At 41.0% G+C, this 276,073-nt stretch overlaps 3 protein-coding genes across 9 annotated transcripts; all 3 read right to left on the minus strand.

Annotated features, from left to right (window-relative positions):
- Nucleotides 1–10,959: 10,959 nt before the first annotated feature.
- Nucleotides 10,960–108,697, minus strand: PPP3CC (protein phosphatase 3 catalytic subunit gamma). Of its 6 annotated transcripts, XM_046656999.1 has the most exons (15): nucleotides 108,516–108,697; nucleotides 66,358–66,555; nucleotides 65,896–66,020; nucleotides 54,966–55,077; nucleotides 44,471–44,616; nucleotides 42,628–42,767; nucleotides 39,395–39,472; nucleotides 39,214–39,308; nucleotides 35,436–35,561; nucleotides 34,223–34,294; nucleotides 19,657–19,683; nucleotides 18,665–18,746; nucleotides 17,841–17,938; nucleotides 12,598–12,627; nucleotides 10,960–11,471 (listed from the first exon to the last, which is right to left on the minus strand). In XM_046656999.1, exons 1-15 carry the CDS (start codon nucleotides 108,562–108,564, stop codon nucleotides 11,245–11,247), a joined length of 1,605 nt encoding a protein of 534 aa, XP_046512955.1. In that variant the 5' UTR covers nucleotides 108,565–108,697; the 3' UTR covers nucleotides 10,960–11,244. The 6 variants fall into 6 exon arrangements, with proteins under 6 accessions (XP_046512955.1, XP_046512956.1, XP_046512958.1 ...); XM_046657000.1 differs by lacking the exon at nucleotides 19,657–19,683; XM_046657002.1 differs by lacking the exon at nucleotides 12,598–12,627.
- A 10,832-nt stretch (nucleotides 108,698–119,529) lies between these two features.
- Nucleotides 119,530–160,836, minus strand: SLC39A14 (solute carrier family 39 member 14). 2 transcript variants are annotated; one of them, XM_046656517.1, is made up of 9 exons: nucleotides 160,700–160,836; nucleotides 133,781–134,058; nucleotides 131,851–132,037; nucleotides 128,816–128,985; nucleotides 126,743–126,865; nucleotides 125,847–126,035; nucleotides 125,514–125,721; nucleotides 124,390–124,574; nucleotides 119,530–122,647 (listed from the first exon to the last, which is right to left on the minus strand). In XM_046656517.1, the coding sequence occupies exons 2-9, from the start codon at nucleotides 134,042–134,044 to the stop codon at nucleotides 122,501–122,503; spliced, it is 1,473 nt and encodes a 490-aa protein (XP_046512473.1). In that variant the 5' UTR covers nucleotides 134,045–134,058; nucleotides 160,700–160,836; the 3' UTR covers nucleotides 119,530–122,500. The 2 variants fall into 2 exon arrangements, with proteins under 2 accessions (XP_046512473.1, XP_046512472.1); XM_046656516.1 differs by lacking the exon at nucleotides 160,700–160,836 and adding an exon at nucleotides 143,561–143,584.
- A 6,857-nt stretch (nucleotides 160,837–167,693) lies between these two features.
- PIWIL2 (piwi like RNA-mediated gene silencing 2) lies at nucleotides 167,694–239,743 on the minus strand. The gene is made up of 23 exons (XM_046656859.1): nucleotides 239,672–239,743; nucleotides 237,737–237,935; nucleotides 236,209–236,296; nucleotides 235,923–236,061; nucleotides 234,968–235,162; nucleotides 233,994–234,104; nucleotides 230,573–230,690; nucleotides 229,727–229,851; nucleotides 228,812–228,892; nucleotides 228,389–228,502; nucleotides 200,014–200,202; nucleotides 199,340–199,424; nucleotides 198,537–198,626; nucleotides 196,945–197,085; nucleotides 194,376–194,489; nucleotides 193,156–193,344; nucleotides 191,028–191,129; nucleotides 190,345–190,461; nucleotides 189,686–189,774; nucleotides 188,726–188,831; nucleotides 170,681–170,934; nucleotides 170,133–170,240; nucleotides 167,694–169,511 (listed from the first exon to the last, which is right to left on the minus strand). The coding sequence occupies exons 2-23, from the start codon at nucleotides 237,926–237,928 to the stop codon at nucleotides 169,355–169,357; spliced, it is 2,904 nt and encodes a 967-aa protein (XP_046512815.1). The 5' UTR covers nucleotides 237,929–237,935; nucleotides 239,672–239,743; the 3' UTR covers nucleotides 167,694–169,354.
- Nucleotides 239,744–276,073: the final 36,330 nt, after the last annotated feature.

A 276,073-nucleotide genomic window follows, 5' to 3' on the forward strand; every position in this document is an offset into this window, starting at 1 on the left:
GCCGAGGGGGCCGGGCCGGCGGGAGGCGGCGCCGGGAGGGGCCGCCGAGGGTCCCCGGGGAGCCCGCTCGGGTTTCCCAGCTGCCTGTCCCGGCCCCCACCGCAGGGCTGGCGTCGGGGCGGGGCGGGAGGACCGGCGCGCGCCGCTCAGAGTTTCCAGCGACATTTCCAGCGTGTGGGAAGCGAGCCTCGCGCGGCGGAGCCAGGACGGAGGGCCGGACTGACTCCAGAGGCCGAGCCAGCAACTGATACGGAGCCGGCAGCCTCGGAGACAGGGCCGGGATGCAGACATCCTGGGGCCGAGATAAGGGCGCCACAGGCAGAGCGGCCTAGCGGGCCGAGTTCAGGTCCCGCCGTCCCTAGGGAGAGCGATTTCGTGCTTGCGTAAGCGCGCGCCCGGGCGTGTGCAAACACACAGGCGCACACGCGCGCGTGCACTGCAAACGGGCGGATGCTCACACACGTGCAAGCACCGCGGTGGGCAGCCCGGAAAGGAAATCTGCCGGAGGGAGCGGCCCCTCCCCGGGCGAGCCGCGCCCCTGAAGAGGATGAGGGCGGGGTCCCTTTGGCGGGGATGGGGTTACCAGGGTCTTGGTGTTCCCATACACGTATTTGTTTTGATCTTGCTTTTCCGCTGTTCCCGCTGCTCTGACACCGGTCCCAAGAGCCCGCGCCCAATGGCTTCCCACCCGCCTGGTCATCCCTCCTCCTCTCCCCCAAGCCTCTGTGTGGGCACGGGGCCTGTCATAGAAAGTGAGGATGTTTACTGGATGTTTAGTGCCGATAGACAGACTCTGGAGTACTTCTTAGCCCTTGGCTTGGTTCTGGGACCCCAAGCCCCAAGCCAACCAAAGAGCAAATAGTTATTGGGCAATTTCAGATCCATTTTGGGAGTGATCAATTATAAATTATGAAAATATGAAGACGTTTATTGCATACCTACTGGGTGTAATATTGGTGCCCTGAGGCCACCGTGTACTTTAGAGTGTTTTCCAAACACATCATTCAACCTTCAGAGGGGAGAAGGAAGGGAATGGAGAAAAGATGAATCTTTTCTTAAATTCCTACCATCATTGATGCTATTAGCTCTATCTTTTCTCAACTGAGTTAAAAAAAGGTCCCAGTCGTAGTGAACCAGCTTGAAACAATATCACACGTGAAAAGTGGAAGTTAAGGTTGAGAAGAAGCTTAAGAGAGAGGCATGCTGGCTCGCTCCCAGTGTCTTCAGGACTGCGTTTGCACAGACCCGGCTGCCCCGGCAGAAGAGGGACCATTGGGCACCCATTTGGAAGCAGATCCATGGTTTCCAAGGAAGAGCTTTTAAACAGTTACAGGAATTCTGTAATCTGCCAACTGTGGGGCACCTTTGTAAGGGCAATTATTACACTGAGAAGGGAGCTGAACAGATCTCCTTGGAGGCCGCCCTTCCAAGAATCAGTGATTCTCCAGGAGAGCTGAGGGGCTGGGGTGAGGGTAGGGGGGGCCCTGCCCACGGAAGACAGCTGCAGAAAAGAGTGTGGGAGCTCTCCGACTTCCTGAGGGCAGGCAGAGTGCATTTTTCCTCCCCTAAAGCTTGGATACTTACTTACTCACCCCTAGGCACCATTTTCTTCCCTCCCGCAGGGACAAAATATGTGCCCATTTCCCTTGTCACCAGTTTCTCCCACCTGTCAGGATCCTCACGACTAAGAAGGGCCACATCTCCTTCATGTTCTTCTTTGTTCTCCAAAGATGGTGAAGCTGAAGATCTTCCAACTCCAGGAATCCTGGCCATACCCTCTCTCACCAGCAGCGAGCGTCTTACTCTCTAGGGCTCTCACCTGGACTCCAAGATAAATATTTAATGTAGAGGGTGCAGCTGAGCTGACAAGGGGCCCAACTTCCTGTTTCTCACACAAGGAGGTGGCAGCCATGGGCAAGGAGCTGGGGACTGGCTACCCGTTTCATCTCTATGGGAATAGGGAGTCCAGTAAACAGCTTTGTAGGAGGAGGCGGGGTAGGCCCTGCTGGAGACCCGAGCCTTTCTCCTGGGCTTCTTGGACTTCTGCTTGTCTACTCGGGCCCGGGCTCTGCTGCCCTTATCCCCTTCTCTCTCAGGTCAGAAACCCCTTTGCCCTGGCACCAGTGGAAATCACCCTCCTTCCCAGAGTCTTAGGCTATGAGCTTGGACAGGAGCTCTAACAGGCTCCCTCCATCATGTTCTCTGGTGTCCATCCAGCCTCACAGAAGAGAGGAAGAGATTGGTGGAAGCATAGAGCATAAGGAACCTTGACTGACTTCTCTTTTTCTGCCCATATTTAAGGAGAATTCCTCCTCTTTGAAAAGTGGGAGATTAACGGGGTACAGTAACAAAGTCCAGAGATTCATCCAAGAACAGGTGTCCGATTTCTCAGCTCCTCCCTGCAGCCTCAGCTCTACTTGCTGCTGGTGCAACCCAGAAGGCAGCTGGCATGGTTTAGGCAGAGGCTGAGGACAGGGAAGCCTGTCCTAGGTGACTTGGCTGGTGTCAATAACAAAGCAGATTCCTTTCATCCCAATCCACTATCTCCTCTGGTGACTCCCTTATTATCTAACAGGGACCTCCCTCCCTGTAGCTTTCCCCATCTCTGGCACTTTCTTTTGTCAGGGGGCTGCCTCTGTCTTCTTAGAGCCATCTCAGCCATAGTAAACAAAGTTATGTAACTGCTCTGTTTTTTCCCTAGCTATCTGGTTCTGGTCAGCAGGATGCCCCACACCCACCCTGCTCCTTGAGGCTGCCACCTTGTACTTTATGGATTACTCCTCGATGGCACCCCTGTCAACAGAAGTCTGTTCACACCCACTACCCTAAGGGATGATTAGCTAAGAGACTACCAATAGATGTTGTGGCTCTTCACACAGAGTGGGGAGAAGAGGCTGGCTGCTCCTACAGGAATATGGGTCACTCTGAAAACCCACCTTGGTCACCAAGAGCACAGATAAATGGAAAAAGCACTTAAGTAGATTTTTTTTTGTAATTGAGTAGGGTGACCAGAGAGTTCAGTTTTCTCAGATGGGAAAAAGAAAGCAAGGGATCCCAGAGAACATAAACCTGAACTCTTGTTTCTTGAGGAGTGTCTTTATCTAGTGCTGGGAGTCTGGCATTCGAATGACACACTCTGAGACTACCCTGAGCAGCCAAGTGGCTCCCTGGCTCTGTGCCTCAGTCTCCCCATATTAGAGAAAGGAAGGGCATTTGCTCTTGCTTCTCTCCTCCTCCCCAGGGATGAAGTCTGGTATATTTTTTAGTTTTTTATTTGTGCTCTCAGAAAAGAGTTTTCTTCTTGCCAGGAGAACTGAGGAAGCAGACCAGAATGGATTAGCAGAGAAAGCACTGTCCCTTTTGAGGAGTTTGGATTTCTCTAGAAGGGAAGACCACAGTGACCCATGGGAAGGAATTGAAACCAAGTCACATCAGACACACCAGTACAAATCTGGACCATGTTTCATCCCCTGGGCTCCATCTCTTTTTCCGGTCCTCTCCTGATTCCAGCTCCTGATGTTGCCAAATTCTACTGATGGCACTTGTCTATGCCAAACACTCATGGGAACAAGAACAACAGAAGAGGGACACAAGTGGCCCACTGCGGGGCTTGGAAGCCTCTCCTAAGCTGACAATGGCATGACCTGGTCCCTCTGGAATCCAGGTTTTTTGGTTAAGTCACTCTAAAGTAAGGGATCTCTGTGAGTGCCAAAATACCCAGTACAGGTCAAGTGTGGTCAGTGCTGGGGCCGAGCAGCTAGGGTGAGCGGATCCCCATGGGAACAGAATGAGGCTTCCAGGCCTGCCATGCAAAATCTTTCCATAGCACACACATGATGTAACAGGCATCTATTCAGAGTTCTCAGAGTCGACTATACCCAAACCCCAAAGGCTGTGAGGGCACTCAGCCTTTTTTCCAGTTAGTCCTTCTTCAAGGAAGCCTCTACACTGACATCACATCAGCCACTGTTCTCTCTTTCCTTCTGTCTTTTTATAGATAAGCAAAAAGGACAAAGTGCAGATGGGGTGTCCTTGAGAAGAACTGAGCTGGATGAACCTCTTTTAGGTCTCAGGAAAGAAAGAGCAAAAGGCTGTCAGCTCTTTAGGAAGCAGATTTTATAAGAGAAGGATAAATAAGTGATGAGCTCAGAGGGAAAACACAGCCAAGTTAACTCAGCCACAAAGAAGGGCACACAGACCAGGACCTGGAAAACTGGGTCTGCATCAACCTTCTTTCCTAGCGCAGCTAAACGGAGCTCGGGGAGATACAAGGGCTGATTTCCTGGCCAGTGGACACTGCAAGGGACTGCTTTGGCCTCCAAACAAAGAATAACCTTGTCTTCCCACCTCCTTCAATTCTTGGATGAACCTTCTCCTGAACGGCAGCAACCTTAAAAAGACGGCCTAATTTACCTTTAAGTTATTAATCCACTGTATCAAAATTAAACAGACTTTCTTTCTAAAACCTGAAAGTTGTGATAAAAAAACAAAAAAACCATGCAATTACATACAACAGGCAAGAAAGAGGGATTGGATCTAGACGTAGTAAGAGTCGAACATGGATGTGCATTTGAGTTCTTAAATTCCAGGCTTGTACAAAAATTTTTCACAACTCTGGAAATAAGGGCAGCTATTATCTCATTCTGCTGAAGGTTTAGCTGAGGTATAAGGACACTGCTAAATCAGGACACTCTTCGGATAACAAGATCCCTGAATGCATCTCAGCTCTTTTGAAAGGAGAAATCTGGGCTCGCTCTCTGGCCTGCCTGTAAACTGCACTGTGGCCCTTATGTGGCTGTCCTTACAGTCAAATTGCTGGACTGAGGCCTGGCGGGGCTGAGATCGAGACTTCTCACCTCTACTGCCACAACCCACAGCAGTCCCTCCGATACATTCTCCTCCTCAAGGGCCCTGGGCACTTTCTCCACCCTCAATCCCCCACTGGACTAGAGGAGGTTATTTTTCCTTGTGAATACATAGCACTTCGTGATATTTCTGCTTTTCAGAGGAATCAAAAGGCTGGTCTGACACTTCCTTTTCTTGGTGGTCCAACTCCACATTCAACTCCTCTCGCTGGCTTCTTCGACTTCTCTCAAGATAGAATTCATCCATGTCTATTATTAGGATCACATGCAGACATTAAATTACTGTAATAAAAATTATTTTTATCTTTTGTAAAGACTGTATGTTTTCTGGGATGTCTGTCTTCCTTTCTTCAAGTAGCGGCCTCTGCCGGAGAAGCCACAGAAAGAGCTGGGACTTGAGCATGAATTAGTGGTGGGCAAAGTGCCAGGAAGGAGGCTGGAACAAGGGAATGGATTCTGGGTGGGAGAAATAGAAACACCACTATAGCCAGTAAAGCCAGTTTAAAACTGAAGGGCTGAAGAGGTGAAGGAAAGAGGTCCTTTTTATTGTGGTGGGATTCCTTTCCTTGACAGGGGAATTCTTTGGCATTATCAGAGACCAGACATCAAAGGTCAGGCTTTCTCTTGGCTTCTGGAATTACTACCTCCACCAGGAAATAAAGACACAGGGAGCCGATAAAGTTATCACTTAATTTTAAGAGTGTTTCCTTCTTTTTTTTAAAAGACGACTTCCAATTTACAGTAAGAAAGTTTCAACATTAATTTCTTGTTCACAAAAAAGACGTATTAATTGATTTCTGCCAATAAATAACATTTACACCATTTCTTTAACATGATTCAAAGCATGAAAAAGCAAGTAATCTCTAAGCACAAGCAAATAATCCATCACTCGGAAAAGCCTTAAAAAATATTACACCACCAGCTGGTCTCACATGTCTGACAACCTCATTTAGGAAGCAAAACTAGATCGTTTCCTGGAAAATGCCCTGCTGACATTTCTATTAGGAAAAATAGCTATTGGTCACAGGGCACTGAGAAAGGAAAAGTGAGGCCTTCATGATGGCATCTTCAAGAAGGACATCTTTACTGCCTCAAATTAAAACCTATGGGAGGCCTCCTCCACATTACACGGACTTCACTTTCACATGCCAAAAAAAAAAGTTATTTGGAGACAGCTATGTCAAAGGAGTGAAGGGGTTCTGGGCAAGAACTTACAGGAAAGGCAATGTGCTTGGCCTTACTTTAGAGCTGCTCAGAGGGATGGTCCATGTCCACGTCCTCGATTCTTGATCTTAAGCCACCTACACTTGTCATGAGGGTGTAGAAGAGAAGATGCATAACCCTGTCTCAGACAAAGGTGTTATTTCGCAAGTCTTGCTGGGGCTGCTGGGGCGTGAGGCCGAGGCCTCCCGGGAGGGAACACACTCTCCAGTATCATCTTTACCTTTGTGACTGCATAGATGAAGGTAGCTAACCCTGACCCCATTCACTCTGGCTGGCCAGACATAGGCATGTCAGGTTACAAGTCTCAAAGTAAAACAGGTCCCCTCTTTACACTCTGTCAATGGCACAAAGCTCTATTGTTAATAGTTCTCTGCTTGACTCAAGATAAGAGTAACAACCTTATTTTTTGACTATGCAACTTTCTCCCTCTACACACATCTGCTCTTTCTCATGGCCTTCCCACGACCATTTGATCACAGCAGCGCTAAAGAGGGACTGTGGCGATATGATGCTTCGGAACTTTCTTCCAGGTAATCCAAACCCTCCTCAAGCTATTGTTGGGGCTCCCGAGGCTGTCCTCTGCTCCCCCTCATAGCAGACTTCAGAAAAGATGCGGACAGGGTGCCGACAACATGGTTATAACCACAAATGATTTAGGAAATTGGAGCCTCATCCCCACAACTGGGGCTCTGGGTTCACACTCCCTCTGAAACCTTTTCTGCCTGGGTGGAGAAATCTGAATAATGCTTTGAAAAAAAACCCTGGGTTCTACTGTTACTACAGCAACTGTAATAAGTACTGGGGATTCTAGAACAATATCTCAGTAAGTCTTTACGGGTTTGAAAATAATTTTCAACACAAAAACTGGGGAGAAAAACTTGATAATTAATACGAAGAAAAACTATCAATCAGTCAATCTGGGGCAAGTTCTTCCTAAACCATTTTAACTGACTGGTCACCCAGATTGGTTAGGTGGAACTTAATTCTCAAGAGCTTGAGTTTTGTTTATTTTGTTGTTGTTGTTGTTTTCTGAGGAAGCCTGGCCCTGACATCCATGCCCATCTTCCTCTACTTTATATGTGGGACGCCTACCACGGCATGGCTTGCCAAGCAGTGCCATGTCTGCACCCGGGATCTGAACTGGCGAACCCCGGGCCGCCAAAGGGGAACGCGTGCACTTAACTGCTGTGCCACCGGGCCGGCCCCAAGAGCTTGAGTTTTATATTTATAGATAGTACAGTCAAAAATTCTGGAGATCAGCTACAATAGTTACATAAAACAAGGCAGGGCAGAGGAGCAGATTCCAGCCTTACTCATTCTGAGAGGCTGGAGACTCTTGAGTAATGGCGCAGTAAGCCCAGCTGTATCTTGTGTAGACATGGTTTATAATATTTTTCATACAGAGAGCAGCTGCCTCAAACTGTGTGTTATAAAATGACTCAGAAGAGGATCTAAGGGACTAATGCCAAGGCTGAAAGGCCCCAAATTTATCCAATTTTAGGAAATCCCACCCTTGCTCCTTAGTGACATTAAATGATGATATACTGTTGACAAAACAAATCAGGGTTTTTCTTTCCTTGAGCAGAGTCAGGAAATCATGCCTAAAGTTATCAGGACAAAAAGCAAATCTTTGCTATTGAGAGAAACTTGCTTCACTCAACTGCAATTGTTCACTTAGGAACAGAAAAGGCAATGTAATTATAGATAAAAGGATGTGAAAAATACTGACACACCTGGAGGGGCTGATTCTTTTATCCCTAGGCAAGGAGCCAGATCAAGCCTATCAGAGTGTAATAAGCAGTTTACAATTTGCTGGTCTGTATCTAGTCACAAAAGGCCAGCAAATCAGCAATGTCTATACGCATAACCAGAGCATTACCTTGAATTCTGTTACTGAACGTTTTAAAGAACATCGAGGCTGCTTTTGTTTGAGCATCCTATTACACACACCCACACACCCACCCACACACTTGCACACACTCACACATATTCGCTCACATTCCCCCCACACTCACACCCACATACCCACACATCCTCACTCACACACACACCCCCCTGGCTGATTGCTTTGCTTTTGCTCTAAATATTCAGATCACAAAGATTAAAAAAGGATGTATGTTTTGAACTTGTGTTAGATGAGGTTTTAAATTTTTATTTAAAAAAACAGTCATCTGATCAATGTGAAATTTCACATAATGTGGATGTAAACAAAACTGGGAAAAGTGGTCCTTGGGAAGTGTCATTCTAAAATGGGGCCTCAGAAAAGTTCACAAAGGGGCCCTCTGACACGTCTAGGGAGCTGATGTAAGATGTGGGTCCCCCCCACCCCAGAGGAGAGAGAAGCTGAAGAAATAAGGTCCCTAAGGACCCTACAGTGAAGGCGAACAAGAGGAAACTATTTCAGTATCTTTAGAACACGCAGGGGAGAAGATCTAACAAAGAGAAGAGGCTTTGAAAAGGGCCAGACTGCAGACCGCTGACAGCAGTTAGAACGCCTGAAATGAGGGCCCTAGGCGGGAAGAGGAATCCTACGGCAAATTCAGGGCAGGCAGCCAGCCATCTTAGGAGCTACTGTTGAGAGTAAAACCTTCAAAAACATGTTAAAACCCTCCAATGAAGTCTAAAGTGAGAAGAAGTACTATTATTCCAGTATTTTCCTAAGGTTCATGCCTTCTACACCGTCTTGAGTCAGAGGGACAAATGCACATGTAGGTACACTAATTGACGGTCTCACTTTAAGAGGCTATCTGTATCATATAGACACACCATACGACTTTCTAAATTGTTGAAATACACACTCCACCTTTTTTGCAAAGGTCGGTCCTCAGCTAACATCTGTTGCCAATCTGTTTTTTTTCCTTCTCCCCTAAGCCCCCCAGTACATGGTTGTATATTCTAGTTGTAGGTCCTTCTAGTTGCGCTATGTGGGACGCTCCTTCAGCATGGCTTTTTTTTTTAAGATTGCCTTTTTTCCTTTTTCTCCCCAAAGCTTCCTGGTACATAGTTGTCTGTTCTGGTTGTAGGTCCTTTTAGTTGTGGCATGTGGGATGCCGCCTCAGTGTGGCTCGATGAGTGGTGCCATGTCGTTGCCCAGGATCTGAACCTGTGAAACCCTGGGCTGCTGAAGCGGAGCATGCGAAGTTAACCACTTGGCCACAGGGTCGGCCTCTCTAGCTTTCTACAGAAGATAATACCTTTACCTTTAAAATTCAACAGAATTTTCAAAGCTAACTCCCTTGAACTTTCTTGAAGAGCTGTCGTTGCTCTATTTTAAACTCACTCTGATTTTCTTGAAACATGACCTCTTACCTCTCTACTCTGGCTGATCCTTTGGCAGCTCAAAGGGTATCTGTAAAATACATCTTTTTGTCATGCTTCTGTCAAGGAAACTTGCTTTATTGTACTACTTCCTTTTGAGAAGATAATAAACAAATTGGGAACTATTAGCAAAAGGTATAGAAAATAGAGATAGAAGGGCTAAATCCTCATTCTTCTTGTTTTTTTTTTAAGGAAGATTAGCCTTGAGCTCACATCTGCTGCCAATCCTCCTCTTTTTTGCTGAGGAAGACTGGCCATGAGCTAAGATCCGGGCCCATCTTCCACTACTTTATATGTGGGACACCTACCACAGCATGGCTTGCCAAGCGGTGCCATGTCTGCACCCGAGATCTGAACCGGCGAACCCCAGGCCACCAAAGCAGAATGTGTGAACTTAACCACTGTGCCACTGGGCCGGCCCCTAAGTCCTCATTCTTCTAATGAAATTATGCTTTTTTTTGAAAAAGGTTTCTTGTGTCTCTGAAGCTCCCAACATAAAGTACTACCGTCTGAGATAACTGCTTCAATGCTGGACTCCTACATCCCAAATGACATTAAGGAATTCCATAACTATGTGCTTTGGTGTAGCGTTGCCCATCCACTGCTAAGATGACCAGTGAGTATTATGACATGGCACTTGTCAGCAGGCTAAACTAAAAATGGGAGCCTAACGATCCCCCAAGTTTCCTTCACTAGTTGGTTGTGACTTGGAAAACTACAGGAAGATTATTTAAACATTATGTCTCAACACTAGTTTTTGTATTTCAAAATATCCTGACAGAGATTGACATGCAGTTCAACCTTATGTGTGCTGAAAGATGGAGAAACATCCCAGTAATTGATACCGAAGCTAGGAAATCCTCCCTCATCCAATGCCCTTCAGCAAGACTTCCAGTTCATAAGGGGATCATCCCACCTTCGTCAGTTTCCATTACCCTCATTGGTTTCAAAAATGCTGACATAAAACAACAGGAGGACGACAGGGAGGAGAGATGCAATAGCTGATGAAAACACAGAGAGGCATGGGTGCTTTTTACCGCCACAGGGTCTACAGAGGGCATTTAGAAAATTTTTAGACATGCAGCTTCCTTTCTAGTTGGGCTAAATCACCTGGGGTTCAAAGATGAAAGCAAAGGGATCGGCAAGAGTTAAGAAACCTCCAAAGTTCTAAGGGAAGTTTAAACCAATCATGTCCATGGTTCTATGAACAAATTTTAAGTAATTCCTAGAAAATCATTCATTATTTTTTATCTTGCCTTACTGGAACATGTTAAAAGGAACTGAGAGTCCAGAAGAAAGTAGGTTATTATGGAAAACCTTCCCCTTGGCCCTTAAAATCACTGGGTTTGAGTTATTCACTTAGAAATTCTACTGTAATCAAGTTTTCTATCAGAAGAGAAGTTTTAGCCACTGAAATTTAAGAGATCTTCTTCATTGGTACCCTGTAGAAAGGGAAAAAAAAGAAAAGAAAAAAAATCTCCTTGCATTTGAAAAGTTATTAGTCTGAAATAAAAGATATTACCTTCCAAAAACAAGAGAAAAGGCTGGCTAGTTCAAGTCAGAAACCCAGGGTGGAGGTTTCCAAGGCCCTTTTATTAGGGGAAAGTCCCATTTATAGCACAAGACTTCACATATGGATCAGACAATCAGAGCAGTTCCTAAAAATTCGGAAAAAATGGGAAAAACAAAACAGATGCAATTTTTATATATATTAAACATAAATAAAAGAATTTATAAAATCGTCACCTTTCTTACAGAATAAATGCAGAGTGTATTATGAATGCACCTCCAGGTTTAAGTTGTCTATGTTTTGTCTTCCAATAATAAATAAAATTTGTTAAGTTTTGGATCCACCAGTGCCACCACAGGACTCTGAGTTGTCACTGGCTTTTGTTCCCTTGTCGCTCCTGTGCGTGGCATTTGGTTGTGCAGGGGTTACTAATTTCACTGGCCCATCAGAGTGTTGGCTTTCTTTTCGGGGTGGCATCCGCTCATTAATTCGGTCCAGACCTCGGGCTTCTTCAAAACTCCGGATCCTGTGCTGAAGCGAAAACCCTCTGATGGCTACAGAAAAACAGGAAAGGGAGGAGCTCAATTAGACAGCAAAGTGAGAAGCTTCACGTTTCTTAGCACACAGCAATCTCCTAGAAAGAAACACAGAAGGGTGGCTACGGAGCATACGTCTGGTGAAGGGAAGAGGCAATATTGGATTTGAATTAGCCTTATCTGAAGCTACTGCTTCTTAAGGCCCAAAGGGCAGCTGAAACTGAAAGTAATTTTCAGAGCAGCTCAACAGAATTAATCACAGTAGAAGTACACCTGACAAAAAACTAGTGTGTTCTTACTTAGCCCACATACATTTGAGAAACAGTTTCTTATGGGCCAGACACGCACTCAATGCGAGAGAAAAAGCCAACACTAGAATAACAGAACAAGTTAAACAGAGTAGTTACTTTAGCACAAACATCACTGACCACAAAAAAAGTAACAAAAGAGCTAATCTTTTTGTTTAGAAGGACAGCTTTTTATCTTGCACAACCAGGAGCTGAACTTAAGTTAAAACCCACCTAAAAAATAGCTTCTAGATACATTCTTTCTGATTGAACTTTTCTATCATCAAGGAAAGGCATTCCCATTTTAAACCACCTTACCTAACAAAACAAATTTATAGCACAAGTTTATTAATTCCAATGGTTTTCACCCTCAGATTCACAGACAATTTGTCACTTAAAATTTGTTTTCATAAAAACAAAGATAATTTAGCTTGATTGCCTTAAGGCAACTTCAGAAATGAATAAAACTAAATTCCTGCCTACCTTTTTGGCCACTCTTGAGGTCCCTTAGGATCCCTGGGTAAAGAGGCTGACCTGTTTGGATTTCTAGCGATCAAATGAATGTCCCTTGTATACGGAAGGGCTACAGGATTAAACCACTTGATCCCTCATGAGCAGCTGCTTAAGCTTCAGCCATTGCATTCAAACTTACAGAGCCCAGGAAGGACGTTAGCCATGGAGAGGGTCATTTAAATTAACACAGGAAACTCTCGGTGAGCATGCTTAGAAATATGTATTCCTTTTCTCATTGTTACAGTTCTGGTGATGCAATAATAAAAGATTTCAAATGCTGACAAAGTTTTTTAAAACTAGCAGACAGACACATGATTACATCCATCACAGGAATATGGCCATACCTTCCCGGGCCTCTACCGCTTCTACTGTGGCTGTAAGAGGCAGGAGCAGTGGCATGCAAAAATGAAGACAGAAACAGAGTGAGTAAACCAACAGCATTGCTGCCAGCACAGACATCCCAGGGTCCCACTTTTTAGCCTATTCTCATCCATAATAAAAGTTGGCTAGTTAGAGAAGTGAGAGGATTATTGCAAAAAACTGAGGGGAATATGAGATGGGGAGAGTTTCTAATATTTTTAACATTCCAGGTGGCATGGGAACCTTTTAGCTAATGGCATCTATAGCTAAGACAATGGGGTCAGTCAGGCTGGCTCTAAGAGTTGTGTTGCTTTCCTCCTTTTAAACAGCCAGCGGCTAATTTATGTCTTGACATTTACTTATCAAAATAACTCACTGAGTCAAAGAATTTAACATTACAACTGTTCTTTAGTCTGAAATGGCTCAGATGGTATTAAATGAGCTGCTGCTGGGTCCTATTCAAAAAGTTATTTAAAACTACTTCTCAATGCTCTTAAGCAGCTTTTGTGGGGTCCAACTGTCCTTTTTAATTCCTTAATAAAAAAGAGTGGACTTTGACTAACAGACAGGCATTTGGAAGGAGAGAAAAATGAGTTATAAGTGGGGGGTTATTTCCTCTCTGGGGATGGAGTACTAAGCTGGCAAGGCATAAAACTATTCAAATCAGGACACACATTCACGTACCACCTGGGACTAGAGACACAGCAGAGGCTGACGTTTCCAACCCACACGGCTTCCACTCACTGCAGGAGAGAGCAGGCCAATTACCAAGAAGGTGCTCTTCTTCGTGACAGAAAAGGAAGCAACTTAAAAATGAGTACCAACAGGTAAACTTCCTTGTATCCTCTTTTAAAGACAGTAAAAGCCCTAACATATGAAAAGGCTACAGCTTGTAGCAAGAAAGATCCTATTAGGAGAAGAACCCTATCAGCTCCTTCAACAGCAATTTTTTAAAAGAAGGCAGGGAAGAATAATGAACAGTAACAGTTTGCTGTTTCTGAGGCTTTACATATTATCAATAATAGAGGAGAAACTGGATGAACTGAAAGTTAACTTCCCAATGTGAAAAATGGAAACTTGGAATCAACTCATCGTGTGCTTACTTTGTCAACCACGTGTAGGCACGTGTTAAAGCAATGTCACACCCTCTCTAATCGCCTCAAACAGAACAAATAAACTTCCGCAAGAAAACAACAGTGCCTTCCAACAGTGCATCACTGATGCAACTATGAGGAAGTGGGAGAACAAAGCATTGCCTGGAATTGTACAGAGTGCTGCTCGAGAGTTTAAAAGCTATGTGGTAAAAGGTGTACTAATATTACATTGTTTTGGGCCTCCCTAGATAGAATTGCTTTTTCCATTGAGTATTAAGATATCAGCCTGCACTGAGGGACATTATAAGAAATAGACATATAAAACTGAGAAATTGGGTTTTTTTCTTTACTGAAATATATTTTTCTTCACTGAAGTATATTTCATATATCATAAAACTCACTTGTTTAAAGTGTACAATTCAATGATTTTAATATATTTAGAGTTGTGCAACCATGCCCACTATCTATGGTTAGAACATTTTCATCTTCCCAAAAAGAAATCCATTTTCCTCCCTTATCCCTTCCCTTTAACCCTAGTGTCAACTACTAATCTACTGTCTGTCTCTATAGATTTGCCTGTTCTGGACATCTCCTATAAATGAAATCACATACTATGTGCTTTTAGTGACCAGCTTCTTTCACTTAGCATAACGTTTTCAGGGTTTATTCATGATGAAGTATGTATCAGTACCTCATTCCTTTTTATGACTGAATAGTATTCCATTGTATGGTCATACCACATTTTGTTTATCCACTCATCAGTTGATGGACATTTGGGTTGTTTCCACTTTTTGGCTATTATGAAGAATGCTGCTATGAACATTCACGTACAACTTTTTGTGTGGATATGTTTTCATTTCTCTGGGGTATATAACCAGGAGTGGGAACTGCTGGGTCATATGGTAATTGTACGTTTAATCATTGAAGGAACTGCCAGACTGGTTTCCAAAGTGCTACAACATTTTACATCCCCACCAGCAGTGTAGGAGGGTCCCAATTTCTCTACATTCTCACCAACACTTATTATCATGTCTTTTTGATCACAGCCATCCTAACGGGTGGAGAGTGGTACCTCACTGTGGTTTTGATTTGTACTTCCTTAATGTTTAATGATGTCAAACATCTTTTCACATGCTTATGGGTCATTTGTGTGTCTTCGGAAAAATGTCTATTTAAATGTTTTACCCATTTTTTAATTGTTATCTTTTTATTATTCAGACAGAGAGTTCTTTATATTTTCTAGATACCATCTCTTATCAGATATATGATTTGTAAGTATTTTCACCCATTCTTTGGGTTCCACTTTCTTGATGGTCCCATTTGCAGCACAGAAATTTTTAATTCTCATGTAGTTCAATTTATAACTGATCTGTTTTTTATATTATGGTCTTTGTGACTCTTGTTCAGTTCTTGGCTTTCCTCTTTATTTTGGCTACTAGGAAGCTTGGAGTCTAATTTGTGGCTGACTATTGGCATTTTTTTTTGTTTTCTTTTGTGCTCCAATTTCCAAGCATATTTATTTGACTTCACTGTACTGAATGTATACTGTAACTTACTCAAATACCTCTTGGAACAAGATCGGGCATAAATGAATGTATGCTATAAAACCATACGAGGTATTGTTGGTTGAAAGTTCTCCAAATAAAGTTATATGAACAATAAAAGGTCTTTTGTGGCTAATGCTCCAGTTTGCCAATGAACCTGTAGAACTGAGACTCTGATAGGAAAATGACAAACTCAGTTTATATCAATCAATAAGAGAATAAGAAGCTCTAAAAAGTTGGCTCCAACTTTAGATTTGTTCTTCTTAAGCATTTCTAAAGATTTCTATCAATTTTGGAAGTATCAATAAACAATCCTATATTGATTAAAAACACTCATATTCAAATTAGGAATGAGGAGAAACTGGATATATTTGAAACTGAGAACAAAAGGTAGACCAAGGATTATAAACAAACAAATCTTCAAACAACACATCCATAAAATTCTCTTTGTTACTCATCCTAGATTTGCAGGTTTTCAAAGTCTAGAAAAAAACTGGTTCGGAGTAAAAGAACAACTTTGTGGATCAGTAAATTTTGAAAACTTTTCAAGTAAGATGCTTTAGGACATCCCCTTTCTTCTTTACCCATGGTGCTTCCTAGTAACTCAGAATCGCCTTGTCAGAGCTGCTCTCAGAACACCTCGCAAAACTCATTACCAAGCAAAGGAATGGTGGAAGGTATTTTGCTTACAAGAAACTGCACATTTATTTGAGAGGAAAAACTCAGTCTGAAATAGTTTATTGATCCTTTCTAGGAAACTACAGAAGTTAATTATATACTTCCAAGGAGAAAATGTTCATTCTTCTTTCCAAATAGCTAAACTCTAAGATTCCAGGATTCAATTTGAAAGAGAAGGAGGAATTCAATCCTATAAAAAGAAAGAGAAAGAAAGGGGCTCCTTCCTATCAGTCAACAGCACTGGGGTTCCCATAAAAAGCAGAGGGCTCCCATAAGTGGGGAGATGACAAGGAACAAGAAAAACTTAAGTAGAAACAAATCAATAAAACAAGGGAGCAAAAAGCAGCGGAACTAGTTCAAGTTGTTAGTGCTTCCACTCCAGTTTCCATGCCTGGAATTAGTCGTCCAACGATGTGATGTCGTGTCTCTTCCCCTTGTTGACCAGATCTACGTTTATTCTAACAAACATCAGTGTTTTCATTAGAGGGTTCCATAAAACCCTCTCCCTAGAAGTCAGCACCCATATAATTTTTAGAACTGACACTGGTTGTAGAGGTGACTGTGACACTGGAGTGGGATATGGCTTGCAGGCAGAGAGGCAAATTCTCCCTCTGATTGAGAAACTCTAACCAAAAAAAAACTAAGGTATAACACATAACAAGTGAGGCATATCACGTGCACAAATCTGAACTGTACAGCTCAAGAGATTTTTATATACGTCTACACTTGTGTAACAACCACTCAGATAGTGATACAGAATGTTCCCACCACTGCAGAAGTCCCCTATGCCCCCTGGGTCAATATTCTCCCACTAGAGAAAGTGCCATTCTGACTTCTATTACCATTGATTAGTCTGCCTGTTCTTGAACATCATATAAATCAGACAGTCTGTGCTCTTTTGAGTCTAGCTTTTTTAGTTTACCATAATGTCTGTGAGATTCAACCATGTTTTTGCACGTATTCATAAAGTTATTTTTTTTATTGCTGAGTAGTATTCCATTGTACAAATATAAAAATTTATTTATCTATTCTAATATTGATGGACATTTGGGTTGTTTCCCATTCGGGGCTATTATGAATTAAAGCTAAGGTGAACATTCTTATGCACATCCTTTGCTGGACATATGCACTAATTTCTCTTTGATACATACCAGGTGTGGAATTGCTGGGCTATATGGTAGACATAAATTTTGCTTTACTGCCCCAAAGTTTTTCAAAGTGGCTGAATCAATTTACAAGCCCACTGGCAATGTGTGTAGTTCTAGTTCTCTACAAACTCACCAACACTTGGTACTGTCAGACTTTTTAATTTTAGCCATTCTGGTGAGTATGTAGTGGTATCTCACTGTGGTTTTAATATCCATTTCCCAGAAGAATAACTATATTAAGCATCTTTTCAGATGCTTATTGGCCATTTTGATACCCTCTTTTGTGAAGTGCCTGTGAAAATCTTTTGTCCATTTTAAAAAAATTGGTTGTTTATGTTTTTCTTACTGAACTGTAGTTCTTTTTATATTCTGAATACAAGTCCACTGTCAGACATAAGCATTGCAAAAATCTTCTCTCAGTTTATGGTCTGCCTTTTCCCTCTCTTAATTATGTATTTTTGTGAATAGAAATTCTTAATTTAATGAAATTTACTTTAAGGTTAGTAATTTTTGTGTCTTATTTAAGGACCCTTTATCTACACTAATGCCTATTCTGCATACTTTCTTCTGGGAGTTTTACTGTTTTACCTTTTACATTTAAGTTACAATGCATTCTGAATTAATTTTTGTGTAAGGAGAGAAGGGTCAAGATTCATTTTTCCCCCAAGATGAATATCCAATTAAAGGCTCAATTTTTAATATTACATTGACTGCTAGGCAATGGGAGCACAGCTCCTGCGAGAGGAGCACTTCTCATACTCACCTGTCTCAATAGTCTGCTTTCCTCCCGAGAGGACACCCAGAGGGAGTGTGCCTGTAGGGGTCAGGCCCTTGAGGGTCAGCACACTCTCACTCTCTTCCCTGCAAAGGAAGATCAAAGCCCTGGGTTACTGCCAGGGTTTCTACCACTCAGCAATGCAAAGACATTTGAAGGCAGTTAAGACAAGATGCATAGAGATGGAGGACAGGTTCTCCTCACCACCCCTTCCCTGACCCAAAGGAAGGGACGTTTTCTGTAAATATTCCAATTTTAAACAATTGGTCAGGCCTTGCTTTTCAATTAGAGGCACTTAATAGCCAGGTGCTATCCTAATATTTACCTGACCCAAAGGAAGGGACGTTTTCTGTAAATATTCCAATTTTAAACAATCGGTCAGGCCTTGCTTTTCAATTAGAGGCACTTAATAGCCAGGTGCTATCCTAATATTTACCATATTTTATCCCATCTAATCCTCCTAATAACTGTGTAAGGCAGGTCCTGTTATTATCACTCTTTTACAGACAAGGAAAACGAGGCACAAGATCACATGGCTAAGAAGAGGTACAGCAAGGATGTAAACATGGGTAGTCTGGTTCCAGAAGCCACACTACACCACTGCGTTCACTGCATCTAAGCTCATACCAAACAAATGCTGGCTACGACATTTCTAGTCACTGTAACATGTAGGTCTGAGTCAATCTGCATGCAACCCGAACACCTACAATTCTAACACTAACTTCCAACTCTAAAAGACTGTTCTGAAATCAACTGCTAATTTGCTCTCAAAATGCTTTTATCCCACACTGTAATGACAGACTTATCCTTACCGAAGAACTGAAAAGACCCGTGCCATCTTCCCAATGGCTCTGATTTTATTCTTGATGATCTCCTTTCGAACTGTAGTGCCTCCTTAGAGAATACAAAGAACAAGTGAGTTAAAGGAATGTGTTAACAGGTTAGTTTGAAAAAATGCAAGTATAAAGTATCTTTCTAAATTTAAGAGTAGTTTGAAAAAAGGAAGTCAAGGCCTAAGTTTGCTTAAACAAAAATCCCAGGAAGTTCTAAGAAACAAGAGAAAAAACAACCCAGAAGAGAAAGAAAAAGATGACGTAAAAAAATGGAGGGGCCACAAAAAAGACAGACGGAGCAAATCTATTAGAGGTGGGAACTTAACTGGGGTTCTGAAATGTGGAACACTGTGAAGGACGAAATAAACACATATAAACAAAGACTGTCGCTACAGCAAAGATCTTTTGTGAGAATGCTGTGGGCCACCTTAGGATGCAGGGTTTGACCTGCCAAATGGCAAGTGATGATTCGAGCAGTTGTCTTCTGCAATGTAAACACAACTCACAGCTGGCTCACCTGAACTTAGTGAGGGCAGCTTCCATCCTATAATCCTCACTTACTCACAAACTGGTGAGTTATTTCCTATCACAGCAACTGTGCAGTACAAATTATGATGATGGATAAAGTATTTTATAAAGCAACACCAAAAAAGTTAACGCAGACTTTATGGCCTTTTCTCATCTAAGATTCAGGAAATAGCTCACACATGAGAAGCCAAGGTCCAGGCATGCACCAGATGAACACATTCAAAAGTCAGAAAAAGAAATATGGCCTCTCCTTCCTCACCCTTCCAGCTCTCAATATCCTGCAGGATCATATACGAGGTCCAGAGAAAACGTATACATTAAAATAGAAAGGGAGGGTGGAGGGCCTGTCTGAAATTATTCAGCTACAACTAAACAAGTCTAATTAATAGATTGTATGGGACAAACAGTGAGTATTAAGCTCTTAGCACATTTTAGTGGTATACCTTTCTGATAGCTTGAAATGTAGTGATCTTCAGGGAGAAGAGACACCAAGAAACAAGGAGATGAAGACAGAAATAGGAGAAGAGGAATTTAAGTTTACATGGAAGAGAGAAAAAAAAAATCAAAGTGAAATGCAATGAGAGAAGCAGGCTATTATATTTATCAGCTCAGAAGAGACGTCCTTTGTATCATGATAGAACGTTAAATTACAGATTTCTTGTCAGTTTTTCCATTTCTTAAAAGTTTATAGTTTTACATTAACTCACATCTATTATTATCTAACATGTTCTATCCTCATAGATCATGACAATAAAATTAGACAAAAAAAATGTTATTTGTTGAACAAATGATGCTGAAAACAAGGAATAAAAACAAAGGACAGAACCAAGAGCTTGCAAATCTCTTAGTAAGTGCATTATGTTTTTGTTTAATGGATTCAATATCTTCCCCTGTCTTTCTGGGGATATTATAGTTTTTCCTTTTTTAAGTTTGTATTTTCTTCAGAATCTCAAGTTCATTCAAGGTGCTTTTTGCTGTTTTTTGTTGTTGTCTCTCTTGGAAACTTTCCTGAGGCGTCTGGTAGTGCTTGGTGTCTGCTCATGATTAAGACGGAGGGACCAAAAAGCTTTCAGAGTTGGCGGGTGACTGCTGACTTGGAGCTTCAGGCAGAGTGATCAGGGTGGGCTCTTGTTAGGGAAGTCTCTGTTTCAGTATCAAGCATGCATAGGCCACTTAATTCATCTGTTTTTGGCAAGGTATTGATGCCCTCAATTGTATCCCTGGTCCAGAAAATCTTTGGTTTACAATTTATTTAGAGATTAGCCTCCAGAACTGAAGAAGAGGTAGTTGCCTAGTGGCAACTGGGCCTTTACCTGCCTTTCCAACAGCTCTCACCTAGTCTACTCATTTTAGTTCAGTGCCCCTCTCTCTCCTCCCTCAACCCACAGTCCCCACCTCTAGCAACAGGTACTACCAATCTCTGCTTTTTGAGGATTCCATGCTGCAACTCAGCATTCTCCATTACTAAGTCAGGCTTTAGCTTTCTTGAATCGGCTAAGTCAGTAAACTAATTCATTCGTCTTCCAGCTTTCAAAAATCTATGCCTTTTTTAACCTTTCTTGTTGTGAAGTATGACAACATAGAGAAAAATACACAAAACAAATGTATAACTCAATGATTTATTAAAAAGCAAATGGCCACATAAGCACCACTCGGGTCAGTAAATAGCACCTTCCCAGCACCTCCAATGTCCCCCTTGGGCCCCTCCTAACAATAAGTCTCTCTCTTCCCAAAGCATCATTCTCTTGACTTTTATTGAAATCACTTTCTTGCTGTTCTCTATAGTTTTACCATGTAAGTGTGTATCCACTAGCACCATAGTTTTCATTGTACTTAAACTTTATGTAATTGGAACAAATATATATTCTTGTGTCTGGCTTCCTTTGCTCAACATTATGTTTGTAAGAGTCATCCATGTTTTCCCTGTTATTACTGTATACAATACAATAAAAAGTATATAACAATACAATAAAAAGTGTACAATAATTGTACATTGTCATTATTGTATACAGTTCTACTATATGAATACAAAACAATATATCCTTTTTACTGTCAATGGTCATTTGGGCTAATTCAAATGTTTGCCTATTTTGAATTAGGCTCCTATGAATATTCCTGTGCACTTCTCTTTGCTGCACATATTTCTGTTAAGTATATTCCTAGCATTAGAATGCTCAGTTACAGAGTAGATATATGTTCAACTTTGGATAACAGTTTGGCATTATCTACTACAGTGAACGTACCAATTTATACTTCAGTATATGAGCATTCCTGTTGCTACACATCCTGGCCGACACTTGGTGTTATTCATCTTTAATTTTAGCCAATCTAGTGGCTGTGTAGAATCATGTATTGTGGTTTTAATTTGCATTTTCATGATTACAAATATGGTTGAATATATTTTCATATTTTTATTGGCCATTTGGCTATCCCCTTTTGTTAAGTGCTTGCTCAAGTCTCATTACTGGGGCTGGCCCCGTGGCCGAGTGGTTAAGTTCACGCGCTCAGCTTCAGGCGGCCCAGTGTTTCGTTGGTTCAAACCGTGGGCGCGGACATGGCACTGCTCTTCAAACCACGCTGAGGCAGCGTCCCACATGCCACAACTAGAAGGACCCACAACGAAGAATATACAACTATGTACTGGGGGGCTTTGGGGAGAAAAAGGAAAAAAAATAAAATCTTTAAAAAAAAAAGTTTCATTACTAATCCGTAGTTCTTTATATATTCTGCAGGTGAGCCTTGTTGGTTGTGCTGCAAATATCCTCTCACTCTGTAGCTTGTCTTTTCACACTGTTAACAGAGTCTTCCGATAAACACAAGTTCTTAATTTTAATGTAGTTCAATTTATTAATAGCTTCCTGTATGGTTAGTGCTTTTTGTGTCCTGTTTAAGAAACTTTTCTCTATCCTAAGGTCATGAGATATTCTGTACTATAAATACTAGAAGCTTTATTGTTTTGCCTTTCATGTATTAAGTCCATCTGGAATTTATTTTTGTGTTTGGAATATGATAGGGGTCAGGTTTAATTTTTTTCTCAAATAGATTAGATATTCCCAAACTATTTATTAAAAATACCATCATTTTCCTACTACTCTGCAGGGGCACCTCTGGTATAAATCAAGTGTCCATGTATATGTTCTGGACTATTTCTGGATTCTCTGTTCTGTTTCAATGCTTGTCTGTCCTCACACTAATAATTCCAATTACTTTAGCTTTAAGGTAAGTCTTGATATCCTATAGAACAAGTCCTCTCTCCTTATACTTCTTCAAGAGTTAAGCTATTTCCATATGAATTTTAGAAGCTATCCTTAGCACTTCCATATAAATCTTAGAATCAAATTGTCTGTTAATATTTGACTTGTTTTTGAATCCATAGATCAATTTGGGAATAATTTATATCTTTAAATTATTGAGTCTTCCAATAATTCATGAACATAATATTTCTTTCTATTCATTAGGTCTCCTTTAATTTCTCTAATAATGTTTTAGAGTTTGTTGCTTAGAGGTATCATGCATCATTTGTTAGATTTATTGTTAGGGATGATACTATAAATGGTATCTTTTTAAAAATTTCATTTTGTTTGTTGCTGGTAAATACAAATACAAATAGTTTCTGCTAATTGACTTTGTATCCAGAAGCTCTGCTACATGCACTTATTGATTCTAATAATTAATCTACAGAATCTTTTAAATTTCCATTGCACATAATCATATCATCTTTAAATAATGATAGTTTTGTTTCTTCCTTTCCAATCTTTATACTTTGCATTTCTTTTTCCTGCCTTATTGTATTGGATACAACTCCTAATACAATATTGTATAGAGGTTTTGATAGCCAGCATCCTTGTCTCTTCCCAGGCACTAAGGCAGCCTTCAACATTTCACCATATGATGTTTGCTATAGGCTTTTATAGGTATGTTTGTCAGATTAAAGAACTCCTTTCTAAACCTAGTTTAAGAGGTCTATTGTAGACGAAAGATGACTCTTACCTATCTGTTTCTGTATCTACTGAGATAATGATTTTTCTCCTTTTCTTTCTGTCAATGCAGTGAATTATACTGATTTTTTTTTTTAAGATTTTATTTTTCCTTTTTTCTCCCCAAAGCCTCCAGGCATACATTTTTAGTTGTGGGTCCTTCATAGTTGTGGCATGTGGGATACTGCCTCAGCATGGCCTGATGAGTGGTGCCATGTCCTCACCCAGGATCCGAATGGGCGAAACCCTAGGCCGCCGAAGCGGAGCACGTGAACTTAACCACTTGGCCACAGGGCTGGCCCCGCTGATTTTTTTTTTTTAAAGAAAAGATTGGCACCTGAGCTAACATCTGTTGCCAATCTTCTTTTTCTTTTCTTCTTCTCCCCAAAGCCACCCAGTATATAGTTGTATATTCTGGTTGTAGGTCCTTCTGGTTCTGCTTTGTGGGACACAGCCTCAACACGGCTTGATGAATGGTGCTAGGTTTGCACCCAGGATCTGAACCAGTGAAACCCTGGGCTGCCGAGGCAGAGCACATAAACTTAACCACTCAGCCACAGGGCCTGATTCTTTTTACAGATTTTTTTTTTTTTTGAGGAAGATTAGCCCTGAGGTAACATCTGCCACCAATCCTCCTCTTTTTACTGAGGAAGACTGGACCTGAGCTAACATCCATGCCCATCTTCCTCTACTTTATGTGTGGGATGCCTGCCACAGCATGGCTTGATAAGCAGTGTGTAGGTCTACACCCGAGATCCCAACCGGTGAACCCCAGGCCGCTGAAGCAGAATGTGTGAACTCAACCGCTGCGCCACTAGGCCAGCCTCCTGGCATTGGTTATTTTTGTCTTAAGTTTTTTACTTGGTAAGTCTTACCAGAGGTTTATCAACTTTATTAGTCTTTTGAAAACAGCACACTTTGTTCTTACTGCTCCTCTACATTGCATTTTGTTTTCTATTTAGTTAATACTGCTCTTAACTTTTTATTTCATTCTGTCTACTTTCTTTAGGTTTAATGTGCGATCCATTCTTTTGTTAATTTCCTGAGATGGATGTTGATTTTCCACCCTTCTTCTTTTCCCATATGTGCATTTAAGGCTATAAAATTTCCTCTAAGCATGGCTTTAGATGCATCCCTCAAATTTTGTTATTGTTTTTTCTCAAGTTTAAATCATTTTGTATTTAAGCACTGGTTTTACAAAATGTGGTATAAAAATAAGCCAAATTTACAACTTAATTTGTTTATGTAAATTGCTTTCAAAATACATTGCAGCTAAGATATGCATAAGATTTTATATGCATTTTGGAAGAAATCATACAGAAACAGCTGCTTTTTCAAAAAACTTGACCAGTTTCACATTTCTTTTGGTCACTCCACCCCAGACATGCAAGGTGAAAGTTATCTGGACCTTGTAATGCCCATTGAACTATTCTGGGTGATGCTTTATCTTCTCTGCTTGTATGGTAACTTGGGAGATAAAGCCAAATGCCTGATTAAAATTTTTAAAAGAGAATTCTCTGTACATGGCATCTCTCATTTAATTCTGACCATTCTTCTGCTTTAAGGTGAAGTATAACTTGCTTCCTCTCCTTTGCTATCAACCAGTGAGCATCGGCTGATGTGGCTATCAGGCACCAGGGCTGCCTGATGCACTGCCTGCCCTCAAGGGTATTTTTTAGGTCATAATAGTTTGTAACATTGTGAAATTTCAGTTGTACATTATTATTTGTCAATCACCATATAAATGTCCCCCTTCACCCCTTGTGCCCACTCCACAACCCCCTTCCCCTCTGGTAACCACTAAACCGCTCTCTTTGTCCATGCATTAGTTTATCTTCTATATACGAGTGAAATCATGTGGTGTTTGTCTTTCTCTGTCTGGCTTATTTTGCTTCACATAATACCCTCAAAGTCCATCCATGTTGTTGCAAATGGGACGATTTCGTCTTTTTTTACAGCTGAGTAGTATTACATTGTATATATATATATATATATGACATCTTCTTTATCCAACCATCAGTTGATGGGCACTTGGGTTGCTTCCACATCTTGGCTATTGTGAATAATGCTGCAGTGAACATAAGGATGCCTAAGTCTCTCTGAATTGTTGATTTCAAGTTCTTTGGATAAATACCCAGTAGTTGGATAGCTGGGTCATATGGTATTTCTACTTTCAATTTTTTGAGGAATCTCCATACTGTTTTCCATAGTGGCTGCACCAGTTTGCATTTCCACCAGTAGTGGATGAGGGTTCTCTTTTCTTCACATCCTCTCCAACATTCGTTATTTTTAGTCTTAGTGATCATAGCCATTCTAATGGGTGTAAGGTTATATCTTAGTGTAGTTTTGATTTGCATTTCCCTGATGATTAGTGGATTAGTGATCTTGAACATCTTTTCATGTGCTTATTGCCCATCTGTATATCTTCCTTGGAAAAATGTTCATATCCTCTGCCCATTTTTTGATTGGGTTGTTTGTTTTCTTGTTCTTCAGTTGTGTGAGTTCTTTATATATTTTGGAGATTATCCCTTGTGGGATATATAATTTACAAATATTTTCTCCCAGTTAATAGGTTGTCTTTTCGTTTGTTCCTGGTGTCCTTTGCCTTGCAGAAGCTCTTTAAGTCTGATGAAGTCCCACTTGTTTATTTTTTCTTTTGTTTCCCTTGTCTGAGTAGACATAGTATTCAAAAAGATCCTTTTAAGACCGATGTCAAAGAGTGTACTGCCTATATTTTCTTCTAGGAGTTTTATGGTTTCAGGTCTTACTTTCAAGTCTTTAATCCATTTTGAGTTAATTTTTGTGTATGACAAAAGATAACGGTCTACTTTCATTCTTTTGCAGGTGGCTGTCCAGTTGCCCCAACACCATTTATTGAAGAGACTTTCCTTTCTCCATTGTATGTTCTTAGCTTCTTTGTCAAAGATTAGCTGTCCATAGATGTGTGGTTTTGTTTCTGGCTTTCAATTCTGTTCCATTGGTCTGTGTGTGTGTTTTTGTACCCATACCACGCTGTTTTGATCACTATAGCTTTGGAGTATATTTTGAAGTCAGGGACTGTGATGCCTCCAGCTTTGTTTTTTCTTCTGAGGATTGCTTTAGCTATTTGGGGTCTTCTGTTACTCCATATGAATTTTCAGATTCTTTGTTCTCTTTCCACAAAGAATGTCATTGGGATTCTGATTTGGATTCCACTGAATCTGCAGACTGCTTTAGGTAGTATGCACATTTTAACTCTATTTATTCTTCCAATCCATGAGCATGGAGGATCTTTCTATTTCTTTATGTCTGCTTCGATTTCTTTCAATAATGCTTTATAGTTTTCAGTGTATAGGTCTTTCACCTCTTTGGCTAATTTATTCCTAGATATTCTATTCTTTTTGTTGCGATTGTAAATGAGACTCTATTCTTGCATTCTCCTTCTGTTAGTTTGTTATTAGAGTACAGAAATGCAACTGATGTTTTTGAGTTGATTTTGTACCCTGCAACTTTGCTGTAGTTGTTGATTATTTATAATAGTTTTCTGATGGATTCTTTAGAGTTTTCTATATAAAATTCATGTCATCTGCAAACAGTGAGAGTTTCACTTCTTCCTTGCCAATTTGGATACCTTTCATTTCTTTTTCTTGCCTAACTGCTCTGACCAAAACCTCCAGTACTATATTGAATAAAAATGACAAGAGTGGGCACCCTTGTCTTGTTCCTGTTCTCAGAGGGATGGCTTTCAGTTTTTCCCCATTGAGTATGATGTTGGCTGTGGGTTTATCATATATGGCCCTTACTATGTTGAGGTACTTTCCTTCTATATCCATTTTGTTGAGAATTTTTATCAGAAATGGATATTGGATCTCATCAAATGCTTTCTATGTGTCTACTGAGATGATCATGTGGTTTTTATTCCTCATTTTGCTAATGTGGTATATCACACTGATTGATTTGCAGATGGTGAACCATCCCTGTTATCCTTGGTATAAATCCCACTTGATCATGGTGTATGATCTTTTTAACGCATTGCTGTATTTGGTTTGCCATTATCTTGTTGAGGATCTTTGCTTCTACGTTCATCAGCAATATTGGCCTATAATTTTCCTTCTTTGTGTTGTCCTTGTCAGGCTTTGGTATCAGGGTGATGGTGGCTTTGTAGAATGTGTTAGGAAGTGTTCTGCCTTCCTCAATTTTTTGGAATAGTTTGAGAAAGATAGGTATTAAATCTTCTTTGAATGTTCAGTAGAATTCCCCAGAGAAGCCATCGGCCCCTGGAGCTCTGTTTTTTGGGGGGTTTTTGATTACTGTTTCAATCTCTTTACTTATGATCTGTCTACTCAAATTCTCTATTTCTTCCTGGTTCAGTTTTGGGAGGTTGTATGAGTCTAAGAACTTATCAATTTCTTCTAAGTTATCCAATTTGTGGGCATATAGTCTTTCACAGTATTCTCTTATAATCCTTTGTATTTCTGTGGTGTCTGTTGTAATTTCTCCTCTTTCATTTCTAATTTTATTTATTTGAGGCTTCTCTCTTTTTCTTAGTGAGTCTGACTAAGGGTTTGTCAATTTTTTTATCTTCTCAAAGAACCAGCTCTTTGTTTCATTGATCCTTTCTACTGTTTTTTGTTTCTTTGAATTTCATTTATTTCTGCTCTAATTTTTATTATTTCCCTCTTTCTGCTGACTTAGGGCTTTGTTTGTTCTTCTTTTTCTAGTTCTGTAAGGTGTAATTTAAGATTGCTTATTTGAGATTTTTCTGGTGTGTTAAGGTGGGCCTGTATTGCTATGAATTTCCCTCCTAACACCATTTTTGCTATATCCCATATGGGGTGGTATGGTGTATTTTCATTCACATTTGTCTCCAGATATTTTTTGATTTTTCCTTTAGTTTCTTCAATGATCGATTGGTTGTTCACAAGCATGTTGTTTAGTCTCCACATATTTGTCACTTTCCCAGCTTTTTTCTTCTAGTTGATTTCTAGTTTCATAGTGTTATAGTCGGAATAGGTACTTGATATTATTTCAATCTTCTTAAATTTATTAAGGCTTGCCTTGTTTACCAACATATGGTCTATCCTTGAGAATGTTCCATGTGCACTTGAGAAGAATGTGTATTCTTCTGGTTTTGGATGGAGTGTTCTACATATATATCTATTAGGTCCATCTGGTCTAGTTTTTCATTTAAATCCACTATGTTCTTGTTGACTTTCTGTCTGGATGATCTATCCATTGATGTAAGTGGGGTGGTAAGGTCCCTCACTATTGTTGTGTTGTTGTTAATATCTCCTTTTAGGTTTGTTAATAGTTGCTTTATGTACTTTGGTGCTCCTGTGTTGGGTGCATATATATTTATAAGTGTAACATCTTCTTGCTGGAATGTCCCTTTTATCATTATATACTGCCCCTCTCTGTCTCTCATTGCCTGTTTTATCTTGAAGTCTGCTTTGTCTGATATAAGTATGGCAACACCTGTTTTCTTTTGTTTGCCATTTGCTTGGAGTATGGTGAGCCTGTGTTTGTCTTTAGAGCTGGTTTCCTGGAGGCAGCATATTACTGGGTCTTATCCTTTAATCCATCTCATCACTCTGTGTCTTTTGATTGGAGAATTCAAGCCATTTACATTTAGAGTGATCATTGATATGTGAGGGCTTAATGCTGCAATTTTATCACTCGTTTTCCAGTTCTTTTGCCCTCAAGTTTTAATATGTACTACTTTTTTTTTTTTAAAGCAGATTTCTTTTTTTTTAATTTTTTTTTTTTATCTTTCCCTTTTTCTCCCCAAAGCCCCCCAGCACATGGTTGCATATCCTTTGTTGTGGGTCCCTCTAGTTGTGGCATGTGGGATGCTGTCTCAGCGTGGTTTGACGAGCAGTGCCATATCCACACCCAGGATTCGAACCAACGAAACACTGGGCAACCTGCAGTGGAGCGCGTGAACTTAACCACTCGGCCACGGGGCCACCCCCCAATATGTACTACTTTGAATTTTTATTCAGTTCAAAGTATGTTCAAACTTTCATTTTGATTTGTTTTTTGACCCATGGGTTATTAAGCATATTTCTAAATCTCCTAAAATATGGAGGTATTCTAGTTCCTTATTTTTTTTTTTTTTTTTAGGAAAATTAGCCCTGAGCTAACATCTGCTGCCAATCCTCCTCTTTTTGCTGAGGAAGACTGGCCCTGAGCTAACATCCGAGCCCATCTTCCTCTACTTTATATGTGGGATGTCCGCCACAGCATGGCTTGCCAAGCGGTGCCACATCCACACCCTGGATCTGAAGCAGTGAACCCCAGGCTGCCAAAGCGGAACATGCGCACTTAACTGTTGCGCCACCAGGCCAGCCCCTCTAATTTTATTCTTGTTATTGATTTATATCTTAACTGCATATGGTCAGAGAACATAGTCATTATGATTTTAATCCTTTGACACCTGAAACTTGCTTTTAGCCCAGTACGTGGTCAATTTTTATAAAAGTTCATGTGTATTTGAAAGAAGGTGTATATGGCATTTGTTGGATGCAGTGTTCTTTATATATCCATTAGGTCAAGTTCATTAATTGTGGTTGTTCTAATTTTCTACAACTTTCCTAATTTTGTTTGTCTGCTTGTTCCATCAATCACTGAAAGATATTTGTTGGATTCTCCCACTATCATTATGGATATTTCTATTTCTCATTGTACTTCTGTCAGATTTTGCTTTATATACTATGAAGCCATGTAACTAATTATGTATAAACTTAAAATTGTTAAATCTTACTTTTTAGAGTCTACCTTATGTAACCTTCATCTATCTACAACAGCTTTTCTGTAGTTAGTGTTTGCATTATGTGTTATTCCTCTTCTTTTACTTTCAAACTTTCTGTATCCTTATGCTTTATATCTGCCTCTTATAAAACATTATGAAGTTTCAAAAAAATCCTAGCTGACAACGTTTTATCTGTTTTCTTTTATCCGTTTACATTTAATGAAATTGCTCATACATTTATCATTATAATTTATTCCATTTGTTCCACTGCTCTATGTACCTTTTCTCCTTTCTTGCCTTCTTCTGGTTTACTTTTTATCATTCTATCTTTTTCTATAAATTAAAAGTTATACACTAAAACAACAACAAAAAAACCCTCTTTTCTTACAGGTTACTCTAGAGATTACAACATGCATCTCCTACTTATCAAAGTATAATGTTAACAGGTACTTTTCCCCATCTTCCCAGGTAATATACAGCCCTCATAAACTTTAACTCTATTTACTCCACTGCCAACTATTATTGTCATATATTTTAATTCTGTCTGTAAATCCAACAAAACATTATTATTGTTTTAAAAAGTCTGCATTAATTTGATTTACCCACATATTTTCTACTATTTTTACTCTTTATTTCTTCCTAATCTCCAACCTTTCATCTGGTATTTTCCTTCTGCTTGAAAAATTTCTTTAGAATTTCCTTTAATACTAAGAGTCTCCTGGTAATTTCCATAGTAAGTTTTTTAAGGGAGGAATATCTGAAAGATGCTTATTTCCTCTTCATTTTTGAAGGGTTTTTCTGCTAGGTACAGGATTCTAGGTTACCATTTATTACCTTTCAGAGCTTTGGATATGTTACTCCATTGTTTCCTTCTTCCATTACTTCCATTAAGAATTTACTGTCAGGGGGCTGGCCCCATGGCCAAGTGGTTAAGTTTGTGTCTTCCGCTTCAGCAGCCCAGGGTTTCATGGGTTCAGATCCTGGGTGCGGACATGGCACTGCTCATCAAACCATGCTGAGGCGGCATCCCACATGCCAGAACTAGAAGGACCCACAGCTAAAAATACACAACTATGTACCGGGGGGCTTTGGGGAGAAAAAGGAAAAATAAAATCTTATTTTATTATTATTATTTTTTTTTTAGGAAGATTAGCCCTGAGCTAACTACTGCCGATCCGTTTTGTAGAGGAAGACCGGCCCTGAACTAACATTCATGCCCATCTTCCTCCACTTTATATGTGGGATGCATGCCATAGCACGGCTTTTGCCAAGTGGTGCCATGCCTGCACCCGGGATCTGAACTGGCGAACCCCGGGCCTCCGAGAAGCAGAATGTGTGAACTTAACCACTGAGCCACCGGGCCAGCCCGGAAAAATAAAATCTTAAAAAAAAAAAGAATCTACTGTCAGTTTAATTGTTCTCTTTTCAAAGTAATCTCTCTTTCTCTGGCTGCTTTAGGAATTTTTTCTTTGTCTTTCATCTGAAGCACTTTTACTAAGACATGCTGCTTATGTTATTTTCTTTGTATTCATTCTGCTTTCGTTTACAGGGGTTTTTCGATCTGTGGGTTAATGTTTTATAAGTTTTAGAAAATTTTATCCATTATCTCTTCAAATATTGCTTCTACCCCATTCTCTCTCTCTTCCCTGGGACTCCAAAACATTCAGATGATACGCCTATTCACTGTATCCTCTATTTCTCTTATGCTTTTTTCAGTATTTTACTTTTTCTCATGATTTATTCTAGATTGTTTCACCTGACCTGTCTTCTAGTTCATTTGTTCTCTGTTCAACTTTATTGAGTCTTTTATTAATTCATCTGTTAAGTTTTTAAATTTATTTTATTTTTCATTCCTAGAATTTTCCTTTAGTGCTTTGGCAACTCTGTTACATCCCCTTTATAATTCACAGTTCTCTACCAAAATTTTCAATCTAGTCTTCTATGTTCTTGAACATAATAAGCATTGCTTTGTTTTTAAGCATAGTTATTTTAAAGTTTGGTCTGATAAAGCCAATGTCTGGAGGACTGGGGGTCTGTTTCATCCTTTGCTGTTTCTGTTGATTCTCATTCATGTCGTTGTCTCCTCATCTGCTTATTTATTTTTGGTTGTGAGCCACATATTATATTTGAAAGACTGTAGTAATTTCAAGGTCCTACATGATGTTATCTTAGTCTGGAGAAGTCTGCTTTTGCCAGGTGCCTGGGACGACCTTATTTATATTTCATGGATTGAAATGATTGAAGGTAGGCTGTAGTCTCTTCCAGGCTGTTCTATTTCTGGCTCACTCTTACTCTTACAGTGATGCAACTTCTGGGAGTCCCAAACTAATGAGCAGAAGCTTACGAGCACTCACATCATACTTGGAAAGCCATGAACCTCAACTGTTTTAGCTTCTATCAGGAGGGCTGCTCAACCTCTTAGTCCCCCTCTTTCGAAATTCATGAATGTCTTTAGGAGAGAAATAGTCCCAAATGTTGGTCTTATCTCTCTGGATTTATGCCATTTTACAGATCTCAACTTGGTAATTCTTTATTACTTTGTTAGCCTCCTGAATGTCTTCAAAGCAAATTTTAAAAATATTTTGTCTGGCTTTTTTAGGTAAAAGTAAGGGTTGATTTAAGTGATCTAGTCTGTCATGACTAAAACAGAAATTCTTAGTTTATGTCACTTAAATAAAACCAAAATTGTACTGTGGTTTTCGTGTGGTTTCAGGAAGGAATGGAATTACAAGTGTGTTCAATTCATCATCTTAACCTAAAAGGTTATTCTTTTTTTGTGTGTGACGAAGATTGTGCCTGAGCTAACATCTGTGCCAAATCTTCCTCTATTTTGTATGTGAGACACCACCACAGCATGGCTTGATGAATAGTATGCAGGTCCATGCCCGGGATCCAAACCTGTGAACCCCAAGCCACCAAAGCAGAGTATGTGAACTTAGCCACTACGCCACTGGGCGGGCCCCTAAAAGGTTATTCTTAATTTCCTTTCAGAAAAAAATTTAAGAACCATATATTAGCTTATGTCCACATACCTTGTAAAAAATACGAATGAGAAAATTTTATCCATTTAATTTTGCATGTAGACTATTTAACAGATTTTCCATGAGCACCAATAGCTCTACTTTATTCACTCACAAGCTCTGCTCCACCTGCTCTGCACCTTCAGTGGAATCTGAAGTGTAAGATGGTGCCACCATCTTTCCAGTGTCTTCTGCATTCTCAGATAAATTAGGACCTACCTTTAAAATCAAACCTCCTACAACACACTAGAAAGAAAATACTTGGCCACACATACAACAAAATGATACTATATGAATATCTTTCACAGGCCAATAAGAAGAAAGCCAAAGAAAGATGCACATAACCCAGTAGAAAAATGGGCAAAAGGCATGAACTGACAATTCACAATTGTCAAGAGAAATAAACGTGGTCAATAAACATAAGAAAAATGTTCATTAGTCATCAGAAAAATGCAAATTAAAATTTAAAAAACAGCACACTATAAAGAGTATTGGGGAGAGCACTGTGAACTGTGCATCACACACACAAAATGTAAACTGGTACAGCCTTTCTAGAGGTTATCAGTATCCAATTTAAAATTGTAAGTACTAATTGACACAGATATTCAATTTCTAGAAATTTATCCTATGGAAATAATCAAGAAAATGTTATTCTTAATTTCCTAAAACTGCCTTTCTTTCTTTCACACTATATATCAAAATCTGACATATTTATTTATTGTTTGTCTTCCCTCTACTAGAATATAAGCTTATTGAGAGCAAGGACCTAAACAGTACCTGGCACACATCAGGCATGTAATAAATATTGGTTGTTGAACAAAGATTTTTCTATAAGAATTTTCAAAACTGTGGGGTTTTAAAAGGAAAAAGTTGGAAACATTCCAAAATCCAACAGCAGGGTATTGGTTAAAACAAAGAATGATCAACATGGACAACTATGTAACCATTAAGAATTATTCAACAAAAAAACAGTAAATGGTCATGATACTATCACATGACCTCATTTTTGCTGAAAAGAAAAGAGAGAGGAAAAAATGTATGCAAATATAAAAGATGGCTAACACAGCATATACACCAAGATGTTAAGAGTGGATATCTATGAGACGGTAGGATTATGGGTAACTTTTTTTTCTTATTTATACTTTCCTGTATTTTTCAAATTTTATTTTTCTACAATGAACAAAATTCTTTTTTAATAACAAAAAGAAATTATTTTAAACAAACTAAAACCAAAAGCAAAACTTCTTTGTTTCTAGTTCAAATGAGGAAAAGGCAAGTTTACCTTCAATTTCATCATCGGAAATCAATTCATCATCAGAGCATATGTTGAGAATGTTAACCAGCATCTCTGTGACTACATGATAGGACAAAATAACCAAAAATTTATATAATTAATAAGGTCCTTTCTCTAAAATGATGTGGTTATCTAAATAAACATACATGTTAAATAAACATAGACAAAAATGATTTGTCATTATTCTATTAAGAGTAGCTTTACAATTTTGGAAGATATTTCTCTGTCCCCTTCATTCTAATGCCTATTTCTTATAACTTCTCCAAAAACATCCAAAGAGATAGAATTGTGTCTCAGGGTCACATTAAAGAAACATTCATTTGAAAAAATATTATTGAAGAATACCAATAATGGAATCCTGGCTTTGTTGGGGGGGGGGGGGGGGGAAGAGTAGCTTTAAAAGAGTAGCATTAAATGTAGACCTTCAGGTTTATATAGCATTTGGGGAGATTACTTGCTCCAGTAAAAGTCTGGAGTATTTGAATAGTCTACTGCATAATTACTTGATTTCATCAGGCTGCTGTCCAGAGCCTTTTCCTCACTGATATGCATATGAAAAGATTTTGTCCCACTTTACAAAGAAGTTAAGCCACCAGGCCTATGTCCAACAGGGTTATTTTATATTTGCATAGCTTATTTGTATAGGAGCACAAGTAAAATTCTAAGGACAATACTTCCTATTTAAATCTCCTTATCGCTGAAGAAATCTCTGAAGGAATGACGTAGTGACATGTCATTTTAGCATCTTGCTCACAGTAGGACAGTTAATTTAAACTGATATACAGAATAAGAAAAGCATAATCGATTAGAATTATAATTTAAAAACCAATTAAGTGCCATTTAAAAATCTTTGTAGAGAACAAAGCAAATTAGAAAACATTTCTTTCCTTTTTTTGGTGAGGAAGATTGTCCCTGAGCTAATATCCATGCCACTCTTCCTCTGTTTTGTATATGGGATGCCAGCATGGCATGGCTTGATGAGCGGTGTACAGGTCTGCGCCTGGGATCCGAAGCCACAAACCCCAGGCCACCAAAGCGAAGCGCACGAACTTAACCACTACACCACCAGGCCAGTCCCAGAAAACATTTCTGATAACTTTAAGAAAAACACTTCTGAGCCATCTGAGGCTCATGCAGATATAAAAGTGTGCTCAGTCACTAGTTAAGACAAGTGATGGTCCAGATGCTTTAGTTCTCTTACCTTTCTCCCCAACAAAAGGCAAAGACCACGTGAAAACATCCATGAAGTTCGGAAGCCAGTAGGGGTGAGGAGAACAGTTGAACTGCCGGATGTTCATGACGTTGTTCTCATATTTTAACACAGCAGCTAAAAAGGAAAAGGCAGGACATTCTGCATAGAGGAAGGTGACAAGGCTGCCGGGACGCTTTGTACAGTTATGCGCCTACTACACACAATTCACCAACTTCCTTTGCACTTGTAAATTCAGGACTTGGTATTTAAGGGCAGATGGAAATCTTAAAGCATTTTATACAGTTCATTCTTTTAAGAATTATCCCAAGTGACAAAGTTACCTGAAGAGGTATAATATAATAAAATAATAAAATATAATAAACATAATAAAAGCACAAAAGAAACTGAGCTCTGAAACTTCAAAGGGTCACCACACAGCAACTATCTACAGAAATCTCAGGTTCCACATGAGAAAAACTTTGTCATAATTTCCCTTTATATGCCAAATGGTTACAATCACAACTCTCCTTTGAGGGCAAAGATTTCTCACTAAATGGACACAGCCTGTTTTGCTAGTCATTAGCCAGAACCACAGATTTTATAGAGTTTATAACATAGCAGTCACTGATTCACAGTGGGGGTACAGATGGTTAAACAGAGCAATTTACAACAAGGTTCAAAAGTAGATTAAATCATCTCTGCATACAATAGAGTGGATTAAAACATGCCCATCTCTCCTACACACAGTCAGTACCTTGCTAGCACTCTATAAATGTTTAATACCAATCAGTTCATAAATTTGCACACATACTTTGGTACTAAACTGATTTTCTTTATATTTTAAAAGATTCAAATCCAATTCCTTAGTCTTCAACAGCAGCAATGCAATGTTGTTTGCATTACTCTCTTAATTATTCTCACTGTGATCATAAATAAAATAGGGTATAACACTTCTCTAGACATGACAAATATAAGTCATCTTCTGGTTGCTGTTTCTTTGCTTAATATAGGATTGCCTAGTGTTCTCAAAATTTAAGTTACTGAATGTCTAAAATGTACACCATCAATTATAATGAAAATAGGATCTCCAGCACTTAAAAACTAAACACTGGCCACAATGTACATTATTTTCATATATGTATATTTTATTTAGGTTAGATAAATATATAATTATTGAACAATTCCCTCAATCTACACAGGAAAAAAGAGGCAGGAGGTGGGTCTCAACAGTGGATCATTAGAAACGAGAACTTCAAAACTGCTTTGGGGTGTGTTACCAGCGGCCACAAAAAAAAAAGAGGAATAGAAATCTTTAAAAATCCTGACTTAAGGGTCTTTCATATAACCAGTGGAACCAAGAAATACCTGTTGGTATCAATAAGTCAAAAAACATGAAAGAAAGAAAAGCAACAGTAGAAGAAAGAGAAGAAGGAAAGGAGCAAAGAGTTGCCTTTTTCAAGAAAAGAGGTACTTGTATGGGGAGTAACTGAGGACCACCAGAGATTGTTTCAGTGCCACATTTTCTGCCTTTTTCCTAAAAAAAAAAAGCTTAAGAAGCAACCAAGGAAAATAAGATTGTTTCAAGATAAAGTTACCAATTACGTCAAAGCTGACAGAAAACTCAGGTAGAATGGACTATGACTTTAAAGTTTACTAAAGGAATAATCAAGAACAAAACCAGACTAGAATGGGGCAAAAAGTGAGCTGGCAGTTAGTTAGTAAAATGACTGCTGATTTAGGTGACATCTTCCAGCTTAGCATGCTGATAAATCCACCAAGCAATCAAGAGCAATCAATAGCTATTCGTAACAGTGAGGTGAAAAAAGAAGTGAGAAGAGAAAGTCTTCATCTCAAGCATGAGGACTAGAGCCACTGCATCCTTGAGAAGTTTAAGACGAGCAGCACATTCCATTCATCAGGGAGGAAACAAGACCAGAACTAAGTCTCATGTATTTTGGAAATATAAGGAAAAAGGAAATAAGAAAGAATGCAGTTAGGGAGAAGCAGAGGATTGTAGGATAGCTAAGACTCAGAAAAGAATGACAAGAAGTCAAAAGGAAACAGAAGGCTTCAAGATAACTTAAGTCAAAGAAATGCTCTTTAAAAATGGACAGCAAGTCACTGAAGGACACACTGAGATGACTGATCCAAATCAGATTTACATGAGATGTGCCATTCCATAGGTTACTTGTAAATAGACTAAATAGTATGCATATTGTGGACCTCTTTTAAACTTCTCTCCCCCAGCTGCATATACAAGGTATGACTATAAAGTAATGAGACTAAGAAACCACCAACTACAAACATACCAGACCTTATATATCAGATGAGTGTGGTCCTCTGATGTAATCACACCAGGTACAATAACAGTAAGATGTTATACAGTATTGTAGCAATTTATAGTTTGACCAATGCTTTCAATATTCATTTTTATTATTCCAACTTAACTTCAACAATCCTATAAGACAGTATTTTAAAGATAAACTGAGGCTCAGAGAAGTGAAGTATATTGTTAGTGAAGTAAAGTATCTTGTTAACTGAATTTAAAAAGTGAAGCAAGAATAGACTAGGATTTCTGACTCCTAGCTTAGTGCCATTTTCCATACACCCTGCTGCCTTACCATATATTTAATGCAAAGATGCTGCCATTACTCAAAACATTTTTGGAACTCCTCTTTTAGAATTAGGTCCAGAGCTATTTTATAGCAACACAAGAAAAATCAGTCTCATTACCTTATAATCACACCTTGTTTCTGACCCCAAATGGTATCATCTAGCTTATCACTCACCTTATTCATTAGTCTTGACTCCGAATGACTTTTGGCTGTTTCAAAAATCAAATCCACCCTCAAAGGACGCAGATTTCCCATCATTGAGGATAACCAAAAGAATGTGTCGCAGACTCTGAAGGCAATGCCAAAAGAGGAGTTCCAAAAATGTTTTGAACAAGGGCAGCATTGCTGGACTAAGTGTATAGCCTCCCAAGGTAACTGCTTTGAAGGGACAACACTCACTGGGGTACATATGTTCTGGCATGTTTGTTTAAAACTTCCATTATCGTATAGTCATACTTTATAACAACAAAATAGTTACAGAGGCATGAAGTATTTAGGTGGACCACTGCTCTGATACAAAACTTACGAACTATGAATCCTAAAAATTAAATTAAAAAAAAAGACTTTAATAGAATAAAGTCTTAGAAGTAGAATGTCTGGATCAAAAGGCATGTGTACATTCAGTCTTCTTTTTTTATATGAGACACTGAGGTTTCGAAAGATTGTGTGACTTACCTAAGTCACACTATTAGTTTCTGGCAGGGCTTGGACTAAAATGAAGATTTTTCTGACTTTTTGTACAGTATTCATTCTCCCTGTACCATTCCTTAAGAAGAGCAAAACCAGCTTAATAATTCACAAACATTAAAATACCAGAAGGTGACATTTTATTGAGGTACTCTTATGAATAATTAAATTCAGCAAAACCAATAACTTACGCTGACTGTTCTAACTTGACCCTGCAGTAATTTATTCTTCTTATATTTTAATTCAGTAGTATCAGTCAGACCTATTGTGATTACTATTTACACTCAGAAAGAGCCCAATAATCCTTAGGAGATGAAAACCAAGCAGTAGCTTAAATTCTAAGTTTTTCAGCCTTTGTTTCAATTAAGACCTCTTTTTTTTCTTATTTAAAACTCATACATATTTAAAAACACATATACATACAATTAAACTAGAGCTCGCATTTACTCACAAATCCAAACTCAAGTATCACTGGACTCCTTTACCTTTATTGTTATAGACATCTAGGTAATTGGGGGCAGAGAAAATTGTAATGAGTGATGGAAAGCCTGTTGTTTGGCTCTTCCTGTACATTCGATACCTGGAAGAGAGATGACAGCCCATCTGTCTTCATATCAAAGGCAAAAATTCTGCAGTGATATTTGGTACAGTTTTAATATAACTTACCCGGCATCTTGGGCTTCATGGGCTCTGATTATTGATAACAAATTATTGTTCTGCAAAAATTCACAAACTGCAGGGTAACTGAAAAAGAAAATTAGAAAACATAAACCCAGAATTTAAAAAACTGTTGTTTTAATAGGAGGAAAGGGAAAAGTCAGGATAATATGAATTGATTTTGTTTCAAAATTATAAGTTTTACATAGAACTGAACTTTTATTAATAGCTTAGCAGTCATTACTCGGTTCTTCCATTTCACTAATATATCTCATTCCAGATCAAATATGCAGATAACAGACAACCCTAGCACAGAAACAGAGCTCCCTCACCTTTTAATTTTTTTGGTCTTACCTGTACAATAATAACACAACACCAAAACTTTTCTTGGTATGTTGATATAAAAAAAGTACCTCAGTAATGTGTGTGTTTGTATAGTAGGTGCTAGAAACTGAACACACAATCTTCAAATTGTCAAATTGTTGGAAAAACTGAAGAACCTACTTACATCTTCACAGGAAATATCAACACCAAGATGATATTATGCAGGAATATTTCAAGAGTAAATGCAAATATTATACCCAGCATTATTCTAACGAAAAGTACGATATTTGCATCTATTCCTAACATATTTGTTTAGTACTATTATCTTTCTGAATGACAAATACCTGAAAAGAAGAACTGGAGAATACGAAATTATCCAAATGTTAATTATTTAGTTTATGTTTAAATCTCTTTATTACGCTCATCAGAAAAAAAAAATTTTTAAAAGAGGGTGTATATTCACAGGGTATAAAATTGAAAGACACGAAAGAGCATACAGTGAAAGGCCTCTCACCTTTCTACCTATATCTTCCAGCTACCCTGGAAGCAACCAATGTTGCTGGTTTCTTCGAGCACCATTTCAGAGATGTTTTATTCAATTTCAAGCAATCATACATACACACATGCACATGCCCCCCCACTTGCAGGAATGTTATGAGATGGTACATAGGTCTGTACTACGTCTTTTTTTTCACTTCACATTAGTGATTATTGCATATCAGTATATAAAGACTTTATTTTCTTTTCTTCATTTTTAAAAACAGCCTCATTGCATTGTCTGCTACATTCCACTGTCTAGGTGTACCATAATTTCTTTAATTAGTCTTCTACTGAACGTTTAGGTTGTTTTAAATCTTTTATCATAAATAATGTAGCAATGGATAACATTGTTACATACATTTTATACACTGGCAAGTATAGTGGATTCTAGTTATTTGCGATAGCTATGCTCTACGAAGCTGCCACAGACACTGAACTAGTGAATGCTGAACCAGTGCTCCCAGGGAAACACAAGGTCAAGGTCCTCTGAGCCTCTCTGGTCACAACTTTTTCATCAACTGATCAACACATAACTTTGTTTTATGTGTGTTTCTGAGTAAAGACAAATTATTTAATATATATTGTTGATTCATTAACATGGAACTCATAGCCAACAATGCCTTAACTCGCTCTGAAATGAAGTTTATATAGCACACACGTATTTGCTCTGTAAGGCACATCACAGTCTTCCTGCATGTACGAACACTAGACAGCACTTCAGCACTATGCTTGGGGGCATTTTAAACAGAGAAATCACCAACAAAAAATGTGAAAAATGTTGCACTAAATAGACCACACAAAAAAATACTTACAGTATGAGATATGCTTACAGTATGAGATCTGAAACAAGAAGTCAGAGCAACTCATTGTTCAGCCTCAGCTGGGAACACATGCAGTGACTCAAAGTTTTCATCACTCTGCCTGTATGCACGTTTGCAAACGACCATGAGAGCGCTATGAGTATTGATGTTGGGGTTACAAATAAATCTTAGCAACTGGGCATATTTGCGAATGAGAATTCATGAATAACGAAGATCTAATACAGCTACAGGAGTGTTTTAGAGTAGAACCTCTGGAGCAAAGGCCATGGGCACTTATGACTAAGAGACACCGCCAGGTTGACCTCCACAGAAACTGTGCTAACAGTAAAGAAGTATTATGCTCTTTATTTTAAGCAATGTAAGAAGAAATAAAATTTAAAAGAGTTCATCATATTAGTCACTGCTAAAATTGGCAGAAAGGAATGAAAAAAGGTTGCTAAGAAGGTGTTAAAACTACAGAAAATTGAGGCCTCTTACTTTTGTATATGAATGTCATTTAAGGAATGCCTTATCTTAGGCAATTAACAAAGATTTTTAGGGGACTAAATACATGTATTATTTGTCACAATAAAATATTTGGATTAAAAAAATTTTGACTTCAAACTTTCTTATATCTCCCTATTTTTGAGTGCAAAGCCCCGTGAAAGCTTCCATATGAGATTTAAGACAACAGCCAACTCCCAGGAAATGTCCTGGGCTTAGTTCACAAGGTCCTGTTCTTTTTATATCTTTGTATATACCAGTGGTTCCACAAGCGGCAGAACTTTTTAAAAAGTAACAGGATTCCCCTCTCTCAGACCTACTGAATCAGAATCTCTGGTAGAAGAGCCAAAAAAAATTGTTTTCCTCCCCAAGCCCCAGTGCATGGCTGTATATCCTAGTTGTAAGTCGTTCCAGTTCTTCTATGTGAGCCACCACCACAGCATGGCCACTGACAGACAGGTGGTGTGGTTCTGAGACCAGGAAGTGAACCCAGGCCGCCAAAGTGGTGAGCACTGAACTTTAACCACTAGACCATCAGGGCTGGCTCAAGAAATCTTTTTCTTTTGAGGAAGATTGGCCCTCAGCTAACATCTGTTGCCAATCTTCCTCTTTTTTTTTTTTTTCTCCCCAAGCCTCCGTACGTAGTTGTATATCCTAGTTGCAGGTTCTTCTAATTCCTGTACGTGGGATGCCACCTCAGCATGGCTTGATGAGCGGTGTCAGGTCTGTGCCGAGGATCGGAACTGGCGAACCCTGGGCTGCTGAAGCGGAGTGTGTGAACTTAACCACTCAGCCACAGGACTGGCCCCAGGAAATCTTTATTTTTAAAACAGTCTATAGATGATGTGTGGGAACAAATAATCTAGATCATTTAGAGTAAGACCACATTGAAGCACTGCAAGATGTTCTGTTCAATCGTGTTCAGTATACTACACTTATTAGGGCATAATATCTAATCAAATAGAAACAAACAAGAGTATCAAAAAATTACACAAATTCAAGATGTAAAATCCTTAAAAATAACTTAATATATATTACAATTTCCTAATTTATTAACTCTGAGGACGGGCTTACCTGTAAAAATACGAGCACCCTCGGACAGTGTTGTGGGTATAGTGCTCCAAGGTCTTCTCATTGCCGTAATCCTCTGAGGGATCAGACCAAAGAAGGTCACACACTGGCCCAAAGGCTGGAGGCTCCTTAAACCTGTCTAACTAAAACACACAAAAGCAAAAAGAAGAAAAATCATGAAAGCAAAGGAGCTTTTGGAAACTGGTATGGGTCAAAAACTCTTCCACCCACAAGAGCATACGAGGAGAGATGGTAAGCCTCTGGAGGATATTCCTGCAAGAAAATGAATATTAACAAATTTAGATAAAGAATTTTTATTTTCTGTAATAGACTTTTATAAATATCTGTGTCATCTAACCATACTGTAGAAAAGGACTCCCTCACATCCTAATCTTAAAGTGGCACACTCATTTAATTTGAATGTGAAATCAACCACTATAGAGATACACTACTATTTAGAAAGATTATGTTTGTTTGTTTGTTTGAGGAAGATTAGCCCTGAGCTAACATCCGCTGCCAATCCTCCTCTTTTTGCTGAGGAAGACTGGCCCTGAGCTAACATCGGTGCTCATCTTCCTCTACCTTATATGTGGGACACCTGCCACAGCATGGCTTGCTGAGTGGTGCCATGTCCGCACCCGGGATCCGAAAGGGCGAACCCCGGGCTGTCGAAGTGGAACGTGGGAACTTAACCACTGCGCCACCGGGCTGGCCCCCTGGAAAGGCCATGTAAAGTTCATTTCAATTGCCCAGGTAAGCCAGTGTTACCATGAGAACAGGAAGGGGTGTACAATGGCTCTGTTTATTGTCTACCTCATTCCAATGGAGATTTCTTTATTTTAAAGAATGGTAGTTCTATTTTGTAAAGGGCTTTCATCCTTTCCATTCTGTGCAGTGGAGGTATTTCCATATCAGTTACTAATTTAAGCCTGCAGTTACTGCTGCTTTGGTTAAAAGCATAAAAGCCAAGAGAAAACAAGTAACCAGAAAAGCCGAGTGTCAAGAAGAGGACTTCTGTTAAGTGAAAGGGGAGCTTTTTATTAATATAATTGATTAAGAAATGTAAAATTCAAGACATACTATGTAAAAGAGAAATGCTGGTTATTTAAAAGACTATCAGGCAGCAGAAAAGGCAGCGTACATAGGCACACCCTCTCACCCTGAGGAGAGTAACCTTAATTCTGAGAAAAGTCTTATAAACAGAAAAAACTTTAGTTTCTGTACTTGTATGAGACAGGTAAGATAATGCAAAGGTAGAGGAGAGAAGACGGTAATATAGAACAAAACGAGTGTAAAAAATGTCTGATCCTCTTTTTTCAATCATGAGATACAGAATCCTGGAAATAATAATTACCAAGTCAGGCAAGCGTAGCAATTAAACTCTATTATCTAAAATGTCAAAGGCAATGAATTTCAGAGCTGGAAGAGTCCACAGACCATTTCAACTTCCTCATTTCACAGAGAAGAAAATGTGACTAAGAGGTGAAGTGATTTGGTCAAGGTTACACAATCAATGGCAAGACAGGGATTAGAACCCTGGTTTCCTTCCTTCCACATTGCTACATAATTTAAAGTTTCAGGGCTATACTCAAAAAATGCTATGTTTCTAGTTGGTAAAAGCACAGATTTCACTAAAAATTACAGAAATTTTCTGGAAGACATATAGCAAAACGTTAACAGTAGTTATCTCCCAATAATGAAATCACAGGTAATTTCCATTTTCTTGCTTTTGATTATCTGTAGTACTTAAAATTTTTCAGCAATGAAGACATATTAATTGACTGCAATAAAGAACAAAATTTTTAAAAATATGTAAACCTCATGAGACTAATGAAAGAGTACTTACTTTCCTAATGTCATCTAAACTAGTGATTTCAGGTGACATCCCTCCATGGACACACAGAAACTGCTGGTTTAAGAGGGCAGCAAGAGGAAGACAGTCAAATGTATCCATACACGCATCATACACCTGTTCAGAATATTTGATTCGACCTATTAAAAAAGGAAAAATAGTCAAAGGAAGAAAAGCTAACATTTATCATATATGAAAAAAGACATAGGTCAGAAGATTATGAGCTATTTCAAAGTCATTTATTTCAGGCAAACCTGAAAACACAATCATCTTTGTAAAGACATTTTTGAAAAGCTGTGGAGAAAGGGTAAACAAAACCTCTCTCCTTCTTGAAAGACAAAGGTGACCTTGGATTAACTTTCTAGCTCTGTTGCTAGAAGCCTGATAAAGTCAATGTCAGCTGTGCTATTAGGCAACATTGCTTTTAGTAAAAATTACCCAAATCTCTGGTGGGAAACTATAGCTTTCGGCTTCTCTGAGTGTGGTGACTCATAAGGTATGCCCTTTGTGGGACTATAGAAACTATGCCAATGAACCTTTTACAAGAGACATGAACACTGGTAATGCACGAGGCTTCTAAGCCAGCGTGGCTCCTAATGTGCCCAGTGTGGATATTGTCTCCTTGCACCATAGCTGTGACTTGGAGAGGTTGGGAAGAAAGGGAGGTAAGAGGCAGAAAACCTCTGAACTGCTGTACGCACTCCTATGAAGACGACTCCACTGAAAAGGGATTGGATGCCAAGCATGGCCCATGGTAGTCTTGTGAGTCTGAATATTTTGTTGGGTCTAAAAAGACCCCTTGTTGGTGTTGAAGATATATAAATGGAAACCAGAGTTTTAAGAGTCGTCAACAATCTTTTTGCTGGTAATTTTAAGGTCTTTAAGCAAATTATGTCCTGGTTCTATTTTAGGTAAAAATGTTCATCTTAATGAATTGTATTTTGATGTGGTTGTCACGCTGGGGCTACAGAACAAGGAAATACTCCAGTGGGCAGAGGGTGAGGTCTCCACAGTTACTGAGAAAGAATAGGTCATGAAATAATAAGTGCAAAAGTGGAAGAAGGCTTTAGTTTAAAGAGAAAGAGAATATCTTCTTCCTCAGCTTTCAAAAAGTCAAGCTGTGCTTGGAGACGTACGTTGGCAGAAAGGCCAGAAGTCATACAAGTAGGCCGCCCTAAAGAACTGTGAGCTCCTTCTCTTCCAAGTTTCTTTGGAGATGAGACAGAGCCTACAGGACCTAGAGAACAAAGCTATAGCAAGCGAGTGAGATTATTTAGTTGGTAATTTTTTCTGTTTATTTCCTCCTTGAAATCGCCAAGCTTTTAGAAAAGACATATTTAAGTATCAGAGCCTGGTGTTGGCAAGGCTTTGGGGGAATAAAGTGAAGGGTAATGAGTCCAGACTTGGGCCAGATTGCAGGACACAAGTGGCAGGAACAACTGGAGAAAGATGCCTAAGGGGAAGGCGTAAACCAGTGGACCACACTTGTGGTTATGAGGCTCTCCATCCCTGAAAGTGAAGCTTCTCTCTTTATCACCAACACTGGGTGACCAGGGTCAGAGGGCATTAAGGGAGTCTGTGGCTTCCTTTAGAAACTTTAGAGCATTTTGTACTACCATGACAGCAGTTAAGATCATCTCTCTCACAACATATGCTAACTCTATGATGACATCCAAATTAACAAGAGACATGTCTTACGCATCTTTGTATCTCCTTACAATTACATCCTTATATTCTGCTTTGTATTTTAACACTATAAATTTGGGGTATTTCAAAAGTAGATCTATCACTGGCCATAAAGTCTGTTGGAGGAAAAAAATTTAACAAAAAAATCCTTTCATTTGTGAACAGTGATTGACTCTTTCTCCTGAAAACCCTTGGAGCCTGAGTTCTCTCTGTGGCCAATATCAATAAAGAATTCCTTTGTAAAAGTCCTCAGCTTGCATAGGGGCAGGGATTTGAATTACTTATTAATTCACGGTCTAAAACCTCATTTTTAAATCAATAAAATGCCTTACAACACTAAGAATGACTCAAAAGAATTCCTTAGCCTAATTCTAAGAGGATGCCAAGTCTTGAGAAAGATGGTATGTAATACAGTGTCTTAACGCATTTTGTAAATTAGAACAGGAGGTCACAAACCAAATTAAGCAGAAAGAAGTTCATGTTATATTAACACATGACCAAAACAGATTACAAAACGTTACCATTTTCATTTTCTTAAAGTATATGGATACATACGTAAATACCAACATTTTTATTTTATGAGGTGTAAAATTGAAGATAATATCTATATTCTTCTTTAAGTTAGTTTAGCTGTATTTTCTATGATGGACATATAGTATTTGTATAGTAATATTATTACTATACTACCTTTATTATTGAAATTTGTTGAAGGCTCACAACGTGCCCGTGCCATCAGTGAGCTAAGTGTTCAACACAGCATGGTGGTCAAGAGAATAGAGTCTGGAACCTGACTGCCTGGATTTGAACCCTGGCTCTATCACTTACTAGCTATGGTACTTTGAACAAATTACTTAACTCTCTGTGCCTTGCTTTCTTCATCTATAAAATGGGCATAATAATAATACTTACCTATATTACAAGGTTGCTGTGAGGATTAAAGGAATTCACACACACAAATGCTTTGAATAATCTCTGGCACACCATAGGTACTACATAAGTTTTAACCAAAATTACCTTATTTAATCCTCACAGAAACTCTATGAAGTAGGTACTATTACTATCTTCATCAAAAAGCTGAGGAAACTGGGCTTACTCGCCCAAAGTTGCAAGCTAGTAAGTGGCAGAACTGGAACTTGCAGCTGTTTATGCTCCTAACACCAGGCAATATTCCTCCAAATCATTATTTTTAAATTAAATACTTAACAGGAGAATCTAAATAGCCAAATATATAATTTCCAAAGGTTAAATCAGCTGACTCAAGTTCTTTATTTCATGACAAATTTTAAGATATAGCCCCTAAAACAATTATTTTTATAATGAAGGAATAACGGACCTAAGTCATAGGATTACACTGACACAAGTTCTAACTGGTATCAATAATACAACATTAACAAAACAAAATCTTCAACAGTATTCTTTGAAAGTAATTTTAAGGGTCAGGACTCTTTGCAAGAAACCATGACCTGGTCTAGCCATCAATTCTATATTTGTTTTAATTTTTATTTACTTTTGTTATTAAAAAAAATAAGTAATACACTTACTTGGTTCAAAATTTAAAAGCTACAAAAGGGTATACAGTGTCTCTTACCCTTCTCTGCAGGCAACCAGTATTACTAGTTTCCTGGGTGTCTTTACAAAGATACTCCATGCATACATACGCAGATATGTACATTTATTCTCTTTTCACAACAGCCTTTTGTTTTTTAGATAAATGGTAGCATACACTGTTTTGCACCTGCTTTTTGTACTTAACGTATTTTGGAGATCATGCCACATGTTTATATGAAGAGCTTTGTAATTATTTTTTTAAATATCTACATAGTATTTCACTTTATGGATATACCACAATCTAACCACATCAATCTCTTGCTACTATAAATAATGCTGTAATGAACGACAACAAATAATATTTGCTTATTAAAAAAAAATCAGGGGCCAGCCCCATGGCCGAGTGGTTAAGTTTGCATGCTCAGCTTTGGCGGCCCAGGGTTTGGCCAGTTCAAATCCTGGGCATGGACATGGCACTGCTCATCAAGCCATGCTGAGGCGGCATCCCACATGCCACAACTAGAAGGATCCACAACTAAAAATACACAACTATGGACTGGGGGGCTTTGGGGAGAAAAAGGAAAAATAAAATCTTAAAAAAAAAAAATCAACCTGTCATAACAATACTGTTTTCGTTAGCCAAATGACAGGAATTTCTGGAACCTGTCAGTAAGCTGTTTATTACACATCAGAAAATAGCTCATGGAAACAAGAAATCAATTTACTTAAGAAATCTGGACCCAGAGCTATGAGATGGAATCATAAAAGCACTAGACTTTTTGCTTTCCAAGTACATAACAATAAAGAAATATTTTTGTGGGGCTGGCCCCGTGGCCGAGTGGTTAAGTTCACACGCTCCGCTGCAGGCGTCCCAGTGTTTTGTCAGTCTGAATCCTGGGCGCAGACATGGCACTGCTCATCAAGCCACGCTGAGGCGGGGTCTCACATGCCACAACTAGAAGGACCCAGAACGAAGAATATACAACTATGTACCAGCGGGCTTTGGGGAGAAAAAGGAAAAAAATAAAAAAAATAAAAAAAATAAAAAGAAATATTTTTGCAAAGATAAATGATGTGTCAAAAATTAACTGTTATACTTTGCTACTCAAATTATCTCTGGATTTGAAAGGAATATAAAGAAAAAGAAAAATCTCTGCAATATAAGAATTGACATAAGAAAAGAAAAGCCTCCACTGGCCGTTTAGAAATATTAACAACACTGCAGCTGCAATGTAGGGCTAAGCGTCACTTAACAGTAATTACAAGGCGCTGATTCCAAAAGCCACAGTGGCCCTTTAGGAGAGGCTGGCTTATCAGTGAAAACACCCATGGAAAGCAGTACCCATGCTCTTTCCTCATATAGAAACGAAACTTGAAACTGCACTTGACTTGGTGTGCTTATTCCAAGACTTATTTACATTTCAGATGCAGCATTCGAATCAAACAGGAGTGTCTTGGTAGGTAAAAGAAAGAGAAAGAAACCTGGTTTAACAAAATTAAAGCAAGTGAAAGCAAATAAAAACCTGAGATAAGAAATTCTGTGCAAAATGAGACACTTAAAATATTTCCCAGATCTATTGTTCCATCTTCTATAAATAGTCTGAACCAATTATACCAGTCAAAAAAAGAACTCTGAAAAAACAGAGGAACAATTAGATAAAATGTTACCTAAAAAAACCTGAACCTTAACTCAGAACAGGGGCATCCATAAACAGCTTTCTTCATTACTTTCTACTGCTAAATACTGAGCATTACAGGGCCTTTGTTAACTGCTTGATATGCATTATGTATATTTTCAGGTAAAAAAAAAAAAGGTGTAATGAGGAATACCCCAATATTTGACTTAGAAAAATAATGCAAAGTATTTCCAATTTTTAAACTATTAGACGAAGTGATCTCAAATGACAAATAGTAAACTGTTTCCGAGCCTCTGGAGCAGGCCTTCCTAACAGCAGCACGCAGTGTAATTACCTGAGGTGGTTTAGCAAGCCAGTTCAATGCCTGGGCCCCAACTGGGTAATTTTAAAGTTACCAGGTAAAAAATATATAAAATAGTAGTACATGGTGGTGATAAAAGCTAATTCAAGCAGTAGCATGGGAGGATATAAAATTAAAAGTGCAAATCTTCCTGACCCAACTCCCCACAGGTAATCACTATTACAAATTTTTTCTGCATATTATTTTTAATTTACAAAGGAGATCTCACTATACGTGTTCTGCAAATGGCACCTGTCACCTAACAATATATTTGAACATCTCTCCATATCAGAACATCTATATCCACCTTGATCTTTCAACAGTTGCACAGTATTCTATTTTTTCAGTTGTATTATAACTTATTTAAGCAGTCCCTTGTTAACATTTAGCTTCTCTTTGTTTTGCTATTACAATTAACACTATGATGAACATCCTTACACACACATATTTTCTTTTCTTTCTGTGAGTATATAGAGTGGTAGGTAGAATTCTAAGATGACCTACACCTTTGTGTAATCTGTGCCCCCTTTGGGTGGAATCTGTGAATATGCTGAGACTCCCATGATTACATTTTGCTATGACAAAAGAGATTCTCTTGGGGGGGGATTTTCTCCAGCTGGCTGAACACAGAAGAGAAGGGCAGAAAAATGCATCCAGGCTGCCTGGAAGAAAGCAAACACCCATATGGTGAACCACCCATGGAGCCACATGGCAAGGAACCGCAAGCAGGCTCTAGAAGCTGAGGGTATTCCCCAGCCCATAACCAGGAGGAAAACGGGGACCTTAATCCTATAGTCACAAAGACTGCCAACAACTAGTGAGCTTGGAAAAAGACCCCAAGCTCCAGATGAGAACTGCAGCCCTGGTGACACCTTGATTTCGGCTCAGTGAGACGCTTAGCAGAGAATTGAGCCACACTGGGCCTGGACTTCGGATCCAAAGGACTGTGACATAACAAATGTGTTGCTTTAAGCAGCAAAATTTGTAGTAATTTGTTGTGCAGCATCAAAAATCAATACAATCTGCATGGCAAATTCCTATAAGTCAAACTGCTGGGTTAAAATTTTGTAGACATTCCAAAACTGTTCTTCAAATATTTTACACTAATTTAAACACTCAGCAACAGTAGATAGAATTTTTTTTAACTTCCTGGTTATTACCTACTGATGTAAAGTGTTTATTCCAATAAGTCCCAAGGGCTGGAATGATCTGTATCTTGCCTACTTGCGGCTGACTTTTCTGTCAGAGGGATTTTTTTTTTTCCTGAGGAAGATTTGCCCTGAGCTAACATCTGTGCCACTCTTCCTCCACTTTATATGTGAGACATCATCATAGCATGGCTGACAAGTGGTGTAGGTCCACACCTGGGATTTGAACCTACAAACCTGTGCCACTGAAGCAGAGTGTGCCAAACTTAACCACTACACCACAGCGCTGGCCCCCTGAGGGATTTTTTTTTAAGTGTTCATACTCTAAAATTTCTTGTTGTAAGAACAACCTTCTCTACAGGCTCTACTAGGAGGAAGGCTGTCATTACAACTACCAACTCTAATGGAGGGAGCTACTGGTGACAAGAGTTAACAGAGCATACGGAACACAACTGAACTGCAATCTACCTGGAAGTAAAAGGATTTTGTGGAGGACTGGATAAACTCTGAGTCTCTGAAAACAAATTTAAAAGTTGTTTTTCTGGTGAGGAAGATTGTCCCTGATCTAACATCTGTTGCCAATCTTCCTCTTTTTGATTGAGGAAGATTGTCCCTGAGCTAACATCTGTGCCCATCTTCCTCTATTTTGTATGTGGGACGCCGCCACAGCATGGCTGATGAGTGGTACATAGGTCCATGTCCAGAATTCGAACCTGCAAACCCTGGGCTGCCGAAGTAGAGTGCATGAACTTAGCCACTACACCATGGGCCAGATCCTTAGAAGTTTTTTTTCGGGGCTGGCCTGGTGGTGCAGCAGTTAAGTTCGCACGTTCTGCTCTGGTGGGTTCACCGGTTCGGATCCCGGGTGTGGACATATGTATCGCTTGTCAAGCCATGCTGTGGCAGGCATCCCACATACAAAATAGAGGAAGACAGGCACAGATGTTAGCTCAGGGCTAATCTTCCTCACAAAAAAAAAAAGTTTTTTTTTTCAACTTTGAATATTCTCATGGGAATAAAGCCTTAAGTATTTTACAATATATTCCTCCAAGATAACAATCTGAAGAAAAATCCGAGTAGGACACAAAGTGAAATCCATGATCAAAATATCAGTTACAGGGGCTGGCCCGATGGTGTAGTGGTTGAGTTCATGTGCTCTGCTTTGGCAGCTCAGGGTTCATGGGTTTGATCCGGGTGTGGACTTACACACTGCTCATCAAGCCACGCTGTGGCTTTGTCCCACATATAAAATAGAGGCAGATTGGCACAGACGTTAGCTCAGCAACAATCCTTCCTCAAGCGAAAAGAGGAAGATTGGAAACAGATGTTAGCTGAGGGTGAATCTTCCTCACATACACAAAAAAATATCTATCAGTTACATGAACACTAAAGTTTTTTTAAATTTTTATTTATTTATTTTCTGCCCAGGAAGCTTCACCCTGAGCTAACATCTGTTGCCAATCTTCCTCTCTTTTTTTTTGACCAGTAAGTGAGTTTAATGCATTTGAGATGCCTCATCCATGCCTTGTTCACTCAAAGGATCTATATAACTGTTGCTCCTTCTCAGGTGTAACTAGATGAAGGTGGCTTTGCCCACAACTCTCTGTGTCTGCTCTGGTTCATCCTGGACATCTGGGAGCCAGTGTAGACTCTATCACACAGGAGGAGCTCATCAGCTCTCTGGTAGGCTCTGGGTGCATCTTGGCGAGAGGAGAGACCTCTCCAGAGATGGAGACATTTGTGGTGGCCATCGTTGTGACCTAGTCCAGGTGTGCTGACACAGATCCCAATCTTCCTCTTTTTTTTTTGCTTGAGGAATATTAGCCCCAAGCTAGCATCTGTGCCAATCTGCCTCTATTTAGTATGTGGGTCACTGCCACAGCATGGCTGACGAGTGGTGTAGGTCCACACCTGGGATCCAAACCTGCAAACCTGGGCCGCCAAAGTGGAGCACACTGAACTAACCCACTAGGCCATGGCGCCAGCCCCTGAAGTATTTTTACATATTCAGGATTATCTGGGGGAAGAAGTAGATTTTACAGCCAGGCAAGACCCAAAAGATTTATTCCTTATTTTATAGAGAATATGCTAACATCTCAGAAATTTCAAAAAAAAGTATAATTTTGGTTTTGTTTCTTTGTTTGTTTTAAATTACGGGGTTTTGGGCCAGCCTGGTGGTTGAGTGGTTGGGTTCATGCGCTCTGCTTCAGCGGCCCAGGATTTCGCCGGTTTGGATCCTGGGCGCGGACATGGCACCACTCATCAGGCCATGCTGAGGTGGCGTCCCACATGCCACAGCTAGAAGGACCCACAACTAAAAATACACAATTATGTACCAGGGGGCTTTGGGGAGAAAAAGGAAAAATAAAATCTCTAAATTTCAGGGTTTCTTTTACTTTCCTTTCACTATAAAAATATAAAAATTCCTTGGAGTATAAACTGATACATCATTTCTTTTGGAAGGCTATTTAGAATATCAAAAGTCTTTAAAAATGTTCACGCCCTCTGATTTAGTAATTCTCTTCTGAGAGTTTGTCCTAAAGATACAAATTATAGATGATCATTGATTCAGCAAACTAATTCAAATAATATTTATTAAACATCCCCTATGAATTATTAATACTGTTCTGGGAAAACAACAGTAAACAAAACACGTCTCTGCTGTCATGGAGCTTAAATTCTGGTGGGAGAGAAAGACAATAAACAAACAGATAAAAAATACACAGATTTTATATATTAAAAACAGAAAAGTTTCAGGTGTTGACACATATTATTAAAAGAAAGCAGGGTATGAGAGTACAATGATGAGGTTTTATTTATTTATTTATTTATTTTTAAAGATTGGCACCTGAGCTAACAACTCTTGCCAATCTTCTTTTTTTTTCCCATGCTTTTTTTTTTTCCTCTCCCCCAAATCCCCCCAGTACATAGTTGTATATTTCAGTTGTGGGTCCTTCTAGTTGTGGCAATGATGAGGTTTTAATTTAGAAAAAGTAAGCAGGGAAGAAAATCTGTGAAGTGATGACATGAATCAAGTGAGGATGTAGGTCTGAGAAGCAGATAGATACCTGGGGAAACAAGAAACAGTAAGTAAAAATGCCCTGGGGCAAGTTCTCCCAAACATCTCCAGTACAGCCACTATCAGAGCAAATGTTAGTTAAGAGTCAATTGTGAGTACCTACATTCTGGTCAAAGAAAGCTGTGAGGTTTTTTTTAAATCAGCTAGTATGTAACATTCTGACTTTCACAAAAATTCTACCTTTAATAATAAACTTTGTACTATTACAGTATTATTTATAGTTAGAAACAACCTAAATGTCCTGCAGTTGTTAGTAAACTGCCTACATACATGATGGTGCATTCCTAAGGTGGAATACTTTAAAAACATTAAAATAACATTGTTAAATCACATTCAAAAATATTTAATGATATGGAAAAACGCCATTTTATAAAGTGAAAAGAGTAATTTGTTAAACAGTACATATAGGTCCAATTTTATTTAAAAAATATACTCAGATATGTATGTATTTGAACTATTTCATGATACACTTTTATATATACAGAAAAGAACAGAAGACCACATTCCAAATAGTGAGATAACAGTGACTATCTTTTTTTTTTCCAAAGATTTTATTTTTTCCTTTTTCTCCCCAAAGCCCCCCAGTACATAGTTGCATATTCTTCGTTGCGGGTCCTTCTAGTTGGCATGTGGGACGCTGCCTCAGCATGGTTTGATGAGCAGTGCCATGTCCGCGCCCAGGATTCAAACTAACGAAACACTGGGCAGCCTGCAGCGGAGCGCGCGAACTTAACCACTCGGCCATGGGGCCAGCCCCAGTGTGATTATCTTTAATTGGTATGACTGTGGACAATTTTTATCTTCTTTTTATCTTCTTTCCTATGTTTTCCAAATATACCAAATGTACTACTTTATAAACATAGTGGGAAAACCCAAAAGTTATTTTCAAAATATATGTCTTAAAAAGCAGAATCCTGGTTCTTACCAGAAAAAAAAACAGAACAGAAAGCATCTGAGTTCCATTAGTTTCTTTTCTCTTTATGAACATAAACTCACTTTGGGACTGGCTAAAGAGTAACTAGAAAAGATTGAGAGAAATAATTATACTTACATTCCTGTTTGAAGGTAAAATACTCTGTAAGATGCCTGCATTCATGATTTCCTCGAAGCAGAAACAATGTTTTAGGATGATTGATCTTTAAACTCCATAAAAACAGCACACACTACAAGATAAATACAAGGATAAAATTTTTACTTGTGACCATAATAAGGCACAAACATGACTTACGTCAATTCAGATGACTTGTGGCATATCTCATTGCTTTTCTCAAGCTGAAACATGAAACCTTCCAGCTTTTGAATGTGATATGCTGCTGCCCTGGAATCTGTCAGAGCACAGAGAGTAGCCTTCATACAAGGCTCTCTTTAATTTCTGTTCCCATGTTCTAGCCAAATATCCAGAACTCTGTGACAAAGCCACTCACATATATATACCTTAGTCCTAAAACCTGTATTTTACTTAATGGAGAAACACTGGAGACATTCCCACTAAAATCAGAAACAAGGCAAGGATATCCACTCTCTCCACCACTATTCAACATTGTACTAGAGGTATCAGCCAATGGAATTAGACAAAAGAAATCAATTAGAGGCTTAAGAGTGGGTAAAGAAAAAAATAAAACTATCTCTATTTTCAGATGATATGATAGTAAACCTGAAAAACTCCAGAAAAATCAATGATAAAACTAACTCAAACAATAAAAGAATTCAGTAATGTTGGAGGATATGAAATTAGCATACAAATTTGGAGGATATGAAATTAGCATACAAAATCAATAGCCTTCATACACACAAACAATAAATAGGACACAATAGTAGAAAAAACTCCATTTACAACAGCAGCAAAAATTAAGCACATAGGAATAAATTTAATAAGAAATGTCCAAACTCATACCAGGAAAAATGTAAAACACTCCTGAAAGACACAAAAGTAGATACAAACAAATGGAAAGACATTCCCGTTCTTGGACAGGACGACTCAACATTAAAAGATTATAGTTCTTCCTAATTTATTTTATAAAATCATTCCAATTCCAACAAAAATACCAACAAGCTACTTTATGGAGTTAGACAAGTTGATACTTAAATTTATATGGAAAAATAAACATGCAAAACCAGCCAGGAAACAGTCAGAAAAAAACTGAAAAAGAGAAACTGTGAGGGAGGACTAGACCGACCTGATGTCTAAACATACTACAAAGCTTCTACAATTAAAACAGTGATACCTGCACACATATGGATAAATACACCAGTGAAATAAAATAGTCCAAAAATTAATCCAAGTACATATAAAAATTTGGTATATTAATAAAGTTGGCATCCTAAATCACTAGAGTAATGATGGACTTCTTAACAAATGTCTCTGGGACAAGTGGTGCCATTTTAAAAAAACATTAGATCTCTATCTCACATAATACATAATAAATGACAAACAGATAAGGAATCTAAATGTATCAAAATCAAACCATAGAAGTTCTAGAAGAAAACATGTGAGTGAGTTCTTCTTCAGTCTCAGTGTGGGGAAAAACTTTATAACTAATGACTCAAAATTTGGAGGCAAAAAAAGAAAAGACAGATAAATTTGACTACATAAAAGTAAAAATAATTTGCACGGTAAAAAAAATAATTTGGTAAAAACTGACAAAACTACATATTCACTTAACTTTTGACCACTTTTAGGAGCCTACCCTGAAGATACACCTCCAACAATAAGAAAACATCTGCACAAGGTTGCAGTATTGTTTGCAATAGCAAAATATTGAAAACAATGTAAATGACCATACACAGGAGTGAGGCTGAGAAAATTAGGATATAGCCACACAGTGAAGTACCATGAAGCTATAAAAAAAGAATGAGAGTGGGGCCAGCCCCATAGCGTAGTGGTTGGGTTTACCACGCTCCGCTTCGGCGGCCCAGATTCACATGTCTGGATCCTGGGTACAGACCTACACCACTTGTCAGCCATGCTGTGGCAGTGACCCACATATAAAGTAGGGGAAGACTGGTACAGATGTTAGCTCAGGGCTAATCTTCCTCAGCAAAAAAAAAAAAAGGACAGAGAGAGAGAGAGAGAGAGCAAGAGAGAGAAATCCCTATAAACTGATTTGGAGCAATTTCCATGATTTACTGTTAAGTGAAAAAAGCACAAAAAGTACAAAAGAGTATCTATAGTACACTACTATTTAAGTAATAAAGAAGAGGATATAAGAAATACACACGTATCTGCTCACTTGAGCATAAGAAAATGGGAAGGATAAATCAGAAGACCAATAACCTACACAGGGCAGAGAGGAAAGGGGTGGAAAGAAAGAGGAACTGGGATGAGTTGGGAGGGATGAGGAGAGCGTGACACTTCTCAAAGCATCGGTTTTTGGATAGCTTTGACCTCTAGAACCACTATAATGTTTTATATGTGCCCCCAAAATAAGTAATTAAATCAACCAGGATGTGAAAGAAACTCAAAATGGAATATAAACAGTAACAAAGGAACCTAATTGTATTATAAACAGATAAAAAGCAACAAAGAAGGGGATGGGGAAAAGAACTAACCCAAGTAACTTTGGAAAAAGAACATTCTGACTGCACACCACAAGGCTAAAGACACAAAGAAATGTACACAAATACTGTAACTCCAGCTAGTCAATCTGTTTTTCACAGTATGAGTTGGCTGTTATGTACCTATTCTATGGGTATTCTAGGATTGATCAGACAAGTGAATATACTGTAGATAATGAGAGCCAGGAGAGGGGGAAGGCTAGAATGAACCTTGTGATGTTGGACTGGAATCAGACGTATCATATGAACTCATGCTTTTTAAGACATATACAGATAGATAAATAAATAAAAATGTGACTCTGTGTATGTGGCTTAGTGTACATATATATTTCCTAGCTCCTGCTGAGAGGGCCTAGGACCTCGAAAGAACTGTGTGTATTGATTTGTGGATTACAAATCAATTTTGGCAAGGAGGCATATACACAAATGCAGAACCTGCAAATAATGAAGACTGATCATAAATACTAATCATGAAATATACCTATCTAACATGCAGCCTCTAAACATAAGCAACAAGTGACAGGAATTTGGTGAGAAACAAATAAATCAATAATTGTAGTTGGAGATTTTGACAGAAACCCAAAAGTAACTCATAGTTCAACAGACAAAAATAATCAAAGTTACAGAGAACAGTTCAAGCAGAGAATGCCTTCCTCTCAAGTACACATGGGGTAGTCACAAAAGTCTATTAGGTACTGCATCACAAAGGGAGTCTCGATAAATTCCAGAGTGAATATTATTCAGATCATGATCTCTAATCAAATTACATTAATCAGAATCAGTAACAAAATACTAACTCTAAAAAAATCCTGCATGACCGGAAACAAAAAACATACTACTTTACTGTCCTAGGCTTACAGAGAATTCTTAAAATATAAAATACTGAATGATAACAAGAAGAATACATGTCAAAATCTGTGAGACCTAGACAAAGCAGCACTTAAAAGGCAATGTATACAGCGATAAGTACATTTATTTTTTAAAAAAGCTATGTAAATATGCTAGTATACGCTTAACCTATCGCTGAAAAGTCATATGAGAAACTCTTACTGATTGTAAGAGTGGGATGGCTAACATGTGAGGAGATGCTCAATCTCATTAGTAATTAGAGAAATACTAATTGAAACAACAATAAAATATTACTTTATACCCATCATTTTGGTAAATATTATAAAATGATATGATAAAACCAAATTCGAGAAAGACAGATGTGAAGAAATATCTTAGGTGCTATTGGTAGGAGTACAGAATGGTACAGCTATTCTGAAGTGATCTGGCAATAGTTAGTTCAAGTATGAAGACATATAGCCTTTTCCCTAGCAATCCCACTCTTGTTAACAAACCATAGAGAAACTAAAACATGAGACCATAAGTGGATTTATATAAGGGTGTTCATCACAGCAGTGTTCGTTGTAGACAGAAACTGGAGGCAACCTAGGTGTCCCCTATTGAGAACACAGAACTAAAATGTCATAGATGTATGCCACGGAATACTACACAGCAGGCAGAAAGCAATGAACTTACAGCAACCTGGATAGATCTTAAAAACATAATGACAAGCGAAAAACAGCATCAACAGAAACAGAGCTACAGCAGTGGTTCTCAGTGTGCCACATTCACCTCAAAGGGCCGTGTGTCATCATCACATGGGAACTTGTTAGAAATATAGGTTTTCAGGCTCTACCCCAGACCTAATGAATCAGAAATTCTGGGGTGAGGCTCAGCAATCTGATTTTGAACAAGCCCTCCAGGTAATTATGACAGATGTTAAAGTCTGAGGACCACTGAACAGTACCATAACATTTACATAAAATTAAAGTACTTTGTCCACAAAAATTTTACATATTAAAAAATTAAGGGGCCGGCCCCATGGCCGAGTGGTTAAGTTTGCATGCTCTGCTGCAGGCAGCCCAGTGTTTCGTCAGTTCGAATCCTGGGTGCGGACACGGCACTGCTCATCAAGCCACGCTGAGGCGGCATCCCACATGCCACAACTAGAAGGACCTAGAATGAAGAATATACAACTATGTACCAGGGGGCTTTGGGGAGAAAAAGGAAAAAATAAAATCTTAAAAAAAAAATTAAGATAGGGGCTGGCCCTGTGGCCGAGTGGTTAAGTTCGCGCGCTCCGCTGCAGGCGGCCCAGTGTTTCGTTGGTTCGAATCCTGGGCGCGGACATGGCACTGCTCATCAAACCACGCTGAGGCAGCGTCCCACATGCCACAACTAGAATGACCCACAACAAAGAATATACAACTATGTACGGGGGGGTTTGGGGAAAAAAAAAAAAAAAAAAAAAAAAAAATATTTTTAAAAAAAAAAAAAAAAAATTAAGATAAGGTATTCTATGTATTCTGAAGCATATACCAAATACAAGAGAAACATGTATACTAGGGGAGAGGGAGTAGGGAAAGTAGAGGTCACAGACAAAAAAAAAGTATAACAACAGAGAAGGACATTGCAAAGACTACTCATAAATGTGCCATGACCTGAAGAGCTTGATTAAATCAGCTGAGATTTTCCCACTTCCCAAAAAGCCAAGACTTCAAAATTCTGAATCCAAACACTTCTCAATATGCCCAATCTAAGTCATCAACATCTCTTGCCCATTCTTACAGATTAGATTCCTAACTGGTCTCCTATCCCACTTTGGGCTCCTATTGTCAATTCACTACATTATAGCCAGAGTAACTGTTTTAAAACATAAATGAATATGTCACTCCCCTGCTTGAAAAAAAAAATCTCCAATGGCTTTCTATCACACTCAGAATAAAACCCAAACTCCTCACTATGATTCACAAGGCCTGATGTCGTCTAACCCCTGCCTCTCTCTCTGACACATCACCCACATCTTCCCCATACTCGCCATTCTGTTGAGCCACACCAGCCTTGTTACTACTATTTGTGAACTGCCTTAGGCTTGATCACGCCTCAGAGCTTTTCCACTTGTGTGCTTTGCCTAGAATGTACTCAGACACCACCTTCTCCACACACTCAGGTGTCTATGCATGGTTCATTCCCTCAGGTCACTGAAGTTTCCGTTCAAATGTGACCTCCTCAGATAGGCCTTCCTTGATCTCCATCTAAATTAGCTATTCCTGCCCCCTTTAGCCCCTTACCCGGATTTGATTTTCACAGACACTAAACGAATGTGTGAAGCTGCTCCTCTCACTAGAAAGCACAGTAAAGCTTTGCTTGTTTATTTCCGTGTCCGTAGAATTTAACAATGTTTCTCAACACAGCTGCTACTGACAATTTGAAAAGCATAATTCTTTGTTGTTTAAGAGTCTACATTCTGTATACCTGGACGCTGCTCGTTAAATGCCAGCAAAACCTCTCAACTATTCTAATAAACTATTCATTCATATAGCATGGTACATAATTATGAGCGCGTCTGCAGTTTAATTTCTCAAAAATGGAATTGTTGGATCAAAATATGTGTGCATTTTATTTGAGACAGACTTTGCAAAATAAAAATTATAAAACAAATATGTAGACATAAACAAATATACTTAGATGGCTTTTTTTCTTTTTTGGTTGACTTTTGTTTTCAACATATCAACTTGACAAAATATTCCAAGGAAAAACTACATTAAATTCATACATAAACTTAGAAAGCACTTTCTCTTTCCTATACTTACTTTTCCCAACCAAGAACATGGTATGTTTTAATTTATTTGAGTCTCTATTTCTGCCTCCTAGAAAGACAAACTCACCATCTGAAGTGATGAGATTTATAAAAGCACAGCCCATGGCCAGCCCAGTGGCACAGCGGTTAAATTCACACGTTCCGCTTCGGCAGCCCGGGGTTCGCTGGTTCTGATCCCAGGTGCGGACAGGGCACCGCTTGGCACGCCATGCTGTGGTAGGCGTCCCACATATAAAGTAGAGGAAGATGGGCATGGATGTTAGCTCAGGGCCAGTCTTCCTCAGCAAAAAGAGGAGGATTGGCAGCAGTTAGCTCAGGGCTAATCTTCCTCAAAAAAAAAAAAAGCACAGCCCACACTCACACTGCAATGTAATTTTGTTGATATACTTCTCAGCCTCTAATCTCAAGTTTTATTTCTGTATATTATACATGAAGATGCAACTGTGCAATTATCTTGTACAATTCAATTACAAGGTCATGATTATCAGAAGATCTGTTCAGACACTCAATTACTTCTTTATTTCTATGTGAACAGAATTTTTACTCTGTCTCAAGAATCATTTCTGTGTCAACAATTGTTCATCAGTTGGTCATCTGATAACATTTCCTCTTTGGTGGCTCCTGTGCACTTAGTATACCATATTCCATGCTGAAAATGTTCCTTTTAACCCTTTCTTTTATTGAAAAATCAACTAAAGGAAACTAAAGTTTAGCTTCCTCTACCACAGAGGAAGTACTTTATAATTGGTACAAATGAAGAAGGAAGCCCAGGGTTCCAGGGGCCAGCCCCGTGGCCCAGTGGTTAAGTTCTCGTGCTCCTCTTCAGCGGCCCAGGGTTTCGCTGGTTCAGATCCTGGGCGTGGACACGGCACCGCTCATCACGCCATGCTGAGGCAGCGTCCCACATGCCACAACTAGAGGACCCACAACTAAAAATACACAACCATGTACCAGGGGCTTTGGGGAGAAAAAGGAAAAATAAAATCTTTAAAAAAAAAAAAAGAAGGAACCCCAAAAGGCTCAGAAAAAGTGAAACTTTACTATTCTGTTTTATCAGTGACATTTGGATCAGTCCCCATCAAAGCCCGCATTGCTTCTAGAAACAGCAGTGCTTGCTCTGGGCATGGAAAAAAAGTCAGCGTGTCTTGATTCTCTCATATAGGCTCAAAGGAAGAGAAATTATTAGGTATCAAAAGAGAAAAAAGTGAAATAAGGTGCTGTGAAAATAATCTGGCAATATGTACCAAAAGCCTTAAAAATGCTCACTCTTTCACCCAGTTATTTCACTTATAAGAATCTGACTGAGGCGCCAGCCTGTGGCTGAGTGGTTAAGGTCCCCAGCTCTGCTTTGGCAGCCCGGGGTTTCGCTGGTTCGGATCCTGGGTGCAGACATGGCACCGCTCATCAGGCCATGCTGAGGCAGCATCCCCCATGGCACACTAGAAGGATCCACAACTAAAAAAAAAAATACATGCAACTATGTACTGGGAGGATTTGAGGAGAAAAAGCTTAAAAAAAAAAAAAAGATTGGCAACAGTTGTTAGCTCATGTGCCAACCTTAAAAAAAAAAAAAAGAACCTGATTGAAGAAAATACCAGAAATGCTATCAAAGATGTAATCAAAAAGATGTTAACTGTAGTAATATGCAGAACAAAAAAAACTGGAAAACAACTAGACCACTTACAGTACAAGTGATGCAATAACCAATTAACTATTGCTTAAGCCATAAAGACATTAGATGCCTCATGAAACAAGAAATCTGGAGGTAAGACACCCAGGTTTAGTGTACCAGCTCAGCATCCTCACCAAGAAACTATGCCCTCTCTACCTCTTTGATCTGTGATTCACAGCAGCTCTGCCTGTCATCCTTAGTTAGAGCACCTCCTCATGGTCACAAAATGGCTGCTACAGTAAACACACCCACATTTGAAGTGACATAGTGGAAAGGGGGTCCAAAAGCTTTCACCTTGCACGAGTCTTCTCATCTTGAAAGAAAATGTTTCAAAACACACACAGACACAACATAACACAACACAACACAACAAAAACACCCAGAACAGTTCCCTTTGTACCTTACTGGGCAAAACAAGATTCCATGTGTACCCCCAGAGCAAGCAGCGGTGACAGGGAATGGATTGCCATGACCAGTTCAGACCAACAAGAATTCATTCCCTGGGGCTGGGAGAAGGGCCTTCCCTCCCTGAAGTCAAAAGTTCTCTCTGAACCCCCAATCTCATTTATCTGAATAAAATAGGGATTTTGATGGTAAGGAAGAAGGAGAGAAAAGGTAGGCAATAGGCAATAAGCAGTACCCACTACAAATCTAATTATCCAACAATAGAGGAACAGTGAAATAAATTATGGTATTTATACCACTAACCATGCTTTTGGAGAAATTTTAATGATAGAGAAAAATGCTTTCAAGACAGTGTTGAGTGGGGGGAAAAAGGGTACAAAAAGGAATGCACAAAATGATTTCAATTTTCTTTAAAATATACATACACAAATGTAAAATAAGAAAGACTGCAAGGAAATATAATAAAATGTTAACATTAATTATCTCTGATTTACTATAGTTTTTGTTTTATTAGATTCTGCATTTCCCAATTTTTCTACAAAAGACATGAATTATCTACAACAAAAAATTGTAATAGTGATTCTATTACCTTATTTTCATTCATTTGACAAAAACATCACATTCAGCCTTATCAAGGACATTGATAAAAAATTACTGTTGAAGTATATACTTGTATCATAGTGAACTAAGCTATAGCCTACATAAGTTTATAATTTGAGTGGTTTATAAGTGACTTTCAACTAACACTAGATATCACCTACAGTTCAGTTTTAAAACTGGCATAAAATAGCACTGTCATTCTAAAGTTTTGATTCATTTATCTCTTAAGATGTTCCAGGAAAACATTTTAAGTTAGCCAAACATCAAGTAACAGGATAAAGCCAAATACAAACTATGATTTATAAACATTCATTCATTCAACAAATATTAACTGAGTGCCTACTATGTGTCAGGCACTGTGCTAGGCCCTAATATGAAGAACCCTGCTGATAATTAAACACTTTCACATTACACTGAAAGATCTACTCACCAGTGTAACTTTTCTGGGAAACTGTCAGCTCCCATAGAGAGCATGAGTCTTGTTCATTATTTTATCTTCAGAGCCTGCCATAAAATTGACACTCAGGAAACATTCGTTGATGAGTGAGGAAAAGAGTATATAAAACAAAATATTCTGAACATAGTATATGTGTACAAAAAATCATTGTGGATTTTGTGTGTGTGCGCTTTACTGAATATACTGATGCACTGAAACTATTTTTAAAGTATATGAGTTAACAGTCAAAAGATGATTTGCTACAATATTTATCTTTTTAAAAAGTTGTTTCATTACATAAAATAACTAATTAAAAATTCACTAAAATCTGTATTCTCCTTCTCTTCAGCCCCTAAAACTTCCTCATGCTAGCAAACACGAAAAGAAGTAAACATTCAATGTATCTTTCAAACATCCATACTTTTGACTTACTGTCTACTGAAGCATGATGTGAACAGGAATAGGGAAGCTTTCCAATTATATAGTGTGAGTATGATCTCCACCCATGCCAGGTACCTATTTAGAGACCTTGGGAATTTCCTGAGCAGTAGGGAAAATGTGCTTCTTTTCTTAGTTCTATCATTAACTTTTATCCTCGTACATGACACTAAGTGAACTTCAGGCAGTGGCAGATAACATTGAACTTTTCTGATTCATGAGTTGAGGCTGCCTATACCACCAAAGAGTAGGATCTATTTCTCTTGTCGTTTATTTTCCTGGCAGCTTTAGAACAACTGCAGGTTCCTTGGTTGGGCACCAGGTGAGACAGCTGACTTGTATTTAGGAGTGATGATGCACGAACAATAAACCTTCAGCCACCAGAAACACACTTAGTACAGTGAGATTCTCACACTGAGAGAGAGGCCGAAGTAAAGACTACAAGACCAAGCCGACTCAATTTCTCATCCCACGCTTATTTGGGGCACATTATAAATTCGATTGCTTACATTATTTCCAAAGTTACTTCTCTTTCATTTGCCAAGCATGGACAGCTGAACCCAATGGACATTAAACAGGAATGTGCTGTGGTTCCATTGTACTCAGTCCTTGCATTAGGTTGCAAAATAGTTTTATCTTTTATACATAAAACCTTACACTTCGTTTTAATTCTAACGATTTTCTTCTTATCATTTAATTTTCAAAATACATAAAAGTAAATTCTGAGTTTTCATTAACTTCATCAACTGTAATCATTTTTTCCTTCAATGAACACTTACTAAAAGTGCTTACTCAATAGTATGAGAAATTATTCCCACAATAAGCTAAGTGTCTGCTTATTTAGCACTGCAGTTACTCTAACAGTTAACTGTAGCCCAGCAGCTTATGGTCTTATAATTAAGGTCAGCTAATCCAAACCCTGCTTAGGGTGAATAGCAACTTATGTCATTTATACACAGCCTGTACACTATCTTCAAAGAGGAAAGTTCTAGTAAACATTTAACTTATTTGCAAAGCTGAATTAATATAGCCTTCTATATGTCAGATGTTCTACTGGCTAAAAAAAGGAATATATTTTTTTAATATCAATTAAAACACTTCTCTATCACTTTAATTATTGAAAGTAACAAAGTTTATAAATTCCATTGGCGTTATTTTAATTTCTTGTACTGAAGGATGGAAAGCAAATTTTTTTAAACATCCAACATATCCAGTTTCATTTTTACCTCTATACTGAAATAGCCTCTGTCCACATAGTCACCAAGAAAGAGGTAGCGTGTATTACTAGGTGATCCTCCAACTTCAAACAATTTCATCAAGTCAAAGAATTGCCCATGAACATCGCCACACACTAGGAAAAAAAGGACATAGAGTGAGATGAAAAATTACGTCTTAGAAGAGAAAAGGGTATTATAGCAATAGGGATTGCAGTTTAAATTTAACTTAAATCACTTTAGCTTTTGACTGGACTGCTCTATAATTATAGTCAATCTATCAATACTGACTAGTCCTATTGGAATTATTAGACATTTTAAATTGTATGTCTTCAACAAACAACAAATATACTAAAAAATCCTAAGACTGTCTCATAATTCCTAGAAAAATTATTGCATATTTTAGTTGGTTATTTGTAATCATTTCTCACATCAGCTCAAGTCTAAGTGCCACCATACAAATACTTCTCATACCTGTGATTGGAGCATCTACTTCGAGCATAGTCTCCTCTTGTCTCAGAATGGCAGCCCCATCGTTGATTATCTTTAGGGCTACTTCCTCTTCCAGTCGCCCTTCCTTCACCAAATGGTTTTTCAAAACATCAATTTTAGGTTTCCCATTCTCAAATACTTCCTTCAAAGTAAGCCGCTGGGTTGGAGGAAAGGGGACAGCTAGAAAGAGAGAAAAAATAATTGAAAACACTTAAACGTATAGCGAACCACCATGAACACACTTCCTTATGTAACAAACTGAACCTAATACATCACCACGATTTTACATCCATATGCCACAGCTACATGGAAAAAATTCCAAGATTTGTTTACTGTTATCATATACTGATAGAATAAATGATCGATTCTAATTTTTAAAAAGGCCACAGTTAAAGTCGAAGTCATTTAAAAGATATGCATAAATTACAATGTTTTACATACAAACATGAAAGACTTTAAAAATGATTCAGAAAATAAGCTAAAAGTGAGACAAGGGACTGGATGATATGAATATCTTTTATCTACAGAAAAGGTGTTAAAAATGAAACTGTGGTTAAAGAAAATGAAAAAAAAGAAATCACACCACCAGAAAGGCAGTTATTTCTTCCAAATAACTGACCTAATGAAACCATATGTTTAGAAGTTTGACTTCAGTTCCTGGTTAGGGGAATCACAGATGTAGACTTTATTCTTAAAAAGTAGTTGCTTAAAATATTACTGATAACAAGAATACCACTAACAGGATGGAGCGCCTGAGAACAACTTGGGATAGTAACAGAGCATAGCCTTGAGCATGGGAGGTCTAGTTGTTTTCTCTAATCTGGAAACACGAACAACTAACTTCAGTTTATGCTGGATATAAGGTCATACAACATCACAGTGAACTAGCAACTTTAACAGAAAAAAATTTTTGACATTTTAAAATTGGCCATCATTTCCTCATTTACCTACTTTATAATGCAGTCCGGTTTAGATTCCCTGTGGTCTAACAGCCACAAGTCTATAAATGCTAACTTTAAAACGAGGGGTTCATTTTGTGATTTATGTCTGGTGGTTTCACTTCCAGCTTTATGGAGTGTTATTAAAAACCGAGTTGAAATCTACAGGTACTTTAAAAATTTTAGACTTAATCTAGCCATACCATTTTGTACTATTTACAAGTAAAGAAAGTCCTATGGTAGGTTTCATCACGCTGTTAGCTATGACCTGACTCATTCTGACTAGTCAAAGCTCACTGGAAAAATGATAGCAGCTTTCTAATCAGTCAATACCACCTTGAGACAGGGAATCATGGATATCCCCGTTTACCCAGGGCAGTCTCAGATTTCAACTACTCTCCTAGCACAATTGTTAACGGTGTCCCCTTTCACTCTCAAAAGAATCTTAATTTGAAGGATAAATTAGTCTTTTTTTTTAAGATTGGCACCTGGCTAACAACTGTTGTCAATCTTTTTTTTTTTTTTTCTTGCTTTTTCTCCCCAAATCCCCTCAGCATATAGTTGTACATTTTAGTTGTGGGTCCTTCTAGTTGTGGCATGTGGGACGCCGCCTCAAGATGGCCTGATAAGCGGTGCCATGTCCGCGCCCAGGATCCGAACCAGTGAAACCCTGGGCCACCAAAGCAGAAGGCGTGAACTTCACCACTCGGTCACAGGGCCGGCCCCATAAATTTGTCTTAATTTGTGTTATTCATATGGAATATCACCATACTACTTTAACAGGATAATCTGCTTCTTGAAAAACAAAAATAAAATATGATGATGAATCTTTTATTTATTCATCTTTGAGTCTCCAAGACAGGGTGAAAGGTTATACCTGAACAAGTTTACTTAAATTTTTACTAAAATGTAATGTAACTTACTAAAATGTAAAACAACAACAAAATCCTTTACAGTTTCGAGATTCTTACTGAAATATTTTCAGATGAAATTATATACTATTTAGGATTTGCTTCATAATAATAGGCGAGGGACAAGGAAGAAACAGTAGTAGAGATGAAAAAGATTGTAGCGAGTTACTAACTCTTGAAACTGGGTGAGCTCACTTGGAAGTTCATAACACTGTTCTCTCTACTGTGGCAATATGTTTGAAATCCTTATAATAGAAAAAGTAGAAAGAATTACCAAAACTAAGAGTATAAGCTTTAGAGAAACTTTCTTTAGAGAAATTTACATGAGGTTCAATCAACAGCTACATTTAATCTTAATTTCTTGCAGATGACTTCAGAGAACCACCAGTCCTCTGAAATCTTGATCCAAAAAATAGATAGAAGATTCCACACTTAATCCTCTCCTTTCATACTTAATTTACCTCTTTTTGGTTTTTAAACTCTTATTCTCTATTTCTAGATAGCCAATCTGCCCTTTCCTAGTTTTGAAATGAACCCCACAGAAAGCCTACTTGTTTTTAATCTCCCACTTTGTAAACCAAAGAAATTGGCCAACAAACTGAAAACAAAGTGAAATAACATAAAATCAAATATGTTGGAATCAACAAAAAAGTATTATAACAAAGGTAGTTCCAGAGACAAGAGATCCACAGGTATTATTCAACTTTTACCAGTAGTATTATTACTGCTAATAAAAATAATTTCCCTTGGGGCTGGCCCTCTGGCCAAGTGGTGAAGTTTGCGGGCTCAGCTTCAGTGGCCCAGGGTTTTGCTGGTTCAGATGCTGGGCACAGACATGGCACCACTCATCAGGTCACGTAGAAGTGGTGTCCCACGTAGCACAACTAGAGGCACTCCCAACTACAATATACAACTATGTACCGAGGGCTATGGGGAGAAGAAGAAGGAAAAAAAAGATTGGCAACAGATGTTAGCGCAGGTGCCAATCTTTAATAAACAAATATAATAATTTTCCTTAGATACTATTCAGTTGCAGTCAGAGAACAGTTTACAAAATAGGAAACCCATTTTTCTTATATATCATGAAAGCTATGTAAGTAGAAGTGACAACAACCTAAAGAGCTCCTGAGGAAGAAATTTAGATATTTTTTCTTTCTCTCAAATTCTTCAGCTGCAACTTATTTAAAACAAAACAAGTAAACCAGTCATTTAGTTAAAGCAAAAGCAAGGCTGAATCAAGGATCAAGGGGATTCTGCCCAGCTAAGAGAGATGGGTCACAGCTGAGCCAGGGACACTAAGCAGAATTAAGATTGGCTTGGGACAACATACATAACAGAAAGTTCCAGAAGAGTCCTAAGTTTTTAGGTTAGGGCAAATAAAATCTATATCTGTCAAGTCAGGAACAAAGAATCTTCAACTTTAAAGGAGTGAGTCCTACCTACCCTCAAGTTACTCCCAGCTATCTTTAGAAGCCCTGAATTCTATCTCCCTTCTTTTACCAGACAGTTCTATACACACTGCAGTTGAGGTTGATTCATAGAAGAGTGGAAAGAGCCACTCTTCCATGGCTGTTTAGTTTTCCTGAGAAAACTAAAGGAAACAGCCATCATCCAGCTAAGTTTGGTCACGAAAGGAAATAAGAACTTTCTAATTAAATTTGAAGTCTCCATTTTAAAGATTTTATTTTTCCTTTTCCTCCCTAAAGCCCCCCGGTACATAGTTGTATACTTTTAGTTGTGGATCCTTCTAGTTGTGGCATGTGGGATGCCACCTCAGCATGGCCTGATGAGCAGTCCCATGTCTGTGCCCAGAATCCAAACCGGCAAAATCCTAGGCTGCCGAAGCAGAGTGCACAAACTTAACCACTCGGCCATGGGGCCAGCCCCCATGAAATCTCCATTTCAAAAAATATGCCCAGACACAGAGCATCCATATGTCTGAGTATGCCTATTGGGATATTCTGAGTTTATTCATTTTGTCCTGACGTAATCATTAACAGTGCCCCCTTTCACTCTCAAGTATCCGGATTTAAACAACCTATCCAGGAACAACATTCACTAGAATCCAATGAGTTGTTTGTTTAAAATGTAGATTCTTGGGCATCAGACTTGTGGAAGGAGGACGTTCGGGGATCCCGCACAGGCATCTGCATTGTTAACAGCGGCCCCAGGCAATTCTTGTGCACAGTAAATTGGTGTTAGAGTGAAGCAGGAAAATGGTGAAAGGGAATTCTATGTGAAGATACAATAATCTCAGATAATCAGCACCTCCACTCACCAGTCAGCACACAGTCAGAGCTGACTGGGCTTCCTGTCCTTTCCCCCAGCCTCTACTAAGGCCACACAGATACAAAGAGTTTGGAATTTCTGAGGGAAAAAAAGGAGGATCTAGAGTAGTGCTTTGTAAACTATCTGTGGGAACTGCCACTCCCCACCACACCCTCCAATCTGTCAAAACCTATACTTTGTAAAATGCAATAAATTACTAGAAAATGATCACATGCACAGATGTTGTGCCAATGTCAAATTGCTATAAAAGTTTTTAAATAAGTTTCTGTACTTATCACAGCTAGTAACAATTCGTGGACTTGACACTGGTTCACGGATCACACTTTGAGTAACACAGGTTTGGATGAACATGGATTTAGGGGAAGATCAGGACTAGAGTCAAAACTTGAATACTATGCATATAAACATCTTCAAGCCTGAGTTTGGAGATTTTATTAAGTCTAATGTACATACAAGATGGTGTCCCGCTGACTTCACTACTCACTTCACATTGAATGATAACCTTTTTTTCTAAGAACCCAAATCTCTGACAAGCTCATTCTCAATTGCCTTAAATGGCACACAGGATTTTGTTATTAAAGAATACAACATAAACATCTGGACTCTGCAGGCAGACGAACAAGCTAAAGTTTTAGCTTCTAACATCTTACCTGTGCTTTAAACTAGGAAGTATGTAAACTATAACATAGAGGGTCAGTCCTTGCATCCTTTCAAATCATAAATAAACCACACACACAAGTTTCCCTTCTTCATTTCTCTGGCTGTACGTTGCCTCTTTAAATATTCCACTTTTAAAGCTGTTATCCTTCCAAAACAATGTCTTAGCACATTTTTCAAATTTCAAAGAAAAAGTACTAGACTGATTTTCAAGGCTAATAAATAACTCCATGCATTTTATTTATTCAAAAAATTAAACTAACCAATCTAGGCATTTTTAAATGAAAGAATCAAAGTGTCATTAGTGTCAGTACCAAAGTTACCGCTTTATTGGTTATATCATATCATCACTTGGGGGAGAGGGGGAGTGGTCCCTTCATCTTTAATATAGGTCTGTTATTTTATAAACTACAACCCTTACCAATGAGTAAATAGGGTTAACAGAGGGATTATAAGGTCTCAAAACACCATCATAGAGATAAAAAAAAATTGACCATGACCCAAAGGTCATTTATGCAGAAATGTGATAATTCAGGGGTTATAAAACTACAGTACTTTTTTTTTTGAAGAGTAAAAGAGGTCCTTGTTATTCAAAGATGATTGGTACTAGAAAAGCCCACTTACGGGCCGGTCCCGTGGCTGAGTGGTTAAGTTCAAGCACTCCGCTGGGGTGGCCCAGGGTTTCACTGGCTCAGATCCTGGGTGGAGACATGGCACCGCTCGTCAGGCCATGCTGAGGCAGCGTCCCACATGCCACAGCTAGAAGGACCTGCAACTAAGATATACAACTACGTATGGGGGGGATTTGGTAAGATAAAGCAGAAAAAAAAAGATTGGCAGCAGCTGTTAGCTCAGGTGCCAATCTTTAAAAAAAAAGGCCACTTAAAGTGAATCCACATAGAAAAATAAACATTCACAGTAAACAGTGAGGGGAAACAATTTGGAATTTTATCTTTAAAAATGAAACTATGAATTATGAAAATAATTTTATTTCATAATAAACAATTTGCAGCATGATCATAAAGAGCTGGTTTTACAAATATAACCAAGGGAATTATCATTAACCTTCTAAAAACGAATGAGCCTAAACCCCCCTTTGAATTTCAGACTCTCAAATCCAACAGCCTATTTATCAGCTACTTGGATGTCTAAGGGCATTTAAAATTTAACATGTCCAAACTTGAGTTTATTTCCCATGCCACCTCTAGTCTTTTCCATCTAAATCCATGGAACTACTATTCACTCAATTGCTTAGGCCAAAAACCTAGGGAGTCTCCCTTTCCCTATTTCCTGATACTCCCAAAATCCCAATTTATCAGCAAGTCTGGTTGACTCTCTCTGAAATAGCCTTTGGATGCATTTTTTTCCTGCTTTTTCTCCCCAAATCCTCCCAGTACATAGTTGTATATTTTAGTTGTGAGTCCTTCTAGCTGTGGCATGTGGGACGCCGCCTCAACATGGCCTGACGAGTGATGCCATGTCTGCACCCAGGATCTGAACCAGCGAAACCCTGGGCCGCCACAGCAGGGCGTGCAAACTTAACCACTTGGCCATGGGGCCGGCCCCTGGATGCATTTTTGAACACCTCCATCACTGCTACCCTATTCCAGCCATGACTCTCTCTCACAGATTGCTGCAATAGCTTTCTAACTTATCTCCTCCTTCCCCACTCTATTCTTGGCCCTTTACAGCAGCTGAAGTAACCTTTATCCCCAGCTTTACCGAGATGTAATTGACATGTAACATTGTGTTAAGTTTAAGCTGTAGGATGTGTTGATCTGATACACTCATACATTGCAAATGATTGTCACACCTCCATCACATCACATTATTACCATTTCTTTTTTGTGGTAAGAACATTTAAGATCTATACTCTTGGCAACTTTAAAGTATATAATACAGTATTTTTAACTGTAAAAACCAACCTGTACATTAGATCCCTAGAACTTATTCATCTTATAACTGGAATCTTGTACTCTAACAACTCCCCATTTCCCCCAACCTCCAGCTCCTGGTAACCACCATTCTACTCTGTTTCTATGAGTTCAGCTTTTTTAGATTCCACATTAAGTGATATCATATAGTGTCTTTCTCTGACTTATTTTCCTTAGCATAATGCCCTCAAGCTCCATCTACATTGTCACAAAGGGCAAGATTTCCTTCTTTCTCATGGCTGAATAATATCAGATTGTGTGTGTGTGTGTATATATATATATGTCATATCATTTTTTGTTTCTTGTTTTGCTGAGGAAGATTTGCCCTGAGCTAACATCTGTGCCAATCTTCCTCCACTTTATATATGAGTCACTGCCATAACATGGCTGATGAGTGGTGTAGGTCCACGCTCGGGATCTGAAGCCACGAACCTGGGCCACTGAAGCAGAGCATGCTGAACTTAACCACTAGGCCACAGGGCCAGCCCCTATACCACATCTTTTTCTCCATTCATCCATCTATGGACACTTAGGTTGTTTCCATACCTTGGCTATTATAAATAATGCTGCAATGAACATGGGAGTGCAGCTATCTCTTCGAAATAGTAATTTCATTTCCTTTGTATATATACCCAAAAGTGAGACTGCTGGATCATACAGCAGTCCTACTTTCAATTTCTTGAGGAACCTCCATACTCTCTTTCATAGTGGCTGTACCAGTTTACATTCCCACCAACAGCGTTCAAGTTTTCCCCTGTCTACACACCTTCACCAACGCTTGTTATCTCTTGCTTTGATGATAGCTATTCTAACAGGTGTGAGGTGGTATCTTGCTGTGGTTTCAATTTGCATTTCCCTGATGATGAAAGACGTCAAGCACCTTTTCATGTACCAGTTGGCCATTTGTATGTGTTCTTTGAAAAACGTCTGTTCAGTTCCTCTGCCCATTTTTCAATTGAATTGTTTGGGTTTTTGCTATTTAGTTGTATGAGCTTAGCACAGATTTTGGATATTAACCCCTATCGGATATATGATTTGTAAATATTTTCTCCCATTCTGCAGGTTGCCTCTTCATTTTGTTGATTGTTTCTTTTACTGTGAAGAAACTTTTTAGTTTGATGTAGTCCCACTTATTTTTGTTTTTGTTGCTTGTGCTTTTGGTGTCATATCCAAAAGATTGTTGCCAAGACCAGCGTCAAGGAGCTTTTCCCATTTCCTTCTAGGAGTTTTAACATTTCAGGTCTTACGTTGAAGTCTTTAATCCATTTAGGGTTAATTTTTGTGAGTGGTATAAGATAGAGGTCTAATTTCATTCTTCTGCATGTTGTTATCCAGTTTCCCCAATACCATTTACTGAAGAGACTATTCTTTCTCCACTGAGTATTCTTGGCTCCTTTGTCAAATATTAGTTGACTGTATATGTGAGGGTTTATTTCTGGGCTCTCCAATCTGTTCCATTGGTCTGTGTGTGTTTTTGTGCCTGTACCATACCATTTTGATTACTAAAGGTTTGTACTATAGTTCGAAATCAAGAAGTGTGATGCCATGTTTATGGTGATGGATGGTAATTAGTCTTTGGGTGGTGAACATGATGTAGTCTACACAGAAATTGAAATATAATGGTGTACTCCTGAAATTTATATACCATCATAAACCAATGTTACCTCAATAAAATGAAATACAAAAAAAGAAAAAGAAAAAGAAGTGTGATGCCTCCAGCTTTGTTCTTTCAAAGAATTGCTTTGGCTGTTTGGGGTCTTTTGCAGTTCCATACAAATTTTAGGACTATTTTTTCTATTTCTTTGAAAAATGTCATTAGAATTTTGATAAGGATTGCACTGAATCTATACATGGCTTTGGGTAGTATGGACATTTTAACAACATTAATTCTTCTGATCCATGAATACAGAGTATCTTTCCATTTGTTGTGTCTTCTTCAATTTCTTTCAGCAAAATCTTGTAGTTTTCAGTGTATAGAGCTTTCACCTCCTTGGCTGAATTTATTCCTAAGTATTTTACCGTTTTTGAAGCTATTGTGAATGGACTGTTTTCTTTATTTCTTTTTCAGATATTTCATTGTTAGTGTACATAACTGGTTTCTGTATGTTGATTTTGTATCCTAAAATTTTTCTGAATTAGTTGAGTAGATCAAACAGTTTTTTACTGGAGTCTTTAGGACTTTCTATATATAAGACCATGTCCTCTGCAAACAAAGACAATTTCACATCGTCCTTTCTGATTTAGATGCCTTTTGTTTCTTTTTCTTACCTGACTGCTCTAGCTAGGACTTTCAAGTACTATGTTGAATAAGAGTGTTAAGATTGGGAACCCTTGTATTACTCCTAATCTTGGAGGAAAAGCTTTCAGTCTTTTCTTGTTGAATATGATGCTGGCTGTGGGCCTGTCATAATATGGCCTTTATTATGTTGAGGTGTGGTCTGTCTATACCCAGTTTGCTGAATGTTATTGTCATGAAACCATGTTTTATTTTGTCAAATGCTTTTTCTGCATCTATTGAGATGATCATATGATTTTTATCTTTCATTCTATTAATGTGATGTATCACATTTATTGATTTGCATATGTTGAACTGTCCTTGCATCCCAGAGGTAAATCCTGTTTGAGCACGGTGTATAATCTTTTTAATGCGCTGTTGAATGAAGTTTGCTGATATTTTGTTGAGAATTTCTTCATTTATATTCATCAAGGATATCAGTCTGTAGTTTTCTTGTAGTTTCCTTATCTGGCCTTGGTATGAGGGTAATGCTAGCCTCAAAACATGAGTTTGGGAGTGTTCTCTCCTCTTCAGTTTTTTGGAAGAGTTTGAGAAGGATTGGTATTAATTACTCTTTAAATGTTTCGCAGAACCCATCAATGAAACCATCTGGTCCTGGGCTTTTCTTCGTTGAGAGGTTTTTCTCTTTTTTTCCTGAGGAAGATTTGCCCTGAGCTAACATCTGTGCCAGTCTTCCTCTATTTTGTATGTGGGTGGCCACCACAAAAGGGCTGCTGATGAGTGGTATAGGTCTGCTCTCAGGAACTGAACCCAGGCCACTGAAGCAGAGTGCACTGATCTTAACCACTAGGTGACCTGGCTGGCCCCTGTCAAGAGATTTTTGTTTACTAATTCAATCTCCTTAATTATTATTGGTCTGTTCAGATTTTCTACTTCATGATTCAGTCTTGACACGTTATATGTGTCTAGGAATTTATCCATATTTCCTAGGTTACCCAATTTGTCAGTATATAATTTTTCATAGTAGTTTCTTATGATCCTTTGAATTTCTGTGGTATCAGTTGTAATGTCTCCTTTAAATTTCTGATTCTATTTATTTGAGTTTTCTTTTTTTCTTTTAGTCAAGCTAGCGTTTGTCAATTTTGTTGATCTTTTTAAAAAACCAACTCTTAGTTTCATGTGTTTTTTAAAAATTTTATTATTTTTTTAAAGACTGGCACCTGAGCTAATCTTTTTTTTTTTTCCTTCTTCTTCTTCTCCCCAAAGCCACCAGTACATAGTTGTATATTCTAGCTGTAGGTCCTTCTGGTTGTGCTACGTGGGATGCTGCCTCAGCATGGATTGATGAGCGGTGCCATGTCCACACCCAGAATCCAAACCGGCAAAACCCTGGGCCACTGAAGTGGATCACGCAAACTTAACCACTTGGCCACGGGGCCAGCCTCTCAACTCTTAGTTTTATTGATCTTTTCTATTATTCTTCTGTTGTGTATTTCATTTAATCTGCTCTGATCTTTGTTATTTCAGTAGTGAAAGCTGCTGGGTTCATCAGCTGAACTGGTCATTGTGAACCTCAATCGCTGCCACTGCATGGCTGCTATTGGTAGCCCCCTCATTTTACTCAGTTCTCTGCTCAAATGTTACCTCTTCAGAGATCTCTTCCCTGACCACTATATCTAAGCAAAATAAAACGAAACTTCTTCCCTTGACACAGTCCAGCAGAAGAGGTTTGGTTCTTCATTAATTCCTAAATAAGTACTTCCAGGTACATACTATATGCACATTAATTGTGGAGACATAAGGAAACTAAATCTGAGCCAGATAACAATTGTTGAATTCTACAATTATGTAACCAAATGTTCATTTCAGACATAGTAAAGTCCCGCTCAACCTTTCATCCTAAAATTATTTCCCGGCCAGCCCAGAGGCACAGCAGTTAAATTTGCACGTTCTGCTTCGGTGGCCTGGGGTTTGCCGGTTCTGATCCTAGGTGCCGGCCTAGGCACCGCTTGTCAAGTCACACTGTGGCAGGTGTCCCACATATAAAGTAGAGGAAGATAGGCACAGATGTTAGCTCAGAGCCCGTCTTCCTCAGCAAAAAGAGGAGTGCTAGCGGCAGATGTTAGCTCAGGGCGAATCTTCCTCAAAAAATAAATAAAATGCTATTTAAAAAAATAAAATAAAATAAAATAATTTCCTACTCCAAGTATAATCTGGAGGATCAACAGTATCAAAATCATTTGGGAGCTTTTCAGAAATGCAGACTATCTGGCCTTAGTTCAGACCAACTGAAATCAGAATCTGCATTTTAACAAGATCCCAGGTGCACATTAGGTCTAAGAAGCATTACTATAATTCACTGATTTTTAACCCTGATTGAACATTAGAATAACCTGGGGAGCTTCTGAAAATATAATGCCCTCATTCCATTTCTAGAAATTTGTATTCAACTGGCTTTAGAAATACCCAGAAATCGGTATTTTTAAAAGTTTCTCCAGGTAATTGAGAATCACTGCTCTCATTTCATCTTTTTTCCTTTTTTTAGTCATGGAAAACTGCAAACACCTAAGTGCACACAGATTGGGAACTAGTTAAATTATAGGAATTCCTTACAATGGGATTTCTTTTTCAATTATTTTATTGAGGTCATATTGTTTTATAACATTGTGTCATTTCAGGTGTGCATTATTATATAATAGTTTTTTATAGGCTGCATCATGCTCACCACCAATAGTCTAATTTTTATCCGTTGTCATAAACATGTGCCCCTTTACCCTTTTGCTCACCTCCCACCCCCTTCCCCTCTGGTAACCACTAATCTGTTCTCTTTATATATGTGCTTATCTTCTACATATGAGTGAAATCATACAGTGTTTGTCTTTCTCTGTCTGGCTTATTTTGCTTCACAGAATACCCTCAAGTTCTATCCATGTTGTTGCAAATTAGATGATTTTGTCTTCTTTTTAATAGCTGAGTACCATTCCATTGTATATATATATACATATTCTTTATCCATTCATCAGTTGATATGCATTTCTGTTGCTTCCACATCTTGGCTTTTGTGAATAATGCTGCAAGGATCACAGGGGTACATAAGTCTCTTTGAATTGTTGATTTCATGTTCTTTGGAAAAATACCCAGTAGTAGGATAGCTGGGTCATATGGTATTTCTATTTTTAATTTTTTGAGACATCTCCATACTGTTTTCCATAGTGGCTGCACCACTTTGCATCCCACCAGCAGTGTATGACAGTTCCCTTTTCTCCACATCCTCTCCAACATGTTATTTTTTGTCTTCGTAATTGTAGTCATTCTAACAGGTGTAAGGTGACATCACTTTCTTGTTTTGATTTGCATCTTCCCTAATAACTAGTGATGAACATCTTTTCATTTGCCTGTTGGCCATCTGCATATCTTCTTTGGAAACTGTCTGTTCATATCCTCTGCCCATGTTTGATTGAGTTATTTTGTTGTTGTTGAGTTGTATGAGTTCTTTATATATTTTGGAAATTAACCCCTTGTGAGATATATGATCTGCAAATATTTTCTCTCAGTCGGTGAGTTGTCTTTTCATTTTGTTCATGGTTTCCTTCGCCTTGCAGAAGCTCTTTAGTCTGATGTAGTCCCATTTGTTTATTGTTTCTTTTGTTTCCCTTGCCTGAGTAGACATAGTATTCAAAAAGATGCTACTAAGAATGATGTCAAAAAGTGTACTGCCTATATTTTCTTCTAGGAGTTTTATGGTCTTACATTCTAGTCTTTAGTCCATTTTGAATTAATTTTTGTGTGTGGTTTAAGATAATGGTCTACTTTCATTCTTTTGCACACGGCTGTCAAATTTTCCTAACACTATTTATTTTTTTAATTTTTAATTTTTTGGTGAGGAAGATTGGCCCTGAGCTAACATCTATTGCCAATCTTCCTCTTTTTGCTTGAGGCAGATTGTGGCTGGGCTAACATCTGCGCCAATCTTTCTCTATTTTGTGTGGGGCACACTGCCACAGCATGACCTGATGAGCGGTGTGTAGGTCTGCACCCAGGATCCAAACCTGTGAACCCTGGGCCACCGAAGTGGAGGGTGCAAACTTAACCATTAAGGCAGCAGGCTGGCCCCACCAACACCACTTACTGAAGAGACTTTCCTTTCTCCATTGTATGTTCTTGGCTCCTCTGTCTGAGATCAGCTGTCCATAGATACATGGTTTTATTTCTGGGCTTTCAATTCTGTTCCATTGATCTGTGTGTCTATTTTTCTGCCAGTACCATGCTGTTTTGATTACTATAGCTTTGTAGTATATTTTGAAGTCAGGGATTGTGATGCCTCCAGCTTTGTTCTTTTTTCTCAGGATTACTTTGACTATTTGGGGTCTTTTGTTGTTCCATATAAATTTTAGGATTGTTTGTTCTATTTCCATGAAGAACGTCATTGGGATTCTGATTGGGATTGCATTGAATCTGTAGATTGCTTTAGGTAAGATGGACATTTTAACTATGTTTATTCTTCCAATCCATGAGCATGGAATACCTTTCCATTTCTTTATGTCTTCTTCAATTTCTTTCAAAAATATCTTATAGTTTTCATTGTATAGGTCTTTTGCCTCTTTGGTTAAATTTATTCCTAGATAGTTTATTCTTTTTGTTGCGATTGTAAATGGGATTGTAGTCTTGACTTCTCTTTCTGCATGTTCATTATTAGTGTGTAGAAATGTAACTGATTTCTTTGAGTTGATTTTGTACCCACAACTTTGCTGTAGTTGTTGATTATTTCTAATAGCTTTCTGGAGGATTCTTTTGGGTTTTCTATATATAGAATCATGTTGTCCACAAACAGCAAGAGTTTTACTTCTTCCTTTCCAATCTGGATACTTTTTGTTTCTTTTTCTTGCCTAATCACTTTGGCCAAAACCTCCAGTACTACATTGAATAGGAGTGGCAAGAGTGGGCACCCTTGTCTTGTTCCCGTTCTCAGAGGGATGGCTTTCAGTTTTTCCCCATTGAGTATTATGTTGGCTGTGGGTTTGTCATATATGGCCTTCATTATGTTGAGGTACTTTCCTTCTATACCCATTTTATTGAGAGTTTTTATCATCATAAATGGATGTTGGATCTTGTCAAATGCTTTCTCTGCATCTATTGAGATGATCTTGTGACTTTTATTCCTCATTTTGTTAATGTGGTGTATCACATTGATTGATTTGTGGATGTCAAACTATTCCTGCATTGCTGGTATAAAGCCCACTTGATCATGGTATATGATCCTTTTAATGTATTGCTATATTTGATTTGCTGACATTTTGTTGAGGGTTTTTGCATCTATGTTCATCAGTGATACTCGCCTATAATTTTACTTTTTTGTGTTGTCCTTGTCTAGTTTTAGCATCAGGGTGATGCTGGCCTTGTAAAACGAGTTAGGAAGCATCCCATCTTCTTCAATTTTTCTGGAATAGTTTGAGAATGATAGGTATTAAATCTTCCTTGAATGTTTGATAAAATTCTCCAGAGAAGCCATCTGCCCCCTGGACTTTCACTTTTGGGGAGGTTTCTGATTATGTTTCTATCTCTTTACTTGTGATTGGTCTATTCAGATTCACCTATTCTTTTTGGTTCAGTTTTAGGAGGTTGTAGGCTTCTACGAATTTATCCATTTCTTCTAGGCTATCCAATTTATTGGCATATAGTTTTTTATAGTATTCTCCTATAATCCTTTGTATTTCTGTGGTATCTATTGTAATTTCTCCTCTTTCAATTTTTTTAATTTGAGCCTTCTTTTTTTTTTAGTGAGTCTGCGTAAGGATTTGCCAAATTTGTTTATCTTCTCAAAGAACCAGCTCTTAGTTTCATCAATCCTTTCTATTATTTTGCTAGTCTCTATTTCATTTATTTCTGCTCTAATTTTTATTCCTTCTTCTCATTAATTTTACTCCTGAGCTCAGTGAACTGTCTTTTTTTCTTATAATTTGTTGAGTTTCTTTATGATAACTACTTTGAATTCTCTGTCATTTAGATTGTAAATTTCTGTGGGTTCAGGATTAGTTTCTGGAGACTTGTCATCTTCCTCCTGCTATGAAGTGTTACTGTAGTTCTTCCTGGTGTTTGATGAAATTATCCTCTGCCACTGCATTTGTGATAGACAGGTCGCAGATTCTACCTGCCCCTGTCGAGGGGAGCAGGAGCTGTGTTTTCTGATCTGCCCTGTCTGCTGGAAGTTGCGTGGGTAGGGCTACTCTATGTTTTCCCAAGCTGGCCACCACAGTTCTGCAGGTTGTACTCATGTGGGCAGGGCCTCTGTGCTGGGCAGGCAGGTTGGGCACCGTACACGGGGCCTCTCTGCTCAGCAGGGGACCAGCTGAGCTGCTGCACTAGGGGGCAGGGGTGCTCACATGAGGGCTGAGCCACCACTCAGTGGATCCCCCAGGCTGCTGTGCTCTACTGGCAGGAGTGCCTTCTGACCAGGTGGGGTGCCTTCTTGCCTGTGCTGTGCTAGGAGCAGGGGGTACCCACATGGGGGCTGAGCTGCCACCACTCAGTGTAGAGCATTCCCACCAGCCGGGCCTCTATGACACAGTGGGTGCTGCCGCAGGCTGGGCTGTGACTCTGAAAGTGTTCACACAGGCTGGGTTGTCCGTGACTCCTCTTACAGTTGCACCAGCTGCTGTGGGAGGATCTGAGACCTGGTTCGCTGCTGCTTAGGAGTGGGGGGGGGGGGGGGGGGGTGCTCACCTATTTCCACTGCCTCCTGGAGGTCCAGTGCCCCCCCTCCCCGCTCAGATGCATGGCTGCATGGATCTCTCAGATGTCCTATTGTGCTGTGCAGGGAATCCTCTGCTAGTTAACGAATATCCTTTCAGTTATAACCTAAAGGGAAGAGACTAAGGAAACAACTTACTGTGCCATGCTGCTCTCTAATTTAATCTTTTTTTTTTTTTAGGAAGATTAGCCCTGAGCTAACATCCACTGCCAATCCTCCTCTTTTTGCTGAGGAAGACTGGCCCTGAGCCAGCATCTATGCCCATCTTCCTCTACTTTATATGTGGGACTCCTACCACAGCACGGCTTGACAAGTGGTGCATATGTCCACACCTGGGATTCAGACTGGCGAAACCTGGGCCACCGAAGCAGAACGTGCAAATTTAACCACTGTGCCACTGGGCAGGACCCTCTAATTTAATCTCGATAAATGCAATTCTTTTCCTAATTTCATAACACTCTAAGTTCTTGTATTTTCCTCAATTCATCCTTCTTTAACTCTACAGCTGCACTGTCTAATAATGTAGCCACAAGCCACATGTGGCCATTTAAATTTAAATTAAAATTTTTAAAAATTCATAATTTAATTCCTCAGTTGCACTAGCCACATTTCAAAGCTCAATAGCCTCATGTGCTTAGTGACCATATTGGAGAGCACAAATATGGAACATTTCCATCACTTCAGAAAGTTATATTGCACAGCATTGCTCTAGAGTATTTACTCAAAAAACACAACAGCATTAAAAAGTTAATCTGAGGAAACTTAACTAGTATAGTGAGTAAAAAAAACAACAAAAATAAAAGCACTCTTCAAATAGGAAACTAATGTGTAAGATTCTAAAAGCACTTAAAATTAAAGAAATTGAAAAATGGTCCAAGAATAAAGGAATATTTGGGCTGAATGCAGACAAAAAGTTGTCATTTTTATAATTTGTGCTCAAAAGAATCTGTGCAACAAATCCTTTCTTCTAGTCCTCCAAAATCAAACTGGTTTAAAGAGAAAGGTTTTAAGAAAGCAGAAGTATAGTAAATAATAAAACAACTGTCATTACCAAGTAACTCAAATACTGATTTTCTGTATTTTTTAAAAATTCAGGGTCTGGCCTGGGGCATAGTGGCTAAGTTTGCATGCTCCACTTCAGTGGCCTGAGGTTTTTGGGTTTGGATCCTGGGCATCGACCTGCACACTGCTCATCAAGCCATGCTGTGGTGGCATCCCACATATAAAGTAGAGGAAAATTGGTACAGATGTTAGCTCAGGGACAATCTTCCTCACCAAAAACAAAGATTCATATACCAAAAGGGGTCAGTCTATCAGTGTTTCGGCAGGGAAATGCTGCACTGAGGTTTGATATCAGTCTGTATCTTCAGCTGAGACACCTGGCATCATAGACAGTAAAAGGAGCCAGAAGAGGTGCAAAGAGGCACACAGTGCTCTCTCTTACTCTCTACGTCTAGAATGCTAAGACTTCTTTTCAAAGCATTTTTTTCTCCTGAGCTGCTGTCCACCACAGGGATGCCAGAGCCATGGGGGTCTTGTTTTGAGGAGCAAGAAGGAAAAAGAGCCAACAGAAATGCTGATGTCTGTGGTCTGCTGATGATAATAATATATAAGGTACAGTGAAGACTCAGCTGTCAGGGACTTTTAGGAAGTGAGTCAATTTGGACAATGGAATTCTTTTTTTACTATTTCATTAAATCTTGATTATAAATATATATGTATACATACATACATATATATACACACATCATATGTCAAATTTAAAAAATAAAACACATTTATGAATCTAAAACAAATTCGTGCAGAATCAGTGAAGTCACTTACAAAGGTTAGGATATAAAAAACTACTAGGTGATACACAATATGTGAAATGCCTCTTATTTAAAATCTCCAAGTGTTCCGGTGTTAACTCTACTTAAAAATAAACCCATACAATATGATCTAAACTGTGACTAAGTAATGCACTAGAAAAGAGAGTAAGGAAATATACTCAAGTATTAGTGCTAGGTAACAAGATTCTAAATTACTTTATTCTTCCTACTTTCCTATTTTTTAACTTTCTCCAACGACCATGTATTACTTTTACAATCAGAAAAAAAAGCATATTTAAGAAGTCAGTATATATAATTATTTTGTAGACTACATGATCATAATGATATTCTTTTAAATGAACAATAAAAATTGGAAGAGGGGCTAGCCCAGTGGTACAGAGGTTAAGTGCGCACGCTCTGCTTCAGCGGCCCAGGGTTTGTCGGTTTGGATCCCGGGTGTGGATAGCTTCATTTTTTCTATTTGCTCTGCCCTATATTCCAATTTTTCCAAATTTCTATAAACTTTATTCAAAGAAAATTAACAGATGCCAAGAGCGAAAAAAAAGGCAATCCCATTGGCAATAACTCTCCCCATGTTAATCGGTTTTATACAAAAACAAATAAAATTTTTCTTAGATCCTCAGAGCTGTACCCTAAACTGACTCTTACCAGTAACATTCAAAGATTCAACCTCAAATTTAAGTTACACCTATAAACAACCAAGAGTTACTAAGATGCCACGGAGGAAATTCTGTGGCTTATGCTTCAAAACATTAAAAAGACATTGTGGTAGAGGCAGCAGGTAGCCCTCCCAAGATTCCTGACACATGGTATACACACACCTACTCCCAGTTATTCCATCAAATAATAATCTAGGTATTGCTGTGAAGCAAGTCTGCAAATATAATTAAGGGCCCATATCAGTTGACCCTAAAATAGGGAGATCATCCACGTGGGCCTGACCTAGCCACATGAGACCTTTAAATCTGGATCTAGAGGTCAGATACACATGTCCTCTGAGATCTGAAGCATGGGAAGGATTTGATGTGCAAGTTCTCCATTGTTGGCTTGAACACAGAGAGGGCCATGTAGCAAGGAACGCAGGCAGCCTCTGGGAGCTTGGAGTAGCCCCTGGTTGACACCCAGCAAAAAAGCGGAACTTCATTCCTACCACCACAAGGAACTGCAGCAACCCGAATGAGCTTAAAAGCAAACTCTTCCCCAGAGCCTCCCTGTGAAAGCGCAGCCTGGTGGACTCTGATTTCAGCCTTGAGCCCCTGAGCAGAGAAGTCCACGCCACAACTGGACTTCTGAACCACAGAACTGAGAGCTAAAAAATGGTTGTTATCTCAAGCCACTAAATTTGTGGTAGAAAACTAACACAGAATTCTTGAAGTCAAAGTCTTTTTCTATGGCCTTTCAACAATTACAAATACACTTCCATGTACACAAGAAACTCAACACCGGCTGCCTCAGAATTGAGACAGAAGCCACAACTTATAACTGTCCTATGACTCATAAAACAGATAAGCCGAACCAAACCAGACCACAACGTGCATCACAGACTATCTAAGCTCAAACTGTTTTCAACACCAGATCCTTCACATCTATACATTCTGAGATAAGACCTCAGGCAAACTAACTTAACAGTAACTCTGCAGAGACACTACATCTTACTTAACACTAGAACTTCCCGAGTTCTAGCAACTCATCTAGTTTACAAATTCTAACTAATCCTCATCCAGATTACAAACTTCCACCCTAAACTCTAACACTAGTCCCTAGTCTGACAACAATGTCCCATGAGGAGCCGTTCCTAACTGCTTCCCCTTCTGAGAGGATCCCTAGTTCCTGTTCCCTCCGCTTGTTGCCACAAGTTTAATAAACTTAACTTATTCTCTTTAACTACAAATAAATTCTTGATAGTCCTTGGTAGGTGGTTTTTGGGTGTCCTACAATTTAACAATTGGTATTTGCACTAAGATTCAGCTGACCTCATTTCTGGGGAGACGCGTGACTTTGTATCAGTGTGCAAATATGACACCACTTGGTTTCCACCTGCTCAAGGCCACTCTGCCTGTGACAGTGAGGTATCTGAGCTTCAATAATTTTGTTGAGCACTTCAGGATGAAGTGGTATTTAGGTCCTTTGACTTCAAGTCCCATCAGATTACACTGTTTGTGAGTGAAATTTGGCTTCTACCTAATTGAAAAGGTTCGTATCATCTGTCTGCTTGTTCAGTCTCGAGTGTCATTCACCTATAAGAGGAAGTCCACAGGCAGAGGACAGAGGCATGTCATAAGTCTATCTTCCAGCCAGCCCCAAAAGCTATCAAGTTCAGAAGGTCTCATCTAACTAATATCTTTAGACAAACTTTGCTGTGGGTCACTTTTGCTAAAACTTCCTAAGGACTTTCCTTAGTCCTTATAATCCTCAGAAGTGTTTTGCTTGTTATGTCTTCCTGGAGCTGAGGTTCTGATTGGCTCTCAAATGATGACAGTTGATCTGTGGTGTCACTCCATGTCTCCTGGAGACAAGTGATTGCAAAAGTGCCATCCTTCCCAGTCACTGCAGGTCACATGGAGTTTTTCTCAGTCTGAATCTCTGTCTCCTCTGTGCCTTCTCTATCTGCTTCCTTTATGTTTTCAGATTATGACTATAACTCAACAAACAGCATAATTTCACCAAAGAAAAAATCTGAATTACAAATGGCCTCTTGGGGAACTTCTAACATGAACAAGATCATTTATTTGAGAGGCATCTTAAAACAAAAAAAGGAAATCAGGGGCCAGCCTGGTGGCATAGTGGTTTAGTTCCCCAAGTTCCACTTCGGTGGCCCGGGGTTCACTGGTTCGGATCCTGGGTGCAGACCTATGCACCGCATGTCAAGCCATGCTGTGGCAGGCGTCCCACATATAAAGTAGAGGAAGATGGGCACAGATGTTAGTTCAGGGCCAGTCTTCCTCAGCAAAAAGAGGAGGATTGGCGGCAGATGTCGGCACAGGGCTAATCTTTCTCAAAAAAAAAAAAAAAAGAAAGAAATCAGATTCTAAATAGCCAATGGTCTTTAATACCAGGAGGCTTCCGAATGCAATTTAAATTCTAAAACTGCCTCCCTGAAAGACTTCTCAAACTCCAGGATAAAAAGGAGAAAGGAAGAAGTCAGGTTTGTGTAGGCCTCTCTGATCTCTATCAACTAGTCCAAATTTTAATGTGCCTAGGAGCTAGAAAACCTGGAAAAGGCTAACTGGCATCACCCTAAAAAGAATTTTTTTTTAAGGATTTTATTTTTCCTTTTTCTCCCCATAGCCCCCCAGTACATAGTTGTGTATTTTTAGTTGTGGGTCCTTCTAGTTGTGGCATGTGAGATGCCACCTCAGTATGGCTTGATGAGTGGTGCCATGTCCACGCCCAGGATTCAAACTGGTGAAACCCTGGGCCGCAGAAGCAGAGCGTGCAAACTTAACCACTCAGCTAGGGGGCTGGCCCCCCAAAAAAAGAATTTATATAGAGATTAATTAATCCTTAAGAAATAATGAAATGCCCTTATAATTTGTAACTCTCTGGAAGTTATAAGATTAATCAGGTGGTAGGAATTTCTAACACTCTCAGAATTTCCTTCTCGTTCAGCCTTTAGCTGTAACAATGTCTTTCAGTTATACTGATTTTGAAGGAATGTAAAAGAACGTGTGTGAAGACAGGGAAATGTGAATGATAGTATCAGAAGCATTTTTGCTTATCTAGGAATAAAGAGAATAATTTTGCCTTAAGAAATGTCTGTCTCACCATGAAAAAGAAACAGTAATTATATGGTGTCAATATATTGCTATCTGGTGGTAATCATTTTGTAATATATAAGTGTATCAAATCAACACAATGTACACCTTAAACTTACACAATGTTTATACATTATATCTCAATAAAACTGGAACAAAAATTGCTGGTTGTGCCAAAATGTGAAAGAAAATAGCGAAGGACATATCCAACAGTATACTATAAGGGTAGAAGGTCTGAGAATAAGTACATTTTGTCTAGGTTTGTAATAGCAACAAAAATGAATTTGAAGGGAAAAATAAAATATGTTAAAATTTTTGACAAATTTTTTTGGGGGATATCATAAAGGCTTATAAATCCTTGTAATGAAAATTCTTTCATGAATAATAAACAGAGTTAAACTAGAATTTGATTTTCTTTCTGTTAAAAGAGCAAGGTTATTCTGTGCCCAGGTAAGACATTCCTTAAATCATGAAAATATTCTGTTAACTCTCTCTGCTTTTTGACATACTCATAAATCTTTTTTTTCTTAAGTTCCTTACTTTTGGAAAAAAGTTAACATTCCCATTAATCACTGTCACTTATTGCTGTATTTTTAAAGATACTGCCTGTAACTATTTCTTACCTTTAGATAGCTCTGAATTGTCATATGACAGTTCTCTTTGATTTTGTTCTTCTCCAAACTCAGAATAATAAAACTGTTAAGATGTTTCTCACACGTACAATATCTTTGGGTTTATACTAAATGACCATTAAGTAACACAAAGATTTGGTCTTTCACTTTATTAAAAATGATTTTAAAGGATTATAGAAATTGTTATCTTTGTTTTGCATTCTCCAACTTTTAATTAACTCAAAACTATTGTGAGAGCTCTTTGCTTCATTAAAATTGGGTTAAAAGAAAAAAAAACCGACAAAAAGAGAAGTTCAGCCTTTCTAAGTTAATCATGGATCAGTAAAATGTGTTAAAAGTAAATATGCTTCAACGTTTGTGTATCTTTCAGGTTAAAAGAAACATACATTCATATACAAAGACTGACACAAAAGCTACCGACAAAAAGATTTTATCTCTAGGTTTAAATAAGCTTTTCTTGGTGGAATTCATAATATATTTTATAGGATAAATCAAAGGTCTGGAGATTTGTCAATGTCCTCTCCGTTCTTGACATCTTCTTACTCTCAGGATAATCAGTGATTAACTCCTTATAAAATTGATTATGTACTTTAATAGAAGATTCCACTCTCTTCTATTCTGATAATGCTGGTTAATATAAATTAACTAAAGACTGTAGGCTTAACATCACAAATGGTTTCTGCTTCTTCCTTACATTCACCTAAACTTCCCAGCTATAATCGAAAGATCAGGAATGAGTCTCGTGGAGACATATCAAAACAGCTTCTGTAAAGGTATGTATCATGTACTCCTAACTATTGATACTACAGAGAATAAACTATGGAAGACACTGTGGCTGAGTCAGGATTTCCATAACTGTTTTGGTCCAAAAGCAGAAGATAATGTGAATAGACTCTTTACATCCAAGATCATCAGAACACAACCTCCCAGATGCCAGAAGCCACTGATGCACTTGGCATGATTTTGTCCTTTATTCTCTTAGCTATTTTCTTCTCTCTCTCCTAGTTCAAGGTACTACACTGTCAATAAACACCCTGTCCTTTATTCTTTTTACTACCAAGACCTTTATCTTCAACAATCACCACGTATAGGACTAATTCTTCAGACACTGGCAAAGGTGAATAATCCACATCCAAATTAAAGGGGAAAAAATTACTTGGTTACCAAAGGAGGATCCAAATATCTATGGGATACATATATGGGACATTATTTCAAACTTTAATAATAATTCTTGTTTGAGGTTTTGTCTGTTGCAGATGCCATGTGTGTGTGATCTCCAAGGTCTTAAATGCTTCAGTTAGCCATTATCATGCCAGATGATTCAACAAATGATCGTCTGAGAAAAAGAACAAAATGGCCTGGGGCTTTTAAGGTCAAAGTTACTACCATCAAAAGCTTGATAAACATTCACAACCTGTCTAACAATGCTACAGATCTTGATTGATCACTTCCCCTAAACGGTAAATCCTGCGGCTTAGTTAACAAATAGTCAGAAGCAGAGACTGAGAATTGAAACAGAAACCACAAACTGCTCACAAATGCTCAGCAAAACACTGTGACCTGAAAAACAGGTAAACTGAACCAAACCAAACCACAATGTGCACTACAGACTATGTAAGCTCAAACCTTTCTTAACACCAGCTCATCGTATTTCAATGCTATAGACCCACCAATCTGACAGTAACTCCACAGGATCTCAGGTGTACTAAAGACAAAACCAGTGACTGTTCCAGCAAGTCATAGTCATCTATTAATATGTTCTAGTCAATCCCTGCCCAGACCACTAACTTCCACCCTAAAATCACTCTATGACTAACCTCAGCTCCTAAAACCCTGTGTATCTTCCCTTCTAACTCCCTCCTTCTGAGACGCCCCACAGTTAGTCTGGTGTATGTTATTCTTTGCTGCAGCAAGCTAAATACATGTAACTTATTTTTGACTGAAGACGTGTTCCTGGTGGTCTTTGGTGGTGGGCTTTAACATGCCCAAGGCAGGGAACCGGAGGCCCACAGTTAGTGATAGAAAGAAGAATTTTTGCTATATACCTTTAAAAATTTTATACCATGTTGTTATACTACTTATTCAAAAAGAAAGAAAATTATAATTTAGGAACATATATAACTCTATTATAAGTGAATCACTCAACAGTAAAGAGACGTAAATTCACCACCTGCTTCTACAAGGTTAGAAAGATTACAGACCACTGTGTCACCAATACATCATCAACAGATCTTTTTGTCAAAATTCAAAATCTCTTCCAATTTGGAAACTCAATCTAAATCAGCCAGCAGTTAGAGGTGATAGTTTTATATCTAAAGTGAAAAAGTTTTTAACTACACTGTGTGTTTATTAAAATCAAATTTACATTAAATAACCTCGTAAATATGGCTTATATAGTGCTATAAATAAAGTGAAGATTTTCAAGCTATTTTAAAACTTTTTTGAAATTCTCAAACATAGAATTTACAAAAATAGAAAGAACAGCATAATGAATACCCATGTGGTATCAATTATCAACCTTCTGCTAATCTTCAAACTACTTTCTCTCTCGAAAGATTTCTCTAAAGCAAAGATACTATACACTCAAGGCAAAAGAATTTTTAAAACTCCAGAGAGCACAAAACACAACTACCACAAAAACAGAAACAAATCTCTCAGAATGCCATCAGCCAAAGACAACCAGCATTAAAATTTTGGTGTATATCCTAGTATTTTTAATATTTAAATATATTATTTTATAATCAGTTATACTATACAGACAACCTTGTAATCTGTCTTTTAAATTTTTTATTAAACCACTAAAATGGTCTCACATCAACAAATCTTCTTCTAGAATATAATTTTCCGAGTCTGCAGCATGGAGATAACTCACCTAGCCTGCTATTATTAAACAATGAACTGACTCTTGCTTTTTGCTATTACGAGTAATAAGGAAACAATTATCTTTGTTCATATATTATTAAACAATGAACTGACTCTTGCTTTTTGCTATTACGAGTAATAAGGAAACAATTATCTTTGTTCATACATCTACAAGCTCATATGTTTAGTGGTCATTTTAATTTATCTTTTTATAAATATCTATAAACATATTCTTTGCTCATCTTTCTGTCTTTACCTGTGATTTGCAGTTAAGTATAAAAGATGACTAAAAATACGCCCACATATGTAAGCTAGCCATAAAGGGCAAACACTTTTTCCCTAAAGCATACCTTTAAAAAGAGGCATTTCAACTCCAGGCAATATTTCAAAATAAATGCCATCCTTCTAAAGCAAACTACTAACCCCTAGTTCATAGGGAGTCTCCGTTTATTTCCTTCTTTCAGGCTTTCAGTTCAATTTTGCAGGAGCCTATCAACCTGCAAGCTTGTTTTAGCCAAAGTAAGTCATTTGTACTAAATCTCATATTAATTTTAGGATATAGATTCCAAAGCTTCTTTTTTGAACATAAGCTTTATTGAGGTTTATTTAGGTACAATAAACCACATCGACTAAAGGGTGCAATTTGATAAGTTTGACATACATATGCATTTGTCAAACCACAACCACAATCAAGACACAGAACATTTGCATTACCCCCAAAAGATTCTCTCCTCTGCCCCCAGCACCTTGCAATCACTGATCTGCTTTCTGTCACTACAGATATATTTGTACTTGCTAGTTTTATATAAATGGAACTGTCCAGTATACAGGCTTTTGTGCTTTGCTTTTGTCCTAAGCATAATGATTTTGTGATTCATCCGTGTTTTGCATACACATCACTGGTTTGTATCTTTTTATTGCTGAGTAGTACTCCATCATGAGGATACACCATATTATGGTTATCCATTCACCTGTTGACTATTTCCTGGTTTTGGCTATTATGATTAGAGCTGCTATAAACATTTGTGTATAAATCTTCTGTTTTCAGAAGATTTCTTCTGACATAGAAGAAAATAAATCTTCTATTCACCAGCTTCTCTTGGTAAATACCTAGGGGTGGAATGCCACGGTAGTATGGGAGGTGTATAATTAACATATTAAGAAACTGCCAAATAACTGTCCCAAGGAGTTACACAACTTTACATTTCCACCAGCAGTGTATGAGAGTTCCAGTCACTCCATATCGTTGTCAAACCTTGGTGATTTTCTTTCTAATTTCAGCCAGTCTAATTAGTATTCGGCAAGTCTGGTGGTATTTCATTGTGGTTTAAATTCACACTTCCTCAATAGCTAATAATGTTGATAACTTCTTTAATGCTATTGACCATTTGTATATTTTTATTTGCGACTTGTATGTTCAAATCTTTTGTTCATTTTTTGATTCTGCTGTTTGTCTTCTTAGTGAATTTTAAGTTCTTTATATATTGCTGATACCAATCCTTTAAGACACATACAGTGTGAATATTTTCTTCCTGTCTGTCGGTTGCCTTTTCCTTTTCTTAACAAAACACATTTAGAAAAACAAAAGGTCTTAATTTTGATGAAGCCCAATAATCAGGTTTTATGGTGTACGCTTTCTGTGACCTAAGAAAACTCTGTCTACCCCAAGGTCACCATGATTTCTCCTATTTTTTCTTTTAGAAGTTTTCTTTCAGAAAATGTTTATAAAAATGGTAATCGTTTCTAACTTTTACGTTTAGGTCTATGATCCATTATTAATTTTTGTGTAGGGTAAGTGTCAGATTTCATTTTTTTCCATATGGATATCCAGTTGTTCCAACACCATTTGTTGTAAAGTCTTTCTCTTCACTGCTGAATTGCTTTGTCAAAAATCAACTGACCATTTATGTATGGGTCTATTTCTGGACTCTTCCATTCCCTCTATCTATATGTCTACCCCTTCACTAGTACCACATTGTCTTATTATAGTTTTACAGCAAGGCTTGAAATCAGGTAGTGTGAGTCCTTCAATTTTGTTCTTCCTTCTTAAAATTGTTTTGTTTATTCTCAGCCTTTTTTCATTTCCATGTAAATTTTAGAATCAGTTCACCAATTTCTATTTAAACATCCTATTAGGATTTTGATTAAGATTGCATTGTAGCTATAAATCAGTTTGAGGTACTGACATCTTAACATATTGTATTTTCTGATCCATGAATACGGATCCTTATATTGAGGTGTTAAATTTCTCTCAGCAATGTCCTGTGGTTTTCAAAGAAGAGATTTTACATGTTTTTGTCAAATTTATTCTTAAGTATTTTACGGTTTTTGGTGATATTCTAAGTGAAATTTTTAAAAATTTCATTTCCCAACTGTTTGCGGATAGTATATAAAAATACAATCGACTTTTATATATTCACTTTGTATCCTTTGACCTCGCTAAATTCAATTACTAGTGGTTATTTTGTAGATTACTTAAGATTTTCTGTATAAACAATCTTGCAATTTGCAAATAGAGACATTCCAATCTGTATGCATTTTGGTGACACTTTGGTCAACGACTGACTGTATGTACGACAGTGATCCCATGAGATTAGTACCACACAGCCTAGGTGTGTAGTAGGCTGTACCATCTATGTTTGTATAACACTCCATGATGTTTGCATAATGAGGAAATCACCTGATGACGTACTTCTCAGAAAAAATCCTTGTCACTAAGCAATACATGCTTGTAGTTCTATTTCTTGCCTTATTTTGACAGCTAAGACTACTAGTTATGATGCTGAACAGAAGTGGCAAGAAAAGCCATCCTTGCCTTATTCCTAATCTTAGGGGAAAAGCATTCAATATTTTACCATTGAGTATGACATTAGCTGCAGGTTCTTCATAGATGATGATCAGTTGAGGCAGTTCCCCCCATTTCTAGTTTTCTGAGAGGTTTGTTAGTTTGTTTAAATCACTAATGGGTGTTGAATTTCTGTTAAATGCTTTTTCTAAATTTATTGAAGTAATCATGTGAGTTTTCTCCTTTATTTTGTTAATATGGTGGATTACATGGATTGATTTTCAAATGTCAAACAAACCTTGCATTCTTGGGATAAACTCTACCTGGTAATAATGTGTTTATATTCCTTTTATTAACACATTCAATTTGCTAATACAAGTTAGTTAAAATCTCTGATGCTAAATTATTTAAGTTGTGCTAAATTGTCTAACCTACAGTAACTACAAAACACTTTTCAATATAGGTTTTAGATTTCCATTTTCTTAATTGAAGCTGCAATAACAATAGTGATCATAATGTGTACTGGTTGTGTGCTAACTACAGAACAGGCATTAGGCTAAGAGTTTTACATGTTTTCTCATTTAACCTAATAACACTCTGTGAAGTAGTATTCTCCTCATTTGACAGATGTGGAAACCAAGGTTTAGGGAAGCTAGAAAATTTGTCTAAGATCTCACAACTAGTAAGTGGAGGAGCTCAAGTTTGACCCCAGGTCAGTTGATTCAAGAGACTAAGCTCTTGTCCTCTCTTGCTGTATGAATTTACCAAATAATCTCTCACGCTTTTTCTTAATAAACAAATCAAAGTAATATAAAATAGCTTAGAATGAAAATAATTTCTCAGAGAGGCCACTAAAGTTTAAGTCCAAATGACAACCACATAGGCACAACACAGAACAAATAACATTTATATACAAGACATACTCTCATGGAAACAAAAGGATTTTATACAATTCTAGATAGATTAGCTACAACCATCTCTTTCACACACAAACCAAAACACATAATAAAGTGAGTGACAGTGAAGTGATTATTAGTGGTCCTCTTGAATCCACTCTAATTCTCATACAGACATGCAAAATCATTCCAAAACTTCATTACTTCAATATTGTTAACAACAAATACTTCACACTTGGATTACATAAAGAACAGTAAGAAACTTTTGGCTCTATCTTAAAAGAGAACAGAGATTTTAAAAAATAATAATGAATCACTAAATTGACCTTTTTGGCATCAACTTCAATATATGAAACATACAATGTCACATACTAAGACTGCATTGTGCTTCATAATAATAAAACATTTTATTCTTTTATCATTCTACTTATCGTTGCTGACTTCCTTAATTTGATGTAAAAGTAGAAAACACTGAAGAAATTCATTGACTACAATTAGACCTTTCTCTTTTCCTAATAATAAGAGGTAGGAAAGACTGTGTGTACAATCACCAAGTCCTCCCGTTTCTTGATGAAACTGTGACATTTCAGCTTCATCTCCAACACCACCAGTTGGGGAGGTTTACAATTCAAATCTAACTGTCCAGTGTCATCCTTTTAAAGGCTGAAAAGTTGTGTTACTAACTGAAAAACAAACATTCAACAAATGAATAGATCTAAGTTTCCATAGCTAGCCTTCCTAGAATCCTGGGTAATAAGCATACTTGTCAAAACCTGAGTTCTGAAATCTATAGAAGACAAAGAGCTGGAAGGATTCTTTGAGATAAATTAAAAAATACTAGGGAAGCAATTATATTCTAAGTTAAACACTTCAATATTTATCTGGCACCTACTACATGCTCACACTGTGTATGTAATGTGTAGATTACACAATTTTAACAATAGACTCTACCTTGAAGGCTTTTATGTTTTATTGAAGCAGACAAAATAACCCACATAAAACAAGACATAATACAAACAGAACAGTTAGGCAATATACTGTAGGACATAGACGTAAGTATGGAAGATTATAAAGAGGGTGTCAGTGATGGCTACAGAAATCAAGGAAGAGCATCAGAAAACTGAGACTTGAGCTAGGTCTTCTGGAAGTTCCAAAGCCACTTCCACATTTTTAGGTATTTGTTATAGCAGCACTCACTCTTGGCACCAAAATACAATAAATAAAAGGTATACTAAAAGCGAAAAAAGAGAAGATTCCAGACACATATGTAATATACTGTATGTATGGATATTTTAAATGAAATATTTCAGAAAATAATTTTATATGAAATGGCATAGGAAATAACACAAATACTCCAAACACCCCTGTCCCTACCTAAAGTCTTGTCTGCCATATTTGTTTCCAATACTTTTTAAGAACTGAACTGTTACGGATGGCGCTGAAGACAGCCTGCATCCTACCCTTCCTCTCCAGAGGCGATCAGTACCTCTAGGCAGCTGTTTATCCTTCCCACGTGTATATAATTTTGTTACAAATATACCCATACACAATATAGCATATTTAAAATTTTTACATAAATGGTATCATACTGTGTATCCCTTTGAAAACTGCATTTGTATACTCAACATTGCTTTCCAGATTTATCTGGAGTGCAGCCAAGGTATACACTTTTTCTTCACCTTTTTTTAAGCTCCACAGGTGATTCTGGTTGGTAACCAGAGTTGAGAATCATCATTTTAAGCCTATACACATTCATCTAAGAAAGGTTTTAGTGCTCCCAAGTTGCTAACATGTTAACCCAGCTTTTACCATGAGTCAGTTGCAGTCAAATTATCTGTATTTCAAATTTTTTTTTTTAAAGATTGGCACCTGAGTTAACAACTGTTGCCGACCTTTTTGTTTTTCTGCCTTTTCTCCCCAACTACCCCCAGTACATAGTTATATATATATATATATTTTTTTTAAAGATTTTATTTTTTCCTTCTTCTCCCCAAAGCCCCCGGGTACATAGTTGTGTATTCTTCGTTGTGGGTTCTTCTAGTTGTGGCATGTGGGACGCTGCCTCAGCGTGGTCTGATGAGCAGTGCCATGTCCGCGCCCAGGATTCGAACTAACGAAACACTGGGCTGCCTGCAGCAGAGCGCGCGAACTTAACCGCTCGGCCATGGGGCCAGCCCCCATAGTTATATATTTTTAGTTGTGGGTCCTTCTAGTTGTGGCATGTGGGACGCTGCTTCAGTATGGCCTGATGAGCAGTGCCATGTCCGCGCCCAGGTTCCGAACCAGGGAAACCCTGGGCCACCAAAGGGGAACGCAGGAACTTAACCACTGGCCACGGGGCTGGCCCCTATCTGTATTTCAATAAAAATTCTTTTACAGTGCTTCCAACTCAGAAGCAAAAACTCTAACCAAACAAGGTGTGCATGATTCAAAACAATAACCAAACTATAAAATTGAGTTTCTGGTGGGGCAGGGGATGGGTGTGGCTATAAAGGGTAGTAACACAAGAGTCTTGTAACGGTACAGCTGAGTATCTTGATTGTGATGGTAGTGATGTGACGCTACACACGTGAAACCACATAGAGCTATATACACACACACAAACACACACACACGCAAGTCTGTGTGTAACTGGTGAAACAAATCAGCTCTACGGATCGTGCCAATGTCAATTTCCTGGTTTTTGTATAGTACTGTGGTCACATGAGATAATGACACTGTGGAGCAGAGGGACCTAGGGGAGGGGGTATAGAACTTCCTGTACATTTCTTTGCAATATTCTACGTATCCATAATTTTCAGAATAAAAATTTAATAAATTTTTTAAACTAAGTTTCTAAAGCACACTGAAGAAATTCTGCAGCCTTTTCACAGTCAAGTTCAATTCAATATACTGTCACAATATACATCCACTACATAAATGATACCTATTTTTAGGTAAATATACCTAACATCTGCTGCAGATCTGCATAAAAGAGAAAGGCTACATTGGTGATGACCACTTTAATCCTGCAGTAAGTATGAAAGATAAACCTTAAAACTTATTGGCCTAGTATAAGCTATTATTTTTAGATTATTGTGTGGTCTTACCCTTGTGGGACACTAGGATTTACCTAAATAGCTATCTCTGTTCACTACAAATAACCCTGCTTTCATTCCTATTTTAAGCCAGCAAGCCTGCCCTACTTTTGCAGACTTATTTCCTAATCTACTCACCTGCCTTTCCAATCATGAACCAGTTAAACACTGCCAAAGAGGTTATACTAAACATTATTACTGAAAGTCCTATGTACCTTTCAGACCCTTTCATAACCTACTAGAACAAATAACTTTATTTCAATGATCTGACATGGCTCTTTGAGTTCATTCCCTCTTTTCTTTGATGGTCACAGAACTCACTTTAAAAGTATTAGGAACTGGCCCTCCTACAACCAATTAATTAAAAACCATTATCAGTGATAGTCGGACAGAAACAATAATGTTATAGTGACATCAAATGTTTTCAATAAAACAGTTCACAACAGTCAAAAATAAACAAGTTGCTTTCATGAATAAATCCGCCAATTACTTTTAATTATTACTCTGGCCATTCATTAAAACTATCATATTTTATTTTTAAACCTCGACAGAGTCTTAGGTCACAAGGACAAAACGTACCTAGGCATACACACAAAATAAGTCTTATCTCTTTAGGCCACTGATCAACAAAGTTTAAATTTGAAAGGATTATCAATTTATATAGTGAGGGAGCAAATATTTCATACCAGATATAGTCTACGGTTTAGTCATCTGCTCTTCCCAGTGGTATTAGTCATAGGAAGCTCCATAGCTCTAATTTTCTGTTACATTTTTGGGAGGCTATTATACGCTATACTAAGTACTTTTCAAGACAGCATTTAAGCTTCTAAGTATAACCAGAAACATGTTGCTCGTAGTAGGAATTCATCAAATATTTGTTTATGAGTACATGATTTCCAAAATTCTATCTATACTACAGAAAAGGAAATTTTCACCATTTTTCTTTTTAACCATTTTAGGTTTAAATCCGTTTAAAAGCTAAGGAGTCTAAGGTTGGAAAATATAAAATACGACACTCTTAAACCTTCATTTCACATATGCCACTTAAAGTTGAATAGATCTGCTGTCAAATCTGACCAGGATTCAAGATTTACTCCTTTAATAAAGAACAGCTAACATTTATTAAGCACTTACTATGGGCACCATGCTAAGCACTCGACATACAATATGAAATGCAATCTTTTAAATTCTGAGGCAGGTACTGCTATCTCCCATTTTAAACTTGAAGCAAGGAAAACAACAAAAGTCTCAAAGCCAGGAATTAGCAGAGCCTGTGTGCTCTCCCGCACGGCCTTCTACAAAATAAGCTTCTTATGCTTTCACTTACTTAAACATTCACTAAGCACTTATGTGCTAAGCACTGAATTCAGCATTAAGAAAACGTAGTTCTTGCCCTTGAAGAGAACAGTTTAGCGTGAATAAAGAACATAAAAACATTTAAAGAAATTTGTACAGCAATGAGATTTGCTCATGGGAGCACACAGGCAACACCTAACCCTTCTCCTGATGATGACAGCAGCTAACGTGTATCTGAGCACTTACTGTGTGCCATCACCACACTCGTGGAGCTTATTTAATCCTTACAACTACCCTGTAAACTAGGTTTTATTATCCCTCTTCCTCAGACAGGGGAACTGAGGTAAAACACGGTTAAGTGATTTGTCCAAGGTCATGCGGATATTAAATGAGGCAGAATTTGAATCCAGGTATGTCTGACTTCGAAGGCCATGTTCAAAAACCGTTACTCTATACAGCCTCCGAGTAAAGGAGAAAAAGCTTCTCTGATGTCTTCTTGGCTAAATCTTGAAAGATCAATGAATAGGTGCCAGGCAAGGTGGGGGACAAGATTCTACACAGAAGCAATGAAAAGAGCCTGTTCACAGGTACTAAACAACATGGCACTCTAGGGAACTACAAGTGGTAGGAGAGTAGGTTTGGGAATGGGGGCGTGAAATGAGGAGAAGAAAGTAATGCAAGGTCAGAGATTTAGCACGAAGGGAACCATATATCAACAAAGTTCGAGTTTATCCTACAGGCAGGTAGTGCTCATGAAGGATTTCAAGCACAGGAATGATCCTTGACATTATCCACAGATCATGATGGCAGCGTGGAGACTAGATTAAACAGTCCTAGCAAGAGGCTACTGCAATAAAATAAGCAAGAACTGAGAGAGGGAGAGGAAGTAGAAGGTTATGTAGAGAGCAAAAGTGCACGGACTGAGTCTGGTAGATCTGCACATGAAGTGAAAGGGGCAGGAAAAAGTCTGGCCTGACTCCAAGGCTTGTCACCTAAGCCAGTGACTAAATGGGTAAGTGATGCGATTAACAGGGATGGGAAATACACTTGGAAAACCCTTTCTCTCTCCTCTACTTATTAGTGCTTTTTAATATTTATTTCATCTCTCTACCACCTTTTCACTTCAATCTCTCCAATAAAACTCAAACAACACTGTCTCACTTTTCACAATATCTATTTTCATAATGTCTGAAATTTCCACAATTCTGGATTATGTTTATAAGCTGATTAAGCTTTGGGTTTTTTTAAACACACAGCCTTCAAAATAATCTTGCTGTCCCCCTAATGGAATCACGGTCAATTTCCCTAGCAGTTGTCAGCCATCCCACTTCCTCTTCCTTTCTTCATTTTACCTCTTTCAATCCTCTGACACTCCTAGTTCACTCATCCTCTCCACTCAGTCAGGCAAACTCTGCTTCTCTATCCTTAGTTCTGCATGTTTTCCAAGCCCCAATAGCTGAAACAAACCGTTTTCTGCTAAACCAGTTGCCTCCAATTCACATCAGCTATAATATACTTTAAAATTCACTTTCTTCTTTTTAGCTTTCTCTCACTAAGACACTACTGAATTCTCAAATATGACAGTAGCCTTTCCTAAGCCTAGCTGTTTTGAGGTATTTCTTAATTGTACTTTTTTTTTCTCCCCAACTTTGTATTTTGAAAAACTGAAATCCTATAAAAAAGTGAAAGAATAGTAAAATGAACATTCATTGCTCTTTACCTATATTCACCATCATGAACGTTTTGCCACTTTTGCTTTCCCTCTTGACAAATACATAATTTTCTCCCTGAACCACCTGGAAGCAAACTGCAGCCACCATGACATCTCAACCTAAATACTTCATCAAGTATAGCCTAAGAATAAGAACATTCTCCTTTAACCACATTACCGTATCATCACACCTAACACCTATTTAACATTGATATATCCAATATATACTCCATATTCGGATTTCCCCAATTGTCCCCAAAATGTCCTCTATGGCTTTTTATTTTCCCAATCCAGGATTGGCTCTGTACTTGACAGTCATTTCTCTTTCATCTTCTTTTATCCAGAATAGTCCTCCAGGCTTCTTTATTTTTAGATCACTTTGACATTTTTGAAGCGTTCAGACCAGGTGTCTTGCAGAAAGTCCCACAAATTGGATTTGTCTGATTGTTTACTATAACTAGATTCAGGCTGAACACTTTTAGCAAGTATTACATAGAGAATTCCTGAATGAATCCTTAAATTATCTCCTAGTCTTTCACTTAGAATTTCAGTCTCTTGGGCTGACATTGTCTAGACACTGCACAAAAACATGTAGTTGTTAATATTCAATAAATCTAATAATGATCATCAAAGATATACACTGCCTTGGCCAGCTTATACAGCATATCTTTCTATCACCCAATCTAGAGATCCTGGTTACCAAGTTATACCTTCTTCTAATAATAAACAAAGACTCAAGAAATTAAAAGATCTCATGATAAAAATCTAATTTGCCAACAAAATGAAACTGAATATAGGGAACCAAAAGTTCTCTCCAAATACCCCTGAATAATTAGGTGGATTATAAAGATAACTAAGTCAGATATGACTTAGGCTGATTAGGTTGGGTTGAAATTTTTTAGACTTCAGTTTTGCACTTTAAAATGCAGCTAAAGGGGCCGGCTCCGTGGCTGAGTGGTTAAGTTGGCGCGCTCCACTGCGGCGGCCCAGGGTTCGGATCCTGGGCGCGGACATGGCACTGCTCGTCAGGCCACGTTGAGGCGGCGTCCCACATCCCAAACTAGAAGGACATGCAACTAAGATATACAACTGTGTACAGGGAGGGTTTGGGGAGATAAAGCAGAGAAAAAAAAAAAAAAGATTGGCAAGAGTTGTTAGCCCAGGTGACAATCCTTGAAAAAAAAAATGCAGCTAAAATTTAACTCTTTGAAAACTCCAAAAGAGTGTTATATTCTATTAATGACTGCACGAAAGGATGAAATGAAGAAGAGACACCACTTTATTTCCATTAGTCCTTTAGCAATTAAGTAGTAACAAAGCCCCCAAGTGACTACAAATACCAGAATTCACTGAATGATTTTCTCTCTCAGAGACATGTCTAAAAATTAGCTTTTTCCCAAAATGTCACTTTAATGGAAAGATATTCTACTTTTATTACTAAATACTGCTTGGGAAAAGGTTAATTAATTCTTTAATTCACTTTAAGAAATGAGTAGTTAGCATTTTTCTCTGAAATGATCCAATAACATTTTTTTTCTTACTTTATAGTAAAATGTGATAATATGTTACTTTATGGAAGAAAGCTTTATTACCAAATGTCTGATATAAATAAGGCTTCAAATCATAACCATTAACATACAGGTAAAAAAGAATACCTTATTCCTGCTCAAAAAAGAATTAAGTGTTTAACTTAAGACGTCCTTTTTGGAGCCGGCCCCGTGGCGGAGTGGTTACGTTCACGCGCACCGTCGCCGCAGCCCAGTGTTTCGCCAGTTTGAATCCTGGGCACCGACATGGCACCACTCATCAAGCCATGCTGAGGCAGCATCCCACATGCCACAACTAGAAGGACCCACAACTAAGAATATACAACTATGTACCAGGGGGCTTGAGGGAGAAAAAGGAAAAAATAAAATCTTTAAAAAAAAAAAAGATGTCCTTTCCAAGGTTTGAGACTTTCACTCAGATGTATGAATCTCAAATAGCATCGATTTCCAATGTTTAAATAGTTTGGCAGCTTGTTAATTACAAAGGTTAAACTAAGCATAACTTAAACAAATACTGTTGATAAACTTAGGAGATACGCACTATATGACCCGTTCACATTGAATATTTATACTTGAAAATGTTTCTTCTGAGTTGGTATTGTATCAATTGATTGAAAATATAAAGGACCAAAATATGAACATAAGCACTTTCAACCCATTTTCATGCTGACTGAAACCATCATGAAAGAATTTAGGTAAAATTACAATATTTATGGGGCCAGCCCCAGGTATAGGGGTTAAGTTGGGCACTTTCCACTTCAGCGGCCCAGGTTCACCAGGTCGGACCCCGGGTACACACCTACATCACTTGTCAGCCGTGCTGTGGCTGCGACCCCAGACAAAGTAGACACAGGGCAACACAGATGTTAGCTCAGGGCTAATCTTCCTTAGCAAACCCCCCCCCAAAAAACAAAAATAAACAATATTTATGTTAAAATTTATGTTTATTATAAATATTTGCATAATGAAAGCTTCAATATATGTGATCCATTTTCCTTTGAATTCAAAATATACCAGTAGGTGGAAACATACAAAAAAGTATTAAGAGCAGTTGCTTATGGAGGGAAAGAATATGAAGTCTTTGTTTTCTTCCCTTTCTGCCTTTCAAATTTTGTAATTATCAGGGTTAAGCTTATATTTAAGAGAAAAAAAAATTTTTTTTTTCCCGAGGAAGATTAGCCCCAAGCTAACATCTGCTGCCAATCCATCCTCCTCTTTTTGCTGAGGAAGACTGGCCCTGAGCTAACATCCGTACCCATCTTCCCCTACTTTATATGTGGGATGCCTGCCACAGCATGGCTTGCCACACGGTGCCATGTCTGCACCCAGGATCCAAACCGGGGAACCCGGGCCGCCGAAGCTCAACTTGCACACTTGGCTGCTGCGCCCCCGGGCTGGCCCCAGAAAAATAAATTTTTTAACCCTTGGTAAATCCATTTCTGATAATATGAGAAAGGGGAAGAGGGGACAAGAGCTGTGGAAATAAATGAGCCATAAGTATCAGAGACTCAAGTGAGGTTCAGGGTTTGTTGTCAGTGCCAGTGAGTCAATTCTGACCCCTAGTGACCCTGTGTACAGCATGCCTGGTCCTTTTTGCGCCATCCTCCCATCTTCTGGCACTCTATCAGACAATGCCCCATCGCTATTCATAGGGTTTTCATGACCAGTTTTTTCGGAAGTGGGTGGCCTGGTCCTTCTTCCTAGTCTATCTTAGTCTATGAAGCTTTCTGCTGAAACTTGTCCCACGAGTGACCCTGCTGGTGTTTGAAATACCAGAGGCATAAATTTCAGCAGCACAGCAACATGCAGCTGCCACATTATGACAACCAACAGACGGGCGGTGTGGTTCCCTTGCCAGAAAACGAAGCCAGGCCATGGTAGTGAGAGCACAGGGCTTGGGGTTCAGGACATACTTGTGGAAATAGCAATTTTTGTCTATACTACTCTTCTTAAAATCTCTTAAGAAAGCCATAGTTACACTATTCCCAGTGCCAGGTATTAAAAACTCAGTAGTCTCCAATGTGTGCTACAAATGACAAAGGACATTCTGTGCATGTACAATAGATGTGAATTCCAAGAGAATGGGAGAGCTGTATCAGTATCTTACTGAAAAGAAGTCTGACTTTTCTGTTAAATCCTATTTGGCCACCAAATAACAAACTCAGACAACAGATTCTCCATATCTATCATGTAATTCCTAGCGAAATTTTCTTGGGGCTTCCTAAAAGATTCAGCCCAGAGGAATAAACTCTTTTTATAAAAATTACTGTCAAAGAAAAAAAATTCCCTCAAACAGAAAAAGAAACTTGCAAACCAGGGGCAAAAAAAAATCAAGCTGAAAACTTCGCCATTCAATTATTTGAGTTTCTAGTTTTATAGTCCAGATACCAGCCGTGATGCCCCAGTGCACATGGACTGTTCCAGAGGCTCACCGAAATGCTACTCTTGAAAGGAAGAAGAAACAAATGAGCACCTATTGGCCTACAGTGCAGATGGCTCTCCATAAATATTTAATGAATGAGTGAAATCATAAGAATTTTTATATTTTTAAACATAAAATAAACACCTTCAACTGCTAGAGAAGAAACCAGCTGTCAGGGAAGTACTAGACAGACTGTACTGGTCTCTTCACATTGTTACCCTTGGGATTCCACCCAGATATCCTTTATACTGTAGAAAAGGTATTTTCCTGACTGGGAACAGTTTCCCAACCTATGTTATAATTTACATACTTTCTAATTCTGCTATTTTTCAAATGTTAATGATTTCTCTATGAATCACTTTTAGTAACTGATCTATTTATCAAACTACTATTATGTTTCATACTACTACCCTGTCTTAAGCTTTTCACATTCCTTATGTTAGCTTGGATGCTGGACAAAGAAGGGATTAATAACCCTATTTGACAGATGAGATTATTGAAGCAAAAAAAAAAAAAAGAGTTTAAGTAAAAAGGCAAGATTAAGAAAACAACAGGCAAGGCGACAAATAAGCTCCAGGAGCAGGAGTAAAATCTAGGTTTTCTGACAAGCAGTCCAGTTTCTCTTCATTTTAGGAAAGCTGCAGTTTAAAGGACACCTAAAATACAAATCAGTTTATCCACTCACCGACTTTTCTCCAAGATTTGCTCAAACAAAACAATTAAGTAGACTTTAAAGTTAACAGGAAATGACAGAAGCAAAAATAACTGGGGTGTGGTCTAACCTCTGAAAAAGATTTTCAGCTGTGAATAAATGCAGACAACTCCGGCCAGACAAGATAACATCAGGTCAGGATTTATTACCCAATACAATGGACCTTAGCTATATATACAGTGACCCTTACTCTCTCAGAACAACCTTCAACTATTTTAAACTCTGGAAAACCCAGAGAAAAAGCAACATAAGTCACCAAGAAGCCAAAATTGCTGTGGTCACGTTCTCATGCTAAAGTTTTTAGATACGAGATAAATCCACTCATTCTAAGGGCTTGAAATCATTTAAGTTTCATTTATTTAAGTGCAATCTTTTTTTCAAATTGGGTTTGTGGTTTTTTTTTAAAGATTGGCACCTGAGCTAACGTCTGTTGCCGATCATTTTTTTTTCTTTCTGCCCAAAGCCCCCCAGGACATAGTTGCGTATTTTAGTTGTGGGTCCTTCTAGTTGTGGCATGTGGGACGCCGCCTCAGCATGGCCCGATGAGCGGTGCTAGGTCCGCGTCCAGGATCCCAACAGGCAAAACCCTGGGCGGCTGAAGCAGAGCACATGAACTTAACCGCTTAGCCACGGGGCCAGGCCCTAAGTGTAATCTTTTAAGTATATAACATGCAGTAATTTATAATTTCACCGGAAAAAAAATGTGAACCATCCAGACCATGAGGGTGTTCACTTAACTGTGAGCATGTCTAGCAATAAGCCAGCACCTACATTTTAACCACGTTTTATTTTAGTTTACTTCTATGTTCAAGGGTCTCAAAGGGTCATTTTAAAATTTCCTTTATACCTTATGGTAGGCTATGGTGGAAATTACATGCTACAATGGCGATCAGAATTTGAGAGTTGTGACGGTCTGAGGACTGCCACTAAGCTTCACTCAGATCCTGTTTACTCTGACTTGACACAGTTTTCGTTCATCTAGTTCCCTGCTTACTTCAGTTTAGAAGTGGCAGATTAAAAGAGCACATTTTGGGGCTGGCGTGGCCAAGCGGTTAAGTTTGCAAGCTCTGCTTTGGCAGCCCAGGGTTCTGCCAGTTCGGATCCCGGGCACAGACATGATGACACCACTCATCAGGCCATGTTGAAGCGGCGTCCCACATGCCACAGCTGGAAGGACCCACAACTAAAATATACAACTACATACTAGGGGGATTGAGGGAGGGAAGGGAGAAAAAAAAAGAAGACTGGCAACAGTTGTTAGCTCAGGTGCCAATCTTTAAAAAAAAAAAAAAAAAGCATATTTTGACAGAGAACAGTACTGGAGGAGATAAGCTAAAAACAGACAAAAGCATTAAACTGGCATAGCAGTGAGGACTCATTTCAGTACAGGAGAAAACTGCCAACACCCTCATACAGCAGAATGCACCGGCCATGTTAATAGCACAGGACAGAAATTAATGTACATAATGATGACCTTGATTTATCAAAAAAGGTTATGTTTAGTATATTCTGAATCTTAGAAGAGGGTTATATACTCTTTATGTGTTAGACACATAAAGACTAATATTAAAATGATCAAAATAATTTACCAGTTAAAGGGTTGTCTGTCATATGAGCAATCCACTTGAATCTCTAATGACAACAGACAAATGCTCAGTAGATAAAGCTCAAAAATCCCATTATGTATATTTACTAAATATTATATAGTGTAGATAGTCAACATTTATGGTCCACAATTATGGTGCTAACTTTTCAAAGGGAAAAAACTAAGTTACACACTAAAATTACATAGTGCAGACAATCAACATTTATGATGCTTGAAATTTTTAGGGGGCAAATAGCGAAGTTAAACACTAAAATTCTCCCCCTTCATTTAACATTCAATAGGCTTTTCCACTTAAAAAAAAAGTATTCTTGTCACCAATCTTAGTTTCCTTTCTCGTTCTAACTACCAAAATGAAAAAATAAAAGTATTTTAATAGTTTTCCCGACTTACGGCTAAGCCCTTTACCCAAAGGCCACTAACACACCTGGTCTAGGCTTACTTCCTTCTTATAAAATACTGCTTTCAAACCAATTGTTAAAACTCAGAAGAGTTGTACGTAAGTCTCCTATGGCTGAACAAAAGCAGCACAGAAACTAGCGGGTATGTTTAAACCGGTATTCTTGGTTTAAGGGCAGAAACAGTCACAATGTAAAACCCCATAGGTATTAGTAAGGAACATCTTTAGTTTATGTTGGACATCTGAATCAGAAAACATCATTCTCCAAGTCCTTACGGCCAAAAGGAAAATAAAACACCAGCATCACGTCAAGAGATCTGTAAATCCCAACATAAAATGGATTTGTTTGTATTTGTTTCACCATATTGTTTCTTTTAATAACAGCAGTGAACTGTGACGATCGGGAGAAAGTGGGCCAAAAGGTACGTGGTATATGTCCTAGAAAACTGTGGGGGAGGGGCGAGAAAGAGCTGGTCCTGAAGGAGGGGAGCGGCAGAAGAGCTGACTTGGAAGTCCACTAACTCCCTGCCCGCATCCCCCTGGATGGCTTCCCCAGTTAAGAGACTAGAAAAGAGGAATCGTTCCTTTTAAAAAGACGGGCATCAGGCCTTTTTGGACGGTGGGGAAGAAATCCCCACCCCACCTTAAAGTCCGCCACGACGGGAGGTCAAGTGGCAATCTCCAGGGTGTAGGCGCCGCAGAAGACGCCCGGGGCCCCCGCGGGACCCCCGCCCCTCTCGCACACCCCACCAAGTCCTCGTCCGGGACGGGCGCAGCCTGGGTCCCCGCCGCCCTCCTGCCTCCCCCACCTCGGCTCCCTCTCTCCGTCCCCGAGCCGCTGCCCGGCCGAGGGCCGTTTCCCGCGGGTCGACGAGGAAGGCCCGGCCCGCCTGGCACCTTTAATGACGCGTTCGGTGGTGGAGAGGTGGACGTTCCTCCCGGACATGGTCCCCTCGGCCTGCTCCGGCCCCGGAGACGCCAGACGCGCTCCTCCGCCCTCGCCTCCAGCGGCCTCAGCTCCCCGGGCGCTCGGCCCGCGGTGCCGCGGCCCCAGCTCCCTCGGGCGGCGCAGACACCCGACCGAGGCGGCAGCGGCAGCCCGGCCTCAAGCCTCACGGACACGGTGCGGGCCCCGTGGCCTCTAGCCCGGGAGGCGCGGAATCGGGAGCGCCCGCGCCCGCCGCTCAGGGAGGCAACCGGGGCTCCTCGCCGCCCGGCCGTGCGCGCGCGCGCGCCCCCGCCGGCACTCCCCCAACTTCCCAGCGGCCTGCGCGCAGCGCCGAGGCCCAGCGCGCGACACCGCTGGCGGCCGGCGCGGCCGCCGATCCCGGCCTCCCGCTCCCCACGGAGGCCCTCGGCCGCGCGGCCGCCATCTGCGCACGCGCGCTTCCCCCGCCTTCGGCTCCGACCGCCCGTTTTCCCTTGTCAGCGAGCGGCCGTGCCTGCGGCTGCCTCGTCGTCTGCGGCCTGCCGCGCCGGGCCGGTCGCCCCTCCCGGCGGCCCCGAGGCGAAGCAGCCGCATCTGGTGTCCCAGCAGCCGCGGTGTGGAGCCGCGAGCCCCCGGGCCAGCGTGGAGAGCCTGCCCTGCAGACCCCGCCCTGCAGACCCTGTCCCTCGCCGCGGCCGTCAGCCTGGCCGCGCTCCCGCGTCCGCCGCGCCCACCGCGGCCCCGCCGCCTCCTTGCGCTTGTTGCGTGCGGCTGGGGCCGTAGACGGACGTTCGCGTCCAGCCGCCGGGGCGCGAGGCGGGCCCAGCTCCCGAGGCGGGCGCGCCGGCCGTGGGCCGGGAGACAGGGGCGGCCGCTCCAGGAAGCCCCCGGGCCAGGCCGGCTTGGCGGGGCCGCCGCTCGCGCCTGTGGACAGGGCGACCCTGGCTCAGTTGCAGGATCTTGCCCTCAGTAAACCGTAGGCCCAGAATGCCGGCTGTCTTACCACGCCTGCCCTCCCTCGCCAAGGGTAGTGCCTGGCAAGGTCAGAGGTATTTTGATGTCAGCAACGATAACGGAATGTTGAAGCTGAGACCCAGGGAAGTGTACGCAAATTATGGGCAAGCCGGTCTTAACAGTTACTGCGGTGGCCACTAAGAATTCCTATGTGGCTATGTACATTTAAATTAAATGAAAGATTTACATATTTATTATTCAAGTGCACTAGCCGCATTTCAAGTGCTCACTAACTACCTGTGGCTAGTGGCTACCTTAGTGGACGTGGTAGGATGGACGTTCCCATCGCAGCGGAACGTTCCGTCGGACGGCTCCCAGCTATAAAAATATAGAAGATCTTCATTAACGTGGACTCAGGATTGGGAGGAGGTGCGGGGATATGCGCCCGGAGGGAGGCCTTGAATCTTGCCATTCATAGCAACCCCAGCAGGCTGAAGACCACTCTAGGAGCTGAATAGAATTTGATTCTGTTTTCTGAGGTCTTGACTTAAGGCTTCCACCCAAGAGAATTGTTCGGATATCTTGAGGAAGTTTTTTATTTAAAAAGTAATGAGCCCCACATTTCTATCAAACAGAGCAAATTAAAGGTCAGAATTAAATTGGTCCGTGCGTCATAGTGGATGCTAAAATTCCTCTGGAAGAACGTAAACAAGATAGCTAAAAAGAAAAAGTTTAAGAAAATACTACAAACCTATGTGAAGAGGTGGCGTACTCAATAATAGTGGTGGAAAAATTAACCAACTATTTGGATCCCAAGTTGGAGTCACTCCATAACAGTATAAAGTGAACCTGGTTTAAAGAGTTATGTGTAAAAAATAAAAGGAAAAAAATCTAGAAGAAAATGAGGAAGTTATCTTTCTTGGATAGTTGTGGTAATTATAGAACTAACAGATGCCAATAGATGCTGACACCCCTTCACTTCATGTGTGCGTTTATCAGATCAAAACCAACTCAATGAATTCTAGATAAGGACTTTCTAAGCGCAAAAGCAAGGAATCATAAAAGATTGCTATGTTTGACTATTTGAAAAAGATAAAGAAGCACAAGATGGGAAATAGTTGCATCTCATGTCAGAGTAAAGAATTTTGACTATTCAATAGAAGAACTCTACAATACGAGTATGGACAAACACCTTGAACAAAGAATTCATAAAATAAAATGTGGGCTAGCCGGGTGACACAGTGGTTAAGTTCGCACGTTTGGCTTCAGTGGCCTGTAGTTTGCCGGTTCAGATCCCGGGTGCAGACCTATGCACTGCTCATCAATCCGAGCTGTGGCAGGCCTCCCACATATAAAATAGAGGAGGATGGGCACAGATGTTAGCTCAGGGCCAATCTTCCTCAGCAAAAACGAGGAGGATGGGCACAGATGTTAGCTCAGGGCCAATCTTCCTCAGCAAAAACGAGGAGGATTGGCAGCAGATGTTAGCTCAGGGCTGATCTTCCTCAAAAAAAAAAAAAAAAGTAAGGCACTAAACATTAAAAAATGTTCAACTTTATTAGTAATAAAAATGCAAATTAAAATAAGATGCCACTTTTCACATAGAAAACTGGAAAACATTTTTAAAAAGTGACACTGTTGGTAGAATTATAAATTAGTGCAACTTCTCTGGAAAGGGATTTGGAAGTATCAGTCAAAGAAGACATATGTACGACCAGTGAAAAGATTCTCAACACCGTTAGTCGTCAGTGCAATGCAAAATAACCCATATCCAGATACCACTTCACTAGCCTTCTAGAATAGCTAAAATTAAAGACTGTCAGGACCAAGTGTTGGCAAGGATGGGAGCACATTGAACTCTCCTATGTTGCTGGTGGCAGAGTAAAATGTTGCAACTACTTTGGAAAACAGTTTTGAAGTTTCTTGTAAAGTTAAATATGTACCTATTCTATGACCCAGTAATTTTACTTTTAGGTATTTTACCCAAAAGCAATAATTATCCAAACAATGGAATACTACTCAGCTAATAAAAGAGAAATGATTATCGATACATACAACAATATGAATGAATCTCAAAAACATTGTGTTGAGCAAAAAAAGCACAACACAAAATAGTATATACTACATGATTTCATTTGCATAGGAAAATGGTTAAATGAAGTATGATACTGGATGGAACATTATGCATTATGAAAAACCATCATATTTTAGATTAGAAAGATATTTAATGTCATGAGAAAAACCTCAGAAAATAATGAAAACTGAAAAAGCTAGAATATAACCATAGACAGTATGGACCCTGTTTTGTTAACAGTCAAGCAAATGTATTCATGAAAGACTAGAAGGAAATATTAATATATTCATTCAGTAAATATTAATTAGATGCCAACTGTGCCAGGCACTCTGCTAGTTGGTAGGGATATGGTCATGAGCTAAAATTGACACAGTTCATACCCTCACGAAGCATTACATGATGAGGAAAAAAATGTTAACAATAGCCATGTCTTGGTGGTGTGATTAAGGGTGACTTATAAAAAACAAAAAATAATTTTCTGTATTTTTCCAGTTTTCTGTGGCGAGAAATTGTTACTTTATAACTAGCTGAAAATAAAGAAAAATAGTCTTTTCTTTCAAAGGCCTATTGTCCAGGCCTATTTCCAGTAGCGTTAAATATTCATTCATTTCTGACTGATTGCTCTGATCAAAACATTTAGAACCACTCATGAAAATGTAAAATAGGAAAACTCTTTTTTTTTTTTCTTGAGGAAGAGTAGCCCTCAGCTAACATCTGCTGCCAATCCTCCTCTTTTTGCTGAGGAAGACTGGTCCTGAGCTAAGATCCGTGCCCACCTTCCTCTACTTTATATGCAGGATGCCTGCCACAGCATGGCTTTTGCCAAGTGGTGCATAGGTCTGCGCCTGGGATCCGAACCGCCAAACTTTGGGCTGCCAAATTGGAACATGTGAACGTAACCACTGTGCCACTGGGCCGGCCCCAAGAAAAGTCTTAATTAAGCTCCCTTCCCAAACAGTTTTTTCTTTAGTGAGTAACACAACTTTATTGGTGGCGGTGGTGTTCTCAGTCAGCACATGAACAGTTCCCAGCAACTTGGAAATCTCTTATTTCATTCAGCTTGTACACCTTTCCACGTGGCCAGGGTCAGTATTTTTATCTAATTGGTGGATTTGCTTCTCTTTCCTTTTACTTTCTGCATTGGTCAGAATTGTGCAAATATTTGAAATTACCAGGATTCATGTTTAATCGGCATTTGTACTAATTTCTTCAAATCTAGATTTCCTTCTCACAGGACTTGTGAGACTCGGTATATTTCCTTATGAAACTCCCTAAGCACTTCATAAACCTTAATTAATGACCAGCTCTTCTGAGAAATAATTATGAATGCTTTTAATTTAACAGAAGCACAGGGAATCCTAGTTTCCACTGTTGTATAACACTTACCTGGCTTCAGCTTCTATTTGTATAAAGCCATTAAATATTAAACTTCTGTGTTAAATGCAGTCAAGAGAACTGTAGAATAGTTTAAAACTAGGGTAAAATGAACATTCCTAAAATAGCTACACACAACAAAAGGTATTTTATAGTGTAGAATCTCTCATATTATATGAAAAGCACTACATAAATGTTTTTATTAGTAACACGTATTGTATGGACATCATATAACTATACCTTATTTTATTCATAGCTTCCTACGAGTGCATTTAATTTTGATTAAATTACCTTGGCATGGATCCCCCGCCCCCAGTCTTGAGGTCTAAAAGAATTAGTGAATTCAGGTAAAAATATATATTTTTTTGTAATTGGAAAAACATGGCCCAAAGCAACATCCTATCAATAGCCTGACATAAACTTAATAATCTCTTTAGACATTTGCAAGTAAAACATGCTAATGAAGTTCTGCTGACTGGTAAATATTTAGATTGATATTCAGCTCATTTTTTGGGCAGTGTGCAAACCTCTTAACAGTGTGTTATCCCTTGGTCTTCCTGGGAGAACCCAATACTATCAGAACTATGACAAGGATTGGGGAGCCCCAAAGCTGCCATCACTCTCTTTTACTTTTGTTTGCACTGTTACAAAGCCGGAGAAAATGGCAGCAGTCATTACTGGTTACCTAACACCGTACAGTCTGGAAGAATAGAATCTAATAGCTCTCCCACACCTGGGCTCCAGCATCCTGCAGGTAAGATGCCACAGGCAAATGGCAATGGCTTTTATCATGTTGCTTGGGCCAAAACTTTAGGGGCAGGCTTGGGGGGTGGCTGGATCGGGAGGCTCTGTCCCTCACACATCGTATCTGTCAACTTACTCCCCCTACAGTCCATTTTTCCATACAACAGATCTAACTCAAAACCTAAATCTGATATATGTCATTCCTCTGCTTCAACTCCTCAAATGTCTCCTCCTTTCCTGACAGTGGTCTGACTCCTGTCTACTTCTTTAAACTCAGCTCAAACCTCTGCCCCTATGCCTGCTACAGTTCAGACACAGTGGCCGTGTTTATACCGTATATAGTACAATTTATACAAACCGGCCTCAAACAGACCAAGTTCATTTCTCTTCCGGAGCTCTCACGTTTGCTTCCCATTAGCCTAGAACATTCTTCTCCTAGATCTTCACGAAGCTACCTCCTCATTACTTAGGGCTCAGCTCAAATGGGTCTCCTGGGAGAGGCCTTCCCTGACCACCAGAGTAGCTAAAGCTACACACCCCTACCGCTCTCTGCCTCACTACCCCGAGTTAATTTCTCTGCAACACATTCCTCTGTGTCCACTCTTTCTTTAAGGGGAGCACCTTTGTCTGTTTTGTTCACTGCCATGTCATGCTGTATCTGGCACAGAGGTGGAGCTCAACAATTTGTTGAATGAATGACTACCATCTTACTCTTGTCTAGAACAGAAGTTCCTAACTCGTGGCAAGGGCTTCAAACCATTCCCTCCCCATCCTGCTCCCAAGCGTAGGGGAAATTAAGATTTTGAGTATATTTGTAAGACCTTTGGGGTGTGTGGGAAAGCATATTTTTCAGATTCTCAAAGGAATCCCAACAAAATGTTAATTACCACTGGAATTGAGTTTTAATTTATAAAGCACTTTCTCATACCTTTAGGTCTCCTTATGTTTACGGAGATTGTATAGAAATTATCTTTCCTACTCATAGATAAGGCCTTTGAGGTGCGGAGAAGTTAAACAACAGAGTTCACACAGCCAGTCGATGGTGGAAGTGACATGAATCCATTCTTTTGGACTCAAGATCCTGTCGGCTGAAGACAAAGACAAAATGCAGAACCCTGGGCTAGTAGGTTTGTATTCGTTCTTGCTTATCTTCATTTGCTTCAAAAAGCACCAAACTGAAACACTTTTCTAAGGACTTTCTTATTTAAACTAGCTTATAAGGCTGCATTAAAATTTTCAATGAAAAAATATTACCATCAGCTAGATCAAGACAGTTTTCAAGCAAAATTTTAATGTATGAATCAAGGAATGCAAAGTAGTTTTCCATTGGGCTAAGTAGAGCATAATTAGGAGACAGATTTGCAGGAATAAATCTAACACAGCTTAAAACAAAATGAAAACAATGTTGAGATCACTAACGTTTAGATTTTATCTACCCTTTTAGTTAGGATACATAATTGAACAATCCATACTGAAAAATCGATTTAACCTAATTTTTATAAACTAATTTTTATTTAAAATTTAAAATTTTAATTTTATTATATAATTTATATATAATTAATATAAATACTATTGTTTATTTTTAATTTTAATTTTTGTAAATTAATTTTTATAAATTTTATAAAATAAGTTTTTACAAGAAAGAAAAATCTAAATTTAATTTCTCTCTTCCCTGATCACACAATTTTTAACAGGGGGAAAAAACTACATTGTTTGGAGAATTACTCCAGAATGTTTAAACCCCGTGAATTTGGCAGCATAAGGGATTTCTTCTCAAGGGCCATATCTACGGATACAGCCAGATACTGGCTTCAAAAGAGCTTGTTTTATTAACCTCAAGAAGTTATACAGAACATGCCAATTGAAAGACTCTCTTATTCTGGGAAGATACAGATCAAAGAGACTTTTTTCTTTCCTTACTAGCATCTATAAGACCTAATCCTTTATTTAAAAAAACAAAAAAGTCTCCTGTATTGAATTAGTTATTTTCCTTCCCCTGAAAACCCACAAGGTTAACACACTTTTGAAGAAATTTCCATAATACTGGCTTGGGTGTCATTTTTAGATTTTGATGTATTTACAAATGTTAGCCAAGTAGGGAGCCTGAGGGCTCTGCATCCTGGGACCTGCCACCATCCCCTGATGGCATCACGGTCCAATTCCAGTCTGCCAGCCAGGTGCGCCAGAAGGCGAGCGTAGGCCCAGCTCTACGTACAGCAGGGCGGCAAACAGAAGCAAAACCTTCTTGAAGATGGACTCGTCTTTCACGTTGGCGGTTGTGGAAGCAAGGACAAATTTACCAATTTACAGGGTGTGTGGTAGCTAGCAGCGGCTGCATAGTGGTAGCAGACCACAGCAATCAATGTATGCAGGTTTTCTCCAGTGAGGGCCAGTTCAAGTTCCGCACTGGGGTCCAAGGGTGCTCTCCTGGGCAGCTGCAGCGTCCCACAGGTGTAGCAGTGGACACCAGTGGAGATGTTATCGTGGCAGACTATGACAACCACTGGGTCAGCATCTTCTCCCCTGAGGCCAAGTTCAAGACCAAGACTGGAGCTGGCCACCTCATGGGCCCCAAGGGAGTGACCGTAGACCTGAATGGACTTATCACTGTGGTTGACAGCAAGTTGCTGTGTGTTCACCTTCCAGCCCAATGGTAAGCTGGTTGGCCTTTTTGAGGGACTTGGGGCCACTGACTGCCACTGTGCAGGGCCCCATTTTGTGGCTGTGAACAAGAATGAGACTGTAGTGACGGATTTCCATAACCATTCAGTGAAGGTATATAGTGCCAGCAAAGTTCCTCTTCAAGTTTGGCTCCCATGGCAAGGGCAATGGGCAGTTCAATGCCCCCACAGCAGTAGCTGTGGACTAATGGCAACATCATTGTGGCTGACTGGGCAAGCAACAGCTGTATCCAGGTATTTGACAGCTCTGGCTCCTTCCTGTCCTATAGCAACACATCTGCAGAGCCACTGTAGGGCCCAAAGGGCCTGGCACTGACCTCAGCTGGCCATGTGATGGTGGCCACTGCTTTAAGGCTTCTGCTATCTCAGTAGATGCACAGGGGCCCTGCCTGGCTCATGGAGGAACAGACATAGGGGTGATTGGACAGGAGGGTCTGGCTGGGAGGTGGGCCAGACCTGGCAGCACTGAATGTGGGCTGTGGGCATGGGTGCGCCTGGTGCCCTCCCTCTCCCCATCTCCCAACCCCAGGGTTGCATTTGATTCATTTGATTCTTGCTTTTGTGACTGGGTGGGCCTGGACTGTGGTCCCAAGGATATATGCAGAGCTCACCCTGCCCCTGCCTTACACATCTCCCCCGTCCTCAGTCTGCTCCCCATCCCCGAGCCTGGGGCCAGAACAGCCCCTTACTCCAGGGCAGAAGTTCCTCTGCTTCTTTCCCTACTACCCCATACACACTGACAGAGACAGCGATACCCCATTTCCCATATTAAATAGATGTGTTCACACACACACAAAAAAGCCAAACACAGGACGATGTAGATCCTAAGAGTGCATTTCACATTTAGAATTACTTTATCAAAAGATTTCTTGGGGAGCTGGCCCAGTGGCCGAGTGGTTAAGTTCGCGCGCTCCGCTGCAGGCGGCCCAGTGTTTCGTTGGTTCGAATCCTGGGCGCGGAAATGGCACTGCTCTTCAAACCACGCTGAGGCAGCGTCCCTCATGCCACAACTAGAAGGACCCACAATGAAGAACATACAACTATGTACTGGGGGGCTTTGGGGAGAAAACGGAAAAAAATAAAATCTTTAAAAAAAGACGGTGGCGCAGCGGTTAAGTGCACAGTTCCGCTTTGGCAGCCCGGGGTTCTCCGGTTCACGTCCCAGGTGCAGACATGGCACCACTTGGCATGCCATGCTGTGGCAGGCATCCCACATATAAAGTAGAGGAAGATGGGCATGGATGTTAGCTCAGGGCCAGTCTTCCTCAGCAAAAAGAGGAGGATTGGCAGTAGTTAGCTCAGGGATAATCTTCCTCAAAAAAAATAAAGATTTCTTGTCAAGGGTCTTAACTAGGAATTTCCTGATGGCTTTCTGTTACATGTGTGTATTTATAAAAAGCCATGTGGATTACTGCCTGAGTTTATTCTTAGGCAACCTCAATGTTCCAAAGATCTATAAGGAAACCAGAGAAAACAATCCAGAGCCCTAGTGGAAGAAAGAACTACTCCTTGGCTTATGATTGCAGGTCACTTTCAGGCTATTCCTTAACTATAATTGATGCTATCATCTTGGAATCCCATCCATTGCCAGGGTCAAAGATTGCTGTTACACAGAAAGGACAGTCTCTCAAAACTCCTTTCATTTAAAATAAACCCTGAATAGACATCTGGCAAGAAGGGGTTGTGATACTGGAAAGAAAAATGTTTCCTTGGCTAGCAGCTCTAAACGTACTTAGCTGAAGGCTGATAAGGACTTGTGGATCTTTTCCAACCACCGATTTTTTTTTAAATGGAATGTAATTTAGCTTATTCCAGAAGAATGAAAGGGATTCACTTCTGCTGGGACTTGAACCTATCAATCTTCAAAAGTCTAGGTATTTCACACTAGATCATTAAGAGGACAAAAATCTTTAAGAGATGAGCATCGTTTTCCCACAAATCAAAAACCCTGTGTCCACATTTGATGTCTTTATTTCTTGAAATGGATTTTGTTCAAATGAGATCTCAGTATCACTGAATGGTAAAGAAGAGTGTGCAGAAGCAACATGACAGGAGAAGGCCATTCACCTTCCACAAAAAATGCCCTAAATGGTTTAGCTGGTTCTATTAGAGATAGCTAAGATCAAAGTTTTAATCTTCTTAATGATCTGTTTACTTTGCTTACCCTGTTCTATATGGGCCACAATTTGCCTCGCTCAAACTTGTTTCTAAATAAAGAACCAGATAACACGGCATAAGCAAAGTCAATGCTAGAGACAGGAAAACACAACAGGAGCTGCTGCCAGAGGAAAAGGAGCATGTTCACAAACGCCGAACTTACAGGCATTTCGTCTGGTCTCTTCATTCACTGTGCGTGGCCGGTGTTGGAAGCACAGGAAGCAGCCAGATGCAGCCTCCACCCAGAAGGAACTTGGTGCATAAAGAACAACAGCGGTTACAATGCAAGTCCAGGGAGTGAGGTGCGTAAGGGAAGTATCAACAACAGCCTGGGGAGGCTCTCCAGAGGTGGCACAAGCCGAAGGATGGAGTGAATGTCATTTTGAACAACTTCAGCAGATGGAAGTCCAATATAGTAGCTAGTTAATGCAATTTAAAAGACCAATATGAGCCACCTTATATATTATTCTTGAGTTTTAAAAAAATGGAAGGACTGAGTAATAGGCATTTGGAAATCTCTAATTTATGCAGTGGTTAAGATCGCATCAATATTTTTACCTTATTGCTCATTTTTATTGTCAAAGAAAAACAACAGCCCTATGACTAAGTTGGAATAAGAACAGATTTAGAATTTAAGTCTCAGGACTGGACTTTTCCCCGTAAGACATACAGGAGATGTGGTTTAAATGAACCAAGGCACTCTACGAGTTTTCAATTATGGATTTATCAAGTGAAAGCAGCACAACAGCAACTCCTTCTTAGGAAAGCCCACAGCTCTTCTATCATGCAACATCATGAAGTCACAGGCTCCAGCAAAGATCAACTGGTCATTTTAAAGTGAGCATGTTACGCTATCTCAGGTTCCTTGTAAAATCCCCTCATCAAAAAGTAAGCTGGACCAGTGAAACGGTGAGTTTGTAAGTCAGCGAGACACCATCGCCACCTGGTGTTTAACAGACTTCATTACACCCACATTACTGCAAAAGATGACACCCGGGATTCAACAGTTACAGAATATAGCTTTATTTATAGAACCTTACAAATAAACATTTACAGTCTACATAAGTTATATTCTTTTCTAATTTTTCTCATAACACCTGAGTTATTTAAAAAAATACTGTGATGGAATTGCAGAACTGTAAAAAGAAATATAAACAATAAAAACCTAACCTCTCTCTTTTGTAAAAATCAGACTTTTTGATTTTTAAGATTTCCAGCATACTATCATCTCTTTGGAAGAGGACTTACTGAAAACAGGTCTTAGGATACCCAAGCAGAGAAACCTTCTCTTTTAAACCCAGGGTGAAGAACCAATGAGGGAAAGCCCCAAGTTGACACTAGATACAAAAAAACCTTTGGGGACAAGGACAAAAGGCAACCCGCATGCCAGGGCAAGGTGAGAAGCAGAACCCCTGCTCCTGGGCCACTGCTTCTGCATGTGACATATACTTTCCTTGTTAACATTAATAGGAGCTGGTCCATTTGGGGAAAAAGAGGTTGAAGATGCTAATGCCAGGGGTGAAAAAGTCCTCACAACTCGCTGTTCCTCAGACTCCCAATATGGACACATGTTTAAAATGGCAAATTCAACACTTAAAAGTCAAAAAGAAATTGCCATATTTTCAAATCATGAGGCAAAACTGTTGCCAATGGGAACATCCAATCAGTCGCATGATCTGAGTGTCTCCACCCCTCCTCCGCTGCATCCGGGACGGGGCTCCGGACCAGCTACAGCTTACATCATCTCCCTCTGAGGCAGCTGTCTATGAAGGAAGGCTCTTAAGTTAATATAGACATGCATGAAAAGGGAAAGCATCCTACTGTTTCAGATTTTATTTTTTAATTTGTTAAAGATTACATTTTTGAGCTCTTCTCCTAAAACTAGAAACGCCCTAACTCTAAGTATTCTACTCCAAGAATAATGGTATTTGTAAGGAAGGACAGCTCTATAGGGAATGCTAAAATTATAAATGTAATACATCAATGTGAATTAAGGAAAGCAAAATCTTCTAAAGTCTTAAAGGTTGAGTGTTATTTTCCACTAGTTCCTGAAAGCAATTTGAGAAAAATAAAACAGAAAAGACAAAGAATTGTTTTAAAACAGTAAGAATAATAATAATAATAATATAAAAGTTAGATTCCAACATTCAAGGAATTGGTTCTTTGGTAAAACTGGAACAGAATCCTATCAGGAGTCAGTCCTGATATTTAATCTAGAATTTTAAAACTCAAGTTTTCCTTGTTCAGCTCATTCTTAAATGTATCAAAGTCAACAGGCAAGACAAGGAGAAAGATGTCTAAACCATCACCAGCAGTTTTCCCGCTCATGTTCTTTTCAAGAATATTCCTGGTTTGAGAGACATTTCCCAAGAAGAAAAAACCAAAATAGATGGTGCTTTTAATTACTGTAGAGTGGAAAGTTTTCCTAAGAACAGAGAAACTCACAGGTGCTGGCAATGCACCAGCACTCGTCAGTCACGCACATACATCAGTTTGTGAACACAGCCCCTGGGCCACAACTGTGGGCACCACTAAGAAAGGCTTCCGGAGAGACTGGCTCCCCAAAGTGGCTAAAGAATCTCACATTATCAATATGATAATAATAAATCAATTCACCTAGTGAACCTGGAGATGAGCTCCCTTGAAGCCAGAGTTCTGAGGAGAGGGCTCCACAGAGTCTCACAGACAAGTCTATCAACCCATTTTCTGAAGAGAATTAGAGCAATTAATATTTCATTCAATACAGGATTCGCCCTTTCTCGTTTAGGGTGCGGGAGGACGGGGTAGGGTAAGCTAGACAGTGCCCTTTAACCCACTGGCAGTGTGATCAGTAGTTCTCTGCTCTGCAAACATCTGCAGTGCCCTGATCCAAATTTCAGGCCTTCCGTGTCAGAGTTCTCTTACTCATACTTTTATTCAAATGATCAACAAATCCTAGACTTTGCCTGCACTGATTCCATTTCTGATTACCTTGTCTAAGAAGAGCATAAACTGCATTCCAATTCTACAAGTCAACTTGCCACTTTGCAGCAGCAGTGTTAACCCGGGGAGGTAAACTCGTGCAGCCTCCCCTCTAATACAAACATCGTAAGTGTGCTCAGAATGTGCTTTTAGGGAGGCAGCTAAAGTCTCTCAGAAGATGGGAGTGGGGAAGGGGAGTGGAAATCACATCAAAACCAAACCAAGTGATTTCTTGCAGGTCTTCATTCTCTGCCTTCCACTCTGTCGGTGTTCATCTGGAGGAAGGGGAGGTCCAGCAGCCGACGCCACATGCCAGCTCACCTGGACGGCCATGAGACACCAGGCGCAGCCACAAAATCCATACCCAGCACCCCCGTGGGGAGAGTTATTGTCACGAAGGCACAGACCCTCGGCGCGACGCCCCCTCTCACTCAGGATGACCCTGCCTCCTGTCTTGCCGGATCCATCTATTCCAACTTTCAGCTCTTTGAGAGAACAGGCAACTGAACAGACTTTGAAAAACTAGGAGGGATTCCTGTCTCCTGTACCTTTTCTGTAAAAATAGGTGAATCCATTTAAGAATGGGTCATCTTGAGGTCCAGGAAACACATTTAGATTTCTGGACCCCAAATTATAGATTCACCTCCTGATATTTCTAACCAAGTTATGACCACTGGCTATATTTTTGCATCGTAGGGCAAAGGATTCAAAATCTCCCAGCGCTGGTTCGAAGAAAAAGAGGCCAGGACAACCAGAGAAAAAAGTTAAGCTTGTCTTCTCAGCTGCACTCAGGTTCCAGAGTCACTCTGGGCAAGAGGGAGAGGACAGGGAGAGAGGCACTACCTAGAGACTGGTTACCAGGCAGCTTATTCCTAGGACAGAGCGTTTTAGAGACAGCTGACATTGAATGCAGGAATACAGTCCGTGTCACAGTTTTTAACAGAACCGCCTGTTCCGAGGTGCCTTGCAGATGCCGAGTCCTCGGGCGCGGGACGCGTAGCCCAGGCCCCTACCCGATCTGGATCTGTCCTGAGTACATAGTGAGGAGCAGCATGATGGTGAAACCGGTCAAGAGGCCCAGGTTCTGGATGGCAAAGGGGATCAAGGCACTGCCGTTCCTTTCATCCTCTTGGGAGACCTCATTCATCTCAGGGAACTGAGAAAGGAGAGAAAAACAGGAGAGCTGCAGTTCCTCTCCTAACCTCGTAAGTCCAGGACGATTCAGCGCGCGCGAGAGAGAGTATATCTAATAACTGCCATAATATTTATTATATTAATCTTATATCACAATATTAACATAATTAGTATATAATATAGATGGTTAATATTATGTTAATATATAATAAGTACATATAATATACAATTCGTTTACAAAGACAATTTGCAGCAATAGCCTCTGGAACTGGAGTGCACCAGCCGTTCTCCCAGGTGGCTACCAGCACTTTACAGCTACTGGGGTAGAACAAATCAGATACAAGTCTGTAGCCCTGCATGTGTTCAGATGCTGGCTAAAAATAACCACTTGGATAAAACAAACTTCTCACTGTGATCTTTAATAACCTTGAAAAGATCTTTTTGCTCCCAAAACACGGTCACCTCTTTGGGAAAGTGAGCAGCTTGTGTGAGGGGCCAGAGAACGGAGCTACAACATTGCTATGACCCAAGGCCTCCTCCTGCTGGCCAGAGACGCAGGTGACGGTGAGGAGACCTTCTAGTTCAACTAATGCACAAAAATATCTCCGCCGCGGGGAGGGCTCCCCACAGGAGAGAGGAGGGGCGGGCGGAAGGGGGGCTTGGGCACACATGTGTGGTGATGGATTATCATTAGTTTTTGGGTGGTGAACATGATGTGATCTGCACAGAGTTCGAGGTATGTGGTGATGTACATCTGAGGGCTATATAATGTTATAATCCAATGTTACTGCAATAAAAAATAAAAATTAAAAAAAAGAGAGAGAGGAGAGAATTTAAGATGTTTCTGTGGAGGGAGGTTGGATTGTGGAGGTCAATACTCTCATCAAAAATATTATTTCCAAAGGATATGGAAAATAACTCATGCAGACTTTCCAAACACACATCATGCCAACAGGCCAGGAAAGAAATCAACCTCCGTAGTTATACGAAAGATGCAACAAATCAGGTGTTTCACTAGCAAACTGAAAACCACCTAACTGGTTACACCAAACGCTCGCAGGTCCAGTACCGCACATACTCTCACACACCACTGATGATGGACAAAGCGTAAGCCCTCACAGACAGCGATCTGGCAGTGCATGTTAAAAGCTTCAAACCATGGATTCCTTTTGAGCCAGCAATTCTAGTTTCTGAATTAGGTGCATCCTCTCACCAAATAATACCACCACTGAAAAAGATGCTTCTAAAGAGTGCGCAACATGAAAAATGTCCATGATATATTAAGTAAAAAAAGAAATCAGGAGATAAAATGGTATATGCAATATCATCATAGTTTTTAAAAAACAAACACAATGCATTGAGACAAAAAAGAAACAAACCTAAGTGTTGTTATTATTGCTTTGAGGTGAGAATGATTATGGTTAATTTTCTTTCCTCCTTCCCTCCCTCCCTCTCTTCTTCTTTTCATTTACCTATGAACATCTATTCTATAATAAAGTAAGGACTCTGGAGTTGCATTTAATCATTTGTTTTAATGACATATGCTAATAGGAACACAAACTTTTCCTCCTTTATAATCTGATGTTCCCTTAAAAAAACACTGAATTGTACACCTTACTTGTGTGGTATGTGAATGATTCCTCGATAAAGCTATTATGAAAAACAAACTAACTAATGTCATGTCTCCTTAGCTGTCCTCCCATCCAATGAATTGAATAATCCAGTCTAGTTTGGCACACAAGGCATAGACTATGGAAGACTTACCATATCAGCCAGAGAAATGTACAGGAACATTCCACCAGCCAGTGCAAAGATCCAGTTGGCAGAGAAGTGGCTGCCCGCCAGGATGCCAAAGGCCAGACCCACGTAACAGCAGCAGGCAGAAAGGAAGTTGAAGAAGAGAGCCTGCTGGATGCTCATCCCAGCATTGAGCAGGATGACAAAGTCTCCTACGGGCAAAGAAGAGGGGAGGCTTGTGGACAAGAGTCACACTAGGTTGTGGGCAGAGAAGACGATGCAGACAGACTGCTTAAACTACAGATAAAGTCTGGGGAAAACCAAGACAGCCCCAGATGTGAGATGGCAGTGACAAGACTAAGGCACCCCTTCATCTTCGTGTGTCAGAGCTGTGATACCATCTGTGAAACCGGCCATGTACTTCCAGCCCAGGGCTGAAAACAGTGCAAAGAGTTTCAAAATAGATAATCACCTCTAGCAATGGCCTCATTTCTCTTTTGCTTCACAGTGGAATAGAAGGAGCTTCCTTCCTGACAATTACAACGACTAGCATTTTTAGAAAACCGACAGAAATTAATTTGCCCAAAATCACAAGCCAATAAATGGCAAAGCCAAGACTCGACCTCGAGTCTCTGAGGCTCCAAAGTCCAGGCTTTTCACAGTCTCCCTCTGATACAACAAAGGCCCTTCAACCCCTGACTCCTCTACTCCTTCCACCACCAGACTTCTAACATACATCCCAGCCCTTGGAAGATTAATAGGATGTTAGTAAGAACGTATGTTGAGCACTTAGCAGAGTGCACAGCACATCATAAGTCCTTTCCACTATCTTCCCCTTTAATCCTCACTGTAAACCTGTGAAGCAGGTACTATTATTAACCCCACTGTACAGTTGAGGAAACTGAGCCACAGGATATGGGGCTAAAGGGAAACAAAGATCCCTGTAAAAAACTCCCATCATTTTAAAGATCAATTTTCAATTACTAATTCAATTGTTAAAAATTAGTGGTTAGATTTCACGTAGCACAGAGAACGTGTTCACTAATGACAATCAGTGTTGTGAAGTGTGGGGAGGAGTTAGCCACAGGAAGGGTGCCTGTGCCAATAACTGAGGCAGCACAAGTAGAGAGGCAGGGGGCGTGCACACTGACCTAGCTCATGTGGGAACTCCTCACAGAGGATGGCCACCGAGGTGCTGATGCCTTGGAAAACAGACACAGTAAAGGAGGCACCGATAGCCAGGCCGTCGATGAAATTGTGGAGGCCATCGCTCAGGGTGATCATCCATGCCAGAGTGCCGATATCAGAGTAGCGGACACCTTTCAGCCAGTAACAGGCGCTTTGGGAAGCCTGCAGGTCCTACAAGAAAGCCCAGGCCCACAGCCCCCAAGTCAAACAGTGGACAATGGACCTTCAAAGTAGGCCTGAGTCATCCAAGCCATTACTGCTTAAAGGCCCCACCAAGCATGAGACGGCCCACTAACCTGGACAGACAGCGAGCCCATGATGACCTTCTCATCCATCACAGGGGCCTTCCCATCCAGCTCACTGCTGCAGTGTTGAGGAATCATGTGGTCCAGATCCCCATTCTGCAGCTTCTCTGTCACCCCCTCCTCCTGGTCCTTCTTAGAAGGAAGTGTCTCAGAGGCATAATGGCTATGTCCGTGATGATGCTGGAGGGACCACAGACAGGGGTCAGCATGACACTCACCAAAACTACCCACTGAGCACCTACTCTGAGCTTGTGCTCGAGCACTGGGAAGACCTCGTTCCTGCCACTAGACAACACAAGCAGGTGATATGCACGGGAGCCAAGGGAAAGTCATCACAGAAAGCTGGACCAGAGGGCTTGGCTGACGTAGCACAGGCATCAAAGCAGTGACCGCAGGTCAACACCCATCCCTGCCAGGCAGCAGTGCTCCGAACGTTCAGAGCTCCTCCTTTGCAGTGGCTACGTTCATTCAATTCAGCAACCACTTAGGGGATGACAAGTGCCAGGCACTAAAGCTATCTTTTCGGAACTACACTGCAATAATTGGTCCCATTCTTTGCGGTCATACTTCACACACAATGAATGCACATATCTCCTAAAGGTATAAAAGGTATATTAAAGAAATAATCCAGAATAAAACAAAGGGGATAAATTACTGCTTAGTAAAAGGCACACAGGCCCGATGTGGTTTCTGGTCTGCCCTTACCCTCTGCTCACATCTTCATGAGGTGAAACAGGATTTCTACTCATGACGTCTGTGGGGTTTACTCCACGGTGGGAAGAGTGCAGGTACGCCCACCGTACGGGTGGTGAGCGGACGACACAGAAACATTTCTAAGCCCAATGCTTTCTCTAGAAGCGCTTCACTTACCAACAATTAGGCCTCACCTCGTTTTTCTGCTTAAGAAGCATCTTCAAGATCTTCTCTGTGAAAAAGAAAAGATAAAAGCCCCCGAACACCACTGCAGACTTGGAGACATAATTATCCTCCAGAGGGTTGAAACCAAAAGCCTGTGGACCCAGGAAAACAAAATGAGTTTAAGAAAATAAAACACTCTTCAAGGTTCCCTCTCCTTTCTTAACCACTTGCTTAACTCTCGGAAAGGAAAGACACACCGAGATCACTCTGCCACCTACCCATTCCCTTTCCAGCAAAATCCAACCCTTGCTGTTTCCCTAATGGCTCATCACCACGCCTGGCAGGTGCTCTTCAGCTTATTTTCTGATGCAAAAGACAGCTCATCCTTAGAATGTTACCCTCAGTGAGAAGAGCCTTGGATATGGTTTTCTACTTTTAACGAGGACTCTTGTCTCCACTTCTCCTGTGCTCTGCTACAAGGGCGGCCCCTGCCAGCAAATTCCATATTTCAGGGAAGACACTGTGTTTATTTTCATTGTTATCTAGTGCCCCTGGCTGATCTGCCCGTAAACACAAACCGAGATGGCGTAATTATACTTTCTAAAGTGGGAAATCCATCCCCCACTTAAATAGTAAGAATTGCAGCACCGTCCTGACCGCAGACCTCCCAGTGACCACAAAGCCAAGGAAGCAGACTGTTCCTTCATGTGTCAATTTCTGGGGTTTCGTCTTGAGTTGTTTCTAGAAATTTCACTTATTATGGAGAAGAAAAAAAAAAGAATCCATTGGGAAGTAGACCAGAGCAGAAATCAGGAGAACTCCACTCTCAGTGATGCTCCTCCCCGTGCTGGGGCCTTGGGAAAGTGTGCAGGGATCTGCCCCTCAGTTTCCTGACAAGAAACAGCCCTCTCGAGAACAGCTCAGAGATAGGTGATCCTAAGTACCCGAACTCTGGGCTGTTGAAAAGGTAAGTGTTTCTCCTTTCTGTTTTAAAGGGAGAAAATGCAATCTCAACCCCCAGTGCAGTTTTCTAAGAGGCACAAAGGTCAAGTTCTAGAGTAGAAACAGCACATTCAGGTTGACTTTCCAGGAGAGTCAAATCATTTTAGGGAAAGTGGAGTGAAAACAGGCAACTAACAGCTCTCCACGAAGGGTGGCAGAGTACAAAAGCACAGCTTTCAGAATTAGAGGGCCTGGCCTCCAGGATACATGCTCTGGAGCAGGTCAGATTCCGCATCCATCAAATGGATAAAACCTGCTTCGTCTCTCAATGTCACAGAGTTGATCTAAGGATCAACCAAGAAAACTCAAAACCCCATCCTGGAAATCATCCAGTGCTAGAAGCAGCGTGTCTTCCTGCACACTCAGGCTCTGTCCAGGCCTGTCAGACCACCTACAACGAAATCACTGCGAGCGTAGTGTCGCGAGCGGGTCTACAGCAGAGAACACAGCAAACCAGCTGAGGCCTCTCCAAGCTGCCCGCCAACCCTGACGAAGACCGCGCTCCCTCCTCTTTGGTGAGGGATAGTCTCGTTAACCTAAGCAAAGGGGCAAAGGTGCCATGAACATGTGTGAAATCAAAGCTTTCATTCGGATCACACCTCTGCCCCAAACGCCCTGCTGAGGAGAACTGATCTTTTTATTGAGACCTATGGATTCTCTTGATGTGGGGTTTCTTGTGCCCAAAGCCCCAAATTGAAAGCCATAAAGTGATCTAACTACACTAGGCCTTTTCACACAGCAGACAGCACTCCCGAGGCACCAGGCATCTTACAACAAACATTAACTCATGGGACCCTCACAACAGCATCATGAGGTCACTCCTATTATTTTCCCCATTTTACATATGAGGAAACAGAGGCACAGAGTGGTTAAGTGACTTGCCCAAGGCCACAGAACTTGTCGATGGTAAAGCTGGGATGTGAACCCAGCTCTCAACCCCATTTTATGCTGCCTCTGCTCGTGCCTACGTCTTAGCTTCACTTTCCAAAAGGAAAGGGCCTCCTTTCCAGCCTTCTGTTGAAATGGAGGGTCCTCCCACTGTGCCCTGTGGTCCCCAGGAGACTGGTGTGCTCCTGTGCGAGAGCCCTCGCTCGCCATACCTCGGGGATGAGCTGGAAGAGGGCGTTGGAGTAGAGGGTTCCAATCGCCAGAGCTATGAAGTAGAGCAGCAGCCTCTTGTAAAAAGTCTTCTTCATGAAGGGCACCACGCTGGCCCCCATGAGGGAGCAGAGGGAGATGACGGTCACACAGAGGAGACCATATCCCCACACTGCCGTTGCAGGAAGAGCCAGTCCCACCCAGGACAGGGAGAAGGGCGAGCGCCCCATTGCAGGCAACCACCATTTAGGGGAAGAAGGTGGAGAGGGAGGGGAGGCAACAAGGAAGGTTTTGGTGGATATTAACAAAGGAAACAAAAAAGAAAAATCAGAGAGACAAGTAGGGAGGGAGAGAGAAATAGAAAATTTGTTAGTGATTCAAATCTGACGAAATTTCCTTCAATCAGTTCAGAGGAAATGAGGAGGAATCCAAAGTGGCCTTGGAACCTTGTAGCTCCTGCCCTGTTGCCGTTGGTGGCCCCAGTTGCACCTGCCAGCTGGTGCGAGTGGCGGGGCGGGCTGCTGCCTCATCACACAGCTGAGGTGTGCTCAGGCCTACCCAGAGACTGCCCGGGCCGACTACTCAAGGGCTCTCTTCTCTTCACCAGAAAATAAGAGCAAGGGAAAGACACTGACCATTGTGCTGCCCGTCTGCTTTGTACATCCGACCCGAACTGCAGAGGCACATGCAACACCGCCTGGACTTGGAGGGGTTTGTGCAAGATACACAACCAGTCAGACGTGCAGGGCAGAACGGATGGAGAACAAGTCAGGGCCTATGCCCACAAACTGTTTCTTAACTTCTCAGGGATTTTTTGTTGGTTGATTGGTTGGTTTCCATTTGCTTTGAGGGGGCTCTGGCACAGAGAACAGAGTTCCAAGACCACCCTGTCACAAAAAATATTTCCTCCACCATTTCCCAGTGTCACACACCCCAGGCAGGACAAAACCGAGCCAGGGTGAGGCACTCCCCTGTGAGCCACAGTGGGGAGTATGTACAATTACTGTATTTCCATTCAATAGGCAATGAGGCATTTCATTTCAAATTTTTAAAAAATTAATAAATTCAATTTCCGGAGCTGAAAAAAAGAGCCCAAGATGAGGCCTGCCTTGAGAAGTGCTTACTGACTTCTGTGGCATTCTGATTGAGTATCAGGACGGTAGTGCTCAAACCAGATCTGCTCTTTCATTATGAAGAAGGAACAGGCCAGGCCAGGCCTGGGCACTCGCCTGCTGTCTCTTTGGGGTGAGTCTCTTGACTGGGAAGGCTGGACGGCCCCAACACAGGCCCTTTAGGACAGGCGGCTGCCCGTAGTCACCCTACTGCACACGTCCCTGCTGGGCCGAGAAGTCGGCAGTGTCAACTTGGATCTTATTTTTTTGAGCTCCTCAGTGGTCACAATTAAAAAACAAAATTAACAAACATTTCAAAACAGTCAAGTAAAGGCACCAGGAAGTCAGTCCTATCAGGAAGAAGTCAAGATGCAAACTATGACGGATTGAGTGCCCCTTCTCTTTATTTTGTAATTTTAACGTCATTTGTCTCTGTTAGTCTTCATTCCAAGTTTGGCTCTCTATGCTACAAATTAGGGCCTGCTTTTAAAAAAGGATCATTTGGTTTTCAGGCCAATTTTACTTTCCACTTGGCAACCTCTTTTCCCTCTAACTCATTCCAGATTGATAACCTTGTGGTGGCCTCCACTTAGAACAGAGCAGGCACAGGGTACCAGGGGCATGGATGGCAACCAATGGCTGAAGCCTTCCTTCTGAGCCCTGCAAACGGAGCTTAGGAAAGGCAGTGACTGGGGAAGGGAGGCTGTGAGGTCCCCAGCAGGAGGGCAAATGCTAAGAGCCTTGCATCTGACATCCCCTGAAGAGGCCAGAGACAAACCTGTGCCCCAGGAGTGAGAGAAGGCCCTTGAGACCCCGAGTCAGAAGTCATTTCCATGATATGAGGGAGAAGTTAATTTTTCAGGCAGCAGCTGTCGGGTGCCTTAGAGCACAGGGTGGGAGTGGGGGCACCCCGGGAAAGAAGACGCGCCCACTTCTGTTCTACTGCACCTCTGGGATGAGCTGGAAGAGCGCGTTAGAGAGCAGCGTCCCAATGGAGAGGGCGATGAAGTAAGTGAGCACACGGCTGAAAAACGCTTTCTCCGTGCACGGCAGGACGAGGACTCCCAGAAGAGAGGCCAGGTTTATCAGTGACACACTGAGGAAACCGAAGCCCCACACTGTGGAGGAACAAGAACAGACGAGGGCCCCCATTACTGAGGGCGGGGTGCTCTTGCTGCCTGGGACCATTCTGAATTCAGCTGTGATCAGGGCAGAGAGAGATCCACCAACCCATCAGTAAATATGTGTTGAGTCCATTTCTTGCTGGGTGCTGTGGAGAAGCCTAAAAAAATACAGCAAAGTTGCTATCCAAAAGAAGCTTACCTTTTAGATAGAGAGGCAGGTGAAAACAATATGAAAGGTTAAATACCACAGGAGTTAAATGATAGCAAGAAACAACATGAGGCACGACACAGCAGCACGTGCTAGGTACCAAGTGTCGGGCAGCTTGCGCTAGTACAACGGGATTTCAGAAGGGCAATCCGGGCCTGACGGAGCTGCGTACACTCATAAATCAGTGAGCCCTCTGTGGCTGCAGCAGAATCATGGGGCCGGGGAAGGGGGAAAGGATGAACTGGGCTGAGGGAAGACTCAATAAGGTCTCAAATGCTAAACTGAAAAACCAAGGCGTTGGCCCCCATGTAGTTTAATGAAAACCAAAATAGAAAAGCAGCCAAGAAAAGCATCTACAGATGGTCCAAAAGCCCATCTCTAACATTCACCAGCCATGTCGCCCAGTCTGACAATGCACTGGACCAGTCTTGTGAGTGCAAAAGATACCACTACAATCATTCCTCTAAGTCGCCCCTCCCTACGTTGGTAACTGGTCACTGATTAAACACTGAGTGAGCAGCACCATCTGATCGGCCAGTGGGCCACGTGAAGACAGCACGGGGACCAGGTCCCTGCCTTCCCACCCAGCTCACCTTCGATCGTGCTTGGCCGCCCCTCGTCTGTCTGCTCGTTCTCCTCGTTCTCCTGGTTCTCGGAGGAGCAGGCCCGGGAATCCAGCTGCTGGAGGACGGTGGGGCAGAACTCCCGGAACTCTTTCATCCCAATCCGGGACTGCTCGCTGAAGTTGTGCGCAGCAAAGAGGTCCCCGGAACTAAAGCACTGAGACAAAGGCAGGAGCAGACAGCCTCTTAGAACCAAAGTCACACCCTGCCCCTAAGCAGCAACCGACTCAGCCTTCCAAGAGGGGGAAAGAAGACAGAACTGTCCAAATTTCTGGTAATCTAGACTCATCTCCCGGGATGAGAGCGAGCTAGTCCCTCAATGTGCAACACTAACACGTAATCTTAGAAATCAGCCCCCCAGTGAACATACCTTATGCACAGCCATCTGTAAAGGGCTGCCCCCAAATTCTAGGAACAAGTGAATTCCAATCATTGTGACCAGGGTGTGGTTTCTATTCGCATCCTAAGGATACAGCTCCACCCAGATCCCAAATCTGGCCGCATATCACAATAGCCCAGGGAGCTATTACATTAAAATGCAGATTACAGATACTTTTCCAGAGCTACCAAGCACTGGTATCTACAGGGGAACTAGTCTCCTTGACCATGCAGTATGGTCCCCAGCCTGGAGAAGGTGTTGGCAGAGATTAGGAAGGAAGGAAGGAAGGAAGGAAAATCTGAAGATTCAAAGTCTACCACACAGCAAGTGTGGGCTGGCCAGTGGACAGGAGCTCTGCGTCCCCGTGGGAGGCGCCAGGGAAGTGGGTCTCACGTACTCTTCCTGCGAAGCACTGCAGTCTCACTTCTACCTAGACTCTACACACTCACACGCCACAGTCCTTATCCGAGTTTGGTTTGACGTGGGTCTATCTGTAAGAGAGTCGACCCCTGGCTGTGCCGACCAGTCAGAGTTTCTGGGACTACAAAGCTGAGAGCTGGACTCTGGTGACCCCAGCTGCACCAGGCTCCCCGGCAGCCTCCTCACTGACTCTAACACTCACCGTGCTCCTGTGGCTCTGCGTCCATGCCACACAGCCCCCCAGGCCACTAGATTTCTCTGAACTCTACTCTCCTTCAAGGCGAAGCTCCAGGACACCGGACCACAAACCTTCCTTGAGGATTCTAGCACACACTCAGCCCCCTCTCATCTCTGACTCCTACAATGACTGTGCAACCCACAGTAATTAACACTGCTTTTTAATATCAGCTTACTTTGTTCTCTGTTGGTTGAGTTCCCCATCTAGACAGTAAAATCCCTGAACGTGACTCATTCTTCTTTCCTCTATTTCTCACAACACTCAGCCCAGGGAACAAAGTAGATATAGAAAGACGTTGCTGACTGACTTATATTTGGCTGCAACGAACAGCCTCAGACCCGGATTAGACAAGAGGATATGGAGGAATAATCAGAGGCCCAGGAGCCAAAAGACCTGGGCCTCACTCCCAGTCCCTCCAGGAGCTCACTGCAGGACCTCAGTATCCTCCCCACAAAATGAAGGCTGTCTACCCGCACATGGAGGTGCCGCGAGGCTCACCTGGGAAAGTGGGCCAAGGGCTTTGCTAACTCCTCCCTGTTAGAAATGCTCACTGTCCCGGAGCTCCAGCTGCCTGGCAGTCCCAGGTAATCCCGGTATAGCTCTGAGGAAGAGCCTGGAGGGTTGAGAGCTCCCACTTCAGGGCTGCCCTTTGGTAAGGGCTTCAAAACACCCACGCAGGAAGTCCGGAGGCGCTGCTGGAGGCTCGGACTTGCCGATCCAGACGACGGGGCGGAGCTGTGTCTGCTCTGCCGTCAAGGCTTGCGTGCCCTGATCCTGCCTACCGTGAGCAGCTGAGCTCCCTGTGCCCAAGTGGACTGTGAAGACCGGGCGGCAGAGACAGGGCGAGCAGAGGAGAGCCTTACCGTCGAGAGGTTCCTCTGTCCCTGCGTGGGCTCGGTGACGTTGTCCCGGCCCACTCCCACGTCCAGGTGGTTGAGCAGGCCCTTCAGCTGTTGCAGGGTGAGGCTGTCACCCTCGCCATAGCGATGCATGAGGTCCTGCAGGAAAGAGGCAGCACTGATGGCTGGCGTCCCCCTGGACACAGCGTGAGCCTCGGGAGCAGCTGCCCATAAGCTGAGCAGGGTCAGCAGGAAGCAGGCGGGGAAGGCCGGGTGCAGCAGCTTCATGGTGACGAACAAGCCTGGAAGAGCAAAGAGCCAGGTGAGGGTGAGGCTCAAGAAACTCCCCTCTCCTCCCGCTCTCCCAACAGCCACACTCTAAACAGGAGGGGTCTCTCCTCAGAGTGAAGCCTGTCAGTATCAAAGCTGACTCTTCACTCCTTCTCTAACGCCCTGCCTAGCTTGAGAAAAACCCTTCTGAAAGCATAGATAAACAATATAAAAGGACAAATTCAACATGTTTGACTAAATTTAAACTGAAAAAGTAAAAAACTATGTGGTTATGTTAAAAAAGAAAGCCCTTATCTTTTAGAGATACTGAAATAATGATGGATTAAATGATATCTTATCTTAGATTTGCTTCAAAATAACAAAGGAGGGTTGTCTGCATGAGAGTACAGATGAGACAAGACTGGGCAGGAGTTAATCATTGTGGAAACTGAGTGAGGGACAGATGGGAATTCATTATAATATTCTGTCTACTTTTGTACATGTTTGAAATTCTCCAAAAAATCTAAAACAATTCATACAACTAAAAGAGGAAAAAAAAGACTGGGAAAAATACACACCATCAAACATGACAAAGGTTTATTTCTACACTGCGTAAAACAGGGAACAAACATGAAAAATACTCAATCTCTCCAGTTTGTTGAGAATACAAATTTAAAAGATGGATGGTGAGGCGAGCCCTGTGGTGCAGCAGTTAAGTGTGCACGTTCCGCTTCAGTGGCCCGGAGTTCACCGGTTCGGGTCCCGTGTGTGCACATGGCACCTCTTGGCAAGCCATGGTGTGGCAGGTGTCCCACATATAAACTAGAGGAAGATGGGCACGGATGTTAGCTCAGGGCCAGTCTTCCTCAGCAAAAAGAGGAGGATTGGCGGCAGATGTTAGCTCATGGCTAACCTTCCTCAAAAAAAAAAAAAAAAAACAAAGATGGATGGTGCTATTACTACTTATTAAAAGAGAAAAACAGATTTTTTTTTTTTAAAAAAGACAGGGGGCCAGCCCCATGGCCGAGTGGTTAAGTTCATGCGCTCCACTTCGGTGGCCCAGGGTTTCGCCAGTTCGAATCCTGGGCGCGGACATGGCACCACCCATCAAGCCATGCTGAGGTGGCATCCCACATGCCAGAATTAGAAGGACCCACAACTACAAATATGCAACTATGTACTGGGGAGCTTTGAGGAGAAAAAGGAAAACAGAAATCTTTAAATACATACATATATATATATATATATATAAAATCCAATGTTAGTGAAGTTAATCAATATAATAATATACTGCTGGTAGCTATAGAAATAATACGACACTTGAAAAGTTACATGTTAATAAAAGTATTTAAATCCTTTAAATTAGTAATTTTGCTTCTAGAATCTACATTATAGAAACGATCCAAAGATTAAAAGGCTATAGGCAGAAAGATGTGTTATGGTCAAGTGAACCACAACGTATCAATTTCATAGAATAGCATGCAACTAAGAAAAAACGAGAATCATGAGTTTAAGGCTAAGTAAAGCAGCAGAACGATTATATAACAGTTAAGAACTGAGAAGGAATGGAGAAAAATGAAAGCTTAACTGAGTAGGACTGATGATGTTTCTTTGTTAATCATTTCCCTTCGTATAGTTATAATTTAATTAATGAAATAAACAAATATCAGAAGGGGAAAGTGAGCCTCCTTAAAGGAGACCCTGGAATCCAACCACTGCAGTAGCGTCCACGCCTCCCCGGCAGCAGGCCCTGCAGTGGGTCACTCACGTCTGGGCCTTTGCCTGCGACACAGGAACTACAGCTGAGTGGTTGAGAGCAGCCTTGTTTGCATCCTGCCTCTGCCACTTAGCAGCTATGTGATCTTGGGCAAGTTATTTATCCACAGTCAACATTCCAGAACCACCCAGAGCAGTGATGCAGCCTACCAATGGCCTTTAGTTTCAGAAAGACCTGGCTTGAATTTCTGTACCACTGCTCGCCAGTTAAGTGACCTTAGCCAAGTTACTCAGCCTCTCTCTACCTCAGTTTTCTCATCTATAAACCTGGCACCTACTTCATTGGATTATTATGAAGATTTAATGACATGAGCTACGGAAAGTCACCAAGTGCCTGAACTATAGAAAGCAGTCAATAAAGTGCGGCTATTATTGCTTTAAGACTTTTATAATTAGCAGGTTCCTCTCCTTTGACTCCCTCTCAGCCCAGATATTAAGCTGCTGATGGAACTATCAGGAATACGCATGTGGCTAACTTTACTTCAGGCCACAGCACACACATCACCCAAGTCCTCTACCACAAGCATACCCAGGGACGCTGCAGGCTTTAGGTTCCACACATGGGGCACGCACAGAATCTGGGGACATAAAACATCACTCTTCAGTGGAATATACTTTGAGTCACACAAATGAATGGCTTAGGCCTCAGCAAAAATGATGGTTTATAAAAGTGTTTGAGACTAACAACTCGCAAATCTCCACCAAGAACCAAAAGTTAACATTATGATGAGCAGGGTGGATCTTAGACCCAAATGGCTAAACCTCATTGTACAAAGAAAGCTGTTCCCCCCCGACCACAGTGTAATCTGTCATGTGTGGCATGTGCTGTGCTGCCAAACAAAGGGGAAGGGACGGTATGCACTTGGAAAAGGAGAGGCCACGGGAGGATGAGTGCAAACCCTGCTAAGCACGTGGCATCCCTGACTCCTTGAAGAGAAGTTGGGATACTTATCCCATCTTATAAACGAGAAACTGGGGTTTGGAGATTGGGAGATGTGACCCACAGCCAGCAGGAGAGTAGCAAAGCCAGAAACTGTATTTTTCACGAACTGCAGCCAAGTGTGAATGACACGAAAGTCAGCGCACTCCTGGCCACTGTCCCCGCTGTGTGGAGACAGCAAACACACGCTCTGGGCCTATGGAGACCCACAAAACCCTGCACACCTCCGGGCAGGCCCTGCCCAACTTCTTGCTGCCCCAACAAGCACCTCAAATCCAGGTACAAGATGCTCTGAAGAGCTGTGAGGGGAAGCCCCAGGTGTGCCTGAGAGGGCAGGCTGTGCCACACAGGCTCCTCCTGCAGAACCACCTTAACAAGGCAAACCATCGCTCCCCCTGCAGACGTACCTCCCAAATTTATCTGCAGCAACTTCAGAACACTCAGAAACAAACACAAAAACTCTTCCAATGTGAGACACTCACGGTAATTTTAGCTTTACCTGGATGGGCGTTCACGTCCGGGTAAGCATTTACGAAGTATTTGCTCTGCACTGACCCAGTGGCCCCTCGGCCCTCGTGTGGCCCCTGTGGCAGCCTGCAGCGGTGGGCATGTTCATCAGGCGGAGCCCTCCTGCCCAGCCAACACTGGAGACACGACCCACCTCCCAGGGAGTCAGGGCAGAGTGCCAAAACAACCGGTGGGCAGTAAAGAACCCTGCCCAGTACTGGGGAGTTATTAGACACACTTCAGATCCAAGTGACCCTGGCCTTCGGGCAGACACGACAGGGGAGCTTTCTGCTCCAGTGGAGATTTTCTTCCCCTTACCTACAAGCTATTCTAAGAAAAAAAAGTTTATCAAAGATTCTCTGGAGGAAAGAATGAAGAGAGGAAGAAAATGCATACAGCCCTTGGTGCAGCTGGACGGCGAGGCCGGGCAGGGGTCCTCACCACAGCCCCAGCTGCAGGAGGAAGGCCCCTGTATTAAGGCCATGGAAACGGGTGGCCCCGGCTGGGCCACGCCAGTCCTCCCAAGGAGCTGAGCCAGCTGCTCTCAAGGACGCCTTCCTGGAGGAGTAAGAAGAGTACAAGCGGAGGGAAGGAACAAGCTGGAGGGAGACAAAGTTCTGGCTCAGAGGACCAGGCTCTCCCACTGCACAGAAGCTGGAGCCTGTCCACCCTTTGTTCACCTGGCTCGGCTTCAAAGAAGTCAATTATTTTCGTGCCTTAGGTCTGTCTCCAAGGTGCCAGACCCAACCTTCCCAGGGGACTGAAGGACCTGTGAGAAAGTCAGCAAGAAATGCTTGCTCTCGGCCCCTCTGTGGACTTCAGAAGTTTCCTTACCGTCTGAGAGGCTCCTAAATCAGAATTCCACCTGCCTGTCAGCCCTTCACTTGGTCCAGAAGTTTCTCATCCTAGAAGTAGCACTTCTGTCTTGTAGACACACTTTACTGTTGGATTTACCATTCTGCATTTTTTCTATGCCCCCTTCCCTCGTACAGAGGAGCAAATATTTACTTCTCTTTGGGGACAAAGTAGTGACTTGCCATGATGCTTGGTCCAGAGGCTGGACACTGATGTGGGAAGAACATCCGACAGAGCCCCTAGGGGCCTGAGAGCTGCTAGGCCTCCAAACGTCCACTCCCTTCCCTGACCACCAGATGGCCAAGTAGCCCACCATTCCCACTTCCAGAGTCCTCCGGGCTGAGGAAAGAAACGCGGCAGACTAGATGCTCCAGAGACAAACTTGGCTAAGGCCCACCTGCTTCCAAGGCAGCCAGAGCGCCACAGAAGATGGGGAGAGGCACGCACTTGTGACCTCCCTACTTATGCCACTCTGTGCCCCAAAGTCTGGCTATGTGGGGCACAACGAATTATGAGGCCAGAACTCTCACACGGTGGTCTTAGTCAGCCGCAGGCCGAGGGGTAGCAATCGGGGCAAGGGGAGTCTCAACTGGGTTTTTACAAAGCACCTTACTTAAAACTGAGAAAAGGCTGACTGTACACACCAAAGGATGACCATGGGGGTTGGAGGGGTGGATAAGGAATGTGGGGAGGGGCGGGGGAAAAGAGGAAGCTATAGTGATAGAAATGATGGCTCCCCAGAGTCCTGGGCTCCACTGCTGACCGACCTTAGTGAATCATCCTAAGTTTTCCCCTTAACTGTCTCCTCCCTACCTGAAATCCAAAGGAAGTAAACAGAGGGGTCTAGTTCTGGTCTATTTCTCTTGGGGACAGACAGCAGGGGGTCTCTGAGGTATTGTGGTCTCAGTACACCCTACAGAGCTGTGAGAAATGACTACCAGACAGCTCCACCCTCTGGGGGTTCTCTCCGATCAACAGCTCATTGCTGCAGAAGACCTTGAAATAGGCTGGCCTTTCCCCAGTCCCCACCTCCACCCCACGCTAAGGCTGTCACCTGTCAGCCTGGTAGCAACGTCTCTCCAGCAGACCCTCCTCGCTTAAGGTGAACTGTTGAGAGGTAATCAAACACAGGCGGCTCTGGGTGAGGCAAGGGGGCAACATTCCTGAGCCTCCATTAGGAGAGAGGGGTAAACACCCTGAAACTTGCAGACAAGACAAAGCCAGGCCTCATGGTGGAGGCGGCGCTCTTGAGGAACCAAAGCCCCCAGCAGCCGCCTCCAGCAGAGAAACAAGGAAGCGCTGACTTTGGCAACAGAAGGACCACTGCATGGGATGTGAGAAGTCCAACGTGCGGCAGCTCTAAGCCACTCCCTGACCTCACTAGATCTGTTTCCTTAGTTTGGAGAGAGGAAAATAAGCCCAAAGAGTTTTATGAGTAGTAAGGAACACAGAGTATGCTGAAACACTATACAAGAATAAAGATTTCTGAGTTACGACAAAGAATTGAAATGGCATCACAATCTTCCTTCCCCTGATAATTAATATTTGAGCAAAACAATAGTAAAAAGCAAACAAAAAAAAATCACCAACAGCAACCCAACAAGGAATCAGGCATAATCTGGCAGAATAACTGTAAAAGCAGAGGCAAGGGAAGAAATGCAGGAGGCACCACACGTGGCTCCTCGCCCAGCCCCGCCGCCACGGTGACGAGAGCAGAGGCAGGAGAATTCTCACTACAGCTCCCCAAACCTGGAGAAGTGAACTGCCACCCATGCTCTTCCTCTTCAATTGAGGCGAGTGGGAAAGGTCCTGGGAAAGCAAACCGACAGGTGAAACTGGAGCAAGAACAATGGGCTAACCCGGAGGGGAGTCAGGGCTCCAAGGCCACAGGCTGAATTGGGGAAACTGCCCAATTCCAGTGAGCATTCCTCCCCCTCCAACGGGACTGGAAAGCATCTCCAAAGTAAGTGGGCTGAACCATGCCAGGGGCCACTGCCCAAGTCCCAGAAGAGAGGACAGCCCCATCTCCCCACCTCATCCCCACAACGCCTGCTCATTTAGGCGGCAAAAACAGGCTGTAACTACCCATCCCTGGCATGGCCGTCACTGGGGTGGGGGACAAAGCAGCCTCAATGCGGTGGGAAGAAAGTCACCGTCTTATTTCAGAGGCAACAGAACTGCATGCTAGCATGAACATGAGGAAAAGGAACAGCAGGCAAACCGGGCAAAAGATGAAGATGTCAACTGAAAGAAAAGCAGCCTCCAGGGCGCGCAGGTCCTCGCCTGCTGCCCGCTGCCCGCTGCCCGCTGCAGAAAGACTCGCTCAGAACAGTGCGCAGTAAAGCCGGGGCTCGGCGACGAGGTCATAAAACAGGAGACAGAGGGAGTGCAGGCTCACAGAACCAGAACCAAACCACACCACTGAAGAAGTAATGAATTAGAACGTAATTTAAAATAGAAACATTGACAAAAGAAGGTTTGAGATATAGAGGGAGTGCAGACGGAAAGACAAATTAGAGCAAACAGAGAGAAGACAAAGGTACCAACATAGGGATAAGTGGTGTTCCTCAAGTAGAGAACCTGAGAATGGGCTAGAAGATATGTTCAAAGGTAAATAACACAAGACTTCCCTGAAATGAAAGGAAAACAGAAGCTGAAGATTAAAATACCACATTGTATTCCACAAAAGTTTGATGCAGAATGCTCAGCACTGAGGTGTTGCCTGGTTAAGCTGCTGAACAGTCAAAGGCTTTTTCAGGCATCCAGAAGAAACATTTTTTCACCAAAATATTTTATTACAAAAACATAATAAAACTTCTTTTAAGTTGCAGAAAATTCAGACTGCCCTCACCTTCCCCATAGCAACATTCAGTATCAGAGGAAAATGCAACAATATTTACACAATTCTGAGAAAGAAAATATGAATCACGAATGTTATCCCCAGCCAAGATGTCACACAGATTTTGTAGCGACAAGAAGCAGAAATTCTGAATCATGAAAAAAGTTGAGACCACAGCCCCCTTCCTAGGGGGGAAAAACGACATGACAACGGAATGCAGCTAGTTAACGCAGAAACCATGGCAAGAAGACTGATGGTAAGCAGTAAGACCCTTCAAATAGGAAATAAAAACCAATTACGGGGGTGACGGTTGACAGAATCTAAATGTTATAAAAATGGACAATAATATAATTAACACAATCAAGAGATTCCTGGGAAGAAAGGAGATGAGAAAAAAATGTGAAAATGCTAATGTCCTCATTTTTCATACCAAAGAGTCAGTAAATACTGTCTAAAATGTAAATAAGTAATCATAAATATGATCCGCAAACTTTTTTTTTAACCTTTTGGGGTCTTTTAGGAAACAATCTCTTGTGAAAAACACACTTCTTTAAAGCTTAATAATTCCTTTAATTTTACTACAGTTTCTTCTGTTACATTCAGGTAAATTTTAATGCTTTTTTATAGGAGCATTTGTATCTATTTCTCTAAATCCGTTTATCTGTGAGCATGCCTGGAAAATTACCCAGAATAATGCTTACCTAACATTAGCGATAACTGGAGTGTTCTTTTTGCTTGTTTTTTTAACTTCAACTCATTGATGTGTCCTAGCGGAAGGGGAGGAGGGAGGTAAGGCAATAGAAGAAAACATGGGTAATTCTTCTTCTAACTAATCAAGGAGTTACAACTTTCTAAGTCCAGTTGTGTGCCGCATAATGACGTTTCAGTCAACAACAGACCACATGCGACACAGATGACGGTGGTGCCAGGAGATCAGTACCACAGCCCTGGTGTGTAGGCTGTACTGTCTAGGTCTGAGTAAGCCCACTCTGTGATGTTTGCACAGCGATGAGGTCACCTGGCCACACGTTTCTCCGAATGTGTTCCCATCGTTAAGTGACACAAGATTTGTGGCACAAAATCTAGAACCAGTAAAAGCAGTATTTAATACGTTTGACTATGAAAACCGCCAAGTGGTCTACAAATAATTAGTATACTCCCAATATTCATGGTCAAGCTAATAATGATACAGTCATCTGAGCAAGGCCCAAGAGACCCCATAGAACACCAGTAGTCTCACAGCTTGGTACTCAAGTAAATACTGTCCTACAGGCTCTCTGGAGTTCAAAGAGTTTTGAGAAAAACTACCCAGCCTATGGCCCTCCCCACCCACCAAATCAACATTGTCCAAGAGGCCACTCTCCTCTTGGATAAGCTGAAAGCCCTCCCAAGTCCACTGCAAACATTACAGCTTGAAAGCCAGCCCTCAGCCTTGCCCTAAAGGTCCAGGACTCAATTGGCCCATTCTTGTCTCTTTTGGTTCTCTCCTCCATTCCCTAAAAGGATGTGTTCTCTTCTTCCAGCTCCTACTCCCAGAACCTTAGCCTCAAGCTTCCGCTCAGCCAAAGGCCACCCAGGGTGGGATATTTCCACACACAGTGCAGGAGGGCTGCTGGGGGGAGGGGGAGGGGCTACCTAGAGGTAGTGGCCCACATACTGTCCCCATGAAACCTCCCCTTGCTGCGACGGGCAGGATGGCAAAACTGGAAAAAAAAAAAAAAAAAGGTAGTAGTGACCCAGAAGCAGGGAACAAAATTAGAACCAGCAAGCTGCTGCTCATCGACCAATATTTACTGAGCCCCCACTGTGTGTGTCAGTGCCTGTGGGAGGCAGGCTGGAGGAGCTGACTGGTGTCAGGGCCCTGGGCAGCCAGCACAGCTGGCCACTGCAGATGGCTGATTTAGCCACATGCTGAGCCCTGAGGGGAATGACAGCCAGGCCGGGAGGGGTGATCAGCAGGGGAGAGGGGGAGGGAGGGAGTGCATTTGCCAAGCTCCACCTTTCCAGCCAGAGCCTGAGCTTGGCAAAGCAAAGCAGTCTTCCAAAACTGACTGACTGAGTCAAGCAGCCCACTGAGCGGGAACCAGCCAGGGCTTCCCCACCCAGAACCCCCCGGGACAAGAGTCACCTCTATTCTCATCACTCATCCATCAACATTTCCCAGACACGCAGTTGCAAAATTCTGACCTCTTGTCCCTCTAAGTCCACTCCTGTTTGTCAGACCACAGGGTCCGCCTGGCATGAGGCTTAGGAAACACGGTGCTTCCATCCACCACTTACGTCACGCAGTTGAAGCAAAACTCCCGGACTTGTTATTCAGAGTCAAATAAATAAGTAAAATGTATGATCTAGTGGCTATACCATCAGACGGCATGACAAGTTGGGCAAACGTGCATTCAAATGTGGGTCCTGCCACTAACTTACCACGTGCCTCCCCGCACAATTAAGCTATGAAACGTCCAACCGCCCAGGTGCATCTGATAAATGAGAGATAGCTTAAAGGTCATAGCACAGTGTGCACTGTAGGTCTGTTCCTTCTGCTCCCTGTCCTCCAAGCCCTCAGGCCAATCCTCTCACACAGACCCGAATCCTGCCTATTCTCAGAGCACTGGATTACCTCTTCTTCCAGGAAGCCTTCTTGGACCACTCTTCTCCAACTACTTTAAACTCCTAATTGCCTGGTCTCCCAGGGAGTCTTTCCAACAGATTTTTGTTCTTTGAAGGCAAGGAGGGCCCTCCCCGCACCACCTGCTGCAAGGTGCAAGCCCAACCTCCCTCCTCAGCGAGGTCTGTCTGCACGGCCCCAACAGCTGCAGAAGGAACAGGGAGCTCCGTGCCTCCTTTCACAGGCATTCTACCCCACAAAGGCCCTCAGACATGATCTCAAGTCAGTGTCACAATTACTTATCACTCGCCTTCTCTCGACTGAACAATCCCAGTTCCTTTGATCTCGTTTATCTTCATTGATGGAGAAGCTGATTACACCTACTGGACTTTTACAAACTCAGTCCAAGTCCAACACTCAGCAAACATTCCCTGCCTACCGCCTTCACACAGGGAATAACGCTAGGTACTGGGGACGCCACGTTCCTGCCTGACCGAGCTGGGAAAGCAGATGATTCAACAAGGAACCACAAGAACGATGATGACAAGGGTTATGTACTGACCAGGGTTCAGTTAGGCAATTTAAGCAGAAAGGGATTTTGTACAACATACTAAATGGCTTAGAGAATCATAGGAAGAGCTGAAGAAAGAGACTCTAGAATGAGCTTTCAGGAGCTACTCCCAAAATCACAGTGCAGAGCCAGACCGCCACGGAGCTGCTGTCCCTGCCACCATCAGGGAGCTGTGGCATAAAGCAGTTGCCTGCTCCAGAATGCTGCTGCCCCTGCCATGAGCCACAGCAGCAAAATGGATGTCCTGGGGTCCACCCTCAGGAAGAGTGGATCAGGTGCAGCTAACTAGCAGAATCCAAGTCACACTGGGAATGTCAGTGAAAGGATGTCTGAAAAGTATAGTTTGTGTGTGTGCATGTGTGTGTGAGGAAGATGGTCACCGAGCTAAAACCTGTGCCCGTCTTCCTCTATTTTATATGTATGTGGGATGCTTCCACAGCATAGTTTGACAAGCGGTGTATAGGTCCACACCTGGGATCTGAACATGCGAACCCTGGCCCACCAAAGCAGAGCGCATGAACTGTTAACTTTACGCCACTGGACTGGCCCCTGAAAAGCATAGTTTTTGATTTTCTACTTCTAGTAGGTTGGACCATACTTTATTATCCAAAGTAGTGCACTTGACAGTGAAAGGAGGTACTATTACTAAACACACGAGGACAACAGGAGTAAGCCACAGTTATTTAGCGTGGATGCCTCGTGCACAAGCCAATCCACACCACCCACCACAGGCAGGCACGAGGTGGAGGACAGGAAGGTATGGAGAACAGAGCAGGGCAGTGAAATCTAGTTTCATGGGTCAGGGAGGCCTCCAAAACGAAACATGATTTTAGCTGAGACCTGAAGGGCGTATAAAAGCAGGCCAGAATGTCCCAGGAAGATGCAACTGCATTTGGAAAGACTCGGAGAAGATGGCGCATCCAAGAACTGAAGAGTCCAGCGTGGCCAGGGCACACATAAGAGGACGTGCTGGGGGCCAGGGCAGGAACAGGGCTGAAGGCTAACTTAAAGAGGCTGGACTTCATCTGGAGGGCAGTGGGGATCATTTCCCAAGGAAATGTGATCAGATTTGCTTTTAGCATACCAGTCTGGCTGCAGTGTGTAGAACGGACTCAAGGTGGACAAGAACAGAAACCAGGAGACCAGGGAGGAGGCTCTCTGGTGTCCAGACAGGAGAACACAGCACTGTTTGGTCTAAAGAGCAAGGCTTCTTTCTCCCAGCTTGACCCCAGCCTGAGCTGCCTCCCCTGCCCCGTGGGACTGCTGGGCTCACAGTTTTCCATGAAAGAACTGAATAGGCTCCTGTTTAGCAGCTACAAGGAGACAAACAAGCCACATCACCATCCTCCTAACCAAAGTATCAAAATGAGTTCAAAAAGATCAACCCTACCCTCATCACTGCCTAAATCAGGCTGAGACAAGTCTGTTCAACTCTTGCTGTAGCAGGAGGGCCATTTACAAATGCCAACTAAAACTCCCTGGCAGCAACACTCTGGTCAGAATTTGTCACCAAGGGCCTCTCACAGGAAGTCTCTTATGCTCCCTTCTTCCCAAAATGGCTAAGAAGAGTCCTCTGAGCCCCAGGCTCACCACTCTGGGAGGTGAGGTGGGCCCTTCCCGGACAGTTGGCCTTTATAAGACACTGAGCTACAGTGGGCAGAGGCACGCTTGGTTTTCGTGGGGCAGTGACCTCTGCTAGAAGCCAGGCCCCAGGCCAGCTCCACTGCTCTGTCTGCAGCAAAGACTCTATTTGCCCTGTGGCCAGCCCACCCATTTCTTCCCTCAGTGACCTCCTGCACCACCATCTCCCCCTTTACAACCCTCCCCTCCTTAAGCCAGCTCAAGCCCACCATTCCTCCTCAAAGACTCTGACTACGCCAATCTCTACAGCTGAGATGCTGAATTTTATGTGACAATTTCTCTAGGAAAGTAGTTCTCAAAGTGTGGTCCCCGGATGGACCAGCAGCACCACCAACACCTGGGGACTTGCTGGAAGCGCAAATTCTCAGCCCCACCCCCACCTACTAAATCAGAAACTCTGGGTGGGGCCCAGCAAACCGTTTCAGAAGCCCTCCTGGTGATCACGATGCCCACTCAAATCTGAGGACCACTAGTTGAGGAAGACCCAGAGCTTGTTAGATTTTCAGATTTCTTCACCCAAGAGGGCAAGAAGAGCTGGTGTCCAGTGGCGGCCCGTCCCCGCCCAGCACGCAACCTTCCTGAAATTACTGCTCATGAACACATGACAAGGGAGGGCCCCCAGTAGAAAGCACAGGCTGCAACTTGGGCCTCAGATTTCTCAAGGACCGTAAATAATAATCAGCAGAGTAAGAAATGAGTAATAAATTGGAAAATGAGCAACAAATTGGGAAAAAGGGAAAAAAAACCCACATTTCCAAACTAGAGTGAGAAAGGTGGCAAAAAGGGAAGGAGATTGAGTAACCACGTTCCTGAATCATAATTCCTCTACTTCCCCTCCCACCATCTCAGTCTCCCACGTGGCTCATTCTCTGGTCCAAGGTCAACAGCAATTACCATCTGACTAGTGAGGCCAGAGGCCTTCCCATACCCTCTGCTTGCCCACTGTGGGCCTCGCCCAGTGACCAGAGTGCCTCTCTTCACTGCAGCCCACTACTGCTGCTGGTCACTCGCACCCACTCCGCCCCTCTAATCTTCTCCGCACACTTTGATCACAGTAGTCTCCTGCTAGAACACACACTTCCATCACTGCCTACCATCCAGCAGCAAAGTTCAGTCCCTCTGCCTGGTAGTCGAGGGTCCCTCAACTAGGCTCCATCACCTTTCACCCTCCCCTGCTGTCACTCTCTTGCTTGGACCCTGGGCTCCACGCAGAATGCCCCACCCGGGCATCTCCTGTCTCCACACCCAGCCATGGGGCTAGGAAGTCCGATTAACCTCTGAAAGAAAGCTGAAGGTAGTCTGCATGTGTTCCGAACACTCGCTCCACAGGGTGCGAGGGGCCTGGATGCTACAAAAAATTAAAAAAAGATGAACTGCAGGCAAAAGCACCATCTCTGATCCACCCCAAATACTCCCACCCAAGTCCCATCCCACCTAGGAAGCATTCTCACCTCCTTCGGCATCCTACCACTCTTTGTCTCAATGGTATATGTCTTAGAACGAGAGTTCTAATACTTCCAGGTAACTTTCTTGTTTACTTCAAACAATCCTAGGAGACTGGTAGGATAGAAATAAGTACTGGCTGCATGAATATGTAAATGCAAAAGCATACGTAAATAGCCATACCCTCGCCCTCTTGAGAGACTACCGAAGATGCAACATTTAAGGTCATGGAGTCAAGGGCAGGAGCGGAGAAGCGTCTTGTCAAAGGTGCGAAGGAGAGCAGGAAGACCCCAGCCCTTTGCCTTCCTGACTCTTCCGTCTCTGCCCGGGCCAGAGCTCCAGAGGGAGGCTGTCAAGAACACACAGCTGGATTCCAGAGCAAAGGCAACCTGGTTTCTGACTCCTATCACACTCAGATACAGATCAGGGCCACAAAAGACCCACATGGGCAAAAAAGCTCCTTCCTCAGCTTAAAATGCCCCTCAAGGCTGTGGGTATAGCAGCACCTGCAGGACAAAATGGTACAAGAGAAGTGACTTCCATAACAACACAACTACTTATGCAGGTATTTCCACTCCCCTGCGGCCTACACACTGCCTGCCTATTAAAAAGGGATCAACATTCTAACCAGTCTTAAAGGCTTACCCTCTCCAGCAGACCCCAACCCCAAGGGGCAATCAGGTTGCCACCTGAAAGGGTCTCTGTGATTTTAGCTTGCAACTCAGACATGCTCATTTTGGGTGACTTTCGACCTCAAACATAGAAAAACAAAAAGATGGATATAAGAATTTTTAGGGCAGAACTATTCACAGTAACAAAAACCTTGGAGGCAACCCAGAAGCCCATCAGCAGATGAGTGGACGAATAAACTGACACAGCTCACAACGGCGAACAGCACACAACCAAGTGCATGAGCTACAGCCGCAGCAACACTGAGTGCGCATCACAAGTTTTTACGCCGACTGCCTTTTGAAGCTACTCGTTGTTCAAGCTCTCTCCCACAGGAAGATTGGGAGGAGTGTCTGAATCTGAACACACCACACCGGAAATCCCCTGAGGACACGAGCCACTGCCAGTGTTCCTTCTAAAGGAGATGGAGCACAGGGAATTCAAGTGGAGGAAATGCTGAAATGCTACTCGAAACAAAATACTGAAATAATCGAATTTCTTAACCAGCCTTCCAGCTTCCACTGGGCACCTACCTCCCCTCTATCAGATTCCTTTCTCTCTTTTTTTATATACATATAAAGTGCCCAAATCTTAAGTGTACAACTCAATGAAAACGTCACCCTTTTAAATTACAAATCGGATCATAGCACTTTCTTTGCTTTAAACTCTCCCATGGCTTCCCAGTACAAGTGGAATAAAATCTAAACTCCTTTTCCTGGTCTATAAGTACTGTCATCTGGCTCTTGCTGACCCTGCTGATGTTATTATTGAGCCCTCTCATTCACTAGGATCCATCCACCCCAGTGTTCTTTCTGTCCTTTAACACATCAAGGCCATTCTGACCTCAGGGCTTTTGCACTTGCTGTTCCCTCTACCTAGAATGCTCTTCCCCTAGATGGTCTTATCGGGTCTCAGTTCGAATGTAACCTACTCAAAGTGGAGGACCACCTGGTTAAAAACAAACAAAAAAGGTACCCACACCGTTATTCACAATCTCAACACCCTATTTTCTTCTTAGTATAAACCACTATCTAAAATAGTCTTCTTTCTTTTGTTTTGTCTACATATTTATTATCTCTTCTCCCACTAGACTGCATACTCCACAATGGTGGAGACTCTGGGCCTGAGTTTGCCCCAGAGCCTGCAGGAGCGAGTGCCTGGCATGAAGTCAGCCCCAGAGACCATCTGCTGAACGCGTGTGTGAACTTCCCACTGTGCATTTCACAGGGCCACCCAGTCTGGAATTTCACTGTCCTTTGGTCTTTAACCCCAGCTGAACTAAGAGCAACTTGAGGGGGTGGGATCTCTTCTCTTGCAGCTCCAAGAGAGCTGAAGGTCCCCAGAGAGCCAGAGAAGTTTGTCAGGAATTGGAATATAAAACATAATGGAGAAAAATTAAAGGAAAACATAAGGTGGGGCGGGGGATCCAAAAGGAAGGTGGTGGGAGAGCGGGAGGCCCGGGCAGACAGCCTCCCTTTCCTACAGTCCCAAAAACGAACGCGCCGAGGATGGGCAATCACCGGATAATCCTGCCAAAAATAACGTGTCAGTTCTTCCCTGTGGCAGGGAAGAAAAGGAAAGGAAACCCCACAAGTACGGGCTGTTTCTAGAATTTCTCAGCCGTTCACGGAAACGCTGAATCTCGGTCCCGTGGCACACCACCTCTCTTGCAGCGCCAACTGCACACATCCTGAAATGCGGGGGGAGGGGCTCGCGAGTGGCTGCCAAGAGGGAGTGGCATGAGGAAAGCCAAGGTCACAGGCACAATCTGGCCAGCAGAGCTGTGCACACACCACGGTTTACCCATGTTCAAGGTCTCTGTCTTGGGAGGTAGCTCCACAGTTCCTGCTGGGCGTCAGGGGGCAAGCGAGGCGGGAGGAGCAGGAACCCAGACAGAATCTCTGTTCCTAGGGCTGGTCAGGCTGCCCCAAAGGCCCCTTTGGCTAGGGGCCTGAGTCTGGGGGAGTGGGTGACTTTGTACTTTTTGCACCTTTCTGGGAAAGATGATGAGGACAGTCATGGTTTACTGTCCCTGGAAACTACCCAGGGACTGGGCATCTGGAAAGTGGTCTGGCCTTTCAGATGGAAAGCTCCAGCATGGGGGAAAAGGTCGGCATTAAAATACGTACACCCCAATCAATGTCACCCAAGCCTGGGACAGCAGAGCCCAGGCCACACATCAGAGGGCAGGGGGAGAGAAGGAGAGGCAGGAAGGGACTCCATCCAGGGCCTTACACCTCTGGCTCACCTCCTGGTCGGAGAAGCAGGGCCAGCTTCCCTCAGGCCAACATGGCTCCACCTCACCCTGATTCTGTGCTCTAAGGAAACAGTGTCCCTGGAGGCTGGCCGGGAGCCCTCTGGCTTCCAGGAAAGGATGAGGTACTGACAGTTCAGCCCGCCCTTGACTTACAGGGCTCTCTTGACTAGCAGGACGCCCCCCCTTCTCCCACACACACCAACATTTCAGGCTTCCAGTAAAGGTAATGAGAAAAGCACCAAGGGTGCAGGTCTGCTCTCCTCCCCCGCCCTTTCGGAGAACAGCCCAGCACCCTGGGGTGGTGGGGCGACAGGCGGGGGGGAGGCATAGAGAAGGAGTGCAGAAGGCCTTCAGGTGAGCGGGCTGCCCCTCCCTCAGCCTCACCTGGCTGCAGGGTGCAGGGAAAGACCTTGGAGTAGAGGAGATCTTGCTATAGAAGAAAAGGAATCAGTGACAGCCAGGAACAAGTTGGCTGGGGGCCAGTCCCTGCCCCCAGGGCAGCAGTCAACAAATATCTGAGAACTTACTACACAATTTGCTAAACCACCCGTCTGAAAATTTAACTAAATTTAATACTCCTACTATCCATGGAAAAGGATGCCTGTTGCATAAGATTTTCACCAACGGTGAGTATTAAAATAGTATTCCCTCCTTGCCAAACAGGTTAAAAATCATTCTTTAATTCTTTTAATTTGCACTGCTTTGATTACCAGTGTCGCTAAACACATTTTCGCGTTTACTAACATTTATATTTCTTCTTTCACAAATTGCCTGTTACTTTCCTTTACCTATTTTCGCTGATATACATTCATCTTTTTTCTTATTGGTGTATCTAAGAGTTCACTATATGGTAAACATATTTACCTTTTGTCATACGTTACAAATATCTTACTAATAAATCATTTGCCTTTTAATTTTGTTAATTGGTATTATTGACAAAATTTTTAAATAGAGTTAAAGTCAATATATCACACTTTTCCCTACTAGGTTTCTGGTTTTAGCAGCATGCTTGGAAAATCCTTTCTGATTCTCAAATTATAGAAATATACATCTATACTTTCTTGCATTTAGGAAATTTACATCTCTAATTCATCTAGAATTTAATTTGGCACAGTGTGAGAAAGAGAATCTAACCTTTTTTCAATAGTCAGCCAATTATCTCAATATTGTTTAATTAAGAGTCTATTTTCCTTGTAAACCTTAACTCTAGAGCCTATAATAGGTAAGAAACAGAGGTAAGTCAAATATACCCTTTGCACTGAGAGGCCACAGGTGGCTGTCTCAGCACAGATGTGGGTGCCGACTCTTTCTACTCTTCCTTCCTGCTCAGAGGCACAGGCTGGCAAGTGACAATCTCGAGAACAAAGTCTTATGTGTGAAGGGTGGCAGAGCAGAAAGATACACTGAAGAGTGCCTGGGTTCCCACAAGCATCACCGAGCAGGACCACGGGGTGAGCTGGATGCTTTACATGCTAGCTGCCAAATCGGCATGGGCTGGGCGTCTAAACTCTCCCATAACTCATCCACAATCATTTCTTGCTCAATTTTAAAGATTTTATTTTTCCTTTTTCTCCCCAAAGCCCCCCAGTACATAGTTGTATATTTTCAGTTGTGGGTCCTTCTAGTTGTGACATGTGGGACGCCACCTCAGCATGGCCTGGTAAGCGGTGCCATGTCCGCTCCCAGCAAAACCCTGGGCCCCCGGAGCAGAGCGCGCAAACTTAACCACTCGGCCACAGGCCGGCCCCTTTTCCTCAATTTTAGAATACTGAGAATTGCCAGGATTTATTGCTGCCTCCTAGGCACTGTGCTGAGCAATCTGTTTTCATCATCTCATTTAATCTTCTCAACCTTAATTAAATACATTCTACACTTCTTCCCTAATTATAAGTATCGATGACAACTTTTCAGAGTAGAAAAAGACACTGCATTAAATGTACACATCAGTGAGACACCTCCCTATTTCAGAAACATTAAAACAAACAAAAAAAGCAACTTGAAGTTGAGGAAGTACGGTATCATCCCCATTTTACAGATGAGGACACTGAGGCTAAGACTTGCTCAAAATCACACAACTAGAAAGAACGAATATCATTGTTGGCTAAATTCCTACGCATATTAATGTCTATTTTTGGGCGCTTCTCTTTTGTTCCCTTTAGCTATCCTGTGTCAATGGCACATTTTATTTTTTCTTTATTATTAATTTTTCTGGTAAAGCACGTCCGACTTCACTACTTTCTTTTTAAAATTGTTTTTGGCTATTCTTTAAACAAAGCAGACAAAAATCCCTACATTCTTGGGCTGTAGCCTACATTCTTGCAGTGCTCATAACAGTGAAAAGCTGCAAGCAATCTAAATGGACAACAGAAGGGGATCACTAAAGCAAGGTAATCCACATAACAAAACATCTATCGTTCCAGCCCAGAGATGAAGAGGCCAGGCTCCGAGTGAGACAGACCTCAGTGAGCATCCTGCACCTGCAGTTACCAGCTTCAAGGCTTGGGTGAAGTCACAACTTCAAGGAGACTTATTTTCCTTATATAGAAAAACAAAGCTAACAGTCCCTCCCTTAGGGCAGTAAAGAAAAGTAAATGAGATACTGAATATAAATACAGTGCCTGACGCACAATAAACGCTCAATAAATGTCAGTTACTTGGGGGAAGAATAACGTGGAAAGATGTTCATAATATGTTAAGTGAAGGTAAAAAAAAAAAAAGGGAGCCTACAAAACTAAGCAAAGCATCCCCCTTTCCTTAAAATATATACATTCACAGAAAAAGACTAAAAATAGACAGCAAACTGTTATCTCCAGGTTGTAGGTTTAGTGGTAACTTCTGTTCTCTTCTTTTTAACAATCCATCTGTATTTTCTACAATGAACATGTACTACTTCAAGAAGAAAGTTCATTTTAGAGTCCAATTAGGAAACGGGAAAGGCTTAATGATGACCAAGTGGGAAGGCTTCTCTCTCTCCTCTTAAATCTCCACATAGAGTCCAGAGGTGGATTCCAGTCCTAAACTGCCCTGGGCTGGACTCCCTCTGTGCATGGTTCTGTAAGGTGGCCGCCCCAGTGAGCAGGGCCTCACCTTAGTTCTCTTGAATCAAGCTTTCTGGGTGAGATCCAGGCATCTGGACATCTAGTTCTGATAGGTCAACCTCACTCTCATCTGGGGCATTGGTCCAACATTTCATAACTGCTCGACTAGACATGGACTACCTATGACATTCTGTGATTTATCTAAATTCTTTGAAGTCAGTTCCCCCTCTCTGCCAAATGGGTACCACCATCTCTGCCCTGCCCATCCTACAGGGAAATTAACACTCAGTTAGGCTCCTTGAACAGAGGCAAGTTACTGGCATTACAATGTCTGAATCCCAGGGCTACAGGGCCTCTGAGGCCAGCTTTATAATTTATACCCACTTGGTTCTCAGATCTGTGGCAATATGAGGGAGCAGGAGCCTGAGGCTGGGCCCCGGCCTCAAGAGCAGCAAAGCTTGCTTTCTGTCTTAGGTCTAAAAAGAACTCTCCCTTGGGGGGCCAGCCCCATGGCTGAGTGGTTAAGTTCACACACTCTACTTCCGTGGCCCACGGTTTCACTGGTTTGGATCCTGGGTGCGGACATGGCACCACTCATCAGGCCACGCTGAGGCAGCGTCCCACATGCCACAACTAGAAGGACCCACAACTAAAAAAAATATATAACTACATACTGGGGGGCTTTGGGGAGAAAAAGGAAAAATAAAATCTTAAAAAAAGGAAACCTCCCTTTTCTTTGCAGCTCTGTGAACCAGAGTTTGCAAAGGACATTTCCCTCCATCCTGAGTGCTGGGGGCTGCAGAATAGCCCCCAAAATCCATGTCTACCCGAAAACCTCAGAATGTGACCTTATTTAGAAATAGGGTCTCTGCAGATATAATTATTTAAGGATCTTGAGATAAAATCATCCTGGACTTGGGGGGGTGGGGCTCAATTCAATGAGTAGTATCTTTACAAGATAAAGGAGAGGGAGATGTGGACACAGAGACACACAGAGAAGGCCATGTGAAGATGGAGGAAGAGATCTGAGTGATGCTGCCACAGCGCAACCAACACCTGGAGCCCCAAGCAGCTGAAGAGGCAAGGCGGGAGCCTCCTCTAGAGCCTTCGGAGGGCATGAGGTCCTGCTGACACCTGGATTTCAAACTCCTGGCCTCCAGAGCTGTGAGGGAATAAATGCCCATTGTTTTCAGCCACCAACTTTGTGGTAATTTGTTATGGCAGCCACAGGAAACAAACACTTAAGGCTGGAATCAAGGGCTGCTCACACATCTAAGGCTGTGTTGCTATGGTTGGCAGAATTCTAGCACGACCCCAAAGACCCTTGCCCTCGAGTGGGCAGGACCTGTAAATATAAGATATCACTCCTGTTATTATGTTACATTACCTGGCAAAAGGGAGTTTACTGGCTTTAGTTGACCTTTAGATAGAGAAATTATCCTGCATGGGCCAGAACTAATCAGGCGAGCCTTTAAAAGGGCTAGGCTCCTCCTGGCAAAAGGGATTTGAAGCATGGGAAGGAGTCAACATGGGAGGGAGGGTAACTTTTCCAGCGTGGAAGTCCAGCAGACACCCATGTAACCAAGTGATCCAGGAAACATCATCAGTAATAAGACATATCAATATCATGAATGCCTTGATATGATGCTCTGAAAAGGATGAAACATCATTTTTGTGATATTCTTGCCAAAAATGTATGACCTCATTTTAAGAAAGACAGAGGAACCGATACACACTAGAGGAAACTAAAGAGAAGTAACAACTAAATGCAGTGTGGATCAAGCTCGGATCCTGGGACAGGAAAAGGACATAGGTGAAAATTTTGGTGAAATTTAAATAAGACCTGTAGTTAAGCTAATATCGCGCCAATGCTGATTTCCTGTTCTTCACAATTTTACCATAGGGTGAGGGATATAAAAGAACTCTTGTATATTTTTTGCAACTTTTAAGTCTAAAATTAGTTCAAAATAAAAACTTTAAATAAATAAGCAGCTGAGTAAATTAACAGAGGGTGCCTCAAGCCGCAGGATTACAGACTTTTCCTCCCATGCTTCTTTATACTCCTCTTTACAATAAGTAAGCATTACTTTTGATAATCAACGTGGGAGGCTGGAGTAAGTGGACTGGTGCAAAGGATGGAGATTTGGGGGCCATGAGTTGTTGCAGATAAGGGCTGGCTGGACCCCAAGACAGAGGGCCGCTGCAATAGCAGCCTTTGACATGGAAACAGGCAAGAGTTCTCAGAGAAGATCGGCACCTTAGACCCCAGAACCCTTCAGAATTGCTGGTGCCAACCTAAATTTCTATTCAGGTCCCTTTTCTTCCCTCTATCAGCCACTCTGGCCTACGTCGACCACCTGCCCCAGGAATAGACACCTTTGTGCCATTATTCACACAACTCTCCTTGCCAGGACCCCTCTCCCTTCTCCTTTCTTCCTAGCTTTCAAAACTTGGCTCAATTCCAACTCTAGGAAGCCCTCCCAGACCATTCCTGCCCCCAATCACCTCACCTTCCTCCAGCCTCCTTGTGTCTCTTGTCTGTTCCACTCAATGGAGCTTAACAAACATCACAAGATAGCATACAACTTTCCACGTGTACTCAGATCATCTCCACACACATTCTACAAGCAGCTTTGGAACAGAGACGGTGTTGTGTCTGTCTGCAGGGAGTGGAAGCTCTCCTAGCTGAGCTCCACTGGCCTGGCCAATCCCCTCCTCTCCCTCCGCGCGGCCCTGCAGCAAACAGGCCCCTCCACGGCCGCCAGTCAAGGATGCATTTGCCAAGCGTCTGTTGCGCCTATTCCCAAATCTCTTCATGCCAGTTCTGTTTCTATGATTATAACTTTATTAAATAGTAACTGAAATATAAATGCAGAAAGAAAAAGTTTTGATTTCTAAAAAATTAAACTAAGTGATCTAGAGCAGCAATTCTGAAACTGTGGTCCAAGATGACTCCTGGCGCCGCTGAGATCACTTCAGGAGGTCTGTAAAGTAAAAACTATTTTTATTATAATGTTAAGAAGTGAAAAGCTTTTTCTCTCTCATTTTTGAGTTTTCTTGAAATGTCTAAGGTAGAAGTTTAGGATATAAACCTGTGTTTTCAGAGATGACATGAGTTTGTTCTCAGGACTTCAACTGAGTATCTACTAGCAAACTTATATCCATTATAATCTGTTACCTCGTTATCATCTAATAAATCATTTTGATATCCTGAATGTCTGAAAAAATATAAAAACTATGCCATTCTTTCCTTTTTTCATTTTCAAAGTTACTTTTCATAGAAATATTTTTATGCTAACATGTAATGACCTTACTTTTATTATTTTAAGTGAATGAATAAATAACTTTTTAAATGTTTTAATTCCAAACATGGTAAATATCAATAGATACAGCCACATAAACAAAAGACAATATTAAGAATCCTAGGATCAAAAAGTGTGGGAATTGCTCATCTAGAAAGATGTGTTACAAACAGGAAAAAAAAAGATTAAATTAGGCGTGTGCAATAAAAAAGGAGGATTCTGCACATGGACCGGTTTGCAGATATCTTTTAAATTCCTACCTTATTATTTTTTTGAATGAAAACTAATTAACAGATGGATATATCCTTTACCTAGCAATCCCACTGCTGAGAATTTCTTCTATGGTCATACTAGCACATGTAGGAAATGCCATTTATACAAAGTTATTCACTGCAGCATTGTACATAATGACAAAATACTGGAAACAACCCAAATTGGGGAAGAGAGGGAGGCAACATATGTTGGTTAAACAATTATTGTACTTCCATATTCTGGAACGATATGCAGCTACAATAAAAGAATGATAACAATAATCCATATGCGGATATGAAGAAAGCTAGGACAGTTGCTAGGTGAAACAAACAAGGTGCTAAACAATGTGTCTAAATGCTAACTTGTAGCATTTGTAAGAAGGGGGACAGGAGTCAGATGTGTCACTGTATACATGGTTTGTGTATTTGTGTGTATATGTTGCTTTTTTACCTGATTTTTTATCCTTTTGATTTTTGAACTATGTGAATATATAGCCTAGTGAAAAAAATTTAATAAAGGAAACAAGAAATCACAGGTGATACACGTAGGTGTGATTTTTACACACAAACATTTTGCAAGTCTAATTAGGGGACCTAGAGACTCAAAGAAAAGGCCTCAGCCTTAAATCAAAAGTTTGCCATATAACAATACACACTTTTTTAAGGTAAAATGAATTGCTTAAAATACAATTTTTTTTTATCCTCAACTTTCAGCTGCTGTTTTTTATTAACCACTAACAGTGAGTGCACTAAGAGCCTCTAGGTTTCAGGACAGTCACCTTCTCATTCCACTGAGCCCTGGACTCTCCTGGGCCCGACGCTGGAGGACGGAGGTAGGGAGGCCTAGGAACCAGTTGGATGTCAAGTTTTCAAGGCAGGGAGTTTGGTCTCCTGTGGCTGGGCATGCCAGCCCTCCCTCCGGCCTTTGTGAGGGTCCCAGAGGGCCCACAAAGGGCTCTGCCTCCGAATCTCAGCCGGACCCAACCTCTGGGAGCATAAATGGCCACAGTAAGGGGAGAGAGAAGGCAGCTGGGTCTCAGACACCTTGTGGTAAGGCTGCCCTGCTTGACCCCTGGGAAGGCACGAGGCCCTGGCTGGCAGCAGACTCTGGACTCCTCATCTACCAGCATTCTGCCAGCCGCCAGTCCCGAGGACGGAGAAGTCCCACTGCAGACATCCACTGGGTCCATTCTGGGGCCCCAGCAGCATGACCCTTCCTCTCATCCCCTCCCTACCCTCTCACGTCTCCAGGGAGTCTGGAGAGAGAAAGAGGAGTCAGGGACATTGGCTCCTTCCTCTTCACATTTTCAAGGAAAAGACTAGGATTATCAGCAATTTCATCATCACCTTTAGAATAAAAATCAAACCTTTCTTCGGTCTTCTCCATCAAGCCTCTTGGCCACTAGCAAGCAACGTGACTTGGGAACACCAATTAACCTGTTTAGATCCAGTTTCCCTTGTAAAACAAAGCGGTTAGACTCGAAGATTCTCACAGTTCTTCCAGTTCAACATCCTACGGTCTGCGGCTCTCCAAGATGCCTAAGCAGTACTGTCTTAGGCATCGAGTGTGAACAGGCTGAATTATTCTGGCAGAGTGGGGAGAAGGAGGACCTATTTTCCAGATATATCCAATCTATTTACAGCACTCCCACTTAGACCCCAAGACCTTGTACATATTGGACATGGACTGACGTTCCTCTTGGAATAGAGTGGGGTGAGAGCAGGTAGGGAAACAGAAAAAAGGTGGGAAGGGTTGGAAAACAGACCCAACCCAACGACTGATAAATACTGTGCACACACACAGAGCAGCAAACACACGCATTGACCAGAACTTCCTACCTGCTATCAGCCCAGCAAAGGAGTATTTCCATTACCTGAAGAAATCAGTGTAGTTCACAAAACTAAAGGTGGAAAAAAATCTTTTTCCTTTGCCCAGTGAATCTGTGGAACAATCCTTGGCAGGCTATAGAAAAGAGGCCTACCAAGAAAGGCAGGGAAACTGCATCCCTGTCCCTGCAGAGGAGGTGAATCAACCCTAAGTCTGGCCTCATACCGTTCCTACAACCCAACCTCTCTACCAGCTGCTGGGAGCCCTAAATAATCCACTCCATCCCGTCACTACCATCCCGCTCCAGCATGACAACGACGGTCTAGGCAGCGACAGCATGCCGCACAGCAGAGAGAACAGGCGCACAGAGGTTAGGAAACCTGTCCCTGCTGGAGAGTGACGGGGCCAGGATCCGAACACAGATTCATCGGGCTCAAAAGCCTGGACGACTTCTGCCACCTTACCCCATCTCTAGTGGAGTGCTGTCCTCTCTGAACATAACTCAGCACAACAGTGTGACCTCTCTTGCGGTGCTACCTTATTCTTCACGTAAGGATGTTCTTTCTCCCCAAGAGTCTGCAGAAGCCAGGCCCCACCCCCTCTTTGCACTCTCCACTGGCCAGTGCAGACCCAAGCACAGACCAGACACTATAATTACATACTGAAGGGACAAATGACTACTGAGAGCCACGGAGCTCTGGTACCTCCAGAAGCCCACAGTTCTTACTCTTCTCCTTGCCTAAATGACAAGGCCAATCATTCTCTGGTGCCCTCAAGTCATACCTGCAAACCAAGGGCAAGAAGAATACCACCAGTCCATCCCCTGGCTACCACACGATTTATGAAAAACTCGCCTCTGAGCTTCTGAACAAGAAACAGAATATGTGATTTTTAATTCTGGCTGCTAAAAGCTATGATTCTGGACATTCTTCCTCTTCCTTCATCAAGTTCCTCTCCGTTTTTATGGCTTTTGTTTTAAGAGGTGAGGATTAATCCCACACGCTGTGGATGAGAGACCAGAGATCGAGTCTGACCTTAGCACTAACCCTCCTTCCCAAGGTCCTAGGGCAAGTCAGGAGCAGAGCGGGACAGAAGCCAGGGTAGACAGGCGAGTCCCCACTACATGCTGCTACCACCACCACTCCCAACAGCTGACCCAAGTGGCCTGGGGTTCCTAGGGAAGAGTGACTCAAGGCAAATCCAAGCCCTGGGTGGCTCAGGGAGGCAGGGCCAGGTCAAAGCTGCTCCTGCCCCCAACCCTCTGAAAGGCCCAGAGAGCACTCAGCCCTCGCCAGAGCAGATTCACACAGTCCTCCTGGACACCCTGGCCCTGGCAGACACTAGATCCTCAAAACAGAAGCCACAACCCACAACTGAGGAAATTTTTTTGGCTCAATTGGATCTCACGGTGAACTGCTTGACGGCTATTTTGTCCCACTGCTCTAACCCACCAAGGGAGGGCAGCCTGAACCAGACCACCTAACTTGTCCGGTACAGACCAAAAACAGCTAAAAAGCCATGCCCACCAGGTAAGGCCAGGCTGGTGTCTGGCTTAGTCCCTCCTTGCCACTCTCCAGCTCCCGCTGCGGGGTCAGCTGGGAGATTTGGGGGCATTTATCTTCAGCTGGGAGGTGGTCTGGCCGGGATGGAGAAGGCAGCACAGTTCCTGGAAAGCAAAGTCCAGACACCAGCGCCCCATCCGAACCACCCCAAGACCTGCCCACCAGATGTGCCCATCTACTCTCTACTGCTTCTATCCTCATGTCCATGGGCTCCGGGAAGCCTCTCTGAGCTTTTTAGCGCGGCTATCCTCGTTCTGGCCACCCTCCTCCTGCTCCCACAGCCCGCGCTCTTCAGCCGAAGGGACTGCGGCTGAGACCTCCCTTCCCTTGCCACCAAGTAACCCCCATCGTGGCACTGAGGCCAGGTGTCGCCTCCATCCAGCGTCCGGGCCGTGTGCGGTTCCTCGGGAGCGCCTCCCTAGTCTAGCCCGAAGCTTCGGAAGCCGGGGCCGGGTTCCTGGTCCTCGGCGCAGCCGTGCTCCCACCCCCACCCGGTGACCCGGAGCCCTGGAGGCGCCCCGCTCCTCCGCGCGATGCCCCATCCCGGGGGCGCTGTGCGGTCCCGGCTCGCGCGCCCTCTGCGTCTCACCTGACGCTCGGGCGGACGCCACCTGGGCCCGCGCAACCTCACAAGCCAGGCCCTTGGGCGGCCCGCGGCGGCGGCGACAGGTCGGTCGGAGCGTCCGCGCGGAGGCCGCGTGCCCTCGCCCCCCTGCCTGCGTCGTCCCCGGCACGGCGCATGCCCGGCTATATACCCGGCGCGTCAGCGGCAGGCCCGCCCCCGGCCCCGGCCCCGCCCCGCCTCGCCCCGCCCGGCTCACCAGGGCCTGCCACGTGGGGCCCTGCCTGCCCGCCGGCCACTAGACCCGGACCAGCGCTGGGCTTGCCCTGGCCTTGCGCGGAGAGCCAGCGGCCTATTGCGCCTCGGGCCCCAGGCTGGAACCCTAGCTCGCAGACATCCTAGCTCACAGCCTAGCTCGATCGGCTCCATCTTCTAACCCTTCCACGAATTCCAGTCTTCATTCATTGAAGCCCCACAGGCTCCTCCTTCCTCTGGAAACCTCCCTCTACGACCTTAACCCCCTTATGTGGGGAGCTCTCACAACTCCATCCCCTAGGAGTAAGACTGCTACTCACCTGATATGAATGTATATATTTTAACACTTCTGCTTAAGGAAAACGCTTCTTTCTTCCCTCCCCAACTCAATTCTGAAATGTACCCTATAAGGGGACGCACCCACAGACGATGTTTCTTCTGCATTTTTTTCCACCAGCCAAAAGAACAAAAATTTCCTGTTCAAGTTCCAAATAAACCATATTACACTCATTTTTCGAACTACTCTCCCAAAACGATCAGGATGTCTAAGGAGCCATACTTCTTAACCCAAAACTGGGAGAAATGTTAATTTTTGCGTGAGGAGTGTCCTAGGAGTCTCTTCCAATCCGATCTGGGATAGTCCTATTGAGATGGATATCAAACCTCGGAAATGCAAATTTCTTGAGAAAACAAGCCACCCATTAAACTCCCATTGTTCTGTTCTGCTGGACATCACGATTATTTCCTCTTACAGCTAAGCCAGCTGCCAGCGAGTCTAGGGGACCCAAAGGAAGGGCCTTCGAGCAGAACTATGCCAGCAAGTCCCTGTTCTAGCTCAGTGACTGGTGCCCAGCTGGCACTGTGGCTCTGTGAATTGGCACAGATAAAGAGGACTTCATCTCACTCTGCGAGTCCTGGGGAGAGGAACGCCCATGATGGCAACGCTAATGGTGAAAGGAAAGCAGACAATCCTGGAGCAGGTGGCAGGAAGGATCGGGGGCTCAATGGCAGCTTGTTCCGAAGGACTGGGTAGAGAGGGAAAAAGACAGCACTGATGCAAAGCCAGAGAAGGCCAGATTGTTTATGCCACTCTTGAAGAGAGTAGCTGGGCCCCGTCCTCACCCTGCAATTACAGAGCTCCAGTTAGAGAAGGGGTGGGCTGACAGTCCTTTCATTTTCCAAGTGACTTTGCAGTAATAGTATCTCTTGCGGAACTTCCCTCAGAGCCCCTTCATCTTTGTAAGAACCCTTTATGTTTGTCTGTCATGGTTAAACTCGGAGTATTTTTCAGACATTATGTCATCCACTTGGGACTCTTAACTCCCATCTCCAGTGGGCTGTCAGAAAAGGCCCAGTTTCTACCACTCCTTCCTTTCCTTGCAATTCTGGAAAAGGAAAGAAAAACTCACTCAGAGATGAAGTAAAACAAGCGTGCTTCTAACACATAGAGCTCTGAAAATTATGAAGCCCATAATTACATGTTACAGAGGTGTTAATCTAGTCTTAAAACCGAGGTCCAAAAGCAAGCCCATGGCTTCTCAAGGCACCTGTCAGAGATAGGAGGCGAGGCCGGACAAGACACCCCACCACAGGGCCTACCACAGCCTTCTCACTTGTTTGCAACCAGACCAAGGGTAGAGCTGCCAAAGTCCACCAAAGCTGATAAGCTATCAGTAATCCATTAGGGGAATACAATTAATTATTAACACAGCTCAAAAACTCTTAAGTGTCCATATCCACTCCCAACACAGAATTCTTTAGGTATACCTGACTAAGTTCTACCATGTCGCTGAGTACTACTCAGTCTTTCATGCCTCGTGCCAGCTTGGGGGCCCCAATTCTATCTTTCTCTCTAGCTAATATGCCCTTTTTCCCTCGTATTACCCTATTTCCACCTCCCTTCAGAAAGGTTCTCGATTCTTCTGAAGCATACTTGATCTACCCTTGCAAACTCTGACTGTAACCCACATTAAAGATATTTTACCCTGCAACTCGAGTAAAAATAATACAGCAAACAGCTTAACAAGATTTCCTTAGTATATGCAATGTACTGATATTTATATTCTATTTCAATTTTTTTTTTTTGAGGAAGATTAGCCCTGAGCTAACTGCTGCCAATCCTCCTCTTTTGAGGAAGACTGGCCCTGAGCTAACATCCGTGCCCATCTTCCTCTAGTTTATATGTGGGACGCCTACCACAGCATGGCTTTTGCCAAGCAGTGCCATGTCCGCACCTGGGATCTGAACCAGTGAACCCCGGGCTGCCGAGAAGGGGAATGTGCAAACTTAACTGCTGCACCACTGGGCCGGTCCCTCAATTTTTTAAAAAGTAGTAACAAACCCACTAAATTGATTTCACGACCCTTTATTAGGTCACGATCCACAGAATTAAAACATTTTATATGGTTTATGGCACATGCATTTTCCCCTTAAAATTATTTCATGTCTATCTCTAACTTCCTTATTAGACCTTAATCGATCTTGATTACCAAAGATTTCTGTATATACCTCCATCCTCCATAGAACATCTTACACATAACAGAGTCTCAATAAATGTTTGTTGGATGAATGAATAGACTAGCTCACTAAAAGTTTGATGTTGGGCAATATTTAGGAAACTAAGCTCAAAAATCTGACATTTTTGTGACTGCTATTTTCCTTCTGCCAAAAGATCTGCAGACAGATTTCCTGTAGCTGAACTGAGTGGAACAGCCTCAGGAAAGAAGCCAGAGAAACAAGACCCCAGCCCTGAGCGTGTAAAGGGGTGGGACCCAGACTCAGAAAATCAAAGCCCCTCTGTGGTTTGCGTTAACAAAGTAGGCAACTTGATCAGCAGGGTGAGGCAAAGATCCCCTTTCCACTCCCCAGCTATTGGACCAGCTTGAGAAAGACTGAGAGAAACCAATGATCAGGTTTCTATGACAATTTCAAGGGAAAAATGAGTTTTCCATGCTTTGGCACGGTTTAATGAATTTAAGAGGATCAGAGTTCCAGAATGTAAAGGTTCTAGTTTACCCAACATCATGTCAGAGGACCAGCACCCCACACTCAGTCAGCCCAGAGCTAGTCCACCTTGAGAAGCGTCAGGTGTTTCTGTTATCCTCTGGGTCCGCAGACAAGGAAGACAACTGGGAAAAAGAACACTTGGTTCAGCGCAAGTTATCTGTAGGAATTTGTCCATTTCATCTAAGATACTTAATTTTTTGGCATACAATTATTCTTAGTGTTTCCCCTAGAATTCTTTTTATTTCTGTAAGGTCAGTAGTCCCCTCTTTCATTCCTGATTTTGGTAATTTGAGTATTTTTTTTCCTTGCCCAATCTAACTAAAGGTTTGCCCATTTTGTTAATCTTTTCAAAGAACCAACTTTTGGTTTCATTGATTTTCTCTACTGTGCTATTCTTTTTCATTAATTTCTGCTCTGATCTTCAGTAGAAAAGTCATTAATGTAAATGAATGTTTAGCTGAGAACAGAATTCCAAATTGACACTGCATTTTCAATTTATTATTCCTTTTGTCTTCAGCATCTGTTGTGGTTGATGAGAAGTCCACTGCTAGTTTGATTGCCTGTCAGCATCTCTTTCACCACTGGCTGCTCTTCTCCGTCTGGTGTTCTGTAGTTTCACTACAGTACATCTAGGAGTGGATGTGCTTTGCTTTATTCTCAATGAGTTTCTTCAGGTGGAAGATTCGTATTTGACTCTAATTCTGGAAAATTCTGTCTTTGTATCTTCCACACTGTGTCACTCATTCTATTTTAACCTGCAAGAACTCCTATTAGACAGGTGTTGGACCTTCTCATTGTCTCCTCTTTCTTCTCCCCCACAGCTCCCATTTATACTTCTCTGTGCTGCAATCCAATTGACTTTGCATTTGTTTCTGCAGGGCTCAGGGCTCTCAGCAGTCTGAGCCAGCCTTCATGGTAATTTTTCAGCTTGTGGTCCTTCCACATGCTAGTAATTTAGATTCAGACTACATACACCTGTACGTGGCCCAGGCGTGGGGATGCTTGTGAATGCCTTTTTACCCCTAAGTTTCCTTGATGCTACCCCAGGATGGTTGGCAGGGACTCTCTATTCCCCTTCCAGGCCCAGCTCTCTTCATCCAGGAGGCTTCTCTCCAGCAATCCTGTGCCTCATAGAGGCTGAGGTCACTTCTTCTATCCTTACCTGGAGAAAAACTCAAGTGCTCTTGCCCCTGCATTTTGGCCATAACCCTGGGAGCTATGCTGGCATCAACTATTACCACTCTGGCTTCCCTTTCTTCCTTGTACCTTGATATTTTCCTTCCTTCCTTCTTCCCTCCCTCCCCTCCTTCCCTCATATCCATTTCTCCCAAATTCAGCTATTTAACAAAAAATTTTTTCTATTGTGGCCAACGTTTGTCAGTATGGTCACCTCAGTCTGCCATGTTGCCAGAAGTCTCCCTAGTTTACTCATTAAAAAAAAGGAAAAAACATTTTACTTTTTAGAGCAGTTGTAGGTTCACAGCAACAGTGAGCAAAAGGTAGGGGGCCAGCCCAGTGGCACAGCAGTTAAGTGCACAAGCTGGTTTGGATCCCGGGTGCAGACGTGGCACCACTTGGCACACCATGCTATGGTAGGCATCCCACAAATAAAGTAGAGGAAGATGGGCATGGATGTTAGCTCAGGGCCAGTCTTCCTCAGCGAAGAGAGGAGGATTGGCAGCAGTTAGCTCAGGGCTAATCTTCCTCAAAAAAAAAAAAAAAAAAAGAGCAAAAGGTAGAGATTTTCCATATACACACACAGCCTCCTCCACTATCAAAATCCTCCACCAGGATGGTACGTGTTACAACTGATGAACCTCCACTGTCACATCATGATCACCCAAAGTCCACAGCTCACATGCTTAGTGTTCCACATTCGATGGGTTTGGAAAAATATATGACATCTATCCACCACAATATCATACAGAACAGCTTCCTTGCCCTAAAAATTCTCTGCGCTCTGCCTCTTCATCCCTCCCTCCCCCTAACCCCTGATCCCTTTACTGTCACAGTTTCGCCTTTTCCAGAATGTCTTATAGTTTGAATCATACAGTATGTAGCCTTTTCAGATTGACTTCTTTCACTTACTAACATGCATTTAAGTTTCCCCCAGGTCTTTTCACAGCTTGATGGCTCATTTCTTTTTAGCACTGAATAATACTGCATTGTCTGGGTGCACCACAGTTTATCAATTCACCTACTGAAGGACATCATGGTTGCTTCCAAGTTTTGGTAATTACAGATAGCGCTTCTATAAACATCCGTATGCAGGTTTTGTACGGACATGTTTTCAACTCATTAGGGCACATACCAAGGAGTGCGATTGTGGTAAGAATATGTTTAGTTTTGTAAGAAACTGCCACATTGTTTTCCAAAGTGGCTGTAGCATTCTGCATCCCCACCAGCAATGAACGGGAGCTCCTGTTGCTCCACATCCTCACCAGCATTTGGTGGTGTCAGTGTTTTGGATCTGGGCCATTTTAATAGGTGTGTAGCGGTATCTTGTTTCAATTTTTAATTCTTTAATGACATATGATGTTGAGCATCTTTTTTTTTTTCTCTGCTTTTTCTCCCCAAATACCCCCACAACATAGTTGTACGTTTTAGTTGTGGGTCCTTCCAGTTGTGGCATGTGGGCCGCCGCCTCAGCATGGCCTAATGAGTGGCCGTGTCTGTGCCCAGGATCTGAACTGGCAAAACCCTGGGCCGCCAAAGCAAAGCGCATGAGCTTAACCACTTGGCCACTGGGTCGGCCCTTTGAGCATCTTTTAATATGCTTATTTGCCATGTGTATATCTTCTTTGGTGAGAAGTCTATTCAGGTCCTTTCCCCAATTTTTAATCAGGTTCTTTGTTTTCTTATTGTTGTGTTTTTAGAGTTGTGTATTTTGGGTAACAGTCTTTTATCAGATATATCTTTTGCAAAAATTTTCTCCCAGGCTATGGTTGCTTTCTCATTTTCTTGATTTTCCTCATTTTTTAAAGAAAGAAAATAAGTCCAGACAGAAAAAGTTCCTAAGAAACTCAGATAAAGCTAGGTAGAGAGCAACAAAGAGAACGTAGGTATTCAATAATCTCGTATCAATGAGAAATTTCAGGCACAAATTTTAACATTTTTGCTATAAAGCACTAGTCAGTTATAAAACTGATTCCTTTTTCACACCACTCAACAAAATGCCACCCAAGTGAAAACGACCCTGTAACACTGTATAGAAATTGGGTTCTTTCTAGAGTGAGTTCAAGACACACTGCATCATTTAGGAATGGAGTTTCTAAATAAATGGAAAGGGATCTAGTGGTGATGCAAGATGCCAGGATAATTTGGGAACATATTTTTAAGGGTTATAGACACACCATGAAGTATATGCAAAGAAGGGCAAGCATTAGAAAAAGGGGAAGGCCACCCTTGGGAGATGGCTCTCACACAGGATAATAGAAATTGTTGGATGGGAAAAGAAATTTTTAAAAATGAGACAAAACACATATGCACGTGCGCGCACACAGGCCTCATTTGTCCCAGAAGTAAGACTGTTAGTGTCTTTTCCAAGAAATCTCACTACCCAGGTTACAGTGAAATTACCCAGCTACTAATAGTGGAGCTGCGTCTTGCATGCCAAGTAAGAAATCAGTAATTCTAACAAGCGTTGCGGCTCTGTGAAGGAGAAGAACCATATCAACATATCAACGAACTATCTCAAACACAACTACACATTTATACAGATTGTTTTTATTTCCCACCCTGTGACCCAATCATTTCACATTAAGACCAAAAAACAAGGCAAGAAAACTAGGAATAAACAGCGAAGAAATTTTTGTATTATATTCAAGTATTTGTCTTTTCTGATTATATAAGAGAAAACGACTATTAGGAAATCCAACTTCAAAAGAGAAGTTCAAAATACTCCCAAAGAGAATCAGAAAACTGATCTGTTAAGCCAGGGGCCAGTGATCCAATCTGGTTGATTCAGTGGTTTTTAAATCCCAGGTCTGAGCCTTACCCTGTGTCCCGCACTCCAGACGAAACCAGAAGTGCACACTGAGGACCAGCAGCCTCAGAGCTCCTCAACCTCTGCTGGGCGCTGTCTTCTAAGGAGTTTTAAGCTAAAGTTTCTCTTCTCACACACTGTCACATAAAATGGGAATTTCTGCTTCGTCCCCTCCCTGCCGTCACACCAAAAAATAAATAAATACATACAAATTTGAAAAGGTTAAATAAAACTGGCTTTTGAAACCCAGTTAAGGCAAAACAAGACTGAATTAACTCTGAAGGGACTGGAAGAAGATTTTAAAATGGGGAAAAATAAACGCAAAAAAACAGCGCTTCCCCAAAACACTGAAACCTACCGGCGTGGTGACAACTTTCTAAACTGAAATGTCTGGACTTTGGAAGAGGTGTCAGATTTTCCAAAGCTGACTTCTGGAAATCTTAACCTGGATTCAGAAAAATTCCTAACAAAATGAGCCAACAGCCGGGAAGAGGTTATTGAGCAAGGGAAATGAATGATTCAATTTACAAACATATATATATCAACAGACAAGAAAGCCACACACCTGGGAGAACAGTTCAAGAAAAACACCCATTCATGAACCTTCCTAGCTGTTGGATTTCACATGTTGTGATTCTTAATGTAGAAACTGAAACTTACTAAAGCTCAGTAACAAAGAGCAAAGGGGTGTGTATGTGAATGTGCCTGCATGTTTGCAGGGGTGGGGTGTGTTGGAAGAAATCAACATGGTATACTGTAAAGCAACTGGAATATACAGAAAAAATTGCATCCAACCTCTCTCAGGAGGCCAAGCAATAGCTAAACACCCTTTCAAAGCCAGCTCAAGTCACCAGTGTCAGAAACTCAGTCCCCAGAGATCAGGGCAGGAGGGGCCTGATTATGCCACCAGCTGGTTTTACTATATGACTTTCACACTTGCCAGCAACAGCAATATCTTAAAAACTTTGCCTCACAGGCCTTTTTATTACCTTTCCCAGTTGCCCAAGTAAAGTGACTCTACTTTAAGAAACTTGCATGACTTCATTCATTATCACCTCTGGTGCCAGAAATGGGAACTGCTTAGTAAGCAACGTTTAGAGGTGTAATTGCTGCTTTGGCAGGTTTCTACAGCTCCTGTTGGCTTGGAGGCTCTTAAAGGTTCTCCTGTATTCACCCACTCCCACCTACGCAGTGGCAATACTACCCCCATTTGCTCTACAAAGGCAACAACAAGGCAATTTCCAGCTCACACTTAGAATGGAACTCGCTTCTTGGTGCTATGTATTAAAGAGAAAAAAACAGAAATCTTATTCTACTGGGTTGGCAAAAGGGAAAACACCAACACAAAACTCCGTCAGTCTCTGCTGACCCCGCATGAGTCACGGCTGCGTCCAGAAGTCTGCTTCCTCTAACTAGCCTACATCCTGGCTGTCCCGTCACAGGAAGAAGAGGTTCTCACACAGCTGGATGGCTGGTTCATGATGCAGTATTTGTCCCGACAGGAAAGCGAGCTTGTGGGCATACTTGCAAGGAGCTGGAACTCTGATGGTACCAGGCCAATTCCAGTACATGTGGCATAGTTTGAAAGTCAACCTGTAGGCCAAGAAGAAAATACAATCTTATTACTCTCCTCCTTCAACCTGGGCATGATTAGGGACTTCACAGGAGTGTGACACACAGCATACTTCCCAGCAAGCTGGGAGACTGTGGAATACATGATGCAACTTTTTGCAATCTTTGTTTTTAAGTGAAATTGTTTCTATTTCCACTATTTGTCGAGGATATGGGTAAATTCCCTCTCTTTAGGTGTCCCTGTTTTTACACTAAAACAAGGAAAAGAACAAGGAGTACCTTTTTTCCCTCAAGAAAAGACTGCAGAAAGTTTAGTACTCCAGCAAAGTATTCATATAATCTGAGCTCAGGGGTGTTGCTCTCCAATCTGGTGGTACATCGTAATCATCAGGAACAGTCTTTAAAAATACAAACGCCTCAGAAGGCCTGGGGGCGAAACCTGGGGGTCAGGGATTTTCCTAAAGCTTTTCCAGGAATTTTAATGTACATCAAGGGTTACCGATCACTCCTCACAAAGATTCTATCGTTTTGAAAGACAGGACGAAACTCAAGGGTAACTACTCCTGGGAGCGGGCAGTGACTCCAGCTTAGCTAGCTGGCTAGAATTATTTACGAGAAAGAGTCAGTTACAGGTCAGCTCACCTCTGCATATGATCAGGGCTCAGGTTTGCAGTGTTGAGAACACAGACATAATGGGTAGGAATGCCACAACCCTGCCGTACGTGATGGGCAAGAAGGTAGAAGTCCACCCTAGCAAGGAAACAGTACAAAGTAATGGTATGGTCAGCTCTGGCCAAAGAGAGCTGGAAAAGATCTTGAAGATCATCTAATGCTCCGAGAGGTCAAATGACTGTCTCAAGCACACACAGGGATCAAACCAGGATTAGAACTCAGGTCTCCTGACTCAATAAGCTATTTAAGAATGGTAATAGAAATTACCCTATCTGTATGCAGAAGGTTAAGCATGCGCAATCTTACGAAAAGAATGTATGTTCAATATTCTATATTTAATACCAACTTATTGTTGGTTTGTTTTTTAAATAGTTTTTTAAAGCTTTATTTTTTTTAACAGTAAAATCTCTGAGGATTCCATTACACATCTCTCCAGATAACCTCCCCATTCTAATACCGAGGGAACAGATAACTTCTCCAACCTATTCTTGATGAAATATCATGTTTTGCCCACTTACCACTCACAGCTTGTTATCGTATGATCTACAACAGTCCCAGGGGAGGGAGTCACAAAGTGCTCAGTGGCAGCCAGGTATAGATTGGTGCTGATTTTCTTCTGAACTACAAATACCACCATCTTGGGCTGATAATTCTCAAAAGCTTCAAAACACTTCTGTAGCTGAGGAATCTCATAGTTGGCAACTGTCTTTAGTTGGCCATCAGATACTCCATCACGGTACACCACAATCTTCTCTGGGAGACAGTGGTTTACCTGAAACGACACCCTACTGAGGTAAACAGTGGGGCCCTGGGGCTAACGACCACAGGCAGCGAGCAGCTCACTCAACGCTTAACCTGGACACATGGCAGTAGATCCCTCTGACGAGACAATAAACCCAGAGCCACTGTGTGGGAAGGACAAGGGGGAAACTTTCTAGTCATTTCTAGACTTCCTCAGGCTGGTAAAACAGGCCTGGTACAGCAAATGTGCTATAAAATATGAAAGCAAAATAAGCATGTTATGAGTCACCTACATAAGGCTTATACTGAAATGGTGTGAACAAAGTTAAGAGGAATGTTATGAAAATTATGGGTTGAATCAATCTTCCTTCTACTCGGATTAACACTAATTACTGTTTAGGCAAAGAACACGGTGAACTGTTAGAGAAATTCTAACATGACCGCACACCCCATAGACCCACCATCCTCACAGTCTCACGTACAGCAACATCCAAACTTGGTAACAAGTGAAAGGGTCCTTTACTAAATATTATCCTACAATCGGGTACAGTGTGAAACATTCCTACTGTAACTAAATAATTAGCGAACAGTCACGGTAAATTGTCCACGGATCCAAATCAAATTTAACATCACTTGAATCAGGTTGAAGAATAATTTGTTCCCCATTTGGACAACATAATTATGTTCTAGTTGTGTTCAACTTCAATAGTTCAAGAGAATAAGCTGTTTCATTTTAAACTAGAAGTTCCCTTAAAAGCACTTGGTTTAGGGGCTGGCCCCGTGGCCGAGTGGTTAAGTTCGTGCTCTGCTGCAGGCGGCCCAGTGTTTCGTTAGTTCGAATCCTGGGCGCGGACATGGCACTGCTCATCAGACCACGCTGAGGCAGCGTCCCACATGCCACAACTAGAAGAACCCACAACGAAGAATACACAACTATGTACCGGGGGGCTTTGGGGAGAAAAAAGGAAAAAATAAAATCTTTAAAAAAAAAAAAAAAAGCACTTGGTTTAATCCACATTTAGTAAGTGACAGTTTGATTCTAACTGAGCGGGGTTCACTCTAGGTTTTGTTCACAATTCCTCTCAAAAACCTCAATTATCAATGAATTAAACATGCACATACTATATATTCTTTACAGTAGTTACTCTACATGAAAACTTAAGTTTCATTTCAAAGAACTCTTTTTTAAAATACTGTAAATAATCATCTAGAATCTTTCTGGAGTTTAAGTCAGAATTGCAAATATTTTATAAATGTCCCCTTTTTCTGAGACACCTCAAGTACTATATTTACAGACATGTAATTCATCTTCACATTCCAAAATTGAAATTATTGCCCCAGTTTGCAGTTCTTTTTTACTTTTGTGCTGATTTTGGCTGTCTAGCATCTATTCCACCTTTTTTGGTAAGAGCATTTTAGTGTCCTCTTGCCTCCAATAGGATACAGTTTGGTGGGACCAATTTTTCATTGTTGTTGCTATCTAATTTTTTTTTAATTGCCATAACACTGGCTTATAACATAAATTTCAGGTGTACACCATTATATTTCAATTCCTGTGTAAACTACATCACGTTCACCACCCAAAGACTAATTACCATCCATCACCACACACATGTGCCTAAATACCCCTTTCGCCCGCCTCCCTCCTGCTTCCCTTCTGGTAACCACCAACCCAATCTCCGTCTCTCTGTGATTGTTTGTTGTTTTTATCTTCTACTTATGAGTGAGATCTACGGTATTTGACTTTCTCTCTCTGGCTTATTTCACTCAGCATAATACCCTCAAGGTCCATCCATGTTGTCACAAATGGCTGGATTTCATCATTTCTAATGGCTGAGTAGTATTCCATTGTGTATATATACCACATCTTCTTTATCCATTTGTCCCTTGATGGGCACCTAGTCTGGTTCCAAGTCTTGGCTATTGTGAATAATGCTGCAATGAACCTAGGGGTGCGTGCATTGTTACACACTCGTGTTTTCAAGTTCTTTGGATAAATACCCAGCAGTGGAATAGCTGGATCGTATGGTAGTTCTATTCTTAATTTTCTGAGGAATCTGCATACTGTTTTCCATAGTGGCTGCACCAGTTTGCATTCCCACCAGCAGTGTATGAGAGTTCCCTTCTCTCCACACCCTCTCCAACATTTGTTGTTTCCTGTCTTGTTAATTGTAGCCATTCTGATGGGAGTGAAGTGATATCTCATTGTAGTTTTGATTTGCATTTCCCTCATAGTTAATGATGTTAAATATCCTTTCATGTGCCTGTTGGCCATCTGTATATCTTCTTTGGAGAAATGTCTCTTCAGATCTTTTGCCCATTTTAAATTGGGTTGTTAGTTTTTTTGTTGTTGAGATTTATGAGTTCTTTGTATATTTTGGATATTAACCCCTTATGAAATATATGGTTTGCAAATATCTTCTTCCAATTGTTAGGTTGTTTTTTCATTTTGTAGATGGTTTCCTTTGCTGTGCAGAAGCTTTTTAGTTTGATGTAGTCCCATTTGTTTTTCTGTTGTTTCCTTGCCTGATCAGACATGGTACTTGAAAATATGCTGCTAAGACTGATGTCAAAGAGCATACTGCCTATGTTTTCTTCTAGAATTTTCACGGTTTCAGGTCCTACATTCAAGTCTTTAATCCATTTTGAGTTAACTTTTGTGCATGGTGTAAGATAATGGTCTACTTTCATTCTTTCGCATGTGGCTGTCCAGTTTTTCTGACACCATTTACTGAAGAGACCCTCCTTTCTCATTGCATGTTCTTGGCTCCCGTGTTGAAGATCAGCTGTCCAAAGACGTGTGGGTTGGTGGAACTAGTAATTGAGGTGCCTCCCCCTAGTCCAGGGTTTCTCAACCTCAGCACTACTGACATGTGGAGCTAGTTAATTCTTTGCTATTGGAGGCTGACACTATAAGATGCTTAGCAGCATTCTTAGCCTCTACCCACTAGATGCCAGCAGCCATCTTCCCCAGTTATAACCAAAAATATCTCCAGGCTGCCCACTAGGAGGACAAAACTGCCCTCAGCTGAGAACCCCTGCACCAACCACAGGACACAGGAATGACATGACTCAGCTGTACCAACAGAAAGCTCCTCTCACTCTGAATCTTAGCAGAGAATGAAAAACACTTGGATTTTGGTCCCTCTGTGATGGTGCCTCTTCAGGTCCCTGCTTCTGGAACTGCAGGAACTTCCCTGGCTCCTGCCCCTTTCCCAGTTTGGCACTCAACTTTCTCACCAATCCTCTGAGACTCTTCATGATCTACCCAATTAATTCTCCTTTTGCCAAAGTTAGCATATTTCTGCGCCTTCCCAGAGATCCCTAACTGATACACTGTGTTAAAGCGTGACTAACACAGGCATTTCAATCCGGAAGAAACTCCCATCTCACAAATGAGGACGTACACTAGATCTGAGGGCAGAGACCTGGGGACAAGGTCTGACTGACTCTGCCGCCCCTCAGCTATGATCTTGAAGATTCAGTTTCCTCAGTTGAAAAATGGGGGTAAATGATGCCTTATCTTCTTCTCTGGGTTGTTAAGAGGGATAAAGTAAATATATACATATAATTTTTTTAAAGCTATACATAAAAATTGAGAACGAGCTAGATCAAAGAAATACAGATATTCTGAAGCAGAGAGAAGGGACATGAGATCAATGGAGTAAAAAGTAGAACCAAATTCGTCTGAAGTGTCACTAACATCATCTCTTACTTTAAAATTCGTTAACCAACCACTGAGTGAGGGACACTAAACTTAGCCCTACGTAAGCTTCCAGTAGAAGTGAAAGACGTGATCCCTGTTATCAAGGAGCTTAAATACCTACTAACACTCAACAGTGGTAACTTCTCCAGGTCATCTAGTCTATTGCCCTCATTTCATAAATCATGACCCCTCTAGGTAGGGGTCAGGATATGAGATAAATCACAATCCTGAAACCCAAGTGCTAAATGTATGTTATTAAGCCACGTCAGTACGAGGGTAAACACGTGAAACAACAAACTAACAAGGACCTTGAAAGCAGGACTGGGCTCTATTCGGCTTGCTATCCCCAGCACTGAGCACAGTGGCAAGGGTCAAGTAGAAAATAAATATCTGCTGGAAGTTTGAGATGTTTTTTTATGTGTAGTTCCATTCATTCATAAACAAAGACTTAATGCCCACTCGATATGAGCCATTGTGCTAGTCTAAGAAAACTAAAAAATTATTTTGTTACCTTCCAAATATTCATGGAACTAAGATTAGAACTGAGGAGATCGACATGTAAAGCAAATGCTCTGAATACATTACAAATAACATAATAAAAATATAAGGAAAACCTACATGGACAGAGAAGTATGACACTGGTTCTCTGGAGGGAGAAGTGAATATTATATCTCAGGAAAAGACATGATGAAAGAATTAGCAGACAATTCAGTCAGCAATGAAGTGTAAAGAATTCCAGGAAGAACATGAGCAAAGGCCCAGAGTGTGCCTGGACAAGGGGTAAGTAACGACTGGAGACCAACCTATACGATCAGTCTCACGTTTAAAGGATTACTCTGGCCAAGAATCCCCAAAATAGACTGAAGAAGATTAAGAATGGATATTAGAAGATCACTTCCAGTTCAGAATGCCAAAAGACAGAGAAAACCTTCATTCCCATGGTAACACCAGAAAAATAAAGATAATATAAAAATCACACATATATATGGGACCATCAAAGATCAGCTGATGCAAGGAAGCCTTGATAAACTGTTTTCCAGAGAGAGGGGAGCCTTCACAGGTGAGCAGTAAATTTCTGAAGCTTCCAAGAGAAGGAGTGAGCACAGACAGCAGGGAGAGGAGGCCTGAGGTCTGAGAAATTTTACCAGGTCGAGAAGCAGCCAGACAGAATTCTGGGAAAATGGTGGGATAGGGAGCACCTGCTCTGCCTGGAATCTGCCTCCCCACCTAGGTAACAACTGCGCTGCCAGAGTCTGATGATTACAAAATAATGGAACTATTTTGGAATTCTGGAGTCTTTTTGAAGGCTTGCAACTTCCATGGAGAGACTTGGACAGTAAATTGCAGTTAATTTCAGCTCTTGGCACAACAGCAGTTACCCATCCGCCACCCTCAGCCTCACTGCAGGACCCTGTCCTGCAAATATGGGGATCTGTGCTCTGATTGCTCACTTCTGCTTCTGACCACAGAAGTGCAGACAAAAAGACTGGTGGTCATTGTTGTTGCAACTCCTTCTTTGTCTGAAGTGACTTCCAGGGGATTTAATAGGCCAGTGCCACCCCCTACCACTTTTTTCCTCTTTCAGGAATCAGACACTAAAGACTAGGACGTTCAAACACAACTGCACGTATGGGGAAAGTTAGAAAGTGACCACACACGCCCAGGAAAGGCTCAGAAGAGGCCCGAGAAAACCTTCAGTTCACACTGCAGGCTGAGCCCAGCATGGACACAGCCCACAACCACCAACACAAAACGAAACCACACACAAAAACAAAAAACAGCAAACTCAGGGCCGGCCCGGTGGCACAGTGGTCAAGTTTGCGTGCTCTGCTTCAGTGGCCCAGGGTTCGCTGGTTTGGATCACAGGTGTGAACCTACTCACTGCTTATCAAGCCATGCTGTGGCAGGCGTCCCACATACAAAGTAGAGGAAGACGGGCATGGACGTTAGCTCAGGGCCAGCCTTCCTCAGCAAAAAAAGAGGAGGATGGATGTTAAATCAGGGGTAATCTCCCCCCTCCACCCCCCAAAAAAGTGTAAAAAAACCCCAGCAAACTCTGGGGATGGGGGAAAATCTGATACAAAGTTAACACATTATTAGATCCAAATGTCCAGTTTTCAACAAAAAGTCACAACACATACAAAGAAATAGGAAAGTATGACCCAAAGGAAAAAATTAAATCAACAGAAACTGTTACTGAAAGAGACCCAATGGCAGATCTACTAACCAAAGACTTCAACCATCTAAAGATGTTTAAGGAACTAAAGAAAGATATGGAGAAAATAAAGAAAGCAATGTATTGAAAAATGGAAATATCAACAAAGAGAAAACCTACAACATAACCAAAAAAAGAAATTCTGGAGTTGAAAAGTACAACAGCTAAAATAAAAAATTCACTAGATGGGTTCAGAAGCAGATTTGAGCAGGGAGAAGAATCAGCAAACTTGAAGATCAGACAATGGAATTATTGAGTCTGAGGAACAGAAAGAAAAAACACTGAAGAACAGGGAAGAACTAAGAGACCTGTGGGACACCATCCAGTGGACCAACATGTACAGTGTGGGAATCCCAGAAGGAGAAGAAAGAAAGGAGCAGAGAATATTTGAAGAAACAATGGCTGAAAACTTTCCAAATTTGATGAAAGACATGAATATAAACATTCAAGAAGCTCAACGAACTCCACGTAAGATGAATTCAAAGAGATCCGCACTGAGACAGATTATAATCAAATTTTCAAAACACAGAGAATCTTGAAAGCAGCCAAGATAGAAGGAAATCATCACCTACAAGGTATCCTTAACAAGATTATCAGCAGACTGCTCATCAGAAATTTGGAGGACACTTTTCTTCAAAAGTGAGGAATAAATTAAGACATTCTCAGATAAACAAAACCTGAGGGAGTTTGTTACCAACAGATAGCCTATGCAGGAAATACTCGACGGAGTCCTGTAGGATGGAATTAAGAACACTAGACAGCAACGTGAAACTATGTGGACAAATAAAGATCTCAAAAAAGGTAAATACATGGGTAATTATAAAAGCTAGTATTATTGTAACAATGGTGTGTAACTATACTTATTGTTTTCTATATGATTTAAGAGACTAGCAGGTTTAAAGAAAAAAACAATTATTAGTCTAAAACACAGCATTACTCTAACTTTGGTTTGTAAATCCAAATCTTGTTTTTTACATAATTGAAGAGACAAATGAATTTAAAAGAATAAGGGGCTGGCCCTGTGGCCGAGTTGGTTAAGTTCACGCACTCTGCTGCAGGCGGCCCAGTGCTTCGCTGGTTCGAATCCTGGGTGCGGACATGGCACTGCTCATCAAACCATGCTGAGGCAGCGTCCCTCATGCCACAACTAGAAGGACCCACAACGAAGAATATACAACTATGTACTGGGGGGCTTTGGGGAGAAAAAGGAAAAAAATAAAATCTTAAAAAAAAAAAGAATTATTAGTGTATGTTTTGGGGCACGTAATGTATAGAGATGTAATTTCATGACAACAACTGAAGGGGGGGAGGGACCTGTAAAGGAGCAGTGTTTGTATGTTATTGAAGTTAAACTGCTATAAATTCAAATTAGAGTGCTATAAGTTTAGGATGTTAAATGTAATCTCCAAGGTAACCACAAAGAAAACAGCTATTGAACATACATAAAAGGAAATGAGGAAAGAATTTAACCATTCCACTCTAAAAAATCAACTAAACACAAAAGAAGACAGTATTGCAGCAAATGAGGAACAAAAAAGCTGTAAGGCATATAAAAACAAATAGCAAAATGACAGAAGTCCTTCCTTATCAGTAATTGCTTTAAATTTAAATGGATTAAACTCTGCAATCAAAAGATAGAGATTGTCAGAGTAGATAAAAACACTCGATCCAACGATATGCTGTCTACAAGAGACTCACTTTACATCCAAAGACATAAATAGGTTGAAAGTGAAAGAATGGACAAAGATATGCCACGCAAATAGTAATGAAAAGAGAGCAGGGTGGCTATGTTAACATCAAACAAATTAGACTTTAAATCAAAAAAGGTTACAAGAGACAAAGAAGGACATTATACATTAATAAAAGGTTCAATACAGCAAGAAGTAACAATTATAAACATTTACACAGTTAATGACGTTTTGCTTCAAAATGTAAGAAGCAAAACCTGACAGCATTTACAGGAGAATCATTAGGGAAATACAAATCAAAACTACAAGGAGATGCTACCTCACACCCATTAGGATGGTTAATATAAAACAAACAACAGAAAACAAGTGTCAGCAAGGACGTGGAGAAGTTGGAACCCTTGTAAACTGTTGGGAATGTAAAATGGTAGAGCCTCTGTAGGAAAACAAATTTTTTTTTAATATCTTTATTTTACTCTCACATTTGTTAGATAATTTGGCTAGTTTTGTTTTTATTTTTGAAGATTTTATTTTTTCTTTCTGCCCAAAGCCTCCTGGTACATAGTTGGATATTTTAGTTGTGGGTCTTTCTAGTTGTGGCATGTGGGATGCCGCCTCAACGTGGTCTGACGAGTGGTGCCATGTCCACGCCCAGGATCCAAACTGGCAAAACCCTGGGCCGCCGAAGTGGAGCGCACAAACTTAACCACTCGGCCAGGGGGCCAGCCCCTCAATTTTATTTTTTTTTACTTTTTGAGGAAGATTAGCCCTGAGCTAACATATGCCACCAATCCTCCTCTTTTTGCTCAGGAAGACTGGCCCTGAGCTAACATCCGTGCCCATCTTCCTCTACTTTATATGTGGGACATCTGCCACAGCATGGCTTGCCAAGCAGTGCCACGTCTGCACCTGGAATCGGAACCAGTGAACCCCGGACCGCCAAAGCAGAACATGAACACTTAACTGCTGCACCACCGGGCCAGCCCCTGTAGAGAAATTTGAGGCAGTTCTTCAAAAAATTAAAAATAGACTTACCATATGATTGAGCAATTCCACTTCTGGGTACATACCCTAAAGAACTGAAAGTAGGGTCTCAAGGAGATATTTGTACACCCATGTTCACAGCAGCATTATTCACAACAGCTAAAACACAGAAGCAACCCAAGTGTCCATCAAGAGATGAATGGATAAGCAAAATGTGGTATGTACATACAATGGAATATTATTCAGCCTTAAAAAGGGAGGAAATTCTTTAATATACCACAACACAGATAAACTTTGAAGACATTATGCTAGGTGAAATAAGTCACAAAGACAAATATTGTATAAATCCACTTATGTGAGGTACTTAGTCAAAATAATAGAGACAGAAAGAATGGTGGTGGTGGCCAGGGGCTGAGGGGAGGGGAGAATGGGGAGTTGCTGTTGAATGGGTATAGAGTTTCAGTTTTACAAGATGCACAGAGTTACGGAGATGAATGGTCATGGTAAGTGCACAACATTCTGAACGTATTGAGTGCCACTGAACTGGACACTCAGACACAGTTAAGACAGTAGATTTTATGTTATGTGTATTTTAGTCAATGAAATAAAAGTTGGAAAAAAACAGGAAGAAGAGGCCAGGCAAGCTATTGGCAAGGGTGGGTGCAGAAAGGGCAGGCTGAAGCCTGGAAAACTCCTCAAAACGACAACCAGCTGCTCAAGATAACTCTCCACCCCAATCTCCTCCAACTCTGCTGTGAACAGGGAAGTAAGGGCGGGACTGAGAAGCAGCAAGAATTCATACTCCCACACATTCTACAGCTGCCTGCGACTTCCCATTCCAAAGGCAATACCTTGGCCCTCTCCCTTCCAGCTCTAGGTCAACACCAGTCAAAACCAGCCTGGCCCGATGCAGTCACAGTCGCAGCCGCAGCCGCAGCCGCAGCCGCAGCCACAGCAGCAGCAAAGGGCTGGAGTAATCAGAGCTGAGTTCAATCTTCTCAGAGCTCAGGCCAAGCAGGAGACCAGCTCAACATCTGGTGGTTACTTACCGTAAGAGAGGTAATGGCGGCAAGAGCCCAGAGAGTAGCGCGGTTCTGATTTTCACACGTGAGTGGGAGGAGACCTCCTTAGGTTTCAGCGGCCCATGAGACATCCGAGTTGAGAGACCAAGCAGACAGCTCAGACACGGAATGAACTACAGCTGTGACTCCCAACGTGTGCTCACGATCCCATCCTTCCCCACCTGGGAGTCCCCGAGACATTTTGGGGAGTCCACAGGGTCAAAGCTATTTTCATACTACTACCACATTACTTACCATTTTCACTCTAATTCTTTCACAAACATACAGTAGAACTTTCCAGACAGTAAATGACGTGCAACATTGTAGCAGCCTAAATATAGAATATTTACTTACCTTTTACTAACACAAACATTAAACCCACTTGCCAAAATGTAAAACAATGGCACTCTTCTCACTTCTTCACACATTTTGGAAGTAATTATTTTTAATTAAAAATATTATTTATGTCATTAACACCTACTGAGTTTATTATTTTTAAGTAAATTAAGAAACATTAAAAATTTTCTGTTTTAACTTCTAATATGGTAATTGTTGATAGATATATACCCATATAAACAAGAACTCAATGATATTTCAGAATATAAAGAGTTCCTTAGACCAAAATATCTGAGAACTGCTGGACTAGAGATACAAATTTAAATACAGATATTAAATAAAGCCATGGATGAGATTAAACTTGCCTTTGAGGCTTCAGGTGATGAATTCTGAGAAACCCTGCACCTGAGGAAAACTGGAAAAGCTGGACAAAATAAAAAAGATCTCGGTGAAGGCAGAAGATCCAGGCAGCATCAGAGGAAGAAGGGGACCCAGGGAATGAACGCAGGCTTTTGAATCTGTTTTTCCCTTGGCAGCATTTGCTGATTTTGCTGATTCCCCAAGGGTACCTAAAAGGCTAGGAGGTTCCAGACTGCTTTTTTTTTTAACAGCTTTATGAAGCTATAATTTGCTATACTATAAAAGTCACCTTTTTAAGGTATAAAATTCAAATGATTTTACATTATAGAATGTTGCAACCATCACCATTAACTAGTTTTAGAACATATTCCTTATCCCCAAAGGTAATCTCATGCCCATTAGCAGTCACTCCCCATCCCCACCCAGAACGCACTAATGTGCTTTGTTTCTTTGGAAAGGCCTATTCTGGACAAACAGAATCACATAATGTGTGGTCTTTTGCGACTAAATAATTTCACTTAGCATAACGTTTCCACAGCTCCTCCGTGCTGTACTGCGTATCAGCCCTTCATTCCTTTATGTTGCCAAATAATATTCCATTACAGGATTTATCACAATTTGTGGTCCACTCATCAGGTCATGGACATTTGGATTGCTTCCATTTTGTGCTATTATGAATAATACTGCTATGAACATTTGTGCACAAGTTTTTGTGTGGACATATGTTTTCAGTTGTCTAGGCTATACACCTAGAATTACAGGGTCATATGGTATCTTTACGTTTAACATGCTGAGAGAGTGCGAAACTGTTTTCCAAAGTAGCGCTACCATTTTACAATCCCACCAGCAATGTAGGAGTGTTTTCAATTTCTCCACATCCTCAACAACACCCTTATTATCCATCTTTTTTATTTTAGCCATCCTAGTGCGTATGAGGTGATATCTCATTGCGTGTATGTTTTTAAATTAAGAGACTTTATTTCTTAGGCTTTTTTTTTTTGGAAGATTAGCCCTGAGCTAACATCTGCTGCCAATCCTCCTCTTTTTGCTGAGGAAGACTGGCCCTGAGCTAACATCCACGCCCACCTTCCTCTACTTTATAAGTGGGACGCCTGCCACAGCATGGCTTGCCAAGCGGTGCCATGTCTGCACCCAGGATCTGAACCAGGGAACCCTGGGCTGCTGAAGCGGAATGTGCGAACCTAACCACTGCGCCACCAGGCCAGCCCCTCGACCAGTTTTAAGTATACAAAAAAACTGAAGCGATAGAGTAGGATTCTGTTTTAGCCCCTCCCCACCAGCCTACACACATACAGTCGTTTTTCCATCGTTACTATATGACATTAGGGTGGTACATTTGTTACAAGAGATGAGCAGATATTGATAATGATTAACTAAGGCTCATAGTTTACATTAGGGTTCACTCTTTGGTACATTCTGTAGGCTTTGACAAATGCACCATTACAGTATCATACATAAGTTTTACAGCCCTAAAAATCCCCTGTGCTCTATCTATTTACCCTTCTCTTCCTCACCCTCCCAAACCTCTGGCAACCACTGATCTTCTTACTATCTCCATAATTTTACCTTTTCCAGAATGTCCTATAGTTGGAATCATACAGTATTTGGCCTTTTCAGATTAGCTTCTTTCACTTAGTAATATACATTTAATGTCTTTTCAGGGCTTCGTATGTCATTTCTTTTTACTGCTGAATATTTCATTGTCTGGATGCACCACAGTTTATTGTTCCATTCACCCACTGAAGAACATCTTGGTGGCTTGCAAGTTTTCCCAATTTTGGATAAAACTGCTTTAAACATCTTTGCGTGGGTTTTTGTGTGGATTTACGTTTTCAACTCATTTGGGTAAATAGTGAGCTGGATTGTATCTAAGAGTATGTGTAGTTTTCTAAGAAACTGCCAAACTGTCTTCCAAAGTAGCTGTACCATTTTGCATTCCTTCAAACAATGATGAATGAGAGTTGCTGTTGCTCCACATTCTCACCAGCATTTGCTGTTGGTGGCCTTTTGGCTTTTGGCCATTCTAATAGATGTGTAGTAGTGTCTCATTCTAATTTGTAAATACCTTATGTTATATTCTATTGGGTACCTTTTCATATGTTTATTTGTCATCTGTATGTCTTTTTTTTTTTTTAAAGATTTTATTTTTTCCTTTTTCTCCCCAAAGCCCCCTGGTACATAGTTGTATATTCTTCATTGTGGGTCCTTCTAGTTGTGGCATGTGGGATGCCGCCTCAGCGTGGTTTGATGAGCAGTGCCATGCCCGTGCCCAGGATTCGAACCAACGAAACACTGGGCCGCCTGCAGCGGAGCGCGCGAACTTAACCACTCAGCCACAGAGCCAGCCCCATGTACATGTTTTTTTTTTTTTAAGATTTTAGTTTTTATTTTTCCTTCTTCTCCCCAATTCCCCCCAGTACATAGTTACGTATTTTAGTTTTGGGTCCTTCTAGTTGTGGCATGTGGGACGCCGCCTCAGCGTGGCCTGACGAGCAATGCCATGTCTGCGCCCAGGATCTGAACTGGCGAAACCCTGGGCCACTGCAGCAGAGCGCATGAACTTAACCACTCAGCCACGGGGTGGCCTCTAAACCAGCTATTTTAAATACTGTTCAAAGAACTAAAGGAAACTACACCTAAAGACCTTAGGGAAGTATAAGAATGTGTTTCACCAAATAAAGACTGTCAATAATAGATACAGAAATTATAAGAACGGACCAAATAGAAATTTTGGAGTTGCAAAGTACAATAACTGAAATTAAAAACTCATTAGAGGGGTTTAACAGCAGATTTAATCAGGCAGAAGAAATAATCAGCAAACTAGGAGACAGGTCAATCGAGATCATCTGGCATGAGAAAAAGAAAGAAAAATCAAAGAAGAAACATGAATGCAGCCTCTGAGACTGTGAGACACCATTCAGCACACCAACGTACAATCAGAGTCTCAGCAGGAAATGAGAGAGGGAGGAGCAAAAATAATATCTGAAGAAACAGTGGACCCCAAATTCCCAAATTTGATGAAAAAATTAACTGACATTCAAGAAGCCTAAAGAATATCAAGTACGAAAATCTCAAACTTGATGTGCAACATCAGTTCTTCCCTGGGTCTCCAGCCTGCTGGCCCACTCTGCAGACTCTGGACTCCCAGCCTCCATAAGTCACATGACACAATTCCTAAGTAAGTGAATACAAACACACACACACACACACCCCTACTGCTTCTGTTTCTCGGAGAACCCTAACATACACTTAGCATAAAGAAAGAGGAAGAGACTAGAACCACATAGGAACAAAGTTTTTGTATACTATTGAAAATATGAAACAGACTGTTATAAATTAATATGCAGAAAAGCATTTTATAAAATCCAAAACACTTTCATTATAAAAACACTCAGCAAATTAGGAACAGGAGGAAACTTCCTTAACATGATAAAGGGAGTTTATGAAAAACCCACTAGCTAGCATCATACTCAATGGTGAAAGACTTTATCCTCCTAAGATCAAGAAAAAGACAAAAATGCCTGTTTTCACTGCTGCTATTTAACATTGTATTGGAAGTTCCAGCCACAGCAACTAAGCAAGAAAAATAAGTAAAAGGCATCCCAACTGAAAAGGAAGAAGTATAACTATCTCTATTTGCAGATGACATCATTCTACATATAGAAAATCCCAAAGAATTTTTTAAAAACTTACTAAAGCTAATAAATTCAGAACAGTTTCAGGATTAAAGACTGACACACAAAAACTAGTTATGTTTTTATTTTTATTTATTTTTTGCTGAGGAAGATTAGCCCTCAGCTAACCTGTTGTTGCCAATCCTCATCCACTTTATATGTGCGTCACCGCCACAGCATGACTGACTAGTGGTGCAGGTCTGTGCTTGGGATCCAAACCCGTGAACCTGGGCCACCAAAGCAGAGTGCACCAAACTTAACCACTATACCACGGGGCTGGCCCCCGACTTATGTTTTTATACAGGAGCAATTAACAATCAAAAATAAAATTAAGAAACCTACTCCATTTTCAATAGCATCCAAAAGAATAAAATACCTAAGAATAAATTTAACCAAGGAGGTGAAATACTTGTATGTGAAAACTACAAAACATTGCTAAAAGAAATTAAGGAAGACCTAAATAAATGGAAAGACATCATGTGTCCACATGCTGCAAGACTAAATATTATTAAGATGGCAATACTTTAAAAGTGATCTACAAATTCAAGGCAGACCCTGTCAAAAGTCCCATGGCCTTTTTTGCAGAAATGGAAATGCCTACTCTCATATTCAAATGGAACTCCCAGGAGCCATGAATAGCCAAAACAATATTGAAAAAGAAAAACAAATCTGGAACACTCACACTTTCCAATTTCAAAACTAATTACAAAGAAAGAGTAACCAGAACAGTGTTATACTTACACAAGGATGACATATAGACCAACGGAACAGAACTGAAGGTCCAGAAATAAACCTAAACATCTATGGCCAACTGAAGTGTAACAAGAGTGCCAGCACCACTCTATGGAGAAATACAGTCTCTCCGACAAATGGTGCTGGCACAAGTCGATAACCACATGCAAAAGAATAAAGCTGGACCCCTACCTCACGCCATATACAAAACGTAATTCAAAATGGATCAATGACCTAAATATAAGAGCTAAAGCTATAAAACTGTTAGAAGAAAACAGACAGGCAAACCTTCAGGACTTCAGATTTGGCAACAGATTCTTAAGATTTGACACCAAAAGCACAAGGAGCAAAAGAAAAAAATAGATAAATTGGACTTTACCCAAATTTAAAACTTCTGTGCATCAAGTAACTATCAAGAAAGTGAAGATACTCTACAGAATGGAAGAAAATATTTGCAAATCATATATGAGACAAGGGTTCTGTATCCAAAATATGTAAAAACACTCTTACAACTCAACCACAAAAAGACAGATTAATTATAATGGAGAGAGGATTCGAAAGGACTACTTCAAAGGAGATACACAAATGGATAACAAACACATGAAAAGATGTTCAACATCACTGGACATCAAGGACATAAAGCTAAAACCACAATGAAATACCACTTCACAATGGCTATCATTTTAAAACATGGAAAATAAACGTGTTGGCAAGGATGTGGAGAAACTGGAACCCTCCTACATTGCTGCTAGGAATGTAAAATGGTGCAAAGCTCTGGAAAATGGTTTGGTGGTTCCTTAAAGTAGATGAGCTGGCCCACTAGTTCTGTACCTCATACGATGGGAGTGGACTGAGGGGAAGCACTTCTAGAATAGCACTGCTGTCAGCAACCTAGAACCAGTACAGTGGCCAAACCTAACGTCCCTTCCAAAGGTGGAAAGGTTCAGCTAGAATAGAGAGAAACAAGAACGGGAGCTGATAGCTGAGGATAAAGGAGTGATAAATGGTTATGCAATGAAGGAAATCCAATGTTACATCGGTCCCTAAAAAAAAGGCTCAGAGCAAGAGATGATAGTGTCTGTTGGCTCAAGTATACTAGATGCCTGAAGGGGTGAAGCCACGTTACCAAAACTACTCCTGCTTTTGGAAACTGACAATGTCAAACGGAAGCCTACAAACTTGAGTGGCATAGCTCAGGGAGACATTTTGGTCATATAATATTATGATGAACTGCACTAATTATTCATGCCTAAGTGGGACTCTAGTAATGTGCCCGTATTTTTTGACTCATATGTCAGGTTATATCTATCACCATGCTGCAATGTGGTGTGACACTAACCTTGTTGGGTAAGATTCAACTATATCATGTAAACAAGTCTTATGATAATACTAATATTGATAATCAAATATATTGGGAAATTGGGTTAAAGCCTCCTCAGGATGTAATACTAATGGAAAAATGACTGGCCTGAGGAAGAAGTGGATTAACTAACCACCAGCTAACTTCTATGCTAAATAGTTCTGCCCAAGTTTATTGTAAGGTACAAACAGTGGTAGATCAAGGGGAAAAAGAGTAATTAAATTCGTACAAAAATATAAAAATGTATGTAATGGCTTTATAGAGATTAGTTGTTTCTTTAAATCTATCCATCTCCCATGCTGGCTCCTCCAAACATCAGGCATATTCACAAGGATGCTACTCAACAAATAGCATGCAGTGGAAATGATACTGCATGACTATCAAGGCTAAGTATAAAAGGTAACGTCTTCCACCTGGCTTTCTCAGTCTCTTGGAATGCTCATGCTTTGAACCCAGTCACCATGCTGTGAGGAAGCCCAAACAGCCCATATGGAAAGATCACATTATAAGAGGCCCACATGGAGAGGAACCAGAGCTCACTGTGCCCTGACCAACCTTACAACCGTGAACATCATAAATGCTCACTGGATGCCACTCAGTTTTAGCGTAATTTGTTACACAGCCATGAATAACCAAACAGTGCTTAAGTAATTTACAACCCAGAGGGAGAGAAACATAAGGATACAAATATCTAATATAAGGCAGGATGTTATAACCACTACATAGAATATAAACAAAGAGACTTGAGAGAGGAACATAAAGAAATAAGTCTAGCTAAGGGACGGAGCAGCGGGGGAAAAAATGGGAAAGGCTTCACGGAAGTCATCTTTGAACTAAGGCCTAAAAGAGAGATGGGCCTTTGAGGCCAAACAATAGCAACGATAACAAGAGAAAGGAAGGCACGGTGGAACCTGGGAACAAAGTAGCCTATCACATGGACCTCCGTAGAGACAAAAAGTCAACTTCTTTTTTGCATAATCTCTAATACTGAAACAATATCAAACTATTTGAAGGACACTGCAGGAAACAGTCTAAAAAGAAACAAGGTGAAGTTCTGGAGACTGGCTTTAATCATATGAAATTACTAAATTTCTTGCAGTTTAATCTCTATGCAAAGGGCTAACTCTAACCCTAAGAAACAAAAGCCACTCATTAGTTCTTCCTTTGATGTGCTGGCCAAGGCAAAAACCAGTACTTCGCTTGCTCACTGTTCCAGACCCAATATCAGCTCAACGACAGCAATTCCCCACGGTTAGCATTCTTTGGCGTTCTAGAGGTGATTTACAGGGAAGCATTTGTCTTGAACCAAAATGAAAAGAGCCAGCACCTAATAACAGTCATAAAAAGCTGAGTAAATTCATAAGCTGCTTTAATTGCTGAAATTTACCCCCAACTTGCCTGGAAAGGGCATAAAGACTATGTCCAGGTGGATCAGGCTAACGACCTGGGGAATAACCACTACTTACCAACCCAAATCAAAGCACTTTAGCTCTTTAAGGTGCTCTGTATAAGTCGAGGCCTGAAAGCAGTGCCTGTGAGCTGCGTGCTCAGCATGACTCACCTTTCAGTCTGTTTAGGAGACTCACCTTCAATTTGGGATCCCTCCCACTAAATCAGACTTCCTCTTACAGTGGTCAGGTGGGCAATCCTTAAAAACCCTGAAACTTTACAATTTCTGTTCTCCTCACCTCATAGAACTTTTTTAAGGAGCCCACCAGGCACAGCTTCAGGCTATCCACGATCTCCTGGTGAGGCATCTGGAACACCACTCGTGAATACCATTTTGTGAGGGTGCTGGGGTGGAGGCAGTAAAGAGAGAGAGAGATGAGGACACACTCTCAGAGGAAGGCCACAGTCCAACTGTCAGCACACAGGCTTCTCTAAGCACCAATCCAACCACAAGCACCTAGTAAATGCACTTACACTACCTGTAAAAACACACAGTGATGTGGGGAAAAGATATATGCAAGCCATATACAGAATGTAAAAAATAAATACAGAATTGTGGATATTTGCTACAAAACTGTTTCCAATTAAAACATTTAACTACCTAGATGTCCAGCAACAGAGGACGAGTTAAATAAACAGTGCTGTAGCAGATGATCAATTCCACACAGAGCTAAAAACAATCGTTTGAGATTGTACTGATATAGGAAAATGCCCAAAATGTATAATTTAAGTACACAAAACAAGCTCAGGATCAGTATACACAGTAATATGCCATCTGTGTATACATCTATACACCACATATATGTGTTAACATGTGAATAAAATAGAATCTGAAAGTATGTATATATCAAACCTCTGATGGTGGTTAATAAACGATGGACCAGGAAAAACTTTCACTTTCTAAATTGCTGCAGATATTTGCATGAGCATGTCTAATTTTTACAATCAGAAGAAACAAACAAAAAACCCACCAAGACACAGGCCCCATTCTGAAGGAAGCTACTCTGCAGCCGGGGAACAAATTTGGTAAATAGATTCCAGAAATATCACAGGAAGATGGAGGAAGGAGTTTAGTATACTTTTACTTAATAAATAAAAGTATACTTTTTTGAGTATTATATTACACAAAATATTAAAAAAATACTTTCTGGATTTATAATAAGACTAGGCATTAAAATGGAACTCTGAGTACTACTCACAGATTGATGCTTGCAACGAAGCCAACCACGGACCGCATGCCCCTGCTGGGGTCATGGTAGACATCCATCCCAATCACCATGAGTTGTTTCTGGGTGAGAAAACAAAAAAACACACCAAAAACCCCCAAGCAACCCATCACCCCATCTTTAATTATAATCTGAACCCCAAAGCAATATATGAAAATAAGTTCTGGGAAAGGAAGAGAAAGACAGCGACCCATTTGACCTTTTTAAAACACTATGGACAAAGCCAGAGATCTGGACCAAGGGTCAGCAAACTTCCTCTGTGAAAGACTCAAGAGCAAATATCTTAGGCCTTGTGAGGCACAGTCTATGTGGGAACCTTCTACTCTGCCACTGCAGCATGAAAGCAGCCACAGAGAGTACAGAGTACATAGTAAGGCTACGTTTCAATAAAATTCCACTTAAAGACATTGAAAACTAAATTTCATATACTTTTCATGTGTCAGGAGATATGAGTCTTATTTTCATTTTTTCAGTCATTTACAAATATAAAAACCGTTCTTAGCTTGTGGGCAACAAACCACTTAGACTACTAAGCGCTGCAAGCAAGGGTAACTGTGAGCAAAACTAGAGAATAGCTGGGTAGGATTCTCTGAGAGCTGAACTGAATGAAGGCATATGTTGGCATCACTCACCAGAGGAATATCCACTCCCCAGAGCTCACCACCCAGTTTACAGTTAATCTGAAGTAAAATTTTCTGGGCCACACTCCGAAGCCTGGTGGGCTGACCAATGGTTCGGACATTGATGACCTATAATAAAGGGACCAAAAAGATATGGGAAAGAGGACACTATCAGCCTCTCAGACAATGTAAACAACTCTAAAGTAAACATTCCATTTGTTTACGAAACTCCAGTTAGCAATTAATTCACTTTGCCTTCACAGTTCTATATCCTAGGGTTTCTAGGCAGGCAAATGCACGCGCACACACACAACACAAACACAAACCAAGAAAACAACTGACAAACCAAAACTTTCAACAGGATGCCATGCAGAGTAAATTTTTTTTAACCTCGATAGGAACACCAGTTTTCCCCTTTCAGAGAGAACCCCATACTCTCAGAACCCATCATGTGAAAGCCCCGGACACGCTCTCTGAACAAGCAAAAGCACTCATTTGGGAACACGAAGGCAGCATTTACGAAGAGCACCTGCTGTTCACCAGGTTACTCTAATAAGGGAAATATGTCACCAGACGGGTCTACACACGCTGGCTTCTAAGAGTTACTTCAGTCTTCTTGAATACATGTACCCTCTTTCCAAGCCTCAAGGGAGGCCAGCGTTTCCATCTGTGCCTCCTGCCCAGCTCCCACTCACCTGCGAGGGCACGGGAGCCTGCACACAGCACAGCTTTTTAATGGCCCCATAGAGATCGTCACGTGTGCCCACGATGATGCAAACAACCATCTGTATCTTCCCCTTGAGAAAATAAAGTATATATAAGTCAGGCTTTGGAACTCTCAAGGGACCTTGATAGGGCTCCAGTCAGGGGCAGTCTGAGAGTCTGCAAAGCCAGAGGACCTTTAAGGTAGAGAGGGAACTGAAACAGAGAGGATGGACATGCCAACACAGAAAAAGGTCTTTGAACCTGAAAGAACATTTGTTGGGTCCAGGGCTTCTTTGCACAGATAGATAGTATGTTACCATAAATTACGTACAGCTGGTCTTGATTCACTACCCGATTTATTTATGAGACTTAAGATGCCTGGAAAAGGATTAGGATTGAAAACGTGCAAAGGTTACTTACTATCTGCTGCTGTCAACTCCCTATAACGTTTCTTACCACTCTCTCTAGTAGACTAAGCACCTTATTACAGTCATACCTCAGAACTGAACTGAGGAAACATGCAAGGCAACACCACAAGAACGGGTTCAGAGCCAAGCGCAGGAGGAAATGAAGCTGCCGGCAAATAACCAGTGGCTCTCCCCACCTCTCTGGTCAGGAGAGGGAATGACACTGCCAGGAGGCTATTTCATATCAGCATCCTCTACCCTCACTGCTGAAGAGACCTAACATTAAAAACAGAGGATCTTTCAAAGTCTGAATAAAGAAAAGGGGCACTCAAGTGAAATAAAGTTGCCAACCCTGTATGCCAGAAAGGGCTATAAACGGTAAATCAATAGTGCACTCCTCCAAATCAAGATCAGCATTAGATTAAGACTTCTCGCAGGACACATGTTCCAGCAACCACACCAAAGAGCTTCCAAAGTCACGTAGAACACAGGCTGCACACGGGGAGCTTATGGGCTGGATCTAGCAAAAAGATGTGCTGTTTTAGTGCCTATAATGATTTACAAGGCTTTTTATTTTTAAAAAAATTAACATTTAAACATAGGGAGGTGTACATATATGCAAATCCAGATTTTTGGCTTCAACCGAAAAGCAAACAAATTAACAATCAATTTGACAAGGCTGGGCGTTTATCTGCAGTCATGGGGCCACTCTCTTCAGTTCACTACAGTACCCTCCTGGTACTCGTCTGGCTCCTGTAGACCTCTGAGTCTGTGACCCTTAACAAAGAGAATAATAAAACAGACTGCCCTAAAGATAGCAGAGAGACAGCAAGGCCAACATGAGTGAGGTCTGGTGAACATCAGGAACGAAACTCACCCCCACGCTGCATGAACACTGCTGGCAGCGCTCAGACAGAGAAATGAGGCACCGTGAAAGTGCGGGATGATGTACTAGACTGGGTTATTCTTTTGAAACCAGAGCAGAATTGAGCAATGATCAGGCCTGGGGAAGCCCACGGGAGTACGAGAGACATGAGAAGTTCGGAGGAAACTGTGGAGAGAGAACACAAGCGTGCTGCTGCTGAGTGGTGGATGGAAAGAGAAAGCTACAAGGCCACGACAACCCAAATCTATGACGATCTCACAAGAACTGACTCAAAAGTTCCCTCTGCTTGCGTTCCCTCCCTAATCCTCTTCCTCTGTTTTATATACAAACAGATGAGAACTACAGGCCTGAACGAGTGAGTCGTGAGGGCTATGGTCTGCTCAGCTCCAAGGGTCCTGATCAGCTCTCAGGGCCAAGGTGATGGGCCACCTGCCAAGTTCATCACCAGAACAATCTGAATCTTGAGCCAGAGTGGACTGTGATAGCTCAGTACTGAATCATGCAAGTAGGCACCTGGCCCAGGAAGTCACTTTCTGAGCATGATATGTTCCATATAGATAACAAACTAATGTTAAGTGAGCTATTCCCTCAGCCAATTACGTGAGGAACAGAACACCAGAGTGAGTGCCAACACGTAATGAAAGAAGCAAAATTAACCAAAGGGCATAAGGACTATTTTCTTAGTTTAGTACTTACGTGCACATGAGTAAGGCACAGGTTCCTGGACATCATCACTGCCAGACTAATAATCAAGATAATTTAAAATCAAGTACTCAGACATTTTATAATAGGCATTCTATAAATTTATTCAAATTAATTTATTACCTCAACTCCCAGCATGGACTGAATGGTCCTGATATAGGTCTCTATTCGATCATCCTTCAGTTCAACCCAGGCTGGTGGGCTCAGGCGCATGCCAATGGGGCCAGCTATCTTCTCTAACATGTTAACCAGTTCTCGGGCCTGATCCACTGCTCTCTTTGGGTAAAACAGTGCCCAGAAATGCATGGGGACCTAGGAACAACCACAAGCTATTTTCAGTACTTTGCACAACTTGACTACTCCAAACTCACACCCGGGAAATGTTATTCCAGAGAATAAACTGTTCACTCTCTCTTCTTGAGTCTTGTCTTATCTAATTCCTATTATTGATAAAGATGCGTGTGATAAGTAAATGGTGGTATAGTGTCAATAGAATACTACACAGCAATGAGAATGGAAACTCTATAACCATACCTAACAAGACGGATGAAACTCACCAATACAAGGCTGAAGAAACGAAGCCAGACATAAGAGAACACACGCTGTCTGGTTTCATGTAAACATCAAGTACAAGAACGGCTGAAATGAATCTATGCTGTTAGAAGCCAGGATAGCAACTATTCTTGGGGTGTGTAAGGGTGTGACACACAACTAATAAAGATTTTCCAATTATGCTAGGTAGTATCTAGGAGCATGGGGCACTGGCAAAGTTCTGTTTTCTAACCCTTGATGCTGATTACACAGGTTTATCCAACTTGTGAAAAAATCATCAAGCTATAGGCTTGTAAGTGTACTTTTTCTTCAAATATATTATATTTCAATAAAAAGCTTTAGAAACAGATGTGAGTCCTTTATGCATGCCCACAAAGATCAGGCTGGCCAAAACCAACAATAATCATATACCACTTTGATCTCTAGTTGCCTTGTGGGGCTCCTTTAATTTTACTTCTCTCATGGATAAAAACACCTTCCAGGAAGCCCTGGGGGGAGAGAGAGGAAGGAGAAAGGAAGAAGGAAGGAAAAGGGAGAGTGGGTAATGGGCTCGCACGGTACGCATTACCACAGCAGTTTACTCCCCCTTCCTAAGGCCACGGTCAAGCGAGGGCCTACCTCTAACAACTCGCCAGCTGCTCTGTTTGAAGGACCCCTGTTAGCAGACAATTCAGGACGGGAATTCAGTTGGTACTTTCTCTCAAAAAGAGGACACTAAATCATTCCTGCCTCCCAATTTCTACACTTTTAAAAGTACTGGTCCTCTCTTTACCACCTCAAAAATCACTTACAGTCAAGATGGAAGGGTCTCTGGTTACTTCTTTAATCCAGTTTAGCTCCTGAGATGTGACAAATGAAGTATTTCTTAAGTTAATTCTTTCCAGTGGCAGAACACGTCCTTCAATCTAAACAGAAAATAAGGTACCTCTGACATGACCCATGTGCAAACGCTATTTAGAAAAACACTGATACTCTTCTCTGTGAGGCCTGGTCAGTTCCCCTATACAGACTTGTGGCTGTTATAACTTCTGGAAGTGGCAGGAAAATGAAACTGCTGGTAGTGAGAGGGGATGTCAGGAAGACCCTCAACATAAACACGCAGGTAAAATTTTTATAGGCACTGCTCTTTAACTGGTAAAGCTTCCAACAGGGTCTCCCAAGAAAGGGATTAAAAACATTGTCTCTTTAGAACCAGAGAATGCGTGTAAAACTACTACAATTTCAAGGTGAAGAGGAAAATAATCTTTAAAAATATTTTAAGGGAAAAATTGGAAGTATAAAATTCAAGGTAAAATTTCTTAATAAAGCTGAACATAAACTACTACTATACTTTATATAAAAGGACAGCTGGAAGAAAAAGGCATAAATACAACTGAAGAACAAATTAAAGTTAAGAATGGTAAATCAGTTAGATCCAAAAACAGGACGATAACTAAGCTGATCTGATGATATATCAATATGATGGACTATTTTGCAGTCATTAAAATCACCTTCTAACTACATGTAACATGATCCTGTTTTTTCAAAAAACAAATAGCAATGTATGTATCACAAAATCTGAATAAGTCCATACCTAGTAATGATTATCTCTGGGGGAAGTGTAATTATGGAGGGTTTTTACTTTCTATGACCTCTGCTGTTTGCTTGTTTTAAAAAGTAACAAATACTTTATCTACAATAAAAATTTTTTAAAATAATTTTCTTAATATTATAAAAGTCTAACAAAAAAATAACAATACCCACATTGGCAAGAGTGTAAGGAATCAGACTCATCTTATGCTTATAAAAGCAAAAAATTGTTTAAACTTTCTCGAGGACAATTGGCAATACTTAATAAAAGTACTAAAAACATAAATGCCCCCTGACCTAATAATTTCATTTCCATAAATTTGACTATGAAAATAATAACACATGCAAAGATTTAGTTACAAGGATTTTCACTGAATCACTATTTATAATGGGAAAATACTAAATTGAATTTGAATGTAAAGAATAGGAAATTAATAAAATGAAATATCCAGTAGCCATTAAAAATATTTAGGAAAAAAATATTAAATGACATGGAAAAACAACCAAAATATATTAAGGGAAAGAAAAGAATCCATATGAATACATACTATATGTGTGCATGTACATACACAAAACACTGAAGAATATGTACCAAAATGTTAACAGTAGTTATTCCGATACAGGAAGATTATGGATGAACTTTTCTCTTCTTTGACTGAAGTTTTCTGCACCTTCAAATAATATTTAATGACATGAAAACATGTTCAAGCTATAATATTAAATGAAAAAGAAGATGCAAAACCATACACAGTATAGTCAAAATTTTATAAGATTTATTTTCACAGGAAAAAAATTTAGGGGAAAGAAATACATCGCAAATGTTGTCCTTTATATACATCTAAAATAAATCACTGAGCTCTTATCTTTGGGTGATGAAATTATTGATGTTTTTATTTCCTTCTTTATATTTTCTAAAGTTTCCATATTTTCCTTATTGACTATCCTTTACTTCCATAAAAAAGAAAAACAGAATTTTTTACAAGGAGGCAGTCCTGAGTGCAAAAGAACTGGAGGACAGAAATAATTATTTTGGTATAACCTCAAAAGAAAGGTGAAAAGCAATAATAGCTAATATTTATTGAGCACTTGCTGTGTGTCAGATATTATGCTAAAGATTTTACCATTTAATTCTTTTAACTCAATTATTATCCTCATTTTTCAGATAAAGAAACTAAGACATGCTAAGTAATTTGTTCAAAATAACCAAGATGGCAAGCGGTAGAACTGAGATTCAAAGCCACATAAGCTGACACCAAAGGCCCAGGGCCCCACCACCACGTCACAGCGCCTCTGCACCGTGGATCACGCCACAGAAAATACAACACAGCACACTCGGGCAAATGAAGGCAGAAAGGGCCGCAAGAAAATCAGACTGTGCAAACCTGAGGCTCCTTGTGCCTACGGAAGAATGACAGTAGTACATTCAAAGAGACAAGTTAATTATTGGGAGAGAAAAAAACTTGAGAAGAATGAAAAATACATACAGAACTTTAGAAATAATTTGAGTTGGAAAACTGAAAATGAGGTAAATTTTAAGTCAATATTCCTTTTGTCATCTATTTGACTGGAAATTAATGGCTTGGATCCCTGGGAAACACAGAGGAAAAATCTGTAAGAAATATTAGCAAATTGTCAAGGAAATTAAAGTATTATGACTGAAAAAAAAAAAGAATATAAAAATAAAGCAAAACTCCAAAATAAAGACAAGACAGAAAGTTATAACCCAGTCTCACAAAGCTCTCAAACCTTTGGTTAAAGCTGCTTCCTCTCCCATCCCACCTCCTGACTTACCTTATGCACATCCTTCTGCAAACAGAGTCCCCAGCGCGTCAGTTCCTTGCTAGCTGTCTCATTCTTTGAAATTCTCTGTAGCAAGCATTCCAGTGCATTATGGTGCTGTTTGGGGCTCAAGTTGATCTGCTGGGTCAAGTCCTAAACAGAATCAAAACGGAGATAATAAGTTGTAAGTATCACTTTCACCAATATGAGGTTAAATAAACCCCAAGGCGTCTAAAACAATTCCATGAGAAGCTCTGCCCCGAAATCTGTAGAAATGTTCACCTACCTCCAAGGACTCTAATAAACATCTCTCAGGACTGTGCAAAAGGTATAAAGTTAAAATCTTAACCATAAAGTAAGAATTTTAAATGTTACTGTTTCTTCCTCCCTCATGACATCTAAATCTTATCTCTTTCTCAAAGCCATGTTCTGATTTTAAAATTCCTAAGAGATTCTACAAAATAGGGGCAGAGGGGGCTTGATTACACCTATTTAATATTTAGGAAAAATAGAGGGGAAAAAACGCCCTGTGCTAGATACACAACCAAACAGAACAGAACAGAAAACCACAGCCAGCCTTATACTTGAGGTCATACTGTACGAGCCATTTAATGTTACCGTTGAGACACTTTTTTTCTCCAGTGTTTGGCCCATAGTAGGTGCGTTCTCCATATTTATTGTTGAATGAATACCTAACAGGTGTGTATGAAGATTCTGAATCACATAAGTGAGTTCCTTCTTCTGGGTCTAATGAACTGCACAGCTGTTGCTCCCTGCCAGGCAGTCCTCAGGGTCAGTGAGTCTATGGGGCTGTACAGATAGCTCTGTGATCGTAAAGTCATTAGGCAACTGGGAGTTGTAAGGAAGGAGCCTTGACCTGCATGTTAAAAACAGAAGCCTCAGAAGATAAACATGAAAGAAATCTTTTACAGTAATTTCGAGCTTCACTTCAGGCTCCTAATGACGTTACTAAAAATAATATGTGGCATCTGAGACAAGCAGAAGTCCAAGTAGGACAGACAAGGACTGGGAAGGTGAGGCAGCAGAGTGGCTCGAGCGTAGGTCCCAGCGCGTGGAGGCGAAGCACTCGGGGTCCGGCCTCACGCTGCACACACCCCTGCTTCTCGGCTATTTCCTATGGGACAGAGCCCAGCACGTCCAGGGCACTCCAAGCCTCACAATATGAACTTTTATCCTTTTACCTCACCCTCTGATTTGTTGACTTTTTGTTACATTATGTCCTCCACCCCTTCAAATAAACGAAAGGCTTATAGAAATGTTAAAAACATTCATTGCTCTCAGGGAACCTCTTTTAGGATCATGTGACCAGTTTACAGTCATTCACCTGATTGGTGAGGGTGAAGACGGAATCATTTGTTTCCTTTTACCTTATGATCCAGTTGCTCCACTGTTCTAACAACCTTCAAAAAGCAGCTCTGATTGGCTTTCTCACAGTGTGTGGGAAGGGACCTGGATCATGTTTTACAGAAAGGAAAACTGCAGCCTGGACAAACGGACCTGCCCAGGTAATGACGCAAGCCTGGCCTGGTTGAGGCTCCATCTGCTATCGCAAAGGTCTCCCACTCCAGACAGGCATTTCTCACCTTCATGGCTCTGAAGTCCTTCTTCATCTTCTCAGGGATTCCCGTCACGAAGGAGAGCTCCGGCAGCAGCAGGATTTCACCTTTGAGCAGCTGTGAAGAGAGAATGGAGAGGGAAACTAAGGCAGCAGAACAGGACCCTGCTGCGCTGACCTGCACCAGACATGCCGTGCAGGGTGCTGCAGGGACTCAGTGGTGCCCTAAGGAATACACAACCCCAGAGGAGAGGGTCGGGAGACACTACACACATCTCACCCTTTCTTCCCTCAGTGACAACACACACAGCCTGTTGTATTACACAGAGGGAAAAATATTCAAACCGTCAAAAGGAAAGGAAAAAACAGAAAAACAAAACGATTCTGTTTCTCTCAGGCCTCCAGACAAACTAAGACAACACATCCCACCCAGCTGGTGCCTCCAGTTCATCTTAGCCTGTCGATCTTCACTCTTCATACTTAAGACAGAGAAGCCAGGCATCAATGCGCTTCCCCCAGCCCCTAGCCCTGTTAAAATGTCTATAACTTCCCTAATGGGTCCATTGTTTTAATCTTTAGCAGCAAATTATCCTTATTCCTTAACCTAACTTGCTCACATGGATATTTAGCTCTTCATGATGGGGACTTCAAAAGCAAATCCTACAGTATGAAGTGCCACCTCTGGCTAGATCAGAGACAAAACCCTGCATAGCTTTCCCTGAACACACTGTAATCATTGCTCCACGGTTCCCAGAGCTGTGACGATGGCGAAGAGCAGCTGACGGGATGAAGCCCTGAAGGTGGAAGTGCAAGCCTGACACCCCCACTCACCATCCCTTGGTTATTCTGTCTCTCACTGGGCCTGTGGATCAGCAGCGGCTGGTCCTCTTCCTTAACTGTGATTCCATAGTTTTTGCTACAGCAGGGCAGAGGCAGGAAAAAATTTCAGAAACATATCACTACTCTTATAGCAACATAATCTGAGTCTCTTAACCAGGACTGAGGTACATAATTTGCATAATACCCTTGTCCAGGATCCATCGGAAACTCACCATGGCATATTTATAACTGGAAAAAGCAGGCTCAAGTTAACGTTGCAATTAAATGGAGGAGAAATAGGCTAACAGTCCAGGAAAGAATTTGTTTAAAACTGCATCAGGCTAAAGGGCTTAGGCAACTAGAAAGGCAAAATGACAGTCAAATGATTAATGACTTAGATTTAACCTCTCCACTCAGACTGCTAACCAAACCAGCAAAGGAAATATAATTCAAAGACCTGAGATTAATTTACGAAGTCACTTCCAAAAGTACTAAAAGAAATGAAGCTTTAAGGGTAGTATTCTGGTCAAATCCCACACACCAGATCATTCCATCACAGGCGCATTACCAATCCTCTTATTTTTAGTCTCCCATTGTATGCCACTGTGGAACTCAATATCTTGCTGGAGAATGGCAGACTACGTCCCACCCCCGCCGCAGGCTCCAGTCCAGTCTCTTCTTTCTACCTGTAGTATTCCAAGAATGTGATCTCCTTCCCATCAGACATTGTGAAGCTATCTTTTGGAGTCTTATTCCAGTCCACATCATCAATACGATAGGTACGATTGTTGTATCGGGTTATAACAATATTGCCAACCAGATGCTTAGTACACTCATCCTGGAAGTTTTCTTTGTTCTGCTGATACATGGCATGCCTTTGGAAAGAGACAAAAGACTTTAGGATCATATTTGTATACACAGAGCAATATACAAGGGACAGGAGACACAGATAAGTACTCTGGGGGTATGATCACAACTACACAGCACCAGAAGGCTCCAGCTATCTCTTTTAAGAGATGGGCCTTTCATCTCTTTCCTTTTTAGCATTACCCGCCCCCAAAGAAATCAACAAAAAATAATGAAAGGATAAAAACTGAAAACTGTAACTACAAATTAATAAACTCACTGTATTCCTTAAAATAAGGGACTTTATCAAAATAATTATTTTTTTGTCATCATTATTAAGACAGAGTATACAGAGGAACAATAAAACATTCTTTAAACTATATTTTCCCTTTCTAGCTGAAGGAAGAAATTACAAGTACCTATCACAAGACGGCACTGGTGAAGATGCTAAAGATGCAGAGATGAAAAGGCTCACCAGACAGATGTACTCTCCTGGTAACCTCTCCAAGAGTGCCGTGAACAAGACAACATGGGAAACTCTCAGAAAGCATGTCTGAATATGCCCAGGGAGTCAAGGAAAGTTTACAGAAGCAGCTGCTCCTTGAAGGAGCAATCTCCCAGGCAGAAACACTGGGGCAGGGCAATGAGGGGCACTTCAGCCAGACAGAGGCAGCGGTACACAGGGGACAATCAGGGATCTGGGACTGGGGAGAGTGAGGAAGTGAAAGAGGAACAGAAGACAGTAAGCATAAGCTGAAGATGGCGGGACCAGATACAAATTCCCTTGTAAGTCAAGGATCAGAACTGGGACTTTTTTCTATGGGCCAATGTCACCCAGGTAAATTCTTCAGGAACACTGGTCCCTTGAGAGGTCATGAGGCGGTGAAAAAAGTTCCACAGTCAAGAGCCAAGTCCATTCTGCATGTTATAACCCCTCCCTAGAGGTTCACAGCATACATTCCACACATACTGCTAAAGGAGGAAAACATACTGAGCTGTATTTGCCTCCAATTTATTTAACCACAGATTCCTTCTGCCTTTTTCATTCTTACCTCACCAAACATCTATAACCATTCAGGGCAATTAGTATCCTGCAGAACTCGCCTTAAGAAAGACTATAATAAGTGATGAAAAACCATCAGAGACTTGAAACAGTTCAACACTGACGGCAGACCCTGGAGCCAAAATCCTGGGTTCAAACCTTGGCTCTGCCACTTACCAGCCTGTGAGACTTTGAGCGATTTATTTAACCACTTTGTGCCTCAGTTTCCTCAAGTGAAGGCAGGGTGAGTAAGAGCAACTTACTCAGAGTGTTGTTGAGAGAACTCAGTGACTTTATACATAGGAAGCACTCAGAACTGTGTTTGCAAATATCATCTCCATCATCATCACTCGTGCTTAATACGTACCAGATGCTGCTGTGTGTGTGAGCATCTTTTTTTTTTTAAGATTTTATTTTTTCCTTTTTCTCCCCAAAGCACCCCAGTACACAGTTGAATATTCTTCGTTGTGGGTCCTTCTAGTTGTAGCATGTGGGACGCTGCCTCAGCGTGGTTTGATGAGCAGTGCCATGTCCGCACCCAGGATTCGAACCAACAAAACACTGGGCCGCCTGCAGCGGAGCGCGCGAACTTAACCACTCGGCCACGGGGCCAGCCCCTGTGTGTGCATCTTTGATGTTGCTAAGTGAATGGATCACTAGAACTGAGTAACAAGGGCCACATAAACATGTGGCCTCATTCTGTCAGCTAGTTTGAAAACAGAGGAGAGATGGCTATAAAGATAGTTCACAACATATACAAGTAGTTGTGGAAGTCAAAGGTAACCATAGAACCCATATTTAAACACTTTTCAAATTGAAATTTGTTTTCAGAACCCTTAAGACAATTTTCAATTTTCTCTCACCAAATGCTGTTTCCCTAATTATTGTCTTTTGCATCAAAAAAGGGAGGTGAGGAAGGAGGTTGGAGGAAGGCAAAATCAAGAAAAAGTTAAAAAGGGATGGAGGATCACAGGAGATAAAGAATATAGTTCCATATCTTGTTACTCCAATATTCAATATTGGAGAATAGATAAAAGTCTATGATTTTTAACAGCACCTATTTCACTTTGACATCCAAAAAATATAAGTGGGGTTTAATGGCAAAATGTTACTTGCTTAAACATCTCACATATTTTCATTCAAAGAATGCCAAAACACAAATGTTTTGCCAAATAGCAATAACGTTTTCTTCTGGGTGGTGGGATTATGGGTAGCTTAGTCTTGGGTCTTGTTTGTATTTTTAAAATTTTCTGTAATAAGCATACATATAAATTTTGAAATAAGCAAACTATCAAAGGAGACATCGTTGGGAGGTACTGCAAATAGGTACAGAGTTTCTGCATGGGATGATAAAAAAGTTCTGGAAATGAATAGTGGTGATGGTTGCACAACACTGTGAATGCACTTAATGCCAGTGAATACTTAAAAATGGTTGAAATGGTAAATTTTATGTTATATATATAACATAATTTAAACATTTTTAAATGCACACAATTTTTAAAAATTTTAAAAGAGACGTCACTGACAAAAACTATTTTTCAAGTGACCAAAGTATATATAACTTGTCAAAAATTTTTTCTAAATCAGTCATGCACTGTGAGTAATTTATTTTCTTGCCAATAATTATAAGCATTAAAATTATGACTTTTATTACAGAATACCTAATGTTATTAAATATTTATTTATTTATAATATTATTATTAAATATTAAACACTAATGGGAGTATTATTCAAATACACATTACATAGAGAAGCAGTAAGGACATAAAAGTTGCCTATTAAAATAAGGTTAGAGATTTTATTCCAGATCATTTTATGAATTTTTGCTTTCTATTTACATAGTTTTAATCATGAGTTTTAATCACATTTCATGTTTATGTCGAACTCACCATTGTGTATAAAATGCATGCACTGTTGTAAAAACAAAAGTATTTTTTAATCAAATCCAACTATGTTAATGGTTGCATAACACTATTGCACTGAGTGGAGGGTACCTTAGTTTGTTGGCCCACAATTTTTTGAGTAATGTTCTATTGTTTCACTCTTAAAAATTCTGGATGAACATCTTTTATAAAGATTCTTCTATATTTACAATTGTTTCTTTGAGACGGATTTCCTACAAGTGGAATCACTACATTAACAGTTAGAACTTTAAGTTTCTTGTGATGCAGGATCTAGCAGCATTAAAAGTTATCTTTTTTAATTTCTTACTTTGAAATAATTATAAACTCAAAGAAAGCTGCAAAATTTATGCACAGAATCGCACGTATGGAATTGACGCTGGTACAATATTGTTAACTAGAGACCTTATTCAGTTTTCACCATGTTTTGCATACATTGATTTGTGTGTGTGCAGTTCTATGCCATTTTATCTCATTTACAGGTTTGCACAGCTAACACCACAATCAGCCACAGAAACGTTCCAGACATTTCTATAAAGGAACTATTTCCTGCTCCCTCATCACAGTCGCACTCCTCCCCTTTCCCTATCACCTGACAACCATGAATCTGCTTTCTGTCTCTATAGTGTTGTCATTTTGAGAATCTATATAAATGGAACTTTATTATAGAACCTTTTGAGATAGACATCTGTCCCTAAGTATAGCGTCCCTGAGATGCCCACAGGTTGCTGTGTATCAGCAGCTCATCGGTCTCTCCTGCTGAGTTGTACTCCATCGCATGGAGGTACCGGAGTTTGTTCAACCATTGACCTACTGAAGGACATTTTGGTTGTTTCCATTTTTTGTTATTACAACTAAAGCTCTTATGAACATTTGTGTACCAGTTTTTGTGTGAACCTAAGTCTTCATTTTTCTGGGAAAAATGCCCAAAAGTGCGACTGTGGGGTCCTGTTGTTAAGTGCATACTTAGTTTCTAAGAAACTACCAAAAATTTCTCTAGAGTGGCTGAACCACTTCACATTCCCATCCACAGTATATGGGTATACCCACAGCGTGTGTTTCTCTACATCCTTACCAGCATTTTGTATTTTCACTATTTTTTACTTTAGCCACTCTAATAGGAGTGTACTGATATCCCACTGTAGTTATGATTTGCATTTCCCTAATGGCAATGAAGGTAAACATCTTTTCCTGTGCTCATTTACCTTCCATATCATCTCTGTAGTGAAATATCTGTTCATATCTTTTGACCATTTTCTTATCGTACTGTCGTTTTTCTTGAAACTTTACTATGGTTTTACTTAAAAAGTGTTACATGTTCATTGTAAAATAAAAAAAATTATAAAATACAGAAATTGAACATGGCTTCTAAGCCATTCTTGATAGAGACCTACTTTCCCTCAGCTTTTCTTAAATTTGTGAATATTAATAATTTGCAACAAAACGTGTAATCATACCACACACACTGTTTTGCAACTTGTTTTTAACTTAACAATGTAGTCTGGACAGTCTTTCATGTTAACACAAATACAGAAGGTTCCTAGAACAAAAGACTAATTTCAAACAGGTAACTGAAATTTGCCAGCTTCGGCTTTGATTTATGAAAGAGAACCCAGTACAAGAAAAACCTATGGATTTCTCAGTGTAGTAATGATCGAAATGAATTAAAAATTCAGGCATAATAATGACATTATGGTTAAGTTTTCAAATAAGAGTCAATTTAGGAGATATATACCGAAATATTTGTGAAACAAATAAGACATCATCGGGCATTTGCTTCAAAATAATTCAGTTTTGGGGGGGAATTGCAGAAGACCAGATGAAACAAGGCTGTTTATGAATTGATAATTGTTGAATCTAAAAAAATGGGAATGAGGAGGGTTTTTATACTATTCTACTTCTGCAAATGTTTCAAATTTTTCATAATAACTAAACTTTTAAAACTAAAAAAATATACAATAATTAAAACATAAATCCAAACACTCTGGAAAAAGAGGGAAAAAATAAAGAAATCCAATAACTAGGTTTTCTAATTCTAGAAAAGTTTTAGCACATATAAAATGGAAAATATTATACTCCGTAATTCTTATTTTCAAGGATATTCAAAAGATTACCGAATCTATGAAAGCACAATAACTTGAGAGCAGAAGAGACTCTTTTAAGGAAAAATAAAGTACGACCACGAACTTTTAGAAATCTTAGCAAAGATAATCAAGGCAGCAAATCTCAGCCTGGATAATCAAATTTGTGAATTTAAAAACGAGCTTAAGAACTGTTTCAGTATCTGAGGAAATAAAGAGATGAGTCTGATAAAACAAACGATAACCAGACAGAGAAGACAAGTCCAAGAGATAAAAGATACATATAAAATAATTTACAGAAGAGAAATAATCAAAGAAATAAAAGAAAATAATTAAGCTGAATAGTTGGGTCCAACAGAAAGAGCTCAAAAAACAACTGGTAAACTAACAAAAAGGACCTGAATCTGAAAGTTAGAAAAACTTTACATTGCAAATATAAAAAGGCGTAAGTTAGGGGGTTCTTTTGGGGATGATGAAAATGTTCTTGAATTAGATAGTGATTCTACTTAACTTCCACCATTTTTTACATGCAATGATTTGTGAATATTCTAAAAACCAGTGAATTATACACTTAAAATTCAATAGTGAATTTCAGCGGCTGGCCTGGTGGTGTAGAGGTTAAGTATGCTCACTGTGCTTCAGTGGCCCAGGATTTGTGGGTTTGGATGCCAGGTGAGAATTTTTAAAAACTCAAAAAAGTAAAGCAGAATCCAGACTTACTACAAGAGATTAACTGAAATGTTTAGTTTTCAACTACAAATTATTAGATAGGCAAAGAAACAGGAAAGTGTAATAATGTAAAAGAGCAGTCAATAGAAACTTATTCTGAGAAGGCTCAGATGTTGGACCCGCACACAAAGAATTCACAGCAGCTGCTATAAACATGTTCAAATAACCAAAGGAAAACACGACGATGAGTCAACAAACAGGGGATCTCAATAGAGAAACAGAAGCTAAAAAGCAAAACAAAACAAACAGAAATCGTAGAGTTGTGCAATAACCAAAATGAAAAACTAATAAGATGAGCTCACCAGCAGACCTGAAACAGAATAAATAACCACTGACATAAAGACAGAGGAATGGAAAGTATCTAATCCAAAGAAGACAGAGAAAAAGATTAAAGACAAACGAAGAGTCTCAAAATCCTGTGAGACAAGAGCAAAATACAAGTACTGAGAGTCCCAGAAGGAGGACAAAAGAGAAAAAGAAAAATATTGAAGAAAAAAAAAGACAACAATGTTCTAAAACTTCCCAAATTTGATAAAAAACCATTCACCTATATATCCTATATATCCAAGCACCTCAGTGAACACCAAACACAATAAACACAACGAGAACTGGACACACCATGGACAAACAGCCAAAATCCAAAGCCAAAGAGAAAATCTCGATGGCAGTTAGAGAAAAATGATTCATCATCTACAGGAGAGGACAACAACATGGTGAAAAACCTACTTCTCATCAGAAACAAGGGAGGCCAGAAGGCAGTGTAATGACGTGCTCAAAGTGCAGGAAAAAAATAAACTGGCAAGCAAAACTCTTTATCCAGTGAAACTATCCTTCAAAAATGAAAATGAAGAAGCCAGTCAGAAAGGAGCACATATTGTATGATTCCATTTATATGAAATGTCCAAAACAGGTAAATCTATAGAGATAAAAAGTAGGTTAGTGGTGGCCTAGAGCTGGGGAGGGGAGTTTGGTGGCAGGGGGAGCGGTAAGGGCGGGTAATGGGTAAGGGGTGTAGGATTTCTTTTCGGCGTAATGGAAATCTTCTAAAATTGATTGTGGTGATGGATGTCTAACTCTGGATATACTAAAAGCCATTAATGGTATACTTTAAATGACTGAATTGTATGGTATATGATCAAAGCTGTCAAAAAAAAATGAAGGTGATATAAAGTCATTCCCAGGTAAACAAACACTGAGAGAATTTGTTGCTGAAAGATCTGCTCTACAAGAAATACTAAAGGAAGTCCCTCAGGCCAAAAGAAAATGATACCAGATGGCAAGTTAAATGCACAGAAAGGAAGAATAATGGAAATGATATATATGTGGGTAAACATAAAAGGCTGTATACATATTTCTTCTTATCTTCATTTCTTTAAAAATTATAAGATTGTTTAAAACAATAACAAACACTATTGTCGGGTTTATGACATACAGAGAAAAAAATACACAGACACACACACACACACATATATCAGAATAAAGGAGGGGAGAGTTACAGTAGAACAAAATTTCTATATTTTACTGGAACTAAGTATGTATTAACCTGAAGTAGATTATGATACGTGAAGGATGCTTACTGAAATCCCTCGAACGAACACACACATGCAAATGCACACTCAGCAGGGGAATTTAAATGTGCACTAAAAAACATGTAACACAGAAGAAGGCAATGAAGAAGGGAGAAGGGGGAAAAAAACAGGAGATACACAGAAAACAAACAGCAAAACATCGGACATATAGACAACAATATAAATACTGGTGTTTAATATGAACAGATTAAACATGCCAAGAAAACATTTTTATCAGACTGGATAAAAAATGGAAGATCTAGTTACATGCTGTCTACAAGACACAGATTTTATATTCAAAGACACTGAAAATAGAAGAAGAGAAAAATATATACCAGGCAAACGGTAACAATAAAAAAGCTGGATTGGCTACACTAATGTCAGACAAAAGAGACTTTCAGACAAGATCATTATTCATAATGATAAAAGGCTTAATACATCAGGAAGATATTCATGTAAATATAAGTATATGTGTCTAAAGGAAAATATCTGAAGGAAAAAGTGACAGAATGAAAAGAGGAAACCAACGATTTGACAATTATAGTTGGATATTTCGATATTCCTTTCTTAGTAACCGATGCAGCAAGGAGAAAATCAGGAAGGATATATAAGACTTGAATAACATTATTACACCAACTGAACTGACGTGTATAAAATACACCATCCAACAGCAGCAGAATGCACATCCTTTTCAATAACACGGAGCTTTCTCCAGGACAGGGTCTGTGCCAGGTTAAAAGCAGGTCTCAATCAAATCAGAAGACAACACAAGACACTCCTCCAACCACGTCAGAACAAGACTAGAAACCAAAACCAGAAAGAAAAACGGCAAATTTCCAAGTATTTGGAAATGAAACAGCACACTCCAAATAATCCAAAGAAAACAGCATAAGCGAAATTAGAAAATATCTTGAAAGAAAACAAACCAGTATATTAAAAAATCAGGAGATGTAGCTAAAGCAGTTGTCAGAGGGAAATCTATGGCTCTAAATTATATGAGAAAGAAAAATAGAAATAAACTCCCACATTTATGACAAAGATGTCGAAGTGAATCAGTAAGCAAGGACAGTCTTTTCAAGAAATATTGTTGTGATAATTGCATATTCACATGCAATAAAATGAATTTAGATCATTACCTCACACTGTCCACAAAAGTTAACTTAAAAGAGACCACACGCCTAAATGCTAGAGCTCAGACTATAGACCTCCTGAAAGAGACACAGAAAATCTGACCTTGAGTTAGGCAACAATTTCTTAGATGCAACACCAAAACACAATCCAGGAAAGAAAAAACTGACAAATTAGACTTCAGAAAAATAAAAATGTTTGCTCCTTAAAAGATATCATTAATAAAAATAAAAGATAAGCCACACACTGGGAGAAAATATCTGTAGATCATGTATCTGATAAAGGATTTATATTTCTTACATATAAAGAATTCTTGCACAACTCAATGAAAAGATAATCCAAGTAAAAAAAATAGGCAAAAGATGTGAATAGACACTTTACCGAAGCAGATACACGAATGGCAAACAAAGACAGGAAAAGGTGCTCAACATCATTAGTTATTAGGAAAATGCAAATTAAAACCACATCAAGATGCCACTAACATTGACTAAAATTTCTAAAATTAAAAAGACTGACTATACCAAGTGTTAGTGAGAACGCGGAGCAAACTGAATTCCCATACATTGCTGGTGGAAATGTAAAATGGTACAGCCACTTTGGAAAACAATTTCTTAGAAAGTTAAATATTTACCTACCATATGACCCACCATCTCATTCCCAGGTACTTACTAACCAAGAGAAATGACAGTATGTATCCATGAAAGATTGGTACACTAATATTTACAGCAGCTTTACATGTATTCGCCAACAAGCAAGTGTAAACAATCTGGAAACAAGTGAACAGATTAAAAAAACTGTGGTATATTCATACAATGGAACACTGCTCAGTAATAAAAAGGAACGAAGTTTTCAACATACAACTATGTAAATGACCTCAAAATAATCAGGCTGAGTGAAAGAAGCCAGACTGAAAAACAAAAAAGCAAAAATGAGTCTACAGTGGGCCATCCGTATCTGTGGGTTCTGCATCTGTGGGTTCAACCAACCTCAGACTGGAAGGCCTACAATGGTTGCCTTTGCACTGAACACACACAGACTTCTTTTTCTTGTCATTATTCCCTCAACAGTATAACAACTCTTTACACGGCATTTACATTGCATAAAGTAACATAAGTAATCCAGAAGTGACTTACGGTACACTGGAGGACGCATGTAGGTTCTATGCAAATACTACGCAATTCTACATCAAGGGCCTTGAGCATCTGCATATTGGCATCTGCAGTGGGTCCTGGAACCAATCCCCGGCAGATAGCAAGGTACGACTGTACGATTCCATTTATATAAAATTCTAGAAAATGCAAAGTAATCTCTACTGACAGAAAGTGGATCAGTGTTGACTGCCCGCGGGGGACAGAGGAGGGACAGAGCTGGGAGGCGGTTTCAGAGACACGAGCAATGGATATGTTCGTGTTCTTCACTGTGCCGTTTCATAGGTAAATAAATGTCAAAACTCATCAGATTGTACACTTTCAATGTGTGTGATTTACTGTTTGTCAATTGTGCCTTAACAAATCTGGACAGAGAAAGAAATTAACAGAACACGATGAATAATCCAGAACTAGACTGAAACAGAGATTAGGATTGAGTGTACAGTAATTACCGGTGGCATTTCAAATTAATGGGAAAAAAGGATTACTAAAAAGTGGACAGGATATCTTGGTAAACATTTAAAAAATAAACTTGTTATGAATTTAAGATTAATATATAAGAAACTCAACAATAAAACTAGATGAAAACAAACATTCATACCCTCCTGGGAATAAAAAAAATCAACACAAACTTTGGAAAAGATGGATTGTACTTTAGCCATGATAAAAAGTATCTGTAAGAACTAGTTGTAAACCTGTTTAATCAATCTACATCAACTCATCTCAGCAAACACTTTTTTTTTTCTTTTTGGCTGAGGAAGATTAGCCCTGAGCTAACATCTGTGCTAGTCTTCCTCTATTTTCTATGTGGGTCACAGCCACAGCATGGCTGATAAGTGGTGTAGGTCTGTGCCTGGGATCTGAACCTGTGAACCCAGGCTGCCAAAGTGGAGCGCACCAAACTTAACCACTAGGCCATGGGGCTGGCACCAGCAAATGCACTTTTGCAAGCCAACCAACCAGTGTCATTCCCTTGTTTCTGTAAATCAGCCAGTCAGGGAATGACTTAATTCAATAAGCATCCGAGTGTTAACCAATCAACAACAGTCTCACCTGAGCAACAATGCTTCTTTGGATGATGTTGACCTACTTGCCCCTCGGCCAGTCTACAGTCCTGAACTACACATTGCTCAAATACTCTACATAAGATCAGCAGTCCCTTACTGTAGCAAGTAGTAAATTGGCTTTCTCTTTATTTCAGAAAAAATACAGGGCTCATCATCCTTTAAGAATTCAGCAGGTTTCACCAAGATAACTGTGAAAAGTCCTCCTGGGCAACACTCCAGGGAGTCTCAGACCAACAGAGGCACTCCCTGGGCTTGACTCCATTCGTCCTTCAGATCTGCTGCCTAGTGAGTCAATCCCAACAACCACCTGAAGTCTGACTAGTTTCATGAGGCTCTAGCTGCTTGTATAATGAAGACCTTTTGTTTAGAAATGCATTACTTGGTATATAATTTGTAGAAGGTCTTCGGGCTTTCTGTTCTGAAGGTATGCCACTTGAAGATATTTTTGCCATTAACTTGATCATTCTTCATTTGATTACTCTGCTTTTGCTGTTATTTGTCTATATGCATAACGTCTTCTTTCATGTTTCTGTTTGTCCTGGATTCCCTTGTCTCTGTTAAATGTACAAAGGAGTGCTCTATAGGGAACAGATGGAGGCACAAGTCAGGAAAGTCTCCAAACCAAGCCAACCTGCTCCTGAGAGAGCACGACTGCAGGCTCGTTACACCAGCAACCAACCTGTAAGAAAACAACTGGTCAAAAATCATGCAGGCACTCCTTGTCTTGTCCATTTGGGAAAGAAAGTCACTTTGTTTATTTAGTCAAAATTCCAGGGTCAATGATAGTTGGGTCACTGATCTCATGGCCCCTCCCTATCTGTGGTGGAAACCTGAGGTACAGTTCACAAACACACACCCTGAAACAACCCTGGTGCTTCTCTCTCATCTGTCATGGGTTTGCCTATGCCAAAGCCTCAACCTCTCCCTCAAAAAAATTTCTGCTTCTGATATAAAAGCACACTATAATCCTAACTCTTCTGATATAAAGGCACGCTATAATCCTAACTCTTCTGATATAAAGGCACGCTATAATCCTAACTCTTGCACTCTCCTTGGTAAATGGCAAAACAATTTTTGAGTTAAAATTACAATGCCCAAAAGCACATGGAACATCTCTCAGTTTGGATCGTCTGCTAGGTCATGAAACAAACCTCAACAAGTATAAAGGATAGAAATAATACAAAGTCAGTCCTCGGACCACAACAGAATGAAATTAGAAATCAATAACAGAAAGAAATTGGGGAAACTCACAAATACATGGAAATTAAACAATACATTCCCCTAAATAATCACTGAGTCAAACAAGAATTTACAAGGCAAATTAGAAAACACTTTGAGTTAGATGAAAAAGAAGACACAACATACGAAAACTTATGGGTTACAGCTAAAGCAATGAGAGAGAGAAATTCATAGCTGTGAAAGCCTATGTTAAAAAGAAAAAATATCTCAAATAAATAATCTAACCTTCCATCTTAAAATAATGGAAAAAGAAGTGCAAACTAAACCTAAAGCAGGCAGAAGGAAGGAGATATTAAAGATATGAGTGGAAATTAATGAAACAGAAAACAGAAAAATAACAGAGAAAATCAACAAAATCAAACACTGGTTTTTTCGAAATTGCCAATGACAGTGACAAATCTTTAGCTAGACCACCTATAAATAAAAGGAGCCTAAGATTACTAAAATCAGGAATGAAAGAGGGGATGTCACTACTGGCCTCACAGAAATAAAAAGTGTTATACAGGAACACTTTGAACAGCAGTATGCCAACAAATTAGATAACCTAAATGAAATGGACAAATTCCTAGAAAGACACAAACTACCAAACACAAACCCAAGAAGAAACAGAAAATCTGAACAAACCTCTAATAAGTACAGGAATTGAATCAGTAATTTAAAAGCTGCACACAAAGAAAAACCCAAGCCCAAATGGATTCATTGTTGAATTTCTACTAAACGGTCAAAGAAAAATGAATGCCAATCCTTCACAAACTCTTCCAAAAAGTAGAAGAGGGAGGGAATACTCCCCAACTTTTTCTAGAAAGCCAGTATTACCAAGATATCAAAACCAAACAAAGACACCATAAGAAAAGTACAGGTCAGGGGGCTGGCCCTGTGGCCAAGTGGTTAAGTTCTCACTCTCTGTTTCAGCAGCCCAGGGGTTTGCCAGTTTGGATCCTGGGCGTGGACACGCCACAGCTCATCAGGCCATGCTGAGGTGGCATCCCATATGCCACAACTAGAAGGACCCACAACTAAAAACACACAACTATGTACCAGGGGGCTTTGGGGAGAAAAAAGAAAAGTAAAATCTTTAAAAAAATAAAAAGAAAAGTACAGGTCAATAACTCTTGTGAATATAAACACAAAAGTCCTCAACGAAATACAAGCAAACCAAATCCAGCAACATATAAAAAGAATTATACATCGTGACCGAGTGAAATTTATCACAGGAATGCAAGGTTGATTGAACATCCAAAAATCAATGTAAAAAGCAGATCGGACGTTTTTTAAAAAAATGGTCATCTCAATAGAAGCAGAAAAAGTAATCGACAAACTCCAATAGCCTTTAATGATAAAAACACTCAAGAAACTAGGAACAGAATGGAACTTCTTCAACCTGATAAAAGGCATCTATAAAAATCCACAACTAACACCATACTTAATGGTGAAAGATTGGATGCTTTCCCCCTAAAATCAGCAACAGGACAAGGATGACCACTTTCACCACTTCTATTCAACATTGTACCAGACGTCCTAACAGGGCAATTCAGCAATAAAAAGAAATAAGAGACACCCAGGTTGGAAAGGAAGAAGTAAAAGTACCTCTGTTTGCAGAGGACATGATCTCCTATAGAGAAAATCCCAAGGAATCCAGGAAAAAGCTATTAGAACCAGTAAATGAGTTCAACGGGGTTGCAGGATACAAGATCAATATACAAAAATCAATTGTATTTCAATACACGTGCAAAGAACAATCCAAAATGAAATTTTTTGTTTTGCTGGGAAAGATTCACTCTGAGCTAAGGTCTGATGCCAATCTTCCTTTTTTTCCTCCCCAAAGCCCCAGTACATAGTTGTATATTCTAGTTGTAGGTCCTTCTGGTTCTGCTATGTGAGCCGCTGCCACAGCATGGCTACTGACAGACAAATGTTGGGGTTCCATGCCCGGGAACAGAACCCAGGCTGCTGAAGGGGAGTGCGCCAAACTTTAACTGCTAGGCCATCAGGGCTGGCTCCAAAACGAAACTGTAAAAACTTCCATTTACAAAAGCATCAAGAAGAATAAAATATTTAGGAATAAATGCAAAACTTATACTCTAAAATGAATAAAACTTTGTCAAAATCAATTAATGAAGATCTAAATAAATGGAAAAAATCTTGTGTTCACAGATCAGAAGACTTAATATTGGGCCAGCCCTGTGGCTGAGTGGTTAAGTTCACACGCTCCGCTTCGGTGGCCCAGGGTTTCACCGGTTTGGATCCTGGGCGCAGACCTAGCACCACTCACCAAGCCATGCTGAGGCGGTGTCCCACAGAGCAGAACCAGAAGGACCTACAACTAGAATACACAGCTATGTACTGCAGGGCTTTGGGGAGAAGGAAAAAAAAAGAAGACTATTGTTGAGATAGCAATACTCTTCAAATTAATCTACAGATTCAACACATCCTTATCAGAATCCCAGCTGCCTTCCTGGCAGCTTGACAATTTGATTCTAAAATTCCTTCAGAATTTTTGGAATTCAAGGAATTCTAAAATTCCTTGACAAGTTGATTCTAAAATTGTTAAGGAGTTGCAGGGAATCCAGAACAGCCAAAACAACATTAAAAAAGAAAATAAGGTTGGAAGACTTGTTTCCCAATTTTGAAACTTACTACAAAGCAACAGTAATAAGATGGTGTGGCACTAGCTTAAGGAGAGTCATATAGATCAATGGGACAGAATTGACAGTCTAGAAATAAACCTGTATGCCTATGATCAACTGATTTTCAACAAGACCAACGACACCAAGACGATTCTATGGGGAAAGAACAGTCTTTTCAATAAATGGTGTTGAGATAACTGCATATCCACATGCAAAAGAATGAAGTTGGACCTTACCTCATACCATGTAACAAAAAGTAATTCAAAATGGATCATATACCTAAATGTAAGAGCTAAAACTATAAAACTCTTAGAAGAAAACATAGGGGTAAATCTTTATGACCTCAGATTTTGCAATGGAATTTTATATAACACCAAAAGCACACACAACAAAAGAAAAAACAGATAACATGGGCTTCATGAAATTTAAAACTTTTGTGCTTCAAAGGACACTATCAAGAAAGTGAAGAAAACCTACAGGATGAGAGAAAACTTCCAATCTTATAGATATCTGATATGATACTTGTAGCTTGAATATATAAAGAAATCTTACAACTCAATAATAATAAGAAAAATGACCCAACTTAAAAAGTGGGCACAGGATCTAAATAGATGTTCCTTCAAAGATATACAAATGGCCGATAAGATAAAAAGATTTTCAACATCATTAATCATCAGGGAAGTGCAAATCAAAATCACATCACTTCCCATCCCCTTGGAAGCCAGAATCATAAACATAGATAACCACAAGTATCGGTGAAAATGTGGACAAACCAGAACCCTCACACACTGCTGGTGGGAGCGTAAAATGGTATAGCTGCTTTGGAAAACAGTTTGGCAGTTTCTCAAATGGTTAAACACAAAGCTACCATTTGATGCAGCAATTTCACTCACAGGTACCTACACAAGAGAAATGAAAACATATGTCCACACAAAAACTTGTACACAAATGGTCATAGCAGCATTATTTTTAACAGCCCAAAGGTGAAAATAACCCAAATGTCTGTCAACTGATGAATGGATAAACAAAATAAGGTACAACCATTCAATGGAACATTATTCACCATTAAAGAGGAATGAAGTACTAATACATTCTACAATATAGATGAACCCTGAAAACACGCAACATGAAAGATTACTATACAAATATTGTGTGATTCCATTTATACAAAATGGTCAGAATAAGCCAATCTATAACTATACAAAGTATATTAGTGGTTGCCTAGGTCTGGGGGAGGATGAGGGAATTGGGGAGGGATGGTTAAGGGGAGAGGGGTTTTTCTGAGGTGATGAAAATGTTCTGAAATTGACTGTAATAATGGATGTACAACTCTGTGAATATATTAACCCACACTTAAAATGGGTGAATTGTATCTCAATAAAGCTATTAAGAAGGATCACACATATTTATTATCTCTCAGTTTTTGTGGGTCAAGAATTCGACTGTGGATTGGTTGGGTGCCTCTGGTTCATGGTCTTTCAAAAGGCTATATGCAAGGTGTCAGTCAGGGCTGCAGACATCCCCAGCCTCAACTGATGGAGGACCTGGTTCTAAGCTCACAACATGACAGTGGCTTCCCCCAGAATCAGCAACCCAAGAAACAGCAAGAGAGAGCACTCAAGAGGGAAGTCATAATCTTTTTATAATCTCACCTCAAGTGACACCCTTGACACCAAAAGCAAAAGGAACAAAAAAAAAACCCAAACAAGTGGGACTACATCAAAGCTTCTGCACAGCAAAGGTCCATTAACAAAATGAAAAGGCAACTACCAAATGGGAGGAAATATTTGCAAATCATCTATTGATAAGAGGTTAATATGCAAAGTATGTAAAGAACTCATACAACTCAATGGCAAAAAAAAAAACCAATCCAATTAAAAAATGAGCAAAGTATATGAACAGTCATTTTCCAAAGAAGACATAAAGATGGCCAACAGGTACATGAAAAGGTACTCTAACATCACTAATCATCAGGGAAATGCAAACCAAAACCATAATGAGATATCACCTCACCTCTGTTAGAATGGCTATTATCACAAAGACAAGGAATAACAACTGTTGGCAAGGATGTGCAGAAAGGGAACCCTTGTGCACTGCTGGTGGGAATGTAAATTGGTGCAGCAACTATGGAAAATAGTATGGCAGTTCCTCACAAAATTAAAAATAGAACTTCAATATCATCCAGCAATTCCACTTCTGGGTACTCATCCGAAGGAAATGACAAGAGTAACTTGAAAAGATGTATGCACATTCATGTTCACTGCAGCATCATTTACAAGAGCCAAGACATGGAAACAACCTAAGTGTCCATCAACAAATGAATGGATAAAGAAAATGTGGTGTGTATACACAGACACCCAACCACCCACCCCCCCCTACACACACACAGAGGAATATAATTCACCTATAATAAAGGAGGAAATTCTGCCATTTGGAACAACTTGGACAGACCTCAAGGGTATTATGCTAAGTGAAATAAGTTCCACTCATTTCTATGTGGAAACCAAAAAAGAAAAGATCAACCTGAACTCATAGATATAGAGAACAGATTGCTAGTTGCCACAGGCAGAGATGGGAGGTGGGCGAAAAGGATGAAGGTGGTCAATAGGTACAAAACTTCCAGTTATAAAATAAGTGAGTCCTGGGGATGTAGTGTACAGCATGGTGACTATGGTTAATAACACTGTACAGTCATGCACCACGTAACACCATTTCACTCAACAGCAGACTGCATATACGCCAGTGGTCCCATAAGATTAGTACCATATAGCCTAGGTAAGTAGGAAGCTATACCATCTAGGTTTGTGTAAGTACACTCTATGATGTTCGCGCAATGACAAAATCACCTAACGATGCATTTCTCAAAACACATTCCACTCATTAAGTGATGCACAACTGTATCACGTATTTGAAAATTGCTTAGAGAATAGATCTTAAAAGTACTAATCAGAAGAAAAAAGAATTGTAACTATGTGTGGTAATGGATGTTAACTAAACTCATTGTAATGATCATTTCACAATATATACATACGTCAAGTTGTTATGTTGTACATCTCAAACTAATATGACGTTATATGTCAAAGGTATCTCAATTGAAAAAAAAAAGAAATGAGCGCTGTCAACATCATGGCAGAATGAGCTGTTCCCTCTCTTCCCGCTAAGGTACAACCAAACAGACATTCATTAATCAACAGAGGATTCCCTATAAAGCACAAGAGGACATCTGAGAGATCCACGCAGCCATACATCTGAAGGTGGGGGTACTGGATCCCCAGGAAGCAGGGGAAGGAGGTGAACGGATTCACTCCCATCCCCCAGCAGCAGCAATCTAGGTCGCAGGTTCTCATGCAGCAGCTAGCGTGTGACTGTAAGAGGAGGTGGGGAGCAGACAGGCCAGCATGAAAATGCTTTCGCTTTCAGAGTTGTACCTCGTACCAGGGAAGTGCTCTACACTGAGTGGCATGGCTGAGCCACTGCGTGGCCACCCCCACCAAGTGCAGCAGCCCGGGTGAACTGCCTGTGAGTGCAGAGTGGGCCCGTATACGTGTGAAAGCAAGCATCCCTCCTCTTCCTCCTGCCTAGCCCACCAGCTCGGCTGGTCCCCATCCAAGGCAGCGGATTTGCATCAGAGCCACATGTGCATGTGTCTACATGACCCACCAAGTGGGTGTGGCCAGTGGGCAAATGCAGACAAGCCCTATCAGCACATCTGCCAGCAGAGGTAGTGAGTCCAGAAAACACAGCTCCTGCCCCTCCACATGGTGACAGATGGAATCTGCGACCCGAAACTGCCACTACGCGCCAGCAAAACTTCACTTCATCAAACACCATGAAGAACTACATTAACACTCCAGAGCAGAAGGAAAATGACAGCTCTCTAGAGACCAATCCTGAAGTCACAGAAGTTCACAATCTAAATGACAGAGAATTAAAAACAGTTGTCAGAAGAAAACTCAAGTTACAAGAAAACTCAGAAAGACAATTCAATGAACTCAGTTTTAAAACTAATGAGCAGAAGGAACTCTTCACAAAGGAGATTGAAACTCTCAAAAAAACCAAACAGAAATTCTAGAGATGAAGAACACCATGAATGAAATAAAAAACAATCTAGAAACCTTAAAAATCAGAGCTGATGTTACGGAGGACAGAATTAGTAATTTAGAGGACAGAAATATAGATATACTTCAGGTAAAGGAGGAGATAGAACAAAGACTTTTAAAAAAAGGAAGAAATTCTTTGAGAAATATGCCATTCAATTAGAAAACGCAACATAAGGATTACAGGTATTCCAGAGGGAGAAAGGAACAGAGAGCTTCTTCAGAGAAACAACAGCTGAGAACTTCCCAAACCTGGGGAAGGAACTGGGCTTACAGGTATATGAAGTCAACCAAACTCCTAATTACATCAATGCAAAAAAGACTTTCTCCAAAGCACATACTATTAAAACCGGCAAAAGTGAAGGACAAAGAAAAAATGTTAAGGGCAGCAAGGCAGAAGAGAATAATCTACAAAGGAACCTCTATCAGGCTTTCAGCAGATCTCTCAGCAGAAACCTTACAAGTTAGGAGAGACTGGAATGATATATTCAAAATACTCAAAGACAAAAAATTCCAGCCAAGAATACTCTATCCGGCAAAACTATCCTTCAAATATGATGGAGAAATAAAACCTTTCCCAGATAAACAAAAGATGAGGGAGTTCATAGCCACTAGACCTCCCTTACAAGAAATGATCAAAGGTGCCCTCATACCTGAAACAAAAAGGCTAAGGTTTACAGAGCCTTGAGCAAGGAGATAAAGAGACAGACAAAATCAGAAAATTGCAGCTCTCTTTCAGAACAGGTTAGCAAACAATTATAACATAAAAGATAAAGGGAAGGAAAGCATCAAAAATAACTATAACCACTTCATTTAAATCATCGACTCACAAACACTAAACAGAATAATCTGTGATAACACCAACTTGGGGAAGAGGAAAGGCATGGAATCAGCTTAGGCTAATGGAGATAAGAGGGTATCAGAAGATGGATTATCTCATCCACAAGATCTTTTATACAAACCTCATGGTAACCACTAAATGAAAAATCAGAGCAGAGACACAAATCATAAATAAAGAGAAAACCACCACATAAACCACCACAGAAAATCTGCCATTCTGAAATGGCAGTCAGAAACACAAGGGAAGAGAAACAAGGGAAATATAGAGCCACTGGAAAACAATTGATAAAATGGTCATAGTAAGCCCTCATACATAAATAATCACTCTAAATGTAAATGGATTGAGTTCTCCAATCAAAAGACACAGAGTGGAGGGATGGATTAAAAAACAAGACCCAACAATATGCTTCCACCAGGAAACACAGAGTGAAGGGATGGCAGACAATATTCCAAGCAAATGGGAAGCAAAAGAAAGCAAGTCTTGCCATACTTATGTCAGACAAAGTAGACTTCAAGATAAAAAAGGCAGTGAGAGACAAAGAGGGGTAGTATATAATGATAAAAGGGGCATTCCACCAAGAGGACATAACACTTATAAATATATATGCACCTAACACAGGAGCACCAAAGTACATAAAGCAACTATTAACAGACCTAAAGGGAGAAATAACAGCAACACAATAATAGTAGAAGACCTTAATACCCCAATTACATCAATGGATATATCATCCAGACAGAAAGTCACCAAGGAGACACTGGAGCGAAACAAAAAACTAGACCAGATGGACTTAACAGACATATACAGAACACCCCATCCAAAAACAGTAAAATACACAGTCTTCTCAAGTGCACATGGAACATTCTCAAAGATAGACCATATGCTGGGAAACAAGGCAAGCCTCAATAAACTTAAGAAGATTGAAATCGCATCAAGCATCTTCTCCAACCACAGTGCTATGAAACTAGAAATCAACTACAAGAAAGAAGCTAGGAAAGTCACAAATGTGGGGAGACTAAACAACATGCTACTAAACAACTATTAGATCAGTGAAGAATCAAAGCAGAAATAAAAAATACCTGGACACAATGAACACACACCACACCAACTCCTAGGGGTGCAGCAAAAGTGGTCCTAAGAAGGAAATTCGCAGCAATACAGGCCCCCTCAACAAACAAGAGAAATCTCAAATAAGTAATTTCAAACCACACCTCACAAAACTAGAAAAACAAGAACAAACAAAGCCCCAAGCCAGCAGAAGGAGGGAAATAACAAAAACTGGAGCAGAAATAAATGAAATGGAGACTAAAAAAAAGTAGAAAGAATCAATAAAACTAAGAACTTGTTCTTTGAGAAGATAAAACTGACAAACCCTTAGCCAGATTCACTAAGAAAAAAAGAGAGAAGCCTCAAATAAATAAAATTAGAAATGAAAGAGGAGAAATTACAACATATACTACAGAAATACAAGGGATTATAAGAGAATACTGTGAAAAACTATATGCCAACAAATTGGACAACCTAGAAGAAATGGATAAATTCTTAAGACTCATAAAACCTCCCAAAACTGAACCAAGAAGAAATAGAGAATCTGAACAGACTAATCACAAGTAAAGAGATTGAAACAGTAATCAAAATAAAATAAAACAAAAGTCCAGGACCAGGTGGCTTCTCTAGAGAATTCCACCAAACATTCAAAGAAGATTTAATACCAATCCTTCTCAAACCATTTCAAAAAATTCAGGAAGATGGAACACTTCCTAACACGTTCTATGAGGCCAACGTCACCCTGACCCTAAAACCAGACAAGGACAACACAAAGAAGGAAAATTACAGATCAATATTGCTGATGAACACAGATGCAAAAATTCTCAACAAAATAGTGGCAAACCAAATACAGTAATACATTAAAAGGATCATACACCACGATCAAGCAGGATTTACACAAGGGACATGGGGATGGTTCAACCTCCACAAGTCAATTAATGTGATACACTACATTAACAAAATGAGGAACAAAAAATCCCATGATTGGGGCTGGCTTGGTGGTGCAGCGGATAAGTTCACACGTTCTGCTTCGGCGGCCTGGGGTTCACCAGTTTGGATCCTAGGTGCAAACATGGCACCACTTGGCAAACCATGCTATGGTAGGCGTCCCACAAATAAGGTGGAGGAAGATGGACACCGATGTTGGCTCAGGGCCAGTCTTCCTCAGCAAAAAGAGGAGTATTGGTGGCGGATGTTAGCTCAAGGCTAATCTTCCTCAAAAAAAAAAGAAAAAAAACAAAGATGGATGGTGCTATTGCTACTTATTAAAAGAGAAAAATAGTATGGTACTGGCACAAAAACAGACACACAGATCGATGGAGCAGAAATTGAAAGCCCAGAAATAAAACTACACATCTATAGACAGCCGATCTTTGACAAAGGAGCCAAGAACATCCAACGGAGAAAGGAAAGTCTCTTCAACAAATGGTGCTGGGAAAACTGGACAGCCACATGCAAAAGAATGAAAGTAGACCATTATCTTATACCACACACAAAAATTAACTGAAAATGGATTAAAGACTTGAATGTAGGATCTGAAACCATAAAACTCCTAGAAGAAAATACAGGCAGTACACTCTTTGACGTTGGTCTTAGTGACATCTTTTCGAATACCATGTCTGCTGAGAGATGGGAAACAAAAGAGAAAATAAACAAAGGGGACTACATCAGACTAAAGAGCTTCTGCAAGGCCAAGGAAACCAGAAACAAAACAAAAAGACAACCCACCAACTGGGAGAAAGTATTTTCAAATTGTATATTGGACAGGGGGTTAATTTCCAAAATATATAAAGAACTCATACAACTCAACAACAAAAAATCAAAACACCAGATCAAAAAATGGGCAGAGGGTAAGAATAGACATTTTTCCAAAGAAGATATACAGATGGTCAAGAGGCACATGAAAAGATGTTCAACATCACTAATTATTAGGGAAATGCAAATCAAAACTACAATGAGATAACATCTTACACCTGTCAGAATGGCTATAATTACCAAAACAAAAAATAACAAACACTGGAAAGGATGTGGAGAAAAGGGAACCCTCATGCACTGCTGGTGGGAATGCAAACTGTTGCAACCACTATGGAAAACAGTATAGTGATCTCTCAAAAAATTGAAAGTAGAAATATCATATGATCCAGCTATCTCACTACTGGGTATTTACCCAAAGACCTTGAAATCAACAATGCAAAGGGACTTATGCAGCCATATGTTCACTGCAACATTATTCACAATAGCCAAGAGATGGAAGCAACCCGGGTGCCCATCAACTGACGAATGGATACAGAAGATGTGGTGTATATGCACAATGGAATAGTACTCAGCCGTGAAAAAAGACAAAATCGTTCTAATTGCAACATGGATGGACCCTGAGGGTATTATGTTAAGTGAAATAAGCCAGTCAGAGAAAGACAAACACCATATGGTTTCACTCATATCTGGAAGATGAACAAAGACATGAATAAAGAGAACAGATTAGTGGTTACCAGAGGGGAAGGAGGTTGGGGGGGTGGGAGAAAGGGGTAAAGGGGCATGTATATATGGTGACGGATAAAATTATACTATTGGTGGTGAGCACGATGCAGTCTATACAGAAAGTGATAAATAATAATGTACACTTCACATTACACAATGTTATAAACTATTATGACCTCAATAAAACAATAAGGAAAAAAAAGAAGTGACAGCCCACCACTTTTGCCATATTCTATTCACTAGAAACAAGTCAATAAACCCAGTCCACACTCAAGGGGAGAGGGTTACATAAGGGCCAAGCAGCATAAATATAGGGAAACCGCATCTAGACACATTATAGTAAAACTGTTGAAAACGGAAGCCAAAAACAAAAAAGGCATTATACCTTAAAAAAAGGAAAAAAGTAACACTGGTAGTTGATTTGTTAATAGAAACATTGTAAACCAGAATATAACAGGACATTTTCAAAGTGCTTAAAGAAAATAACTATCAAACCTAGAATTCTAAGTTAAAGGCAACATAAAACTTAGTTCTATTTCTAAATAAACAAAAACTGAGAGAATATGTCACCAGCAGATTCCACACTAAAGGAAACAGGGGGGTGTTCAAGCAAAGGGAAAATAATCAGTTAGAATCCTAAGAAATGTGGAAAAAATGAAGAGTGAATAAAATGTCACAAGACTGGAGTAAAGACAAGCTCGCAAATCTTCCAAGGGTTCGTGGGGGAGAAACACAGCCTCTGGAATCAGAAATCAGAATGGCTTCAGATTTTTTCAATCGCAAATTGGAAAGCAAAAAGACAACAGAGCAAAATTGCAACGGCACTTTTGAGAAGCTCAACAAAAATACTCTGAAATTAATCTGGAAAAATAAATGTGAAAATAGTCATAGGAAAGACAACGGAAGGCAGTGGAAATAAGAGCAAGGAGGAAGGATTGCCTTACCAATATTAAAATACATTACTAAATCATAATAAATTTTAAAAAGTGTAGTACATACACAGCATTTAACGGACAGATCAACTCAGAAATAACAATATGGACAAAAAAGAAGGGATGAAGCAATTTCGAAAGCAAGTTTTGGGCTTGCCCAAAAGGTACAAATGAGGTAAAAAAGATATAGTGGTGGTGTAGGAGATGCTGTTTACTCACACACAGGAAGAAAACGCGGGAAAATGCAGAAATAAGGTGTATTCAAATAGAGCATTACTATGAGAACACCAGAGAGTTAAATTTAAATAAGGAAATAGTCTGATTGTGAAATACATGAATGTGAATAAAGATTATATAAAAAAAAAAAGACAATGGAGCAATGCTTTTAAAATTCTGAGTGAAAATTATCTCCAACCTAGAATTTTACGCCCAACCAAACTAACAGAAAATAAAGCCATTTCAAACATGTAAGATCCAAGAACATTTCCTCCAATGTACCCTTCCTCAGGAAAATACTGGAAGACATGCTCTACACGAGAACAAGAGAATAAACAAAGAAGGAAGAAGTCATGGGATGTGAGCTACAAAAGATTTGCAGAAAGAGGGAAAAGGAGTCCCCACTGCAATGAAGGGGAACCCCCAAGACAATGGTTGTCCAGCCAGCCCAGAGAGCAACCCACCCACATGGAAGTCAATTAGGTTTTAACAGAGATTTCTAGGATGATACTGAAGTCTGTGGGGATGGGTTATTAAATGAATTATTGAGAACTTAATAGCAACATGTGAATCTTAACCTTATTTGGCAAACCACAGTCGGCTCACTACTCTTTGAGAAGGATGCAAACCATTTCTGATGAGGATAAAAGCTTGCTGCGTTTCTCAAGAACAAGCCCTTCTTATCTCCAGGAAAATAACTGCTCTTTTGTGGTTTCCAGTGGTTCATCAGAACATAAAGGGCACGGGGGGAAGAAGGGCAGAAGAACCCCAAGTCTGTAAGTGTTGTAAGGATACGAGGGAGGACTAAGACGAGCAGAGCTCCACCCTGACAGCACTCTCTGTGGCTGCCTGCTTGGGCACTGCAGCTGGACTAAGGACAGCATCACCAACACCCCAGGGTTCACGTGTGTGATATGATGGGGTGATGCATGACACAGGACTTCTTACTATCTTGGAGATAAGGAGATCAAAGTTAGATCTAATTTGATTTAGATAATCCAAGAAACATAATTTTCAGGGGGAGGGAGGATGAAATTGACAAAATACCTAATGTTTGAATGTATAGTAAGACTACACAGATGGGTGTGAATTTGAAGTTGAATTAGTGGTAAGTATATATAAAATTATGTACTTAACGAACAACTGTGCAGAAAACAAAAATACTCATAGTATATACTAGATAGCTTACCCATACGTAGCTTCTGCATAGTCGTAATAAAATAACTGAAACTTTTATAAAAGTAAAACTTTACTGAGAATAAATTTCAATAAATGGAAAGACACACCATATTTTTGACTAGGAAGACTCACTGAATATTCTCACCAGTCAATGCGAATTCACTTTTTTTCTTATTTCCACTAAATTATTCAAAGGATCACATGAAAGAACAGGCAGGTGGAAATTCACTATGAAAACTCTGAAAACAGAATTCCTTGACAAATACTAAAACCTAATAAAATTACAAGAATTAAAATAGTATCACGTTGTTTTTGGTTTGGTTTTTTTTTTTCCTGCTTTTTCTCCCCAAAGCCCCCTGGTACACAGTTGTATATTTTTGTCGTTGTGGGTCCTTCTAGTTGTGGCATGTGGGACGTCACCTCAGCGTGGCTTGATGAGTGGTGCCATGTCTGTGCCCAGGATCCGAACCAGCGAAACCCCAGGCCACTGAAGTGGAGGACACGAACTTAACCACTCGTCCACGGGGCCAGCCCCTCACATTGGTTTCACCCAGTGGATCAAAATGAAATATTCAGAAATAAATCCAAGTATTTTAGCATATGGTAAAGGTAGTGATTTACATCTAAAGAAAAATGTTTTCCAATAAATTGTGTAATAGTACCAAGACAACCATGATGATCCCCAAACCACAGCAAGATAAATTCTATAAGCTTCAGAACATTGGAAAAAATAAAACATAAAATAAGCAGACCTTTCTAAGCAGAAATGCAAAGGCAGAAACCATAAATAAAGAAAGAGCGCATTTGAAGACTTTTTTTTTTTTTTGAGGAAGATTAGCACTGAGCTAACATCTGCCGCCAATCCTCCTCTTTTTGCTGAGGAAGACTGGCCCTGAGCTAATATCCATGCCCATCTTCCTCTACGTTATATGTGGGACGCCTGCCACAGCATGGCTTAATATGCAGTGCCATGTCCACACCTGAGATTCAAACCCAGGAACAGCGGGCCACCGAAGCAGAACGTGCAAACTTAACTGCTGTGCCACCGGGCCAGCCCTGAAGACATCTATTTTTACTTAATAAATATTCCTGAACACTTACTACATGCTGGTAATAAACTAGGGCTGGGGGTACTGTGTAAGAGAAAGAGATATGGCCCCCACCATCAGGCAGAGAGAGTCTAGGAGAGAGAGAATAAGTAATCAAAAATTTATCCAAAAAAGTTTGAGCCATCTTCAACCCCTCTCTTCCCCTCACACCCCACATGCGATCAGAAAATTGACTGAGTGCTACTTTCAAAACACATCCAGAAGCCGACTGACTACTTCTCATCACCTCCTCTGCTGCCATCCTCACTTCTCCACTGGATCACCACACTGGATCACTACACTGGATCACCACACTGGATCACCACACTAGCCTCCTGGTTAGTCTCCCCACTTCCATCCCCATCTACCAAGTCTATTCTCCATGCAGTAATGGGAGGGATCCTTGTACAGCTCAAGTCACATCCTGTCACTCCTCCGCTCCAAGTCCTGCATTTCACTCAGAGCAAAAGCTAAATTCCTTACAACAGCCTTACAAAACCTGATATCCTTAGCCCCTCCCTCTACTCCATTCTTTCACCACTCTTACCTCACTCTGCTCTAGCCACCCTGGCTTCCTGCCGCTCCTTGAATGAGCCAGGCGTATTTCCCGCTTAAGGCCTTTCCCCCAGCTGTCCCTCTGCCAAGAATTCCCTTTGCCCAGATCTCCACCTAGCTGATGTCCTCACCTCTTGCAAGTGGTGGCTCAAATGAGCTCCACGACGTAACACTCCAGCTCTCCACCCAGCTCCACCCCAGCTCTCCACCCAGCTCTACTCCCCATCCCTCCCACCCACGTTCCACTGCTTCTTTCTTCCACGGCTCTTATCACTCCTAGTAAACTATACAATTTACTGATTGTGTTTATTATCCATTGTTTATCTCACTTGATGACACTGTAAACTCCATGAGGAGAGAAATCTTTCTTTGTTTTGCTAACTGACATGTCCCAAGACTCTGGTACACAAGTGGAGCTCAATAAATATATGTTGAAGGAATGAATGAATTTATCAGACAAGCAAAGACTGATAAGCCCACTAACACCCAGCACTTGTACATAGCTGGTGAGAAAATAAACTGAATAAATCTACTAGAGTAGATGGTAATTTGTCAGTATATATTTAAATATGTTATTACATTAAATATGTAAAGTCTTTAAATGTTCAGCCCTTTCATTAAATAATCCCACTTTTAAGTACCTAGCCTAAAAAAGGAATCAGAGATGCACACAAGTTTATCTATAAGGTGGGATTTCATGGAGCCATTACGAATGATACACGTTTACATTTACTATAGTAACACATTTAAACAAAAACTAAAGAGCGTGTGTGTATTAAACCAAGTCTTCTTAACTAGAGATCTGAATACAACTCCTCCTCAGAGTACAGCAGGTCGCTATCTTGCCAGGACTGACGGAACAGAGCACATCCATTCAGTATTCTTAGTCTGTTCTAAAATTTAAAGCCCAAACAGAACAATGGCTAATCTGTATTTATTACCAGTTATTACTGAACTTTTCAGAAAATTATTAGCTTGTTAAAGGTAGATCCCCAAAATAAAATCTTTTAATAAAAGGGGCGGGCCCCGTTGCCGAGTGGTTAAGTTCGCGTGCTCTGCTTCGGCGGCCCAGGGTTTCACCAGTTCGGACCCTGGGTGTGGACATGGCACCGCTCATCAGGCCATGCTGAGGCAGCGTCCCACATGCCACAGTGGGAAGGGCCCACAAGTGAAAATATACAACTATGTACCGGGGGCCTTTGGGGAGAAAAAGGAAAAATAAAATCTTTAAAGGTAGATCCCACCATTCACTCACATGACATCCAGCACAGAATCGTTCCGAATGACCTTATGGGAGACATCGGCTAGCAAAAAAAGGCCTCCATCTGTCCTCCGGATGCTAGCTGCATAGCCTGGCCAGATCTGCAATCTGAAGAGATAGATGGGCTTTACCTTAAAGTTCTAAAAGAACCCCAGATACTTCCACACCCCCACTTGAAACAATACTTTGGGCAGATACTGCCCCTCCCTAATAAGAATGAGAAAGTGTCAGGAAACAAATTAAATTAAATCATCATTGTGAATTTACTAAAAAACTAAACTATGGAAGTGATTTAACTGATAAATTGTATTCACTATCATAAAATACTGCTGAGATTTTTGTCCTAAAGAGGGTGATGGCAATGAGAAATTGCTTTCCAGAACATTCAAAAGTGGGAAACAGGAAAACACCGCCGACCTGTGTTGCTGTAGCACCATAGCACTTGCAGGGTCATAGAAGTTTCTTCCCACAAGCTTCATGTCTAAAAGTTTCATTGCCCTGAAATAAAGAGCAAGAAAGGGCTTTCTAGCAGAAGAATCAGAACATCGAGCCCCACTACTCCTAGTGACATTTCCCTGCGGAAACATGGGCCATCTTCGCACAATACAGTTTTTATGCTGAGAACACGCTTGCCAGAAGAAAAATAAACACTACCAAAGCATTTATCTTGGCGTATAAGCAACTCACTGCAGCTTTTTCAACTTACTAGGTAACCAAAATCGAGTTGATTTCCCAGGTTCAATTTATATTCCTTTTCACCATTAACTAAAAAGAACACAAGAGAGTCAATTTCTAAGTTTGTGAATGTCAGTCTGGCATAGGAAGTTATGTTTGTTGCTGGCAGTTCACTTTACTAGGTAGGAATTAGGTTCTGTGTTTGGGAATAACAGTTCTATGAAAATTACGGAGTCTTAAAAAAAAGTCAAAAAAAATTACGAGCTATTTGTATCCAAAAATTCAAGGGACTGGGAAAACATTCTTCCAGCAAAATTTTTTGCACTCTACCTCTTCAAGTAGCCCCATCACTGACACCATTAAATATGCACTATAAACATCTGCTTTTCAAGTTCCCGAATGAATCCAAAGGCACCCATCCCCCGTCCAGCTGCCTCAACCCACTTTCACAGACCCGAATCTGAGCAACCATTGGAAGTAATTTTTGAGTAAGTTAGCCTCAATCGCATTTATTTATTAAATGTTTCCAAACTCATCTACATACACACTGCAGTATAACACCACATTGTTATAAACATAAGATGCACTGTGTTTTGAAGAGCATTGCTACAAACACAAGATAGGTTAAAGAAAGTAAGACGTCGGCCATTTTCTTACCGACGGAAAACAACATTGTAGAAGGGAATGCACAAGTCAGAACAGGGCTCCAGGATCTTCGTCAACTGGATCTTAATGCTGATCTCTGCACCATCAGTTTTCCTTTGACTTTTTAACTCAAGAAGCTTCAAATAAATATATACAAGTAAAAAGAAATGACAAAACTACCAAGCCCTCATCTAAACCAATGGCGTTCTAGAGAACACTAAAATATCTTCAACATATTTTGTACTGTCCCCTCACTTTCTACCCCACTGACAAAATACAGCATGACAACTAGGTTTTAAGAAAGGATTTGGTGGGGCCCACCCGGTGGCACAGTGGTTAAGTGCACACGTTCCGCTTTGGTGGCCCTGGGTTCGCAGGTTTGGATCCCAGGTGCAGACACGGCACCGCTTGGGATGCCATGCTGTGGTAGGCGTCCCACATATAAAGTAGAGGAAGATGGGCCAGGTGTTAGCTCAGGGCCAGCCTTCCTCAGCAAAAAGAGGAGGACTGGCAGCAGATGTTAGCTCAGGGCTAATCTTCCTCAAAAAAAAAAGAAAGGATTTGGTAAGAGAAACCCAAGGGAGAACTAGCAATAGATGCGAATTTGAATCTGAAATATTAAACCATTCTGTGTCACTGAGGTCAAAGGCTGCCAATCACTCCTCTTATGTGAGAAGGGACTTCCTGAAGAACTCAAATATAAGTTTCTCAGTTTGTCATTTCTTTGTTAGGGAGAAGTCTGCCTTCCCTCTAAGAGGAAAGTACAACTCAAATGTTCAGGGAGTCCATGATTTCCCACCACTCAAAGCACCAGACACCCTCAGGTTTCACCCCAAGTCCATTTCCTATTCGTCTCACTTGTTGAAGCTTTACAGGCAGATAGAGAATGGCTCCATCGAAAGCAGTGACGTTGCCAGTGACAGCTTGGTGGTCCTTCAACATGCCAAACCTCATGCTTTTGCACTCCACATTCGGGCTAGAAAATAATAGAGAGGATCTCACTTCAATTTGACTCCAACAGCAGCTTCTCTGCTACAGCTGGGCAACAGGATTGTGTGAGGAGCAGTCACCTGTAACTACTGCTCCATCTAGTGGTCATATTAAATACGCAGCTATATAGGACTGAAAAAAGAACTTGGACCCAACTGGGGATACTTGCCCACAGAAAATAGAAACCCATTAATTCCACCACCCAAAGACAACTGCCTTAACCACGCCAGTGTACATTCTTCCAGAATTCAGACCAGAGGGTTACTCATCTTCTGTAAAGGGTCAGACAGTAAACATGTTAGGCTTTACAGGTCATATAGTTCCAACAACCCGACTCTGCCAACATCACACAAAAGCACCAGAGACAGTATGTAAACCCACAAGCACGACTGTATTCCAGCACCGCTTCATCACAAAAACGGACGGTGGGCCAGACGTGACCCGCAGGCCAGCCACAGCACGCCCATCCCTGCTCTCGAGTCTGCAGAGATACACACTGTTTTTAAAAATATACACAATGGAATACTACTCAGCCATAAAAAAAGACAAAATTGGCCCATTCACAGCAACGTGGATGGACCTCGAGGGTATTATGTTAAGCGAAATAAGCCAGTCAGAGAAAGACGAACTCTATATGACTCCACTCATAGGTGGAAGTTAGTATATTGATAAGGAGATCTGATCGGTGGTTACCAGGGAAAAGGGGGGGTGGGGGGAGGGCACAAAGGGGGAAGTGGTGTACCCACAACATAACTAACAAAAATGTACAACTGAAATCTCACAAGGTTGTAATCTATCATAATATTAATAAAAAAAAAACAGGATTTTACTCTAACCCTGTTTCCACTCACGGAAATTTCAACTTTTTATTAATTCACTGTCATAAATGCTACAGCTTGAAAAACTCCAGTAGCAACTTTGTACAATGATTGTCTCATTCCATCACAGTGACACAGAACCTCATTCTATAGCTGCAAAGTTTAAACAAATCCAAGACTAAAAAGGGTCAAACGTGTTCAAGCACATGAAGAAACATTAAAAAAAAATCAAGTGATATCTAATACAGTTGTCCCAAAACTACACTCACATGTTAACATCACATTTCAAAACGCTTCTTCAAAAAGTTCCCACATACATACGGGGCACTGTGTCCTAAACACAGTATCTGCATTAGTCTTTCTAGGCTCCCGACAGGATGACCAGTCCACCGGAATCCATCCTCTCGGTACCTTCTCATGGCCTGGCATCGTCTTCGCATGGTGGCTTGCACAGCCCAGCTTTGCAACCTCAAAACCTACAGCCTCTGCGGCTCCTCCAGGCCCGGCCCACGCAGAGCCCTGTGGGCACTCACTCTCCCCTCCGTCTCGCTGACGCTTGTCCATCCATTTCCAGAGAAAAGGTTCTTCTCTCTTGTTAACGCCCATCTCCTTCCCTGACGTTCCCGAAGAGGCCCATTCCCACTATCCTTCCCGCTCAGGGGTTCCAATTCACCCTCTTTTCCGGCCTCTTCTCTTCACTTGTCCTCCATGCTCAGCTCTGCTTTCTCAGTGGGCACAGAGCTTTAGGGTAAGCCCACCACTTTCTTTTATCACGCCCTTTCTCATTTCTCCTGCTCTGTTTAAGTGGCCAATTCACTGGCTATTTCTCACATCCTAAGCTCTCCTTTGTTCTTTTAGTCTAGTTGTTTCTCCATAACTTTTTTTTTCTTTTAAAAAATTTTTATTTATTTATTTTTTTTAGGAAGATTGGCCCTGAGCTAACATCTGCCTCCAACCCTCCTCTTTTTTTGCTAAGGAAGACTGCTCTCTTCTTTTCTGTTTTTCTTTTCCTTTTCTCTTTTTGATAGTAGCCATCCTAACAGGTGTAAGGTAGTATTTCACTGTTATTTTGATTTGCATTTCCCTAATGATCAGTGATGTTGAGTGTCTTTTTCTCCATAACTCTTAACAAAGCTACTAGAAGATCACCAAGGGTGCTCTGGAAAGCAAATGGGGTAACTTTTTTCCCTGTGGCCAAAGTCAATCCCCTCCTCCTCATTCAAACTGGGCCCTTCCTTTGTCTTTTTTTTTTTTTTTTTTTTGAGGAAGATTAGCCCTGAGCTAACATCTGCTGCCAATCCTCCTCTTTTTGCTGAGGAAGCCTGGCCCTGAGCTAACATCTGTGCCCATCTTCCTCTACTTTATACGTGGGACGCCTACCACAGCATGGGGTGCCAAGCGGTGCCATGTCCGCACCTGGGATCCGAACCAGCGAATACCTGGCCGCCAAAGCGGAACGTGTGCACTTTACTGCTGAGCTACCGGGCTGGCTCCTCCTTCGTCTTCATGACCTTTCTCTAGGGTATTTTTCCCCTAACTGTTCCTTCCTTCTTTCACTCCACTTCTTCCTCATGTACCAATTAGTAGCTGTCCTTCAGAAATTCAGTCTTCCATGTTTTTTTTTTTTTTTGAGGAAGATTGGACCCAGCTAACATCTGTTGCCAATCTTCTTTTTTTCCTCCCCAAAGCCCCAGTACATAGCTGTATATCCTAGTTGTACGTCCTTCTAGTTCTATGTGGGATGTTGCCACAGCATGGCTTGATGAGTGGATCCAAACCAGTGAACCCTGGGCCACCAAAGTGGAGTGTGGCAAACCTAACCACTTGGCCGGCCCCTCAGTCTTCCATCTTGCTATTTTGTCCATAGATATTCCAAAATACTCATTCATTTTCACAATTCCAGCTAATAACCTCCAGCTAATGACTCTCCTGAGATTTTTTAAAAGAATACAAACTAATATGAATTCTTAATTTTTTAAAGGTATGACAAATCCAAAAGTTGATATAAAATTAAGGTCCTTTATGCTAAAATTTAACCCTAGAATGTTACTGGAGAGCCACCAAATGTCAGTATGAGACTCACGCAGGAAGGATCCAGGTTTTGTGGGGTGTGGATTTTATATCATTGGGGGAGAGGGGGCTCTCTTTAAGAAGAAGAATATAAAATTACAGATGGAAAGTAAGTTAAAAGGTCACGGAAGGGGTCTGTGCAAGTAAAAGACCCTGACCTTAAGCTTCACAAACTTCAGAATAAATCTATTCTAACTTCATACACAAAACTGTACCTAGGGAGTTAAAAATCTGAACTGCTAATACAGCTAAATACAAAACAAATGTTAACTTTAAACTTACTGTAAGGATCTGAGTATACGCATGACCGTGGGAGGAGGTGCATCAGGAATTATATAGAAAAAGATTCAGCATGTCCACAAGAACTGTTTCATTACTGCTCTCTAAACAGTGAACAATACCTGAAAGTCACGTGATACTGATAAACTGCCTCATTATGACACTGTATCTTGATAAGGTTTAATCCCAAAGACTGAGGTGTTCCTTTGGATCCTTGCTTCACAAAAAGCTCTCTGGAAAGTAAAAAACAAAAGCATCTACATGTACCAAAAACAAAAAAACAAACAAACCACACCACAAAAAAAGATTTGAGGAAGTGATATTTCATACTTTGCTTACAAGTGCACAAACCAAGACACACAAAAGCAAGCTTGGAGGACTAGAAGATAAACTCTTACCAATTTTTTTTTTAAAGACTGGCACCTGAGCTAACATCTGTTGTCAATCTTCCTTTTTTTTCTTCTTCTTCTTCTTCTTCCCAAAGGACACCCCCCCATCCCACCCCCGCCCCAGTACACAGCTGTATATTCTAGCTGTAGCATGTGGGACGCCGCCTCAACATGGCTTGATGAGCAGTGCCATGTCCGCGCCCAGGATCCGAACCGACCAAACCCTGGGCCACCAAAGGAGAGCGCACAAATTTAACCACTCGGCCACAGAGTGGCCCCAGCAATTTCTAATTAGAGAAGCAAGGTCACCCCGTTTGTCCTCGTAATATCACTGGGAAAGACCAGGCCAGCTAACTGAGAACACGGCATAGTTCTAGAGAGAAAGACAAACTGCTGCAACGTTTCTCCTAAATGATTTCCGTGTCTTCAACATGACAAAGAATTGTCTACGTCTGAATTGGGAAGGAAATGAAAAGTCCGGAGTCCACTCCTTGGTACACACTATACGTCATTAACCCCATTTCACTTCACCAAGAACCGTCCCACCTCTTTGTCATTTTCGCCACGGGCAAAAAAACAAAAAACAAACAAGCCGCAGTCGTACCACCCACGGAGACTTTAGACAGAAGAGAAACAGCATTCACAATACTCCGAGAAGGCCTCCTGCCACATCCTCACCAAGCAGAGAAGGCAGCATCCTGACTTACTTTTCCTTGTGTTCCGCAGTCCCTAGGGCAGGGCGATCCAGAGAGCACAGCGAGGGCGGAGGCAGGGGTGGCGGGGCGGGATCTAGAGGAGTGGGGCTGAGCCCCCCGGGGGTCTTAGACACTCCTCTGCCTATAGCACCAGCTGCTCTTCCCAACGGGAACAAAGACACATCCGCATTCCCTCTTCCAAGCATTCTGAAATGTTGACAAGAGGGGCAAATGAGGACTCTCTCAGTCATGCTTCTGTCTATGCCTCAGCTAAATGATTCCCTCAAGTCTACATTCTCTTCCCGCAGGACTCAACAAAACGGACCCAGGCCTCAGATTCTCTCCAAATCCAAGACGCCAACACGACTCATTCACCAACTGCTATTAATACTGACTCTCAGGGCCAACTTCCATAGCAGAATTGGGGTGGAAGTTTAACTCACCGGGTTAGAAAATCATCACAATCAGCTTGACTTCTTTTTTTTTTTTTGAGGAAGATTAGCCCTGAGCTAACATCTGCCGCCAATCCTCCTCTTTTTTGCTGAGGAAGACTGGCCCTGAGCTAACATCCATGCCCATCTTCCTCTACTTTATATGTGGGACGCCTGCCACAGCATGGCTTGACAAGCAGTATGTAGGTCCGTACCCAGGATCCAAACTGGTGAACCCCAGGCCTCCAAAGTGAAACACGTGAACTTAACCACTGCACCGCCAGGCCGGCACCTCAGCTTGACTTCTTCAGAGGGCAAAGGAAGTTGTGAACTGCTCAGTGGACAATTAGTTTTTATCCTTTTCTAATGATTGGATTACTGGCTCCTGACTACTCTTGGAAAATATCCATTCTTTAATATAAAACCATGAACTGTTTGTTTGTGACATAATACAACCCTTTTGAGAGTTTTTCTTTGGACTCACCAAGATGTTTCATGTGAATCTGACAGTAATTCGAGGAGGCAACTTTACCCACCTATTCCAACCAATGGAGGCCTCTGCCATCTTGCTATCCCCAGCTGCCAACACCGAAGGATCCAGAAAAGTGGGATGGGGTTCGTCTCTGTCCTTGTGCGCCATACGGGTAGACAAGCCTCGACCTAAAATGCCTCTACCTAAATGGAAGGGCCAAACCCCAGCTATAACTGTGAGTTAAACATGTTGTAAAGTACAATTATTTTTCTGAAGATAAACAGCAGGAATTTAAGAACAAAGCAATCATGCATACCACCACATTTTTTTCAAGTTAGTTTTCCACATACCTAAAGGAGGCATTCCCCGTTTCAGAGGGGTCTGGGACACCGTTTCAAGGCCCAGTCCTCGGAACATGGAGACCAAACCCACAGATTCCTATCGAAAGTCAAAGAGCAAAATCATTCTAAGATATAGTTGATAAACCCAGAAACACTGATGGTTTTCTTAAAAGTCTTGGTAAATAATAAAAATCGCCTTTTTCAAACTCTATTACTGTTATAATAAAGGATAAAAATATCTCATAAAAAGTTGTTTAAATACTTATAGTTTTTAAAAAACACTTAACTATGTCACATTAGGTTTCTAAGTATAGTTATAGTCCATGATTTGATGTACACTTATGACAGAATGCAAGAGAACAGAATTAACTTTCCTATTTTTGTAGTTTATTTCCTGTACACCCAAAGTAAGAGGGAACAAGCGTTCTGGTTAATAAATTTTCAAAAAAGCTGGATCATTTAAGACTATTAGAGGTTTGGGGTTTGTTTTTTTTTTTAACAATCTCCAAAAAAACTTGCTACTGTTTTCCTGTAGCAGTCTTGAAAGTTTACTGCTGTTCCACCAGTTACAGCTGCCACAGACAGACTGCAGCAATTCATCTGAGTAAAAGTACAGTATTACTGTCATCGATTTTTCTTTTCACACATTACAGTTGACACTGTCAACTCTACTTAAAATTGTCATAAATGCATTTCTAGGTTCTTCTTATATTTGCTAACTCTTTATTCTTTGTGATTTATTAATTATAGACAAACACAATTCTTAAAACTATGTATAATTAGGAGATTAACAACGCACATACATGCAAGTGTACACACAGCAGAAGCAATAGCTGAAGATCATCATTTTCTTTTTTTTTTTTAAAGGAAGACTAGCCCTGAGCTAAGTGCTGCCAATCCTGATCTTTGTTTTTCTGAGGATGACTGGCCCTGAGCTAACCTCCATGCCCATCTTCCTCTACTTTACATGTGGGACACCCACCATAGCATGGCTTGCCAAGTGGTGCCAGGTCGGCACCCAGGATCCAAACTGGTGAACCCCGGGCCACCAACGCGGAACGTGTGCACTTCACCACTGCACCACCAGGCTGGCCCATCATTTTCTTTAATGATTTGGGCAGAGCCTTCTGAAAGGAACCATTCTTAACAATTATTACCTGAGGGGCAGGAGTGGCTGCTAATACCACAGAGCCAAACCCAGAGAGAAAATCTAAACACTCAGGAAAAAAAAGCTGTATCTTTAAACCTACCATTTACATATAAATGTATTTATATTTATGTTTATAGAAGCTGGAGAAATAAGGCATTAACCCAAGTCCATCCAGCATTCGTTATGAGGCACTTTTTCTAGACTCGCAGCTCTTAAGACTTGAAATATACGCCCAGAAGATGCAACTACTTATTAAAGGAAACAAACAAATGAAAACCAACTCTTGTTTTCCTACAGGGCTTCACAGTTTGCTAAGCACTGTGGAATCCATTATTTCCTCTGATGATAAGCTGTCATCTGCTATCACACTTCCAGATATGGTCTTACCCTTTGTGCTGGCCCACCCTGTGGGCTTGGTTCCTCTGGCTTTCCAAATACATGGCCTCTACCTGTAGGTCTTGCCCTGCCCAGAGCCGAGTCCAAAGGTTTAGGAGCTTGTGGCCAAGCGCCTGGCATCTGAACACGCTGAGATGGGTGCAGAGGAGAAGGGCCCCTGACGGGTGGTCGGACAGGATCCATTGAAAGGCTGCGGAGGACAGAGGTGTTGATCCTGTTCTCGTTAATTACCTGCCAGCATTTTATTTTATAAAGATTAAAGATTCCCAATTGCTTTCCTTTTCCTTTAAGACAGACTCACGAAGCACTAAAAAAAATAGTTACTTTGGGTCAGACTAGTGATACAACCAAGCTCCTATATCATACTCACTTCAAAAGCTTCTAATTACCCCAGAATATCCTAAACACTGTCCATGAGCAATCCCTTACATGCCAAGACCTCCTTGAAGTACTTACATTTCCTACCCAAACAGCCTCTCTGAGAACTCAGTCCTGTAAGACAATCACCTGTTGTAGAAGGAGGCACTTTTTATCTATGGGCATGATTTTGGTTTATAAGTAAGTTTATATTTAATATAGCCATGTCATAAAATTATTGTCAATAAAGATTTACGGATTTTGCTTTGGTTTTGGCCTCTCTATCCCCTACCAGAGTCCTAACCTTTTCCAGTCCATTACTGCATTTCACTATTCCACCTCCTTCGCTGCTTCTCTGAATCTCTATCCAATTCCTTTCTATAAAACTCTTCTTTCAAACTCCACCAGAACTGAGGTCTCCAGGGTACAGACCCTTTCTGCTTTGAGCCTACAATACCTGCAGCCTCTCAGGCAACATTTAACACCCTTCCCCCCCCTCCCCGCCCCCTCACCCCCCCAGTTACCAGGGGTGAGGCTCCTCACGCCCTCCACATGTCAGGTCCCCTGGGCCTCTTCAAAATCACTTTATAACCTATCCATTTCAGGACTCCTCTTCACTCTCCTGACCCAGCACTGACCACTGATGAAACCTTCTTAACTGAAGAGTTAAGTAAGCCTCTTCTTAACTTTTGCAAACCTCACTTAAGTACTAGCTACAGAGAAATCAGGCCACGCGTTGACTAACTGACACACAAGTCATAAATGAACCCTATAGGAGGAGGCAGTTGAGGAGCTGACAACATCTTTTAATAAATTACCCTCTACACTATAATGGCCCATCGTGCCTCCATCCCTCAAAGGCGACAGCCGTCGTCCCCTCCAACTGCTTAAACTACTTTTCAGTTAGCCTGGACTTCCTGCTCACGCCTTCCCAACACCACCCGAAGAACCCAGAATCCGTGGCCCAACTGGTTCACTATAACACCCACCAATTACAAGCTTTCTGGAATCTTCCTTCCTCCACCTCTCCCTCACCTCCATCATCACTTCTATAGATTCAGGCACCTCCTCCAGAAGGCTTTCCCTGGATGTGGATTTTCTCCTTAGATTAGTTACCAGACAGTTGGCTGACTATAAGGTCCAACAGGCACGGGCACGGGTCCCAGGACCCGCACGGCCTACCTTCCCTGCCTCTCCGGGCGCGTGCTCCAGGCTGGGGCACTAGGACCAGAGCCTAAGCAGCAGGCTGGCGCCCAAGGCAAACCCTATCCTCCTCCCACCTGCAAGAGTACCATTCCAAAAGCCAACAGCTCTGCTGGGGGTCCTACCCACTCTGTCCGTCCCGATAACACCCCCCACCCCAAAGTGCGTGTGAGTCCCTGTCTCCCGGGGCCACAACCTCCCACCTGGTCGAGGGCCTGCGTTCCTCCTACACACCCCGCCTCGAATAACGACTTCTTTTCCCCGCCCCATCCCACCGGGCCCCGGCCCCTCGCGCCTGGTGGAGGGAGCGGGTCCGCAGAGGGCCGGAGGGCCCCGCTCGCCACCACAGCTCAGGCGGAAGCCCACCTGGCCGGCCACGCGGCAATCTGGGCCTCCCCGACCTGCACACCACGCCCGACCACTCACGGGGCTCCAGCCCTGGCCGGCTCTGCCGGGCCTCGGGACAGCCCCCGCCACGCCCAAGGGCCCACGTGCTCCAACCCCAATTTCCGGTCCTCTGCGCCCCAGGGGCTGAACCCATTGGCCAAACGACGTGCCGCTCACAAGATTCAGCCGTCTCATTGGCTGTCTGCAAAAAGAGCCTCTCCCCTTCTAGCAGCCTGGCTCGACAAAGAGATTCATCCCCAAGGGCTACGCGGAATGGCATCCAGAAGGTAGGAGGGGACCTAAACGTTACCATGTTACCTTTTTAAGATCCCGACTCCCTTTCTGTGGCAATTCCTGTAAACAGATTTAGCTTGCATTCTCATGTTGAAACTGACTTGCCCCATCCTTCCCCGTTACAGGATATAGGGGATATACACGGTGAAAAGGAAAGAGTAAGCTTGAGTTTACGTTCAAACATAGAGTTGTGTGACCTCTGTGCCTCACTTTCCTCATATATAAAATAGGAATGAAAGCATCCATTAATGTGGTTGTACGGAAATGTACATACATTAATGAGATGATGTATGTAAAATATTTAGCACAAGAAGAAGATAGCCTGCAATAAATGTTGCCTATCGTTATTTATTGATGCCTAAATCTGTGAGCAAAGAAGAGCTTTCTTCAAACTATACAAAAATATTGGTGGTTAATTCTGCAATTAGAGAATATTTTCACCCAAGGAAGTAAAGATTTCTGCTCTTCTCCAACCATTTTGGCAAATAACTGCACCCCACTCCAGCCCCAGGTTTTTCGAGGTGGTTGGGGTCAAGCTTCGAGAGACGTTGGCTGGTGCTGTAGAGACATGCGAATGCTTTGCATAGAATAGGACTACAGAAGGCTTTTCCAAGCCTCAAATAGCTCATACCTTGTTTTAATCTATACATTCAAGGACTCTCCTCTCCTTCCCAAATCAGGAAAGAGTTTGAAAATCATTGGAGGGGAGGATTTCTAAAGCAGGAATCTAATTGACAGGATATCCTGTCACTCTCTGTAGATGTTATTTGTTTAACGTTATAAGTTTTTCTACCCCATAATCTCCCTACCTTAGAATGTTACAAAGTTATGTTATAATGACATATAGTCAGAATTCTGTTGCCCATGCAAACGTTTAGTAGCAAGTGCACTCAAAAACAGTTATACAAACTGTTTTGCAAACTTGACAAAGTCCCAGCTCCCTGTCCTTTTAGGTATTCTGACCAAACCTTGCATGAAAGATTAATTCCATACCCAGGAAACAATATTTTAGGGGCAGGAGTCAACAGATCTTCACAGCAGCAATTCTCAGATAATTTTCTGAAGCTCTTGGCTTTGGAATCTAAATCAAGAGCACCGTTATGAAGGGTAAATGCATTGAGTTCCCTGGATGTCTATATCCTGTCATGCAAGAGTAGGCGGCCTCTGTACAGTATTTCTAGCCAATCCATACATCATGAATACTACTTATTTCACCAAAGGAAAATACATATAGTCTCAGTGTTGATCGGAGATAACGATGGTTGAAGCTCTTTAACGTGTGGACATCTGCTTAGAATCTTTCAAAAGCTAATCAACCTCTCCTGGAGTTTATATCCCCCATCAGGGCACTTCAATGGTTAATTAACCATCCCTAGGATATCGATTAAAAATAGCACACACATGTCATACTGTTTAAAGTATTTACAGTTAAATTACAGATGATATTTTCATAACATTCAGTTCTGTCCACTTGGCCCTGCCAGGCTCTAAAACTCAGGATGAGGATGGCCCTGTAACTATATACAATTTGGATTTTCCCAGGAAGTCATGACTTAAAATGCTCTGGCCTTTTGTCCCCATAAGTACTTCTATTCTGATCATATATCCTGAATTTTTGTTGTTGTTCAGAAAGTAAGGTCATCAGAGCCACAGAAAGATTAAGGGCAGAAAACTACGTTACTAGAAACTACAGGGAGGATTTCATTGAACTGGACCCATGTCTGTAGTACCTCTGGGTTCCAGGCAGAAATAAATACAGATCCTTCCAGTCGAAATACACCCTCAACCTGGCCCCCAAAGTTCCCATGTAAAAAGCATCAATAGGGGCCGGCCCCGTGGCCGAGTGATTAAGTTCACGAGCTCGGCTTGGGCCAGGGTTTCACTGGTTTGGATCCTGGGCGCGGACATGACACTGCTCATCAGGCCATGTTGAGGCGGCGTCCCACGTGCCACAACTAGAAGGACCCACAACTAGACTATACAACTATGTACTAGGGGTATTTGGGGAGAAAAAGCAGAGAGAAAAAAGAAGATTGGCAACAGTTGTTAGCTCACGGGCCAATCTTTGAAAAAAAAAAAAAGCTAGCTAGCTAGATATAGATATAGATACATAGTTAGATAGATATCTCCTAATGGTTCTGTTTCTCTGGAGAACACTAATACAGATTTTGGTACCATGAAGTGGGGTGCTGATGTAACAAATACACAAAAATGAGAAAGGGGCTTTGGAACTGGATGATGGGTATAGACTGGAAGAGTTTTCTTTTTAAGATTGGCACACCCAATCTTAAAATCCAATTAACTTAAAATCCAATACAAAGATTGCTTTGATTGGCTTCTGGGGAGGTCTCAGACTGAAATGAGGAAGATGTTATTGGAAACTGGAGGAAAGGTGATTCTCGTTATAAAGTGGCAAAGAACCTGGCTGAATTGTGGTCTAGTGTTTTCTGGAAGGTAGAATTCACAAGCGATGAACTTGGATATCTAAGTGAGGAGATTTCTAAGCAAAGTGTTGAAAGTGTGACCTGGCTTCTCCTTATTGCTTATAGTAAAATGCAACAGGAGAGAGAGAGAAATTGAAGGAAAGATCAAGCAAAAAGAAACCAGAACTTAAAGATTTGGGAAATTCTCAGCCTATCCCATATTGCAAAAATGAGAAAGCTTGTTCTGGAGAGAACACCAAGTGTGTGGCTGGACAATCACTCCATTCAGAGATTGTCCATGATTAACTAATGGAGCCAATGGGTCATGTCAGCAGAAGCTAGGAGTAAAGATGGGATTATACCAGCAAAGGGACCAAAGGGAGCAGAGACTGGATGAAATAAAGGAAGCCTTTCTAAAAGAAAGCTTTGGATTTCTGGGATTCTATAGGACAGGACAGTAGAACTATTCAACATCTTTCAACCCTAAAGAAAAGGGAAGAATAACCCCAAAGATGATTCAGAGATCGTCAGAGCTGCCACTCCCACCACAAACCCAGGAAGCAAAGCTGTTTCCTCTTCACAGATTTGCAGCTAGAGAGGAACATTGCCTCAGGATGAATCACACTCAAGTCTCACCCAGACCTGATTTAGCTGTTGTCTGGATGGCACTTTGGACTTGGATCTAATGCTGGGATGGGTTCAAGCTTCAGGGCTGTTGGGATGGGGTAAATGTATTTTGCATGCGAGAAGGACGTGAATTTTGGGGGACCAGAGGGTGGGATGTGATAGACTGAATTTTGTCCCCCTCCCAGTTCATATGTTGAAGCCTAACCCCCAATGTGACTGCATTTGGTGACAGGGCCTATAGGGAGCTAATTCAGATTAAATGAGGTCATAAGGGTAAGGCCCTACTCCAATAGGATTGATGTCTTTATAACAAGAGGAAGAGATCCAAGAGATCTCTCTTTCTCTCTACGTGAGCAAAGAGGAAAAGCCAGGTGAGGACACAGCAAGAAACTGGCTGTCTACAAGCCAGAAGAGAGCTCTCACCAGAAACTGAGTTTGCCAGCATCTTGATCATGGACTTCTAGCGCCCAGAACGGTGAGAAAATAAATGTCTGTTTAAGCCGCCTCATCCACGGTATTTTGTTATGGCAACCCCAGCTGACTAATACAATAGTAAATATCAGCAAAGATGGTGTAGCGTAAGTGCAGGACATTAAGCTTTTGATGGCTAAGGCACCCATTTCAAAGACATCCATCCAGAGTAAACATGTCGCCAGCTAAACAACTAGATAAAGAACCAGGCCACACCCACCCATGGCTTTAGAAAGCCCTGGGGAACTCTGACCTCTTGAGTGCCCCTGCTTTTCCCTTCTCGCACCCTAGTTCCTGCCCTTATGTTTTAAATTAAAATAGTGAACCCACAAACCCTAGGCACCCCACCCTTGATACTAAGAAAGGCAGAGCCCCAGGTCTGTGCGGTCACGCTCTCTCTTTCTCTCTCCCTGACCTTGCTGCGTGGCCTTCAGGCATGCCAGCTACTCTCCAGAACCTGTGAGTCACAAACCTGGCTTTTTCAAAGTTCCCTGAGGGCTGTTGCTGAGGTGCGTCTTGTGATTCTAAGAGCCACAAGAGTCAGTCCAGCCACAACACTGGCTCTCATCAGGGAAATGTCTGTGAGCGCTCGCCACAAGTAGTACAGGCTCAGGTGAGTGCCCCCAGCCATGCCTGGGGCATCACTATTAACAGGCTAAGACCAACACAAAACAGATGTGGCAAAGCCAGAACTCTGATGCGTTGCTAGTGCGAATGTAAACAGTGCAGCCACCTTGGAAAACATTTGGCAGTTTCCTAAAAAGTTAAATAAAGGGGCTGGCCCCGTGGCCGAGTGGTTAAGTTCGCGCGCTCCACTGCAGGCGGCCCAGTGTTTCGTTGGTTCGAATCCTGGGCGCGGACATGGCACTGCTCATCAAACCACGCTGAGGCAGCGTCCCATATGCCACAACTAGAAGAACCCACAATGAAGAATACACAACTATGTACCGGGGGGCTTTGGGGAGAAAAAGGAAAAAATAAAAAAATCTTTAAAAAAAAAAAAAAAAAGTTAAATAAAAATGTTACTATAAGAACCAAATCCACTTCTTGGTAACTACCTAAGAGAATTGAAAACATATGTCCACACAAAATTTGCATGCAAGTGTTCATAGCAGCATTATTGATTAGAGTCAAAACCTATAAACATCCTAAGTGTCCATCAACTGGTTAATAGGTAAACAAAATGTAGTATATCTATGCAATGGATAGATTCAGCCATAAAAAGGAACAAACTACGGTAGACCCCCCTCCCCACCTTATCTGTGGTTTCACTGTCTGCAGTTTCAGTTACCCACGTCAACTGTGGCCCAAAGATATTACATGGAAAATTCCAGAAATAAGCAATTCATAAGTTTTAAACTGTGTGCCCTTCTGAGTAGTCTGATGAAATCTTGGGCCATCCCACTCTGTCCTGCCCAGGACATGAGTCATCCCTTCGTCTGGCATATCCAGGCTAAATACACTACCTGCCCGTTAGCGCTTAGTAGCCATCTGGTTATCAAATCAACTGTCAGGTTATTGCAGTGCTTGTGTTCAAGTAACCTTTATTTTACTTGATAATGACCCCAGAGTGCAAGAGTAGTGATGCTGGCAATTGGGATATGCCAAGGAGAAGCCATCAAGTGCTTCCATTAAGTAAAAAGATTAAAGTTCTTGGCTTAACAAGGTAAGAAAAAAATCATATGTTATGGTTGTTAAGAGCTATGGTAACTTTCATTACAGTATATTGTTATAATTGTTCTATTTTACTATTAGTTATTGTTGTTAATCTCTTAGTGTGACTAATTTATAAATTAAGTTCTATCATAGGTTTGTTCGTATAGGAAACAACAGCATATAGAGGGTTCAGTACTATCTGTGGTTTCAGGCAGGCACTGGGGCTCTTGGAAGGTACCCCAGCAGATAAGGGGCGACTATGCCATGGATGAATCTCAAAAACATTATATTAAGTGAGTGAAACCAGACACGAGACCATATATTGTATGATTCCATTTGTATGAAAAGTCTAGAAAGCACAAATGTATAGAGAAAGAACGTGGAAGAGTCATCGCCAGAACTGTTAATGGACCTGAGGGATCTTATTTGAGTGATGAACATGCTCTAAACCTGACTTCTGGTGAGGTGTGTACAACTCACTAAATTTACAAAAAAAGTATTGAATTGTATACTTAAATAGGGTCAATTTTATCATATATAAAATACACCTTAATAAAAGTATTTTTAACAACCCACAATTAGGAAACAAGCAGTAACTACAAGGAACAGAACCAGACCCATAAAGATTTCAAAAAAAAGAATCATTGGGGGCTGGCCCGGTGGCGCAGTGGTTAAGTTCGCACATTCTACTTCGGCAGCTCGGGGTTCACCGGTTCGGATCCCGGGTGCATACATGGCACTGCTTGGCATGCCATGCTGTGACAAGCGTCCCACATATAAAGTAGAGGAAGATGGGCATGGATGTTAGCTCAGGGCCAGACTTCCTCAGCAAAAAGAGGAGGATTGGTGGCAGATGTTAGCTCAGGGCTAATCTTCCTCAAAAAAAAATAAACAAATAAATAAAAGAATCACTGGACATACAATATAAATAAATCTTTAGTATGTTTTAAGAGGGGCCAGCACGGTGGCGCAGTGGTTAAGTTCGCACGTTCCACTTCGGCGGCCCAGGGTTCGCTGGTGCAGATCCCAGGTGCAGACATGGCACTGCTTGGTAAGCCATGCTGTGGTAGGTGTCCCACATATAAAGTAGAGGATGATGGGCATGGATGTTAGCTCAGGGCCAGTCTTCCTCAGCAAAAAGGGGAGGATTGGTGGCAGATGTTAGCTCAGAGCTAAACTTCCAAAAAAAAAAAATTAATATGTTTTAAGAAATAAAGGTGGCAATTAAAACTATGAGTAAAGAGCAAAAGCTATCAAAACTAACTAGATAGATTTGAAAAAGAACTAAAATAGAAATTCTAAAACTGAATAATATAAAAATTGAAATTTAATATTCAAAGGAAAAATTACACAGGAGAATAGACATGCCTTAAGGGAGATATCATGAATTAGAAGATAAATCTGAAGTAATTACCCAGAATGTAGCACAGAGAGACAAAGAGATGGAAAATATGAGAGTTGGAGAGACACGGAGAGCAGCTAGACTAGAAGGTATGACAGAGTTTGAGAAGGAGATAATATGGAGAAAAGAGGAAAGAAAATATTTAAAGAGTTAATGGCTGAGAATTTTTCAAAATTGATGGAAAATACAAATCTTTAGAATCAGGAAGCCCAATGCATCTCAAACAGAAAAGTAGAAAGAAATCTACACTTAGCACATCATAGTTGTGTTGCAGAATACCGAGGCCAAAGAAGAGATCTAAAAAGCAGTCAGAGAGAAAACACACGTTAGCTATAGATGAAGGAAAATTGGCTCAATGAAAGAAGCCTGGAAGACAGTGGTATACCGTATCCACAGGCCTGAAACGTTAAGGGGAAAATACCTGTCAATCTGGACGTTGCACATCCAATGAAATTTTCTTTCCAGAACAAGAGTAAAACGTTTTCAGATAAACACAAACTGAGAGATTTACCTCCAACAAACCCTCTCTAAAGGAATTTCTTAAAACTAAAATGAAGAAAAATGAGCCCAGAAGGAAACTCTGAGATGAAAAAGGAATCATAAGTAGTTGGCTGGGGCCGGCCCTGTGGCCGAGTGGTTAAGTTCGCACGCTCAGCTTCGGCGGCCTAGGGTTTCGCCGGTTTGGATCCTGGGCGCGGACATGGTGATGCGGGGTCAGTGAGCCGAGTCGTCGAAAGAAAGATTTCTTAGACTCTTAAGATCTGGCAGTAGTGCTCTTTTATTTAGAGAATAGTATAGAATAGCATGGGGACAGGACCCATGGGCAGTCAGAGCTTCTGCTGCTGCTGCTGTTTCTGCTGCCCCTGCTGGCATGGGGACAGGGCCCATGGGCAGGCAGGGCTGCTGGTGCTGCCCCCGCTGGCATGGGGACAGGACCCATGGGCAAGCAGAGCTCCTGCTGCTGCCCCGAGTTGAGGGTTAGGGCTAAATTTAAGGCATAGGTATATGATTCATCTCTTTACAAGTCAAAGGAAAGAACATGAAAAAAAGTTAAAATGGTATCAGTGCAGGTGGGGTCTGGTCATTGGGTGATCCCATGACTTTTAGACAAGAATCAAACCAGATTAAGTAAAGGTTAGAAAGGTTAGACGCCACCACCCTAAAACAGTTACATGAGATTGCCAGACAGCAACCAACTTAAGTTCTTGCCTTCCCCATTAAGAATTTCTAGGGATAAGGTCATTTCTCTTCTTCTTCCTGGTACAGAGAGGGAGGCACCTTTTACAGACAGAGATTTACCTTACAAATGTAAATGTGTCCCAACAAGGGCAAGTTCCATTCCTCAGAGCCTCCTTCCCTGTCCCAGTTTATCAAAAGCCATCAGCCCCAAACAATCCCGATGCCAAAGAGACATATCCTGGGGTGGCCAATTTCAGGTCCCTACAAGGTCATCCCCCCTTCCTTCACAAGTGCAAATGTCTCTCAAAAGGGCAAGCAAAATTCCAGTCCTCAGAGCCTGCTTCTCATGTGCAGTTTTAAAAGTAACCAGCCTAAAATCCTCATCATAAGCCATTTTAAAATTAAGCAGCCTAAAAATCCTCATCAATGGCACCAATGATCACACCATGCTAAGGTGGCATCCCACATGCCACAATTAGAAGGACCCACAACTAAAAATACACAACTATGTACCAGGGGGCTTTGAGAAGAAAAAAAAGAAGATTGGCAACAGTTGTTAGCTCAGGTGCTAATCTTAAAAAAAAAAAGTAGTTGACTGAATGAAGTAATAATAATAATATCCAATAGGTGGGTGGCTTAGCCTATATTCCTCAGAAGGCAGATCCTGAGACAAAGGTTTAGGGCAAGTATTTTATTGGGGAGTGTGATCTCAGGGAACAGGAGTGAGGGATGGAGGAATGATGCAGGCAGGGAGAGAGAGCTCGTTCAGGGATGCATTATTAATTTGGCCACTGCCACAAAGGTCTGGTTGCTCATCCCTCAGGGTCATTTGAGAAGCCCTATGAAGTACATGTCAAGACTACTCATCCTGGGGGAGAAAGGGAGTGCGTGTATCCATTGAGTTTCTCCTCTCCCTTGGTCAAAGCCTCACCTCAAGGAGTGTTAACCCCTTATACTTTCTAGGTGCACCGTGGTGTTCCATGACTTGGCACCAATACAGAAGCTTCAGGGCAGAAGGCAGGAGATGCACAGGGCAAGCCTGAGGCTAGACAGTATCGTGTTGTATCTGTGCAGACCTGGTGAGTGCCCACAGAGAAGTGCTCACCACAGTGCTGGCTATATAAAGAGACAGGTAAGACTGACCGTAATGAGGGGTAAGAGCTGTCCAATACAGTGAAGTTGAAAAAAAAAGATAAAGCCAAGAGGTTAAGAAAAATAGCATGTAAGTCAGGAGGGAAGTAATCAGAATAAAAGCATAAGGTTCTGGACGAGGGTAATAATGATTAAGTCTACATTCTCCAAGTATGCATATTAAAATTTTTTTAAATATTTAAAAATATTTTAACTGAGGTATAATTGACATGTATTAGTTTTAGACATACAACATACTAATTTGATATTTGTATATATTGCGAAATGATCACCACAATAGGTCTAATTAGGATCTGTCACCTTACATAGTTACAAAAAATTTTTTTTTCTTGTGATGAGAACTTTTAAGATATACTCTCTTAGCAACTTTCAAATATGCAATACAGTATCGTTAACAATAGTCGCCATGCAATACATTACATCCTCATGACTTATTTATTTTATAACTAGAAGTTTATACCTTTGATCACCTTCACCCATTTCTCTCACTCCCCACCCCCCACCTCTGGCAACCACCAATCTGTTCTCTGTATCAATAAGCTTGATTTTTTGTTTTTGTCTGTTTGTTTAGATTTCACATATAAGTGAGATCATATGGTATTTGTCTTACTCTGTCCGACTTATTTCACTTAGCATAATGCCCTTGAGGCCCATCCATGTTGTCACAAATGGCAAGATTTCCTTGTTTTTTATGGCTGAATGATATTCTATTGCACATATATGCCACATTTTTTTAATCTGTTTATCTATCAATGAACACTTAGGTTGTTTCCATATCTTGACTATTGTAAATAACACTGCAGTGAACATGGGGGTAAATATGTCTTTTCGAGTTAGTTTTCATTTTCTTCAGATAAATACCCAGAAGTAGAATTGCTGGATCATTTGGTAGTTCTATTTTAAAATTTTTTTTAAGAAATAAAATGCATATATTTCCAATCAGTAGAGGAAAAAAATAAAATGAGAAAAACTCAATCAATCCAAACAGAGAGGCAAAGAAGAAGAAAAGCAAATCACAGAAAAATCTGGACAAAGAGAAAGCACAAAATAAGTGGTAGAAATAAATCCAACTGTGCTAGCAAGTGCAATAAAAAATCAATTACAATAAATACAAAAAAATGAAAAATAAATATAAATGGGTTGAACTTTCTGGATAAAAGGTAAAGATTATCAGACTAGATTTTAAAAAACAAAATCCAACTATGGAGTTTAATAGATAGAGACAGACATAAAACATCATAATAGAGAAAGGTTGAAAGTCAAATGATTGAAAAAAAAAGGACCAGGTAAACATCAACCCCCCAACCCCTCAAGAAAAAGAAAGAAAAGCTAGTGCTTCTGTATCAACATCAGACAAAATAATCTTAAAGCAAAAAGAATTATTAGAGAAAAAGAGGGTCACAATAATGACAGAAGTTTCAAGGAGTTATAACAATTCTAAATGTACATACATCTAATAACAACATCAAAATATATAAAGAAAAATTGATGAATACAAAGAGAAATAGAAAAATCCACCAACATACTGGGAGATGAAAACGTACCCTGTCTCAGTAATTGATCAAGCAAACCAAAAAAATTAGTAAGGTTAGGGAAGATTTGAGTCACGCAGATAACATGCTTTATTGATTTTATTGCTTATTGCTTGTTTAATGAACATTCATATAGGGTTTATTATGTAGCAGGCACTATTCTAAGAACTTCTGTCAAGAACTGGAAAGCCTTCTGAGCTGAACACCTTCTGGAGTCAAGGTGGTATCACTGATCGTTTCAGCTAAATTCAGGAAAAAATTTCATAACACATTTTTCCAACAGGGTGACTCCCGTCATAAAGATAACTCACCACAGAGAGCACACAAATAACAAGTCAGTTATGTCTGAGTCGTTAAGGACAGCTTCATTTTGAAGAGATTTCTGCATTGTCTGAGGGCTGCATAATCTACTGGTGGTATTTTCTTATGGTCTCTTTTTACTCACCCTAAAGTGCAGGTCACCATGATTTTAAGAGGCAGGCAAATTAACGCCTGGCTTCCGTGCACCAGGGGTGCTCATGGTGCTCCTAGAAAGAAAAAAGGCATGGCTGGCAATTGCTGGGCCCCCCAGTTAGGACCTTACATCAGTCGAGGGGGCACAGGGTAACAGTGTCTCCAACGTGGCCTTCCAGCAGGCTTGTAACCCTTAGGGCTCCTGGTGCAGTTCAGAGTTTGGGAGGGGCTGCTAGAGGGCGGTCAGTTCACCCCGCTCTGTCTGTCCACAGCACCAGCCAAGCGGCATTCATCCACCCAATGGAATGACTGAACGATGACCGGGAGAATGCCGGTGAGATCCAGAGGGGCTCATGGGTGTTTTGTGTGGAAGGGGCAGGAGCAAGGACCAGCCATGCTGTTTCCAAAAGACTCCTAACTAGGCTGAAGAGACTGGTGATCAAGCTGAGGTCAGAGTCATCTTGCAGGGGATGGCCAACGCAGCAGTCAGTTCAGTTTCAAGAGCTTGCAACAGTTGGAGAGAACCAGGGCGTTTCCTTTGTGTGGAGGCTCCAGAGGGAGTTCTGACAGACAAAGATCACCAACGTCCCTCCCTCTCCATGCCGCAGGGGACTGAAGTGGTCCCTCGCGGTGCCTAAGTCATTTCTCTCCCTTCACTGTGTCCCATTCTAGTAACTATAAATTTACCATTTGTCACAACCAGACCTTTTGTCCAGAAGGGTCAGGTAGAAGAAGGACAAGAGTATTTTTATAAAATTTAATCAGTTGCGGGGCCGGCCCGGTGGCGCAGCGGGTTAAGTGCACACGTTCTGCTTTGGCGGACCGTGGTTCAATGGTTCGGATCCCGGGTGTGGACATGGCACCGCTTGGCACACCATGCTGTGGTAGGCGTCCCACATATAAAGTGGAGGAAGATGGGCACGGATGTTAGCTCAGGGCCAGTCTTCCTCAGCAAAAAGAGGAGGATTGGCAGCAGTTAGCTCAGGGCTAATCTTCCTCAAAAATAAAATGGATAATCACCTAATGTTGAAAGCATGAACTGCCTCGTACTAGCAGTTCGCATAGTGTCCTACAGGTGGCGAGTATCACTGAACACTGACAATATTTTTTATTGAATAAATTTGACATGCAAATTGTGTACGTTTAAGGTGTACAAGTGTTACTTTGATACATTTCTATATTGCAATATGATTGTTGACATAGCAATATTTATCACATTATGTAATTATAGTACAATATTATGGTCTCATTTAAAATATTCCATGGTGCTCCATAGGCTTGCTGCTTCGGCACCCCAGGGAGCCGCAGGACACAGTCTAGGAACAGTGGATCTAACACAGAATTGTTAATCCATTTGGGGGAAAAGAATTCAAAATCAGATTGTCACACTTGCTATTACTTAATAGTGTGAATGTTAACAGATCGTATAAGGAGTTAATATTTTTTTAAAAAACAGTCAGCATTAAGTTTGAATCCCTGAGGCCCCCTCTTGGCTGGGCAGCCACCAGAAGGTGAAACAACCAGGCCTGCTGGGGTTGCCATTAGGAGAAAAACAGAAACATCATGCCCAGAAGGGAATCCCAAATTCTCAAAGTAGGTCTTTACAACACCCCACCTTTTCATCCTGTGATACCCGGGGAGCGGCCAAGAAGAAATGATTGCTTTCTGACAACAGTCATATTTGGGGACCCCTTCGCCTCACTAACATGCATGGACTAGGAAGAGGCAATGGAGGAGGATCAGAAATCGTTTTGAGTTGATTTTTGAGGAGGCCATTCCAATGCCCAACAATCCCAGATGCCTGTGGATGCTGGACAGGGCGGAAGGGCCTTCAAACACCTTGAGTGACTTGAGAGCCCATCGTGATCCGAGGTGTATCACCGTCAGACTGCAAATGTCCGGAAAGCCAGAAATGTAACAAGGATTAGTTTCAAGGGCCACATTGGTCCAGCCGGAGTCAGCTGATTGGACTGAGACAGCGACTCTGCAACCTGAGAAAATGTCAACAGTGGAAAGCTACCACCAGTAGCCAGAGAGGAGGTCTAAGATTTGATGTACTGAACTGCCTCGCCCTGTTCGATGGGCCTCCCTCACTGAGAGACAAACAGTTCAACTTTTACTAGGAGGCACAGGCCTGGCACTCAGTGCTAGCTGGTGCATCTGACACAGAGTCCTTTACTCGGTGGGTGGTGAGTGTGTTGCATGTCTGGTTTAATGATGGGTGCAGGCAGCAAAGTGGCTGGCTGAGAAGCGCAGGCTCAGTTCACAGCTTGATTCCAGTCAGTCTCGTCAGAGAATGGACCCTCTCCATGGGCCGCTACATGAGTGACCTGGATGGTTCCATCAGCAGCCATGATTTGTTTCCATGGTTCGTGGCCCCAAAGAGGTAAGTCCTTAATCTGCCAGTCTGTAGTTTTCCAAATGGTGACCAAACAGCTAGGCCATTGTCAGCCGCCCAAGAGTCAGTAAAAATATAACATTTCGTCAAGGAGTATTGGCTGAAGCTGTGAGGACGGCTTTGCGTTCTGCCTACTGAGCGGAGCAGCCACACCTGTTTTCTATTCCACGTAGCTGGCGCTGATGCCGAGCAGCCACAGCAGCCCAGTGGACACCAGGGCTTTCGGCTTGGCCTAACCGTCAGTGAACCGGGCCCAGGCATTTAGGGAAACCTCTGTGAACTGGGAGCCCCATTGAGACAGTGGCTTTGCCTCAAGCTGTGGAGTGGAGGATAATGTTTCCCCAAATGGCTCGCTGCCTTTTTTTTACATAAAGCTGAAAATGCCACTGGGACCAGGCCAGCTGCGGACTTAAATACACCATTTCCATCTGACAAACGAGGCTTGTTTGTCTCTCCCCACGTTGTTAGTTGTCAGTCCAAGCTAACCTCCTCCCCAAATATCATCACGAGGCATTTATGGGTGTGTGTGTTAACACTCTCAGGTGTTCAGTCTTTTGTATTCTTTGTTAAGATTTTTTTTACTTTTCCTTTTTCTCCCCAAAGCCCCCGGGTACATAGTTGTGTATTTTTAGTTGTGGGTCCTTCTAGTTGTGGCACGTGGGACGCCGCCTCAACGTGGCCCGATGAGCGATGCCAAGTCCACACCCAGGATCCGAACCGGCAGAATCCTGGGCCACCTAAGCAGAGCGTGAACTTAACTACTCAGCCACGGGGCCGGACACAAGGTGTTCAGTTTTGATAAGAGCCCAACAGCAAGCTAAGAGCTGCTTTTTGAAAGAGGCACATCAGGGAGGCAACATACCCCACACGCCGGCAAGGGGCGCCTCCAGGTGGAGGCTGGCTCCCTTTGCCAAATGCTCCAGTCAGGAAAATGATCAATCAGAGAGATTTTTAGCTCAAGGGGTCACAGGGTCGTGTGGTCCCAAGGCACCAGCACTTGTCTGCATGCAGCAGTGCCCCATTGGCGGAATCCCTCGGGCATCTGTGAGCGTTCATAGTGCCTTTATGGAGACACCAGTGCCAGCGACACATTCAGCAGCAGAGTCACGCGGACAGTCCACCGAATCGGCCTAAAGCCCTGCCCACAAGGTCAGCTAGAACCTTTCTTCTCCTGGAAAAGTGAGGAACGTTCTTCCCGTGGGAAGAAGCTGGAAGACTTGGAAAGTCGTTTTTGCACTCGCTCAGAAATGTGGCTATCAAATCTTTAGCACACACAAGCTTCACACAACAGTCATTTTTTCAACCAACATTTATTTGGTGCCTGTTATGTGCAAGGAACTATTTTAAGTTCTGGGGGTACAGTAATGAACAAAACAGCCTCTACTCCCACACAGCTGCTGTTCTAGTGGGAATATCAGAATATCCAGCGGGAATATCCCAAAAAAGGAAATAGATAACATGTCAGATCGTGATAAATGCTGTGGAGAGAAAGCAAGCGGGAAAAGGGGTGGAAGGACTGTTAGGGATGGGGCTGTGCTAATCCACACAGGTAGGCAGCAAACGCCTCAGAGACTGGAACTAGTGAAGAAACAAGACAGGAAGATATCTGGGGAAGTGGGTTCTAGGCAGGGGGAAAATAATGCAAAAACCCTAAAGCTGGAGCCCGCCTGTTCTATTACAAAGGCAGCAAGGCCTGTGTACTGGAGAGGAACAACCCGGGAGAGTGGGACACGAGGTCACAGAGGTCATGGGAGGACCCCATGAGATCTTGCAGATGAACAGACTTGGCTTTTACTCTGAATAAGATGGGAAGTGGCATGGCAGGCACATTCTACCAGCATCTCTCTGGCGGCTGTGTTGAGAACAGGCTGGGGTTGGGGGCCCCTGAGAGCGGGTGTAGAAGCAGGCAGACCATTTAAGAAGCAATTGTTGGGAGCCGGCCTGGTGGCACAGTGGTTAAGTTCGCATGTTCCACTTCAGCGGCCCGTGGTTCACCAGTTTGGATCCCGGGTGTGGACATGGCACCGCTTGGCATGCCATGCTGTGGTAGGCGTCCCACATATAAAGTAGAGGAAGATGGGCATAGATGTTAGCTCAGGGCCAGTCTTCCTCAGCAAAAAGAGGAGGATTGGCAGCAGATGTTAGCTCAGGGCTAATCTTCCTCAAAAAAAAAAAAAAAAAAAAGAAGCAATTGTAAAAATCCCACAGGAAAGGATGTTAGTTGGGTCAAGAGTGACAATGCTGGAAGTGTTGAGAAGTGATAACATTCTGCACAGATTTTTTAAATTATTATTTTGAAAAATATAGCTACAACACTATTAGCACAGCTAACAAAACTAACAATAACTAATATTATCAAATATCTAGTCAATATACAAATATCCCTGATTGCCTCACGATTTTTTTGACACTTTGTTAGAAACGTCAAAGATAAACAGAGCTGGATATTAATTAAAGTGGTGAAAGCAGACTTCATTCCAAAACTACCGACAGTAGTTTATATCAAGCTGTCCAGCTTCACTTTACAAGGCTTCAGGAAAAATGGCAGGTTCAGTTCTCAATGGTTCCAAATGAAAGTGATGGGAAAAGGTTGAAAACATTATCTTCGAAAAAATAAACAAAATTGACAAACCCTTAGCCAGACTCACCAAGAAAAAAAGAGAGAAGACTCAAATAAATAAAATTAGAAATGAGAGAATAGAAATCACAATGGATACTACAGAAATACAAAGGATCAGAAGAGAATACTATGAAAAACTACATGCCAACAAATTTGACAACCTAGAAGAAATGGATAAATTATTAGACTCTTACAACCTCCCAAAACTGAAGCAGGAAGAAATAGAGAATCTGAATAAACCAATCACAAGTAAAGAAATCAAAACAGTAATCCAAAACCTCCCCAAAGATAAAAGTCCAGGACCAGACGGCTTCTCTGGAGAATTCTACCAAACATTCAAAGAAGATTTAATACCTATCCTGCTCAAACTGTTCCGGAAAATTGAGGAAGATGGAGCACTCCCTAACACATTCTATGAAGCCAAAATCACCCTGATCCCAAAAACTGACAAGGACAACACAAAGAAAGAAAACCACAGGCCAATATCGCTGATGAATATAGATGCAAAAATCCTCAGCAAAATTTTGGCAAAGCGAATACAGCAATACATCAAAAAGATTATACACCACGATCAAGTGGGATTTATACCAGGGACACAGGGATGGTTCAACATCCGCAAGTCAATCAACGTGATATACTACCTTAACAAAATGAGAAACAAAAACCACATGATCATCTCAATAGATGCAGAGAAAGCATTCGACAAGACGCAACATCCATTTGTGATAAAAACCCTCAATAAAATGGGTATAGAAGGAAAGTACCTCAACACAATAAAGGCCACATATGACAAACCCACAGGTAACATCATACTCAATGGGCAAAAAGTGAAAGCCATCCCTCTGAGAATAGGAACAAGACAAGGGTGTCCACTCTCACCACTCTTATTCAACATAGTACTGGAGGTGTTGGCCAGAGCAATTCAGCAGGAAAAAGAAATAAAAGGAATCCAAATAGGCAATGAAGAAGTGAAACTCTCGCTGTTAGCAGACGTCATGATCTTATATATAGAAAACCCCCAAAGAATCCATAAGAAAACTATCAGAAATAATCAACAGCTACAGCAAAGTTGCAGGATATAAAATCAACATACATAAATCAGTAGCATTTCTATACTCTAACAATGAACTAACAGAAAAAGAACTGAATCCTATTCACAATCGCAACAAAAAAAATAAAATACCTTGGGGTAAATTTAACCAAGGAAGTGAAAGACCTATACAATGAAAACTACAAGACTTTCCTGAAAGAAATTGATGACAACATAATGAGATGGAAAGACATTTCATGCACATGGATTGGAAGAATAAACATAGTTAAAATGTCCATACTACCTAAAGCAATCTACAGATTCAATGCTATCCCAATCAGAATCCCAATGACATTCTTTACAGAAATAGAACAAAGAATCCTAAAATTCATATGGGGCAACAAAAGACCCCGAATTGCTAAAGCAATCCTGAGAAAGAAGAACAAAGATGGAGGCCTCACAATCCCTGACTTCAAAGCATACTACAAAGCTACAGCAATCAAAACAGCATGGTACTGGTACAAAAACAGATGCACAGATCAATGGAACAGAATTGAAAGCCCAGAAATAGAACCATGCATCTATGGACAACTAATCTTTGACAAAGGAGCTGAGGGCCTACAGTGGAGAAAAGAAAGCCTCTTCAACAAATGGTGCTGGGAAAACTGGACAGCCATATGTAAAAGAATGAAAATTGACCATTCTTTTTCACCATTCACAAAAATAAACTCAAAATGGATCAAAGACCTAAAGATTAGACCTGAAACAATGTCTTCTAAAAGAGAATATAGGCAGTATACTCTTTGACATCAGTATCAAAAGGATCTTTTCAGACACCATAACTCCTCAGACGAGGGAAACAATAGAAAGAATAAACAAATGGGACTTCATCAGACTAAAGAGCTTCTTCAAGTCAAGGGAAAACAAGATCGAAACAAAAAAACAACCGACTAGTTGGGAAAAAATATTTACAAGATATTTACCTGACAAAGGGTTAATCTCCATAATATATAAAGAACTCACACAACTCAACAACAAAAAAATCAAACAACCTGATAAAAAAATGGGCAGGGGACATGAACAGACATTTCTCCAAAGAAGATATACCGATGGCCAATAGACACATGAAAAGATGCTCACCATCACTAATCATCAGGGAAATGCAAATCAAAACTACACTAAGATATCACCTTACACCTGTTAGAATGGCAAAAATAACCAAAACAAAAAGTGACAAATGTTGGAGAGGTTGTGGAGAAAAAGGAACCCTTATACACTGCTGGTGGGAATGCAAACTAGTGCAGCCACTATGGAAAACAGTGTGGAGATTCCTCAAAAAATTAAAAATAGAGCTACCTTATGACCCAGCCATCCCACTACTGGGTATCTATCTAAAGAACTTGAAATCAGCAATTCCAAAAGTCCCATGCACCCCAATGTTCATTGCAGCATTATTTACAATAGCCAAGACGTGGAAGCAACCTAAATGTCCATCAACTGATGATTGGATAAAGAAGATATGGTATATATATACAATGGAATACTACTCAGGCATAAAAAAAGATAAAATCGTCCCATTTACAAAAACATGGACGGACCTTGAAGTTATTATGTTAAGTGAAATAAGCCAGATAGAGAAAGACGAACTCTGTATGACTCCACTCATAGGTGGAAGTTAAACATAGAGACAAAGAGAACTATTGGTGGTTACCAGGAGAAACGGGGGGTGGGGGTAGGGCACAAAGGGTGAAGTGGTGCACCTACAACATGACTAACAATAATGTACAACTGAAACTTCACAAGGTTGTAAACTATCATAGTCTTAATAAAAAGTTAAAAAAAAGTTGAAAACATTAGTTTGGAGATTTGTAGCCAGATATTTCAAGAGACTAGAATTCAGGATCCAGTCCAGTTAACAAATATAAAACAAAAACCTCAAAGACAACTATCAGAACTAGAACCTAATATCCATGAATGTGCACCATAGTTATTATTGAAACCTAATTTTTCTCTCTAAAATCACCCTCATTTTTATAAAAAATAGCCAAATTAAGACTAACTGGTTTGTAAAATAAGTTTAATTTCAATAAACTTGGCCCAATTATTTACATACGTACAGCAAGAATAGCCATTGGTCATATAGGCTCTTTTAAATCAACTTTGCTGGAACTTTTTATGAGGAATCTTAGATTGAACTAAAGGCCTCTCAAGGCCAGGAAAGCCAAGCCAAGGATTTGTCATCAGATTTTGCCTGCAATACCTACATATTTGGGTGGATTCCTCTCTTCTCGAGGTCCCCCCAAATATTTCAAGGTTCCAGGCACCTGCCAGATAAGTGACCTTCCTTACTTACTGCGTAAGATTGCTGGAATCTATATAAACAAGGTACCAGGCCAATATTTCATAGTGGCTTTATTCTGGAAAGTCTACCTTTATACCTCAAAAGCTGTTTTGTCATATCTGGGTCTGTATGTTTCTCTAAAATAAGACATTCCAGTCAAAGCCTTGGTAATATAACCAATGTTTCCAAATGTGTCCTGTTATCAGGAGAACAGATTTTTATTGAACTTATGCAAATAGGTATATTGCCATGAAAACAATATTTACTCACTAAGAGTTTCCAAATTCTGGAAGGGTCAGGTAGAGAAAAAAAGATAAATAACTGTCTCAATTCTGCTTACAAAGGTATAATTTTACCAAATTGTTATAAGTCATAGTTAGCTTGAAAGAAAAGAGAAAAAGATTTCCTTAAGTCTGGAAACAAAACATCAAAAAAATGCAGCAATATCTCAAATGAAAAGTCATATAAATTATAATCATCCTCATCAGTTCATTCAGTCCTATGTAATCGATTCTTGATCTTAGTCTTCTGCCAGCAGTTTCATGAAGCCATCAGTTTCTCTGTTAGAGTTCTGTAATGCCTCACCCAGCTCAGTTTCATAATCCAAAAGTTTATCAGAAACCTGCATTCTAAAGCAATTGCCAGAGTCCTTTCCATGAATCTCTCTGAAGATGAAACATGTTTGCAAAAGCAAAAAGCATCAGAGTAAAACAGCAACTATCTGCAAATGAAAAAAGATTCAAAAGAGCAATTGACAAAGAAACTTGGCAACTTCTGTGACATACAACACTTCATGATAATAACTAGGATTATGGCTGACAGCCAGGACAGATCAGAATTTTAGTAGTGTTATATAATTTTTTAAAAACATTTATATCAATAACATTTACCCACATAACACCACCTAAGAAGGTTTATCATCACTTATTTGACAATGCTTCCCATGTAATTTAACATACCACGTAAGCCTAATTAGCTTAGTATCTTCTTTATAGGAAGAGAGAGACTTCTCTGAGAAGTCTCAGGGGCCCTCTAAAAATCCTCAGAGAAATTGTCTTCCCTCTTCCAGGCCAAAAGAAAAACTGCATTCAGGATTTGAATATACATATATTTTGGGGGTAGGAGCTTGTCAAAAATATCAAAAGGTTTTAAAACACTTGGTCAAATAGGAAACAATGCTCACTGTGAAATAATGCTTTTATCCATTCAAAGGGACAGCAGACACAGTCAAGGGAAAACAGAGTTAAAATAGTAAAAAAAAATCTTAGAGAGACCTCAGTCTTTTTGAACATAGGAAATTATTTTAACAAAACATAGATCTTCTGTCTTATATAAACTTACTCAAGAATAAAGAAAAATCTTTGATAACCTCTTTATCAAGAGCAGACTATGGGTTTAAGAAAATTATTCCTCTTAAAAGAAAGAAAATCAAATTTAAATTTTTGCAACAGCTTACTTTTTGTGTTAAAACTTATTTACTTATATTAATTAGAATTTTTAACCCTTACAGACCTTAATAAAAATCGAACAATTGTGAGCTTTTACATTAGCATTCTGTGGTGTGGCAAACTTATGAATACTTTTCATAATTTCTAGAAACATGCTACTTTATAGTACAATTTTTAATAAAATACATGTTTAATAATAGACCCAAAAATCTTTTAGTTTCTTTGTAATAAGAAGCTAAAAGTAGATAAACTTAGACATTTATAGCAATAATGTTTCAGCATTTTATCTTATTTGAAAAATGACCCAGATATTCAATGAGTTTTTATCATTTAATTTCACCTAGCAAAACTTCAAAGTTTCAAGTTACTGGAACAATTTTGGAAGTTATCTTAAATAAACATGTCATAACACATAATTATTGTTAAAAAGTTCACCTAATACTTTTATCTTTTTCACATCTAATTTACTCGTTCCCAATAGTTATTTAGCTTGCCTACAAAACTTGATGAGACATTAGACAAAATCAGTTATCATTCTGAGCTATTATTTTGCTGACAAGTTTGTAACAGGGATAACATGGGCTTGCTTGACTAGTAAGCCCAGGCTGTATGTCTGCATCATATCCAATGCTGGTAATTCTGAGGACCTGTCCATTTTAATCAAACCAACAATCTTAAATAAGCCTTCTGTTACCAAAGATTAACTTTATCATGTTAACTTGAATGGCATTTGGGTTAATTTATTTTCCATTTAGAAATAATTTAGGTAAGCACTTACTTTAAGCCAATTAAATAGAGTTCTTAATTTTTGGCCATACCATTCGGAGGTAAAAATATCACACACATAACGTACATATAGGCACACATAGTTAGAGAGTCCACAGCATTTGTTTTAAAATTACTGCCAAGAATTATGTGCAGTAACACACTAGTTATGAATCCAAATTTTGTTTGAGCCTTTTTACTAATATTTGTGGAGAAGACATTTAAGATGTTGGATTTTTGGCAAGGGTGCTCTTATGGCCGTTTTTTTTCTTTTTTTTTTTTTAAAGATTTTATTTTTTCCTTTTTCTCCCCAAAGCCCCCCGGTACATAGTTGTGTATTCTTCGTTGTGGGTTCTTCTAGTTGTGGCATGTGGGACGCTGCCTCAGTGTGGTCCGATGAGCAGTGCCACGTCCGCGCCCAGGATTCCAACCAACGAAACACTGGGCCACCTGCAGCAGAGCGCGCGAACCTAACCACTTGGCCACGGGGCCAGCCCCCCGTTTTTTTTCTTTTTTCTTAAGTCTTAGGAGTTAGTGATGGGCTAGATAGCAGTTCCTAGAAAGGCGGATGATAATCCTTTTTCAGATAAAGGAACTAGGTGGAATCTGAACTGCTTTTTCAGGCTTGCAAGGATTTTCTAAGGACAGTTGCTCTTGATTTCTCAGAAATTGGGTTGTAACTCAAATGACATTATAGGTCAATCTACCTGTCCAACTACATCACAAAGGCACAGAGAAACCACTCAAGTTTTCTCCAAGAGGGAGTTTCTGGGGCATAAACCACCCAATTGAAAGTGTTTCCAATTAGTTAAAATGCACCTGAGGGATGAATCTCCCGGGATGTTTGGGGCGTTCTCCATGGTGGTAAAGCTGGTGTCCAACTGACAGCAGGCTGGAGAAGGGTGCAGAGCCCAACTGCAGGTGTCAATATACTCATAAGATTTAGTCAATTTTCATGCAGCCCAGGCACTTAGTCCCTGAGCCAGCACAATGCAAGTCAGGGAGTCAAGAGGCAAAGGCCTGGAGTGGGCCGGGGCCAGGGCTCCCAACCCAAGGTTGGCAGAAAGTTTTTCAAGTTTCTATTTCACAGAAGGTCTAGGTTCTTCTCAGGTCCAGCCTGAACTTAACCCTGCCTTGGTGACAACAGAGGAGGTGACAAACGAGACAGACAAGGAAGGGAAAGAGGTGATCAGGCCTTGCCGTCCCAGCCTCTTCCCAAGGATTATCAAGATAAAAGTCACACAAACAACAGTTCCTGGGCAACAGGGTTTACAGAATAAATTACAGGTCTTCTTTTCCCATCACTGACTCAGTAGGTGCCTAAAATACTCAACAAATTCTTGACAGGAGACAAAACAGGGTTCCAGATTGTCAGTCAAATAACTGACCAAGGGGTCAACCTGGAATCACTCCAGGTGCCCCAAAACCAGAGGAGGGCTCCCCGGGGTGGAATGAGGACTCTCTGAGATCAGGCAGGAGAGAGCTCCCCGGGGGTGGGGGTGGGCTGTGGAGCTTTCATCAGCATCTGTAAGACCATGAGAGGAAGCTGAGATTCCAAATTTGATTAAGTTCTTAAGACTAGTCATTGTGAGAGCTCTGATTGTGGCCACATGGTATTACAGAAAAATACCATCTTTTTCTTTTTCATGGACTCATAACTGAAAGTTGCCCAATTTTGAAGAAGGCAGCCTAGGGGACTGTAGGTGGGAACTGAATTACCATTACCCATTGTTTCAGAATTTAGACACGGCCGGTCAAAGTATACTAATGCTGCAGCTGGAACCAAAACCAAACCAAAACCAAGGCAAGCCAAGCCAAGAGAACTTCTGTGAGCGGATCCCCTAATTCTTCCTTAATATTGAGTGTCTCCAAAACCAAGATCCTCACAATGAAGGCCAAACCAAGGCTTCCTTTTCAGAAGTCAGACCAAAGGAAGAAGAAATAAGAATCCGGTCACTTGTACCAAAGTTACTCACCAGAAAGACATCTTCCAAACCAAGAAACCAACTCTTTACTGCAAAGTGAGAATGTGTGCCAAGGAGTTGGCAGCACCAAGCCAGGAAAGAATCCCAGAACAGTCCCAAGAGAAATGCTCCCGGCAGCTTCTGTCCTTGTCCACAGGTTCTCCACACTGGCAAGGGGCTGACGAGTTTCAGGCAAAGGGTCCGTCTGGACTCAGCTCCGGGCTGGCTCGCCATTTGTTACCAAACCAGGTTCGCTTTTGCCTGGAAAGCCAAACACTGAGACAATGAGATTGCAGCAGAGAGAGTGTTTAATCACAAGGCAGCCACATGAGGAAGCGAGAGCATGAGCCTCAAATTCGCTTCTTCGAAAATAGGGACTCAGGGATATTTATGGGATGGGGGCAAGGTGGTCTGAAATGTGGAGAGAGGTGATTGGAGGTGAGGAGAGGTGAGGTAATTGATGACCTGCACAAGCGTAGTCAGACTTCATGCCTCTTCATAGGACCCATGTTCACAAAATGGTGACATTAGCATGATCTGAGGGTGGAATTTTGAGCCTCTTGACGTCATAAGGTCGCCTATGGGACACCTGCGCAGGCCCAGTTGATGAGTTGGTGGTCTCAAAGAGCCTGAAGTGGACAAGGAGTTCTAATTCCTAAAAAACAGCTCACACACCCGTTACCATGGTGACCCAGGCTCCAGGGGGGTGTTATCTATAGGAGCCTAGTGGGAGTCAGACAGCATATTGCCTACACAGCACAGTTAACAATGAGTGGGTTAAACAGCTAAAAGCTATAATCAGTAATTACAAAAAGGAAAAAAACTTTAGTTCCTGGCTACTTAATCATCAATGGCTAACTGTTTGCTGGTTTCAGTAGTTGGATATAAGGCTGGGAGACAGGAGAGAGGTCCAGACCGGAGATAATAAATTGGGAGTCACAGACATAGTGAATTTAAAGCCATGATTCTGGGTGAAATCGCTGAGAGAATAAGAGTAGACAGACAAGAGAAACGCTCTAAGGCCTGAACCCCGGGGCCTCCAGTGTTGAGAGTTGGGGAGATGGGGAAGTGCCAGGAAACGAGATGAGAGGTACAGCCAGCAGAAGAAGAAGGGGCAGCCAGGACAGCGACGCTGAAGCCAAGAGAAGAGGGTACTGAAGGAAAGAAGGACGATCGGCTGTCAGTTGTGCTAACAGGTTCAGTAAAATAAGGACTGCTGATTCAGCATTGAGTTTGGTAAAGATGTCACCGGTGACCTTGAGAAGAGCTGCTGGGTGGAGAAGTGAAAGGCTGAATGGAATGGGTTCACGAGAGAACGTATGAGAGGAAGTGGAGACAAAGACAACTCTTTCAAGAAGTTTTGCTGCAAAAGCCAGCAGAGAAAAGAGGTGATAACTGGAGGCCAATGCAACCTTGAAGGAAAATTTGTTGTTTTCAAGATGTATCCATAAAAGCAGATTTGTATCCTGTGAGACTGATCTAATAGAGGGAGAAATTGATGTGTGTGTGTTGGGGGGCGTGCTGGAGCCATATCCTCTGAATAGATAGAGGGGATGGATCTATGGCCCCGGTGAAGGGTCTGGTCTCAGGGAGGAGTCAGACAGGTCATTCACAGGAGGCACAGGAGGCAAGACTGCACACCTGGACCCTGACACAAACAGACTCTAGATGCAGTAGTGGGAAGAGGTGGAGTTCTCTCTGGTGTTTCTATTTTCTTAATGCAGTAAGAAGCAGGGTCATCAGCTGAGCGTGAGAAGGGGAGAGGAGCTGGAGATCTGACAAGGAAAAGGTATTAGATAGTACTCTCTGGGGAGTGGGGAGAGTAAATGGACAAGGAAAAAGTGGATTACTGGTCTTAAAGTGAGACCTTCAGCTTGAGTGTGTGTGTTTCTCCAGACCAGTTTAAGCCCTCAGGGCAGATGCAGAGAAGGCAGAGACTTAGATTCAGCCAAAGTGGGCTATTGTCTGATAAATAAGACAGGAAAGGGGGCAAGGGCACCGTGAGTAGCCGCAGAGAAGTGGTTGTAACAACAGACATGATATCTATGCTGGCAGTTGAGGGTTTGCTTACGTGAGGTACATTGGAAGCTCTTTTCTGTCGCAGTTGGGACCAATAGTTGTTCAGTTATTCTTTGTTTTATTTTTTATTTTTCATTCTTCCTTTTTCTCCCAAAGCCCCCCGGTACATAGCTGCGTATTTTCAGTTGTAGGTCTTTCTAGTTGTGGCATGTGGGACACTGCCTCAGTGTGGCCTGATGAGCGGTGCCACGTCCATGCCCAGGATTTGAACCGGTGAAACCCTGGGCCACTGAAGCAGGGTATGCGAACTTAACCACTCGGCCACGGGTCCAGCCCTGTGTTTTTTGTTTGTTAGTTTGTTTTTTAGGAAGATTAACCCTGAGCTAACATCTGCTGCCAATCCTCCTCTTTTTGCTGAGGAAGACTAGCCCTGAGCTAACACCCATACCCATCTTCCTCTACTTTATATATGGGATGCCACCACAGCATGGCTTGATAAGTAGTGTGTACATCTGCACCTGGGATCTGAACTGGCAAAACCCTGGGCCACCAGAGTGGAGCATGCAAACCTAACCACTCACCATGAGGCCGGCCCCTGTTCAGTTATTCTTAAAGTAAGTTAAATATATGTGACAGAGGCTGCTGGTTGTTCCTCAGTATCCACTGTTTTTTCTTCCACGATAATGAAGCTTGACTTTCAGGAGGGTACATGCTCATTCAAGATAAACACCACATTTCTCAGCCCCCTTCGAGGCCAGGAGTGACTATGCCACTACTTTCTGGACAATGGCATGGAATCATAAATGTTATGGGACAGCTTCTAGGAACCTTTCTTTTGTTTTGCTTTTGTGAGGAAGATTGGCCTGAGCTAACATCCATTGCCAATCTTCCTCTTTTTGCTTGAGGAAGATTGTTGCTGAACTAACATCCGTGCCAATCCTCCTCTATTTTATATGGGACACAGCCACAGCATGGCTTGACGAATGGTGCTAGGTCCCTGCCCAGGATCTGGGCCTGCAAACCCCAGGCTGCTGAAGTGTAGCGTGCAAACTTAACCACTAAGTCCACCTGGCCAGCCCCCGAGAAACCATCTTAAAGGAGATATGATACAAGCCCTGTCACTTGGTAAGGGCTGGGGGGTCACACTCAGATGCGTGAATCTTTCATTCATCTGGCTGCCTGGGGTGGGGATGCAATGATTGGAGCTCTGGTCTTCAACTTAGAACTGGAGGATGAGGGCCACACTCTAGACACCATGGGAAGATAAGCTGGAAGGAACTTGAGAACCTTGGGGCTCTGTGGAGCACAGCTGCCATGCCGGCTCAGGCTGTGCATCTTTAGATTTTTACAAGAGAGAAATACAATTCTATTTGATTAAGCCACTCCTATTTTGGGGCTCTATTTTTCACAGCTGAATTTAATCTTAACTGATATTTTGGGGAAAATTTTTAATAAAAGAAACATACATATCTTAAATATTTTATTTATATTTTTCTTTTTTTATTGAGTTCCTAATAGTTTAATCATTGTGAAATTTCAGTTGTGTACTATTTCTTCTCCAACACCACATAAGTGCTCCCCTTCACACCCTGTGCCCACTCCCCGCCCCCCCTCCCCTGGTAATCACTGAACTGTTTTGTCTATGTGTTTCCTTATATTCCACGTATGAGTGAAATCACATGGTGTTTGTCTTTCTCAGTCTAGCTTATTTCACTTAGCATAATTCCCTCCAGGTCCTTCCATGTTGTTGCAAATGGGATGATTTTGTCTTTTTTTATGGCTGAGTAGTATTTCGTTGTATATACATATCACATCTTCTTTATCCACTCATCAGTCGATGGGCACTTGGATTGCTTCCATGTCTTGGCTATTGTGAACAGTGCTGCAATGAACATAGGGGTGCATATGTTACTCTGGATTGTTGATTTCAAGTTGTTTGGGTAGATACACAGTAGTGGGATAGCTGGGTCATATGGTAGTTGTATTTTTAGTTTCTTGAGCAATCTCCATGCTGTTTTCCACAATGGCTGCACCAGTTTGCATTCCCACTGGCAGGGTATGAGGGTTCCCCTTTCTCCACACCCTCTCCAACATTTGTTATTTTTAGTCTTAGAGATTATAGCCATTTTAATGTGTGTTAGGGGTAACTTAGTGTAATTTTGATCTGCATTTCCCTGATAATTAGTGATGATGAACATCTTTTCATGTATTTATTGGCCATCTGTATATCTTCTTTGGAAAAACGTCTGTGCATATCCTCTGCCCATGTTTTGATCGGGGTGTTTGTTTTTTTGTTGTTAAGTTGTGTGAGTTCCTTATATATTTTGGAGATTAACCCCTTGTAGGATATATGATTTGCAAATATTTTCTCCCTATTAGTGGGTTGTCTTTTTTTTTTTATTGAGTTAATGATAGGTTACAATCTTGTGAAATTTGAGCTGTACATTAATGTTTGTCAGTCATGTTATAGGTGCACCACTTCACCCTTTGTGCCCACCCCCCACCCCACCTTTCCCCTGGTATCTACTAAACTGTTCTTAGTCCACATTTTTAAATTCCTCATGTGAGTGGAGTCATACACAGATTATCCTTCTCTAGCTGGCTTATTTCACTTAACATAATTCCCTCAAGGTCCATCCATGTCATTGCAAATGGAATGATTTTGTTCTGTTTTGTAGCTGAGTAGTATCCCATTGTATATATGTACTACATCTTCTTTATCCATTCATCTGTTGATGGGCACTTAGGTTGCTTCCATGTCTTGGCTATTGTAATTAATGCTGCAGTGAACATTGGGGTGCATAGGACTTTTGAGATTGCTGACTTCAAGCTCTTTGGATAAATACCCAGTAGTGGGGTGGCTGGATCGTATGGTAGTTCTATTTTTAATTTTTTGAGGAATCTCTATACTGTTTTCCATAGTGGCTGCACCAGTTTGCATTCCCACCAGCAGTGTATGAGGGTTCCTTTTTCTCCACAACCTCTCCAACATTTCTTACTATTAGTTTTAGATATTTTTGTCATTCTAACAGGTGTAAGGTGATATCTTAGTGTAGTTTTGATTTGCATTTCCCTGATGATCAGCGATGATGAGCATCTTTTCATGTGCCTATTGGCCATCAGTATATCTTCTTTGGAGAAATGTCTGTTCATGTCTCCAGCCCATTTTTTGATCGGGTTGTTTGATTTTTTGTTGCTGAGTTGTGAGAGTTCTTTATATATTATGGATATTAAGCCTTTGTCAGATATATGACTTGCAAATATTTTTTCCCAACTAGTGGGTTGTTTTTTTGTTTCAATCCTGTTTTCATTTGCCTTGAAGAAGCTCTTTAGTCTGATGAAGTCCCATTTGTTTATTCTTTCTATTGTTTCCCTTCTCTGAGAAGACATGGTGTCCGAAAAGATCCTTTTAATACTGATGTCAAAGAGTGTACTGCCTATGTTTTCTTACAGAAGCCTTATGGTTTCAGGTCTCACCTTTAGGTCTTTGATCCATTTTGAGTTTATTTTGGTGAATGGTGAAAAAGAATGGTCAATTTTCATTCTTTTACATGTGGCTGTCCAGTTTTCCAAGCACCAGTTGTTGAAAAGACTTTCTTTTCTCCATTGTACGCCCTCAGCTCCTTTGTCGAAGATTAGCTGTCCATAGATGTGTGGTTTTATTTCTGGGCTTTCAATTCTGTTCCATTGATCTGTACACCTGTTTTTGTACCAGTACCATGCTGTTTTGATTACTGTAGCTTTGTAGTATGCTTTGAAGTCAGGGAGTGTGATGCCTCCCGTTTTGTTCTTTTTTCTCAGGATTGCTTTAGAAATTTGGGGTCTTTTGTTGCCCCATATGAATTTTAGGGTTCTTTGTTCTAATTCTGTAAAGAATGTCATTGGGATTCTGATTGGGATGGCATTGAATCTGTAGATTGCTTTAGGTAGAACGGACATTTTAACTATGTTTATTCTTTCAATCCATGTACATGGAATGTCTTTCCATCTCCTTATGTCATCATCCAATTCTCTCAGAAAGTCCTTGTAATTTTCATTATATAGGTCCTTCACTTCCTTAGTTAAATTTACCCCGAGGTATTTTATTCTTTTTGTTGCGATTGTGAATGGTATTGTGTTCTTGAGTTCTTTTTCTGTTAGTTTGTTATCAGAGTATAGAAATGCTACTGATTTGTGCAAATTGATTTTGTACCCTGCAACTTTGCTGTAGTTGTTGATTACTTCTAAGAGTTTTCCAATGGATTCTTTGGGGGTTTTCTATATATAAGATCATGTAGTCTGCAAACAGCAAGAGTTTCACTTCTTCCCTTCCTATTTGGATTCCTTTTTCTTGCCTGATTGCTCTAGCCAGGACCTCCAGTACTACGTTAAATAAGAGTGGTGATAGAGGGCATCCTTGTTTCGTTCCTGTTTTCAGGGGGATGGCGTTCAGTTTTTGCCCATTGAGTATGATGTTGGCTATGGGTTTGTCATATATGGCCTTTATTATGTTGAGGTAGTTTCCTTCTGTGCCCATTTTGTTAAGAGTTTTTATCATAAATGGCTGTTGGATCTTGTCAAATGCCTTCTCTGCATCTATTGAGATGATCATGTGGTTTTTGTTCCTCAGTTTGTTGATGTGGTGTATCACGTTGATTGATTTGCGGATGTTGAACCATTCCTGTGTCCCTGGTATGAATCCCACCTGATCATGATGTATGATCCTTTGGTTGAATTGCTGAATTCTGGTTGCCAAAATTTTGTTTAGAATTTTTGCATCTATGTTCATCAGTGATATTGGCCTGTAGTTCTCTTTTTTCGTGGTGTCCTTGTCAGGTTTTGGTATCAGCGTGATGTTGGCCTCATAGAATGTGTTAGGAAGTGTTCCATCTTCCCTAATTTTTTGGAATAGCTTGAAAAGGATAGGTATTAAATCCTCTCTGAAAGTTTGGTAGAATTCCCCAGGAAAGCCATCTGGTCCTGGGGTTTTATTCTTTGGGATGTTTTTGATTGCTGTTTCAATCTCTTTCCTTGTGATTGGTCTGTTCAAATTGTCTGCCTCTTCTTGAGTGAGGTTTGGGAGATTGTAGGAGTCCAAGAATTTATCCATTTCCTCTAGGTTATCCATTCTGTTGGCATATAGTTTTTCATACTAATCTCTTATAATCCGTTGTATTTCTGCAGAATCTGTTGTTATTTCTCCTCTTTCATTTCTGATTTTGTTTATTTGAGCTTTCTCTTTTTCTTTGTAAGTCTGGCTAGGGCTTTGTCAATTTTATTTATCTTCTCAAAAAACCAGCTCTTTGTTTCATTGATCCTTTCTACTGCCTTTTTCGTTTCAATAGTATTTATTTCTGCTCTGATTTTTATTATTTCTCTCCTTCTGCTGACTTTGGGCTTTATTTGTTCTTTTTTCTCTAGTTCAGTTAGGTGTAGTTTAAGATTGCTTATTTGGGATTTTTCTTCTTTGTTAAGATGTGCCTGTATTGTGATGAATTTTCCTCTTAATACAGCCTTTGCTGTATCCCATATGAGTTGGTATGGCATGTTATCATTTTCATTTGTTTCCAGGTATTTTTTGATTTCTTCTTTAATTTCTTCAATGATCCATTGCTTGTTCAGTAGTGTGTTGTTTAGTCTCCACATCTTTGTGCCTTTCTCAGTTTTTTTCTTGTAATTAATTTCTAGTCTTATAGCATTATGATCAGAGAAGATGCTTGTTATTATTTCAATTTTTTTAAATTTATAGAGGCTTGCCTTGTTTCCCAACAGATGGTCTATCCTTGAGAATGTTCCATGCGCACTTGTGAAGAATGTGTGTTCTCCTGTTTTAGGATGAAGTGATCTATATATGTCCATTAAGTCCAATTGTTTTAGTTTTTCGTTTAGCTCCACTATTTCCTTGTTGATTTTCTGTCTGGATGATTTGTCCATTGATGTGAGTGGGGTGTTGAGGTCCCCTACTATTATTGTGTTGTTTTTAACATCTTTCTTTAGGTCTGTTAATAGTTGCTTTATGAATCTTGGTGCCCCTATGTTGGGTGCATAGATATTTATAAGCATTATTTCTTCTTGATGAAGTGTCCCTTTGATCATTATATATTGTTCCTCTGTGTCTATCTTTACCTGTCTTATTTTGAAATCCACTTTGTCTGATATAAGAATTGCAACACCTGCCTTTTTTTGCTTGCTATTTGCTTGAAGTATTGTCCTCCACCCCTTCACTCTGAGCCTGTGTTTGTCCTTGGAGCTGAGGTGTGTTTCCTGGAGGCTACAAATTGTTGGATCTTGTTCTTTAATCCATTTTGCCATTCTGTGTCTTTTTATTGGAGAGTTCAATCCATTTACATTGAGAGTGATTATGGATGCATGTGGACTTAATGCTGTCAATCTGTCACTCATTATCTTGTTTTCCTGCGATTCTTTTCCTATGTGCTTTAGCCTACCCATTTAAGCCTGCAATTTCTTATGCTGGGTTTCTTAGATTTTTCCTTATTTATGTTTTGTGATTCTGTTCTGTTTTTGTAGTTTAGTGGCTACCTTGAAGTTTGTATTTAGAATCTCGTGTATAATATAGTCTATTCTCTGGTGGTCTCTTACTTACTTTGCCTAGACTGATTTAGACCCTTTGCTCTTGCCCTCCTAAATAATTATTTTCATTTTTTATTCCAACTCGTCTTATTAATTTGTAGTTAGAGTGCTAAGATCGTCCTTGTTTTGGTAGTTTCCTTATTTTTACCCTAATGCTATAGTTGAATATTTGCTATCCTGTTCTGGTTCTATCCATCGGTCTCCCTAGTCTGTGGCTTGTGTCCCCTTTCTCCCTTTTTTCTTTTTTCAGGTATGAGAGCCTTCTTGAGGATTTCTTGTAGTGGAGGGCTTTTAGTTACAAATTCCCTTAACTTTTGTTTGTCTGGAAAAGATTTCATTTCTCCCTCATATCTGAAGGAAATTCTTGCTGGATAGAGTATTCTTGGCTGAAGATTTTTATCTTTTAAAGCTTTGAATATGTCACTCCATTCTCTCCTAGCTTGTAAGGTTTCTTTAGAGAAATCCACTGAAAGTCTGATAGGAACTCCTTTGTAGGTTATTCTCTTCTTTTTTCTTACTTCCCTGAGTATTCTTTCTTTATCTTTCCTTCTTGCCATTTGTACTACTATGTGCCTTGCAGCAGGTCTTTTTACACTGACAAATCTAGGAGATCTGAAATCTTCCTCTACACACATTTCTCCATCAATCCCTGTATTTGGGAAGTTCTCTTCTATAATTTCATTAAGCACACTTTCTGCTCCATTTTCCTTTTCCACGTTCTCGGGAATTCCTATGATCCTTAAGTTCTTACTCCTCATTGAATCCACTATCTCTCAGAGATTTTCCTCGTTTTTTTTTAATTCTTAGTTCTCTTTCTTCCTCTGTCTGGAGCCATTCAGCCTGTCTATCTTCAATTATGTTAATTTTCTCTTCTATGGTGTCTACACGTGCATTCAGGGAATCTGTATTCTGTTTTACCTGGTCCATTGTGTTTTTCATCTCTAGTAATTCTGTTTGATTCTTCTTTATAATTTCAATCTCTTTTGTGAAGTAACTCCAGAACTCATTGGCTTGTTTCTCTATCTTTCTCTCTACCTCATTGAGTTTTTTGATTATAGCTGCTCTGAACTCATTGTCAGTTAGTTTACCTAATTCCAAGTCCTCAGGACTTAATTCTATGTTTTTATTGTTTTCCTTCTGGTCTGGGGCTTTTATAAATTGCTGGATGGTAGAGGAGCGGTTTTTTTGCATGGTGGTAGAATTCTGTTGCAGTTACAGCCTGTCGCCACTAGATGAGGTTGAGAGCCACGTGTTCTGAGCTCTCTGCCTTCGGGCAAGATGGCGGCGCCCAGTGCACTTTTCTGTGAGGGAGGGGCTGCTATTCTCCCGAGCTGATCTGGATTCGGATCAGTTCTGTTCTCTGGTCTCCCAAGGCCCTGGGTTTATGGGGTCCCCACGCATGGAAGCTTTCCCCCATCAGCGGGTTTCCACTGAACCAGTGGCAGGAGTCCTGGATGATCCCCCAGTGGCGCGGCCCCTCTCTCGCTCTTTCCTGGACCAACGCAGCAGGGATCGCAGACTCTAGGGGAGGTAGCAACATTCTCTCCTACTGTTCCAGTGCCTCCGAGGCTGTCAGCAAGGTCTATGTTCTCCACCTTCTTGGTATTGTAGGTCTCTAATGTGTTGGCATTAGATTTATTCTCTGAAATTCAGTTTTTCCAATCCTTTGTTGCATTTGGAGGGGAGAGAATCCTGGGTCAGCTCACCCCACCATTTTGCTCCGCCCCTTCTCGGGTTGTCTTTTTTTTATCCTAGTTTCTTTTGCCTTGCAGAAGCTCTTTAGTCTGATGAAGTCCCACTTGTTTATTTATTCTTTTGTTTCCCTTGTCTGAGGACACATGGCATTCGAAAAGATCCTTTTGAAGTCAGTGTCAGAGAGTGTACTACCTGTATTATCTTCCAGAAGTTTTACGGTTTAAAGACTTATCTTCAAATCTTTAATCCATTTTGAGTTTATTTTTGTGTATGCTGTGAGATAATGGTCTGCTTTCATTCTTTTACATGTGGTTGTCCAGTTTTCCCAACACCATTTATTAAAGAGGCTATCTTTTCTCCATTGTATGTTCTTGGCACCTTTGTCGAAGATGAGCTGTCTGTAGACGTGCGGTTTTATTTCTGGGCTTTCAGTTCTGTTCCATTGATCTGTGTGCCTGTTTTTGTACCAGTACCATGCTGTTTTGATTACTGTGTCATTGTAGTACATTTTGAAATCAGGGATTGTGATGCCTCCAGCTTTGTTCTTTTTTCTCAGGATTGCTTCAGCAATTCAGGGTCTTTGGTTGCCCTCTATGAATTTTAGGATTCTTTGTTCTATTTCCATGAAGAATGTCATTGGGATTTTAATTGGGATTGCGTTGAATCTCTAGATTGCTTTGGGTAGTATGGTCATTTTAACTATGTTTATTCTTCCAATCCATGTGCCTGGAATCTCTTTCCATCTCTTTATGTCATCATCTATTTCTTTCAATAATGCCTTATATTTTTCACTGTATAAGTCCTTCACCTCTTTGGTTAAATTTATTCCTGGATATTCTGTTCTTTTTGTTGCAATTGTAAATGGAATTGTATTCTTGAGTTCTCTTTCTGTAAGTTCATTATTAGAGTACAGAAATGCAACTAATTTTTGCAAGTTGATTTTGTACCCTGCAACTTTACTGTAGTTGTTAATTATTTCTATTAGTTTTCCAATGGATTCTTTAGCGTTCTCTATATATAAGATCATGTCATCTGCAAACAGTGAGAGTTTCACTTCTTCACTCCCTATTTGGATTCCTTTTCTTCCTTTCTCTTGCCTAATTGCTCTGGCCAAAACCTCCAGTACCATGCTGAATAAGAGTGGTGATAGTGGGCATCCTTGTCTTGTTCTTGTTCTCAGAGGGATGGTGTTCAGTTTTTGCCCATTGAGTATGATGTTGGCTGTGGATTTGTCATATTTGGCCTTTATTATGTTGAACCAATTTCCTTCTATGCCCATTTTCTTAAGAGTTTTTATCATAAATGGCTGTTGGATCTTGTCAAACACTTTCTCTGCATCTATTGAGATGATCATGTGGTTTTTATTCCTCATTTTGTTAATGTGGTGTATCACATTGATTGATTTGTGGATGTTGAACCATCCCTGTGTGCCTGGTATAAATCTCACTTGATCATGATGTATGATGTTTTTGACGTATTGCTGTATTCAGGTTGCCAATATTTTGTTGAGGATTTTTACATCTATGTTCATCAGTGATATTGGCCTGTAGTTTTCCTTTTTTGTGTTTTCCTTGTCGGGCTTTGGTATCAGAGTGATGTTAGCTTTGTGGAATGTGTTAGGAAGTGTTCCATCTTCCCTGATTTTTTGGAATAGTTTGAGAAGAATAGATATTAGATCCTCTCTGAAAGTTTGGTAGAATTCCCCCAAGAAGCCATCTGGTCCTGTGCTTTTATTTTTTGGGATGCTTTTGATGGCTGTTTCAATCTCTTTACTTGTGTGATTTGTCTATTCAGATTATCTATTTCTGCTTGATTCAGCTTTGGGAGGTGGCAAGAGTCTAAGAATTCATCTATTTCTTCTAGATTGTCCATTTTGTTGGCATATAGTTTTTCATAGTATGCTCTTATAATCCTTTGTATTTCTGTCGTATTTGTTGTTATTACTCCTCTTTCATTTCTAATTTTATTTATCTGAGCTTTCTCTCTTTTTTTCTCTGTAAGTGTGGCTTGGAGTCTGTCAATTTTGTTTATCTTCTCAAAGAACCAGCTCTTTGCTTCACTGATCCTTTCTGCTGCCTTTTTTGTTCCAACTGCATTTATTTCTGCTCTGATTTTTATGATTTGTCTCCTGCTGACTATGGGCTTCGTTTGTTCTTCTTTATCTATTTCAGTTAGGTGTAGTTTGAGATTGCTTATTTGGGATTTTTCTTGTTTGTTAAGGTGAGCCTGTATTGCGATGAATTTCCCTCTTAATATGGCTTTTGCTGCATCCATATGAGTTAGTATGGTATGTTTTCATTTTCATTTGTCTCCAGATATTTTCTTTTCTTTTTTTTTTTTTT

Source organism: Equus quagga, chromosome 3 (genome assembly GCF_021613505.1).
Source record: "Equus quagga isolate Etosha38 chromosome 3, UCLA_HA_Equagga_1.0, whole genome shotgun sequence".
Lineage (NCBI taxonomy): Eukaryota > Metazoa > Chordata > Mammalia > Perissodactyla > Equidae > Equus > Equus quagga.

Coding starts and splice junctions, on each gene's coding strand:
- PPP3CC (XM_046656999.1), bottom strand. CDS start 108,564: ATGTCCGGGAGGAACGTCCACCTCTCCACCACCGAACGCGTCATTAAA. Junction 39,473..42,627: donor GGGTGCTCGTATTTTTACAG/GTAAGCCCGTCC, acceptor TTTCTTTTTCAG/TTACCCTGCAGTTTGTGAAT. Junction 11,472..12,597: donor AGCGGTAGAGGCCCGGGAAG/GTATGGCCATAT, acceptor GTTTTTCTGTAG/CCATCAGAGGGTTTTCGCTT.
- PIWIL2 (XM_046656859.1), bottom strand. CDS start 237,928: ATGGATCCTGTCCGACCACCCGTCAGGGGCCCTTCTCCTCTGCACCCA. Junction 200,203..228,388: donor GATTCTGTGCTGGATGTCAT/GTGAGTGAATGG, acceptor CTCTTTCCAAAG/GCATGCCATGTATCAGCAGA. Junction 191,130..193,155: donor AGTCCATGCTGGGAGTTGAG/GTAATAAATTAA, acceptor TATTTTCTCAAG/GGGAAGATACAGATGGTTGT.
- SLC39A14 (XM_046656517.1), bottom strand. CDS start 134,044: ATGAAGCTGCTGCACCCGGCCTTCCCCGCCTGCTTCCTGCTGACCCTG. Junction 132,038..133,780: donor GACAGAGGAACCTCTCGACG/GTAAGGCTCTCC, acceptor CCTTTGTCTCAG/TGCTTTAGTTCCGGGGACCT. Junction 126,866..128,815: donor TCTTCCAGCTCATCCCCGAG/GTATGGCGAGCG, acceptor CTGGGTCCACAG/GCTTTTGGTTTCAACCCTCT.